At 42.8% G+C, this 288,358-nt stretch overlaps 2 protein-coding genes and 2 non-coding genes across 6 annotated transcripts; 3 read left to right on the top strand and 1 right to left on the bottom strand.

Moving 5' to 3' along the window:
• The first annotated feature begins 76,526 nt into the window (after positions 1–76,526).
• On the top strand, positions 76,527–124,756 carry poc1bl (POC1 centriolar protein homolog B (Chlamydomonas), like). Of its 2 annotated transcripts, XM_078237575.1 has the most exons (12): positions 76,548–76,710; positions 90,814–90,872; positions 91,761–92,191; positions 93,641–93,810; positions 96,427–96,616; positions 97,496–97,681; positions 98,857–98,974; positions 111,013–111,189; positions 112,550–112,681; positions 114,326–114,436; positions 118,091–118,243; positions 123,833–124,756. In XM_078237575.1, the coding sequence occupies exons 3-12, from the start codon at positions 91,818–91,820 to the stop codon at positions 123,959–123,961; spliced, it is 1,740 nt and encodes a 579-aa protein (XP_078093701.1). In that variant the 5' UTR covers positions 76,548–76,710; positions 90,814–90,872; positions 91,761–91,817; the 3' UTR covers positions 123,962–124,756. The 2 variants fall into 2 exon arrangements, with proteins under 2 accessions (XP_078093693.1, XP_078093701.1); XM_078237567.1 differs by lacking the exon at positions 90,814–90,872 and having other exon boundaries at positions 76,527–76,710.
• A 7,684-nt stretch (positions 124,757–132,440) lies between these two features.
• Positions 132,441–194,436, top strand: galnt12 (UDP-N-acetyl-alpha-D-galactosamine:polypeptide N-acetylgalactosaminyltransferase 12). Of its 2 annotated transcripts, XM_078237547.1 has the most exons (10): positions 132,441–132,982; positions 159,019–159,188; positions 163,909–164,098; positions 170,580–170,765; positions 175,013–175,130; positions 180,917–181,093; positions 181,348–181,479; positions 183,906–184,019; positions 190,127–190,282; positions 190,747–194,436. In XM_078237547.1, exons 1-10 carry the CDS (start codon positions 132,600–132,602, stop codon positions 190,885–190,887), a joined length of 1,767 nt encoding a protein of 588 aa, XP_078093673.1. In that variant the 5' UTR covers positions 132,441–132,599; the 3' UTR covers positions 190,888–194,436. The 2 variants fall into 2 exon arrangements, with proteins under 2 accessions (XP_078093673.1, XP_078093681.1); XM_078237555.1 differs by lacking the exon at positions 181,348–181,479 and having other exon boundaries at positions 132,452–132,982.
• A 37,648-nt stretch (positions 194,437–232,084) lies between these two features.
• On the top strand, positions 232,085–232,277 carry LOC144481780 (U2 spliceosomal RNA). The gene has a single exon (XR_013495774.1). It is a non-coding gene; the product is annotated as a U2 spliceosomal RNA (small nuclear RNA).
• Positions 232,278–282,977: 50,700 nt separating this feature from the next.
• On the bottom strand, positions 282,978–283,169 carry LOC144482097 (U2 spliceosomal RNA). Its single transcript, XR_013495854.1, has one exon. It is a non-coding gene; the product is annotated as a U2 spliceosomal RNA (small nuclear RNA).
• Between the last annotated feature and the right edge of the window lie 5,189 nt (positions 283,170–288,358).

Consider the following 288,358-nt stretch of genomic DNA (forward strand, 5'->3'; position numbering starts at 1 on the left):
TCTTCTTTAAACATCACCCATTGTCCTGTTAAATTTTTCTCATCAGTCTTTGGTTCCATTTTACCAAAGCCAAATTCCCTCTCATCCGACTGAATTTAGCTTGTTTTCAATCTAGAAGTTCTGTTTAGATTGTTCCTTGCTCTTCTTTACTAATGTGAACCTTATTGTACAATGATCACTCTTATCCAAGTGCTCCCACAGACACTTGGCCCACTGAGCCTATTCTCCAGCATCAGATTTAGCAATACCTCTTTTTAGTTGGACTGAAAGCACACTGGGCAAGGAAGTTTTCCTGAACACATTTCAGAAATTCTTCCCCTCCTTTCCCTTGTAACATTACTAAAGTTCCATCAATGTCACCACTCTATTTTTTTCCCCATGGGTTTTTAACTGCTTAAACCAGAAACTTGGTTCAGTCACCTTTTTTGTCGGCATTACTCTGTAGGTTTTCAAGTGGTAAAACTTACTTCAACACAAGGAGCACATGAAGGTTGCTGTCTCCCACCATCCTCAAACTGGTTCTCTTCACCATGTATACCAGTGACCTCCGTCCCACAAAGTCAAGGCTCTTTGCACGTGCCGATGACTAGGCCCTGGTTTTCCAGGATAAAGAACTTCAGGACATTGAGATAACGCTCATTGAAGAGCTATGTTCTTTAGAAGCCTACGTCAGAAAATAGGGACTTTGACAAAACACCGCTAAGACTGTCATTTCAACCTTCTACTAGAACAACTCATAAACAAGGAAGGAATTCATGTCCGACTTTGTAGCTGATCACTCGCCCATGACCCAATGCTAAAGTACCTTGACATCAACCTTGACTGTATGTTGACCATCTGGTAATAATTCAGAACATCAGTGCCAGGTCAAGTTGAGAATGATTTCCATACGGAAATTGGGGAGTACCACCTGGGGCAACAGAGCCAACACGCTACACACTGCTTCACTTACCTTGGTATATCTGCTGCTGCTCAACCAGGCTCAAGAACCACCACAAAAGTATGGTAGCTATCCACCTTTGGGAAGTCATGAAAATTATTTCTGGGACGTTTAGAGCAACACAACTCAAGAGGCTTCCTGTGCTAATGGACATACTGAGCTCCATAAGGAGAAACATCCTTCTCAAAGAACACCACTGACTGACAGCAAACAAAGCACCCACATTGACTTAATAACTAAAATAAAACCTCACTTACTTGTCTGAGATCCTGTAATCCCTGCCTGAACACAACATATCCTACAAACTGATGACAGCCCCACTTCTCAATGGCACACCAGCTGGTTGACTGCAAACATCACCAACCGCAACTTAGTAATTGACCTAAGTGTTGAAGTTCTAGGTTTTAACCTTCCATGGAAAATCCTCAACTGCTTGAGAATGGGCCAGTGAAGATTTGGTCAGTTGGTCCACAAGTGGAACATGAGGAACAGCTCAAATTGTGACTGTGGCCATCCAAGTAAGACCATCGCCCATATACTGAACTTCTGTCTTAAGAGATCCATACCTTGTGGCATCACAGCCATTCACACTGTGTCAGCTGAACCTATTGAATGGAACCTCAATATTTAATTATAACTGCTTTTTCAGCATGTGTATAATGAAGCAAAACTATAGCACTTGCACATATCTATTATTTTCCTGCAGAATCTTTGCAAGAACTCTCACCTGTAGTATACAGCAATCTCATCAACAAACATTAATGTGGCATTATGTCAGCAAGGGGCCAATAATAGCAGTTAGCAGCAGGACTGAGGAGAAAGGATCCAGTGTGTGATGATTTTTAGATGCAAACATTCACATGTTGTCTGGGATCCCAAAATGCTGGCTGTTAGACTTAAACAATGAGAATTGGCATATATGAATAACAAAGAGGATTCTCACTTTTCTCCCCCATCTTTTGAAGCTGAGTTGACCGCAGTGATGAGAAAACCCCCATTGTCATGAATAGGGATGTCAGAGGTGAGCATCATAAAGGATGTGTAAAGTTAGACATTAAACAGCGTATGTATCAATCAAGAAAGTTCAGACAAAACAGCTTAACAAGCTGATAGCTGAAAAATAACACGACAGCTTCAGATGTAGAACTTTGAGTTTGAAGAAATGAATCGAGTAGTGACATCATAGGAAAACAGAGAGGAGCCCTGGAGATAAAAGAGCACGAGAGGGGGAGAGCAACGGGACTTCATAAAGAAGCACAACAGGGAGAGGAAGAGATGATTGATGAGTGACAGCTGAGTAAACACTTCATATAAAGTTTACGGTATGTCAGTGCAGCTCGGCCATGGGGAATGTGCATCCTGTGGGATGTGGGAAGTCGTTTAAGCACAAAGTGCCTTCGATGAATACATATGCAGAAAGTGTCATCAGCTGTAAAAACTTGAGCTCCAGGGTCGTGGAACTTGAGGGTGGCTGGAGTCACTGTGATGCATCCACAAGGCTGAGGATTCTGTGGATAGTATATTTAGAGAGGTGATCACACTGCAGCTAAGATGCACAAAGGTGGAGAGAGAATGGTTGACTGGCAGAGTATCAAAGAGAAACAGGCAGGTAGTGCAGAAATCCTTTAAGGCTACCTTGCTCTCTAACCGCTTTTGCATTTTGGATACTGGTGAGTGAGATGATTCCTCAGGACTGTAGCAAGTTTGTAGCACCACAGGTGGCCCAGCTGCATAGGAGGGGAGGAGGAAGAGCAGAAGTGCAATATTGGTAGGGGATTCCATAGTTAGAGGAGCAAAGAAGCATTTCTGTGGCTGTAGATTTGACATCAGGATGGTATGTTGTCAGGATGATATGTTGGTATGAGCAGAGCAGCAGTGGATGGCATTTAACCGTGATAAGTGTGAGGTGATGCACTTTGAAAGAATTAAAAAGACGAGAATATTTAATGAATGGCAGGACACTAGGAAGAGCAGAGGAACAGATGGATCTTGGGGTAATTATTTTTCAGATCCCTGAAGCTGGCAGAGCAGGTGAGCAGGGTAGTTAAGAAGGCATATGGGACACTTGCTATTTTCAGCTGTGGCATAGAGTATAAGAGCAAGGAGGTCATGTTGGAGCTGTACAGAACGTTGGTTCGGCCACAATTAGAGTACTGTGTGCAGTTCTGGTCACCTTACTATAGGAAGGCACTAGAGGGGGTACAGAGGAGATTCACCAGAATGGAGCATTTGAAGTATAAGGAGAGACTGGATAGTCTTGGAATATTTTCTCTGGAGCAGAGAAGGCTGAGGGGGGACATCATGGGGGTGTATAAGATTATGAAGCATATGGTCCGATTGAATGGGAAACAGCTGTTCCCCTTGGTTGAGGGGTCAATCACAAAGGGCATAGTTTTAGGGTGAGGAACGGGAGATTCAGAGGGGATCTGAGAAAAGGAATTTTCACTCATATGGTGATGGGATGCGCTGCCTGGGAAGATTGTGGAACCCGGAAACTTTACAATCTTTAAAAAGTATTTGGATGAGCAGTTGAAATATCATAACATTCAAGGATATGGGACAACTGCTGGAAAATAGGATTAGCATGACTTTAGTGGAGGTTAGTGTTGGTGCAGACTCGATGGGCTGAATGGCCTTTTCTGCACTGTACCTGTGACTGGAATTTTACCATCCCGGCTGCAATGGGAAGTGGAGCAGGCGAGGGGTGGAACATGGGAAGGTCCGTTGACCTGGATGGGATTTTATGGTTTTGGGACGAGTGAGGCCATAAAATCTCACCTTAAAACTCCCTGGGGCCAGGGTCAAAGATGTCACAGAGCGGCTGCAGGACACTCTTTTGTAGGAAGACAAGCAACCAGAGATTGTGGTCCACATTGGGACCAATGGCAGAGGCAGGAAAAGGGACCAGGTCCTGAAAGCAGATTTAGGGAGTTAGGAAGGGAATTGAAGAGCAGGACCTCAAGTGCAATAATCTCAGGCTTACGTATAGTACCCGTGTACAGGGAGAGGGATAGAGGAGAAGTATGATCTTGGTGGATGTGCCCCCATTGAGCACAAAGGACACCCTAAAAGGAGGTACCCCGCCACTTCCTGCTCGGCAGTTGCCTGCACAGTGAAAGCAACTGGGCTGCTTACTTTTGCTCCTGCCTTTCCCAGCAGACCTGAAAACTGTGGCAGAAGTTGATTGAGGCCCTTAAATGGCAGTCAATTTGCCATTAAAGGGCCTCAATAGACCTAAAGGCAGATGGATTGCCTGACACCTTACCTGGTCTCTGAAATATGGGGGGGGCAAGTTGAGGACTGGCAGCAGCAAACTGGCCAGTTTATTTTGTGAGACCCCCCTCACCACCATTTTTAAATATGCCAATGGGGAAGGCAGTAAAATTCAGCCCCAATGGGTTGAGTGACCAGACAGCGTAATATGAACCAAAGCTGCAGATATGCCTGATCGGCACACTTATATTGCATTATGCAACATTGACAAGGTATTTGCCAATCCTAACTATTTTTAAGAACAATCATTCAGATGCCTAATAGTGGATTACACATATAAAAACAATTGTTTTGAGTTAGGAGCTACTTACCAACGAAAACTTGGAAGAGCTCATGTTCTAGTAAACTTAGAACTCAGAATTTCTTTTTTGGGTTTGTGATGTCAAATGTGCTCAATTACAATGCAAACTTGCAACAAACTCCCTAGCAACCACTAATGCATATTTATGACTGTAGGTTCTATGTGGAATAAAATAAACATTCTTTATTCCATGACAGTTTAGTGTCCTTACTTTTGTAATGTCAGTAGATATGATTTGAAATGCTTCTTGTTACTGGAAACCCAGTATTTTAACATTCCCAACTGATAAGTATTACATCTGTAGACAAGTAGTATTAAATCCTGTTGTGTCTGAGCAGCCCTCTTCAGGATTAGTTCTGCTCGTCCCACTGGGGGAAGTGGCTAGAAAAGATGTCCTAAAAATAGACAGCCTCACTCCAAACCTGGCTGGAAATTTGCATCTAGCTGGATCACTCTGTGGTCAAACCTTACAAAAACAATCAAGATCGGATCTTGGAATATCAAATTGTTAATGGATAACTCAGACGATCTGCACGGTGAACAGTAATAGTAGCCTGCAAGTTTTGACATTCACATTGTAACCTTTAGCAAGACCAACGGTGCAGTTGAGGAACAAATAAAAGAACATGGAGGTGGCTGTACTATCTTCTGGAGAGGGAAATCATGAGCAGAATTCATGGTCTTAGCTTAGCCATCAATAACGAACTCATGAAGAGATTCCACGAATCTATGGTTGGGATCAATGAATGTCTTATGACACCCGATCTTAAGCTCAAAGTCAATCAGTCTGCCACTGATATCAGTGCTTATGCACCTGCTTTGGACTCCAAAGGCAATATGAAAGAAACTTTTTGTTGCAACCCAGTGGCAACTCTGGCAGCTGTACCGTCACAATCAACAGTCATGTTACTCGGTGATTTCAGTGCCAGGGTGAGGTCAACCATGCCCTTTGCCAGATACCATTGGAAAACATGCAGTTGGACAATCCAATACCAATGCTGAAACTTGTGGTCACTAAAATCCTTTTCTACCAAAAAAAACTCATCAAGAGATCCTGGCAACATCCAAGATTGAAACACTGGCACTTAATAGGCTGGGTGATAGTTAGGAGCAGGGATCAAAAAAAAGATGTGCATGTCTCGGGTGCTATGGTTACAACCAATAAATGCTGGACAGATCACCAACACATAAGCTTGGTACTGGCTCCTGAGACAACCCTCAAAAGGAACCGGCAGCCATGACAGGTACGGAGATAGTTTGAGGTTTCCGGTCATGTAAACAACCCCAAGATCAAGGAATTTCAAGAACAATACAGGAACTGCTGATCACACCATCAAACATCCAGATGACCGGCAATCATTGAAATCCAGATCATTCATACATACCAAGAAATCCTTGGACACACATAAGAACATAAGAACATAAGAAATAGGAGCAGGAGTAGGCCATCTGGCCCTTAGAGCCTGCCCCGCCATTCAACAAGATCATGGCTGACCTGAAGTGAATCAGTTCCACTTACCCGCCTGCTCCCCATATCCCCTAATTCCCTTGTCGATCAGAAAACTATCTACCCGTGATTTAAACATATTCAACGAGGAAGCCTCCACCACTTCACACCACTTAAAGACACCAAGAATGGTCTGAGGAGAATGATGCAGAAATATGCAAACTCATCAACTGTAAATGGATCGCATTTCAAACCTGGCAACAGGGTTGAACCTCCACAGAAAAGTAGCTTGCCTATTGGAAAGCCAAAGCTAAAGAATCCATGATGCGAAGAACAGATTATGGATAGAGAAGACTGAGGAAATTCCTCATACCTTTTTCAAGGCAGCCAAAGGTCTATAGATCCTCAACACACAGACTGAAGTTCCAAAGGTGTCAGGACTCTCCTCAAAGACACAGATAGTATCAATATCCACTGGAAAGAGCACATTGCAGGATAACTTAATCGGAATTTCACCATGGACATGCTGGAGGACCTCCAACAAACAATCAGAAGTGAGATAAACGATGATCCAATGCTCGACAAAGTGATAGCTGCTGTCAGTCGGATGAAAAACAACACAGCTACTGATCCTGATAATATCCCTGTAGAAGTCGTGAAATACAGATGAGACATACAATCTCTTGGATAGGCCCTATTTGTGAGGCTCTGGCAGAATGAAGGAATTCTACGTGACCTTAGAGATCCACTTGATGATCACAATCTTCAAAAATGATGACAAGTTGAACTGTAGCAACCACAGGGGCATAACATTGCTGTCAATTGTTAACAAAATCCTGGCTAAGATACTTAATTGCCTCTCACCAATTGCAGAAGAGCTCCTTTCAGAATTCCCGTGCGGCTTCCAACCTGGTAGAGATCAATTGATATGCTCTTCATACCGTGCCACCATCAGGAAAAGTGTACATGGTCTCTTCAATCTCACAAAAACTTTCAAATCTATCTCACAAAGGCTCTTGGTGAACAGAACAGCTGTTTAGAAGATGCTACAATGATGTGGATGCCCAGCTCAGCTCAGAAACATTATCCAGCTCTGTATGACAATATGCAAATAACAGTACAATGCAATGGCGCCAATATAGTCCTTCCCTGTCAAAACAGGGATCAAGTAGGGGTGTGTAATTGCACCTACACTATTCTTAATGTTTCTTACAGAAATGTTGCAGCTTATTACTGACAGGCACCCCCCCCCCCCCCCCCCAAGTGTGGTAATAGCTTATCACAATGATAGTAAACTCTTCAACCTCAACTGGCTGAAGGCCAAAAAAAACAATTACCACTTCTGTCAAAGAACTACAGTATGCTGACAATGCACCAGTTAACGCTGACTCTGAAGAATTATAATACATGTATTTACTGAAGCCTATAACAGCATGAGACTTGCTCTGAGTACCAGAAAGACCAATGTTCTCTACCAACCCAAATCAAATTGATCAAATCCAATGCCTTCAATTAAGATTCATGGACCTGAATTTTCATCCTCGAGGCAGATAGTGGGGGCCAAGAAAGCTCACCTTGGGAGAAAGTACCCACAAAGGTGAGATCTTTATCACCAGAGGTGTAGTTGCATGCTGAAGTTGGGCCAGCTGACCCAGGAAGTGGTTGGAAGATAGCCACAGGGGCAGCTGAATGTGAAGGTGGGTTGTTTAAAAGGCCCACCTCAGTGCTGTGGGAGTGCATCCCAGTTAAAATAAAAACAGAGACCCTCCAGCCCTTATCCCTCACACCCCCTCATGCTCCAAACACTACGCATACCCCATTCATGCCATGTCATTAACCCACCCACCCCTATGGCCTTTCATGCCCCCATGATAAGCTCTGCCCTTCCACCCATGGCCCCTCATGCCCTTATGCCAAACTCTGTCCTGCCACCCATCCCCTCTCTCCCCACATTCGCACATGCCCCTCATGCCTATTTGGATGAGCACTTGAAATATCACAACATTCAAGGATATGGGACAAATGCAGGAAAATTGGATTAGTGTGCCTTTAGTGGTAGTTATTGTCAGTGCAGACTCGATGGGCTGAAGGGCCTTTTCTGCACTGTACAACTCTATGACTCCATGCCAAGCTCTGAACTTCACTTCTAAGGGATATGGGGAGCAGACTCCTGCTCCTATTTCCAAGTCACTCACCATCTTGACTTGGAAATATATCATTGTGCCTTTCTGAGTCAAAAGCGCTTACAGCACTATTGGTGTACCTACCACGTGGCCTGCAGTAGTTCAAGAAGGCAGCTCACCACCACCTTCTCAAGCGCAATTAGGGAAGGGCAATAAATGCTGACCTAGCCAGTGACAACCACATCCTGTAAATGAATTTTTAAAAATCCCTCGTGTTCACCCACTCTCTGTGGCCCATCATGCACCCCATTATCAATCTATAGCATTGCATGCCCATTGACCCACTATACAGTGACTAGAAACAAAGAAACTTATAATGACGGTAGGGTATATAAAAAACAACTTAGAAAAAAGTAAGTCATTCATAACTTCTATACTTAAAAAAAAATCATTTTACTACAAGTTAATAAAAGTGTCAATCATCCAGACCCTTTGACGTATTAATCACAAAAGACACAAATATTTGAAACCATTTATTGTGTAAACAAACATTGTGAAATTGACAGCAGGGATCAGAGAGTCTGAACTGGCAATAAAACAATGTTTTCTCTGGGCCGCAGCTGTTTCATCAAGCTTAATGGATGTCTGGGTTGGCTTGGCTGAGAGCCCAGACAACTAGTACTCATGTTGGAACCCCATGCACTTCCATTCGATGGGATTGGAAATGGCTGATAAGTTCAATGCACAATGTATATGCAGGGCAGGCGATGCTTGAAGGTTGGATAGATGAGTTGTTTGAAGGTATATATAGTAGTAGTGAAGTCAGGAAGTGAATTGGACTGATTGAAATTGCATCTCTGAATCTGAAGAATTAGCATATTCTTTTTTGTACAAGCATTCAAAAATACATCCCTCACCATTGTGTTGGAAAATGCATTGATCTGTCAGTTTTTGAGAGTCACCGGCTTTTTAATCCAGTGAAAGACTTCTAAGAACAAAACAGACACCAAAAAAGAAATCCAGGCAGGCAGTCATTTCAAAACAAGATGCTTCACAGGCAATCAGGCAACAACAAGCTAGTAACGATAAATGACAACAGGGAGAGTGCATCTAAGAGACCCCTGGTCTCTTAAGCAGGGTGCAAACAGATTATTCTGATGAAGTTAAATAAGATGACTCATCGAAGTGAAAATAACACTGAGTGTTGTTTATTTTATATTATTATATGAGAATAAATGATACTGAATGAACTAAATGACACTGATCATATCCATTTCTCTACATATTTCTCTTCACTGTGGAATAAAACATTTTGAAACAAATTTTGCTTCGCCTACTGTTAACTCATTCCTTTTTTCATTAAAGAAAAGCATGTGCAAAGGACATAAAATTCCAGTTCTACTGACGGGACATTCTATTGTTACTCCCCTGGGTGTCACTATTGTGCAAGCTGATATTGGGCAATGTGAGTCAATTCCATAAAAACAAGATGCTGAAAGCATGGAATTCACAATTCTTCAGCACAACCTAGTTTGTAACTGATGGAATTACTTAAGGGTGAAACTGACAAAGTGGCTCGAGCGGTAATGTTGTATTGATCCTTTGGCCAAATTGTGCGTGGCAAATATCCAAACGTACTTTCTGTCCATAGAAACAAAGATAAATAATAATTTTATAACTCTTAAAATGCGTTCAACAGTTTAAATTCAGTTGAGACAAACGCATTGCTAAAAAATTCGAGCAACATGCAATGATATCATTGAACATGTGGTCTCAACTGAGAATAATGGAAAATGTTACTGTTTCTGCCTTATTATCACGGCTTTGTTTGCAATCTTAATTGGTTAGATTGGGGCTCCTGTGAATTGATGGCAGCCTGGCTGCTGAAAGAACGTTTTGTTGTTTGTCAACAGGAGGTTTTCTTAACCCCTTGGGTAATCAGATAGAATAATCCCGGAGATGGATACTGCATTTAGAAGGCCATATTTGTTGAAGAGTTTAAAATGATCCGAATTTTTACTGTTTGGTGTTTTGAAGTTTCTCTGAAGACTTCTCCAGCTACTCATAGTGAGTATTGGTGAAATGTATTCTTTGGACTGAAGAAGTAGATTTCCTAATGGAAATCTCTCTCTCCTTAGGATGAGGAAGATCAGGAGGAAATTAATAAGTATAGACTGGCTGAACTTAGGGTAAGGCACCACAGAAAATACTTGTTTCAACCCACTCAGTAGGTCTTACACGCCAAGGAGATCTTAGATTTCTCAGGGGACTAATGGCAACTGCTGGCTGCAGACCCAGCCAGCCCACCTTAACAAGGGAAAATCCATGACGTTGAAAGTGACCGCTGCTGTGAATTATCTTCCCAGGTAATCTCCGGTTACCATTGTCCAATCTGTCAAGAAGCAGCACTGATATCCTTTGCTGGCAGACTCACAATTTATTACATTCTTCATAGAACCCAAGGAACAAATAGATTAAGCAGCTAATTCTGTTGATTGGCAGTGTTCTTTTGAGAACCAAGGACAACTGATGGAACTTATGAGATAGCTCCATATGGGAACCTGTTTAGTTTCATGAACAAGAAAGGCTTTATTCAATCAACTCACCTTATCCTGCAAGTTACCTACTGTATCAAGCTGCAATGCCAGCCGTGATGTCTCAAAACCCTGAGTCAGGATGATTGATTAGGAACCAGGGTTCTCCCCTGCAGTCATAGCTAATAATTCTGCTCAGGCAACACAGACTAAGGAGAACACATGTATAATTAGGTGCAGGAGAGTACAAGAACTGTGTGAGACAGGTCATGAATATTCTGATGTTTCATTTTGGTTGCCTCAATAAATCTAGTAGCACAATGCAGAATGGCTCATTGAAGGTCTCTGACCCCCATTTGAGTAAGAAGTCTAACAACCCCAGGTTAAAGTCCAGCCTTGTTGGACACAATGTTGGGCTTTAACCTGGTGTTGTTAGACTTCTTACTGTGTTTACCCCAGTCCAACGCTGGCATCTCCACATCATGACCCCCATTTGAGTGACATTGGGATTCAGAAGCCGCACAAAAAATTTGCTGGAGGCTTCACCTGCATTGCTAACTTCTCCTTTGTGCATGGTGCCTTGATTGCATGCACATTTTGATGCATACTTCCCATAAGAACTCTACATCACTCAAAGCGCTATTCCATTCCCTTAATGTACAGTTGGTTTGCAATAACAGACATTGATTGTATCCTGCAGGTTTGTGCCTGCTATCCTCACAGCAGTCATGACTTCACCATTTGGTGGCAAATTCCAACCAGCCCTCCAGGATACAGGCTGGCTATTGGGTGACAAGGGTTATCCCCACCTGACTCAAATCAAGAACTCACATACACCTGCGCAGTAGGAATACAATCAGAGCCATGCCGCCATAGAACATCATAGAACTTATAATCAGTATCTTCCCACAACACTTTCACTGCTTGAATCATTCAGGACGAGCTCTGCAAAACTTAGCTGAGCAGGTATTTATAGTTGTGTGCTGCGTGCTACACAATGAGGCTTTCATGAGGGAGCAGCCCTTGCTATCCCCGACTCACTGAGGAGCAGAGTTTTGAGAAAGAGAGGCTACAACCTAGACAGCCTCTATCTAGCAGGGCAGTGTAAGATCAGCTCATTAAGAAGAGCTTCCACCAACCTCAAATTGATCTGTCAAATCATTATTAGGCCCGACTATACTCATTACCTTTTATCTCTCAATAATCATCCCATTGTCCTCTTTCTCTTCACATTTATTCTGACCTCCCTCACCAGATGGACTTTAACACAATGCGCCAAATACTCTTCTTCTCTGCTGTAGATATAAAGCCTGTGTCAAATGTGAAATAAAATTCAAACTTAACAAATTAAACACTACATAAGGCACACAAAATGAAATGAATCACTCTTGTACATTCCTTTCAAGCCTAGCATTTGTATACCTTTCCTTATCCTAGTACTCCTACAAGTCATTTCCCTACTGGATGGATCTTAGGACCTGGAAGGCTGCTCTAATGGGGGGACTGTGTGGCAGCAAATAGATAAACCTCTTGTGACTTTGCATTCAGGTGGGTGAAGCCAAACACCTGGCATTTACTTCCCCAGTAACCTCTTCTCACTGTCTCCTCATCACGTACCATGAAGGCTTCCTGTCCCCGCCCCCTTCGCCTGGTGGATATCCAATCCAACTGCTGTACCAATGGCCTCCAGGGCAATATCAGAGAACCTTTTTATATGCTTTCTGCTATATTCTCCCATTCTTCAGATATAAGTCAAAGTTGCCTTCAGTTTCAATTGCTGTCACAATCCACCTCCCCTTTTAAAAGGTGCTGGCTCCCTTAAAGTAACATTCTGCCCTTGTCACATTGAGCTACCACCTTCATGCAGCTAATCAGCAGCATGGATAGCACTGTCTTCATGCAGCAATCAGTTCAATCAGCAGGCAGCACATATTTTACCTGCTGCTGACATTGCACACACACACACACACAGTTTAACTGTGTACCATAAACCCTGCCCCGTTTCCCTGTGATATTAAATTATACTACAAGTATAATTTATATAAGTATAAGTATAAATTATACTGCAAGTAAGCAGAGGATGCAATATGATTTCAAAGATAAACAGATGTTTTTTTCAAATAAATAAAGACATGGGACAATTCAAGGAATGAGCATTGTATACTTGCAGAACCATAACTGTAATAACATGCAGTTTGGACCGACTAGTTTCCATTTTTGCCATACTTTCTAAGACCTTAGAGTTAGCGCTTCTGAATCTGGCAGCAATGTGCAATCTTTTATTATAGTAAGAGAAAAGATAGCTGAACTCAGGCTCAGAAATAAAAACAGTTCTGTTTCAGTTCTTTCTATTATGCTGTGTTAGGTTTTGCAAAAGCAATTTTCTATCTTGCTCAATGCTAATGCAGTTAGAACAGAAGTAAATCAGTATACATTTGAACATTTCAGAGTACGCTGATTCACTGCAAACTCTTTGAATTGAATTGATTTATTATTGTCACATGTATTGGGATACAGGGCAAAGTATTGTTCCTTGTGAGCTGTTACAGACAAAACATAATTTGGAGATGCCGGCGTTGGACTGGGGTGGGCACAGTAAAAAGTCTCACACCAGGTTAAAGTCCAACAGGTTTATTTGCAATCACGAGCTTTCTGAGCACTGACTCACCTGATGAAGGAGCAGTGCTCCGAAAGCTCATAATTCCAAATAAACCTGTCAGACAAAACATACTGTTTATCGAGTACATAGGGGAGAAGGAAAGGATAGGGTGCAGAATATAGTGTTGCAGTTACCGATAGGGTGAAGAAAAAGATCAGCTTAATGTGTGATAGGACCATTCAAAAGTCTGATGGCAGCAGGGAAGAAGCTGAGTCATTGATGTGAATGCCTGATTGAGATAATCATTGTTCTCATTTTAACACCTTGCTCTTCATTGGTAACTGGGCAACCTAAGATCTTATTCTGCCAGATCTGAAATTTCAGGAATTTAAATGCTAACATCTTTGTGAGCAATATTTGTTGTGTGCAAGTATATTTTTTACAGTCTTAACACTTAGAGCAGAATTTTGCACTGGGAATGGAATCCCTGCCCCCTCAGTCTAAAAGTCACACTTATTCTTACCTCCCTCATCTCATGGACTTTAGCACAATGTGCCAAATACTCTATTTCTCTGCTGTAGATATAAAGTCTGTGTCAAATCTAAAATAAAATTCAAACTTAACAAATTAAACACTACATAATGCACACAAAATGAAATGAATCACTCTTGTGCATTCCCTTCAAGCCTCGCTTGTAGAAGATGATTATGTAGAATCATATGAAGTTTGCAGTACAGAGGCCATTTAGCCTATCATATTGGCACTGGCTGAAAAACAAGCCACTCAGCTTAATTCCATTTTCCAGCATTTGGTTCATAGCCTTGCAGATTATGGCACTTGAGGTGAGTTTTGCAGACAGTTGGTTGGTTTACTCCGCTGCTGTTTGACAGCCCATCAGGAAAATAGCCCGGCTTCTAAGAGCTGCTGGCCAATCAAACACACAGCAGCTCTTTAGTTCCAGCAGCACCGTTGCTGGGTGTATACTGCAGTCAGGCCCCCAATGAAGATGGTTGGCGGAGCCAGAAGTGAAGATAAGTGGGGAAGCTGGTCCCACTGGGGCTGGGCTGGCAGGAAAATTAAATGCAAGGGTGAGAAGACTTGAGGGAGTGTCTCCAATGGTCACAGGGCACCCTCCACCCCTTTTCTCAGCCACTAGCCCAAGCAGTGATAGCTGCCAGACTGAATGTCTGGCTTAGGCCTTTCCCACTGAAGGTCAAACCACAGCAGCAGCAGCAGGAAGAGCCCTTTAAGTAGCCACTTAAAGGCCTCTGTTCGGCTCCTTGACACCTCCCTTGTCACTGGTAAAACTGCAGTAGGGATAGTGGCAGGCAGGTAGATGCCAGGAACAGTGCTCATGATTTGACACCCAATTTTATGACACCCGCCCAACACTCCCCCAGGGAGCTACAAAATCCACGCCTTAAAGTTATCTAGACCTCTCTAATTTCAAGAGCTTCCTCTTACAACTGGACTCAGTAGCTGCAGTAAGTAATGACCAGCCTACTTATTTCAACAAACTTTGCATGAGAACAAACAGAAAGAACATTAATCAAGTTCTCTACAATTATTTTTGGGATGTTTTATTAAAGGGAGAATGACAGAAAATAAACAAGTGCTACTTTAAGCATGCCGTTTACTGAATGGGTTTGAGACAGAAATTCAGCCAAATATTATATAGGATCATATGAAGTTTACAGCACAGAGGCCACTCGGCCTATCATGTTGGCACTGGCCAAAAACAAGCCACTCGGCTTAATTCCACTTTCCAGCATTTGGTTCATAGCCTTGCAGATCACGGCACTTGAGGTGAGTTGAGTGTTTCTGTCTCAACTACCCTGAGTTCTGGATCACCACACCCCTCTGGGTGAAAAAATATTTCCTCATCCGCTCTTTAATCTTTGCCAATCACCTTAAATCTTTGTTCCCTGTCACTCTCTGTTAAAATGAAAAGGCCCTTTCCTTCCACTCCATATAGGCTCCTCACAATTTTGTACATCCCAAACAAATCTCCCCTTATCCACCTCTGCTCCAAGGAGAACAACCCCAGACTATCCAATCTTTCTTTATAGCTGCAATTTTCCAGTCCTGGTATCCTTGTAAATCTCTTCTGTACCCTCCTGGTGCAGTTACATCCTTTCTGTAATCAGGTGACCAAACTTCACACAATACTCAAGTTGTGGCCTAACTCATATTTTACATCATTCCAGCATAACCTCCCTACTCTTATATTCTATGCCTTGGCTAATAAATGAATGGATTCCACGTGCCTTCTTTTTTGTGCATAAATATTTATGGTTTTCAAAGCCTGCATTCAGTATCTATGTTTGCAGTGAAAATATGCCCCTTTGAAGCAAAAAAATTCAGTTTAAAATATATTGGACAAAAGAGCAGTAATCAAACGTTAAATGAAAATAAAGCATCGCTGTTATTTTCTACAATCCCAGTATGGTCACTCAAACATTTATCATCATTTGTTTGTTGGAAAACCCAGCAAAAAACCTGGCAACAACCCATTATACCAATTTGCATGCAGAGAGCAGAAAGACGATGATGATGATGACGATGACTGCCAGTACAATTACTTTGATGAGTGCAAATGGTAAGCAATAATCTCTTACGGATTATTTTCTAGGTTCATTAAGTCAGAAATGTTGGAGACAGGAACAGTAGGTGAAAACACCACTGGACACATAGTCAGAATACCAGGTCAGAGGAATGCCAACACAAGATCACATCAGGAATAAATACAGGTTTTATCCTAATGAGAGGCCCGTTGGCAACACTGATGAGTATTTGGTTCAAGAAATGTAACAAAATGATAATGAGAAGCATTTCACCCACTGTTTGAAAATAGATGCTAAATTTCTGTGGCTCTGGGTACTTGCAGCATATGTGTCTGCTCCCAAAGTGATGCAAATTATGGGATAATGAGGGCATAACTCTTTATCCAAAAGATTTCAATATTTACAGCAGAATTGCACCAGACTCAAGTTAAACCAAAGGTTTTGGTGTTTTTGTATGTTTTTCCACTCAGATATTAGCCTGATCTTGATGGTATTGACTGAAGTAGCAAGAGATTGTAGAATTTAAAACTCATGTGAGTTATGCCCATGACCATTTTCAATAAGTCACAGATCACAGAAACCTTACAGTGCAGAAAGAGGCCATTTGGCCCATCGAGTCTGCACCGACCACAATCCCACACAGGTCCTACCCCCATATCCCTACATATTTACCCGCTAATCCCTCTAACCTACACATCTCAGGACACTAAGGGGCAATTTTAGCATGGCCAATCAACCTAACCCGCACATCTTTGGATTGTGGGAGGAAACCGGAGCACCCGGAGGAAACCCACACAGACACGAGGAGAATGCGCAAACTCCACACAGACAGTGACCCAAGCCGGGAATCAAACCCAGGTCCCTGGAGCTGTGAAGCAGCAGTGCTAACCACTGTGCTACCGTGCCGCCCTGTGGCTGCAGCTTGAGGAACTTTGGCTCAGAGCTGATGATATAATGCACCAGAGAGGATGAAAGTTACCTATAGAAGTTATTTCAGGAAGTAGGCACACCCTCAGGTTAACTACGTTAGATTGGGTTGTGGTCAGGACAAAAGGGTGTGACTAGAAGTGAGCGGGTATAGGGATTCAGAAGGCAGCACCGGATGAGACTCAGCCTTGCACTTGTCTAACAGGTTTGAGGCTCATGCAGCTTGTGTGAACTAATTCTGGACAATTTTAAACTTAATTTAGATTGGATGAATCAAATTGCTGAAGAAAGCCTTGAGGATGAGATCATAGAGTACATTCTGAAATGAACCACAAAGGTAATAAGCAAGGGGCATAGGGTAAATAAGATTAAAACATAGAAACATAGAAACAGTTGGAGTTGGATGTGTGGCTCAATGTTTGGTGTGGGAGAAATGGGTTCTGATTCATTGGCCATGATTATTGTGGCACCTGTCTTACAAGCTGCTATTATATTTTGATTTATACTATGTCCTACAGTGCAGCTTTTTTGAAAGGCCTATGAAAATCTTCTAGCAGTGAACTCCTCCTCTTGCTATTCCTTATAACCACCCACCCAACCTGATTCTACATCTTGACGTTCCGAGCCAAGATCATTTCTCACTACTGTACAGATCTCATCCTTTATTAACAGGGCTACCCATCTCCTTTTTCTTTTCTTTCTATCCTTCTGAAATATCAAATATCCTTGAATATTCAGGCCCCAGCCTTGGTCGTTTTGTCTCTTTCTGTCACACTCTGGTATCACTATGCTGCGCTGTCATGATGTCATTTCTGAATAATTTTCTAAATCTCCCTTCACGTGAATCCTCACTCCCACTAATAAGTTTAAAGATGTCTCTAAAGTTATAAGACTCATCAGGACACTGGTCCCAGTCCAGTTCAAGTGCAGAGCCTTCCTAATGTTAGTCTCATGAACTTTCTCTGATTTGCTTCCAAAGCACTTATATCCTTCCTTGATTAAGAAGGCCAATACTGTATAATATATCAGGTGTCGTCTCACCAATGCACAGTGGGCTAGCACTGCTGCCTCAGAGTGCCAGGGACCCGGGTTCGATTCCTGGCTTGGATTACTGTCTGTGTGGAGTTTGCACATTCTCCACGTGTCTGTGTGGGTTTCCTTCTGGTGCTCTGATTTTCTCCCACATTCTGAAAGACGTGCTGGTTAGAAGTATTGACCCGAACAGGTGCCGGACTGTGGCGACTCGGAGAATTTCACAGTAACTTCATTGCAGTGTTAATGTAAGGCTTGCTCGTGACTAATAAATAAACTTTACTTTAACCTTATAACTGAAGCATAGCCTCTCTACTTTTGTATTCAATTTCTCTCACAATAAGCAATAACCTGACAAACCTGGTATTGTGGAACAAGGCAGGGTTAATTCATGATCTCATAGTAAAAGATCAGTCAGGCAAAAATGATCATAACATGAAAGAATTTCACATTCATTTTGAGGGTGGGAAACCTGGGTTTGAAACTAATGTCCTAAACTTCAATAAAGCCAACCACAAAGGTATGAAGACAGAGCTGGTTGCAGTGAATTGGGAAAATGGGTTAAAAGGAAAGATGATAAATAGGCAGTGACAGGCATTTTAGGAGATATTTCATAACTCTGTTGTCTCTGTGGGATCCTCTCACGGCACTCCAGATGAGGGCAGCAGCTCCTCTACCTTCCTTCCCATCACTGCGCCATCCTTAGAGTCTGTGATGACTGAAGAGTGCTGACTGATGTAGCTGAGCGCACCCTCTCAGGTGGAGTCTGCTCAGGCACCACAGGGCGGAGGAAAACCACCAAGGTCATCAGAGTCAACAAGACATCACAGTCAGCAATCTGCCTCCACTGCTGTTGTCGGCAGGAGGGTGGGGGAGGTGGAAGGTGAGGTGTTGTTGGGGCACCAGGACGTGGTACTGTAAACGTAACTTTAAGGCACAGTGGACACAGTGATTGGTTTGCACAGTGCCTTTCGTTTTTTTTTTCAATGTCAACATGTCAACAATTAACGTTGTCAAGCATGCAATTTTTTGTTACATTTCTTAAATGTCATAAAGATAGATGACTATTTTGTTCACAAGCCCAGAGTGTCCTGTGTATTCGATGGATTTTGGCCTCATCAGCATCTGGTGAAAGCTGTGGGGGCAGCAACCTTTATTACAGAGATAGTGACCTGACATTGGGCTCATGGCATGGTTTTGTCTGAAAGATTTGGGAAGGAGATGATGCTCTTGGTCTCAGGAGGAAGGCATGCCTTGGCAGCTGAATGATCACTGAATCAAGGTCTTCCAGCTCCACATCCTCCCCATGTGCCTGCCTGGGCTTTGTATCTGAGTCATTACTGGATTCTTTCTCCAAGGTGAGTGCACCTGCCTCAGCGTCCTCTTGTCCAGTGGCTCCCCCCTTGAAACAGCAAGATCATATAGAGCACAACAGACAATGACAATAAGTGACACTCACTCTGGCAGATATTGTACGATGTCCGCAGAATGGTCCATGCTTCGGAACCTCATTTTAAGCAGACCTATTGTCCTCTCCACACTGCCCTTGTGGAAGTATGACAGTGATTGTATCTTTCCTCCATCTCTGTCCTCGGATATCTGAGCAACGTCATCAGCCACTTTTTCAAAGGATAGCCTTTGTCTCCCAGCAACCATCTGTCGAGGCAGATGGAGCCACAAACAGCCTTGGCACTTGTGAGTGCTGCAGTATGCAGGCATCGTGGGAGATGCCAGGGAACCTCACACAAACTTGCAGAATTTGGGTCCAGTGGTCACACATGATTTGAACATTCATGGAGTGATACCCCTTCCTATTGACAAGGATGGCCAGCTGGCCGATGGGTGTGATGCAATCAATGGCTCCCTGGATGTGAGAGAATCCTGCAATTGTGGTTAAGATTCTGGCTCATTCAGCCTGGCTGGCTTGGCTTGAAATGGATGAATATTCTTAGCCACCTAAACAGAGCGTCAATCACCAGTGTGACAGAGCTGTGTGCAGCTGACTGGGAAACTCTGCAAAGATCACCCACTGACCCCTGGAAAGATCCGGAGATATAAATGTTAAGGGCTACAATGTCCTTGAGAGTCACAGGCATTGTGCGTCCACCCATACAGCTGGAGACTATCTCCTGCCAAATGAATGTGATGGTGTCCCTTGAAAGGCAAAGCTACTGCAGCACTGGACCTTGATCATTTCAAGTTAATTGGGTCTCTGCCTGTACACTTTGGAAGCTGGATTCGCGACACCATCCTCCTTGCCCACCTTGTTGGCTCTAAACATCCTTTGCCTGCGCTTCCTCTGAGGTGATGTCTGTGACTACCTGGCCTCCTTTCTCTCTTTGGCCCCTGTCTTCCTCCTCAGAGGAGATGCAGCCTGCTGATTACACAATACCAATCTCCTGAGATGCTAATGGGGCTGCCCATGTAATTTAAGTACCAAAGGGTTGGAAATCTCAAAAGAGATGTTACAAGATTGAAATGTCCTGAAAGGTCCAGACGATGTGACAAACCCCAAAAGAACGCAGTGAAAAGTTCTGAAAACTCAAATATAAGTGCACACCAAACTCTCAATGAGGTGTATCAACTCAGCTTGCCTTTGCTCCTGCCTTTTTTCTCCCTCTCTTGGATGACAAATCGACAAAATGGATTGGCTGCCTGCCTGTGTGCCAACCTAAAAATTGCATGGGCAATGTAAAGTCCTGGTTAATTAGTGTTTAAATCATGTAAATTGCCATCTTAATTATTATTGGGCAGACATCCAGCTCACGTTCTCTGGCCGAAATGTAACGAGAGTGTATGATGACATTGAGATCCACACCCAACGCATTCTCACATGATTTTGCATGCTTCTGGGTCAGGTGTACGTCCGAACTTTGGATGTAAAATTCTGGCCCAGGTTTGTGAATGGCAATGTTATGCACAACATGACAACTATAATTCTGGGGTGCAGAGCCCTTCCTGGTTGATCAACAAGACCATCACATTTCTCTTTTTGAAAACTTGGATCAAGACATATGTGCCTCGCAGTTTCACTCCTTAGCTGTTGTGATTGCGATTTTTATCAATGGCAGCAAAGTGTATAGCTTGTCACTCACAAGCCATTCATTTGATTATCTGTGTAAGGAGCTCAGACATAGGATCCTGAGGATGAGGTATTATGGTAATTTTTAGCAAATATGGCATTAGCGGGAAAGACATTTTGCATCTGAACGTTGTCTGACCACTGACAGTCAGACGTTTAACAACACCAGGTTAAAGTCCAACAGGTTTATTTGGTAGCAAAAGCCACAAGCTTTTGGAGCCTTAAGTCCCTTCCTCAGGTGAGTGGGAATTCTGTTCACAAACAGGGCATATAAAGACACAAACTAAATTTACAGAATAATGGTTGGAATGCGAATACTTACAGCTAATCAAGTCTTTAAGATACAAACAATGTGAGAGCATCAAGACAGGCTAAAGAGATGTGTATTGTCTCCAGACAGGATAGCCAGTGGGACTCTGCAGGTCCAGGCAAGCTGTGGGGATTACAGATAGTGTGACATGAACCCAAGATCGCGGTTGAGGCCTGATGCGCGATTAAATCACTCGGGAGGCTGGATCGTACCCGGGAAATAAAGGCTTTTATTAGTAACAAGAATGGAGCATACTATATACAATACAATCCCAGACTAAAGGGTCACCTGGCAGTGCAGTGACCTTTATACTCCTACAGGTAGGCGGAGCCAACCGGAGTGTACCACAGAACAATACCAACAGGTAGAACACCCCAACCCTAACCCCAACAGTGACAACAGTAACATATCTACAAGTACCCATAGTGCTAACCATCTATGGTTCAGTACCCATAGTGGTAACCATCTATGGTTCACCACAAGGCCGTCCTCATGTGTGCAGAACTTGGCTATCAGTTTCTGCTCAGCGACTCTGCGCCGTCATGTGTCATGAAGGCCGCCTTGGAGAACGCTTACCCGAATATCAGAGGCCGAATGCCCGTGACCGCTGAAGTGCTCCCCAACAGGAAGAGAACAGCCTTGTCTGGTGATTGTCGAGCGGTGTTCATTCATCCGTTGTCGCAGCGTCTGCATGGTTTCCCCAATGTACCATGCCTTGGGACATCCTTTCCTGCAGCGTATCAGGTAGACAACGTTGGCCGAGTTGCAAGAGTATGTACCGTGTACCTGGTGGATGGTGTTCTCACGTGAGATGATGGCATCTGTGTGTCGATGATCCGGCATGTCTTACAGAGGTTGCTGTGGCAGGGTTGTGTGGTGTCGTGGTCACTGTTCACCTGAAAGCTGGGTAGTTTGCTGCGGACAATGGTCTGTTTGAGGTTGTGCTGTTGTTTGAAGGCAAGAAGTGGGGGTGTGGGGATGGCCTTGGCGAAATGTTTGGCTTCAACAATGACACATTGAAGGCTCCGGAGGAGATGCCATAGCTTCTCCGCTCCGGGGAAGTACTGGACGACGAAGGGTACTCTGTCCACCATGTCCTGTGTTTGTCTTCTGAGGAGGTCAGTGTGGTTTTTCGCTGTGGCGCGTTGGAACTGTCGATCGATGAGCCGAGCGCCATATCCTGTTCTATTGAGGGCATCTTTCAGCGTCTGGACGTCACGTTCCGCACACATGAGGACGGCCTCAACCGGGATATTGGGTTCATGTCACACTATCTGTATTCCCCACAGCTTGCCTGGACCTGCAGAGTCTCACTGGCTGTCCTGTCTGGAGACAATACACATCTCTTTAGCCTGTCTTGATGCTCTCTCCACTCACACTGTTTGTACCTTCAAAGTTTGTATCTGTAAATTGAGTTTGTGTCTTTATATGCCCTGTTTGTGAACAGAATTCCCACTCACCTGAGGAAGGGGCTTAAGGCTCCAAAAGCTTGTGGCTTTTGCTACCAAATAAACCTGTTGGACTTTAACCTGGTGTTGTTAAACCTCTTACTGTGTTTACCCCAGTCCAACGCCGGCATCTCCACATCATCACTGACAGTCCCACAGGGGTTTGCAATGAAGTGTACCTTAAGTCTGCTTTTTGCCTGCTTAGTAAGAAGTTTAACAACACCAGGTTAAAGTCCAACAGGTTTATTTGGTAGCAAAAGCCACACAAGCTTTCGAGGCTCTGAGCCCCTTCTTCAGGTGAGTGGGAATTCTGTTCACAAACAGAACTTATAAGACACAGACTCAATTTACATGAATAATGGTTGGAATGCGAATACTTACAACTAATCCAGTCTTTAAGAAACAAAACAATGGGAGTGGAGAGAGCATCAAGACAGGCTAAAAAGATGTGTATTGTCTCCAGACAAGACAGCCAGTGAAACTCTGCAGGTCCACGCAACTGTGGGAGTTACAAATAGTGTGACATAAATTCTGATTCTAGGATCGCATGATAAAGACTCAGGAGGAAAAAAGCAGAAATATTTATGTGAAATAGTGTGACATAAACCCAATATCCCGGTTGAGGCCGTCCTTGTGTGTGCGGAACCTGGCTATCAGTTTCTGCTCAGCGACTCTGCGCTGTCGTGTGTCGCGAAGGCCGCCTTGGAGAACGCTTACCCGAATATCAGAGGCCGAATGCCCGTGACCGCTGAAGTGCTCCCCAACAGGAAGAGAACAGTCTTGCCTGGTGATTGTCGAGCGGTGTTCATTCATCCGTTGTCGCAGCGTCTGCATAGTTTCCCCAATGTACCATGCCTCGGGACATCCTTTCTTGCAGCGTATCAGGTAGACAACGTTGGCCGAGTTGCAAGAGTATGTACCGTGTACCTGGTGGATGGTGTTCTCACGTGAGATGATGGCATCTGTGTCGATGATCCGGCACGTCTCCACTCCCATTGTTTTGTTTCTTAAAGACTGGATTAGTTGTAAGTATTCGCATTCCAACCATTATTCATGTAAATTGAGTCTGTGTCTTATAAGTTCTGTTTGTGAACAGAATTCCCACTCACCTGAAGAAGGGGCTCAGAGCCTCGAAAGCTTGTGTGGCTTTTGCTACCAAATAAACCTGTTGGACTTTAACCTGGTGTTGTTAAACTTCTTACTGTGTTTACCCCAGTCCAACGCCGGCATCTCCACATTTTGCCTGCTTAAGCAGGCAAAAAGAAAAACTTCAGAAAAGACTTAGAGTCATAGAGGTTTACAGCATGGAAACAGGCCCTTTGGCCCAACTTGTCCATGGCGCCCTTTCTTTTTTAAAACCCCTAAGCTAATCCCAACTGCCCGCATTGGCCCATATCCCTCTATATCCATCATACCCATGTAACTATCTAAATGCTTTTTAAAAGACAAAATTGTACCCACCTCTACTACGACCTCTGGCAGCTTGTTCCAGACACTCACCACCCTCTGTGTGAAAAGATTGTCCCTCTGGACACTTTTGTATCTCTCCCCTCTCACCTTAAACCTATGCCCTCTAGTTTTAGACTCCCCTACCTTTGGGAAAAGATATTGACTATCTAGCTGATCTGTGCCCCTCATTATTTTATAGACCTCTAAAAGATCACCCCTCAGCCTCCTACGCTCCAGAGAAAAAGTCCCAGTCTATCCAGCCTCTCCTTATAACTCAGTCCATCAAGTCCCGGTAGCATCCCAGTAAATCTTTTCTGCATTCTTTCTAGTTTAATAATATTATTTCTATAATGGGTGACCAGAATTGCACACAGTATTCCAAGTGTGGCCTTACCAATGTCTTGTACAACTTCAACAAGACGTCCCAACTCCTGTATTCAATATTCTGACCGATGAAACCAAGCATGCCGAATGCCTTCTTCACCACTCTGTCCACCTGTGACTCCACTTTCAAGGAGCTATGAACATGTACTCCTAGATCTCTTCGTTCTGTAACTCTCCCTAATGCCCTACCATTAACTGAGTAAGTCCTGCCCTGGTTCAATCTACCAAAATGCATCACCACGCATTTGTCTAAATTAAACTCCATCTTCCATTTGTCAGCCCACTGGCCCAATTGATCAAGATCCCGTTGAAATTGATAACTTTCTTCACTGTCCACTATGCCACCAACCTTAGTGTCATCTGCAAACTTACTAACCATGCTTCCTATATTCTCATCCAAATCATTAATATAAATGACAAATAACAGTGGACCCAGCACTGATCCCTGAGGCACACCGCTGGTCACAGGCCTCCAGTTTGAAAAACAATTCTCGACAACCACCTTCTGGCTTCTGTCAAGAAGCCAATTTTGTATCCATTTAGATACCTCACCCTGGATCCCGTGAGATTTAACCTTATGCAACAACCTACCATGCGGTACCTTGTCAAAGACTTCTCAAAGTTTCTTCAGGCTGAAGGCTCTAGAATAAAGCACATCCACCAGTCTCAGCCGATGCTGGCAACCAACTGGACTGTTTTCAGTGGAAATGTCAGGTGCAGAAGTTTTGATATCTGCATTTTATCATTCATATTCACAATGGGTAAAGCATGAAAAGAAAGATTAAAGTCAGTAAGCCAGTAAATAATTCATATTTTTGACAAATGCTTAACATTAATTTTACATTATGGAAAGATCAGCTGGTATTGATAGCTTGACTGAAATGTAATAATGTTTCTTGGCTCTTTAACTCAGTCTTTCTTCGGTTTCTAGCTAATCTTTGTTTGAACTTCATACTCATTAGCACAATGAAATTGTGTAAATTTGAAAAGTCCTGATTTCAGACATGGGGGCTGTTATGTATTGTAAACCAATGCATCTCTGTGTGATTAGTCATGAGACACGTAGTGACATCATCAAAAATTTTCACAGGTTTTTCCTTCTCTTCCATCCTGAACTGGAAGCAAGCAACACCAATCCACCACCGATCTAATAAAGCTCGACTAACTGGTTAAGCAACCCACTGTGTGGCAACCTTTTCATCCTTTTATCTTGCTGTACAAGACAGCTGACCACATTAATATATAACAGTAAAAGATAAAACCGGTGACTAGGTGTGTTTTACAGGAAGATCGTTGACAAGGACCAGTTTTAGTCAAAACTGGTGACGCAAAGCTTTTCTAACAAAATAGTTGAAAAGAAAATCAGCGCAGGCCTGGACCTGGCGCCAAGGAACGATTACCAGAAGACCACACCACCATTGGTTGCATTATAGTAAAATTGACTGCGGGAATCGGGCATTAGCAAAGGTTAGGAGTAGCAATTAATTTTTAAAATTAAAAGAAAATGCTCTGGACCAATACTATTTTTTTTTTCTCTTGACTGCGACCCTGGAAAGAAAGGAGAGTCGGAGCCGGGAAACTGGAATCGACTGCAAAAGAAGTTGAAATAAACCAGTAGATGCAACAAAAAGAAAAAGAAACCTGCCAAAAGATGAGAAACCCATTAGTATTAGTCAGTAAGCTGTTTGAAAAAATTAGTTTACTTACCTACCGGTAAACCTCTGGAGACTTTTCCAAATTGCATTCTAAATCATTAATTTTTGCCAATAAGGTTATTCCCCAACAACTTACTCTGGGGTTTAGTACGTAGTTCAAATCCCAACAAATGCTAGACAGGAATATTCAGCTATCACTCAAAGGGAGACATCTTCTTATTGACAGTGGATAAATCCTGTGAGAAAGTTGAAATGAAATGTAAATACTGCAGCAAGAGTCTTTCCTTCTAATCTAATGTAGTGAAAATGATTGTGACAGAGAACTCTTTCTCCAACCCTTTTCAAATAACATTTTTAAAGTTTGGAATTCAAAATCTAATAGTTCTGTAAAACAGGATTGAAGATAAATTTAGTTTCATTTTCTTTATTAATGTTGACAGTGGCATTCAAATTTAGTTGGATGTGGAAATGATTTGGAAAATTATTCTACTTTTTTCACCAACTCATATTTTTAAATTTTCTGTTTTTATGCTGTTATTGCATCACAACTTACAAGCCATAACATACAACTGATTTAGGATGCAAACTAACAAGATTTGTTGGAGAACAAAGATTAATACTTAATATACCGCTAGTCAAGGCATGGCACGATACACTGTCTTTACCAAGACTTTTAAAGCCTTCTTTTCTCTGTACCTGGAAGTGGTAGCATCCCCCTTTAAGGGCAAGTTATTAGGGGTCACATGGCACCTTGTTTCACACCTGGCTGTGGATCATAATGTTCTCAACGACAAAGGAGTGTCAGGGTGGTATGGCTGTTGATTAGCAACTATCTCTTTGTATCAAATCTACTGTCGGCTTATAAAGTGCCAGCCTATCCAATGTACTTTTTAACACCTTAATACATGGCTTGACATCAGGCTGGAGACGCACTTCATCTAGCTTGAAGCCCAAGCAGGTGTGAAACTGTCTACTGCAGTTGTTTATACATTTTACACCATCGTGGTCTCAGGAATTCAATCAGAACACAATTAGTGAATTATATTATTCACATATCAGTGCATATCAAAAATTACTTTGGTGTTGACGTAAAATTGTTGTATAATGTAACTGTAGATATTTCATTCAATTTCCCCTCACCATTCTGCAATGTTCTTCCAGACTATTGTCAAAGCTGCTTTGGATCTGGTATTTGAGTTGTTTCCAAGAAATTACAAGGATGCCTAACCTGCTAATATTTTTCGATTGCTCTGTAAGGAAGCTCTGATCTCTGCTCTATCCTTGATCTTGGTGCTGCAACCAAGATGGTAATCTTGTTGCTTGGGAAGTTTCAGTTGGCAATGATCATTTTAAAATAGCACTAGTTTGAAAAACCTTGCACTAAAATACTACGCCTGACCAGGAAGGATGGCAGATTTCCTTCCCTAAAGGGCATTGATGAAGCAAGTGGGTTTTTATTACAGTTGACAATGGCTTTATGGTCATCATTAAACATGTAATCACAGTTTTTATTGAATTCAAATTTTAACACCTGCCATGGTGGGATTCGAACCCAGGTCCCTAGATCATTACCTGAGTCTCTGGATTACTAGTCCATTACAACACCATCTCCTCCCTCTCTTTCCCATTGGAGGTGAGGGGAATATTGCAAACCCACTTTTGCATTTTGAGTGTATGTAATTAAACACACAGTTTAATTTACTGAGTTTACCCTGTGGGATATTAAAGATATTAAAAGAAAACTGAATCACACCAAAAACAAGGGATTGGGAAATATGCCACCGAAAATGTCCAGTATGACAAGGAAAACAATTCAAAACATCTATCTGTTTATGGATAGGTGGTGAGAGGAGAAATCAGTGCTGTTTAAAGTAACATTCCACCTGACTGTAACAATTGTGTATTCTTGCCAAGAGAGGGAACTGAAAAAATGTGCTTTATAATCAGGTGGCAATTCCGCTTTGATTACAAGTTCACATATAGACAACTTTTTACCTCAAAATTATTTTCAGTAAATAATTTGTTCATCAAAGTTAGGGATGTCACTGCTCAGGAAGTGTGCACTTTTGTATTATTCACATCCGGTATTCATATCGCATGCTTCTGGTTCAGGCGTAACACAGCAAGATATAAATTAAAATTTGCATTATACATCCCCAGTAATTCATGTCTTTCATCCAGGGTAAAAAGATTGCTTCATTATTAAATCTCCTTAACCTCCATCTACACAAAGCAATTTGTTTAATAAAGCTGAATTTTAATGTAGATTTGAATAAGGGTTCATACCTGTTGTGGAGTATCAAATTAAAGACACTCAACACTTAGCTGGAAGTAAATCAGGCAAAGTTTATTACAGAGGGAAGATCATAGCTTGACAGTGCCTAGGAGGCTAACTCAACTCATATTAGTTCAAAGCATACATGCAGCTTCCTTTGATCTACATGTCAGTTACAGTTCTGGTCACCCTATTATAGAAAGGATATTATTAAACTAGAAAGAGTGCAGACAAGATTTACTAGGATGCTATTGGGACTTGATGGTTTGAGTTATAAGGAGAGGCTGGATAGACTGGGACTTTTTTCTCTCTAGCGTAGGAGGCTTAAGAGTGATCTCATAGAGGTCTATAAAATAATGAGGGGCATAGAAAAGGTAGATAGTTAACATCTTTTCCCAAAGGTAGGGGAGTCTAAAATTCAAGGGCATATGTTTAAGGTGAGTGGGGAGAGATACAAAAGGGTTCAGAGGGGCAATTTTTCACACAGAGGGTGGTGAATGTCTGGAACAAGCTGCCAGAGGTAGTAGTAGAGGCAGGTACAATTTTGTCTTTTAAAAAGCATTTAGACAGTTACATGGGTAAGAGGGGTATAGAGGGATATGGGCCAAACGTGGACAATTGGGACGAGCTTAGTGGTTAAAAAAAAGGCGACATGGACAAGTTCATAGAATCCCTACAGTGCAGAAGGAGGCCATTCGGCCCATCGAGTCTGCACCGACCACAATCCCTCCCAGGCCCTACCCCCACATATTTACCCGCTAATCCCTCTAACCTACGCATCTCAGGACTCTAAGGGGCAATTTTTAACCTGGCCAATCAACCTAACCCGCACATCTTTGGACTGTGGGAGGAAACCGGAGCACCCGGAGGAAACCCACACAGACACGAGGAGAATGTGCAAACTCCACACAGACAGTGACCCGAGCTGGGAATCGAACCCAGGACCCTGGAGCTGTGAAGCAGCAGTGCTAACCACTGTGCTACCGTGCCGCCTCGGTTGAGCCGAAGCGCCTGTGTCCATGCTGTAAACCTCGATGACTCTATGACTCTATAACCATCGCAAGGTCATCTAGCTGTGGGGACACATTCAGTTCCCTTCTTTGTTGCGTACCCTTCCCCTAGTCATGAATTGTTCTAAGTTTATCTTGAGCATGACTCAATGTCTCATGCTTCTCAATAACAGTCTCCAGCTTCTATATTATAAATTCCCATGGTTCTCATAATGTCAAGTATCCCATCATGCCTATGCAAGGAACATACAGCACTCATTTTGAGCTTAGAAAAGCATTTTAATGTAAACTCTGTTATTATAAGCCCCCAGTTCCTGCTTCAATACCCAAAACATCACAATCACATCACAAACATTAATATCTTTTACTGACTTGCTGAGTGTTTCGAATATTATCTTTTCCTTTTTCACAAATTGATCCTTAAGGTTTTTTCCAAGAAACCTGCGCCTATATAAAAAGTAACCTATTGGTTGGAGATCAGACACAACCATACAACTTTGAAAAATGGACAGAATAGCAAAGGTGATATTATAAACATTTCTTATATCTCTTATTCTCTGGGTTTAAACAGTGCAGTGTGTTATTTTGTAGACCCATGTTTTCTCCTGCAGATGGTACTAGTTATCTTGACATTAGTTGCTGGATCTTATGTTTCTTGTTCAAGTGTGGTTCTCTGAGTGCTCAAGTCATAAAAAAAATCCAAATGAAGAAATTCAGAAGAGGTTAACATGAGGCATAAATGCAAAGTAAACTTCAGGCTACTTAATCAATTTACGTACTTTAACCTCAAACTCTGAGGTTGGTATTTTATTGAGGCAATTGGGGTTTTGCCCTCCAGCTGGAGAGCTGGCCAGAGCCCCACTTCACCTCTTTTAGGGAAGGCCCGCCAAATAAAGTGGGACTCAAGTACTTAACTAGACAATGGTGGGCCTTTCCCAGGATCAAAGACTCCAGAGTTAGAAATCCCACACACTCAGAGCTACTGGCTATTCAGAGGCTGGAAGCTCGATTAAGTAGCAGCGTCACGAAGAAGGCAATGGTTGCTGTCAGTCTGACATACACCTAAGGCCCAGGGCCATTGCTGGATCCCAGGCCAAAGGGAAGTGATGGGAGGCAGGTGTCACAGGGAAAGTGGGGAAGGTAGGTCGGTAGTGAGGGTCGGGCAGTGGCTCTGACCAAGGCTTCCCCTTCCCAATGCAGGATCCCTTGATCAAGCACTGAGTGTCTTTAAATGAGGGGACCTTTGGGAGCCTGTTAGCAACCATGCACGCGTTTGCTTTAGTAGCTCCACAGGTGGCCAATGTCCCACTTGCCACTGGGTTGATGCCAGCATTAATTATCCACTTAGGGGTATCAGTTGGCTATCGGCAGGAAAGCCGTTCACAGGCCTGTCTACTATGGACTTAAGCAGAGTAGAGATGGAATGATGGTGGAATTCCCAACCACAACCCTCTCCCTGATAAAATGCCATGTCACCAAACCCAGTCTTTTAGCCACAAAATGGGGCCCTGAATACAAATGGAGTCAAAAACACCATATAGTTTTCCCTCTCTGACACTTAATCACTTTGACTGAAAAAGTTGTTTACAATATATTCTAAATTAACTTTTCACCAACTTTGATTTATCTCCTTTAGCCTTGGTACACTTTGCAATATCAGACTGTTTTCCATTATCTAAATCATCTGATATTTCAAGCAATTTAATGTAATTCCTTGAACATAAATAATACTAGATTGGTGTTGCGCAGTAAGATTTTGTGGTCTCCAAACTTGTGGAGAATCATATTCGCCACTTTTAAAAATTCATTCTCAGCACGTGAGTATCCCTGGCAAATCAGTGTGTTTCCCCATTCCTTGAGCAGTGAGCCACCTACAACTGAGTGGATTGCTAGGTCGTTTCAAAGGGTGGTTAGGGGTCGACCACATTGGTGTGGAGTCACAAGTAGGCAAGACCATTACTGAGACTAGCTTTTAATTCCAGATTTATCAATTAATTGAATTTATATTCCCCCAGCAGCCGTGGTGAGATTTTGAACTCATGTCTCCAAATCATTAATCTGGGTTTCTGGATTACTAGTCCAGAAACATTACCACTATGCTGCTATCCCCTTGATACGCAATAAATGAAACATTAATGAAACCAATGTGCAATCTTTTGAAAATCGGTTTGAGATTTAAAACCTTCAGCAATCAAGGTCAGTGCACTCACTGCCAGAGCTGGGAGAAAAGCTTCAAAAGGAGTTTGCGCTGCAACTATTCCAGAAAGCAAGCCTATTGTATACACTCTCAAAGTGCGGTGACAACCTGTTAAGCAAAGTATTTTGTTTCTGTTCACTCCACTTTATTCAAAAAACAAATTTCTTCAAAACTAAACTATATTCTCAGAACTGATATTTCTCTAGGATATTGGGGGATTAGGCTGTTGAGGTGGATGATCAGCCATGATCATAATGAATGGTAGAGCAGGCTTGAAGGGCCAAATGCCCTCCTCGTGCTTCTATTTTCTATAGGAGATTTGGGAGGGAAAAGAATCAACTAATTTCTACATATTGGCTTCTGTGCTCTGACTCTTGTCTTGCTTACACTCTGTCACCTACCATTTCCGAACACAGGGCCCGGACATTGAATAGATCCTTTTGACTCATAGCTAATCTCCTGTTGTCTCTCATTTACATCAATACAATGCCATTCCTTTCAATTGCACATTTTAACAGATCTACTGGGATGAAAGGCAAATGCCTTTGGCTGTGGCTTGCCAGAATTGGACATTTCAACCCCTTATTGGCAGCCATGCAGTGCTGTCAGTTGCTCACACACCTCAACTGTTGTGTGAAACCTGCCACCTACCTGCCAACCAAAACTAAGTTCTTCAGTAGGCCTCCCCTGTGCCATTACATTCCCCGTAAAATTTTGCGAGCAATCAAACAGCTGACTTTTGGAAAGCTAACCCTGTGATGCGCTATTCAGACACGAGGCTCGAAGCTCAGTAAATGAAAGGCTTTTATTTACTGTTAACGAAGCTACCAGAACTTATATACACTATCCCAGACTGAAGGTGTCCCGGCCAGAGCAGGGACTCTTATACCTCTCCCAGGAGGCGGAGCCCGACTGGGATGTGCCACAACACTACAGTACAACCCCACCCTAACCCAACAGCACCAATAGCACAACCCAACAGGAACATATGTACATCCTTGTATTCCTGGCCAGCCCCTGGCTCAGCACTATCCAGTGGGAACCAACGATGGTTCACCACACCCTGCTTTCACTGCACTTAACAGAATGGTCCCGCAAATCTTTTAGACACATTATGGCACACAGTGAGAACAGAAATGGAAAGGGTAACAAAGGAGGGACTATTTTCTTGTTTTATTGAGCAAGTAGTCCTTCAACTTTCAGATCACTGAAAACCAGCCAATTGAATTATATTGTGATGAACATAGTCGCAGTCTGATATTTGGGGGGGTGATTCTCCAACCTCGCCGTGCCTGGCGCAAATTGCGCGAATTCCGAAAAATAGCATGTGGGCCTAAAAATCAGTTTCACACCCAGTGTCAAACAGTTTGCGAGTCTCCCGGCCTCTTGCGCTGGGGGCTCGGAGGCCATTGAAATCCCCTGGGGGATTGGGGGCGTGGCTAGGCAGTTCCCATCGGGCAATGCCCACCTAGCAGTGCCCACCTGGCCCACTGTTCGAGCCCACCTGCCACACTAGCTGTGCCAACTGGTCAACAGGGCAGTGGCCACTGGACATTCTGGCAGTGCCAGTTGGGCACTGCCAGCATGCCAGGGTCAGAGTCAGTGTGCCAGGGCTAGTGCCAGTGTGCTTGGGCTGGTGCCAAAGGGATGGGTCTGAATGGGGGCTACGGCGGCAGTGTCAATGCAGGGACAGCTATAACGGGGGAAGGGGGTCATGCAGGGGTAGATCATGTCGAGTGGAGGGACATGTCAGGGGTCACGATGGAGAGGGCATGACGGGTGTCATGATGGGGGGGAGGCATGTCAGGGGTTAGCAAGGGGGATCCATCAGGAAGGTTCCGATGCCCCAATGCCAGCAACCATTGATGGGAGGAAGTGGAGGAACATGCTGCTGATGAGGGGGTCCCAATGTTTATTGGGGGAGGGAGGGGGTCTCCCAGTACACTGAGATCAGGGCGCCCTTGCAAAATGGTGCCTGAATACTCTGAAAACGGGCTCACCAGCGTGTTTAGGCCTCGTCCCTCCTCAATACAGGCACAAAACTTCCCAAAAATGTGACTGAGTGTGGGAGGATTGTGGTGTGGAATGCACTTGAGAAACAATCATTCCATTGTTCTTACCGTTATGACAGTTAGGGCGTGATCTTACTGTCCGCTCATGCCATGCTCCTGCTATAGCACAGTCGGAGATTTGGCAGCCAGCCAAATCTCCGTTCATTGCAGTGGGATGGGACAATTCTATCAATATGAATGGCTGTAACATTCCGGCCTCGGTTTTACTTGGGAGAATTCCGCCCATGGTTCCTGTCGAACAGGAAACTAGTTGATTCTTCCTTTCTCCATTCGGGATAAATGACAAATATTGATGGAGTGAATGACATCCATACTCATACCCACTACTTGTAACTTTAATGCAGCTTACTATTTTAAGACTGTAATAATGAACAATGTAAAATTCACCACATGTGGTAAATGTACTGGAAAACACTGTTCGAGACTGTAAGCTTAAGCACTTCTCTCTTCCTTCAGAACTCACCCCCTTTATATTTGGCTCTGATGTTACCTTTATCTTTTTGTTAACCATTTGGCTGAAATTGAACTGAGAGAAGTGTGGTTGAGGTATGACAGTTCTTTCACAGGCATGGATAAAATATGGTTCACATGTAGCACAAGAACTGAAATTATCTTAATCTAATTGGTTAAAACTGCAATACGTATACTTTAAAAATTGGGTCAAAGCATAATTTGCATTTGAATTAAAGACGATTGATTCAAACCGACTTTGTATGATTCAGTATCAGTGTCAGGCTGATTTATATATGTAACAAATTTTCAAAACCTCACTTAATTATATGGGGAAACTGAAAGTAAACTCAGACAGCTCTTTTCCCTCAGAAAAATGTTCTGGTTGCCTTATATCCCATTTTCTTTAGCAAATATTTCCATCAGAGACAGCATATTGGACCTGGTAGATTGAGCAATCTGGTTCATTGATATAGACCAGCTTACTGGCCTTCTGGTCTTTAGTTTGGAGCTTCACTGGTCTATATAGGCTAGCTGTGTTCCTCAGCCAGGATGAGAAAAACAGTAAAATCTAGGAAATAGGATTACTAGTCTGCACTGGTCTCATACACCCAAAAATGAAATACCAGTAAAAATTGGGAAATACGAGTCCTGGTCCAAACTGTTTTTTCCTACTTCACTTACAACCTGAAAATATTACCACTGACGTTAATATTTACATTGCAATCAGGATGACACATTGCCAAGGCATCTGCAGAAACAAACATTTTTGGTGGGTCTTTAGGGAAGATATTGCAGCAAGAAATGAAATAGCAATTTGTGACTTGCTAATTAATTGTCCTCATTCTACTATTCTGAATGTTGTGGAATCAACTGCATCAGAAGCTTAAGTGAACATTGAACACATTGAAGAGATAGGAGAGGCACTAAATGAATATTTTTCGTCGGTATTCACACTGGAGAGGGACAGTGTTGTTGAGGGGAGTACTGAGATGCAGGCTGTTGGACTGGATGGGATTGATGTTCATAAGGAGGAGGTGTTAGCAATTCTGGAAAGGGTAAAAATAGATAAGTCCCCTGGGCCGGATGGGATTTATCCTAGGATTCTCTGGGAGGCTAGAGAGGAGATTGCAGAGCCTTTGGCTTTGATCTTTGGGTCATCATTGTCTACAGGACCAGTGCCAGAAGACTGGAGGATAGCAAATGTTGTCCCCTTGTTCAAGAAGGGGAGTAGGGACAACCCTGGTAATTACAGACCGGTGAGCCTTACTTCTGTTGTGGGCAAAGTATTGGAAAGGATTATAAGAGATAGGATTTATAATCACCTGGAAAGGAATAATTTGATTAGGGATAGTCAGCATGGTTTTGTGAAGGGTAGGTCGTGCCTCACACACCTTATTGAGTTCTTTGAGAAGGTGACCAAAGAGGTGGATGAGGGTAAAGCGGTTGATGTGGTGTATATGGATTTCAGCAAAGCGTTTGATAAGGTTCCCCATGGTAAGCTTTTGCAGAAAATACGGACACATGGGATTGAGGGTGATTTAGTGGTTTGGATCAGGAATTGGCTAGCTGTAAGAAAACAAAGGGTGGTGGTTGATGGGAAATATTCATCCTGGAGTTCAGTTACTAGTGGTGTACCGCAAGGATCTGTTTTAGGGCCACTGCTGTTTGTCATTTTTATTAATGACCTGGATGAGGGCGTGGAAGAATGGATTAGTAAATTTGCGGATGACACTAAAGTCGGTGGAGTTGTAGACAGTGTGGAGGGAAGTGGCAGGTTACAGAGGGACATAGATAAGCTGCAGAGCTGGGCTGAGAGGTGGCAAATGGAGTTTAATGCGGAAAGGTTTGAGGTGATTCACTTTGGAAGGAGTAACAGGAATACAGAGTACTGGGCTCATGTTAAGATACTTGGTAGTGTGGATGAACAGAGGGATCTGGGTGTCCATGTGCACAGATCCCTGAAAGTTGGCACCCAGGTTGATAGGGTTGTTAAAAAGGCGTACGGTGTGTTAGCTTTTATTGGTAGAGGGATTGAGTTTCGGAGCCAGGAGGTCATGCTGCAACTGTACAAAACTCTGGTGCGGCCGCATTTGGAGTATTGCATACAGTTCTGGTCGCCGTATTATAGGAAAGATGTGGAAATGTTGGAAAGGGTGCAGAGGAGATTTACCAGAATGTTGCCTGGTATGGTGGGAAAATCGTATGAGGAAAGGCTGAGGGGCTTGAGGTTGTTTTCGTTAGAGAGAAGAAGGTTAAGAGGTGACTTAATAGAGGCATACAAGGTGATCAGAGGATTAGATAGTGTGGATAGTGAGAGCCTTTTTCCTCGGATGGTGTTGGCTAGCATGAGGGGACATAGCTTTAAATTGAGGGGTGAGAGATATAGGACAGATGTTAGAGGTACGTGCTTTACTCAGAGAGTAGTAAGGGCGTGGAATGCCCTGCCTGCAGCAGTAGTGGACTCGTCAAAATTGAGAGCATTCAAATGGTTATTGGATAAACATATGGATGATATTGGAATAGTGTAGATTAGAGGGGCTTTAGATTGGTACCACTGGTCGGTGCAACATCGAGGGCCGAAGGGCCTGTACTGCGCTGTTATGTTCTATGTTCTATGTTCTATTCCTCTTGAACTGATCCTACAAATTGTGTCAAAATACCTTAGAATTTTTGCAGACCTCATCTCTACTTGCAAAAGTCAAACTTTGTGATTATTTTTATTGCAGTGCAATATTCTTCTACACTTCCCTGGAAATTTGTGCCTTGTAGAATCTTGCAGCATCATGCAAAACTGGATGACAACAGTCAAGATTTAGGAACTGCAAAGTCTGTGCAGGTGTGCTGCTGAAGTTTAACCAGCTGAACCACACATCCTGCCAGCTCAGATACTTATTTGTTCATCGAAGAATCCCTATCCTTTAGCACATTGCAGGACTATCTGGAGCTAAGTGAGGAGAATCCTAGATCCTAGTTGCAGATCTGTATCTCTGGGCACCATGAGTGAACTGCATTGATTGGTAAATCATTATCTCACCTGATTGATCTACCTGGCAACAGGTATCGCATTACTGAACGTGACACAAAGAGTTCCAATCTTCCATCAGTCCTGCCATGTTGGAGTCTCCTTGTTTTTTTAAGTCATAGAGTCATAGTCATAGAGGTTTACAGCATGGAAACAGGCCCTTTGGCCCAACTTGTCCATGCCACCCTTTTTTAAAAAAAACCCTAAACTAATCCAAATTGCCCGCATTTGGCCCATATCCCTCTATATCCATTGTACCCATGTAACTATCTAAATGCTTTTTAAAAGATAAAATTGTACCCGCCTCTACTACTACCTCTGGCAGCTTGTTCCAGACACTCACCACCCTCTGTGTGAAACAATTGCCCCTCTGGACACTTTTGTATCTTTCCCCTCTCACCTTAAACCTATGCCCTCTAGTTTTAGACTCTCCTACCTTTGGGAAAAGGTATTGACTATCTACCTTGTCTATGCCCCTCATTATTTTATAGGCCTCTATAAGGTCACCCCTCAGCCTCCTACACACCAGAGAAAAAAGTCCCAGCCTATTCAGCCTCTCCTTATAACTCAATCCATCAAGTCCCGGTAGCATCCTAGTAAATCTTTTCTGCACTCTTTCTAGTTTAATAATACCCTTTCTATAATAGGGTGACCAGAATTGCACACAGTATTCCAAGTGTGGTCTTACCAATGTCTTGTACAACTTTAACAAGACGTCCCAACTCCTGTATTCAATGTTCTGACCGATGAAACCAAGCATGCCGAATGCCTTCTTCACCACTCTGTCCACCTGTGACTCCACTTTCAAGGAGCTATGAACATGTACCCCTAGATCTCTTTGTTCTGTAACTCTCCCCAACGCCCTACCATTAACTGAGTAAGTCCTGCCCTGGTTCAATCTACCAAAATGCATTACCTCGCATTTGTCTAAATTAAACTCCATCTGCCATTCGTCAGCCCACTGGCCCAATTGATCAAGATCCCGTTGAAATTGGAGATAACCTTCCTCACTGTCCACCATGCCACCAATCTTGGTGTCATCTGCAAACTTACTAACCATGCCCCCTATATTCTCATCCAAATCATTAATATAAATGACAAGTATTCTACCTCACTCTCTTCCAGCAAAGATAATGCTATTTGGCCACTAGACAACTAACAAATATCACTGTTTTAGGCAGTAGACTCTAGAAAACACTCTGAATTATTTCATGACATAATTTCAATGTTACATATATTCCATATAACATAATGGCAATTGCTAAGTAACCAAAGGTACTGTGTATACTCCTCCATTATTGACTTTCCACTCTAGTTCAGTTTAAGGAAGGCCACCGGCAGGGTCTTTTGATTTGATATGATTTGATTTATTATTGTGCAAGGTAGGTCCATTCAAGAGCCTGGTGGCAGCAGGGAAGAAGCTGTTCTTGAGTCGGTTGGTACGTGACCTCAGACTTTTGTATCCTTTTCCCGACGGAAGAACGTGAAACAGAGTATGTCCGAGGTGCGTGGGGTCCTTTATTATGCTGGCTGCTTTCCCGAGGCAGCGGGAAGTGAAGATGGAGTCAATGGATGGGAGGCTGGTTTGAGTGGTGGACTGGACTACATTTACTACCATTATCAATTGTCATTATCAATGAGGAAGTTACCTAGACTTTATTTGAATAGGGGAAAAAAGTGGCTGTCATTTTGCCAAGAGGTCAATCAGCTTTAATGAGATAATTTCAGTTGGGGCCAGTAGGGTCCTCAGTCAGCCTTTGTGCCCAAGTTAGTGAAGGAAAAATTAACCACAGTTCCCCCTCCTCTCCATCCACTGACACCTGCGGAAAGATGTGTATGTGTGCTCATATACATGTTTGTGGATTTTGGATGCGAACAAGACCATTCTTAGCTCTAATTCCCTTCTGGACTAAAAATAACACAAGCAATACTTATTGCCAAGGCTTGCTCATGAATAATGGGCACGAGCGTGAGGGATGTGGAGAAGCCCAATTCCTCCCGAACAATCTTCAACACCATCAGGAGGGAAGCTGAGACCAAGGGAAAACTTGGCAACGAACAGAAAACTTCTGTTTGCAAATGGAACTCCCACTCAGTTCCATGAAATGTAACTGATTGATATTGTGGGCGCTGACATAGGTGTATTGTATTTTAACATTGCTGTCCCTAAAGGAATCTTGAATATAGTTTCCAGTTACTGGGCAATCGCAGCTCAAATAATGAAACCCAAGAATAAGAAAAAAACTTCCATCTTCATAATAATCCACACTCTGAATCATGAAAGAAATAAAAAAAGGCAAAACAACAATGTTATGACAACTGAGAAATCAGAGTATTAATCACATGTAAGGCTAACGATACTTCTGCCCAGCCAATCAGCACCATTCAGTATTCTTCCTGTTTCATAGCTATTGATAAGGCAGAATAGATAAAGCAAACTCCAGTTAACACATTTACATGGGCTTTGATTTCAAATAGCTTGTTGGAGAGGGAAAGCTGCACACACGGGCTGCGATTCTCCCATCCCGCTGCAGGAGGATCTCGTGGCGGGTGATGCGCGGCATTTGTACATGTGTTCCCACTCTGATAGCGTCACCCAGTGCCGGATTTCCAGCGGCATCTGCTCCACGCCAGAAATCGGCGCGGAGGCGTGGAAGTAATTTAAATATTACTTTAAATGTGATTTTAAAAAGATTAGCGGGCCTGTGACTGAAGTGCCCCCTGGGCATTGGTAGCCTGGCAGTGCCAGCCTGGGCCCCCTGGCACTGCCAAAGGGGCAAAGTGCCAATGCCCAGGGGCACCTTGGCATTGCCCATTTGGCCATTGGGCAGTGCCAAGGGGATGGGGCATATGAGGGTAGGGCTTGATGGGGGCAGAGCCTGGGGGGGGGCAATCGGTGAGGGTGGGGATCGCGCTGTTACTCTGCAGTCGGAATTGGTGGGGGAAGGAAGAAGGCCAGCGAGCTGGTGGGGGGGGGCAGTCAGCTTGCTGAGGGGGTCAGCACTGCGGGGAGTGGGGGGTTATGACTGCGGGAGGGGGGTTTGGAGATTGGGGGGATCGGGGCTGGGCCCAGGAATGGCCGGGCTGGGCCACGATCGGGCTGTGGGACGTGGTGGGTGGTGTGTGGGGGGGGGGGGGGGGGGGGGGGTGGGTGGGGGGGTTGAGGGCCAGCAACGTGGGGGTTGTGGGGATGACCTGAGATCGAGCTGGCCAGCAGTAGGGAGGCCGTCAGTGTTGGGCCACTGCGCATGCCCCGGTCTCGGCACTGACAGCGGCATTGAATGCAGCCTCTCCAGTGGGGATAGGCCCAGCCCTCTACTATTTAATAATATTCACGCTGGTGGCCTCTTCAGCGCACAGAGTGTGGGAGATTCTTCTCTGAACTCCCACTGAAAAAAAGAGCGTGAATTACTCCAGTTTCCACGTGAATCCGACATTTAGAATTTTTTGGAGAGAGTTCTGGGCACAGTATGTGAAAAGAAACATAAACCACATAATAAATTGTAGTGAACTCTGTTTCAGCAGAATATTGAAGTTTAAGTATTTTTTATTAACTAAAATCTCTAACTTTTAATGAGCTATCAACTGTTAGTTTTTCCTTAAGGCTGATTGGAAAATGTTGCTGTGCTCGTGACATAAGTAAATGTCAAGATTATTGCATAGCAACCATTTACTGCAGAGTCCTTGAATTTGTTGCACAGAGGGAAGCTGAGGCCATTTCAAGACCTTTTTGGAGCGGAGTGCTTTTTCCATCTTGAGAGCTTAATTGAAATAAAATACTACTTGCTACTTACCTAGATCAAGAGAATTTGATTGCTTGATAAGCCCTTTTAAGGAAAGGAAAAAGGTGACCAAATTTTCCATCTTGATCCTAGAATTTAGAGGTTGAGGTTTGCTAAAACACTTATCAGTGTGCTGATATCAGAATGTTTCTCAAACTGTTAAAGTCATGAGAATGTATTCATAGTTGGGCAAACAGTGAACAAAAGCTGATAACACCAGCTCTGTCCCTACATTGGGTGGCTTAATTGTTTGCATTCGGAAGAAATGCCAAGTTTGAAAGCAAGCACTCAACTGGATTTTGTCCAATGGGTGACTTTTGCCAGCTCTTGGCCGAGCTGTTTGAGTCAACAGTTGCGTGTAAGTGAGAGCAAAACTTTCTTGGTGTGGCAGTGGGACAGATTGCTGTCAGGATTTCACATATGCAAATGTCCTGTTGACAAAAGCTTGATGAATTAGCATTGGCACTGACTCTTCCTTCTTCCCAGAAGAGAAAAGGATATTGTGGTGACGGAAGGCAGTAATTTGTAGGTGATGAATGAGTAGCTTTTATTTCTCCATTAGATTTCAAATTGGCAAAGAATATATAGTAGTTTATTATTTTAGGAAAACAAAAGTTACTGAGAAAAGTGGATAATCAAAATATTTCCCCAGTATAAAGTGAACATATGAGATGTTCTTGGAAATTGGAAAAGGTCTGAATGTTGTTTTCAATACTAGATTACAGAACACTCTGAAACTCCGGAAACTCACCTTCTTCTTGTTGATTTTCCACAGGTTAAAATGACTCCCTATGTGACTAATACAACCACACCCAGGGGAAAGCTGGGTGGATTGGATCCCCACCCAATTGTATTTGTCATTAACTTCACAATGGCCTTCTTCTTGCTCTAAGTTTCACTGATTCTATGATTTTGACATTGAAAGTAATGCTGGGAATAGGGGCTCCTGTCCGTACCATGGAGATGGGCAGCCCATTGAGATGGTATGGAAATAAGTCACATTAGTCACCATAGGGGTGATTTTGTGGCCTTGGCAACATTTTGCTGCTGGTGGAGCTTCTCTCCCATCCCACCAACTCAATGGGTGCAGCCTTCCTGCAGTAGGCTGTGAACTGTCAGAGCCACAGACTTTATGCCCTCATGACATGGCTATGGGCTGAAAAGGCAGCACCTGTGGTCCAGACTATTCTTCTGGAGGGTTTTCCTCTTCAATCGTATTTTTGATTTGGATCCTGCATTCCTGACCTACCTCAATGGCACTCACCTTGCCTGATGGAACGGCTGAGACTCTAGGGCTGTCGGCCTTTGGGAACCCATCCACCACCCTTTTTAGACAAGCAAGGGCAGAGGCAGCCATAGAGGCCACCTCCCAGAAGATTGTGTTACCAGTCTTGCTGCTGCCAAATGGCCCTGAAGTCAAGCTCCCAAAGCTAGTGTGACCAAATCAATTTAGAATGATCAGTTGGGTTCGCAATGTGATTGACTTGTGGAAAGCTATATATGCCATGTAAGGTGGCCTACACTTTAGATTTAATTTTAGTGGAATTAGTTTGCCTGCTTAACTTGACAATTTTTAAAGGCCAACACATACCGTGGAATTGTCCCAGAATTCAGCAAAATCCGATATTGGGTGGGGTAAATAGCAGGTGACTTGCCAATGGCAATGTGGCATTTTGCACCTTTCGTGTGCTACTTAGTGCAAAAAATTGAGGCATAGGTTTGATGTTGGACTGCTGGTGGAGTAGCCTCTGATACAACCACCCCAAACAGCACTCTCCACGTATAGGAAGCTAGTGGGATCTGATGGTTGCCAGAGGGAGGAAACATGCTGCCCTCAAATTTAGCGACTCCTTTCTTGACCACCAAGTGGACACAGTGGAGGTCTGCTGTGATGTCCCATCCCCTCGCTTTGGGTGAAGAACAGCAATCAAGGTGACAAATCCAGCATAGCGGCTGGTGGCAATGGTGGTGAGCGCCAGCACCCTCCCAAAGAGGACTGCCACCCAGAGTCGAAAGGGGATGAACAATCTCCTTTGTTCCATTTGGATTACTCTTCTCATCCTTCCCAACTCACAAACCCATCACACACATCGACAGGAATTTCACCCATTGACAACTCAAGGCATATCACCATTCATTCTTTCACCCAGATCTTCATGTGCCCTACGGATTGTGTCCTAATCCAGTTCATGGATCTACTCATCACCTGCACGTGCTGGGCATCCTTCTCATCTGGCCTGGCAGGCACCCAGATTACACTCTCTCCATCTACCTTCATGCAAGACAAGCTGGCACACAGCAAGAGGGAGTGGTCACAGAGAGGCAGAGGAATGCCTGGTGTCAATGTCCTCGTGGACTTTGAGAATCGAGCCATCCACCTGGCTGGTGACAATGGGGGACATTCCTGTGTTGATGATGAGGTCAGCAATGAGGATCCAACAGTGCAATGTCCACAAAACAACCATGCTGTGAGTGAGGTTCCCTGTTCTGCAGTCCCTGCCATGCAATAATTACCTCTCCTTATTTTTGCAGGCACCTCTGGGAAGCAGCCGAGGGTGGCCACAGGCCAGGCCATTGAGTTCAGACCTAAAGAGACCTCGGATGGGGACACTGAGGGTACCCACATTAAAGACCCATTCACACACTCCACCGGCACAGAGAGACACACGTCGGTGGGACCAAGCACGAGAGTAGCCTTGGGTGAGCACATCGGACTGTCTGATCCATAGCAGGCAGAGGCAGGACTTTTCTCCTGGCACTCCGAGGACTGCTGGACGCCGTAATTTGCTGAATCCAAGTAAAATGACCATAAGACATTATATTCCATCTGCCAATTTTTTGTCCACTCACTTAAACTATCTATATTCTTCTGCAGACTCTTTGGGCCCAATTTTACCATTGTGTTGCGCCCGTGTTTGGACGTGCAAACTTGGTAAAGTTGGGCGTGAGGCGAGTAGCGTGATCTGCACCTGCCTCCGCGCCGATTCCCCCTTTACCAAGGCCCGAAAATGGCTACAATCAGGACAGTGCCTGAAATGGGTGCGACGGCCATTTAAATGCATTTGCATGTATTTAAATTAACTTAATGGGCTGCACACCCAATTTTACCGGCACTTTACCACCGCGTTTGCCTACCCAGAATCAGCGCAAAACGGACATGCTCTACAAAAGTCTGATTCGGGCGCTCCAGTTAGTGAGGAGGTAAGTGCTGGATGTCCTACGGCTCTCTGCTTGAGATCAGTGGAGGGAAAGGGGGGTCCGCTGCCACTCTGCCTGAGATCAGTAGAGGGAAAGGGGGGTGTGCTGCCACTCTGCCTGAGATCAGTAGAGGGAAAGGGGGGTGTGCTGCCACTCTGCCTGAGATCAGTGGGGGGGGGGGGGGGGGGGAGGGGGATGAGGGGCCCTCGATCGGTCTGGGTGGCGGGGGGGTTTGGGGGGGATAAGGGATCAGTAATGTTCTGGGGGTGGGGCAATCTCTGTGGGGGTCGGGGGAGGCATTATCCAGCCCAGGAGGAATGTGGCACGAGAGCAGCACATGTTGTAGGCTTTGATAGGAGCTGGAGGGTTTTGGGTGTGTTAAGCCCCACCCACAGGCTTGTGCAGCGCGATTCGGAATTGCTGATATTTTTGCAGGCAGAGTGTGTATGGGGGCACCTGAGAACTGGTCCAAGTTTCAAGTTCGCCCAGCACTTAGAATCAAAATGGTAAAATAGCGCCCTTTATGTCACCCTCACCACTTGCCTTCAAACCTATTTTTGTGTCACCCGCAGACTTGGCAATAGTACATTCACTTTCCTTGTCCAAGTCATTAATATATATTGTAAATAACTGCGGCTCCAGCAGTGATCTGTGGAAGTTAGGTTACAACAATTGTGAAAACTAAGGTTCCATAATTGTCAAAAAAAAACTCTGTCAAGTAATGGTAAATGATTATTAGCCAAACACGGCCTGCAGTCAGGCCTTCAGTAAGGCCAACGCTGACATAAGCAGGATAAGCGAGTGTATCTAAAACCTTGTTCCATAAACACTGCATTCCAGGTTAGGACAGCAGGATGAAAACAAAGAACAAGTTACCATGGCAATTACCAAATAGCAAGATATGGGGACATATTATGCTAATGAAGGATTGGTTTTCTATTGGATAAGAAAGGGCAAAAGGCTATGCCATGATTGGTAGATATGTATGTCAATGAAAGATGTGAAAAATCTCTTGTTCCTGATTTGCGTTAATTGACTATAACTGCTGAGCTGTTTCTCTGTAACCTCAGAACTGCTCTGGCCATTCCGTGATGGCTGTAGAGAGTTCTCCTTGTGCACAAGGAATTAAAGACCTTGCATTGGATGCATGGTGTCCAGCACTGTTTGTGTACGGAGTCGACTGAGTGCCTTTAGATTGCTGTCACTCAAGAGAACTCTAACAATCCCTGACACACTCCATTCGTTGTAGGTTGCCATCCTGAAAATGCCCCTCTTATTCCAACACTCTGTCTTCTATTAGTTAACTGATCCTCTATCCATGCTAACATGCTACCCTGTAGAAGTATATTACATCTACTGGTATCCCATTATCTTTCCTAATTGTTATCACCTCAAAGGCATGATTTCCCCTTCATGAAGCCATGCTGACTCTGCTTGATTATATTGTGTATTTCTAAATGCTCTGCTATTGCATCCTTTCTTATTGACTCCAACATTTTCCCAATGACATACGTTAAGATAACTGACCTATAGTTAGTTACCTGTTTGTATGTCTCCCTTTCTTTTTGAATAAGGGTGTTATATTAGGGTTTTTCCAATATTCTTGGATTTTTCCAGAATTTAATGATTCTTGGAAGATTACTACCAGTGCATCCTCTACTTGTTTTGATATCCTAGGATGTAACCCATCAGGTCCAGGGGACTTATTGGTCTTTAGCTCCATTAGTTTTCCCAGTACTTTTTCTCTAGTGATAGTTACTGTATTTATTTCTCCCCCCCCCCACTTTTGCCCCTTGATTATTAGTAATTTTGAAATGCTATTAATGTCTTCTACCGTGAAGACTGATGCAAAGTATTTATTTAACTCCTGTGACAGTGCCAGTTTCTGGCTCCCCATTATTATTTCCCCAGTCTCATTCTCTAAGGGGCCTATGTTCACTTTGGCCTCTCTCCTTTTTTATATATTTAAAGAAGCTCTTACTGTCCATTTTAATGTTACTCGATAGTTTACCCTCATAGTTTATCTTCTCCCACTTCATAATTATTTTGGTCATCTTTTGATGACGGAGAGTACTGGCCACATAGATCAATGTTAGATGTGCATGATGTTTCACCATGCCCCCACTCATGTGACCAAGTGGCAATTGCTTCGTCCACTCCACTGCATCCTGAACTCTCATCTCAGGCCTAATCTAAAGTAGAAGGCTTCACAGTTTGCTTGGGTGACTTTTCACTGTCTCCTTAAACGTACAGCCAGAGATTAGGAGCAGACCACTCGGTCAGTGTTCCATGACCACCTTTCTAAGGGAGATCTCAAGCTTGTCCAGTCACCGAATGGTTCTACAGCACCATAGCACGCATTCATGTTTGAAGTGTGCATGAGAGGGATGAATAGCAGAGAAGCAATCATTGGCAGTGTAACTAAATATTTCTGCATGAGTGGGCATAATTGCTTGTCTACCCTAACTGTAAGCAAATCAACTGAGCTCAAGTTAAATGCTCCCAGCTATGTGATGTTGCTAATCTTTTTTCTTATCATCATTGACAGAATCATGAGAAACACCACATCAGACAGACCTAGGGGTATCCAATGAACCCTTTTCTCCCACCTAGAAGATTTGGACTTTGCTGACGAACTCACGGTCCTGTCATCCAGTCATGCCCATCTACAAGAGAAGACTGACAGATTAGTCAGCTTTGCGAGTTGGGCTGGTCTACAAATAAGTATCACCAAGACCCAGGTAATGATCAGCAATGCCAAGCCTCCTGCACCTATAACTGTATATGGAGTTCTGCTAGAGACAGTAGAAAATTTTACTTATCAAGGAAGTCTCATCAGCAAAGATAATGGGGCCAAGAAGGACATCAAGGCAAGACTCTGCAAGGCACACAATGCATTTGTTTGACTTCAACCATCTGGAAGTTTAAGCAATACAGCATGAAGACAAAGATTAGGCTAACAGCAATGTTCTGTATGGATCAGTGTACTGGTGAATCGTAAAGTCAGATATAGGCAAAGTAGAAACTTTCCACAGTGGATATCTCAGGAAAATCTGTCACATCTCCTGGCCAAAAAAAATCTCCAACCTCGACTTGCATGAAAACACCTGGCTGTCCCAGCATTACAAGTGAGGTCAAGTATTGCCGACTTCACTGTCTTGGCCTTGTATTCAAATGTCAGCAGAGAGAATGGCCAAAGCAGCCCTTAGATGGACACCACCAGGAAAGAGAAAGTCAGGCAGGCCAAAGACAACCTGGTGTAGAATGTGATGGCCGAGCTGAGTGAGATGAGTCTCTCATGGGGCGAAATGCAAAATGTGGTTAAAGATAGAGAAAGGTAGCATTAGCTCACAGCAGCCTTACATCCCTCAAGGGACAAAGAGGATAAGTAAGTAAACGCTCTCAGCTGTGAAGATGTTCTCATCTTTGACATGTTTTGACATCTGCCTGGCCCTTCCCCCCAATCCCGGCATTTGTTTGTGTTGAACCTTCAGTCTGTGCTTTGGTACACACACCTCTGATTTCCCCTCAAAGTTCAGGTCATCAGGTGCAATGCCTTTTAAAGGCACTTAGTTGCAACTCATCCATTGTCAGAGCACACCGATATGTAATTTAAATTTGACGTGGGCAGGTGGTTCTGGTATGTGATGATACAATGATATGCTAATGCATCCAAATTAAGTACCCAATGTTTGACAGCAGGAAACATGGGCCACCACTAATGGGGGAGAGGTCAATCACTTCCGGGATTTACATCATTGAGAGACCTGCCTTCTCACTCAATTTTCCGATTTTGTTACCAAACCCGCCTGTCCTAATGGGTGCAGGAAGTCCTGGCCACATAGATACAGGCTAACAAAGTCAAGCCACCTTTTTGTATGAACACCTTGTCTAACATAAACCATTTTGTATTTTAATACCTGCTGCCAAACTATGAAAGATTTTAGTACAATAACCACCAGTATTGTAAAGTAGCAAGAGAAGATTATTAGAAGAAATCACTCTGTAATTGAAGAATACAGAAGTTAATAAGGTATACAGGTAGTTAATAAGGTTATATTTTATTTATTGCTGTTTTTCTATATTCCTGTGTTAGAATCAAAGTCCAAGCCTTAAACATGCTGTGACAGCATTTCTGCGACAGGAACTTCCACCGTACAATGGGAAGCCTATCACATTTTGTACTGGGTCTAATTAATAAAGAGTCTACTCCGTATTGAATTAAGTAATCCATTGTATTATGTTTACGGCAATGTGTGGAGACAGACAGATCCAATGAAATTAACCCTTACAACATTATTGATCAGTTGGCTGCTAACAACAACTTTGGATCAAGGTGGGATGATGGCAGAATTAGGTATAAAAAGGGTTTCGAGAACAATCTTGTTTGTGTACACAAAGAGAAGGGAAACTGGCTGCTTCCTAGGCCCTCTATATTTACATTATAGCCCTTCTAACTTTTCCAGATAACCTAATAAGTTCCTGGAAGAATAACTAGCAGTTCTAGTTTCGATGTGTTTATGATTCTGATGCAGAGGGAAAGGAATCCTTGGCCACATCATCTGCTGTTGTATCCACACAAACAGTCACACAAAATCCTAGTTTGAATAGCATCCTGCTTATGGCTCAATATTGCCCTTTATCATTCATAATACAGAAATCATCAGCTTCAACTTGGCACTCACTCACTGTCATAAGGCCTGTATGTTGCTAAGATCTCCCCCCTTGATGAAATTAATTGGCCAGTGATCAGAACATTCCCAAGTACATCAAACACAATAATTCAAGAACAAATACATGCCATGTCTTTTGGAGCAATAAAGATCTGCTGCTGGTTTCAATGGTTAAAACTATAATCAGAGCATGAAAGCGGCAACAGATAATCTGCCAAGTTCAGAAACTTGCTGTTTAGCAATGGACTGAGTGAATCAAGCTTGACAAAGCCTGGAATGCAATTTGCATCTCTCTGCCAAGGATGCAGTGAAACAATTTATCAGGTTATTAAGAAGCGTTCCCAAATGTCGCCACGATGATTTTGAAGATTAATTTCAATCAGCTGCTAATACTTCACTAAGTGAATTTGGAAAAAAAAACGATCAGTTATCATTTCCACTTCCTTCCAGACATAGATTTTAGGACAATTTGCTATGACACAGATCTCTACATCATTTAAAGGCAGACAATAAATTTAAACTTCCTTACTGTCCTGACAGGCAAGCGAACAGAAGTAAAGACCTTTAAAATTTAAATTATTTGGACTATATATGCTGATATATTATCTTAATATCATAAAGCTGCTCCTGTCATTAGATTAAATTATTGCTTTAACTTTGAAGCATTTTTCAGCATCATGGTGTACCTGTCAGAAGGTAGTCAGCAGTCCAAAGGCCAATATTTTTTGTTAATATTTTTTACAGATGATGTCTATTGCCCTTTGCTACCATCAACCTGAAATCAGTTGTTCTACCATTTCATAAAGTCATCGAATCTCTACAGTGCAGAAGGAGGCCATTTGGCCCATCGAGTCTGCACCAACTCTCTGACAGAGTATCTTACTGAGGCCCTCTCCCCCATCCTATCCTTGTAACCCCATATATTTACCATGGCTAATCCATCTAAACTACACATCTTAGGACACTGAGGGGAATTTCTTTTACTATGGACAATCCACCTAACCCACACATCTTTGGACTGTTGGAGGAAACCAGAGCACCCAGAGGAAACCCATGCAGACAAGGGGAGACCGTGCAAACTCCACACAGACAACCACCCAAGGCCGGACTTGAACCCGGGTTCGTGGTACTGTCAGGCAGCAGGGCTAACAATTGTGCCACCATGCCACCCTGGGAACTTTCATTTCGCTGAAGGTTGCTGCTGGAGTCATGATGGAGATCAGTGAAACTGCAATAGTTTATCCCAACTTCCTCCAGCAATCATGACCTTTGAAACAACAACCTAGGAGTTTGGGACACAATCCCTTCTGCTCTAAGTTTCTAGCTGCATGTTGACGGATCTAAACTAGTTCTATCTGACCAGTTGAGTATGTGGCATTGGGATTAATGCTGACAATTACTACTTTTGAAATCTTGCACTCTTTAAAGCCCTTCATTCCACCCATTGCTTTATTATTCAGTTATGTTACTTGGCCAGAGGAATGTGAACAATGAGAACATAAGAACATAAGAACATAAGAAATAGGAGCAGGAGTAGGCCATCTAGCCCCTCGAGCCTGCCCCGCCATTCAATAAGATCATGGCTGATCTGATAGTGGTTTCGTTCCACTTACCTGCCCGCTCCCCATAATCCTTAATTCCCTTATTGATCAGAAATCTATCTACCTGTGACTTAAACATATTTAACGAGGTAGCCTCCACTGCTTCAATGGGCAGAAAATTCCAGAGATTCACTACCCTCTGAGAGAAAAAGTTCCTCCTCAACTCTGTTCTAAACTGACTCCCCCTTATTTTGAGGCTGTGTCCTCTAGTTCTTGTTTCCTTTCTAAGTGGAAAGAATCTCTCTGCCTCTACCCTGTCTAGCCCCTTCATTATCTTATACGTCTCTATAAGATCTCCCCTCAGCCTTCTAAACTCCAACAAGTACAGGCCCAATCTACTCAATCTCTCCTCATAAGCTAACCCCCTCATCTCCGGTATCAACCTGGTGAACCTTCTCTGTACTCCCTCCAAGGCCAATATATTCTTCCGCAAATAAGGGGACCAAAATTGTACACAGTACTCTAGTTGCGGCCTCACCAGTACCTTGTACAATTGCAGCAAGACCTCCCTGCTTTTATACTCCATCCCCTTCGCGATAAAGGCCAACATTCCATTTGCCTTCTTGATTACTTGCTGCACCTGCAAACTGAGGTTTTGCGATTCATGCACAAGGACCCCCAGGTCCCTCTGCACAGTAGTACGTTGAAATTTTTCACCATTTAAAATATAGTCCATTTTACTATTATTCCTTCCAAAGTGGATAACCTCACACTTGAGGTTTGGTGAGTTTCCTGCATTTTGCAGAAATATGTCCACCCATTCTTACTTTCTGACTTTCATTTAATACACTGTGATATAATATGATCTCTTGTACAAATTTTGTGGAGCAATTGTAAAGTTGCGAAAGACAAAAATAAAAGGATATTCAAATTAATAATTTTTGGTCACTGATTTTATGCAAAGCTGATGCAGAAAATATATTTGTCAAAAATTGTTCTTTAAAACTTAATATATGTACTATATTTTAAAATCATAAAATTCATCATGGGAAACATTCTTATAAATATCCTGAACCAAGTGACTAAATCATGTTGGCCTTCGAACTAACATCTTGCTAAATTAACTAATTCTACACTGACATTATGTGCAGGTGTGGCACAAAGCTATTGTATGCATTGGAGAGACACGTCAGCCTGTAGTAATGATTGAGCAACATTGTTTGTATAGGTGGGGTTTTTTCCGAGGCAAAGGAGTTCCAGGATTTCCTGTTTTACAGTTTCACCTGTGAGGGATAAATTAACCTTTGGTACTGTTCCCATAATGAAAAACAACTAATTGTTTTGGAACTGTCTTCCTTATAGGATGAAAAAATACATTTGTGGATACTGCCAAGTTACGTGAACTAAATTGGAAAATTATTAGAAATAAGTCTCGCTGGTGTTATTAGATATGTGGATGTATTAACACTTCACTAGGAGGACATTAAGCTACAGCTGTTTGCATAGTTTATAAGCATATCTGCATTTAAATCTTTCAAATGATTTTTGATGTCAATCTGAATCATTAGCATAGGTGGGGCAACAATTCTTTGATCCAAAGAACTTGCGCAACACAATACACAGGAATGGTTTGGCAATTTAGATTGTGATTATATCCTGGAATGATGCTTGAACACTTGCTGACTCAGAAGAACGCATGCTACCAGCTGAGCCAAACCACACTTGCTGAGATAAGAGAACATCAAGAGAGCTTGCACATGTTTCTCATGTATTACAATAATAACAATATAATGCATTTATACCGTGTGTTTAATTTATAAGTATCCCTCATCTACTAAGTAATTGTAAAAGGGATGGAATGCTGAGCTAGGAGAAGAAGAGGACTTCCAGAGAACAGGACCAAGGTGGCTAAAAACTATCAAGGTGGAGTAAACAAAAAGGAATACACAGGAAGCCAGAGTAAAATAATCCAATGGACAGGAGTAATATTCCAGAGATGTGTGGAGGGTGTAGAAGGTCTGCAGAGAGATTTGGACAGGCTGAGTGAGTGGGCGAGGATCTGGCAGATGGAGTATAATGTTGACAAATGCAAGGTGATAGCAAATTGGATTATTATCTAAATGGAAAAAAATTACAACATGCTACTGTGCAAAGGGACCTGGGGGTCCTTGTGCATGAGACGCAAAAACCCAGTCTGCAGGTGCAACAGGTGATCAAGAAGGCAAATGGGATGTTGGCCTATATCGCAAGGGGGATAGAATATAAAAGCAGAGATGTCTTGCTGCATCTGTACAGGGCATTGGTGAGGCCGCAGCTGGAATACTGTGTGCAGTATTGGTCCCCTTATTTGCGGAAGGATATATTGGCCTTGGAGGGAGTGCAGAGAAGGTTCACCAGGTTGATACCAGAGATGAGGGGTGTTGATTATGAGGAGAGACTGAGCAGATTGGGTTTGTACTCGTTGGAATTTAGAAGGCTGAGGGGGGATCTTATAGAGACCTATAAGATAATGAAGGGGCTGGATAGGGTAGAGGTGGAGAGATTCTTTCCACTTAGAAAGGAAACTAGAACTAGAGGGCACAGCCTCAAAATAAAGGGGGGTCAGTTTAGGACAGAGTTGAGGAGGAACTTCTTCTCTCAGAGGGTGGTGAATCTCTGGAATTCTTTGCCCACTGAAGTGGTGGAGGCTACCTCGTTGAATATGTTTAAATCACGGATAGATGGATTCCTGATCGGTAAGGGAATTAGGGGTTATAGAGATCAGGCGGGTAAGTGGAACTGATCCACTTCAGACCAGCCATGATCTTATTGAATGGCGGGGCAGGCTCGAGGGGCTAGATGGCCTAGTCCTGCTCCTATTTCTTATGTTCTTATGTGATGCGCGATATAACTCACGAGGCTAGAGGTACTCGGGGAAATAAAGGCTTTTATTGACTACAACAATAGAGCTACCATATATAATACACGATCCCAGACTAAAGGGCCCCAGACAGAGCAGTGACCTTTATACCTCTCCCAGGAGGCGGAGCCCGACTGGGATGTACCATAAGAACTATATTACAGGTAGAACAGCCCAACCCTAACCCCAACAGTAACATGTAGAACAGCCCAACCCTAACCCCAACAGTAACATATATACAGACTCATAGTACTGGCCAGACCCTGGCTCAGCACTACCTGGTGGGAACCAACAATGGTTCACCACATTCACCCCTCCTTTGAAAACAAAGGCCGGCGGGGTACAAAACACAGAACAATTGTTCATCAGTCTATAAGTTCAGACGGTCTGGGGGACCGCACCGTCGTTGTGACCTCCTCAACACCGGCGATGACACCGGTGTAGGCACTCGCGGTGGCGTTCTCCCCAAGGCGGTGTCCAACGGCTCCTCCAATGTCTCACGGGCCGGTAGACCCCGAGGTGGTGACAATCCGCTGAACTCGGTCACGCCTTGAAGTGGCGACCATCTCCTGGACTCAGGCAAGCTCTACACGGGAGTAAAAGGGTTAAGTGATGGTCCCGATGCTGCCCGCGCCATGTCAGGAGGGGAAACAATAGTTGGGGGGTCTCTAACAGGAGGTATGGGAGCGACAGGGGTTTCTGGCGCCAGGTCTCGAATCGAGACCGTGTCCTCTCGCCCGTCAGGGTATGCCACATAGGCATACTGAGGGTTGGCGAGGAGGAGATGGACCTGTTCAACCAAAGGGTCGGACTTGCGGGTCCTAACATGTCGCCGCAGGAGGACAGGTCCTGAGTACGTCAACCAAGGCGGTAATGAGGTCCCAGAAGAAGACTTTCGAGGGAATGAAAACAGTCTCTCATGGGGAGTAGCATTGGTTGCCGTACACAGGAGTGAGCGTATGGAGTGGAGCGCATCAGGGAGCACCTCTTGCCAACGGGAGACTGGAAGGCCTTTAGACTTCAACGCCAGTAAGACAGCCTTCCAGACTGTAGCATTCTCACGTTCAACCTGTCCGTTACCCCTAGGGTTGTAGCTCGTGGTTCTACTAGAGGCAATTCCGTATGAGAGCAGGAATTGCCTCAAGTCATCGCTCATGAACGACGAGCCCCTATCGCTATGGATGTAACAGGGGTAACCGAACAGGGTGAAAAGATCACGAAATGCCTTGATAACCGTGGCAGTGGTCATATCAGAACAAGGAATGACAAAGGGGAATCGTGAGTACTCATCAACCACATTGAGGAAGTACACATTCTGATCTGTCGAGGGAAGGGGGCCCTTAAAATCTACACTCAGTCTTTCGAATGGACGAGTGGCCTTAACGAGTTGTGCCCTGTCAGGTCAGTAGAAGTGCGGTTTGCATTCCGCACATACCCGGCAGCTTCTGGTTATAGACCTGACATCCTCCACCGAGTAGGGTAGATTCCGGGCTTTTATGAAGTGGAAGAGCCGAGTGACCCCCGGATGGCAGAGGTCATTGTGGAGAGCCTGCAATCGATTCTCCTGCATACTAGCGCATGTTCCACGCGACAGGGCATCCGAGGGCTTGTTGAGTTTCCCTGGACGATACATGATGTCGTAATTATAGGTAGAGAGTTCGATTCTCCACCTCAAGATCTTATCGTTCTTGATCTTGCCCCGTAACGTGTTATTGAACATGAACGCCACGGACCGCTGGTCCGTGAGCAGGGTGAACCGTTTTCCCGCCAAGTAATGGCGCCAATGCCGGACGGCCTCCACAATGGCCTGGGCCTCCTTTTCCACCGCTGAATGTCGAATTTCGGGGCCTTGGAGGGTGCGAGAAAAAAAGGCGACGGGCCTGCCCGCCTGGTTAAGTGTGGCGGCCAGGGCGAAATCCGATGCATCACTCTCCACCTGGAAGGGGATGGACTCATCGATAGCGTGCATCGTGGCTTTCGCGATGTCGGCTTTTAGTTTCTCAAAGGCCAAACGAGCCTCTGGTGCTAGGGGAAAAGAGGTAGACTTGATGAGCGGACGGGTTTTGTCCGCGTAATTGGGAACCCACTGTGCGTAGTAAGAGAAGAAGCCTAAGCATCTTCTCAGTGCTTTTACGCTAGTGGGCAGGGGAAGTTCGAGGAGGGGACGCCTACGGTCTGGATCAGGGCCAATGACCCCGTTTTCCACCATGTATCCGAGGATAGCTAGGCGGCGCGTGCGAAATACACACTTCTCCCTGTTGTAGGTCAGATTCAGGCGAGATGCAGTGCGTAGGAATCTAAGAAGGTTGGCATCGTGGTCCTGCTGATCATGGCCGCAGATGGTGACGTTATCCAGGTACGGGAAGGTAGCCCGCAGTCCGTTCTGGTCCACCATTCGGTCCATAGCACGCTGGAAGACCGAGACCCCATTTGTGACATCAAAAGGAACCCTTAGAAAATGGTACAAGCGACCATCCGCCTCAAAAGCCGTGTATTGTCGGTCCTCTGGGCGAATGGGGAGCTGGTGGTAAGCAGACTTTAGGTCGATGGTGGAGAACACCCGGTACTGCGCAATCTGGTTGACCATGTCAGATATGCGCGGGAGGGGATACGCATCCAGCTGCGTGTATCTGTTAATGGTCTGACTATAGTCTATGACCATCCGGGGTTTGTTCCCACTCTTGACCACCACGACCTGCGCTCTCCAAGGACTAGCGCTAGGTTGTATGATCCCTTCCTTGAGGAGCCGCTGAACCTCAGATCGAATGAAGATCCGATCCTCAGCGCTGTAACACCTGTTCTTAGTCGCGATGGGCTTGCAGCTTGGCACGAGATTCTGGAATAAAGAGGGTGTGGTAATCTTAAGCGTCGAGAGGCTACAGATGGAGCGCGTTGGGCAATTTAGAGGCTGCGAGTCTCCCACTGAAAGCGGAGGGAGTGGCCCACCGTACTGTAGGGTTACACTCTTCAAGTGGACCATGAAATTTAGTCCTAGGAGTATTGGCGCGCAAAGGTGCGGTAACACCAGGAGCTTGAAGCTCTCGTAAACCGTGCCCTGCACCGTCAGATTTACCACGCAACTCCCTAGCACGGTGACAGACCGGGACCTTGACGCCATCGAAATTGTCTGCTTGACAGGCTGAATCCGGAGGCCACACTGCTTCATGGCATCTGGGTGAATGAAGCTCTCCGTGCTCCCGCTGTCAAACAGACAATAAATCGTGCGTTTGTTTACCTGTAGGTCCATCATGGACTTGTCGAGTCTGTGAGGCTTTGCCTGGTCCAGGATGATCGACGCCACCGTTGGTTCGTGGGCGCCACTGCAGGCAGCTGAGATGGATGATGATGACCCCTGCTGGTCATTCGCGGTCGGTGCCGACCAAAATGGCTGCCCCCATAGGCCGCACATGGGCGATGGCGCCAAAACCAGCGGCCCCTGGTGGTCGCGCATCTCTTGCGACTCCGTCGTCTGGAATGGCGACGTCCTGGCCTCGCACGTGGAAGAAGCCCTTGACGATGCCGACGACGAGGAAACCGGCTTCGGGGAGTCACACGCCGCACTGCTGTTCCTGGATGGAAGTTTGGATCGGCATACCTTCGAATAATGCCCCTTCTTGCCGCAGGCGGAGCACAACACCGCTTTAGCGGGACACCGCTGCCGAGGGTGCTTCACTCCCCCACAGAAGTAACACCGCGGGCCGCCTGGAGCTGCTGCCGTCGTCAGGCCCGAGGGTGGGAACGCAATCACGCAGTTTTTCGGTCCCGCTGAATGAAGTGGGGTCTGTGACTGCCCCTGCCACGCTGTCTCCTCGTGGTCGTCGGGGTACATCGCCAGACTTTTGGAGGCCATTTCTAGCGCATCCGCTAGCTCTATGGACTTAGTGAGATAGAGATTACCTTGCTCCAACAGCCGAAGGTGGATGTAAGACGAGCCGATTCCCGCCACAAACGCATCTCGAGCGAGGTCGTTCATGTTCTGGTCTGCCGACACTGCTTTGCAGTTACAGCCCCTGGCTAGCTGTAGGAGCTCGCACGCGTACTGTTCCATCGTTTCGCCGGGCTACCGCCGTCGAGTGGCTAAGAGATATCGAGCATGCATCTCGTTCGGCGGTTTAATGTAGCGCTTCTTAAGAAGCTCGAGGGCCCCTTTGTAGTCGGTGGCCCCACGGATCGCTAAATATACAGCGTCGCTTACCCTCGCGTGGAGGACCCGGAGTCTGTCGGCGTTGGTGGTGACCGCTGCGGAGGCTTCGAGGTAATCCTGAAAGCATTTCAACCAGTGGTCGAAGGTGTTCGAGGCGCCCGCCGCACGTGGGTCCAACGTAAGCCGTTTGCGTTTAAGCATTTGCTCCATGTTCTCTGTGTCGTTTTTTTTCAACGAAGAGAGTTCAATTGTAGTCAATAAAATTGATGCGCGATATAACTCACGAGGCTAGAGGTACTCGGGGAAATAAAGGCTCTTATTGACTACAACAATAGAGCTACCATATATAATACACGATCCCAGACTAAAGGGTCCCAGACAGAGCAGTGACCTTTATACCTCTCCCAGGAGGCGGAGCCCGACTGGGATGTACCATAAGAACTATATTACAGGTAGAACAGCCCAACCCTAACCCCAACAGTAACATGTAGAACAGCCCAACCCTAACCCCAACAGTAACATATATACAGACTCATAGTACTGGCCAGACCCTGGCTCAGCACTACCTGGTGGGAACCAACAATGGTTCACCACATTATGTTCTTATGTCAATTCAAATTCCTCCATTTCCTTTATTTGAACAGAAGGATTACAATTCCAAAGTTCTCATTGGTTGTAAAGCACTTTGAGATATCCAGTGGCCGTAAAAAGTGTCTTATAAATGAAGTCTTTTTTTCTTTTTCATGGCACTTTTGAGAATTTGAATTCAGTTAGTTTTTTGAAAATTCAGAAATTTAAGAAACTGATATCGGTAAAAATGACCATAAAGATGTTGGATTGTTTTTAAAGGCACCTGGTTTACTGATGTTCTTTAGGGAAACAAATCTGCCATCCTTACCTTGTGTGGCCTATGACCAACTCCGCACTAATGTAGACCACTCTTATCTGCCGTCTGATTCTCTGATGTAGCCTCACAAACCAATAAGAAGAAGGCTCACCGCCACCTTTTTATGGGACAACGAGAGATGGGTAATAAGTTCCAGTCTTGCCAGTGATATCCATATCCTGGGAATAAACTTTTTGAAAAGACTAAAGGGAACAGGAAAGTCATTTTAATGGAGCTGGCGGAAGTAAAGTGGAGTAAGGGTATGGATACATTTGTCGGGAAGAACAAGGATTTTGAATTGAATGCGTTCAAGGATGAAAAGCAGATACAAACGTGCAAAGATAGGAATTACAGGTGGGAAAGGCTTAATGGGCAACAGATTCTTGACAACTTCAGTTTGGACTGGTTGAGTTCATGCAACCTTGATAAATAATGTGATAAAAACATAGATAAAGTTTATAGCGCCAACGGGATTGAGGACAGAATGAGAGTCTCGTTATACAGATTGAAATGAACAATCGTGGTGAAGGAGGTGAGGGTTTAAAGTTCATCTTAGAGTCAAATAGAATGTCAAAGTTTCACAGAGTTTTGACGTTGGGGCACTCATTAATTCATGTCCTTACTCACTCTTGAAAATGGAAGAGAGACTGGTAACGAAGAGATATGGGGAAATGAGCCCAATAATTTGTGTCCTCATGCACTGTCTTCAAACTGGGAGGGAACTGGCAGAATAACAGTGGCAGAGGTCTGGAATAATCTGCATCCCCAAATTCTAATGAGTTAAGATTTGTGAAGCTATTTGCTTGGCCATTCTCAGAATTTCTGTATGCAGTCTGTTGAGCAGAGCCGGTTAACTCAGGCGGCTAGAGAGTTAGCCTGTATTTCAGAATAAGGCCAAACGTTGATTCAATTCCTGTTACAGTTGAAGTACAGTAAGAGTTTTAACAACACCAGGTTAAAGTCCAACAGGTTTATTTGGTAGCAAATGCCATTAGCTTTTGGAGCCCTGCTCCTTCGTCAGATGGAGTGGATATCTGCTCTCAAACATACTGTATGCCCTGTTTGAGAACAGATATCCACTCCATCTGATGAAGGAGCAGCGCTCCGAAAGCTAATGGCATTTGCTACCAAATAAACCTGTTGGACTTTAACTTGGTGTTGTTAAAACTCTTACTGTGTTTACCCCAGTCCAACGCCGGCATCTCCACAGTTGAAGTAGGCATCCTATTCCTGAGTATGGAAGGCAAAGGCAAACTACCAAAGAACAAAGAACAAAGAACAGTACAGCACAGGAAACAGGCCCTTCGGCCCTCCAAGCCTGTGCTGCTCCTTGGTCCAACTAGACCAATCGTTTGTATCCTTCCATTCCCAGGCTGCTCATGTGACTATCCAGGTAAGTCTTAAACGATGTCAGCGTGCCTGCCTCCACCACCCTACTTGGCAGCGCATTCCAGGCCCCCACCACCCTCTGTGTAAAAAACATCCCTCTATCTGAGTTATACTTCGCCCCTCTCACCTTGAGCCCGTGACCCCTCGTGAACGTCACTTCTGATCTGGGAAAAAGCTTCCCACCGTTCACCCTTTCTATCCCCTTCATAATCTTGTACACCTCTATTAGGTCTCCCCTCATTCTCCGTCTTCCCAGGGAGAACAATCCCAGTTTACCCAATCTCTCCTCATAGCTAAGACCCTCCATACCAGGCAACATCCTGGTAAACCTTCTCTGCACTCTCTCTAACGCCTCCACGTCCTTCTGGTAGTGCGGCAACCAGAACTGGATGCAGTACTCCAAATGTGGCCTAACCAGCGTTCTATACAGCTGCATCATCAGACTCCAGCTTTTATACTCTATGCCCCGTCCTATAAAGGCAAGCATACCATATGCCTTCTTCACCACCTTCTCCACCTGTGTTGCCACCTTCAAGGATTTGTGGACTTGTACACCTAGGTCCCTCTGTGTTTCTATACTCCTGATGGCTCTGCCATTTATTGTATAACTCCTCCTTACATTATTTCTTCCAAAATGCATCACTTCGCATTTATCCGGATTAAACTCCATCTGCCACCTCTCCGCCCAATTTTCCAGCCTATCTATATCCTGCTGTATTGCCCGACAATGCTCTTCGCTATCCACAAGTCCACTGGCAAATTTTTTAAAACTTAAAAAAGAAACCGAGCGAGGTCATAAAATCCCACCAATGGTCGCTCACAGCCTTTCAACTTCATGAGCTAAGGCCTCTGGTTCTGCATCAGAGGATCTGGGATGATGCTCCATGAGTAGTATTCTTCCTTCCCTTAAAGACTTCCACAAATAATTCTACCAGCTGCTGAAAATTGAATGCATCTTGCTTTCTGAGAGGCAAGCTGTTTTTAAAAAGTGCAAGGTAGTTGCAAGTCATGTTAGCTACACATACACCTGCCTGCAGCCAGTCAGCAGCAGGTTTTGCACTGAGCTGCCCACCACAATCGTCGATAGAAGTAGGCAGCAGCTGGCAGATGCAGTACAATGTGCCTAAATGTGAATCGTGTGGAGGACGGAGAAGATCTGCAGAGAGATTTGGACAGGCTGAGTGAGTGGGCGAGGATATGGCAAATGGAGTATAACGTTGATAAATGCGAGGTTATACACTTTGGAGGAAATAATAACAAATGGGATTACTATCTCAATGGAAACAAATTAAAACATGCTACCGTGCAAAGGGACCTGGGGGTCCTTGTGCATGAGACGCAAAAGCCCAGTCTGCAGGTACAACAGGTGATCAAGAAGGCAAATGGGATGTTGGCCTATATCGCGATGGGGATAGAATATAAAAGCAGAGATGTCTTGATGCACCTGTACAGGGCATTGGTGAGGCCGCAGCTGGAATACTGTGTGCAGTATTGGTCCCCTTATATGAGGAAGGATATATTGGCATTGGAGGGAGTGCAGAGAAGGTTCACCAGGTTGATACCGGAGATGAGGGGTTTGGATTATGAGGAGAGGCTGAGGAGATTGGGTTTGTATTCGTTGGCGTTTAGAAGGATGAGGGGGTATCTTATGGAGACTTATAAGATAATGCGGGGGCTGGATAGGGTGGAGGCGGAGAGATTCTTTCCACTTAGTAAGGAAGTTAAAACTAGAGGACACAGCCTCAAAATAAAGGGGGGTCGGTTTAAGACAGAGTTGAGGAGGAACTTCTTCTCCCAGAGGGTGGTGAATCTCTGGAATTCTCTGCCCACTGAGGTGGTGGAGGCTACCTCGCTGAATATGTTTAAAGCGCGGATGGATGGATTCCTGATCGGTAAGGGAATTAAGGGTTATGGGGATCAGGCGGGTAAGTGGTACTGATCCACGTCAGATCAGCCATGATCTTATTGAATGGCGGGGCAGGCTCGAGGGGCTAGATGGCCTACTCCTGCTCCTATTTCTTATGTTCTTAAATGTGAAATTATACACTTCGGAGTGAAAAACAGAAAGGAAGAGTATTATTTAAATGGTGGTATATTTGGAAGTGTGGATGTACAAAGGGATCTGGATGTCCTTGTACACCAGTCAATGAAAGTGGAGAGGCAGTTGCAGCATGTAATTCAGAAGGCAAATGGTATGTTGACTTCATTGCAACAATGTTTGTATGCTGCCTACCTCACCTATTCCTGCTCATGGGTCTAGTCAAATTTTTAACCAATAGATTTTTGTCAAGTAAGCGTATTGAGGGACTTGGAGCAAAGATGGGGTAAATGGAGATGAGGTGCAGATCAACCTTAACCCAATTAAATGGCAAAGGCAGATTTGATGGGATAAAGGGATTATCACTGAACCTGATGTTCTTATGAGTGAAAACCATTCCTCTTTCATCAGGAGTTGAAGAACAGGATAACAAAATTCAGAATTATCTTTTAGGATATCATTAAAACATTTACTTTGCTGCTGGAGGTATGGGTAATACCATTATTGCTTGCAGTTTCTTTGCACCAGGGTGATGCATTGATGTGGTGCGTGTTTCAGGCTCAAATGTGGCAGGTAACGTCAACATTCAACTTCTAAATTCAATTAGATCCCTGCCAGTCAGCTCCACCAGCGTTTCAGTTGATAGAGGCAGTATGTAACTGGGTTGAACGGACCAGTAAATCCCATGGCCAATCACTGCACGTAAGATGCAGAACTCTGTAGGACTGATAACACACTCATAGAAAGGGAGCCATGTGCACTATTGTAATGAACAAAGAACAAAGAAAATTACAGCACAGGAACAGGCCCTTTGGCCCTCCAAGTCTGCACTGACCATGCTGCCCGACTGAACTAAAACCCCCTACCCTTCCGGGAACATGTCCCTCCATTCCCATCCTTTCATGTATTTGTCAAGACGCCCCTGAAAAGTCACACAAGGTTATTGATATGAATGTAACCTATTTGTTCTTATGGTATAAACATGGTGTGAAAGAAGGCAGAATGTATTGAAAATCTGTATTGCATTTCTTATCAAAGATAGTGTCAGTTCAATATGAAAACAATGTAAAATACTTTCAAATGGGATAGTTTTAGACTAGCAAAATAGAAACTCCATTACATTGCACAAGGCCACAAATGGACCTTTGGCCTCAAGTATATCTGTAAAGTAATTCTCTTTTCCAAAATACAAAAAGTTATTATACACTGTCACAGTTTTAAGATTCATGTGATTGCTATAGACTTTTATGGTTTACAATGCACATGGCCAGCTGCTGTGAACACCTGCAGAGCATTTTAGAATGAGTTCTCTTGATCTTATTTAGGAATCAATTGGATGGTTGACATAACTTTTTTGTGGGGTGTATACAGATTAAAAGCCTTAAGCAAACAAAATCATGAATGAAAAATTAATCGATAATCTGGGAATCCTGTAACACACCATGAGCTGTCTATATGACAGAGAAAGCAAACTCCAATTTGATTGAAAACATCAAAATATAATGATAGGTAAATATATTTATATTTGTGTTTATGAAACTAGCTATACTCTGTTGGAGAATTCATAGATGCAAATGTTGAGTAAGTAAAATTTTTGATGAAAAAGAGTGAGATGCATTTTATGTGACAGTAGCGCAAAGCTGCTTGAAGTGAAAGTACAGGGAAATATCAAAAATGCAAAATAACTAACAGCAGCAAAAGATAGACTTTTAGAACATCATTTTTAAAGTCAATATACATCACTATGTGTGTGCATGTTAGAATATTTAAAATTATCATGAAGGGAAAAATGGATCCAAAACACAGTTTGTCTTCAAAAATCTTGTAAGTGACCTCTGCTGTCTACATCATTAATCTTCTTTGGTGGATAGGTCTTCACAACAATATGTCAGCCATTTGATTTAATTCTTACACTTTTAGAACTTCATGACTTTTTTTAAAATTGTCTTTAATTATTTTTATAACAGGTTATTTCCTTCTGCCACTTGTTTATGCTATTCTTTCTTTATAAGTTTCTCTTTCTTTCACAAACACAAGTAGAGCTACAGTCTCATTGTTTTGTATTTCAATCAGTGGTGATCAGAAAACAATTCCATTGTCAAAATCATTGCCCACTAATTATTGCCTCTGCACAGCAATCTGGGATGTATTGTAAAATGTCAGTTTTCAAACTGAAACCACTGGTTATCATTGATACTTTAGATACTATGATTCAGATAACAGGCTCATTCATGATTACTCAAAATCCTGTATCATTCGAAACAAAGTGAATGAGTTGATGGCAATAATCAGTACAAATGGGTATGATCTAGTGGCCATTACAGAAACGTGGTTGCAGGGTGACCAGGACTGGGAACTGAATATCCAGGGGTATCAGACATTTCAGAGGGATAGACAGGAAGGAAAAGGAGGTGGGGTAGCTTTGTTAATTAAAGATAACATCAGGGCGGTAGTGAGACGATATAGGCTCTAAGGAGCAGAATGTGGAATCGTTGTGGGTGGAGATAAGGAATAGTAAAGGGAGAAAGTCACTGGTGGGCGTGGTCTATAGGCCCCCAAATAATAACTTTGAGGTGGGTCGGGCTATAAACAAGCAAATAATGGATGCGTGCAAAATAGGAACAGCAATAATCATGGGGGATTTTAACCTGCATATTGATTGATTGACTCAAGTCGGACGCGGTGGACTTGAGGAAGAGTTCTTAGAATGCTGTCGGGATAGTTTCCTCGAACAGTATGTTACAGAACCTACGGGGGAGCGAGTTATCTTGGATCTGGTCCTGTGTAATGAGACAGGTAAAATTAATGATCTTCTTGTGAGGGATCCTCTTGGAATGAGTGATCACAATATGATTGAATTTCTAATACAAATGGAGGGAGAGAAAGTAGGGTCCCAAACCAGTGTCCTCTGCTTGAACAGAGGGGAGTACAATAGGATGAGGGCAGAATTGGCTAATGTAGACTGGGAGTGCAGACTAGTTGGTAGGGCAGCTGAGCAACAGTGGCCGATTTTTAAGGAGATTTTTCTCAGTACTCAGCAAAAATATATTCCTGTGATAAAAAGGGAATGTAAGAAAAGGGATAACCAGCCGTGGATAACTAAGGAGATAAAGAAGAGTATTAAATTAAAAACCTATGCGTACAGAGTGGCCAAAAATAGTGGGGAATTAGAAGATTGGGAAAGCTTTAAAAAACAACAAAGAACTACTAAGAAAGCGATAAAGAAAGGAAAGATAGATTATGAAACTAAACTAGCACAAAATATAAAAACTGATAGTAAAAGTTTTTACAAATATATAAAAAGGAAAAGAGTAGCTAAAGTAAATGTTGGATCCTTAGAAGACGAGAAGGGGGATTTAATAATGGGAAATGAGGAAATGGCCGAGGCCTTAAACAAGTTTTTTGTGTCGGTCTTCACGGTAGAGGACACAAATAGCTTACTGAAAATTGATGGTCGTGGGGGGTGAGGTCCTTAAAATGATTACTATTACTAAAGAGGTAGTGCTTGGTAGGCTAATGGGACTAAAGGTAGACAGGTCCCCGTGCCCGGATGGAATGCATCCCAGGGTACTGAAAGAAATGGCTGAAGTAATAGCGGATGCGTTGGTTGTAATTTATCAAAATTCGCTGGACTCTGGGGAAGTGCCAGCTGATTGGAAAACAGCTAATGTGACGCCACTGTTTAAAAAAGGAGGTAGACAAAAGGCGGGTAACTACAGGCCGGTTAGCTTAATGTCCGTAGTTGGGAAATTGCTGGAATCCATCATTAAAGAAGAAATAGCAGGACACCTGGAAAAAAATGGTTCGATCAAGCAGATGCAGCATGGATTCATGAAGGGAAAGTCTTGTTTGACGAATTTACTGGATTTTTATGAAGTTGTAACGAGTGCGGTTGACAGAGGGGAACCGGTGGATGTGGTGTTTTTGGATTTCCAGAAGGCGTTCGATAAGGTGCCTCACAAAAGGTTGCTGCAGAAGATTAGGGTACATGAAGCTGGGGGTAAAGTGTTAGCGTGGATTGAGGACTGGCTATCTAACAGGAAGCAGAGAGTTGGGATAAATGGGTGCTTTTCTGGTTGGCAGTTGGTGACGAGTGGCGTGCCACAGGGATCGGTGCTGGGGCCTCAACTGTTTACCATATACACAGACGATCTGGAGCAGGGGACCGAGTGTAGGGTAACAAAGTTTGCGGATGATACAAAGATGAATGGGAAAGCGAATTGCGTGGAGGATGTGGAAAGTCTGCAGAGAGATTTGGATAGGCTAAGTGAGTGGGCGAGGATCTGGCAGATGGAGTATAACGTTGACAAGTGTGAGGTTATCCACTTTGGAAGGAATAATAGTAAAATGGACTATTATTTAAATGGTGAAAAATTACAACATGCTACTGTGCAGAGGGACCTGGGGGTCCTTGTGCATGAATCGCAAAAACTCAGTTTGCAGGTGCAGCATGTAATCAAGAAGGCAAATGGAATGTTGGCCTTTATCGCGAAGGGGATGGAGTATAAAAGCAGGGAGGTCTTGCTGCAATTGTACAAGGTACTGGTGAGGCCACAACTGGAGTACTGTGTGCAATTTTGGTCCCCTTATTTGCGGAAGGATGTATTGGCCTTGGAGGGAGTACAGAGAAGGTTCACCAAGTTGATACCGGAGATGAGGGGGTTAGCTTATGAGGAGAGATTGAGTAGATTGGGCCTGTACACATTGGAGTTTAGAAGGCTGAGGGGAGATCTTATAGAGACATATAAGATAATGAAGGGGCTAGACAGGGTGGAGGCAGAGAGATTCTTTCCACTTAGAAACGAAACAGGAACTAGAGGACACAGCCTCAAAATAAGGGGGAGTCAGTTTAGGACAGAGTTGAGGAGGAACTTCTTCTCTCAGAGGGTAGTGAATCTCTGGAATTCTCTGCCCATTGAAGCAGTGGAGGCTACCTCGTTAAATATGTTTAAGTCACAGGTAGATAGATTTCTGATCAATAAGGGAATTAAGGGTTATGGGGAGCGGGCGGGTAAGTGGAACGAAACCACTATCAGATCAGCCATGATCTTATTGAATGGCGGGGCAGGCTCGAGGGGCTAGATGGCCTACTCCTGCTCCTATTTCTTATGTTCTTATGTTCTTATCAAAAATGTTGGCTGGAATTCTCCGGTCGTTCACGTCAGCTGGATTCTCTGGACCCGCCGGCAGCACACTCCCACCCACAGGCTTCCCGCCAGCATGGGGTGACGTCAATACGAATTCCCATCGACCGTGCCGGGACCAGAGAATCCCGCCACTAGCAAACAACACGCCACCTCCCAATGGGAGGCCAGAGAATCTCGCCCGTTGTATTTTCTTCTGGTATGCCTGGCAACCACAATATTGTGATAATAATACTGCAATTGATATTGACTTTTGTTATGATTAAGAGGCATGTTTAAAAATTCAGCTTTATGCTATAGGCAGTCAGCATGTCTGGTGGGAATGCAACTCAGATGCTGGGAGAGCAGGCTAATTCCTTATTTTAGCCTTGCAAGTGATTATGTTAAGTAGAGTTAATAGACTTTTATTTACTTAAATTCCCCTGGGATTTCTGATTAAAGTGAATGACAGGGTCGTGGGATGATGTGGTTTATGTGCAGTCCTGGGTCTGTAGCAGAGAGAAAAGGCTTTTGCAGAAAGCAGTTCAGCTTGCATCTGAAGCCTGGTTAAAGTTGGAATGATTTTTAAAGGCTTCTGGAGTGCTATTTTTCTCTGAAAGCTTCAAGACTGTTTACACTCATTATAGCAAGTATAATTATGATTGCTAACTATATTTAAAGAGGCATTTAAGTCCTTAAGGGAAATGTTGCTTATTTGGAAGTGAAACAATGATAAGGTAGAAATTAAAGTTGCTTCCTTTTCATTTTAAATATTACTCAATGGTTAATAGTTAATTTGCTTCATTTGGTAGAGTTATATTCAAACTATATGATTGAATAAAGTTTGTTTTACTTTAAAAGATCCCTAATTTCTCAGTGGAATTGCATGTGAAATGAAGCACCCTATCCTCACATTTACGCCAAAACAGAAAAATTGTTGGAGTCTAGTCTGGCTTCATGATATACTTTGGGGATCTAGTCCGGGATCCTAACAAGTGTAGAGAATTTGAGAATATGAAACCAAGTAACAGTTGTAGCTGCATCTTGATACTATGTAAATCTAATGGCTGTACAACTGCAAACCACTTGGTTTGGTAGAGTGGGGTCAACAACTGGTATATAAGGGGAATGGAAAGAGCATTTTAATAATGGGCAAAGTATTGGAAAGGATTATAAGAGATAGGATTTATAATCACCTGGAAAGGAATAATTTGATTAGGGATAGTCAGCACAGTTTTGTGAAGGGTAGGTCGTGCCTCACAAACCTTATTGAGTTCTTTGAGAAGGTGACCAAAGAGGTGGATGAGGGTAAAGCGGTTGATGTGGTGTATATGGATTTCAGCAAAGCGTTTGGTAAGGTTCCCCATGGTAAGCTTTTGCAGAAAATACGCACACATGGGATTGAGGGTGATTTCGTGGTTTGGATCAGGAATTGGCTAGCTGGAAGAAAACAGAGGGTGGTGGTTGATGGGAAATATTCATCCTGGAGTTCAGTTACTAGTGGTGTACCGCAAGGATCTGTTTTAGGGCCACTGCTGTTTGTCATTTTTATTAATGACCTGGATGAGGGCATAGAAGGATGGGTTAGTAAATTTGCGGATGACACTAAAGTCGGTGGAGTTGTAGACAGTGCGGAGGGAAGTGGCAGGTTACAGAGGGACATAGATAAGCTGCAGAGCTGGGCTGAGAGGTGGCAAATGGAGTTTAATGCGGAAAGGTGTGAGGTGATTCACTTTGGAAGGAGTAACAGGAATACAGAGTACTGGGCTAATGGTAAGATACTTGGTAGTGTGGATGAACAGAGGGATCTGGGTGTCCATGTGCATAGATCCCTGAAAGTTGGCACCCAGGTTGATAGGGTTGTTAAGAAGGCGTACGGTGTGTTAGCTTTTATTGGTAGAGGGATTGAGTTTCGGAGCCAGGAGGTCATGTTGCAACTGTACAAAACTCTGGTGCGGCCGCATTTGGAGTATTGCGTACAGTTCTGGTCGCCGCATTATAGGAAGGATGTGGAAGTGTTTGAAAGGGTGCAGAGGAGATTTACCAGGATGTTGCCTGGTATGGTGGGAAGATGGTATGAGGAAAGGCTGAGGGGCTTGAGGTTGTTTTCGTTAAAGAGAAGAAGGTTAAGAGGTGACTTAATAGAGGCATACAAGATGATCAGAGGAGAAGATAGGGTGGATAGTGAGAGCCTTTTTCCTTGGAGGGAGATGGCTAACACGAGGGGACATAGCTTTAAATTGAGGGGTGATAGATATCGGACAGATGTTAGAGGTAGGTTCTTTACTCAGAGAGTAGTAAGGGTGTGGAATGCCTTGCCTGCAGCAGTAGTAGACTCGTCAACATTAAGAGCATTCAAATGGTTATTGGATAAACATATGGATGATATTGGAATAGTGTAGGTTAGATGGGCTTTAGATTGGTTTCACTGGTCGGCGCAACATCGATATTTTTTGTTTTTTGCTTTTCATCTTGCACTCAACAGGACATTCACAAAAATACCAATGCAAGGGAAGTAAACAAATTTAAACTGTATGAGAAGAGAGTGCTGACTGGTTGGCAAGTGAGGGCGGCACGGTAGCACAGTGGTTAGCATTCTGCCTCACAGCACCAGGGACCCAGGTTCGATTCCCGGCTTGGGTCACTGTCTGTGTGGAATTTGCACATTCCTCCCCGTGTCTGTATGGGTTTCCTCCGGGTGCTCCGGTTTCCTCCCACATTCTGAAAGACATGTTGGTTAGGTGCATTGACCTGAACAGGCGCCGGACAGTGGCGTCTAGGGGAATTTCACAGTGACTTCATTGCAGTGTTAATGTAAGCCTTACTTGTGACTAATAAATAAACTTTAAACTTTAAGTGGACTCTGATTGGTGGAGGTATTGTTATGGTGAATGCAACAGTTGATGGTGACTGACAGTTAACTGCCAATAATTGTTTGAAATTTAAACCAGGCAGCTTGATTCTGATTGGTTAAGGCATTGTCCTGAGGAATGAACCGGCAAATGGCTCTCACTTATTTTGTTTAGCTGAAACAAGCACAATATGTGTACATGTTCTCTGTGTAAGGAAAGCCCCGTGAATTAATATTTCTTGCTTCCAGTACATGCAAATGTGCCACATTCCAAGCACAACTGCCCATCTTAAATTGGTTGTCAAGATTATCCTTAGCACATTGAGGATTATTTAGCAAATATTGTCCAATCGCGGAATCCCATCTAATGTTGGACACTGTGTTTTGAATTTTGCAAGTACGGGCTGGTTGGGTACAGTCTGCCCCTTGCCTGTTGTGTCTACACTTAATCATTGACAGTGCTATCAAGAGGCATTTACTCAGCAAAGCCTGTTCCATGATATTCAGCTTGGGTTCCACTGGGAGCACTCAGCTTCATATCTCATACATCCTTAGTCCAAACATACGAACGAGGCACAAGAATAAGCAAAACATGGGCAAAACAGTTGAATTCCAAAGGTGAGATATGAGTGACTGCACTGGACATCAAAGGCAGCATTTGACTCAGTATGGTATGAGGCAGCTCCAGCAAAATTGGAGTTACTGAGAATCAAGGGGAAAACTCCACTGATTGGAGTCATACCTAGTACAACGGAAGATGCTTGTGGCTGTTGCCAGCCAATTGGCAGAGTTCCAGGATGCGGCTGCAGGAATACCTAGAGGTGATGTACCAGGTCCACCTTCTTCCTCAATGCCTTTCCTCCAACATAAGATCAGAAGTGGGAAGGTTTGCTGATGATTGCACAGTATTCAGCACCATCTGGCCACTCCTCAAAAATCAAAACAGTCCGTGTTTGTATGCAGCCACACCTGAACAACATTCAGGTTTGGGGTGAAAGTCATAAGTAGCATTTGAGTCAAACAAATGTCAGGCAAAGAACATTTCCAACAAGAGAGAATTGAACTAGCTCCCTTTGACATTCAACAATATTAACGCTGCTGGATTCCTCAGCATCTCCACTTAACTGAATTCATACACTTCCAACAATACTCAAGAAGTTCGAAGACATCCAGAGCAAAGCAGACTACATGATTGGTACCCCCATATTAACAGCACTCGTGCACAGTGCTGCAGATATACCATTTACAAGATGCACTGCAGCAACTTGCCAAAAATCCTTCAGCAACACCTTCAAAGCCTGTGACCTCTATTGCCTAGAAGGACAAGGGCAGCAGATGCATGGGAATGCCACCACCACCTGCAAGTTTTCTCAAAGCCACACATTATCCTAACTTGGAACTATGCTGCTATTTCCTCAATGATGCTGCGTTTAAACATGGAACTTGCATTTCAACAGCATTCCAGGTCTACCTGGGCTGCGGCGCTACAAGAAGATGACTTACCAGTACTCTTTGAAGGGCAGTTATAGATGGGCAACAAGCAATGGTCACATTCCATGAACGAAATAAAGTAAAAAACAATCTAGAAATAGTTGGTTCCAAAGAAATTTAGGGATCCAGGTGTGTAGGTATATGAACATACAGACAGTAATAAGCCACTTGGTCCCTTGAGCCTGCTCCGCCATTCAATAAAATCATGACTGATCTGATTGTAACCTCAACCCTACATTTATGCCTACCCTAATAACCTTTCACCTGCTTGTTAATCAAAAATCTATCCAGCTCTGCCTTAAAAATATTCACAGAGTCTGCTTCCACTGCCTTTTGAAGACAAGAGTTCCAGAGACTCACAACCCTCAGAGAAAAGAATTGTCCTCATCTCTGTCTTAAATGGGTGACCCCTTATTTTTAGTGACCCCCTAGTTAACATAGAACATAGAACATAGAAAGCCACAGCACAAACAGGCCCTTCGGCCCACAAGTTGCGCCGATCACATCCCCACCTCTAGGCCTATCTATAGCCCTCAATCCCATTAAATCCCATGTACTCATCCAGAAGTCTCTTAAAAGACCCCAACGAGTTTGCCTCCACCACCACCGACGTCAGCCGATTCCACTCACCCACCACCCTCTGAGTGAAAAACTTACCCCTGACATCTCCTCTGTACCTACCCCCCAGCACCTTAAACCTGTGTCCTCTCGTAGCAACCATTTCAGCCCTTGGAAATAGCCTCTGAGAGTCTACCCTATCCAGACCTCTCAACATCTTGTAAACCTCTATCAGGTCACCTCTCATCCTTCGTCTCTCCAGGGAGAAGAGACCAAGCTCCCTCAACCTATCCTAGTTCTGGATTCTCTGACAAGAGGAAACATCCTTCTTTGTCCACCCTGAAAATACTCGTCAGGATCATGTCACCTCTTATTTTTCTAAACTCTAGCTGATACAAACCTAATCTCTCCAACCTTTCCTCATGAGACAACCTGCCCATTCCTGGTATTATCATTAAAATATCATGAACATGTATGGGAAAATCATCAGAAAGGCTCATAGAATGATGGTCTTTATCCCTATGGGACTAAGATTCAAAAGGGTAAAAGCCTTACCAGTGAGCGGTTCTGGGAATGGCACTCAAGGAAGGACATATTGTCTTGGGAAGGAATGCCAATGCATGTTTACTAGAAGGATACTAGGACTCGAAAGGTTAAAACGCAAGGAGAGATCTCACAAATAGGGTTGTGTTCCCTGAAATTTCAAAGGTTAAGGGGTGATTTTGGTTGAATAAGATAGATAGAGAGAAACTACTCCTGCTGGTTGGAGAGTCTAGGACCAGGAGGCATAATATAAGAATATGAGCCAGATCTTTCAGGGATGAAATTAGGAAACACTTTTACACAAAAATAATGGATAGAAGGTTGGATTTCCCTCCAGCAAGTGACAACTGATGTCAGATAAATTGTAAATTTTAAAACTGAGATTGTTTTTTTTTGTTATTCAGAGGTATTAATAGAAAAGGGCAAAGACTAGTATGCCATAATCTCATTAAAGGAGCAAACAGATTCTCCTGTTCATATGTTCTTGGAAACCGTACGCAGCTTGTGAGTAATGCCAATATTGAAGGCCATTTATTATTGGCCATTTAGGAGCAAACAGTTTGTACATTATTTCCTTTGATATGACAGAACCGATGGCACAGTGGCCTACGGGTAACATTCGGCTTCATTCTTTGAATTGATTAGAACTTTACAATGTCACAATAGTGAAGATTCTGGACAAGATAATCCCAAGCAACCATTTATCATCATCAAACAGAATAATGTGTTTTTTTAAGAGCCGCTGGTAAGTGCAGGCATCTTTCTTTACAATATATCATATTACTATTCAGTAGGATAACCCAATCAATCTAGGCTTAAATAACCACAACTGAAAACAACTGTTTACTGAAATATTTATTTCAGCTGTCAGGAATCCTTGATCACTCCTGAACAAAACTGTAAACAATTTCTTTCATTTGAGAAACAGAACCAGCTGTTTATGTAGCTGACACAAAAAGACTTTTCAGTCTCCCCAGTGATGACCAGACATCAGCAATCTGCACTGTGATTTGTACATTAGATTTATTTCTTAATAGAGCAGTCCTTTGAAGTCAAATCTCACACCATAAAGTGACAGGTGTTCATATCTAAGTATTACCATTTTACAGAAAACATTTCCTTTACTTGGTTTGGCATTCCATAGAACCATAGAATCCCTACAGTGCAGAAGGAGGCGATTCGGCCCAACAAGTCTGCACCGACTTTCCGAAAGAGCATCTTGCCCAGGCCCACGCTCTGCCCTATCCCCATACCCCTGCACATTGAGCATGGTTAAGCCACTTAACCTACACATCTTTGGGCACTAAGGGTCAACTTAGCATGGCCAATCCACCTAACCAGCACATCTTTGGACTGTGGGGGAAAACCGGAGCATCTGGAGGAAATCCATGCAGACACAGGGAGAACATACAAATTCCCCACAGTCACTCAAAGCCCGATTGAACCTGGGACTTTGGTGTTGCGAGGCAGCAATGCGAACCATTGTGCCACTGTGCATTAATTGTATTTATTTCACTCTATCAACATAGATTTATGCTAACTCAAATACAGTAATCTTTTTATGATACCTGACAATAACTTAACAATAATCCTATTTTTAGCTTTTCAAAGATCTGACAATTTATTAAATTGGCGAACAAAAGTCCCTCAGTCACCAGTTTAAGCCCTCTGCCTTTCCAATGAGCTAGAATCAGCCAATTTTAATGTTTAAAATTTTTGAGCCTCTGCTTTTGGCAAATTAGTTACTCCACATTCTGAAGAAGCATAAGTTCCTCCAGTCCCTTTGTGGCACTCAAAATTGTCAGTCTCTATGTTGCACGAATTATTAAGAAAAAAATTTCATCCAATACCAAACATAATTATCTGGTATACTGAGCGATGAAGAAAGAGTAGAGTTGCAACCTCTAATTACTTGAATAAAGGCCTCAAAGGTCATGCTAAGCCTGATGGTTCTTCAGTAGCATATCTAGCATTCTTTGTCAGAGAGACAAATTTGATTTGATTTGATTTATCACATGTATTTATCACATGTATTTATCACATGTATTTACAGTGAAAAGTATTGTTTCTTGCGTGCTATACAGTCAAAACATACCGTTCATAGAGAAGGAAATGAGAGGGTGCAGAATGTAATGTTACTGTCATAGCTAGGGTGTAGAGAAAGATCAACTTAATGCAAGGTAAGCCCATTCAAAAGTCTGATAGCAGTAGGGAAGAAGCTGTTCTTGAGTTGGTTGGTACGTGATCTCAGACTTTTGTATCTTTTTCCTGAAGGAAGAAGGTGGAAGAGCGAATGTCTGGGGTGCGTGGGGTCCTTGATTATGCTGGCTGCTTTGCCAAGGCAGCGGGAAGTGTAGACAGAGTCAATGGATGGGAGGCTGGTTTGTGTGATGGATTGGGCTACATTCCCGACCTTTTGTAGTTTCTTGCGGTCTTGGGCAGAGCAGGAGCCATACCAAGCTGTGATACAATCAGAAAGAATGCTTTCTATGGTGCATCTGTAAAAGTTGGTGAGGGTCATAGCTGACATGCCAAATTTCCTTAGTCTTCTGAGAAAGTAGAGGTGTTGGTGGGCTTTCTTAACTATAGTGTCGGCATGGGGGGGACCAGGGCAGGTTGTTGGTGATCTGGACACCTAAAAACTTGAAGCTCGCGACCCTTTCTACTTTGTCCCCATTGATGTAGACAGGGGCATGTTCTCCTTTATGCTTCCTGAAGTCAATGACAATCTCTCATGCCCTCATTTGTGCTATTTTATTTTACTCTCAGACTTTTGTTTTCTCTTGTGGATGGTATGCTAAAGTATGATACGACATAATGGTAGAGCTTATGGTTTTGTTCCTACGTGGTGCATTTTTTGGTCTTAGTCATGCAACATGTCCCTGGCCCAGAACCTTCCATAAGGGAAAAAACAGAGTAAGCTTTTGTGCCAGTGCCAGTGCATTTCTAAATGCTAGGATATAGAGTAGCAGTGCAACAGAAGAGCCATATTCTGTCTAACCTGCTCTCTGGTCAACTCATAGTTTAGAGACATTAGAGGACAAGAAAATAAGAGAGACAGACTAAATTATAATTTCGAATACCTAAGATATCCAAATCTGTTTACACAATATATGTTTACAAGTGATTTAAGTGTGGTGTGAAGATATCCCAGTAATAATGAGGCCAATGGGATTCAAAGGGAAGAACCATCACATAGCTGATTACATTGGGCGCAAAGGAAGGTGGTTACATTTTTGGTGGGGGTGGGGTGATGGGCAGGCGATCATTAATATTCTTAATGATTGTGTTCTTAATGTAAATATCTCCATCCCTACTATCATCATGTGCTTCATCGTTAACCTTCCCTCTAATAAAATCAGGAATGGGATTGTTCACTGAATATTCTATATTGTTCCAATCTCTACACTGCACATGTCTCCTCTGACATTGAAGCATCATATGCCAATTTATAGCAGGATACAGACAACACCCTGACAAATGGCAAGCGACAGCCTGGTGATGACCATCTTCAGCAAGAATAAGTTCCCTTCCCTCCCTGACCCTCATTGCAGAGACTCTTCCTATCAATATTGTGGGGATAACTTCTCTGGAGATTAATTGGATCCACAATATCAACACGATGACTGCAAGAGGACAGAAGCTGCATAGTTCGTAAATTTATAGCCCACTCTATCACCTCCTTTAAGCTCCTGAATGATATAAAAGATTCAGGTCAGGGGTCTGATTGAATATTCACCATGGCTCAGATGGGTGTGGCCACAATAACATGCAAGAAGTCTCAATGCCATCAAACAAAGCAGTCTGCTTAATCAGTGTCTGGATGATTGGATTCAATATCCATTCCTTAGTGTTGCCAGTGCATTTTGGTACAGAATGTCATACCCTCTCGGATACACTGGAACAAGTCCCCAAGCACTTCTTACCCACCTCTGTGAATTCTACCACTGATGACAACAACAGCAACATTGTGAGAACACCATCACTGCCAGCTCCCACACCACCACGACTTATCCCTGGTTCAATATTCAAAATCCCCCAACTCACACCATTCCCTATCTGCGGCTGTTCAAGAAGGGCTATCATAATCTCTTTAGGGTAACATAACATTGTCCTCCACCCAGAAACAAATTCATTAAAGGGCATGGGGGCAGCGGGAAGATCAAGGAGTTTTACTGAGTTGGCAAATGGATGAAGATATATAAACACACACCCCAGGAAGCGGCAGCAGGTCTCCCTCCCGCCCCCCAAATAATTCAGTCCCAGCCCAGGGTAGGGGGAGTCCCACAATGCGCTTTGTGCAGTTGACGCTTGGTGTGTGAGGGAAGGAATATATAACTTCCTGGTGTAGAGAGAGAGAGAAGCTCAGGAGAGGACACAGGAGCTGCCCCACATTACCCCAAGGCTGCTTGTGCCCAGCTCGCCGACACCACTTGCGCCTGGGCTGAGCAGACACTTGCCTTTTGCCGGAATGTAATGGCTCCGTGTGCGACCATGGTGAGTGTGAACTCAAGTAAAGAGCTGCCCTCCCTTTACTTTCCACACTCTCTCCCCCCCCGCTCACTCTCTTCCCTCTCCCTCCTCTTACTTGCTCACTCTCCTCACTCTGCTCTCATGTTTTTAAACTCTACTTTCCTGGCGGCCAACTTGGTTTGAAGCAAGGGTTGTGAGGTGCGGCAGCCCAGGCCGCAGCAGCCCGACCGAAGCCGGCTACAGGACAGGCTGCAAACTCCCTCACATCACTTTACTCCCAATATCTGCCACTTGTTGGCCCAAGTGGCAGAATCCGCCTTCAAACAGGGTTTGGACTCTGACTGAGAGAGTTCCTGCCCAGACACACTTTTTAAAAGTCTGTGAGGTATGTTAATGTTGTTGATTCGCGCACACACTGTGAACAGTGTAAGTTGTGAAAGCCGGGCGGCTCCTCTCGCTGTTTGAAGAACTGCTCAGCTCGGCCCGTCATTCTCGCTCTCCTGGAAACATTTCACTGGCACTGTGTGAAATGGCAGCAGCAATGTGACAGGATCTTTAGGATTGAACAGCACACTATTGCTGTTTAGAATCCATTCTGCCTGCTGTCTTACTCCTATCCGGGATAGCCAATAATTTTTTCCCGAGGTTTCATTTATTATTCAGAATCTATTAGGGAAGTTGTTCTGCAGATACTGGGCTATCTGCGTTTACAACGAGAACAGCAAACCTGTACCGATCAACCAGTGTTACTTTGTGTTCGGTGAAAATTACGTCCCTTTACTTGCATGCTTAATAGGAATATTGTAGAGCTTCACTATATTTTAATTTTGAATTAAACTTTTTAAAAGTTTGCTTTGCACCAGAGTGACTGAAAAGCAATAATCTTGCTTTCTGTAGAAGGGTCATATGGACTCGAAACGTCAACTCTTGTCTTTCTTTGCACCGATGCTACCAGCCCTCCTGAGTTTTTCCAGCTTTTTCTGATTTTATTATATAATCTTAAAGTGGCCTTGGAGCATTTCTTAAAAGGTTTCTCCTCAGATTGATTGCTTCGAACTGGAGTTTCACTGCAGAATCTTTCAATGGCCTAAAAGGATTGAATTGGTATTCATGATAAAAGCAAATTACTGCGGATGCTGGAATCTGAAACCAAAAGAGAAAATGCTGGAAAATCTCAGCAGGTCTGGCAGCATTTGTAAGGAGAGAAAAGAGCTGATGTTTTGAGTCCAGATGACCCTTTGTCAAAGCTGGCAAAGCCTATTCATGATGATGTGATCATAACGATATCTTCCACTCATTGAGTAGCAATCTTGAATTCATACCAATGGAAGTAATTAATAATCTCGTCGATATTCTCTTTGTTAACCCCCTGCTGTTCTTTACCACTCCAAATTGTTTAAAATCCAGTTTCCCATATCCTGTCTTTCACTAATCTCTTTGTGTTCACCCATCACTCCTCACTCAGATTAGCACTACCACCCTGATGCCAAATACATCAAATTTAAAACCTTTTTCCTCCTCTATCCTGCCTCTCCAACCTTCTGTGCCCTTGGCATTTTATGTCAGCCCCCCCATTTTTTGTTCTGTCTCTTTTGGCCAAATCTTTACCATTCAGTTCAAACCTCCTGACCTCTTCCCTAAATCTTTGTTTCTTTTTCCTTTCCACCTGTAGAATTTCTTCAATCCACCTTTTCAGCCAAGCATTATCCTCATGCTTTTGCCTTGCCATCGACTCCTTTATTTCTTTTATGTTCCTCTACCACTGTCGCCGCCTCCTTGTAACAATGAATCTTGGAATGCTTTTTACATTGAAGGCATTTGAAATGCAAGTTAACATAAAACAGTGTTGCAAAATGCAGCCATAAGAAAAAAAGTATAATCTAATGTCATACTTCCCAAGCTATTGTCTGATGTGGCTCCATTTTGACAGTTGAAAATTAACCTGACCCCCACACACCAACAAAATCAAAATTGAAAATGAAGCAGCATAGTGACATTCAGCATATAATTATCAAAGTTTGCATATTATAGATCAACATTGCATAGATATGCAAGTCTATGCTTTTAAGTACTTTGTAGAACTTATTATTTTATATACGCATATAGGTTTCAGCCAAGCATTCCATATTTCCCAATGACAGAAGACTCCATGAAACCCCTCTTTGCCCTAATACCCCCACACACAACTTACGCTCATGCACCTTAATCAGCTTCCCATACTCCCATGCATCACACTGTAATCAGCCCCTCTTTCACCCCCCACACACACACACAATCTAATTGCTCCTCTTCACCCCTCCACATACACAGTGATGAGCCCCTCCACCACCACACATTGGTCGGATGGACGGATCACCTGGCATCAGCACGGGAAATGACATTGGTACACCCAGCTCTATCAACCCATGCAAAGTCTTCCTTACTAACACCTGGGGCTTGTGCTGAATTTGGGAGAGCTGTCCCACAGATTGGTCAAGTCTGACATAATCATTCCTTACAGATAATGTCCCAGACACCACAATCACCATCCCTGGGAGATGTCCTATCCCACCAACAAGATAGGTATACCAGAGGTGTAGGGTGATATACAGGAGTTGCCCTGGGCGTTCTCAACATTTACACTCATTTAAGCTGATGAATTAATGCTCCTCTATGTTGAACATCACTTCGAGGAATCACTGGGGTGACTGGGACACAGAATGTACTCTGGGAGGAGGCTTCAATGTCCGTGACCAAAAGTGGCTCGGTAACACTACTGACTGAGCTGGCTGAGTCCTAAAGGACACAACTATTGGACTGGGACAGTGGCACGTGGTGAGGGAACCAATTAGAGGGAAAAGCATACTTGACTTCATCCTCACCAACTTGCCCATCGCAGATGCTTCTGTCCATGACAGTATTGGTAGGAGTGACCACCGCACCATCTTTGTGGAGACATTGAGCATACCCTTATTGTGTTGTGTGACACTAGCATTGTGCTAAATGGGATAGATTATGAAAAGATCTCAAAGCTGGGCATCCCATGAGGCCCTTTGGGGCAGCAGCAGAATTGTACTCATATCCCCCACTCTATCATTGCCACTAAGCCAGGGGAATCAACTCTGATAAAATGAAGGGTGCAGAAGCAACACCAGGCATGACGAAAAGTGAGATGTCAATCTGGTAGCAGCATACAATAGACTGAGCTAAGCAATCCCACAACTAACAGATCAGATCTAAGCTCTACAGTCCTCCCATGTCCAGTCATGACTGGTGATGAACAGCTAAACATCTAAAAGGAGGAGGAAGTTCCACAAATCTTCCCATCCCAATGATCTGTGAGCCCAGGTCATCAGTGCAAAGGACAAGTAAAGTTTACTCTCCCACACTCCATTGGTGTAAACTGATGCGAGGAGAAAAACCTGTGCAAATGATGCTGTCCTGTTTTCAAATTAAATCATATAATAATTAGGAATGTAACCTTCACTGCCCCCCACCCTGCCATGCCCCTCGCCTCACCCTCTTTGTTGCCACCCACATACTCACAAATGTACATACTCACAAATGTAAGATCTGACTCTTTCTCAGGCCCCAGTCATTTTTTTCAAATGGCTTGTTTAATCTGCATTCCGATCTATTAATGCACACCAGGTTCCAATAGGAGCCGAAAACAGGATATCCTGAATTAAAGTAAGTCCCCTGCATGCAACTTTGTTAAATGGTCTAAAGAAGAAAAGTAATCCTGTGGAGAAGGCAGCGACGCTGTGAGCTGATCCAGTAGAAATATTCAATGGGGGAAGGAGAAAAATCAATGACTCGTGTGTCAAATGTATTTATGTGCTGACACTGTGCAGGACCCTCTTCACCATCTTGGGGAGAGAGAGAATGAAAGACGAGCAGGGTAAAGGGGCATGGCTGGTACCGCCTGGGCCTTACTGTAGGCTGCAGTCTTGGAGGGGGTTGGGGCTCTTGACCCAATGGCTGATCTTGCACCAGGTGCTCGTGCATGATGAAAGGTGGGTAGACAGAAAATGATTCTGGGAAACCAGGGAATTGCGAATGGTAGAGGAAGCAAGATTTGTTTTTGTGATTCCAGTCTTACATTGCACTACTTTGTTTTATGTGCAGCTGAAGTATCAGTTGCCATCAGGAGCCTAGTGAGGAAGATTAAAAGTAATTTTAAACTGAAGGCATGAGCCATGGAAATGTTATTTTTGGATTAGTGCAAGTTGCTTCATTGATGTAACCTGCCTATTGGATGTGTGGATGCAGGTTTCAGCAAGTGATGCCTCAGGTGAATTCATTAGTTTTCTTGCCTTGAGAGGGGAAGGTAAGGAATTATCAATTGTAAGTTTACCAAGTACTGTATTCAAATTTCTGTCACCGCATGGTAACGATGAAAATGGTTGCTAGGAAGCAGTCAGAAGATGAATGGCACATGATCAGATGTTTTCTTAGACTGAATGATCTCTGTACCAAAGTCAAGGTTTAACTTTGGAAGGAATATTCTTTAGCAGCAATTGGCAGTTGTTTTCTTTTCAAACACTGTTATCACTATTAAGTCCTATGTACTGGAATTAAAAAAAAAATCAAATGATAGGAATGCAGTGATATGGAGGACAAGACATTTTCATTAATTGTTAGACTAATATTGTGTACAGCCTCAAATGTGCTGCTATTTTTACTGTGAAAAATTGCTGCCTGATTCTTAGATTCCTAACTAGTTTAGTTCTCTAGCGCCTCAGAACATTTTTTAATGTTTTGTTTTAATTATATCCACCTCTGTAACATCAACTGACTCTACCCTTCCTCTTCTGCTGAAACCCGCATCTGTGCCTTTATTTCCAACTGGCGGGTCTGCCTAATTCTAGTGTCTGTAAACTTGAGTTTATTGGAAGCTGTATGCCCATGTCCCAAGTTGGACCATTACTCACCATCACCCTTGTGCTTGCTAACCTTTTTAAAATGGGAATTTTAAAACTCCCATTTCTAGCTTTCAAATCTCTCCATAGTTTTGCCTTTCCGTATCTTTGTAATTTGCACCAGCTGCTTAATCTTTTGAGATTATCGGCACTCCTCTCATTCTGGTCTCTGGAGTATCACTGATTCTAATCACTTCATCATTGGTGGCCGTGCCTTTAGCTGCCTTGTCCGTAAACTCTATAATTTTCTGACCCCATTCCCCTAGACCTCTGCACCGCTCTCCATCTTCCTTTATTTCTTTAAATTGCTCCTTAAAACTAAGATCTTTGCCCAACTTCTAACTATTGGTCCTAATATCCCCTATTGTGGCATGGTGTCATTTTTGCTTTACAATAGTCTGTGAACTGCCTTGGGACCTTGATATTACATTAAAGGTGCTATATAAATACAAGTTGTTGTAATGACAGAAAAGCACATGACTTTCCATGAAGTAATTTAACTTGCCGAATCATAAACAATTATATTCATTCATGCTTCTCTCTGACTTGAGTGCCAGTTTCAAAATAAAATCTGTTGTTTATTAAAGCAATTATTTCTGACACCTGAGACATCAATGTAGTGTTGGGCTGGAATTCTCCGGCTGTTCACGCCCTGCCGCTGCTGCCAGAGAGCACAGAGAATTTGATGCTCAGCCAGATCACTTGTTCACTGCAGTGGAACCAGAGAATCCCACTGATGTGAACGGCTGGAGAATCCTCCCCTTGGTCATTATAACTTGAAGGCAAAGAAATAAATATTTTGCATTTATGTAGCATCTCTCATGCCTCCAGGATATCCCAAAGTGCTTTACAATCCATCAATTGCTTTTGAATTGTTATCACTATGGCAGCCAAATTGCATACACCAAGGTGGTGGTTGTTGAAGTATAAGTATTGGCCAGGATACTATGCAAGTTGCTCTGCTGCTCTTTAGTACCATGAGATCTTTTGCATTGACTTGAACGAGGTCATTGCATTGCTTTAATGTTTCAAGTGATTGATGACACCTCTGACATTACAACATTCCCTCAGTGCTGCACTGAACTTTCAGCCTGGATTACCCATCAGGTTTGAACACACAACCATCTGACCAAGCTGATAGTTATACCACTGAGCCAAACTGACAATCAGTTTCAACATCGATATTGTATAATTTCCCCGGTAGCTTCAAGGTATGCAGATTTAGGTTAAGTGTATGTGCTACAGAAATTGTTACAAGTGTTTCCACTTTGTGTCCTGTGTTAAAATTGTCCCACTGAAATGCCTCCAATAGTTGCTTCAAAATCAAATCTTTACTTGGTGGAGGTGTGTCAGAATGTTTAAGGAAGGATTTTTTAAGGGCAACATGGTGTAGTGGTAATGTAACTGGACGAGTAATCCTGAAATCCTGGCGCATACTTGTGCGTTCGAATATCACCGTGGCAGCTGGTTCAATTCATAAAATCTGGAATTGAAAGCTCGTCTTAATAATGGTGACCATGAAATCATTGATTATTGTAAAAACCCATCTGATTCCCTAATGTCCTTTAGGGAAGGAAATGTGCTGTTCTTATGTGACTCCAGACCAACAGCAAGTAGTCAACTGCCCTCCGAAATGGCCTCGCAAGCCAATCAGTTCAAGGGCAGTTAGGGTGGGCAACGAATACTGGCCTTAGCCAGCAATGCCCACATCCCATGAAAGAATAAATCTATTTTTTTAAAAAGCAAAATACCGCACGTGCTGGAAATCTGAAATGAAAATACTCAACATGTTTAGCAGCATCAGTGGAGAGCGAATCAGAATTTCGAGTCCAATATGATTCTTATTCAGTTTCTGTCTAGTACTTTCTGTTTTTATTTTAAATACTCAGCTTTATTTATCAGCCTAACTGCCTTCAATCCAGTCATAACACTTTTGAAGTGCAAAATACTTGGGTTAAATAGTCTGGTTTACTCCATAGAAAAATTGATACTCTGAAAATCTCCATCTTTGTTTGTGGCTGGAATTCTCCGATGCTGAAAGTGAATGGATTTTTGGCTATAATGCCAAATTCTCTGTCCTCGCTTGAACAAGTGGCCACGGACAAGATCGGACAATCTGGCCCACTATCTGTCCTGACATCAGATGTCTTCCAATTTCAGCTTCATTGTCGAAAGGACAATCTAAAAATAGATACAAACATACAAAAATTATGGATGAAAGATCTACTGACCCAGTCAGCCTATCTCACACAGATGTGATGTCTTATGCATCATGATACATACATTTTCCACCCATCTAGAACAGTATTATCTCCTAGGAGAGATAACAAACCACATTAAAAACCCAGGCCAAGTACAAAGCATTACCTGCATTAAAATGTAGTAGACTATATTTGGACATGTGGAGACTGAGGTTACAATGTTGCAGGTTTTTTGAGTGAACCCTATACTTTGGGTGGCTGCCATTGTTGGTCACTCAGACTTCTAGTCAACATGGCAACTCAAATAACAATATGGGATAATGCGACTGTCCTCATTTCTGTATTCATGCTCTTGTGTTTGCACAGGTGAACATGAGGATCCGTATTTGATTATTGAATTAAAATTATTTGCCTATTCTATGTCAGGAATTGCCAAGGAAGTAAATGATTAGGTAACATGTAGCCCCATAGAATGTTATGGTGGAACTTAGTGATATGGTTCTTTTGCAGTACCCTGTTAAATTAGTTTGCAAAATCTCCCAATTACTGACTTGACCACCTTGCAGTCTTATTGTTTTACTCTCCTCCTTTTTGGTGTTCACTCTACATCTTAAAGTGCTAAAATCATAAAAATCAAAGGGAATGGTGGAGGATAAAAAAGAATGTTATTGTGATAAGCAACTTTGCTGGTGTTGCCACCCCTTCAGTTTCAATTGTGCACAGCAGCTGAGATGTCATGTGACATGTAAATTAGGTTGGAGAAACCGGTAGGTATTGTAATCTAGGAAGATTAGTTACAGTGGACAAATTGACCGAGCTACTGGGATAGGTCTGCAAACATTCAGACCAACTTACTACTCGCAATGTTTGAAAACTTCAAAATATTTCATATTGTTATTGAATAACCTCAGCTTGTTTATGAATGAAGAAAGGTTAAGGAAACTCGATCTGTTTTTGTTACCAAAGAGACATCTCAGCAGCACACAGAATATCAGACTGACGCTAAAGCAGGTGGGAGATTAAAACCATGTCTGGATTAGGACTTTTAAGCCAGGTAAACTAAGCCTTTTGTAAATTGCTTCAGTTGAAGAAGAAATCTGCTACTTTCTTGTCAATTTGGTCCGATTGGTACCATTCTTCTTGAATCAAGAGGTTACATATTCCTAGTCTCATTTCAGGACTTGAGTGCGTACTCTAGGCTGCTATATGGGTGCAGTGCTAAGGGGATGTTACATTGCTGATGGACTTATCTGCATGCTTCAGAACCTGTAAGAGATTCAGTTGTGCTACTTGAAGTATAAGGACATTGACCTTGTGTCTTAGTCAACTTTTCTCCTTCAGATATCCCCCCTTGAAAAATAAGCTGACAACCAGTGTCCTTGCCTATATCACAAGAATGACAACACTTCAAAATTCTTTTGGGATATCCTGAGAGAAATAAACTACCATATAAATGTAAATTCTTTCTAGCTCAATAAAATTCCATCTCCGATACATCACCCTTTTAATGGAATATCCTCCTTACAGAGACTTTTTGACCAAAGATTTATATACATCCCAGTTTATTTATGCAACTAATAATCTATGTTTGTCCTCTACGTTTTTCCCTCTTGTTTAGTGCACACATATTGACATCTAATTAAAAATGCAATGCAGACCTATTCGTTTTGAAGCAATCCCATTTTGAGTTTCATACAGAAGGTAAAATGCACACAAAAGGAGACAATTTCCTCAAAGTTGGTACAAGGTGTTCTTCTTCCTTGGAAAGTGGCAACAATGCTGGCAGTTTAACATTTATATGGCTGGGATGAGAGATTTGTTCCATTCTATGGCAGCAAAGCAAAAGTGAATTATTCATACAACATCCTCCACTTCTACATAATTTATTATTCTAGTGTTTGAATAGTAAAAACTGTCTAAATATTTGAATAGTAAATACTGTCTGTCTTGTTGATGTGAATTGTACAGAGATGTCTTCATGTGTACAGCAGATGTGGTTAACCTGTGAGCTAGCACAAGATGAAGATCCACATTTCTAAAAGTGGTTCTAACAGGTGGCTATCCTGCATGCATGTATAATACAAGTTCTATGCCATGAAGGTATCAATTTTCTTCTTCCTCACTGGTTACGTATTTGTCTTTTTTCCTTTCCATAAATCTTTTTCCTCAATTTACCATTTCTCCCTATTCACATTCTACCAAAACAATGTAATGCAGACACCCTATGAGTTCTTAGCCCACCTCTTTATATCCCTGAAAACAAAATTCGCCACACGAACACATCAGTTGCTTGGCAAATTTGTATTAGCAGCCCTCTTCCCCTCTTTTATGAAAGGCATCATAAGAGTCCTCAGATCTTCAGAGTATCCATACCACAGGTATAACTGACCCCCACAGCGTGGCCTAATACAAACCAGCCAAAAACACTTGCTCAGAAGTTACCTTTTATTGGAAAATCTTACAATCTTCAGGATACACAATGTGGCATACACATACTTTGTGATTATTGTTCAGTAGCTGCTCATTTGGATGGAAAGTGTTCTATTTTCCTTTAGTATCTACATAAGCCACTATCTGACCCTATCTATGATAAAGCACTAAGCTTGATATTTTTCTGATCAGCTAATTTTACTTGTGACAGTAACAGAATTATTAGCTTCATAAATTTTTTGGGAATTTTAAGAGGCTCTTTTTTTGCTTAATTATTCAGTAGCATAATCTGCCATTTATTCCTTCAAAATGTATTTTAGCTTGAATCAAGAAACACGGATATTGAACTTTAAAAAACAATCTGGAATGGGCATTGAGATGCTGGATCATCAAGATTAATGGAAAAAACCATTGCTAGTAGCAATTGTAAAGTTGTCTAGGAGGCCATTTATTTACCCAACTTGCTCTTCCATAAAAGCTTACAGTACCGTCACCCCGTTTCCCAGAACCAGCATCTAGCGATCTTTTAAATGATTCTAGAGGAAAGTGGTCGATAGTTTTTATTCAAATAGGGGAAATCTTTGGAGGAAGTTATTTTGTTTTAATGCTTGTGTGTGTCTGAATATAAGACAGCATATATAATTTATAAAGTGTATAATTCATGGTAAATAACATATGTTGCAGACTACTAAAGTCAATGGAGCAACATTGTAACATTGTGATATTTTGGCACTAAAGTAGCTATTTACGTATTACAAGTTATTTTTCATGAATGTTAGCCACTTTGAATGTAATTTATGGAATTTTTGATCAGCTTTGAAATGAGAGACCATCATTGTTGTCCCCACACACCTAATGCACTCTTCAGAAGTGGCACGAATGCAAAAAATTTATATGGTTGTAAAAATTGCTGCTTAGCACTTTCCTGCTTAGCCCAAGAACATGCATTCTGTCACTAACTCCTAACTAGAATATGCGAGCAATCACTTCTGTAGATATGCACATCCAAGTCTTTATATAGCTGGTTCACAGTGGATCCATTCTAGTTTGAGTAACTATTAGTATATGTTTTAACTAAGATGAGGGATGAACACCTCTTAATTCAAAGCCACTTAATACAAACTATGACTGTTTCACCACAAAATTGCTCATTTTTCAAGTTATTTACATTGTTCTTGATGATCCAGTTTTTAACAAGAGACAGTCGGTCAGTAAAAATGTCATCTGTAATACAGTAACAAAATCAAACAATTATCTTTCTCCCAAAAAACCCTATTATGCTATTACAGCTTCCCACACTTTGCGGTGAATTAGGAGGACAATCCCATGTTCCATTTAGAGTAGTAGCACCCATGAATCCTTCCTACGCCAGCAACATAACATAGGCGTATCTTTTAAAACATTCTCATGGTGCTGTTCAGAACAAAGAGTGCAAATCAGGACTCTTTACGAAAATTCAATTTTTTAAGACTTCAGGATCTTCCAAAGTGGTTTGCAGCCGGTGAAGTGCTTCTAAAGTGTAGTCACTATTTTAGTGTAAGAAACCTTGCAAGCTTTCACAGTCAACAATGAAATAATGAACAAATTGTCTGTTATATTGATGTTAGCTGAAAACACCGGAGAGGGCTCAATTGCTCTTCTTCAAAATACTGCAAAGGGATCTTTTGCATCCACTCGAGACAACAAATGTTGTCTCAGTTCAATGTTTCATCTGATAAATAACACCTCCGACCATGTAGCACTTCTTCAGTATGGCATTTGATTGTTTGCTTAGATTGCATGCTGAAGTCTCTGCAGTGGGACTTGAATCCACAACTTTCTTACTGTGAGGTGAAAGTATGAGCAAATTTCATGTGTTGTATAAATGTTAAAGTTATAAGGCAGAAATTCAAGATGGCTGTCAGACTGACAAATCTGGTTGCTGGGAGATTCCTTTTGACTTTGAATTCTAAACATTATTTATGTGTTAAGACCATAAGACCATAAGACATAGGAGCGGAAGTAAGGCCATTCGGCCCATCGAGTCCACTCCACCATTCAATCATGGTTGATTTCAACTCCATTTACCCGCTCTCTCCCCATAGCCCTTAATTCCTCGAGAAATCAAGAATTTATCAATTTCTGTCTTGAAGACGCTCAACGTCTCGGCCTCCACAGCCCTCTGTGGCAATGAATTCCACAGACCCACCACTCTCTGGCTGAAGAAATTTCTCCTCATCTCTGTTCTAAAGTGACTCCCTTTTATTCTAAGGCTGTGCCCCCGCGTCCTAGTCTCCCCTGTTAATGGAAACAACTTCCCTACGTCCATCCTATTTAAGCCGTTCATTATCTTGTAAGTTTCTATCAGATCTCCCCTCAACCTCCTAAACTCCAATGAATATAATCCCACGATCCTCAGACGTTCATCGTATGTCAGGCCTACCATTCCTGGGATCATCCGTGTGAATCTCCGCTGGACCCGCTCCAGTGCCAGTATGTCCTTCCTGAGGTGTGGGGCCCAAAATTGCTCACAGTACTCCAAATGGGGCCTAACCAGTGCTTTATAAAGCCTCAGAAGTACATCCCTGCTTTTGTATTCCAAGCCTCTTGAGATAAATGACAACATTACATTTGCTTTCTTAATTACGGACTCAACCTGCAAGTTTACCTTTAGAGAATCCTGGACTAGGACTCCCAAGTCCCTTTGCACTTTAGCATTATGAATTTTGTCACCGTTTAGAAAATAGTCCATGCCTCTATTCTTTTTTCCAAAGTGTACGACCTCGCACTTGCCCACGTTGAATTTCATCAGCCACTTCTTGGACCACTCTCCTAAACTGTCTAAATCTTTCTGCAGCCTCCCCACCTCCTCAATACTACCTGCCCCTCCACCTATCTTTGTATCATCGGCAAACTTGGCCAGAATGCTCCCAGTCCCGTCATCTAGATCGTTAATATATAAAGAGAACAGCTGTGGCCCCAACACTGAACCCTGCGGGACACCACTTGTCACCGGTTGCCATTCTGAGAAAGAACCTTTTATCCCAACTCTCTGCCTTCTGTCTGACAGCCAATCGTCAATCCATGTTAGTACCTTGCCTCGAATACCATGGGCCCTTATTTTACTCAGCAGTCTCCCGTGAGGCACCTTGTCAAAGGCCTTTTGGAAGTCAAGATAGATAACATCCATTGGCTCTCCTTGGTCTAACCTATTTGTTATCTCTTCAAAGAACTCTAACAGGTTTGTCAGGCACGACCTCCCCTTACTAAATCCATGCTGACTTGTCTTAATCCGACCCTGCACTTCCAAGAATTTAGAAATCTCATCCTTAACGATGGATTCTAGAATTTTGCCAACAACTGAGGTTAGGCTAATTGGCCTATAATTTTCCATCTTTTTTCTTGTTCCCTTCTTGAACAGTGGGGTTACAACAGCGATTTTCCAATCCTCTGGGACTTTCCCTGACTCCAGTGACTTTTGAAAGATCATAACTAACGCCTCCACTATTTCTTCAGCTATCTCCTTTAGAACTCTAGGATGTAGCCCATCTGGGCCCGGAGATTTATCAATTTTCAGACCTTTTAGTTTCTCTAGCACTTTCTCCTTTGTGATGGCAACCATATTCAACTCTGCCCCCTGACTTTCCTGAATTGTTGGGATATTACTCATGTCTTCTACTGTGAAGACTGACGCAAAGTACTTATTAAGTTCCTCAGCTATTTCCTTGTCTCCCATCACTAGATTACCAGCGTCATTTTGGAGCGGCCCAATGTCTACTTTTGCCTCCCGTTTGTTTTTAATGTATTTAAAGAAACTTTTACTATCATTCCTAATGTTACTGGCTAGCCTACCTTCATATTTGATCCTCTCCTTCCTTATTTCTCTCTTTGTTATCCTCTGTTTGTTTTTATAGCCTTCCCAATCTTCTGACTTCCCACTACTCTTTGCCACATTATAGGCTCTCTCTTTTGCCTTGATGCATTCCCTGACTTCCTTTGTCAGCCATGGCTGCCTAATCCCCCCTCTGATAACCTTTCTTTTGTTTGGGATGAACCTCTGCACTGTGTCCTCAATTACTCCCAGAAACTCCTGCCATTGCTGTTCTACTGTCTTTCCCATTAGGCTCTGCTTCCAGTCGATTTTTGTCAGTTCCTCCCTCATGCGCCTGTAATTACCTTTATTTAACTGTAGAACCTTCACATCTGATTCTGCCTTCCTTCTTTCAAATTGCAGACTGAATTCTACCATATTATGATCACTGCTTCCTAAGTGTTCCCTTACTTTAAGATCTTTTATCACGTCTGGCTCATTACATAACACTAAGTCCAGAATAGCCTGTTCCCTCGTGGGCTCCATCACAAGCTGTTCCAAAAAGCCATCCTGTAAACATTCAATGAATTCCCTTTCTTTGGGTCCACTGGCAACATTATTTACCCAGTCGATCTGCATATTGAAATCCCCCATGATCACTGTGACCTTGCCTTTCTGACATGCCCTTTCTATTTCGTGGTGCATTTTGTGCCCCTGGTCCTGACCACTGTCAGGAGGCCTGTACATAACTCCCATTATGGTTTTTTTGCCTTTGTGGTTCCTCAACTCTACTCTATCCTGGCAGAAAGACTTCGATTTGGAAGGATAAATGATACCATCCAATGGATTATTCAATCAGAGGAGGTATTAAGCCATGAATATATTTTCTTTTGTTGCAAACAATTTGGCATGCCTCAGGGCCGTTCAACAGCTAGTGGGAAATTTAAGCTACTGACCTGAGAGACAAATTGATCTTTATCAGGCTTGAAAAACTAAGGGAGAGAGGGAACAAAAGTGTTAGAAACTGGATCGTTCTTGTTGATATGAAAGCCAGTGCTAGTTTATTGCATTGACTGATGTCAAAGACATCACATAGAATGAAAGATCAGGCCTTAACAGCAGTCATTGTATCAGAGATTAATTTTTTAAAAAGTAAATCTCGTTATTTGACATGGAATCTGAGCTTGGTGAAATTGCAGTGCATTGACAATACCATCTTCCTGAGTGGTTTGGAGATAAATAAAGTGCATTGGATCTTAATGATCTAAGATTGTGAGGATAAGAAGAGTGTGAGATAGTTGCATGGGCAATAAAGTCATAAGACTGCAACATCTGGTTTGCCAGGGCATGAGATCCATATGTAGGAAGTGGCATGACAGTGGTCACAATTTATAGCCCAGTAATTTGATGATCCACCATCAAACTTTCTTATGGAGAGAAAACCAGCAGTACTTTTATTTGGAAAGTAGCATTCGCAAAGATTTGGGAGTGAATTTGTTTCTGAAGCATGTGTGACCATGGGAAAAAAAAAATCAATTTCAAAATGAGGTATGGGAGGGAAAAAAAGAATTGGAATGAACTAAAACCCAAAACTTCTTGTCAATGACCAGATTAACTTTATTGGGCACGTTTTGACTTGGAGAAAATCAAAGGTTTCTGTAGTACTTTGTTCAGTTATGTTTTTTTACAAACTAGTGAAACTTAATGCCCTTTGACAGCCTATTACCCAATTTCTCAACTGTCCCTTTACAGAATTTCCAGCTACATTCTATCCTTCAATCTCCACAAGAAGATCATTATTGACGCACCATGAAGATCAGTGTGAAACGCAAATGGAGCTGGCTTGGGAAGAGCTGTATTCTGATCAGCTTATTGTGGATTACTTACGTCATCTTAGAACTGTCAATCTCCACTATTCGCAGCTCTGCTGGACAGAGCAGTGGTGAGGAGAGGAAATACAGGGCCCTTTCTAATCAGCAAAGTGAGGATCTATCACGCCCAGTATATGAGAAACCTGATGTTGATATGCGTAGTCCAGGGGAGCTGGGTAAGGCTGTGCATTTGCAGCTGAATGCTGATGAGAAAAAGAAAGAAGAGGAGAGTATTGAGAGATACGCTATAAATGTTTACGTAAGTGATAAAGTATCGCTGCATCGCCACATCCAAGATGATCGGATGCCTGAGTAAGTGCTTTTCGAACCTGTAGTAGACCATGCATAATTATCACAGAATCATAGAATCCCTACAGTGCAGAAGAGGCCATTCAGCCCATCGAGTCTGCACCGACCGAAAGAGAAAATGCTAGAAAATCTCAGCAGGTCTGGCAGCATCTGTAAGGAGAGAAATAAGGAAAGTCTGCACTGACTCTCTCCGAAAGGGCATCTTACCCAGGCCCTCTCCCCGCCCTATCCCTGCAACCCCACACCTTTTACCATGACTAATCCATCTAACCTACAGATCTTGAGACACCAAGGGGCAATTTAGCATGGCCAATCCACCTAACCTGCACATCTTTGGACTGTGGGAGGAAACCGGAGCACCCGGAGGAAACCCACTCTGATACGGGGAGAACGTGCAAACTTCACACAGTCACCCAAAGCCGGAATTGAACCTGAGTCCCTGATGCTGTGAGGCAGCAGTGCTAACCACGGTGCCACCGTGCTGCCCAAGCACCAAAAAGAAATGTGGGAATTTGTTTTAAATTTGCTTGACTTGACTCTGCCCCAGAGGACTATGGAGGCTCAGTCATTTTTGTACCAATGAAGAATCATAGTCAAAAACACTGCTAAATGTTGCTACCTCATAGCTGCGCACATGGGCATAGTATTTTATTTATTTCATTGGTATGGAGCAAACAATTCAAATTAATATTAAGAATGCAACTATTAAAATTGAATTAATTTCACTGTAATAAGTGCATTTTCAAATTGGTATTATTGATAACTAAATCTGATTAAATTTCTTATCTGAGGGCTTACTAGTATCTTATTTTATTATAGTTTGAAGAAATATTTCTATTTAGTTTCCTTTTTGCTATTCACCATTCCCTGAGCAAGCAGACAGGTCAACAATTTGATCCCTAATATTGCTCAGTAATGGGTTGCAAGGAAACATACAAGAGCAGTCAGTGGCATCTGATGTAATGGCCTCTGTCAATTTCCTTTATTCATTTATCTTCCTCCTTGTGGATAAGTATCTCCACTTCAATATGTGTTTGAGAATGAGAGCGCAATGTATGAAGACTTGCTGCCATGAACCTGATTTTATCACATTCCGTGTTGCAGTGTGCTATAATACAAATCTGTTACACAGTGGGGTATTATTTAGTTATCTCCCTACTTTCCCTACTTCAGCTATTTTCTCCACAGTAGTCATGCTTGAAGTTGAAGATGGAAATGCTCATGTTTTTTAATCCTTGATTGGTGTTCCTACAGCAGAATTAGTCACTATTTACAAACTGGGAGATTTCTGGCTTCTTGTTAGCTCAATAATACTTTAATTTAGGTAGTTAGTGAAAGTATTCCATAAATCAAAACTGAAATGATGCTTAGTTGGTCTTGTGAGCTTTGTCTTAAAGCTACTTATAATTACTATGATTTGCTTGATCATGTGAAAATTCTGCTTCATTTCAGGTGCAAGGCGAAACAGTTCAATTATAGGAAACTTCCTACCACTTCTGTCGTTATTGCATTTTATAATGAGGCCTGGTCTACACTTCTCCGCACAATTCACAGTGTACTGGAAACATCTCCTGCTGTTCTTCTTAAAGAACTCATTCTTGTTGATGACTATAGTGATCGAAGTAAGGACATTAACTAGTTTTAGTGTAGCTCTGCCTTTGCAATATTTTCAGACTGAGAGTACCATCGCATGATGTGGTTAATTATAATCCTCGCCCCTTTTTGGGATAATCCTGGTTCAGGTGCGTCTCTCAGATGATCCTTCTCAACGTCAGGTTGAGAAAGACTGATCCCAAAGAAGCTAAATGAGAGAGATGCTATCTCTCCCCAAAAGAAAGGAGCCCACTGAGTTTAATACCATTCTCCAGATAGCCTTTTTAACAAGTTCGGACAGATAATATTCTGGGTATGACGAGGGTTTGGAAGATCTCTCCTAAGTAATGTACATCCCATCAAAGAGTTTCCCATGAGTTCACAAGTTAGCAATACAGAAGACTTTTTTTATGCAACGTGTGTTAATGACTTGAAACTCGCTGCATACAAGGAGGACGGAAGCCGTGACAATGATTTCAAAAGTAACTTGGGTGGGCACTTGAGGAAAATAAAATTGCAGGGTGTGGGAAAAGAGTGGGAGTATGAGACTGACTGGATTGTTGTGCAGAGAGCTGACATGGACTTGATGGACCAAATAGCCTCATTCAGTACTGCTATAACTTGATGACTTTAGCCATGCAGCGAGCCAAGCTCTTCCAGTACAGCTACAACTTTGCCATCTAGCTGGCAATGTTGAAAGTTGCCTAGCAACATTGTGACCACCAAATGGAGGACAAATCCAATTACAGTCACACCAGTTTGCTCTTGATCATCCACAAAGTGATAGGAGATTTTGTTGCAGTGGAAGTTACTCAGTAAAAGCTTGCTCACCAGTGCTTAGTTTAGCCTGTCAGGGTCACTCGGCTCCTGACCTCATTATAGCCTTGATCCAAGCATGGACTAAACAGCTGAATTCCAAAGGTGAGGAGGGAGTAAATGCCTTTGAGATCAAGGCAACATCAAGGAGCCCTAACACAAGTGAAATGACTGGGTACTGGGAAAGCCTTTTGCTGGTTGGAGTCCTACCTGGCACAAAGGAAGATGATTGGGGTTGTTGGAGCCCATTCATCTCAGTCCCAGGACATCACTGCAGGAGTTCCTCGGGGTAGTGTCCTAAACTTCTGACCATCTGCAGTTGCTTCACCAGTGACCATCTCAAACAAAATAGAATCTAACCATTTTTCACCTTGGCATTACCATCACAGAATCCCTCATCATCCACATCCTGATGGTGACCATTGGCCAGAAACTTAACCAGATCAACCATATAAAACTGTGATTACAAGAGCAGATCAGAGGCTGCGAATTCTGCAGCAAATAAGTCAATTCCTGGCTCTCTAATGCTTGTCCACCATCTACAAGGCGCAAGTCCAGAGTATAATGAAATATTCTCCACTTGCCTGGATGTGTTGTGGTTCCAGCAATACTCAACAAGCTCACATCTAAGGCAAAGCGGCCTGCTTGATCAACACCCTACCCACATCTTTAAACATGCATTCTCTCCACCAGCAATGCACTGTGGTCGCAGTATATACCATCTACAAGATGCACTACAGCAACTTGCTAAGGTCCCTTCAACAACACTTTCCAAACCTATGATCTCGAACACTTAGAAGACCAAGAGCAGCAGATTTATGGGAACACCATCATCTGCAAGTTCCCCTCCAAACCACATGCCACCCCAACTTGGGGATATATTGCAGTTCCTTCACTCTCACTGTGGAAAAATCCTGGAACTCCTTCCCACACTGTAGGAATACCTATACAACGTAGACTGCAGTGTTTGAAGAAGGAAGCTCACCACCATCTGCTCAAGGGCAATTAAAGACAGGCAATAAATGCTGGCCTTGCCAGTAAGGCTGACATCCCTTTGCCTCATAACAGCCTAGCAGCACCTTCAAAAGCCTTGACCTGTATCAGCTAGAAGAACAAACTCTTTATCTACAGTTGTGCACCATCTTGACTTGGAAATATTTGGACAGTTCTTCATTGTCGCTGAGTCAAAATCCAAGAACTCTTGACCAAGCAACACTAGGTGGACCTACATCACATGGAATTCTTGGTTCAAGAAGGTGACTCATCACCACCTGTTTAAAGGCCATTATCGATTAGCATTAATTGACGATCTTGCCACACCATAAAGACAAGTAAACATTTTGTCAAATCATCCAGCTTGCTAAATGCTGTTTTAAGTTTTTTATGATCATTCTCACAACAGAGCTTAACAATGTAATGTCAACTTAGAACTATTGAATCCCTACAGTGCCGTTCAGCCCATTGAGTCTGCACCGACTCTCTGAAATTGCATTTTAGCCAGGCCCAAACCCCCGCCCTATCCCCATAACTTTGCCCATTTCCCATGGCTAATCCACCTAACTTACACGTATTTGGACTGTGGGAGGAACCGGAGTATCCAGAGGAAACCCATGGGTGAATGTGCAAACTGCACACAGACAGTGACCCACGACCCCTTAGTTGGCTATTTTTGTTCAGCTTATATGTGTAAAATCCAATGCCCTGGTTATTAATATTTGTATACAGAAAAATTGCTTTACTGTTGCAGTGCATTATGATGCTCTGCTCTATGCTGACCTGAAAATAATCAATATAAATACAATAATGTCATTAATCATTGAATATTTTAGTTTATCTGAAGTCCCAACTGGAGCAGTATATCAGTAACCTTCAGCGGGTGCGCCTCATTCGAACCAATAAGAGGGAGGGACTGGTACGTGCTCGTTTGATTGGTGCAACGTTTTCTACTGGAGATGTGCTCACATTCCTGGATTGTCATTGCGAGTGTGTCCCCGGCTGGTTGGAGCCACTGTTAGCGAGGTAAGATTATGTACATCTTTGCTCCAATGTACTTTGTGTATTGGTGTCTGTCAACCAGGGCCGCATCTGACACAATTTTCACAAAATGCTGGGGATCACTGTGTCATCTCCTCCTCCGTGTATGTCTCTTTCTCGACTCTCCACCCGTACAACTTTAAAACGCTGGCCGTACAGCAATGCTGCCACTCGAGAGTTGTGAAAATGATCTCAATCCACCATTGGTGTACTGCTTGTAAAATCCACTATCCATGTTGAACCCGCTACCACACCCACTTCACAACTACATTGTAATTCCTGATTTACTGTGCTGTGACAAAACAGCTGGCAGTAACTACAGCCATGATGTGGAGATGCCGGCGTTGGACTGGGCTAAATACAGTAAGAAGTCTCACAACACCATGTGAAAGTCCAACAGGTTTATTTGGTAGCAAAATCCATTAGCTTTCGGAGCGCTGCTCCTTTGTCAGGCAATGGGAGTTCTGTTCACAAACAGGGTATATAAAGACACAAACTCAATTTACAAAATAATGGTTGGAATGCGAATCTTTACAGGTAATCAAGTCTTAAAGGTACAGACAATGTGAGTGGAGAGAGCGTTAAGAACAGGATAAAGAGATGTGTATTGTCTCCAGACAGGACAGTTAGTGAGATTTTGCAAGCCCAGGCCACTAACTGTCCTGTAGAACAGAACTCCCACTTACCTGACAAAGGAGCAGTGCTCCAAAAGCTAGTGGATTTTGCTACCAAATAAACCTGTTGGACTTTAACCTGATGTTGTGAGACTTCTTACAGTAACTACAGCCACCAGAGTGTGTAGGAACCTATTAAAGTTTATGCTTGCCCCCATGTATTATTTATGAAAATCTGCTTTATTTTTAGGATTAGTGAGAATGAGACTGCTGTCGTATGCCCAGTTATTGACACTATCGATTGGAGCACTTTTGCATTTTACATGCAGACAGGGGAACCGATGATTGGTGGATTTGACTGGCGTCTTACGTTCCAGTGGCATGCTGTCCCTGGGCATGAAAGAAAAAGAAGGAAATCAAGAATAGACCCAATTAGGTAAATAGATTTTGGTCAACATCTTAATGCAATATATTCAATGCAGTACTATCCTTAAAACATTCCATTAAATTAATGGAGGCATTTAAAATGCAGTAGTCTAGAATGCATTTAAAAAAAAATCCTGTAACTTCAAGATTCGTAATATAGAATGCCACTTATTTTTTAGTTTTATTCCATTTAGCACTTGTTGATGGTTAAAAAATATTTGAAGAAAAAGTAATGAATACTGGGCATTTAAAACTGTAGATATTGTATGTGGAATGGGATGGAAATAAAGAATATATTTTTTATCATACTCTGGAGGAACATTGTTTACAGGAAGCTGTCACTAATAATGCAAATGAATGCTGGTAGGAACCAATAATTTAAATTTGTTGAGTAAACATAGGCAAGAAATAAGCCTCCTTTTCAGATTTTATTTCAATATAAGATCTATGGTCTGCTTGTTTTTAAGATTGTAGATTCTATTGCTGTCCTATTGTTTCATTGTTCCTTGGCATTGTTCGCCCTCCAGCGCATCGCATAAATCATTGTCTGCCGTTAGGTGAAGTGAGAACCTGAATGTTGCCTGGCTTATTTAGCATGATGACCATCACAATTTAATCAGACAAAAGCAAAATATTGCAAATGCTGGAAGTCTAAAATAAAAAAACAGAAAAAGCTGGAAGGAGTCAACAGGTCTGGCAGAATTGGCGGGGAGAGAAATGGAGTTAACTTTTCAGGTCAATAACCTTTCATCTGGACAGTCAACTCATTCCAGGTCTCATTCCACCAGTGCTGCCAGACCTGCGGAGCATTTCCAGCAGTTTTTTTTTGTTAGCACAGTTAAGGCAGTGTCTGTTCTCACCTGCTGTGAGCACTAAATTGTGAGAGCAGGAATCTTGGCTGTATTGTTAATTCTCTCCTCCCCAGTTCTTTGTAACAGAAACAAATTGCAATATCCCAAATTCTACACCAGTTAAATCAGTTAATTCAACATAGAACAAAGACCTCTCTGGTCCCTTATATCAAACTACACCACTAACATTATCTGCTGAATTGTGGCTGGACCTGAATTCCATATCTTCGAAAAGAAGTAAAAATCAATTGATTCACTCTGCTGTTTTTGTTCTTGACTGATTTTTTTAAGCAAAACTAAATGAACACAATGGAAAAACTGCATCTCTCATCAGATCACCTACGATGGCAGGGGGGCTGTTTGCGGTCAGTAAGAAGTACTTTGAATACCTGGGCACCTATGACACAGGGATGGAGGTCTGGGGAGGAGAGAATCTAGAACTGTCCTTTCGGGTAAGTATTGTGCAAACAGTTGTAATTATATGGGAACACAGCAACCCTTTGTGCCTTTCTCAGCATTATCTGTAGGATGCAGTGATGGGGCCGTCGTTGCCTCCTTACGAGCAGCAACCATTTGACTTGTTGGTTCTAATGTCAGCAGCTTTATTTCTGTCCTGATCACTCCATTCACCACTACATCATTGGCACAGCTTCCATCTTGGGCTAACACGTAACCTTGCTGCCCATGTAGCTTAGTTTTCTCATGTCCATGTTTTGACTGCCACTCTGGAACCAGGTCTGTCACTTCTATTTCTGACCTCGCTCCCTTTTTTATTTAGCCCTCCCACTGTACGCCTCCTTTCATTTCTCCTTTTGTTTCTTCTGCCTTAGGTAATCTATCCTCAAAAAACACAATTCTTCAGAAATGTTGGGGAAAGGACTGGTGCAAGAGGGAGGGTTTTAAATTCATAGATAACTGGGAAATCTTCAAGTCAGGATGGCAACTGTACAGAAAGGATGGGTTACACCTTAACTGGAAGGGATCAAATATCCTGGCTGGGAGTTTTGCTAGAGTGTTTCGGCAGGATTTAAACTAGTGTGGCAGGGGGGTGGGGAACAAAACAGGAGGTCAGTAAATACCGAGGCTGGGGTTGAGCTGGGGGCCAGGGCAAGGCTAGCTAAGAAGAGGAGCACTCTGGAGGAGGATGACCTGAGTGGGCCTGGAGGTCTGGAGTGCATCTGCTTCAGTGCGAGGAGCGTAATGGGTAAAACAGACGAACTTAGGGCCTTAATGCTTATGCGAAATTTGGATGTGGTTGCGGTGACGGAAACTTGGTTAAAAGAAGGACAGGACTGGCAGCTGAATATTCCGGGGTATAAGTGTTTTAGGCGAGACAGAGGAGGGGCTAAAAAAGGTGGGGGAGTAGCGATATTAGTTAAGGAGCATATTACCGCGGTGCAGAGGGTAGACAACTTAGAGGGGTCATGTACTGAGTCGCTGTGGGTGGAACTCAGAAACAGGAAGGGTGCAGTCACTATGCTGGGGGTGTACTAGAGACCACCCAACAGCCCACGGGAAGTGGAGGAAAGGATATGTCAGGAGATTCTGGATAGGTGCAGAAAAAATAGGGTTGTTGTAGTGGGGGACTTTAATTTCCCTGGCACAGACTGGAAAGTGCTTAGAGCTGGGGGTCCGGACGGGGAGGAATTTGTAAAATGCGTACTGGAAGGTTCTTTGGAACAGTATGTAGATAGCCCGACTAGAGAGGGGGCTATACTGGACCTAGTTCTGGGAAATGAGCCCGGTCAGGTCGTCAAAGTTTCGGTAGGGGAACATGTGGCAAATAGTGACCCCAACTCTGTTAACTTTAGGATAGTAATGGACAAGGATGAGTGTTGTCCTACGGGCAGGGTGCTAAATTGGGGGAAGGCTAACTATAACCGGATTAGGCAGGAATTGGTGGATGTTGAGTGGGAGAAGATGTTTGAGGGTAAGTCCGCGTCTGGCATGTGGGAGTCTTTTAAGGAACTATTGATAAGGCTGCAGGATAGGCATGTGCCTGTAAAAAGGAAAGATAGGAAAGGTAGGATTCGAGAGCCGTGGATAACCAGGGAAATTGAGGATCTGATTAAAATGAAAAGGGAGGCGTATGTTAAGTCCAGGCACCTGAAAACAGATGGAGCTCTGGAGGAATACAGAGAGAGTAGGAAAAAACTCAAACGGGGAGTTAGAAGGGCAAAAAGAGGTCACGAGATGTTCTTGGCAGGCAGGATTAAGGAGAATCCTAAGGCATTCTATTCATACGTTGGGAACAAAAGAGTTGTCAGGGAGAAATTCGGACCTCTCAGGGACAAAGGAGGGGAATTATGCTTAGAACCCAAGGGAATAGGGGAGATCCTAAATGAATACTTTGCATCGGTATTCACGAAGGAGACGGGCATGTTAACCGGGAGTGTCTCGGAGGGAGGTGTTGACCCGTTAGAGAAAATCTCCATTACAAGAGAGGAAGTGTTAGGTTTTTTAGGGAACATTAAAACTGACAAAGCCCCAGGGCCTGATGGCATCTATCCTCGACTGCTCAGGGAGATGAGAGATGAAGTTGCTGGGCCTCTGACGGAAATCTTTGTCGCTTCTTTGGACACGGGTGAGGTCCCTGAGGATTGGAGGATAGCGAATGTTGTCCCGTTGTTTAAGAAGGGTAGCAGGGATAACCCAGGAAATTATAGGCCGGTGAGCTTGACGTCCGTGGTAGGGAAGTTGTTGGAGAGGATTCTTAGAGACAGGATGTATGTGCAATTAGAACGGAACAATCTCATTAGTGACAGACAGCATGGTTTTGTAAGAGGGAGGTCGTGCCTTACAAATTTGGTGGAGTTCTTTGAGGAAGTGACAAAAACGGTTGATGAAGGAAGGGCCGTGGATGTCGTCTATATGGATTTCAGTAAGGCATTTGACAAAGTCCCACATGGCAGGTTGGTTAAGAAGGTTAAGGCTCATGGGATACAAGGAGAAGTGGCTAGATGGGTGGAGAACTGGCTTGGCCATAGGAGACAGAGGGTAGTGGTCGAAGGGTCTTTTTCTGGCTGGAGGTCCGCAGGGCTCTGTACTGGGACCTCTGCTATTTGTGATATATATAAATGATTTGGAAGAAGGTGTAACTGGTGTAATCAGCAAGTTTGCGGATGACACGAAGATGGCTGGACTTGCGGATAGCGAAGAGCATTGTCGGGCGATACAGCAGGATATAGATAGGCTGGAAAATTGGGCGGAGAGGTGGCAGATGGAGTTTAATCCAGATAAATGTGAAGTGATGCATTTTGGAAGAAAGAATGTAGGGAGGAGTTATACAATAAATGGCAGAGTCATCAGGAGTATAGAAACACAGAGGGACCTAGGTGTGCAAGTCCACAAATCCTTGAAGGTGGCAACACTGGTGGAGAAGGTGGTGAAGAAGACATATGGTATGCTTGCCTTTATAGGACGGGGTATGGAGTATAAAAGCTGGAGTCTGATGATGCAGCTGTATAGAACGCTGGTTAGGCCACATTTGGAGTACTGCGTCCAGTTCTGGTCGCCGCACTACCAGAAGGATGTGGAGGCGTTAGAGAGAGTGCAGAGAAGGTTTACCAGGATGTTGCCTGGTATAGAGGGTCTTAGCTATGAGGAGAGATTGGGTAAACTGGGGTTGTTCTCCCTGGAAAGACGGAGAATGAGGGGAGATCTAATAGAGGTGTACAAGATTATGAAGGGGATAGATAGCGTGAATGGTGGGAAGCTTTTTCCCAGATCAGAAGTGACATTCACGAGGGGTCACGGGCTCAAGGTGAGAGGCGCGAAGTATAACTCAGATATTAGAGGGATGTTCTTTACACAGAGGGTGGTGGGGGCCTGGAATGCGCTGCCAAGTAGGGTGGTGGAGGCAGGCACGCTAACATCGTTTAAGACTTACCTGGATAGTTACATGAGCAGCCTGGGAATGGAGGGATACAAACGATTGGTCTAGTTGGACCAAGGAGCGGCACAGGCTTGGAGGGCCGAAGGGCCTGTTTCCTGTGCTGTACTGTTCTTTGTTCTTTGAACACCAGGTTTAGTGAGAGGAGGAACTGAAGGAGATCAGTATTAGTAGAAAAATGGTGTTGGAGAAACAGATGGGATTGAAGACCTTTAAATCCCCGAGGCCTGATAATCTACATCCCAGAGTAGTTAAGAAAGTGGCCCAAGAAATAGTGGATGCATTGGTGGTCATCTTCCAAGATTCTATAGACACTGAGACAGTTCCTACAGATTGGAGGATGGCGAATGTAACCCCACCATTTTAAAAGGGTGGTATAGAGAAAACTGGGAATTATAGACCAGTCAGCCTGATATCAGTAGTGGGGAAATTCTAGAATCTATTATCAAAGATTTTATAGCGAAACACTTGGAAAACAGTGACAGAGTCAGCATGGATTTATGAAAGGGGAATTATGCTTGACAAATCTATCATAAAATTTTGAGGATGTAACAAGTAGAGTTAATGAAGCCATCGGATGCGGTTTATTTGGACTTTCAGAAGGCATTCAACAAAGTTCCACGTAAGAGACTAACATGTAAAATTAAAGTGCATGGGATTGGGGGGGTAGTGTATTGAGATGGATAGAAAACCGGTTGGCAGACAGGAAACAGAGTAAGGATAAACTAGTCTTTTTCCAAAAGCCAGGCAGTGACTAGTGGAGTATTGCAGGGATCAGTGCTGGGACCCCAGTTATTCACAATATATATTAATGATTTGGATGAGGGGAGTAAATGTAATATCTCCAATTTTGCAGATGACAAAAAACTAGGTGGGAAGGTGAGTTTGAGGAGGATGTAGAGATCCTTCAGTGTGATTTGGATAAGTTGAGTGACAAATGATTGGCAATGCAGTATAATTTGAATAAATGCGAGGTTATCCACTTTGGTAGCAAAAACCAGGAAGGAAGATTGCTATCTGAATTGCCATAAATTAGGAGTGGGGAATGTGCAACAAGACCTGGGTGTCCTCGTGAAGGTAAGCACGCAGGTGTAGCAGGCAGTGAAAAAGACAAATGGTATGTTATACAGCATTAATTTAAACACCTTTCCAAGCATTCCAGTTTAATGAGACAAACAAGGACAGTAATTCAATTATTTCTTTATTTAACACTTCTGGTACCAACTCAGACATAAACAGTTGCAACTCATTAACTCTTTACTGAACTTCAACTTTAACTGAACATCAACTTTAACTATTTAACTGAAAATAGATGCTGCTGAGTTTAGGAAAACCTTGGCTAAGAAATATCCTCGATTGTCTCCTTCTCTGAAGCATTCTTCAGGACACAGGTCTTCTTGCAATTGTTGATCTATTCGAGTTATCACTGCCAAACAAAGGACTGCATGTCTCTTTATTCACAATTGTCCACCCACTTCCGGAAGATTCTCTGTCATCCAGCCAATTGTGTAGTTAGAAACCAATCACATAGTTTGAACATCCAATTAAATTACTTTTGAACAATGCAATTACACTTAGTTCATTTGACACAGCAGTCATATAAATCAGTCACATTGTCTCAGTTAAACAACAACTTCCCTTATCTGTGCCAACACAGGAAGCTTCAGATCACAGCTCCCAGACCAGAGCCTCTTTACGACTTCCATCTGGTTTTAATCTATAAGTTGACCAAAAATCCCAGCATGCTTCACTCTCAGCCAGAATAGCCATTTTAAAGCCACTATTGCCATTATTGTTGATACATTTTTGTTGTAGCTGTTCTTTCTCCATCCACAGTATGTTGGCCGTCATTGCGCGAGGATTTGAGTTCAGAAGCAGGAATGTTTGTTTGCAATCATACAATGTTTGGTGAGGCCACACCTGGAACATTGTGTGCAGTTTTGGTCTCCTTATATCCTGCTATAGAGGGAGTGCAACAAAGGTTTACCAGACTGCTTCCTGGGATGACAGGACTGACGTAAGAGGAGAAATTGAGTTGGTTAGGATTGTATTCGCTGGAGTTGAGAAGAATGGGTGGGATCTTATAAAATGTTAACATGACTAGACAGGGGAGATGCAAGAGGGATGTTCCAATGGTGGGGATGTCCAGAACCAGGGGTCACAGTCTGAGGATACAGGGTAGATGGTTTAGGACAGAGATGAGGAAAACGTTCTTCACCCAGAGAGTGGTCAACCTATGGAATTTTCCACCACAGAAAATAGTTGAGGCCAAAACAAAAAGCAATTAGATATAGCATTTGGGTGAAGGAGATCAAAGGATATGAGTGAAGGTGGGATCAGGCGATTGAGTTGGATGATCAGCCATAATCATAATGAATGGCGGAGCAGGCACAAAGGGCTGAATGGCCTCCTCCTCCTATTTTCTATGTTTCCTACTTTTATACCACTGTCACTGGCTTGACTTATCTTCAATAATCCTACGGCTTCCCTTTTGCCATCCTCAGAAAGGTCCACTGAGTCATTCTCTTGTAACGAGCAGCAACCTTAATTGTCTCATCCCATTCTTTTCCCTGACCGCCTTGATCTCTGCACCTCCTGGGGGCAAATCTTGCCACCCTCCTTCCCATCTTTCTCAATGATGTCCCTGTGCACTCTGCCAGTCAGTCAATTTTCACTGCTGCTGCTCCATACCTCCTGCCAGAATGTAAGTGGACCTGCAAATAAAGTAGTTGCCATCCATGAACTTGTTGGCATTGACATGTTACATGCACATTGACATTATGGCCTTAACAGAGACAAGGCTGAGAAGTGTTGACACCTTCCTCCTAATAAATGCCACTTGCTTGGTTATACCATCAACCACTTGCTCCACTCAAACTGTCATGGCGGTTGTCTGGCTCCTATCTGTAAATCATCACACACCTTCGTCTGGCAATATCACCTTATTTCATTCTTTATGTCTCTCATTTAAAATCTTTTTTTCTGTGCTATCCACCCAAATATCATGACAAAGTTCTCATTGAGATGCTTTTTCTGCTATCCTCTCTCAGCCATTGCACTGAGCAACTTCTCATCCTTGGTGATTTTGATCTCCTTTGCCATTCTTCTTGTTCTCTTTCCTCTGGGCTTACAACCCTCATTCTTACCTAACTCTGATCCTACAGATTAGCTCTCTAATGCACATGCGTGTCGGCCTCTGCGATCTTGTCATCTCATGTAGCTTGGCTATCTCTATGACTACTGTCACTGATAAGGCAGTCTGAGGCAATTTCCTTTTTATTGCTCTATACCCATATTTCCCTTACCTCTCTGAACCCACTTCTTGTGTCTGTCCCTGGAATAACCTTTCCCTCAAGCCACTTGTCACTGCACTTTCAAATTTCTAAATAGCTAGCCTTTGACCTTCAGAAGTGTGAGGTGATGCATTTTGGGAGAACTAACAGGGCAAGGTATACACAATGAATGGTAGAACGTTAGGAAGTACCGAGGACCAGAGGGACCTTGGGGTGCATGTCCAAGGATCCCTGAAGGCAGCAGGACAGGAAGATAAGGTGGTTAAGAAGGCATATGGGTTACTTGCCCTTATTCGCCAAGGCGAAGAATAAAAGAGCAGGAATGTTATGATGGAGCTGTGTAAAATGCTTGTTAGGCCATGGTTAGAGTACTATATGCAGTTCTGGAAGGATTAGGAGGCTTTGGAAGAGGATAGTGTGGCCAATTATGTCGAAAACTGCAAACATGTTGAGTTGGACGAGTAGGGATAATTAATGATCAAAGTCACAAAGAATGTCATTTGCGACTTCACCAAGGACTTTTCTGGTACTTGACTGGAGGAAGTCAAGCATGAAATTGTGGGAAAGATGGGCTCAGATTTGAGAAATGATAATATGTTCACGGAGAGGGATAGAAGGTTGGAAATAGGGCACCGATTTGCAGGTATTGTAGGGTCTATTAGAAGGATATTAGTGCAGTAGAAAGGGTGCAGAGGAAATTGGCCATGATGTTGTCTGGGCTGGAGCATTTCAGCTATGCTCCAGCCCAGAGCAGTTGTTTGCTTAGAGCAGAGAAGTCTTGAGGGGGGACCTCATCGAAATGTACAAAATTATGAGGGACATAGATAGGATGAATAGGAAGAAGCCTTTCCCTTTACCAGGGGTCATAGATTTAAGGCAAGGAGCAGGAAATTTAGAGGGAATTTGAGGAAAAGCTTCTTCATCCAGAGAGTGGTGGGAATCTGGAACTCGCTGCCTGAAAGGGCGGTAGAGACAGGAACCCTTAGAACATTTAAGAAGCATTTCGATGAGCACTTGAAAAGCCATAGCATACAAGGCGACAGAACAAGTGTTGGAAAATAGGATCAGAATAGATAGGTTTTTGATGGCTGGCACAGACACGATGGGCTGAAGGGCCTTTTTCTGCGCTATGAAACTCTGACTCTATGACTTCTACATGGCACTTTGGCAGCGATTGGTTTTCCATATCTCTCCATTCCCACCACCTTTAATACCTTTTTTTTTTAAGTCCAGGGGTTAGGGGTTTTGAATGTGTTTGGAGAAGAACTAGTTTAACCATTTATCTTCAAATCTGGCTAGTCTGCTTCAAAGCACATTCAGGATATGTTCTCCATCATGTAAACTACTTGCTATTTCAAGGTCAACCAGGAATGCAAAGATAATTTCTAAGCAAGGAATCACAGCATAGGCAGAGGCCATTTTGCCCATCCTCCTATGTTAGCTCTTTGAAAGAACTATACGTAAGAACATAAGAATAAGGAGCAGGAGTAGGCCATCTGGCCCCTCGAGCCTGCTCCACTAGTCAATAATGTCATGGCTGATTTTTTCGTGGACTCAGCTGTACTTACTTGCCTGCTCACCATAGCTCTTAATTCCTTTACTGTTCAAAAATGTATCTATCCTTGCCTCAAAAACATTCAATGAGGTAGCCTCAACTGCTTCACTAGGCAGGGAATTCCACAGATTCACAACCCTTTGTGTGAAGAAGTTCCTTCTCAACTCAGTCCTAAATCTGCTCCCCCTTATTTTGAGGGCTTTCCCCCTAGTCCTAGTTTCACCTACCAGTGGAAATAACTTCCCTGCTTCTATCTTATCTATTCCCTTCATAATCTTGTATGTTTCTATAAGATCTCCCCATATTCTTCTGAATTCCAGGGAGTATAGCCCCAGTCTACTCCGTCTCTCCTCATAAGCCAACCCTCTCGACTCTGGAATCAACTAGTGAATCTATCCAATTTGTTTCCATAGCCCTGCAAATTATTCCTTTTCAAGTATATATCTGATGCTTTTTTCAAAGTTACTATTAAATCTGCTTCCACCACCTTGTCAATTCCTGCTCTACTAAAACCAGAATGTTAAATACCTGACCCAACCTTCATCCAACCTTGCCTTTGGCAGTAAGTGCAAGGAGCTCATTTTCTTCTTTGCAAAGATGGAGATCACCCATTCAGCTGTACCTGCCTCTTCTGTCTCTTTCCCTGGACCTTCAGGACAAACTTCACAAACATTCTCAGCTGTACTATCCCTTAACTTGTGCTTTTTCCAAACTTGTCCAATGAAATCCACTCTCTGCTCTTTTTAACCTATTCCAACGAATCTCTTGGTCACTCAACTTCCGTTTCTGTGCCCCAGGTTGGTTGATTTTGTTGATGGCTCCCTTGTTTGCTTTTCTCTGGTACCATCACCTCCTACTCCAAATCTGCTGTTGTTACCCTCTCAAAATAAACTTTCTTTTGACCTTACAATACCTGCAAATCGGTGCCCTATTTCCAACCTTCTATCCCTCTCTGTGAACATATCATCATTTCCCAAATCTGTGCCCATCTTTCCCACAATTTCATGTTTGAATTCCTCCAGTCCAGTACCAGAAAAGTCCTCGGTGAAGTCACAAATTACATTCTTTGTGACTTTGATCATTAATTATCCCTACTCGTCCATCTCAACCTGTTTCCATTTTGCGATGTAATTGGCCACACTATCTTCTTCCAAAGCCTCTCCTCCATTGCCTAGATTGGTGGAATTGCCTTAACTTGGTTCCTTTCCCATCAACCTAATCATAGGCAGAGAATCACCTGAAATGGATTTGCTTCCCATGCTTGCTGAGGAATTTATCCTTGGCCTCCTTCTCCTTCTCATATGCATGCTGCGCCTTGGCTGATATCATTTGAAAACATTGTTGCTTATACTTTATCTTGCTCCAAACCTCATTTACCCATCATCCCTGTGTTTGCTGAGCTTCACCCAGTCCACCCCACCCAACACCACCTCAATTTTAAAATTCTCAACCTTGTTTTCAAATCTTCCCATGCTCTACCTCCTCCCTGTGTAAATCCCCTCCAGCCCCAAAATCTTTTGCACTATCTTATGCCTCCAATTCTGGATTCTTGCATATCTTTATTCACGCCACCCTTGGTGATTGTGTTTTAAGCTAGAATTCCAGCTATCTCTGGCATTTCCTCCCTAAACCTCTTCATGTTCCTACCTTTCTCACCCCTAAGATGCTCTTTAAAACCTAGCTCTTTGATCAAGCTTTAGGTCACCCTTCTTGATTTTTCCTTCTACCTCAGAAATGTCAAAAGTACTTTTATTGGTAGTGCTCTTACTTAAGTGCCTTGGGATATTTTGCTGTGTTAAATGCTCAATATTGATGTAAATTGTTGATGATCAATCATTGTCCTGCCTGTATTTGCCTTTAGAATCTTATTGTGCACTGAATCAACTGACATTATAGACTGAAACTGTCTTGCTGTTGATGCCATCTTTTCCCTTTCAGAAGTCTCCTTCAATGGAGGTTGTTCCTTGTCCATTTGCGTTGTACAAATTACCAGCGGCAGTGTACTCATTATCACTCATTTTCTCCCTCTTGTGGGATCTTCTCCTCTTGAGGACTGCACTTTGTTCCATCCTTCATATCACTCATTTAAAATCCTTGTTCTCTATAGTTCCCCTTATCCTAGGTTTCTCGCTATGATATCCTCCATTTTTCTCTCTGAACCTCTGAGAAATTCCTTATCCATGGTGAATTCACTAAACTTTCTCTGCAGCCCTCACCACGCTGCCAACTGACTGTTAGATATACACTTTAGTATCCATGTTGTTGCTATCCTCTCGATCTCCTGTGACCTTTCTACTCCTATGGTCTTCATCACGTATTAGGATACTTCTGATCTCTTCCAATCATTCCTCATCACTTTCAAGCCCCATTCCACTTCCAACCCCACTCCCCTTCCCCAGGCACTTAGAACTACACTTTCAAATTTCCGACTATTTAACCTTTTATCCTCCATTTGTCACAATTCTGTAGTTATTGACCTCCTTAGCCACACTCTCCCCTCAGTATTTGGCCTTATCTTGAATAAAGAACAAAGAACAGTACAGCACAGGAACAGGCCCTTTGTCCCTCCAAGCCTGCGCCAATCATGGTGCCTGCCGAAACTAAAACCGTATGCACTTACGGAGTCCGTATCCTTCCATTCCCATCCTATTCATATATTCGTCTAGATGTCCCTTAAATCCCACTATTGTACCTGCTCCCACCACCTCCCCAGGCAGCGCATTCCAGACATTCACCACCCTCTGTGTAAAAAAAAAACTTGCCTCGCACATCTCCTCTAAATATTTCCCCACACACCTTAAACCTATGTCCCCTAGTACTTGACTTTTCTACCCTAGGAAAGAGCATCCGACTATCCAAACCTGTACTCTCTCCCACTTTCACTGTTCTCTCCTCTTGATATTACCACCAGGATTTTTAAATTTATTCCATCATGGGATGTGTGCATTACTGGCCAGGCCAGCTTTTATTGCTCATCTCTAATTGTTCTTTGGAAGGTGGTGGTAAGCCGCCTTCTGGAACTGCTGCATTCCATGTGGCATAGGTACTTGCACACTTCTGTTAGTTGCATATGGACCTGTTACACCTATTACTGGTTACAGATACACCATCAGTAAGTTATTGCAGAGGGGAATTGGTGTTACCAATATTACTATTGGTGCAGTTTTAGAGTTTTTGCTGAACTCAAAATTCCTCCATGCAAATCATTCCTGACTACAGTTTCCCCTCAATCCATTCCTGGCTTCCCTCCTTTGCCCATTTATGCTGGGTAGCCTTTTGGTTCTTGGAAGTTCCTTTGGAACAATCATGAGAAAAGATACTCAGTCACAAGAGAGTCAGCCTTTATAAGGCACATACAATAATGTTTGCAAATGTCAAGTAATTAAATCTCCAACCAGAGTTGGCAATCATACAGAACCCACCTCCAATCAAACATTCCCTCTTTTGACTTTGGCTCTGGGTTCACCCCTTTCACTTTGCACCTCAATTGGTGGCTGTGCCTTCATCTGCCGAGGTCTTATGTTCTGGAATTCCTCTCTATCCTTGCATGCAACTTCCCATCATCCAAAGCTCCCCTCCTCCTCTATTTTTTTAATTGATTCTTTGTGACAATGTTTTTCTACGTTAAAGGCATTGTGTAATTGTGTTAATAAAGAGGCGTGCTATGCTGATGACTATGATTCTATTGGTGTTGTAGTATTTTGCTAGTTGTATTCCTTGTGTTAATTTGTTTTGAAATTACTTCAAAAGATATGGCAATGTAGAGGCACCTTGGAAATTGATCCCTGTTCACATGTAGGCCACGTTTTTCCGAAGCGTGCTCCTTATGCTCGACCAAATTTCCTCCAAAATACTGTGCGAGCAGCTGAGGTGTGGATGGATGAATACAAAGTACACTTCTATTACCGGAATCCCCCAGCTAAAAAGGTACTGAGCCATGAGGTTAATGTTCAACATCCATAATTTACAGTGGAACCTGCATTATCTGCCACAGTGGAGTGGAGTGGAGGGGATTTGTGGAACTTGGAGACTGATGGATGATAACAAGTTCCACAGACATGGGAATGGAGACAAGTGCAGCACAGATAACAAAAACATGGTCAATTCATTCACCAAGAAAAATGAAATCCAAATAGCAAAACATTACTGTGTTGCACAATGAAACTGTTCCATAAAATTATATCAGATAAGCTTAGGTGAATAATGAAGGTTCTATTATCTTTAAACAGCTAGAATTATTCCTGGTTTAAAAACCAGTCAATTTGAATTGTCATTTTTTTACATATTGTATATTTACCAGACTGTATTAGAGAAGCTTTCCTAAGTTACCGAAACCATGGCATTGAAGATAGTCTTCACAGCATTATAAACATGGTGATTAACAGACTGATGGAAGGAAGCAGCTTTTACTAGTTCATCTGTTTAGCCCACTGAACATAACATTACGATGAAGACAGATCCGAATTAGTTGCACATTCTGATCTGTAATCTTGATTCCAAAGTTGGTCGTATTCAATCCACCTTCTGTCAAAATGATCATTAATACATGTCATTTGCCACCAGGAATGTGACACCAGAATTAGTCTTTGATCTTTTCGGCTTTCGGGTATGGGAGTGCAGAGCAAGATGGGCAGGGAAGTCTCATCCTATGAGGGCAAATTTGGAATATTCTTTCAAAATTGACCCTGTCACCTACACCTAGCCACTGAGCAGCAAGTGACTGTTGGTATTCATTGTGATTAGTACCATGAACTGCCTACCTAGCAAGTTTAATAACAGTACATAATTATAACAGTAGTAAACAGGTGGACTGACTGGCAGCAATCCAGGTATTGGATCAGGTTGAAACTGAGGTTCAGTCAACCCTGCAAAGTTTTCCTCAATATATACTGATGTGTTCCAAGCTGGCAGACATGCCAACTATAATACAATTATATCAGCCAACAAAAACAGAAAATGCTGGGAAATCTCAGCGGGTCTGACAGCATGTGTGGAGAGAGAATAGAGCTACCGTTTTGAGTCTGGATAACCCTTTGCCAACCTCAAAGTGTTATTTCTATTCTGTCTCCATAAACGCTGTCAGACCTGCTGAGATTTTCCAGCATTTCCTGTTTTTGTTTCAGATTCCAGCATCCGCAGTATTTTGTTTTTCTATCAGCTGACATCCCTGACTCGTTCATCATTATCTTTGGGTGCAAACTCCGGACATGTGATGGACAGTGAAGCGGAACAGTCAATCAGCCTGAGATTTCGAATGCTTCACTGTAAAGCATTTCCTTTGTTTCAGGAAAAATATGGAGACATTTCTGAAAGAAAGCTGCTCCGGGAACGCTTGAAATGCAATAGTTTCAACTGGTATTTGAAGAATATATACCCAGAATTGCACGTGCCAGAGGATCGTCCTAACTGGCATGGAGCGGTAAGCAGATATGACAATTCTTCCTCCTTACTCCAAAACCATTTCTGCAGTGTTTAAAGAGGAAGTTAGCTCTGGTGGGTGGTTACCTACTTAACTGCTTTCTTCTTGGGAGCAGAATGTTTAAAGGGTCCATGGAAAGGCAGGGACATGGGACAGCTCATTCTGAGATCTTTTGCAAGTATGATGGGCTGATAGCAATTTGTCCTGTAAAAGTTGGATTCAGCCTAATTTTAAAAAAAATTAGAATTTGGAGAGAAGTGTAAAACTTTTTGGTCTGTAACTATGATCAAATTCAGGTAGAATTCGGCACTAGAGAATTCTACAATAACAGAACATTTGGGTCAATGCAGTCATTTTTCTCCTTTCACAACCGAATCGAGTCCCTGTTTGTTCCCCATACTCTTTATTTCTTTTTGTTTCAAGAAACTCCCTATTTCTCAGGTTAAATTAAACTGTTCACGGCTAAGGTTTTGTTTGGGCTCTACATTGAGCTTCCAACCCAAATCCTCACCATCACGAAGTTATCCAGCTTCCATGTCTGTAACATTGCATGTCTCTGTGTCTATCTCAGCTCATCCATGGTTTCCAGTTACACTAAGACTAACAGCACTTTGTTAAGTATAGCCCAGGTTTCAGTAAGTTTCTTTTGGGCCCCTGAGAAATTAGCTCTCAAATATCACAAATCTGTTATGCCAGTTTGGACTGTACTACCTAAATATTTAAGTGTAAACTTATACCCATTGATAATTTTTGTAAGTTTTCAGGTCTTGTGCATTTATGTTTTCGTATCTCGTGAATTAGTTAATTGTGATTTCAGTCGACATAACTTGGGAGCAGTGCAAATGATTCAGGAAATTCAGACATGTGGCGTGGAATTTTCCTGTCCTGCCCACCACGGGAATCGTAGCGACGGGACAGGACCATACAAAGGTCCGTTGACCTTGGGCGGGAATTTCTGGTCTTGGGGGAGATGCAGCTGGAAAATCTTGCCCAGGGAGTTTCTGATGTACTTCACTTGGGCACAGCTTTCTTCAGCAGCTATTGTGCCATAATTTACAAGGAACTTCGAGACCTGGAAGGTGAAGTTGTGTGGGAGTACAGAAAACACTGTGTGCGTGCGTGTATGCACACATCGCATCACAGGAATGTTGCACCAGCTTCAGTCGTAGAATGTAGAATATAAGAACATAAGAAATAGGAGCAGGAGTAGGCCATCTAGCCCCTCGAGCCTGCCCCACCATTCAATAAGATCATGGCTGATCTGAAGTGGATCAGTTCCACTTACCCGCCTGATCCCTATAACCCCTAATTCCCTTACCGATCAGGAATCCATCTATCCGTGATTTAAACATATTCAACGAGGTAGCCTCCACCACTTCAGTGGGCAGAGAATTCCAGAGATTCACCACCCTCTGAGAGAAGAAGTTCCTCCTCAACTCTGTCCTAAACTGACCCCCCCCTTAATTTTGAGGCTGTGCCCTCTAGTTCTAGGCCATTTGATTTGAATCCTTTTAATAGTTACTACACCATCTCATTGGAATGCTAACCATCCACTCAATGTCTGGCATGTGAATGGATCAAACTCAGGGTGGTTTTGGTGTTTCTTTTTACTGGATTGTTTTTAACATGGGACATTTCTTCTAGATTCGGAGTGCAGGAATTCAGTCGGAGTGCTTGGATTACAATGCGCCAGAACATAGTCCTGTAGGAGCACATCTGTCTTTGTTTGGGTGCCATGGTCAGGGAGGTAATCAGGTGTGTATTCTAGTTTTTCCTAACCAGCCAGCTCTTGGTTTTTTTATTGTAATTAATTAGAGCAAGCAATGTTCTTTACATTTAGCTTTGTGGTCTTTTAAAATGGTGTTGACGTACAGTATGGGAGAACATGGCTATGTGAAAGTAAATTCAGCAGCTTTTATTTAAGGTAATATTGGCAGGAACAGGGGACCTAATAAAATTCACAGTATTGTGGGAGGAATGAGGTAGTGTTGATAAGAACATAAGAAATAGGAGCAGGAGTAGGCCATTTAGCCCCTCGAGCCTGCCCCGCCATTCAGTAAGATCATGGCTGATCTGAAGTGGATCAGTTCCACTTACCCGTCTGATCCCTATAAACCCTAATTCCCTTACCGATCGGGAATCCATCTATCCGTGATTTAAACATATTCAACGAGGTAGCCCCCACCACTTCAGTGGGCAGAGAATTCTAGAGATTCACCACCCTCTGAGCGAAGAAGTTCCTCCTCAACTCTGTCCTAAACTGACCCCCCTTTATTTTGAGGTTGTGTCCTCTAGTTCTAGTTTCCTTTCTAAGTGGAAAGAATCTCTCCATCTCTACCCTATCCAGGCCCTTCATTATCTTATAGGTCTCTATAAGATCCCCCCATAGCCTTCTAAATTCCAATGAATACAAACCCAATCTGCTCAGTCTCTCCTCATAATCAACATCCCTCATCTCTGGTATCAACCTGGTGAACCTTCTCTGCACTCCCTCCAAGGCCAATATATCCTTCCACAAATAAGGGGACCAATACTGCACACAGTATTCCAGCTGCGGCCTCACCAATGCCCTGTACAGATGCAGCAAGACATCTCTGCTTTTATATTCTATCCCCCTTGTGATAAACCGATGTGCTGTAATAATTTTTAAGAGCTATTATCAATAAAGATAGACAGCTGCTTTGCATCATGAACAGGTATCAATTACTTTTGCTGACATCCTCTGCAGTTAAGGCCTACAGGGAAAGCATTCCATTGAGCACATAGATCAACTTAACTTGAAGGGTTTTGAACAGCAATGTTCAGACATAGTTAGTACTTGCAGTGCATCTATGTACTTCTCTACAATTTTGGGGCAGGGAGGTCGAATACAGTATTTCAGCCAAAGTATAGTTGGCATTATAAATGGGCTTTAGATTAATTACTTTCACCATAGCTAGCTCTATCCATCACCAATCCTAAAGGCAAAATGCAGTATTCAATTTGACAAAGTTTAATGGTCATATGTTGCTCCCTATGTGATGTGTTTTATCGTACACCTAGCCGAAATATTATCAGAGACTCACTCCTGGGTCTTACTGTGGCTGAGCTTTAAGATTAGCTTGTGCAATGTCTACTGGTTTACAGCTTCCCTGGGGACACAGCTACAAAATTACAAATGTAGGAATCGTTTTAATTTGTAAGTGGATCCATGGGGGAGACACAGGCTACCAATCGATGCATCGATCATGTCGCATCAGTGGATCTTACCAGCAGGAATCCAGCTTGCTATAATCAGAATTGCCATCTGTGAAATCAACAAGATTGGTCCCCACAAACTGAGAAGCTTTAGCTCTGATATAAAGGGCTGGCTTCGGAAGTAAAATATTAGAACAGCACATAGGCACATCAGCATGTGCTAAGCTGAAGTAACACCGGTGTTTTGGCTGTGGGTGCATTGTTGGAACTCCAACAGTAACTTATTTCTATAGTGTTCTTTATCTATAGGAAGAAGTCTGATATTGTGTTTTGTACATCGAGAAGAATTTGGAGATTCTCAGCTGGATGGGCAAGGGGACATAGGATGGAATTTTCCAGCCATGCTCACCCCAAAACCGGAAAATCCTGCCCGAGGTCAATGGACCTTTCCATGGTCCGCTCCTCGCCCGCTACGATTCCCGTGGCGGGCGGAATGGGAAAATTTGTCCAATGTGTTACATTGGGGTTTAAGACATGGTTGAACAGAAACATTTAGGGATTGTCTGAATGTTTGGAAAGGACAGAAAAAGATTCTTGACCTTGGGCTCAGCAGTCTTTTCCCATCTCTTACTCTTATGATGCAATTGCAGAACACCGTGATCTTATTTGTTCCCCATCAGCCACCCAATGTCCTAGGGAGGCAAATGATTGGACCAGTTTAGAGAAAAAGAATCTTTAGACCACCATGACAGGAAAGCATCCTTCAATACCTATGTACTGGGCATAATGTTGACTTCATTCAAGATCTTGTCAAATTTCCTTTTGAATTCTTAGAGAGTCCACACTGATTGCATGTGTTGGTCAATGAAACTGTGGGGCAGTGGGAGGAGAAGGAATTACTCCTGATGTCAGAACTATTTCTGTACTTTCATTATTGACACTCCTATGCCGAACCTATCTATCTCAGAGACACATGCACCTTGGCAGAATATTTTATTGTTCAGCAGCCTTGAACATAGCTCTGCATGGTGCACACCAGCTTGGTGTTTACCCTACTCATGTGCAATGCTAGATTTGTATACTAAATTTCATCTGCCAGAAGCTGGTCCTTTTCCCCATTGCAAGTAGATGATCCTGTAATCAATTTTTCTCATTTAAAATTCTAGTGCTCTTTGTAACATTTTGAAAATTGGTGAGAAATACCACCCCGACAACACTCTCCATACATCATTGATAAAGATAGTGAGGAGTAGCAGTCCTAATGCCAGTCCATGATATTCTAACAGTAAGTGGTCCCCATGCAGAACCATGACCTTTGGTAACTATCTTCTGTCCATGAGACTGCAATCAATTCCTTACCCAAGCCAATATCTATATCCACCTGCAAATCCATAATAGAGAGGAAGAGAAAACTCAAAACTATTTTTTTCCAGATTTTCAGCATTTGTAGTGTTCTGCTTTTTGTTTATGAAAAGCTGGGAATAGAGTTCCAGAGGACAGAAATGCTACATTTGTTTTGGTAAATGGGACTAGACTCAAAATGTTAACTTCACTTTTCAAATTTGATGGATATGTCATTTTCTTTACCATTTTCCGCTCAAATTTTAGCTTTGTCATTAAAAGCTAAAGAAAAAATTGTATTCAATGATTTTGTGAGCAGCTGAAGAATAACTGTCAGCACATAGATTTAGATCATGAACAGCAACGGTGATATTCTCTGAATACTTTTTCATTTTTCAGAGACTTATTTATCTGCAGAAATATTCTTTTTGTAGATCTGTTGATACTGTTTCTGCAAGTACATCATTACAGCTCCTACAAACTACCTTGTATTAATATCAACACTTTAAAATCAGTTATACAGAACCATTTTTCATCTGCATGAGAGGTGAAAGGTACACTTGTCACTAATTCAACTTGATTGTCCTAAAGTTGCATTTTCAATATGTTTAATTCCAACAGAAGCATTTGTTATTGGGGATTAACTGAACATTGAAGAATGGTAGTGGACGGTTTGCGCTGTAATGGTTATTGTTAACTGCAAAAAGATGCGTATTATTCAGAGTCGAACTGTTAAGAGCTTTGGCAGAATTTAATATCAGTGTTGTTATGTTTTCTATAGTTCTACCTGTTACTAGAAAATATTTTTACTTATGTCCTTTTAATAAAGCAATTGATTATACTATGTTCAGGACATGTTACTTCATACTTCATTTTTCTTTTTAAAAACAGTATTTTGAATATACATCCAAAGGAGAAATTCGATTTAATTCTGTGACTGAACTATGTGCAGAAGTGACTGATGGAAAGAATTATATTGGAATGACGTATTGCCCATTGGATAACCTTCCTGTTCCAGAGCCTATTATATGGGAATTTAAACAGGTAAGTAATTAAAACATAATTATAAAGAAAATAGATCAAGAGGAAAACCAGAATTGAAATCTAGTTCCTGCAGTCCAGTTGGTTAATACCCACTTTTTGAATCAATGCACCTTTGTACATCACTTTTGGCTTTTCTTAAGGTCCCTGAAGCCAGTCTGGTAAACAGAAACACAGACATCCGCATACACGTAGAACACAGTACTTTTGTTTTCTGAATTGTCTTTTCTTTTGTTCATGTGATGTGAGCATCACTGGCAAGGCCAGCATTTGTTGCTAAACCCTAATTGCCCTTGAGAAGGTGGAAGTGAGCCTCTTTCTTGAACTGCTGCAGTCCACCTTGTGTAGGTACACCCACAGTGCTGTCAGGAAGGGAGGGCCAGGATTTTGACCGAGAGACAGTGAAGGAACGGTAACATAAGGCTAGTGTGTGGCTTGCAGGTAGTCGTGTTCACATATAATTGCTGCCCTTGTCTTTTTAGGTAGTAGAGGCCACGGGTTTTGAAGGTACTGTTGAATTAGGCTTGACCAGTTGCTGCAGTACACCTTGTAGATGGCACAAACCGCTGCCCCTGGCGGGAGTTAATCTTTAAGGTAGTGATGGATGGGGCAGAAGTTAAGTGGGCTGTTTTTTTCCTGGAATCATGTTGGAGTTGCACTCAATCAGGCAAATGGAAACTATCCTGTCACACTCCTGATTCATGCCTTGTAGATAGTGGATAGGCTTTGGGGAGTCGGAAGATGAGTTAATAGGAGGAATGGGTGGGTTGCCTTATGAGGAGATGTGGCACGGTGGTTAGCGCTGATGCCTCACAGTGCCAGGGACCAGGGTTCAATTCCGGCCTCAGGTGACTGTGTGGAGTTTGCACATTCTCCCCATGTATGCGTTGTTTTCCTCCGGGTGCTCTGGTTTCCTCCCATAGTCTAAAGATGTGCGAGTTCGGTGGATTGGCCATGCTAAATTGCCCCTTAGTATCGGGAGGAGTAGAATGGCAAATACATGGGTTATGGGGATAGGGCCCAGGTGTGATTGTTGTCAGTGTAGGCTCGATGGGCCAAATAGCAGCCTACTGCATGGTAGGGTTTCTTTTCTATGATTCGCTAGAATTTAGAAGAGTAAGAGGATGACAGGACCTTAAATGTTTTGGTCAAGAGGGGTATTGACTGGGTGGATGTGGAGAGGATGTTTCCTTTAGTGGAGAATCTAGAACTAGGGGTCACTGTTTAAAAATAAATGGTTGTTCATTTAGGACAGAGATGAGGAGAATCTTCTTCTTTCACAGGGTGGTGAGTCTCTGGAACTCTCTTCCACAAAAGACAGTAGAAGCAGAGTCTGAATATTTTTAAGGCAGAACTTAAGATTCATACATTCTAAATTAACAAGTGGGTGAAAGTTTATTGGGCTATGCAGGAATGCGATGTTGAGGTTGGAAGCAGATCATTCATGATCTTATTGAATGGCACTGAAGGGGCCAAGTGGCAGAAGGTTTTTTTAGTTTGGTTAGGGCATCATGACCGGCACAGGCTTGAAAGGCTGCAGGGCCTGTTCCTGTGCTGTACTTTTCTTTGTTCTTCATTCTTTCTTTGTCTTGGAACAGTGCAATGTAGTTGAAAATTGGCCTAAGACAACTTCATGCATGAGCACATTTGTGGCACACATTATTTTGCCTTGCAATGCACTGAACCAGCCCAGTGTGCTTCGTGAGCAGGAGGAATGGCCCATCTGTTGCCAGATTATATGATCAATAAAAATCTTGGGTCTACATTATATTCAGTCCTCTAAAGGTTGAAATATTTATCTTAAATGATGGGAGAAATGAACGTCCCTCGTTAATGGTGCTCCATCAAAGCAAAAAGGATATTCAAAAAAGTTGGAGGTTGGATAAGAATGTGTTACTAAGTTCAGAAAAAGATCCTCAAATGACATCTGTGTGCAGGACTAACATTATGTTTTGAATATTCTTGTACAAAAATGTAGGGCTTTATTGCAGCTCAGCTTTATATGTGGAGGTGATAGAAAAGAAAATACAAACTTGCATTTATATGGGACATTTTCTGCACAATTGGCGAGCTTTTCTCATCTTTTATTTATTCACTGAAGGGACTTGGTTGGGCTTCGTGGCTAGGCAGACATTTATTGCCTATCCCTAAAAGCCCTTGAAAAGGTGGATGTGAGCTGCTGCCTTGAACAACTGCAGTCTATGTGTTGTCAGTACACCCACAGTGCTGTTAGGGAGAGAGTTGTATTTCTAAGTCAGGATGGTATGTTGCATGGAGGGGAACTTCTAGGTAGTGATGTTCCCGTGCATCTGCTGCCCTTGCCCTTCTGGGTGGTAGTGATCATGGGTTTGGAAGTTTCTGCAGTGCATCTTTTAGATGATACACATTGTTGCCACTATTATCACTGTACGTCAGTTGTGGAGAGAGTAAATGTTAGTGGATGGAGCGCCAAGAAAGCAGGCTGCTTTGTCCTGGATGGTGTCAAGTTTCTTGAGTGTTGTTGGAGCTGCACCCATCCAGGCAAGTATTTCATTACACCTCTTAATATTCATTTAGAAATGTGGAGGGCAGCTACTTAACAGTATCACAGGAGTCCGCTGATGAACATTTAACAAAAAATAAAACATTTATTAAACAAGAAAATATGACCTTGCTTACACAACTCCTTCACACAATACCTTTACAGATATATACAGATTTGTAAGGATAACACAAGTTACAAAATCTGTTTTACACTCTAATGTTTCAGTAAGTACACAGTTCATGTAAACCAATGGGGAAACGGTTGGACACACCACACTCTGAAACCAAGTGACAGATGCCACCCAAAACATCTTCTATGGATTTCTGTTATTCCCCTTAGATGCTTGTCACATTGTGAGCTAACTAGTTTCACTGGAACTGTCTTTCACACGAGAGTATCCCATCTCCACTCTTGAAGAACAGGCCTTGGAGTCTTCTCCTAAATTATGCTTTCTTTCGAATATCTTCAGCAAGCGTCCACCTTCATGGATTCAACCGCCCCTTTTGATGTTCCTCTGCCCTGAAGCGCCATGTGTATTCAACCTTCCTTTCCACACACTTTCTCAGATACCCAACCTGCCAACTGAACACTACTGCTTCAGGGGCCTGTAGTAAGGAGTAACCAACCTTCTGGTCACCTTGGATCTCTGGCTTTTTGTGAACCGAGGCATGCACCTTACAGTCTTGTCTTTAGTTTGGAAACTCATGTTCCTCACTCTCAACTTCACTGAACAGAACCTCTTTTCCAGACTCCTGTTTCTTGTTCCCTTGACTAGAAGCTTCCCTTGGAACTTGCTCCTATCTCTCTGGTTTCTGGAACTTACTTTCTTTAGTTTCTGGGATTTGCTTTTTATCCCTGCGTATTGTCATGCCTATTCTGGCAGTTTCTGTGGATTGTTACTTCCTTCTGGGTTATCTTGTTCCAACTGCCCTCCACATGTTTTTTTTCTGTCTGGGCCCTGGGTTGTTGTGCAACAGCCTAGTTTTTTTTTATAACCCTTTGTTTTAGAGTTGTAAAAGCCTCATTAAAAATGCAGGCTTTTTAAAAGTGAAACTAAACTGAACCTCTTTCTTTCTTAACATGCAAGTACAATAATGTAAATTAACTTTAAATCTATATCTTATTCCTAGGTTAGGTGCATTGGCCTTGCTAAATTCTCCCTCAGTGTACCCGAACAGGTGCCAGAGTGTGGCGACTGGGGGATTTTCACAGTAACTTCATTGCAGTGCTGATGTAAGCCGACTTGTGACACTAAAAACTAGGCTAATACCCATAAAAACACACAAATTATTTAAATCTATATCTATTTCCTAACATGGCCACTTGATACAACAGAGTGGCTTGCTAGGTCATTCAAGAGTCAGCTACATTGTTGTGGCTCTGGACTCGTCTAGACCAGTTCAGGTAAGTCGGCAGATTTCCCCACCGAAAGAACATTAGTGAACCTGATAGGTTTTTAACAACATTTAACAACATCTTGTGGTCATCATTAAACTTTGAATTTCAAATTTCACAATCTACTGTGGTGGGATTTGAACCCAGGTCCCTTGAGCATTGTCTCTGGATTACTAGTCCAGTGACAATATCACTATACTGCCACCTCCTCTTTTCTTGGTGGGAATGCAATGATTGTTGTATATGCAGATAACAAACTGCAATGAGAAGCAAGTCTTTTTAATGTTATGGTTTGAGAGATCTGATACTATGTTCCTTGTTCTAGTTATCTTGAATAATTTGTATGTGAAAAGTGTCCAACCCTTTCATTATTTTAAATACTGTAATTGTATCTTTTCAAGCCTTTGATTTTCCAGCTTTGAGTTCTAGTGAGAAACTGTATGCAAGCACAGGAGTCGGGTATTTCCCACCCCTCAAACCGGTTGAATTATCTCATGGTTGATCTGCATCTTGCTCCATTTATCCAACTTTCCTCTATATTTCTTAATGCACTTGTCTAACAAAAGCTTATCAACACCAATCTTGAGCATTTCAATTGATCAAACATACAGCCTTTGGGTGTGAGGAGCCATTTCACTATCTTTTATGTAAAAAGAAATGCTTCTTGATTTCCCTCCTGAATAACCCAGCTCTCATTTTAAGATTGAACCCTCTTATTTTGCTTTCATCACCAGAGGAAATAGTTGCTCTGTGTCTACTTCATTAACTATCTTTATCATTTTCAATAAGTCAATTGGATTCCCTCTCAACCATTTAAACTCCTCATTCTCTTCTGAACATGTTCCAAGATTTATCACTCACCATATTGGAGACTATATTCTAGGTGTGGTCTGGCCAAGACTTTGTACAGAAAATAACATTGTTTCTTATATGTTTATATTAATTTTTATATCCAGTTATCCTAATGATACATACAAATGCCCTATTTACCTTCAGATTATTGCGGTACAGTAAAGGAGCTTCACTTTTTGCTATACTTAGGGAGAATTTGATACTGGTGCTGGGTGCCAAAAGTGAAAAAAAATTAGTTTTTCAGCCCTTGTGTCCCTCAGCTTGATGAATGTAACCAAAACTAAACATTCTGTGAGTACAATGAAGTACATTTTTTTGAGGTGGTGAATCGCAACAATATCTTAAATTTATACTAGCCTACCAGCACTGCAGAAGACATTTTAATTTTTTTTTAAAAAGCTCATTTCTATTGCTGGTGTGCAGTCCTACTTACTGACATTTCAATTTCAAAAAAATGATTTGTCTTTCTCTGGCGTAATTTTGTGAGCATGGAATCCAAAATTCAAGCACGGAAGAAGTGTATTTGAAGTTTTGTCGGTGTTAGCTGGAACCTTCTACCTTAATTGCATTTTTCTTTGCATCTCTCTGTTCTTTCATCTGCTTTCTTTTTTAATTATCTAATTCTATTCAAATGATGCTAAAGACTCTTTCTCAGGAGTCTTTGGGGTAAAATGTTCCATGTTCCAATCAACCTCAATGTGAGGAAAGTGTTTTTTGGACTTCCTCTTCATTCTTCTACAGATATATACTGAGTCTGTGCCTGCTTGCTATTGATCTACTACTTAAATGTGTAATAGGTGAAACTGATTATTTATTTACAGAACGGAATGATTTTCCATCCTAAATCCAACAAGTGCATTACTTCTTGTCACACTGCTGAAGGACGGATGGATGTGGAAATGAGAATTTGCAATTCACAGGACAATAATCAGATCTGGCATTTTGAATAGAAAGGATTATTCTCAATTTCCAGAGTAAACCTACAAAATGCTTTGACTTGTGTATGTACCTGTCAAAGGGAAATCAATGCTAAATGAACAGTTAATATTTAACGCACTGAAGCAAGTTCAAATTGTATCACCATGGTGCCTAACAAATTGATGTGAAACATCGTGAGTGGGTTCGGTGGAGGAGGAGGCTGGGCTGATGAAGATTTTGTCCATTTTTGAATGTCAGTGATTCTGTGTGGTATTTTTTTCATGGTTTCTCTATATGGATTTTTGATCTTTTCCCACCCCCCACCCCTGATCATTGCGTCAGATAACTGAAACTAATCAAACTGCTTTTTGAATTTAATGAATCCATGTTGCTATGTGATTTGTACAATCTTGCATGATTTGCTTTTCTATAATTTTTTAAAAGGGAAGAAAAGATTGCAGGCTTCAATCTAGACCAAATGAAACAATTCAGTTTCAGAATGTAAAGAGAAATTTTCGATGTCAGATTTTTACTGAATTTATGAAATGTGGTTTAAAATTCAAATGACCATATTATAAAATACAAATGGTGAAAGGGATAAGTGGTGTATAAAGCACTTACAATGCAGGGACAAAGGGATGGAACAACTTATGCAGGTAAAAGGAATGCAGGAGATAATCGACTGTCTTTTAGAATTCTGTATGAATAAATTATTGTTTTGAAAGAAACAAATTCTTGTTTTACTACTGAATGCAAAAGCAAAATACTGCAGATGCTGGAAATTTGCTTTTATTGATATATTTGTATAAAATCACTGCTTCAATTTGGTTCATGTAGTCTTGCTCCACATTGCACTTTAACATTGCTGAAATTTGTAAAACCTTTGGACCACAAGGCTTCCTGATTCAGGTGAGAAGCCAGAACAAATCTGATGGTTTCATTCTTGTTTGCTGATTAATGTGAATAGAGAATATTTAATCGATTAATAGAATTAATAAATTGGCATCACAGAGTGTTAGACTGTAGGATACATGTCTACATCTCTCTGTCAGGATGCCCCCACTCTGCTCCATCCTTTCCACAATGACCTGGTGCTACAGAACAGGAAGTTTCCCAGGTTTGGTCCTGTTTTTATGCTGATGCTTAAAGTGGATAAATCCGCAGGCCTGGATGAGATGTACCCCAGCTTGCTGAGGGAGGCAAGGGAGGAGATATCGGGCACTGACAGTAATTTTCAAATTCTCTTTGGTCATAGGTGAGATGGTAGTCATGATGTGGAGATGCCGGCGTTGGACTGGGGTAAACACAGTAAGAAGTTTAACAACACCAGGTTAAAGTCCAACAGATTTATTTGGTAGCAAAAACCACACAAGCTTTCAGAGCTCCAAGCCCCTTCTTCAGGTGAGTGGGAATTCTGTTCACAAACAGGGCATATAAAGACACAGACTCAATTTACATGAATAATGGTTGGAATGCGAATATATTGGGTTCATGTCACACTATTTGTAATCCCCACAGCCTGCCTGGATCTGCAGAGTTTCACTAGCTGTCCTGTCTGGAGACAATACACATCTTTTTAGCCTGTCTTGATGCTCTCTCCACTCGCGTTGTTTGTATCTTAAAGACTTGATTAGCTGTAAGTATTCGCATTCCAACCATTATTCATGTAAATTGAGTCTGTGTCTTTATATGCCCTGTTTGTGAACAGAATTCCCACTCACCTGAAGAAGGGGCTTGGAGCTCCGAAAGCTTGTGTGGCTTTTGCTACCAAATAAACCTATTGGACTTTAACCTGGTGTTGTTAAACTTCTTACATAGGTGAGATGCCAGAGGACTGGGGAACTGTTAACACTGTCCCATTATTAACAAAGGAGGTAGGGATAGGCGAGGAAATTATAGACCAGTCAGTCTAACCTCAGTGATAGGGAAGTTTACTAGAAAGAATTCTGAGGGACATTATATATCTGAACTTAGATTCATGTTAATCAGGGATAGTCAGTATGGATTTGTTAAGGGAAGGTTTTGTTTGACAAATGTAACCATTTTTTGAGGTGGTAACCAGGAGTGTTGATGAGGGTAATGCCTTTCTAAAGTCAATGTAGGCCACTTGATGTGGTCTACATTGACTTTAGAAAGGCTTTTGATAAGGTCCCTCATGGCAGACTGGTCGAAAAAGTGAGAGCCCATGGAATTCAAGGCAAAGTGGCACATTGGATCCCAATTTGGCTGAGAGCCAGAAAGCAGATGGTAATGGTAGAGGGATGTTTCTGTAGTTGGAAGTCTGTTCCCAGTGGGGTCACAGAGCTCTGTGCTGGGCCCTTGCATTTGCAGGATATGTTAATGATTTGGACTTAAATGTAGGGGTTATGATCAAGAAGTTCATGGAAGACACAAAAATTGATAGGGTGGTAAATAGTGAGAAGGCTAGCTGTGGACTGCAGGAGGATATCAATGGACTAGTAAGGTGGCCAGAGCAGTGGCAAATGGAATTGAACTTGGAAAAACGTGAGGTAATGCACTTGGAGAGGGCTAACCAGGCAAAGGAAATGTATAAAAAGTGGTTAAGCCACAATTGGAATGTAGCATGCAGTTCTGGTCACCACATTAGCAGAAGAATGTGATTGCACTGGAGAGGGTGCAGAGGAGATTTACCAAGATGCTACCTGGGCTATAGGGTCTGAGCTATGAGGAATGACTGAATAGGCTGGGGCTGTTTTCCTGGAGCTGCAAAGGTTGAGAGGGGATCTGAAAGAGTTGTATAAGATTGAGGGGCATAGACAGGGTAGATAGGAAGGTACATTGTTCCATTAGTAGAGTGATCAGTAACTAGAAGGCACAGATTTAAGGTCGAAGGCTAAGAGGGGAATTGAGGAGAAACCTTTTCATTGCCTGAAGCGGTGGTTGAGTTAGAAATTCTCTTAACTTTTAAGAAGTATTTAGATTTTCACTTGTGCTGCTGCTTGGGCAACCTACAGGGCTTGGAATAAGTGCTAGAAAAACGGATTAGTGCAGTCAGATCTTTAAACACAAATGGCCTCCTGTGCTGTAAACATCTATAAATCAATGTTATGCTAGAGATCTTGAAGCCAGCTATTGCACTCCTACAACCAACGGGAAATTTGGCTCTTGACCTTTTATTTTCTAGTCATTCATTCATTCATTCATTCATTCACGGGAAGTGGTTGGATGTAGGGAGTGGCCAAGTTTGGTCTTGGCACATTGTGGTGTAGTCATTATGTTACTGGATACTAATAATCTGGAGATTATTTCAAATCCCACCATGACAGTTCGTGAATTTGAATCCAGTTTGTAAAATTACCAAAAAAAGTTAATAAAAAGCTGATATCTATCATGGTTTCAATGATATTGAATTGTTGTAAAAACTCATCTAATTCATTCATGTCCTTTAGGGATGGAAACTTGCTGGGGTAAAATTTCTGTCTTGGATACAATCAACACTTTTTGGGCACAAATTGCAGCAGTTTTGGGAAGCGTTTCATTTTCTCAACTTTCCACTCAAACGTATTTGCATGTCACCGAATATAAAACTCTATGAGCCAGCACAATTGGGATATTTTAGGGGTTGTGGGTTTGAAAGAAAAAGATGTGGTTTGCATACAGATTCAAAATAATAGCAACATGCTTATTGAAGGAGATGTTGACGGTACAGAGTAGAAAATGAATCTAAAGCAGGAGCCTGTGAAGCACTCCAATGACATCACCACAAATTAAGTGACTGGCTTTTAAAGCAATCTGAAACCACTCATAACAGATATATTTAGAAGTAATTTTAAACAAAAATAAGTTACCTCACACGATATTCCTCAATAAGAATGAGTGGAACTTGGTGCAGTTGATTGCAACAGTAAAAGTTGGCTTATCATATTAAGTAAGCACTCTACTCGTAGGTGGTGGACTATGCACCCAATGATCAGATTTTAAATAATTGAAAATGATTATAAAAAACAAAGCTGGATCATTTATTAGTTTTATTAGTGTATAAATGGTTTAGTGTTAATCATAAGTATATTGGTAACTTTTAAAAAAAATGTAAGCATGCCCATCAGTGGTATCAGTGCAGCACAATAGCTTCTGGTCAAGAATGTTAAATTTTTAGATTCCATTTTAATCTCATACGGTCAGATCAAACATTGAATTCTGTTATCGATTACCACTTCCCTTAGCTGATGAATCAGTACTACTTCATATTTGTCACCATTTGGAAGAAACACTGAGGGTAGCAAGGGCATAGAATGCAATCAAGATGAGGGACTTCAACGTTCATCACCAATTGGCTTTGTTGCATCATTGCTGACCAAGCATTCTGAATCCTGAAGGACATATCTGCTAGCCTGGCCTGTCAGATGATGACCCAAACAAAGAGAACAACTTACTTGATCGGATCCTCACCAATCTACCTGTCACTGCTGCATCTGTCCTTAACAGCACTGGTCATAGTGACTACCATACAGACCTTGTGGAGAAGAAGTCTCACCTTCACACTGAGGACCCCCTCCATTGCGGCAGTACCACTGAACTGGATAGATTTAAAAACAGGTCCAGCAGCTCAAAACTGGGCATCAATAATGTGTTATGGTGCAGCAGCAGAAATGTATTCCATCACAATCTATAACCTCATTAACTGGAATATCCATCCTTCACTCTCGGAAGATTACTATCAAGTCGGTAAACCGAAATGGCTGAATGAGGCATACAAAAGAGCATTTCAAGGGCAGCACTAGGTGTATCTTAAAACAAGGTGCCAAATTGTTGACGTTATGCTAAGCAGGAGTAGCATGCTATTGACCAAGCTAAACACACCTACAAACAACAGATCAGATCAAAACTCTGCAATCCTGCCACTTCCAGTCTTGAATGATGGTGGGTGTTCATTTGGGATCTGTCAGGAGTACTCGGCTCCAGATCTCATTACAGCGTTTATCCAAACCAGGGCAATAGGGCTGAATTACAGAGGTGAGGTGAGGTGACAGTGAAATCAAGACAGCATTTGACAAGGAGTCCTCGTATGACTAAAAATGGTAATCCAGAGTAAAACTCTCCACTGGAGTCATGGGTTGTTATTGTTGTTGGGGCCAATTTTCTCAGCCCCAGGATGTCGGATCAGGAGTTCCTCAGGACAGTGTCCTGGGGTTGACCATCTTCAGGTGCCTTATCAATGATCATCCCTCCATCATAAGGTCAGAAATGGGACATTTGCTAATGAGAGATTGAATGGAGGTGTTCAAAATTATTAAGGGTTTTAAGTGAAGTAAACTGTTTCTATTGATCTAAGATCAATAATCCGAAGACACAGATTTGAAGTAATTGGCAAAAGAACCAGATGGGAGATGCCCAAGTTATGACTTGGAATGCACTGTCTGAAAGAGTGATGGAAGCATGTTCAATAGTAAAGGGAATTAGATACAAGACCAACTAAGGTCATGTAGGACCAGAAGGACCTCAAACTACAAAGGGAGTGGAGCATGTGGAGCAATGGCACAAGAAGTGTAATGAAATCCTTGTGAATGCATTTTCACAATTAGTCCCTTGGGGGCCAAATATTGCAGATTTGAAAAAAAAACGGGGGTTTAGCCATCCACTGCCAGATCTAGCTGGACCACATAACTTTGGATGCTGTTCTCATCTGCTAAAACGTCACTGTTTCAGCAGCATCCTGGGATGCAAAGATGACCCCTGGCTTCTTTCCTCTACAGCAAGTTATTTTCTTAGGCCATACCATCCGGTCTCTTCCATCCTCACCTTCAACAATAAGTCTGAGGAGTTCATGGACTTCAATCCTCATCTAATGCTCCCCAAGGTCCTTGTTCTCAAACTCGTTTCTATCTCTTGTTGCTCGCCTAGCTCCTCTCATGCCCTCTTTTAGAATCATGGAAGGTCTATGACAGGTCATTCATATATATTTGGAAAAACAAGGGTCTCGATACTGACACTACAAACTTTTCTCCATCCTGAAAAACATCCAATACTCTTGTTACTCAGGCAATTTTGTATCCATGTTACTACTGACCCTTTTATTGCATGAGTTATAAATTTGCTTAAACGTCTGTTTTGCCGCACTGCATCAAGTGGCTTTTGGAAGTCCATGTACACTACATTAACAATATTGCCCACTTCAACTCTCTATATTACATCTTCAAAAAACTCCAGCAAGTTACTTGAACATGATATTCCCTTAAGAAACCCATACTGGCTTTCCTTAATCAACTGTATTTGTCCATGTGACTATTAATTTCAGCCCATTTATTGTTTCTCGAAGTTTCCCCTCTGCCAAAGTTAAAATGCTTGGCCTGTAGTTCCTGGGCTCATACTTCCTCCTTATTAATTTTAAACCCTTCTAGTGTATTAATTAGTTCCTCTTTTGCCATGGCATCTTCTTTCTTAGTAAGAAGTCTCACAACACCAGGTTAAACTCTAACAAGTTTATCTGGAATCATGAGCTTTCGGAGTGCTGTTCCTTCATCAGGTGAGATCAAGGAGCAGCGCTCTGAAAGCTCGTGATTCCAAATAAACCTGTTGGACGTCAACCTGGTGTTGTGAGACTTCTTATAGTGTCCACCCCAATCCAATGCCGGCATCTCCACATCACATCTTCTTTCTTAGTAAAGACAGATGTAAAGTATTTATTAGGAACTCAGCTGTGCCTGCTGCCTCCATGCATAAATTTCCTTTTTGGTCCCTAATCAGCCCTAATCCTTCTTTTACTCTCAACTCTTCTGAGTCTTAACTTGCAACATGTCCTGTTCTCCCCTCATCACTGTGTTTATGGACCTACATAAACTCCCTTTTAACCAATGCCTTGATTTTGAAATACTTATGTTTGTTTTCAAATGCCTCCCTGGCCTCTCCCCTTCCCATCACTGGCCTCGCCCCTCCCTATCCCTGTAATCTCCCATCCCTATTCCTGGTCTCCCTATCCTTGTCCTCCCTATCATTGTAATCTCCCCTCCTTATCCCTGCAATGTCTCTCCCCATCCCTGTAATCTCACTTCCCTATCCCTGTACCCTCGCTAACCCTGTAATTTCCCCTCCCTATCCCAGGCCTCCCTCCTCCCTCCTCCCTCACCCTGTAATGCCCCCTTCCTATTACTGTAATCTCACCCTATCCCTGGCCCCTCTCCTCTGTATCCCTATAATCTCTCTATTGCAGTAATCTCCCTATAATCTCCCTATTGCAGTAATCTCCCTATAATCTCCCTATTGCAGTAATCTCCCTATAATCTCCCTATTGCAGTAATCTCCCCTCCCTATTGCAGTAATCTCCTCTCCCTATCTATGGTCTCTTTCCTCCCTATCAGTGTAATCTCCCTTCCCAAACCCTGAAATCTTCCCTCCTCATCCCTGTAATCTCTCCTCCCTATCCTTGGCCTCCTGATCATTGTAATCTCCCCTCTCTATCCCTGTAATGTCCCTCCCCATCCCTATAATCTGCCTTCCCAATCCCTGTAGCTAACCCTGTAATATCATTTCCCTAACCCTGTAATTTCCCCTCCCTATCCCAGGCCTCCCTCCTCCCTAACCCTGAAATACCTCCTTCCTATTGCTATCTCACCCTATCCCTGACCTCTCTCCTCTGTATCCCGATAATCTCCCTTCCCTATTGCAGTAATCTCCCCCCCCCCTATCCATGGTCTCTTTCCTCCCTATCACTAATCTTCCCTCTCTATCCCTGTAATCTCCCTTCCCAATCCCTGAAATCTTCTCTCCTGATCCCTGTAGTTTCCCCTCCCCTGTAATCTCCCCTCCCCATCCCTGTAATCTCCCCTCCCCATCCCTGTAATCTCCCTTCCCTATCCCTGTTCCCTTACTAACCCTGTAACATCCCCTTCCTATTGCTGTAATCTCACCCTATCCCTGGCCTCTCTCCTCTGCATCCCTATAATCCTCCCTTCTTATTGCAGCAATTTCCCCTGCACTATTCCTGTAATCTCTCCTCCCTATCCCTGTAATCTCCCGTCCCTATCCCTGTAATCTCCCTTCCCTATCCCTGAAATCTTCCCTCCCCATCCCTGTAATTTTCACTCCCTATCCCTGTAATTTCCCCTCCCCTCCCTATCCTTGGTCTTCCTCCCCCCTATTCTTTTCTTCCTCTCCTGTAATTACCTCTCCCTACCTCTCCTCCCTATCCCCTATCTCTCTATCCCCGGTCTCTCTCTGCTCCCTATTTCTGTAACCTCCCTATCCCGGGCCGCTGATGTGGAGCTGCTGGGGTGGGCACAGTAAGCAGTCTCACCACACCAGGTTAAAGTCCAGCAGGTTTATTTGGCTTTCGGTGCGCTGTACCTTCATCAGGTGAGTCAAACATGTTGGACTTTAACCTGGTGTGGTGAGTCTTCTTACTCGCTATCTCTCTAATCTCTTCCTGAACCAGCCCGATATAACTCTCTGGCACATGGGCCTCTCCGTCTCCAGGGAAACGGCTCAACATTCGGCCCGTTTCCGCTGCTGGCCCCGCCCACTCTGTGAGCTCACTTCCGGGAGGAATGTGCCTGAACAAAGTTTGAGGAGCGGCTTCGGCGGGTCCGGAGCTGGAGTGAGAGACAGAGCGGGAGTTCCCCCGAGCCCAGTGACTGCAGCCTGCCGGCCGGCTCCTCCCGCCTCGGAGTGCCGGATGGTTGGGGTTTGACTCCCCGGCACTCCCTCCCCGGGGAGATGATGCTGGGCAGGCGGCGGCGCTCCAGGCCGCTCCTGCTGCTGTGCTGCGGGATGATCGCCCTGGGCTTCGTGATCCTGATCCGGAGCGGGCAGCAGCAGGAAACGCTGCCGCAGGCGGAGCGCCGGGGCCAGGCTGCGGGAGCTGCGGGCGGCTCCGACTCCCAGAGCCAGGCCCAGGAGGAGCACTTGCACAGAGCCGTGTATGAGAAACCGCCGCTGGATGTGAATGGGCTGGGCGAGCTGGGCAGGGCGGTGAACCTCCACCTGCAGGGCGAAGAGAAGAGGAAGGAGGAGGAGAGTATCAACAAACATCAGATTAACACCTATGTGAGCGACAGGATCTCCTTGCGCCGCCGCCTGCCTGAGAGGTGGAACCCACTGTAAGTGAAAGGAGGGCATGGGGCTCAGTGTGAATCCACACAACTAACTCCAACCTTGCATTCATCCAACACTTGCCCCTACGTGCATGGGGGAATGTCCCAAAGTGTTTGGCAGGAGAATTACTGAGCCACATAAGGAGATAATATGATTGATTGTCAGCTTGGTCAAAGAGGTAGCCTGTAAGAAGCAGCTTAAAGAAGGAGAGACAGAGGGGAGCTTTAGAGAGGAAATTCCAGTAGTGTTTGTGAGCTGGGCAGACAGAGAGGTCAGAATTAAAGGAATGTGTATATCTTGGAGCGTTGTTGGGCTGGAGGAGACTTAGAGACATAAGTACGGACGAGACAACAGAGACATTTTACAACAAAAGAGAAAATGCTGGAAAATCTCAGCATCTGTAAGCAGGAAAAGAGCTTTGACAAAGGGTCCTCTGGATTCGAAACGTCACCTCTTTTCTCTCCTTTATAGATGCTGCCAGACCTGCTGAGATTTTCCAGCGTTTTCTCTTTTGGTTTCAGATTCCAGCATCCGCAGTAGTTTGCTTTTATCCAGAGACATTTTACAACTGGGATGAGAATTTTTAAGCTGAGATGTTGTTCAGCCAGGATCCAATGTTAGTTCGCCAGCATTTAGATGATGGGTGAATGGGACTTGGTGCAGCAGAGTGTTGTATGACCTTGCATTTATGGAAGGTGGGAAGTTGGCATTAAGTACATTGGGATAATCAGGTCTAGAAATGACGAGGGTTTCAACAGCAGATGCAATTGGGCCGAGGTGTACGTATGTAGGACTACTTCAATGTTGGTGCGCACATGTGGCCGGGATCTGTTTGAGATCAAGTATGACATCAAGGTTGTGAATAGTCTGGTTCCGCCCCACATTATTTCTGGATAGAGTCAGCTCGCAAAGGAGGACTGTGGCTTTAGTCTTCCCAATGTTTAGTTGGATGAAATTGCTGCTTGTCCTGTACTGAATGTTGGGCAAGCAGCCAGACAATTCTGGAAAAGTGAAGTTGTCTGTTAGAGGTGTTGGTCTGGTGGATTTTGGTCATCAGCTTACATACTCCACTGAGCCCTGTCGTCCTCTGTGCTCTGCCACGCTGTTTATTATTCCAGCACCATCATTCTTAGTTTCCTCTTTCCTGCCCTTGCTGCTCTACCGACCATCGATTCTGTCCCTGAAGGAGCAGCATGAGTGGGAGAGAAGGAACCTGTGATTGGAGGAGCAACTATTCCAGATTCTGTTGCTTCAGCCAATGTGGGAAACTTTCTCCTGTTTTGTCGCCCCCATCATTTTTTGGGGGCTTTCAAGGACAGATTTATCTCCTCAATGTATTTTGAACCCTGGTATAAAGTAACATAAAAGGCAGCCATTTGCCCAAACAGTGAGTTCTCTCAAACAGCAATGAGATGACCAGATAATTTGCTTTAGTAGGTATTGGTTGATTGTTTAATATTGGATAGGGTACCAGCGAACATCCCTACCCTTGTTCAAATGATACCATTGGATCTTTTAAATCCATTTGAAAAGGCAAACAGCAATTTGACTTGCGTCTGAACTGTAGATTGGGAGCTCTGAGGTGCAACAATCCCTCTTTACTGCACTTAGGTCAGTTTGGCATGTGTGCTCAATGTCTGGAGGAAGACTTGAACCACTGCCATCTCACTAGGATGAGAGTGCTACCACTGAGCCAAGGCCGAAACAATGTATTATTTAAGAAATCCTCAAGTTCTTTGCATACATTGTGTTCATACTAATCTGTTTTATATGTTTACCAGTAAGCCTGTGTTTCACATTGAGACTTTTTGATGGTTTTTTTCATTCGTTCCCATTGTAACTACTGAAGAAACATTGAGCAACACATTGGCTCAACAGAAAATCAGCTAATGGAAATGACTGTTCACTTTGGAGAACCACATTTAAACATTGTAGAGATAGGTACAGAGTGGAAAACATCTAATTGGGAGAAATAGATTTGCACAAATTTAGAAATATTTTGACGTTTTTGCTGAAGGAAGAGGTGGACAGATTTTTAATTAATAAGGGTTTGAAGGGCTACGGTGAATAGGCAGGGAGGCCGAGTTGAGGCTGCTTATAGTAAATAAATGGAGGAGCAAAGTTGCGAGGCTAAATTGCCTACGCCTGCTCCTAGTTCTTATGTCCTAAAGTGTGAACTGATTTGATAGACCAATTAATCTGTTCATTATGGACAGGCTGTTGCTTCTTTTATATCTAACTTTGGAAATCAGTTTTCAATACAAGGTACAATAAATAAACAGTGGAGAGTTTAAAATAATTTACTGTTATTAAGTATTGATAATGTATAGAAATGGCCTGGATGGTAGAGTCATAGAATTTTCAGTACATTCGGTGGTCTTAGATCTACTGTCTTTGCTCTTTTGGAGCTGTCGACTCTAAACCTGTTTCCCTGACCTTTCCCCATATCCTATCATGTGTACAGTGTTCTAAATCAGTACTAGTCATAGTGCCTGAGGGTTGCAGTTAGCTATTGATATCTGTGGTACATGGGCAGCGATTGTGGATCATTAGGATTGAATTTGAAGGAATTCCGACCTATTTGGATACCTGAAACCCCTGTTGTTGTTCCTTCAGTGTTGCTGTTAATTATTACAACGTGTATATATATTCTACTCCATGTTGCTAAATGCGATTGTATCTTTTTGACTGACCTAGAAAGCACTAGATCTAATGTGGATGAAAGCATCTATATAAAGCTTGATTCAAATTGAATTGAGAATGAAGTTTTCTGGTTAATGTTGTAATGGTACTCTGTTTTATATGCACTTAATGTTGAGTAATGGATTTCTTGGCAGGATTGAAAGATGAGAATCTAATTGAAAAGCTCACACATTTAGACAAATGAAAGAGTTGAAACTTTTTGTTTGGTTACCATTGTTTTATCTTGAATTCCTAATCAGTGTGCTTTCCTTTTATGTGGAATTCTATTCTGGTTTTGATATTGGCAGTGGTTGTTGACTCGAGGCATTTTCTCATGACATGGTGGCACACCTTTTTATAATTCTCCTGCAAGGCATTTTGGAATGTTTTATTTCTGTATAATTGATCCTATGCTCACTGTGATGCTATCCCTTTAATATCTTTACAGACCTGGTTTAGGGGATATGACTGGCCTTTTATGACTTTAAAGGAGCACTGGTCCACTAACTAGATTGAGAGGATCGCATTTAGCAATTGTGAAGGCCTTTGGTCTAGAAGCAGTACAGTAAGGAAAAATTGTAATCTTTCAAACATGTCAGTAGACTCTGTGGTTTAAAGAATGTTTGAAAGGGAATTTTAAGAGTTTGCATCAAATATAATTTTCTTGAAGAAGAAGAAGAAATACTGATCCATGTAACCTTTGATTTGGAAGCAGTACCAGTAAGAAGGAAGTTAACATACAAAAACCGAATAGCAACAAACAAAGGAGAGCTGTAGCAGAGAGGAGATCAAGAGAAGGCACAGTTCTAAGGAGCTGTATGTGTGCGATACAGTTAAACAAGACAGAAAACCAAAGGCAACGTTAGACCAGGGAATGTGAATTGGATCATTTTACTGCTGCTGCTTCAGTTATGCTGGAACTGACCTGACCATTTAACAGGTATCCCAGTTATGTGCTGTGGAATATAGTCATAGAGTTCATAGAGGTTTACAGCAAGGAAACAGGCCCTTCGGCCCAACTTGTCCATGCCGCCTTTTTTAAAACCCCTAAGCTAATCCCAATTGCCCGCATTTGGCCCATATCCCTCGATACCCATCGTACCCATGTAACTATCTAAATGCTTTTTAAAAGATAAAATTGTACCCGCCTCTACTACTACCTCTGGCAGCTTGTTCCAGACACTCGCCACTCTCTGTGAAAAAATTGCCCCTCTGGCCACTTTTGTATCTCTCCCCTCTCGCCTTAAACCTATGCCCTCTAGTTTTAGACTCCCCTACCTTTGGGAAAAGATATTGGCTATCTACCTTGTCTATGCCCCTCATTATTTTATAGACCTCTATAAGGTCATCCCTCAGCCTCCAGAGAAAAAAGTCCCAGTCTATTCAGCCTCTCCTTATAACTCAATCCATCAAGTCCCGGTAGCATCCTAGTAAATCTTTTCTGCACTCTTTCTAGTTTAATAATATCCTTTCTATAATAGGGTGACCAGAATTGCACACAGTATTCCAAGTGTGGCCTTACCAATGTCTTGTACAACTTTAACAAGACGTCCCAACTCCTGTATTCAATGTTCTGATCTTTAGGAAGTTCCCATGTAAGCGTTTACCTGGCAATTGTCCAGAAGGGCTAACTTCTCCCTGGACAATTGTGCTGTGCTGGGAACTTTCGGACAGTGATTTAAACACTAACTGGATGGTTCTGCCAGTTTTATCCTCAGTTACTCTGAAAGAGTTAGAAGGGAAAAAAAGCACTTCTAATTCAGAGTAATTATTTTAAACACACAGACCAAGCCATGGTACACTCCCGACACCCCCGGGGACTCCCCACACCAAACTCTAAAGTCTCCTCCATGCTAGTGCTGCAAAAAAGAAGTGTCCTCTTTCGTGCTGCGTTTCATTTACACCTCGCTGCTGGAGCCCCAGAGCTGCTTCACTGGTCCTGTTTCACCGAGTCCATGTGAGGAAGGTCTGGTGTGATGGGAGCTTTGGAATTCTGGTGGAGTTGAGTTGCCACAGAGTGGCAATTGCTGTTTATTGCCACTCTGAGGAAGTTAGGGCCAATGTATCAGTAACAATGCAGTGTAACATTTACATAAAAGTTACAAGAAATGTAATAATTAGCATTCTTGTTTATTAGACCAAGACGGTTGAGCTCAGCAAATATCCAACTTCCTTCCAATTTGTTTAATTATTTTCAAAGTTGGTATAAAGGAGTAACAGACTGTCCATAATTACCTGTTTATTGACCTTGGGTCACAAATTAAAGTGTAACTTTCATAGAAAGCATTCAGACATACGTTTTGTTTCTAGTATTGGCTTTTCCTGAAGAGCAGCAACTTCGTTGTGAACTATTTGCTCCCTAGCTTTGACTTTAACTCTTAACAAATGTCAGTTACATTCTTCATTTTGGGTCCTGTTCTAAATATTATCTCGTACACTGTATCAGGTTAGGCATTGTGTTCAGAATGAACTTGCATATGATGTGCATCTCCTTGGGTAAAGGTGCATGTGCTTGAATGGCGGTATGCAGAAGTTTCCTCGAGTGGGATGCTGGTTTGTTTCTATGAAGTAAGCAAATGGCTAAGTGCTCAGCAATGTCTCCAGCCTCCCTCTCAGCCACTCCCACAACTCTTATGAGATTTGTGCCATGGTCTTTTGCCACTCATAAGAACATAAGAACATAAGAAATAGGAGCAGGAGTAGGCCATCTAGCCCCTCGAGCCTGCCCCGCCATTCAATAAGATCATGGCTGATCTGACGTGGATCAGTACCACTTACCCGCCTGATCCCCATAACCCTTAATTCCCTTACCGATCAGGAATCCATCCATCCGCGCTTTAAACATATTCAGCGAGGTAGCCTCCACCACCTCAGTGGGCAGAGAATTCCAGAGATTCACCACCCTCTGGGAGAAGAAGTTCCTCCTCAACTCTGTCTTAAACCGACCCCCCTTTATTTTGAGGCTGTGTCCTCTAGTTTTAACTTCCTTACTAAGTGGAAAGAATCTCTCCGCCTCCACCCTATCCAGCCCCCGCATTATCTTATAAGTCTCCATAAGATCCCCCCTCATCCTTCTAAACTCCAACGAGTACAAACCCAATCTCCTCAGCCTCTCCTCATAATCCAAACCCCTCATCTCCGGTATCAACCTGGTGAACCTTCTCTGCACTCCCTCCAATGCCAATATATCCTTCCTCATATAAGGGGACCAATACTGCACACAGTATTCCAGCTGCGGCCTCACCAATGCCCTGTACAGGTGCATCAAGACATCCCTGCTTTTATATTCTATCCCCTTCGCAATATAGGCCAACATCCCATTTGCCTTCTTGATCACCTGTTGTACCTGCAGACTGGGCTTTTGCGTCTCATGCACAAGGACCCCCAGGTCCCTTTGCACGGTAGCATGTTTTAATTTGTTTCCATTGAGATAGTAATCCCATTTGTTATTATTTCCTCCAAAGTGTATAACCTCGCATTTCTCAACGTTATACTCCATTTGCCATATCCTCGCCCACTCACTCAGCCTGTCCAAATCTCTCTGCAGATCTTCTCCGTCCTCCACACGATTCACTTTTCCACTTATCTTTGTGTCGTCTGCAAACTTCGTTACCCTACACTCCGTCCCCTCCTCCAGATCATCTATATAAATGGTAAATAGTTGCGGCCCGAGTACCGATCCCTGCGGCACGCCACTAGTTACCTTCCTCCAACCGGAAAAACACCCATTTATTCCGACTCTTTGCTTCCTGTCGGATAGCCAGTCCCCAATCCACTTTAACACACTACCCCCAACTCCGTGTGCCCTAATCTTCTTCAGTAGCCTTTTATGGGGCACCTTATCAAACGCCTTTTGGAAATCCAAAAACACCGCATCCACCGGTTCTCCTCCATCAACCGCCCTAGTCACATCTTCATAAAAATCCAACATGTTCGTCAAGCACGACTTTCCCCTCATGAATCCATGCTGCGTCTGATTGATCGAACCATTTCTATCCAGATGCCCCGCTATCTCCTCTTTAATAATGGATTCCAGCATTTTCCCTACTACAGACGTTAAGCTGACCGGCCTATAGTTACCCGCCTTTTGTCTCCTTCCTTTTTTAAACAGCGGCGTAACATTAGCCGTTTTCCAATCAACCGGCACTACCCCAGAATGCAACGAGTTTTGATAAATAATCACTAACGCATCCACTATTACCTCTGACATTTCTTTCAATACCCTGGGATGCATTCCATCCGGACCCGGGGACTTATCCACCTTCAGTCCCATTAGTCTACCCAGCACTGCCTCTCTGGTAACATTAATTGTATTAAGTATTTCTCCTGCTGCCAACCCTCTATCGTTAATATTTGGCAAACTATTTGTGTCCTCCACCGTGAAGACCGACACAAAAAACTTATTTAAAGACTCAGCCATATCCTCATTTCCCACTATTAACTCCCCCCTCTCGTCCTCCAAGGGTCCAACATTCACTCTAGCCACTCTATTCCTTTTTATATATTTATAAAAACTTTTACTATCATTTTTTATATTAATTGCTAGCCTAGCTTCATAGTCTATCCTTCCTTTCTTTATCGCTTTCTTAGTCTCTCTTTGTTGTTTCTTAAATTTTTCCCAATCACTTGTTTCTCCACTATTTTTGGCCACTCTGTACGCAGCTGTTTTTATTTTAATACTCTCCTTTATTTCCTTCGTTATCCACGGCTGGTTCTCCCTTTTCTTACAATCCTTGTTTTTTGCTGGAATATATTTTTGCTGAGAACTGAAAAGGATCTCCTTAAAAATCCTCCACTGTTCCTCAGCTATCCTACCTGCCAGCCTGCTCTCCCAGTCTACCTTAGCCAATTCATCCCTCATCCTATCATATTTCCCTCTGTTCAAACAGAGGACACTGGTTTGGGACCAAACTTTCTCCTCTTCCATCTGAATCAGAAATTCGACCATATTGTGGTCACTAGACCCAAGAGGGTCCTTCACAATAAGATCCTTAATTCTATCTACCTCGTTACACAATACCAGATCCAAAATAGCTCGTTCCCTCGTCGGTTCCGTAACATGCTGTTCAAGGAAACTATCCCGACAGCATTCTAAGAACTCTTCCTCCATTCCACCCTTACCGACTTGAGTCTGCCAGTCAATGTGCATGTTGAAGTCCCCCATGATTATTGCCGTTCCGTTTTTACACGCATCCCTTATCTGCTTGTTTATAGCCCTTTCCTTTCTTTTGCAGGGTTGGCCTTTTTGAATATTGTTGCAATGCCTGTTCTCCGAGCTACTTTTGATATGCCCTGAGATAATTTACAGTGATGACAAATTGGATTTTATTTCATTATTAAATGATGTGTTTGAAAAATTGAACTCTGCTTTCCTCTTTTGTGAGATTGCTGTTGCTGTTCACAATGGAAGGTTAACAAATGTAAATTCTTTGTAACTTCGGTGGGATGCTCTTGAAGATCTGTTGCATTCTTTCAACATTTTAAGGGGTATTGATAGAATGTGAGGAGCTGTTTGTGGTGGTTAGGTAGATAGGAGGACATAATCTAAAAATTAAAACCAGGCTTTCGGGAATGAAGTTAAACATTTATTCATGCAAAGGGTGGTAATGGTGATTAATTCTACATTGATTGTTCATTTTAAATTCAGCAGATAAGTTATGAAGATTTAGTGGCAATGGCAGCTATGTGGATTTGGGTCCTAGATAGCCATGATCTCATTGAATGGTAGAAGATGCTCAAAGGACTGAATGTCCTAATGCTGCTTCTTTGTTCCCTTGTATAATGTTTGACTTTGGAGTTCTCAACTATGATGCATTGTGAAATTGGAAAGTATTTGTTTTTTTATGAAGTCAAGGTTTACTTTGCTTTTAGGAGTGAAATGATATTTCTTTTTATCCAGTAAATTGTCATGGTCTGAAATGCACTGCCTGAATAGGTGGGGGAAGTAGATTCAAAAATATGTTTCTGAAGGGAGTTAGATTGAAACTTGAAACGTTGTCAGGCAATGGGGAAAGATCGAGGAGTGAATTAATTCGATAGCTCTTTCCAAGCTGACATGGCATGATTGGCTGAATGGCATCTTTCTGTGTTGTATATCTCTTCTAATCCTCCTTCACTCTACCAACAACCTGCAAAGCTCATCCAGCAGTCATATTTCGCGTTACTATCCAGTGACTTGATGTAGAAAACACAGTCTGGATTTTATAGCCACAGATATGCTTAATGATTCTAGAGAAGAGCATATGCATATTGTGCAATTTGAACAGTTGCTAGGAGAAAAGTTTTGGACAAAACTTACCACTAGTTACAGGCTTATGACCTGTAGGTGTTTTGAGTTTTTGTAAGAAATCTATCTTGCAGAGAATATCTTTCAAGGTGCCACAGTCTGGAAATATATTGCCTATTGTAGTATTGCATGCAATCTTACTGACAACACTATATGGTTAGCACAGTAATTGTTATATTTCTGATATGGGTAATAGTTGAGTATTGATAACATTAAGTGTCTCATGAAGTTAAGTCTGATAGTTGGGAGTATAGAAATGTTTGGAAAAATTGCTTGTGTATAGATTACGAAGTCTGATTCCCTTCAACTGAATGTCTGCTCCAGTAAACCAGGTTCAGTAAATAGTGATCATTTCTACATGTGAACTCCTGTATGGAGTGGAGATGTAGGCCAAGGTTCTACAGGTTCACAAGTGGGCTGTCGAGCTTTCCTAGTATTTTAACCTTACTCTGCGGACTGAAGAAGTGTGTTATAGCGGTAATTATTGTGTTATCAGAGATGGAGTTGTGTCTAAAGTCTTTGTAATTATTGAAACATGCTATCCATGATGCTGAAGAAGCTGCACATTCAGTGAGTTGGTCACATTGTAGATAAAAGTTACTGAGGAAGATAGGGAATGGGTGACCACCAGATAGAGGAAGGCAGTGCAGGCGTCTCCTGTGGTCATCTCCCTCTACAACCACTATACCACTTTGGATACTGTTGGGGGAGATGGTTCATCAGGGGAAGGTGGCAGCAGCCAGGTTCATGGCACTGTGGCTGGCCCTGCTGCACAGAAGGGCAGGAAAAAGGGCAGAACTATAGTGTTACGGGATTCAATTGTAAGGGGAATAGACAGTCGTTTCTGCTGAATGTCCTAATGCTGCTTCTTTGTTCCAGGATGGTATGTTGCCTCCCTGATGCAAGGGCCAAGGAGTCTCGGAGTGGCTACAGGGCATTCTGGAGGGGGAGGGTGAACAGCCAGCTGTCATGGTGCATATAGGCATCAACAATATAGGTTTAAAAAATGGGATGAGGTCTGACAAGCTGAATTTAGGTTAAACTAAAAAGTAGGATCTTAAAGGTAGTAATCTCAGGATTGCTACCAGTGCCATGTGCTAGTCAGAGTAGGAATGTCAGGATAGCTAAGATGAATACATGGCTTGAGGGATGGTGCAAGAGGGATGGATTCAAGTTCCTAGGACATTGGAACTGGTTCTGGGAGAGGTAGGACTAGTACAAATCAGACGGTCTGCGCCTGGACGGGACTGGAACCAATGTCCTAGGGGGAGTGTTTGCTAGTGCTGTTGGGGAGGGTTGTTGGAACCAATACAGGTGTGCAGATCCACAGTTCCCTGAAGGCGGCAACTCAGGTGGTCAAGAAGGCGTATGGCATGCTAGCCTTCATTGGTTGGGGCGTTGAGTATAGGAATTGGAAAATCATATTGCAGCTGTATAAGACTTTGGCTGCATTTGGAGTATTGTGTACAATTCTGGTCGCCACATTACTGGAAGGATGTTGATGCATTGGAAAGGGTGCAGAAGAAATTTACCAGGATGTTGTCTGTTTTGGAGGATATGGACTATGAAGAAAGGTTGAACAAACTTGGATTGTTTTCACTGACGTGTCGGAGGATGAGGGGGGGACCTGATAGAGGTTTACAAGATTATGACAGGCTTGGATAGAGTAGATATTCAGGATCTTTTTCCCAGGGTTGAGAGGTCAATTACTTGGGGGCAATAGATTGAGAGGGGGAAAGGGGCCAGTTTTTCACCCACAGGGTGGTGAATGCCTGGAATGCGCTGCCGGAGGAGGTGGTGGAAGCATATTCTATAACAACGTTCAAGAAGCATCTAGAATGGGCAGGGAAAAGGAGGATCTGGATCACGTAGAGGCAAGAAAATATTAGATTAGAGGGGCATCTGTGTCAACACAGACATGGTGGGCCGAAGGGCCTGTTCTTGTGCTGAACTGTTCTTTGCTCTTTGTTGTTTGAACACTGCATTAGTCATTAGAGTTTTAATGGCAGCAAACGGCTAAGTGCCTTGCAGAGAAGGGTGTATGCATATTGCACAATATAACAGCTGCGAGGAAAGTTATTCCTACCAAACTCGCTCCAAACTTTGTGGCCTGGCGCTCAGCTCCTCCCTCTGCAACCTGATCCTAGATTTCCTAACCCACAGTCAGCAAGTATAGGCAACAACACCTCCACATTCATCCTCAACACTGGTGTTTCACAAGGCTATGTCCTCAGCCCCTTACAATACTCCTTATCAACCTCTGACTAAATGGTCAAATTCCCCTCCGATTTTCAGGTTTGCTGATGACACCACTGATTACAATGACCAGACACAGGACAGGAAAGAGACAGAGAATCTGGTGAGCTGGTGTGACTATATTAATCTCTCCCTCAGTGTCAACAAAACGAAGGAGATTGTCATCGACTCCAGGAAGCAGAGTGGAGGGCACGCACCTGTCTACATCCATGGGGACGAAGTAGAAATGGTTGCGAGCTTTAAGTTTTAAGGTGTCTAGATCACCAACAAACAACCTGTCCTGGTCCCTCCGTGCAGACACAATAGTTAAGAAAGCCCACCAGCTTTCTCAGAAGACTAAGGAAATTTGGCATGTCTGTTACAACTCTCACCGGATACACCATAGAAAGTATTCTTTCTGGTTGTATCACAGCTCGGTATGGCTCCTGCTCTGTCCAAGACTGCAAGAAACTACAAAGGGTCATGAATGAAGCCCAGTCTATCACTCAAACCAGCCTCCCATCCATTGACGCTGACTACGCTTCCCGCTGCCTCAGAAAAGCAGCCAGCATAATCATGGACCCCACACACCCGGACATACTCTCTTCCACCTTCTTCCGTTGGAAAAAAGATACAAAAGTCTGAGGACACGTGCCAAACGACTCGAGAACAGCTTCTCCCCTGCTGCCATCAGACCTTTAATTGGACTTCCCTCACATTAAGTTGATCTTTCGCTACACCCTAGCTATGACTGTAACACTACATTCTGCGCACTCTTTTCCTTCCCTATGTGCAGTATGCTTTGTCTGTATAGCGTGCAAGAAACAATACTTTTCACTGTATACTAATACATGTAACAAATCAAATATTTGTTTCATCTCTATCTAAAGCTCACTTCAATGTGAAAGCAGCAGGTAGACACATTACCTATAATTGTTTCATTCAGTTAATTCTTATTTCAAATAAATAATTTCTGCCACTTCAGAACATTGATTACAAAAGTGTAAGACATAGTCCATTTTTTAAATCCCATTTGTTTTCTTTCAGTATTGATTTTTGAATGAAGAATTGCTAATATTCTATCATTAATTGAAGCTACAGCTTTAGATTAAAATTCATTTACATACTGATCTACCTATCTATTTTTGTTAATAGAGGATTCTAGGAGCACATGTGTCTCAATGTACTCAAAATGATTTCCAAGGAAGGCATGTAACAGATTAATTCTTGAGTTTTTAATCATTTTAGCTGATTTTTTTACAGACAACTTCAATTTTGTTTTATGGTCTTGAAAAAGACCCTTTGTTTAATTTATTACCTTCTATATGATGCATATATGTGAACAAACAGAACTGTTAGGCAGGTAAAGACCAACTGGTCAGTCAAGATTGTTCTGTATTGTCATGGTTAACCTAACGCCATGGTCCCATTGCTGTGTCTGCACATCCCAACCACTACATAAACTCGAGAGGTGGAAACAATGGGGGATGCACAGTGATGAGGGATATGCTCCAAACAAGTTCTAGAAGACTTCAGTGACTGGGTGGCACATTCCTTAAAACCCACTTTTTAGGGGTAATGCCAAATATCCAGTTAGTTGCAGCAACATCCATTTTATAGCAAGTATCAAAGTTTTAGCCACAGCAGCAAGTTAAATTTTAAAACTGTAGAAGAAAAATGGCTCCAGATGAAGCATAAGCAGACAATGAGCCAAAGACTTGCCTTTGGGCAGATCTCTCATGAAATTGATTGAATAGAGCTACTAAAACCCCAGGTTGTCCCAAAAGTGCTGATGTATACCAGTTGCACAATGCTTGATTGATAGTCAGTGTCGTTTACCAGGTTTTTTTTCAACATCCTGTATCAACAAGCTTCTTGTTCATGATGTAGGTGGCAGCAATTGAGGAATCCCCATGTTTGCAATATTTAGCCAAACTGGGACATTTTTTGTCATATTTTCACAGCAAAACTTGTGTAATTTGGGACACCATGCGGAACTGTGGTCAGCATCCAAAAGGCAAGTTAACTTTGCAATTGTAAAACTGTCTACTGAGGTGTAACAGACTAACACTGCTGTGTAACATATCTATTTTGTGTCCTGAATATCTTTGCTCTGAATTCTGGATTAGTATATCTATATGTGTTAGATGGATTAATGATAGTAAGCATTGAGTATGAATTAATACAGTGCCAAAGGAAATTCTGTAAAATTTAATTATATTCATACAACACCTTTATTATGCTACAACATCTCAAAGTGACTTTTGCAGTTAATTATTTTTAAAGTGCAAGATGTTACCTACAAATGGGATAGTTTAGGAACTTGAGTAAATGAAGAAAAAACAAGATATAATGGTTTTGTGGATTTGCTTGTTTAAATTGTAATATGCACTCTATAATGTTTAGGAAAGGAAGGTTATTCTAATTTGAACATTGAAACCACAAGTCTTTAGGTTTGACAGTCGATGGATTCAGAATCTCATTCTGGTGATGTAATCTAAATTTTATGTTGGCTGATAGTCAGGATAACCACATTTGCAAGCTTTACCAGGATATCCTGTATACGTTTCAGTAACTGCCGAGCAGATGTTACAGCCTCTCAGGTAATAAGCATTAAAAACCTGAAACGTATGGGTGCTTGAATACATGTGGATTTATCTCCATGCTTAGGGATCAGTGACCTGGAATCCTTACCGGGATTTGTTTGTCTGCCTGTGGTATTTGTAAATGTGTTAGGCATAACCACAACAGGCATTGCTGATCATTTCAGAATTGTATAGGCGAAAGGCAGGAAAGGTAAAACGCATCGTTGTTGGTTTTCTGAAGTGTACCATTAGATGACCTTTGCACCCCACCTTCCCAGCCTACAAGAGTCTGAACAATTTTGAAGTAAGAATAAGCCTTTCATGTTCTCTGTTTTGAGTAATCTCATACACGCTCAACAAATTGATACAACTGGCAGAGCTTTAAATTTGAGCAAGAGTTGAATGAGCTGAAGTGATGCAGAAACAGGGCGGTTAATGTGGTTAGGACTATTTGTCCATATGGAGGGTAACGTGGATTGAGCAATATGTGATGTAACTCGTGTCTGTTTGTACAGGTGCTTGATTTTAAAAATAAAATTGTCAATTTTCTGAGCAGGCTGTACTGTTTTCTGAGATCAGAGCTGACGATCCATTAGGATCTTTGATAGCCAATGGGACTTGTTCCTTTGTCGCTTAACAATTTTAGTATCATAAACTTGTGAATTTTCACTTCCTTGGTCACAGTTTTTAGGAAAGCCTAAAAGCCATCCACCCTTTGGGCCTCATTGGGACGTATTAAATTTTAACTGCGTTTGCCTGATTGGAAAGCGCAGAACTCAAGGTCACAGACTCCAGGGTAAGGTATTGGCCACTTAGGACTGGGGTGAGGAGAACTTTGTTTGCAAAGGATTGAGGTTCTTTGAAATGCTCTATCCTAATGGGGTGTGAATGCCGAGTTGATATTCAAGGCCAATGGATTTTTGGGCGTTAAGAGAATTAATGTACATCAACTGGGTGGGAACATAGAAGTTCAGCCACAATCTTTTAACTGATGGAGCAGGCTCATTGGGCTGTATGTGCTGCATGCTACTCTTCCTGGTTCTTGTGGTATTTTGTAATTTAGGTGTTATGAAAACATTCCTATGTCTTTTTCTATATTATGCAATCCAGCAGCTCAATGTAATTCCAAACAATAGTGAGGAGGCATTGGTTGCTGCTGGAAACCCAGAATTGGTTGGAGGAGGTTACGAATGGGTGATTTTTTTTGCAAAGTGAAGCACTTGCCAGAAATTGTTACAATTTAAAGCTCCATCAACTGTACTAAAAAAGCAAATGCTACAAACATGAAATAAAACAATAACTTGTATTCATTTAGCATATTTAATGTAATAAAACATTTCATGCTGCTTCATGGGGGCATAAAACAAAGTACAATACAAGCGACATACAACATTAGGGCAGTTGGGTCAAAGAGGGAGGTTTGAGGAGTGTCATAGAGGAAAGCAAGGTAGAGAAGCAGAGATTTAGGGAGGGAATTCCCAAATTTAGGGCCTAGCTGAAGGTACAGCCAAGAATGTTGAGTGATTAAAGTTGACAATGCTTAAGAGGTCAGATTCAGAGAAATGGGGATATCTCCAGAGAGTTGTAGGACTGGAGAAATTTCCAGAGATGGGAAGTGGCCAGGCCATGGAGGGATTTTAAAATGAGTTGCAGGATCTTGCCATCAAAATATTTCTTAACCACATGTCAATGTAGATCAACGCGTAGAGTGGTGATGAATGAATGGAATTTGGTGCCAGTTGGGACACCGACAGCAGAATTTGGATGACCACACATTTATGAAAAGTAGAATGGTGGGAGGAAAGAGAGGGAGTGATTTAGAAGTTGGAAATTGGCACAGTAAGTTTAAAGCTCATCTTGAATACTTTGGTTCAGCCTTAGACAGTTATCAGAGAGGTGTGGAGTTGGTGGCATGGGAGCAGAGTTCTGGTGGGACCAAAAACAGTGACTTTAGTTTTATCTGTTAAAAAGACTAAATTTCTGCTTGTCCATTACTGGATGTTGGACAAGTAGTCAGCAGAGGATTCAAGAGAGATGTTGGTGAAGTAAAGTTGCATGCTGTCACCATAAATACAGAAGCTGATATGCTTTTGGATAATATTACTATGAAGTACAGTAAGATGAGAAATGGGAGGGCCAAAGATCCTGGGGAACACCAGAGATTTCTCCCTCTGTGTACCCGAACAGGTGCCGGAGTGTGGTGACCAGGGGGTTTTCACAGTAACATCATTGCAGTGTTAATGTAAGCCTACTTCTGACAAACTTTAAAATTTTACAGTAAATAGTCTCACAACACCAGGTTTAATTCCAACAGGTTTATTTGGTAGCGTGAGCTTTCGGAGCGTTGCCCATTCATCAGGTGAGTCATTCACTCATTCACCTGATGAAGGGGCAATGCTTCGAAAGCTCGTGCTACCAAATAAACCTGTTGGACTTTAACCTGGTGTTGTGAGACTTCTTACTGTGCCTACCCTAGTCCAATGCCGGCAACTCCACATCTTTAAAATTTTAAGATGACATGAAGGAATTTTTGAGAGGAAAGGGATATTGGAGATGGGATGGTAGTCTGAGTATGGAGAGATCAAGGGTTAGTTTTTGAGGGGACAGGCCAAATCTGAAGAGAGAGAATTGATAACAATGCTTAGCTAACATGGAAGCCAGAAAGAGATAGTCAGTAGTTTAGTTTATTCTCCCCAGTGTAATGGAGATTATACTGTGAGCAACATGCGCAATAACAAATTGAATGAAGTGCATGTTGGGAGTAGTAGAATAGTGATTGTTAATGGATATATAATCTAAAAGTCTGGGTAAATTTTACTCCATCCATAAAGTTACAAAGCCAATGCTCAGAGTGGACCGGGCAAACTCAAATCCATTGTTAGAGATGTACTAGATTATGATGGGTTTAGAAAAGGTAGTCATGATGCGGAGATGCTAGATGATGTGGAGAAAGCTAGTGGCTTTTGCTACCAAATAAACCTGTTGGACTTTAACCTGGTTTTGTTAGACTTCTTACTGTCTTTAGAAAAGGTAGACAAAGAATAGCTGTTTCCACTAGTTGAAGGTGCAAGGATTAGAAGACACATTAAGGTTTTGGATAAGAGATATGGTTGAGAGTGGGTGGAGGTTGGAGGGCGGCATGTGAGGAAGAATTTCTTTATACAGTGAGTGGTAATGACCTGGAAATCGCTGCCTATAAGGGTGGTGAAAGGGGAGGTGATCAATAATTTATAAAGGAAATTAGATGCGACTTAGAGTTTAGAGGTGGTGGTGGTGGGGGAGGGTTGTGGTTCTTGAATGCTATGAGGATAGAACGAGGAAGTGGGACTGATCTGGTTGTTTGGATTGCTCTACAGAAGTCGGCAGGTGACCCCTCCTGTACTGTGATGACTCCACCACGAGGCAGATCTTGCAACCACCTTGAGCTAAAAATGCTGAGTGGATGATCCATCTCCACCACCTCCTGAGATATTCACCATCACATTTGTTAGTTTTCAACCAATTTGCTTATTTCCATCTTGTATCAAGAAATAACTGGGCACACTGGTTGCACGGTAAGAAGTCTCACAACACCAGGTTAAAGTCCAACAGGTTTATTTGGTAGCAAATACCATACTGGTTGCAGCAGCGTCTCGGGTTCCAGACAACACTTAGGCTTTAGAGGTGAAGACTTGTGTTCCAAAACTAGCTGTGCTCATAACCAAGCTGTTTCAGTACATCTACAAGTGACATCTACCCAACAGAGTGGAACATTTCCCAAGTACGTCTTGGCAGGGCAAATCCATTATCTAATACAGCCCCATTAGTTTGCTCTTGATCATCTGAAAAATGATGTTAGCATTAGTCATGCAGCACATGTATATTGCTAACCAATACATGATTTGTGTTCTGTCAAGAAACTTTGCTCCAGACCTCATAACAGCCTTGGTCTGAACATAACAAAAACAGTGCATTCCAGAATGAAATGAGTGATTGCTCTTGACGTCAAGGCAGCTTTTGAAAATGTGCAATTAAGGAGTCCCAGCAAAATTGAAGTGAGTGGGAATCGGGGTAAACTCTCCACTGGTTGGCGTCGTGCCTAGCACACAGATGGCTGTGATTGTTGGCGGTCACTCATCTCAACCTTGGGAGTTTTTCAGGTTAGTGCCCTGGCCACAACCGTTTACAGCTGCTACATCAATGATCTTCCCTCAAACATAACTTCAGAAACAGGGATGTTCACTGCACCATGTTCAGTTCCATTCGCAGCTCCTCCGATATCAAAACAGTCCAAATCTACCTGCAGCACAACCTAAACAGCATTTAAAGCTTGAAGTGCCAGGAAAAGATCATGAGAATCTAACCACCTCCCTTTGACACTCAAAGATTTTCATCACTGAATGCCTAACTATCAACCTCCTGGGAATCAATATTGCTCTCAAAGTTAACTGGTCCAGCTGCATAAATGCCATGGTTGCAAGCTGAGATCCAAGGCTAGATATTCTGTGGCAAATGACTCTCCTGATGCTCTAAGCCCTTTCGACACTTTAGTTGTGTGATGAAATAGTGTCTACGTGCCTGGATGAGTACAGCTCTATTATCACGTGCTATTAACAAAAGTTGCTGGAAGAACTTTTTTATATTTTTGCATTGTGAACACTGACATTTTTATTTTTGGCTGCACAAATGGGAATATTAATTAGTTTCATGTCTTGCTGTGTATTGTACCTTTTTAAAATTAATTTTTGACTTGTCGTGCGTGACCAGCTGAAATTGAGGGCCAGAGGCCTAAAATGCTTCTTTTAAAAAACAATCTATCTTAAAGAAGGCACTAAAAATGATATCCTTTTCCTGCCCTTGGAACGGTCCAATGTGCATTACTAAATCTTGAAATATAATTTACACAAGACATTTAAATAAAAAGGAACAGAAATAGGCCATGAGGCCACCAAGTCTGCTCTAATATTTCTTCTTTCATGGGATGTGGACTTGGCTGAGACATTTGTTGTTCATCCGTAATTGCCCTTGAACTAAGTAGCTTTTAAAGCCACATCAGTGGACAGTTAATAATCTGCTATATTGCAGTGGGTGTGAAGTCAGATTTTTACAACAACCAATGATAGATTTGTTTTGGCACCAATACTGAGACTGGCTTTATAATTTGAGATTAATTAATTGAATGTAGATTCCACCTGCTTCTGTGGTGGGATTTGAACCCATGAACCCAGAGAATTAGCCTGGGTCTTGGATGATTAATCCAGTAATAATGCCATTAGGCCACAGTCTCTCCATACGATCATGGCTGAATGTCTGCCTTGACTCCACTTTCGCACCATGTATCCCCGCATGCCTTGATTTCCAAAGACCAAAATATTTCTGTCTTGGCCTTGAATATACTCATCAACTTTCAGAACCTTCTGAGGTGGAAAATTCCAAAATTTGCAGCCCTTTGAGTAAAGCAATATCTCCTCACCTCAATGCTAAATGGTTGACCCCTTATCCTGAGACTCTGCCGCCTACTTGTTGAACTTACAGCCTGGAAAATAACCTCTGTGCATTTATCAAATGAGATCACCTCTCATTCTTTTAAACTCGCAGAGAATATAAGCCCATTATATTCCATCTTTTCTCATAGGACAGTCATTTCATCCCTGGAACCTTTGTTGCAATCCCTTGAATGCAAGAATATGCTTCCTTGGTTAGGTAGAGCAAAATCGTACATAATGCTTCAAGTGTAATCTCACCAAAGCCCTGAATTGTTGCAGCAAAATTCTTTACTATTGCACTCCAATTCCCTTGCGATAAATGCCAACATAGTATTTAAACTCCTACTTCCTCGTTGTATTTTCATGTCAACTTCACTACTTCTAAATTACCAACATTAGTCTCATTTAAAAGTAAAATCTTTTTCTGTTTTTCCTACTAAAATGGATAATTTCACACTTTCCCGCATTATACTCCCAGCTGTGACCACCTTGCCCAAATATGAAACTGGTCTATATCTCTTTGTAGCCCCTGTGCCTGCCTCACAACTTACTTTATCATCAAATGTTATTGTCAGAAAACTTGGATATATATGGAATCATAAAATAGTTAATGCACAGAAGGAGGACATTGAGTCTGTTGTGTCTGTGCTGGCTCTCTGCAAGAGCAAATTAGTTTGCTATTCCTCGACTTTTTCCCTGAAGCCCAGGATTGAATCTATTGAGAGGGTTGTCCGATGGTGAAAGGCTGAGTAAATTGATTCTATATTTTTGAGTTCAGAAGATTGAGAGATGATTTCATTGGAAACCCAAGATTCTGAAGGAGCTTGATAAGGTAGATACGAGACATTTTCCCTGTCTGGGAAATCTAGAACCATAGGGCCTCCGCTTCATGATATTAGGGTTGATTGTTTAGGACTGAAATGAGAAATTTCTTCACTCAGTTGTAAATCCTTGGAATTCTGTTTACCAGAGTGTTGTGGATGCTCCATATATTTAAGCCTGAAATAGCCAAATTTTTGACCTCCATGGGAATCAAGGAATATGGGGAGCAGGAGGGAGAGTGGAGTTGAGGTAGAAGATTGACCATAATCATATTGACAGAGCTGACTTGAGGGTCCATAATTGTCTACTATTATTATGCAGATTGTGAATAGGTTGTTCCCTAGTTGGTTCCTTGACATTCTGTTTTGGACAGGTTGAATGAACCAAGATGTTTTCCCCAACTTATCCATTTATGTTCTGCATTTCTTTTAAAATGCAGTTGCTTTACACATGCAATGCAGCAGCGAAATTACTTAGAGCATGGGCCCATATGCACTAAATATTTAACCACATTTTCTTTTTGCTCTTCAGCCAATTTAGTTTTGATGGTTAATAAAAGTTGCATTATTCTCTTTAAATTGAGAATTTTCTTTATCTTGTGTATTTTCTTGATTTATACACTGAAATATAATGTGTCTTTAATGCACTTTCTATGAAAAGTTTTTGATTTCGGAAGGCTGGACTTAGTATTTTAATGATCGATGGTTTTCCAGATGAACTTGCAAATTTGTCTCTGTAGTACTTTTTACTTTACAGTCTTCAGAATTCTTGAAATTTACCAGTCTCTATATATGACACTGGAGGGCAGTAGTACTCTTTCGACCTGCCAGTGCAATCACTTTAATTATCAATAAGTAACTGAATACAGTATGAACAAAAATCTCTTCACAGTAATTTTTCTCTGAATGAGGATTTTTTATTCATGGTTTATCTGATTTGCATGTGTGGTGACCTGGATTAAAAATAAATCACTTTGGTTCAGCAGCCTCCCATGGTACCTTATGAAGTGTCCACAAACACTTGCTATGAACAGTAAGAAGTTTAACAACACCAGGTTAAAGTCCAACAGGTTTATTTGGTAGCAAAAGGTGTGGCTTTTGCTACCAAATAAACCTGTTGGACTTTAACCTGGTTTTGTTAAACTTCTTACTGTGTTTACCCCAGTCCAACGCCGGCATCTCCACATCACTTGCTATGAATACAGAGTTTTGTTAAGATGGCAAAGCAAGTCTTCCAAGTAGGACAATGCAGTGCTTTCTTAAATGATCTTTAGGAACATAGGATTCCATAGGATATACTGTACAAAAAGGGGTGATTTGGCTCAACCAGTCCAGTTTATGTTCCGCTCAAGCTCTGTCCTAACTTTCCTCATCTAAATCTACCAGCATGACCATCTGTTCCCTTCTTCAAATTCTTATCTAGCTTCCCCTTAAATGATTCTATACCATTCTCTTCAATTGCTTGCTGTGGTAGCATGTACCATATTCTTACCATCCTGTGGGTAAAGAAGTTTCTTCGAATTCCCTTTTTAGATTTATTGGTGACTAATTTATGTCAATGGCTTTTAGTTATGCTTTTCCCACAAGAGGAAACATTCTCTCTGTATCCACTATAACAAAACCGTTCGTAATTTTGAAGGCCTCTTATTAGATCATCCCTTAGCTTTTTTCAAGAGGAAAGTCCTTTCCTGATGTATATCCTTGTAAATCTTCTCTGCACCCTGTCCAGTATTCCCCCGTCCTTTTAATGATATGTGGGCCTGAACTTTGCACTGCACTCTTAATTGTGACTTGACCAAAATTTGATATAGGTTTACCCAACTTTTCAATTCTGTTTCTCCAGAAATAAAACCAAGTGCTTGGTTTCCTTATTAACCTGTGGCGTAATTTTCAGTGATTGGTGTATTTGTACTCCAAGATCCCTTTGTTCCTCTATCCCATCTAGACGTAACTTTCAAGTAATAAGTGATATCCCTATTCACCCTGCCAACAAGAGTATAGGCCATTTAGTCCCTTGAGCTTGTTCCATCATTCATTGAGATCAATGCTGATCAACAACATAATAACTCCCATGTACTTGCTTTTGCCTTCATTGCTTAATGCCTTTGATTTGCAAAAACATCAATTTCAGAACTAGAATCATCAATGAGTTTGGCGTCAATTGTCATTGTGGACAAGAGTTCCTAACTTCTACCCTGTGTAGAGGTGTTTCCTGATTTCACTCTTGGAATGTTTGGCTTTAATGTTAGAACTATTGGGAGTGTGCCCCCTTGCCTGAGACTCCCCAACCAGCAGATATAGTTTCTTCATCAACTCTACTACCTTGCTGCTTTTCTTGTTTATGTATAAATATGTTGAAATAATATACAAGAGTCTTCTTTAAAAAAACTGCAAGAAAGTGCTTTCAAAGAGTTGGCTCAGACATGATGGCTTTTCGTCTTATAGCAGTCCATTGAAAATTGGAAGCTGTGTGATCCTAGCAAGTCAAAAGGATATGATTTTCTTCAGTTACATAGCAACGTATATTCCCACAATTTGAATTAAATGCTGCAGCAATTTCAGCTAGTAATGTAAGATTAGTAATTTAATTCTGCTTAAAAGGCAAGCTATTTTTTTCATGTGTGGAAAAACAACAAGTTGATTGTTTCTTTATCCCCCCACAATCAAATTTTAATCCTCCCCTCCTCCCACCACCTCATTTGAAGAGAAATGACCAACAAATGGCATTTGATCTTGCAGGTTTCTGAGTGATGGAGCCTAATTTTTTTGTTGCACGATGGAGAAAAACTGGATGCTGTTCAGATTTTACCATCGGCAAATCTGTCGAGCTGAAATAACCCAGAAACATTGCCAAGAACTGACTTGAATATGTATTTAGCAACTGGATTGTTCATTTGCCAAAGAGAAAAGTGTGACCCATGATGTTTTGTTTAGAAACTGAATACTCTAGCGCGGTGCTGTTGGGTTAGTTTTGTGAGGCATTTGCCATGTCATCCTGCTCCAGCTTTTATTAGTCCAACTTGATCTCCTTTAGCATTGATCATTTGTAGAGGGTGTGCATCATATAACATTTTATCGAGATGACAAAGCTGTAGAATGTCAAGTGCAATTTTGTTTTCATTAAATTAATGTGGAGTGTAAGCATTCTTTTCAAAGTTGTAGTGTTTACTTTTGTGTAAATTGATTAACCTGCTTAACTGTGTACAGGACTTCATATATTGCTTTAAAGCCCAGAACCTATCTCGTATTGGAAAGTTGTTTCAAGTGCTATGTGAGTGGGGGCAGTTAGAAATAGTGTGTGGGGCGATGTGGATGGCAAAAGATTTTGGGAAGAGTGATGGAGTTGAAGAGGAGTTTTGGGGTGTAGAAATTTGCAGGCAGCTGTTCCTTGAGTCTTTCAATAGCAGTAGGTGGTTTTGACATCGTGATGGGGGATTGATGTGCATGACAGTTGGAGAGCCTTGATTGTGGCACCAGTGGGATGCTTATGAATGGGCTACGCAATTTTCTTGGTATGAGAAAACTGGGAGGGTTCTTCTGGTAGATTGGAGTATTGGGGCTGGAAAATGGTGGCACTGAGAAAAGAGGTATTGTGACGTAGTACAGCTGTCTGTAATGGATCAAACTGCTTTTTAAAACCAATGAACGATCCTCTTGAGCACCAAGACAACTTCCTTGAATGAATCCTTGTTATATTGTCAGTCTGTGAATGTGTATATTTCCTATCTAGTAATAGTGGAGTTCTAAGGTTGCAACATTGGACATTCCTGTCTAGAAATACTGACAAGGATTTCTGAGCATGTGGGGAGAGGAACATTGAGCGGTAGGAGATTGAAGTGAGTGTAGGATCCAGCATTGTTTGAGCTGGGTTTCGATACTATTTAGAGTCAGAGAAATTTTATGGGAATCCTCTTGGAATTATTTCAATTAAACTATTTATAGAGTCAGAAGAGAAAAGAACAAAATGTGATTTTCAAATAAGGCCAGAAATGACCAGAGATCTCGCTACCACCTGTCTCCACAACCCAAGTAACTCCCAGATAGATAAGGAAGGTTTTCATATTCTTAAAAATCCTCTTTAAAGAGCTGAATGGCTAAAACGGATAAGGATAAATCCAGGCTGTGCTGTAGAGATTATTGTGCAGTTAGGACCATGAAAATGTAATTTATGATATGCAACCATTTAAAATCAAATAATATAGATTGACATCCTGAAGTTTAGAAGCTTCAGCCTCTTCAAGGATAATGATGCAGGAATTTTTTCTCAACTTATTTTCTTGTTGCTTGGATATCATTTTATTAGGATAAATAACTAATTGAGATAATGATCAGTATGTTGCATTTGTATTAATGGCAAAACTGTCAATTCTGTGAAACTGACAGCAACCTCTGGTGTTTCCCAGTTAAATGCAGTAAACCGAACATTATTGTCAGTGATTCCCTGCTCCTTCCAAGGATGGGCTGCTGAAGGTGGAAATCAGTTAGAAGTCACTGAACATGAATTTCCATTTTTTAATAATATTCTCACTGTCAAAATTCGTCAATTAGCTGCTCCTTGTCAACAATGTAATAAGTCCTAATCACTGCTGAATAACCTTTCCAGCCCCAAGAAACTAATTTTATATGTGTGGAATACCAAATTTCTCCATTCCATAATAATAAAAACTCATAGAATTTTAATTTTTCAAGTTTAATATTTACATGTTTTTCCTTAATCACGTGTATTTCCCTTTCTGTAATATTATACAATGTCAATGATAAGACTTATTGTTACTTATAGTTTTGCTATCTGTGTGAATTCTTAAATGTGATTGGCTGCTTAGCATGGTTGGTGATATCACAGTTGTTGGATGCTGGCGAACTTCTATAGCTAGTGACAAAACTGAATTAACCATTGGGAAAGATAAATTTCACATCATAGATCTTGCTGCATTTTTGTTGACAGTTTTGTTCAATGCCAGCAGTGAGTGCGAAATCCGGCCTGCTAAATTTGTACAGAGCAGAATTGAACTTGAAACCTCCTTGGTCTGTTTGGCTCAATTATATATGGGATAAAATTACTTTAGATTTTCTGTGGTTGAATGTATAAAAGTTGAGTGGTTATGTTGCTGGATTTATAAAATAAGATGCCTAGACTAATAATCTTGAGAATGAGTTCTAACCCCATCATAGCAGTTTAGGGATCTGAATTCAGTTTATACATTGGTGATTTGGAAATTAAGTAAAAATGACTAAGGAAAGGATAACGGCACTCACAACAATCAATTTCTTTAAAATTTTTTTAAATATTGGGCGGCACGGTAGCACAGTGGTTAGCACTGCTGCTTCACAGCTCCAGGGACCTGGGTTCGATTCCCGGCTTGGGTCACTGTCTGTGTGGAGTTTGCACATTCTCCTCGTGTCTGAGTGGGTTTCCTCCGGGTGCTCCGGTTTCCCCCCACAGTCCAAAGATGTGCGGGTTAGGTTGATTGGCCATGCTAAAATTGCCCCTTAGTGTCCTGAGATGCGTAGGTGAGAGGGATTAGTGGGTAAATATGTAGGGATAGGGCCTCGGTGGGATTGTGGTCGGTGCAGACTCGATGGGCCGAATGGCCTCTTTCTGTACTGTAGGGTCTCTATGATTTCTATGAATAAAGTACAATTCTTTAATGATTGCACATTTTTCATATTTATTTGAGCCAGAAAACTCTAAAAGTTGAATGTATTTCACATTTTCACTTGCAAAAGGGAGGATGGTGATAATAGGCATAGTACCTCAAATCCAGCCCCCCCCCCCCAAAAAAAATAAAGAAAATCAGGGTTCTGAAATCCGGCATGCACTTGGTCTTGAGGTTGCTGATTTGAGGTACTCTACCTGTAGTCTAGGATAATGTCTGCCTTCAAAATGTTCATAAATGCGTTAATTTAAGTGCAGCGAATGCCAAACATGTGCAATGTGTTGCAATAATATTGTTTTTATACCTTCAGGTGTAAAGAGAAGAAGTACAATTATCAAAACCTTCCAACCACTTCTGTGGTAATAGCATTTTATAATGAGGCCTGGTCAACACTCCTGCGGACAGTGCACAGCGTTCTTGACACTTCACCTGATCTTCTATTGAAGGAGCTGATCATAGTGGATGATTACAGTGATCGAGGTAGATAAAGTCTTGCCAAGTGCATCATTTACCATGTCCTTTTGAAGCAAATGCATGTCCACGTACACAAATTTGAATTCGACTTGTAAAGCAACTCATTAAAGATTTTATTTGAGTTATGTGCTCAGTCTTCGCTGAAACACTGAATGGAATTTTTGAGTTCTCTTTTACTCCCTATATCATTTAGTCTCAAAATGTAATTCAAAGATCAAGTAGCAGTTGTCCCAGTGATATTATCAGATGTGATGTTCTTCTGCAGTCATTTTATTTGTCCAGTTGCAGATATTCCTGCTGAAAATGAAATGCTGCATTTTCTCTGGCTCTATTGCGTCTAAGCAGAAATTATTCTTTGTAAATATTTGTGCAGCTCCACCAAACTTGTTTTGCTTCCAGACACTGCACTCGGACCTTCCAAGGCTTCTAGCGGCAAATCTTTTTTCTTTCTCCTAGCCCTATCTTGGTGAGTCCTACACTCTTTTAAAGCTCTCTGACTGCATCTGAAGTCTAAATGTGGTTGTGTAATTGCATACGATCTTCCGTTTAATCAGGTCCTTCTAAGCTTCTGCTTTATCTTATAGTTAGCCAACCTAGAATCTTTTAAAATTCTGCAGCCATGGCTTATGTTCAAGAAGCAGCTGTATCACATCTTCAGATCTCTGAAAAAGGGGCTGTTGTTTATTGCAAATTCTCTGTCTTTGTGGTAGCATTAGTGTTTTGCTCCTGGTGAGTTCTTTAGAATGTTGTGATTAGAACACAGTAGGTTAAAATTAATTTGCAAAGGGATTTTCAAATGCATGTTTGAAAATTGATGTGAAAGAAAGCAGGTTTGTGGTCCAATTTTAAAAAAAAATAGATTGCATAAAGCAGTAGAACAAGACTTTCCTCTTTTTTTTTGTCTAAACACCAATGCCATACTGCCTTTACTCTTCCTTCTAAATGCTGTTAGTGAGCTGAAGTAGAGTACTTCATGGAGGTTTTAAATGTTTTAAAATAGAATAATTTAGGAGAATCCATATGCTAGTATGTAACTTTAAGTTTCTATTTGAATGGATAGTTTTAAAATAGTGTAGTGACAGGGTAGCTTTTTTGTTTTCTATGAAATTTCAAATTTAATGCTCCCAAGACTTGAATTGCATTGATGTGAACTTGTTTGGATGAATGTTTGCACATTCTGTTGATTTCAGGTCTGTATTGCCTGGAGTTCTAAGCGATTGCAAAAGAAATCAGTGTCTGGAGGACAGAATAATGTACAAAATGCTTTGACAGCAAATAATTTATTTTTATGATGCATAACTGCTCATCTAACATAACTGGATTAAACTGAAACATTGATGTTTTATGCTGTAGTGGTACATTTTACTCATAATGCCCTGACCAAAAAAATGCATGTTTCATAGGTTATTTCCTGTGTAAATGTTTCAGAATATATCTGTATAAAATAATATGGTTTACATTTTTACTATTGAATACCACAGGCTGACATTTTTACAAATCTTTTAACATAACTTTGCAACATTAACATATTTTAGATGGCTTTATGCTATGTAAAATGTGCACTGCATAAGGTAATCATGACATTGAAAAGGTTTACTGGAAAATATTACTCAAAGGATCTCATTAATGAAATACCCATTTATCGCAAGATTCTTTGGTAAAAAGTTAATGGTGTTAAACTTCAGGTGTTTCAAGTTCACATTTTATTTAATATGCCCAAATACTTATTTTGATAACTGCTTGGATTATTGTTTTTAAAGAAAAGTTACAGCAGTGATTTCCTCACTAGTCAACATCTATGAATGTGTTCCAGTCAACATGCAGCTGACTTTGTTATCATTTGCCACTTCAAAGATTTTGATCTGTTCTGAAAAGTTCTGTAAATATTCATTCATATTTTCTTTTGGGATGAAATTGAACAGGGCCTAAGATTCAGGAGTGTCTGAATCCACAAATCTCCAATGGATAAGCAAATGCCACTGAAGCTTTGCAGCAATTACAAAGCTTACTTTTAAGTTGGTGGGTTTTAGAAGTTATGTCATCTAAATACTTCCAAATCTTGAAAAGCTGTTTCCTTGTGAGTTCTTTCTCAACTGATTTGTAACCCAGTGGTAGTTGTGCGGTTTTTGTTTTTCATCCATCTTCAGAGAGGTGCTTCGTTAGGAAACGGATCCAATGATCCATGAATAGGGTGCTCAAATTTTTCATTACGAGTTTCCCCATGGTGCTGCAAAGCTCTTCGAGACGTTGTTCACAACAGGCTTGCTGAGCACCCATACTAAGTATTTCTGCTGTAGGAAAGATTTCAAGTTCAGGTTAGCATGACAAGGCACATTAAGTTCCAAATTTTGCATACTCTTTCACCTCTCTATATCGTTATTATTTTCAAGCTTAAATTCTTAAACACGATGAGTTTAAGTCAGCAGTAATTAAGTTGTTTAGTGACTGCTGATCTGGTGTACATGATGTGTTCTGAAACTTCATTTGCTAAGTCTGCATTTGGGAGTTTTAACATCAGCTTGTACAAAATACGTGAACTTAGAAGGTGCAATATTCTCTATTCTAAGCCAATCATTTCATATCTTGCATTTATAATGTAGTAAAACTTCTCATGGAGCTTCACAAAAGTTAAATTTGTAACTGGACCACAATGATACATGCTTGGTCAAAAGCGAGGTTATAGTGATTGATTAAAGGAGAAGAGAGAGGTTTAGAGAGGATATTATCTGAATTTTGTTTTTAAATCTTTTGGGTTGCAAAATAGATAATCTTTACACAATGATGACAAAATGGTTATTCTTCAGCTTTCTGTGTTGGTGAAAAATGCTAGTTGGGCTAAATCTTGCCAGTATGAAGTCTCACGAGCTTTCGGTGTGCTGCTCCTTCATCAGGTAAGTGGAGGTTAGTTCACAAGCATGGCATATATAGGCAAAGACACAATTGCAAGCCAGGCCTTCCAGTCGGGGAGCACTTTAGCAGTCAAGGACATTCAGCCTCCGATCTTCGGGTAAGCATTCTCCAAGGTGGCCTTCAAGTCACACGACAATGCAGAATTGCCAAGCAGAAACTGATAGCCGAGTTCAGCAAGCATGAGAACAGCCTCAACCAGGATCTTGGGTTCATGTCACACTACTTGTAACCCCCACCATACTGCCTGGGTTTGCAAACTCCTACCAGCTGTCCTGGCTTGAGACAATTCACACCTCTTTAACTTGTGATTATCCCCTTCTCTGCGCACACTGTTTGCACCTGTAAAGACAACTATTCTTCACATTCCACCTTGCAATTGTGTCTTTGCCTATAAATGCCGTGTTTGTGAAGTAATCTCCACTCACTTGATGAAGGAGCAGCACTCCGAAAACTCGTGATTCCAAATAAATCTGTTGGACTTTAACCTGGTGTTGTGAGACTTCTTACTGTGCCCACCCCAGTTCAGCGCTGGCATCTCCACCTCATAAATCTTGCCAATAATTTTTTAAAACTGTTTCAATGGGCAGGGTACTTCAAAAGCTGTGCTTTTGTCATTTTTTTTAATGCCATAGAACCAGCTGACATAGTCAACAGGCTGATGGAGAATCAAGTAAGGGAATGTAAATTATAATGACACTTGAATGTGAATTAACATTAGCATTTAAAAGGGGAAATGGGGAAAAAAAATCAGACACTAAATCTTGTCTTGACAATGAAGGAAGTTTCAAGCTTCATTGCATTAATATGAAAAGCCTGAACATTGAAGTAACTTGAACAGGACTAATGTCCTTTGATAAGAAGGGGAGAACAAAACATAGCTTCAGCTCCTACAAGGCCATGTCCTTGTGTCAAATATGAGAGCGTAAGTTGGTTATGTGAGCAAGTAACTTATTTTTGGAAGTTAGTGTTTCATTTTTCTAGCTTTACACTGGGATTTCTCAAGAATTGCAGTGGTCTCCTAATTTGCACCCTTCAGAAACTTAACCTATTCTCCTTTCTCCTCCATGGTTTCCTGGTTTCAAATACCTCGAATCTGTTCAAATCCCTGCATGGCATTGACCAATCTTACCCCTATACGCTCCTCCAGTCTGGTGTATCTAATCCTCAATCTCCTGTTCTTTTCTTCTGTTCCACCATTGGCAGTCTCAACAAAGCGTTCTGAATTAACCTTGCTAAACACCTTCACCCCTATTCCGCTGCTTTTGAAATCTCACCTCTGCAGTTTGCATGCAAGTTTGGCATCCACCGCTCTCATTGTAATTACTTGGAGAAACATTAAAATATATAAATGTAAGTAGTTGTTGCAACAACTGTAGTTCGTTGAAATACTATGAATGCACAAAGGATAATGACAGTAAACTGGGCCATACAGAAAAATTCCAAAGTGTTCTTCTGTTCTAAATAATGACACTAAGTAATATCCTTCTATCTCATTGTCCTTTGACAATATTTGTCCTCAATTTTTTTGTCTTGTGTATAAATTGTTTCCAATATGCATTATTGCATAAGTAAAATTGAATTTTTCTTTCCTATGAACCTTGTGAAAGAAAGATTGCCTCCCACACACAGACCTTGTTGAATGAGATTTTAAAGCTGTAACTGAAGACAATAACTGAAAAAAAGTATTCAGAACTGTTGTGTGTATTGCTACAGTGAGTCTGGTATAGTGAAGTGCATTATGACAAGTTCTCCAGAAAAGTTGAACTAAAGCAGAAGCCCATCTGTCTAGCTTTTATTTATTATTTTGTTTTAACAGAACACCTGAAGAAGCCTTTGGAAGACTACGTAGCTGATCTTCGCAAAGTGCGGTTGATCCGCGCACGAAAGAGAGAAGGCTTAGTTCGTGCACGATTGCTTGGTGCATCTATAGCAACAGGTGATGTCTTGACCTTCTTGGACTGTCATTGTGAGTGCCATATAGGTTGGCTGGAACCATTATTGGAAAGGTAGATTGAATTCTCAATTCTGGTATATCCCCACTTTTAGTTCACATTGCTGCCGGGTGTCAATAAAGTAGAATTTACAGCACAGACGAAAACCATTTGGCCCATGCTGACATTTTATGCTCCACTTGAACCTCCTCCCATCTTTCGCCATCCAATTCTATCACCATAATTCTCTACTTGCTTCATCTTCATGCTTATCTAGTTTCACCTTAATTGCATTCATACTCTTTGGTTCAAATGCTCCCCTGGAGGTGAGTTCAAGATTCTTACCACTCTCTGGATGGAGAAGTTACCTCTGAATCCCAATTTGATTTATTTGAGGGGCGGCATGGTGGCACAGTGGTTAGCACTGCTGCCTCACAGCGCCAGGGACCTGGGTTCGATTCCCGGCTTGGGTCACTGTCTGTGCGGAGTCTGCCTGTTCTTCCCGTGTCTGCGTAGGTTTCCTCTGGGTACTCCAGCTTCCTCCCACAATCCGACTGGGTAGGTGCATTGGCCATTCTAAATTCTCCCTCGGTGTACCTGAAAAGACGCCGGAATGTGACAACTACGGGATTTTCACAGTAACTCCATCGCAGTGCTAATATAAGCCTACTTGTGACAATAAATAAACTTTAAAACTTTACCTTATATTGATGACCTCTAGTCTTTTTCCCCGTGTGTAAAAATGCTCTGAGCTGGATTTCCATTGAGGTCTAGGTGGGTACAGAGCTGGGTGGGCAGGTAATTTCAGCATTCCTAGTGGCATGCTTGTTTCCTAATGTGGTTCAGCTTCCCAGCGATTTTGGTGGAGGAGACCGGTCTTGTGTGGCGGCAACCTACCTGAAACTGATGATCCATCAGTTTATCATGTAAACAAGCCAATCAAAACACGGAAAGGAGTTGGGGAATATGCAAAGTTTTAAATTTTATTTTGTCAGTGTCACGAGTAGGCTTACATTAATACTTCAAGGAAGTTACTGTGAAAATCCCCTAGTCACCACACTCTGATGCCTGTTCGGGTACACCTGAGGGAGAATTTAGCATGGCCAGTGCACCGAACCAGCACATCTTTTGGACTGTGGGAGGAAACCCACACATACACGGGGAGAATGTGCAGACTCCACACAGACAGTGACCCCCAAGCTGGGAATTGAACCCAGGTACTTGGCACTGTGAGGCAACAGTGCTAACCACTATCTCACCATGCTGCCCTTAAGGTCATAACTGCAATAAATTTCATATTTATATAGCAGGTTTAATATAATGAACGTCCCAAAATGCTTCACATTATAATGCAAAATATGAAACCAAGCCACATGAGATATTGGATCAAATAACCAAAAGCTTGGTGAAATAGGTAGGTTCTAAGGAGTTTCTTCACGGTGGAGAGAGAATGTTCCAGAGTTTTTGACCGAGGCAAATGAAGGCATAACTACAAAAGTAGAACAATTAACATTGGGGATGCACGAAAGGCCAGAATTAGGTGAATGCAGATATCTTCAAGGGTTGTGAGCCTGGGAGAGATTGCAGAGATATGGAGGGACTTAAAAACAAGAATGAGAATTTTAAAAATCAGGATTTGCTTACCTGCAGCTAATATGGGCCAGCAGGCACAGGGGTGATGGGGGAAGTGCGACTTGCTATGACTTAAGATTGCAGTAGAGTTTTTCCACATTGTGTGTCCATGAAGAGGTGGCGGCATTTTTGCCAGCCTCACTTATGGAGGTGAGTTTAATTAAAAGCAGTGTATAAATGGGGAAGGATCAGAGTGCTCTTCCTTTAGTGCCACATAGTGGTCAATTGTCATTGAGAGTTTAGAGGTCAGAGTTTGATCTGTCAGCATTGAAACAACTGGGGGCAATTTAACCCCCAGTGGGGCAGTGCAGAGGGTCCAAGCCAGCTTTTTTAGTCATTCATTGGATGTGACCAATATTTATTACGCATCCCTAATTGCCTGTGAAAAGGTGGTGCATGCCTGAATTGCTACAGTTTGTGTGATGTAGGTACCCCCACAGTGCTGTTAGGGAGGAAGTTCAGGGTGGTCTGTGGCTTGGAAGGGAACTTCCAGGTGATAGTGTTCCCATGTGTCTTCTCCCCTTGTCCTTCTAGATGGTAGCGGCTGTGGGTTTGGAAGGTGCTGTCTGAGGAGCCTTGGTAAGTTCCTGCAGTGCGTCTTCTAGACCAGGCTCGTCCAACCTTTTTACTTTGACAGCCACATTTCCATTTTTTTCTCACTCGAGGGATTGATGAGCAAATTTTGGAAAGATCAGGTTTGGCACAACATTAAGCATGAACTTCAAAATGAAGGTACCATGTGAAGAAAATAACCTGTTGAAACATGAAGCAATGTTAAATCAATAAATTGATAATTAAAGAGGAATAATGAATAAAGATCACTTTTAGTGTGTGAGAGGGACATAGACTGTTAGTCTGCCTGCCTCCCTCCCACAGCCAGGATTTTGACCTAGATACAGTGAAGGGATAGTAATATAGTCGGAATGGTGTGTGGCTTGGAGGGAAGCTTGCAGGTGGTGATGTTTGCATGCCTTTGCTGCCCATGTCCTCGTAGATGGTAGAGGTCATAAGTTTGGAATGTACTGTCGAACAAGGCTTGACTAGTTGCTGCAGTGCATCTTGCAGTTGTTGTACACTGCGGCCACTGTGTGTCAGTGGTGGAGGGAGTGAATGTTTGTGGATGGAGTGCCAATCAAGTGGGCTGCTCTGTCTTGGATGGTGTCCAGCTTCTTCCGTGTTGTTGGAGCAGGACTCCTCCAAGCAATTGAAGAATGTTCCATCATACTCCTAACTTGTGCCTTGTAAATAGTGGATAGACTTTGGGGAGTCAGGAGATGAGTTACTTGCTGCGTCAATCCTCGCCGCTAACCTGCTCTGTACTTATCTCGCTAGTTCAGTTCAATGATAAGCACCCCAGGATGTTAGTCAGGGGTGCAGCAACGGTAAAGCCGTTAAATGTATGGGGAATGGTTAGATATTCTCTTGGTGGAGATGGTTATTGCCTAGCACTTGTGTGGCATGAATGTTACTTGCCACTTGTAAGCCAAGCCTGGATAGTGTCCAGGCCTTGCTGCATTTGTACATGGACTGCTTCAGTATTTGAGGAGTTGCGAATGGTGTTGAACATTGATTGGCCAACATCTCCACTTCTGACCTGATGGAAGGAAGGTCATTGATTAAGCAGCTGAAGATGGCTGGGACTAATATACTATCCTGAGGAATTATTGCAGTGATGTTCTGGAATTAAGGTAAATGATCTCCAACAACAACCAAATTCATCTCCTTTGTCCATGTTTGAACCAAGGCTGTAATGCAATACAGTGCATCTGCTGCCATAGGGCATTCCTAGACATGGGGCTGACCTGCTTCAAATTGGAGATAAATGGCAATGAGGGGCAAGTACTGTAACGGCAAGTGCATCCTGTTGATAATTGGGTGTGCCAAGATGAAGTATAAGGGACAGGGAGGACACGAAGCTGATACTCTCTCCATAGCATATGTCACCAAAGAATGAACTTTCTGGTCATGATGGAGTACTGGTGCTGTTGGAGGATGCACCTAGCAAGACAATTGGTGGCAGAATTGTGTCTTTGTGGCAAGGCAGCTCACTCTTCACCAGTTGCATGGGTCTTTTCAAGAGGTGATAGTGGACCCGACTGGCACCTTGCAAGCGATTAAACATCCCAGTATAAGGCAGACAATGAATGTCCTGTTAGAGAGGATATCGGATTTGAACAACAGTAGTCCCAGTACTGATCCTTGTGGGAGCCCCATTTCTTAGCTTCTGCCATGCTGAGCAGGTATCTTTTATCTTTACTTTTGACTTTCTGTTTTGCATCCATATCTATTCTATTCCTGTTTAGTTTAATATTCATAACTTCATAGTTCATCTTTGCCTTCCTAGTTTTTTAACTTATCTCCAAGTCTCTTTGCATTTTCTCTTACTGTGCACCCACTGCCTCTGGCTATCCATAGTTCATTTATGTCTCCCTTCTTATCCTCAATTTTTCCATTATATTCTCCTATTCGTACACTGTCTGGCATTTAGTTTGTTCTTGTTTTCTAATTGAATAATTTTTCTTGGGATCTGGTGAAAACTTTTAAATGTTTCCCATTGCTGTTCTTTTTCATTTTTTCCCTAACATTATGATTCTACTTTTCCAGCATCCATTCTCAGCCTTCAAAACCAGATTTGCTCCAATAACAAACATGACAGTTTAGATTGTCCATGATTATCCAGAATTGTATTATGTTATGGTCTCTATTGCCTAGATGTTCCCCTACTAATACTTCCCTTTCCTGTAGCAAATCCTCCACTGTTTGGTGACTTACATACTGGATTAGAAAATAGTCTTTGCAAAATCAAAGAATTTTTACAGCACAGTATGAGGCCATTCAGTCCTTCATTCTGCACTGGCTCTCTGATGAACAATTCACTTGAGTGCTTTCGTTCCACCTTCGCCCTGTAACCCTGCACATTCTTCCTTTTCATATAACAGTCTAATTCCCTTTGATTTGATTGAACCTGCTTCCACCATGCTCTCGGGCAGTGCATTCTAAACCCTAACCACTTGCTGTGTGGAAAAAGTTTTTTCTCATGTCACTAATGCTTATTTTGCCAAATATTTTAAATCTATGGCCTCTCATTCTGAATCCTTTCATAAGTGGGAACAGTTTCTCCATATCTAATCTGTCCTGACCCTTCATAATTTTCAATACCTCGATCAAATCCCCTTTCAGTCTTTTCTGAAGGAAAATAGCCCACATTTCTCCAATCTATCTTAAGTGAAGAAGCATTCCCATGAATCTTTTCTGTACTCCTCCCAATGCCTTCACATCATTCTTGAAGTGTGCTAACCAGAACTGGATGCAGTACTCAGCTGAGGCCAAACTTTTCAAGTTATACAAGTTCAGCTTAACCTCTTTGCTCTTGTGCTCGATGTCCCCTGTAAATAAAGCCTTGGATACTGTGTGCCTTATTCACTGCCCTCTTGACCTGTCCTGCCACCTTCAATGTTTCTTGCACATATACACCTAGACTCCTCTGCTTCTGCATACCCTTATTTTGTATTGTCTCTCCATGTTCTTCTGAGCAAAATTGCATTTGTAGGAACTACATTTTCTTCTTTCTTTGGATTAATTAATTTTGGTGTTGTTGGAATCCCCTGCGATGAATCTTTTTTGCTTATTTTCCTAAGTTGTTTGCATGTTTTTTTTCCTTTTGAATTCCCCTTCCAAATTTATCATAGAATCATTGAATCCTACAGTGCAGAAGGAGGCCATTCGGCCCATTGAGTCTGCACCGATTACAATCGCACCCAGGCCCTATCCCCATAACCTCATACATTTACCCTAACTAGGTCTCATGATACTAAGGAGCAATTTAGCTTGGCCAATCCACTTAACTCTCGTATAACTTTGGACTATGGGAGGAAACCGGAGCACCCGGAGGAAACCCACGGGGAGAATATGCAAACTCCACACACACAGTGACCCAAGCCGGGAATCGAACCCGGGTCCCTGGCGCTGTGAGGCAGCAGTGCTAAACATTGTGCCACCGTGCTGCCCTTCGGTGGTCTTTAGACTACCCTCATGAGTGTGATCCTATATCATTAATTTCTATCCACATGGATTCTATTTCTGTCTTACTGATGTGTTGATCTTTTTTTCTACTGCTGTTATGTCATCTCTAATAAATATAGCTACTCCACCTCCCTGTTTTTCCCTCTTATCGTTTCTAAAAATGTTATGACCTGCAATGTTTAATTCCCTGACCTGATTTTTCTGGAGTCATGTCTCTGTAATCTTGACTGTACTTGATTCCTTACAATATATTCCTGTCTCCAGTTCCCCTGTTTCATTGGGACAAGTGTACTGCTGGCTTTTCTTGCACTCTGTCTTTTCCTCCTACACATCAGGAATCTACAACCTGCATGAGGATATATTATGCAAGCTTACTTTTAAAAAGTATGTTGACAGAATAAGACTTTAGTAGAATATTGGTAAAGAATGACCCTTCGGTAAAGTGAGCTCTGCTACTCTAATAAACTATTGATTATTCAGTGCTGTTTTTTCAGTAACTAGAGAACTTGTTGCTAGAGAACTTTCAATTAAACAGCTTCATGAATATTATGTTGTTATATTGTGGAATTCGAGATTCTTCATTTCCTTGCATTATATTTGAAACAATCTTAAACTTCTCTAAGTCACAATTTGTTTTTCCCAATTCAATCGATAATGGTTGGTTAATAGGATGCTTACACAGTGTTTGCCATAAGATGGTGTTTGAGGGGTTTTATTTAGTGCTGCTGTAATATTCCCTCCCCAGTAATCAACTATTTATTAAATGTGAAGTGCAGGTAAGTAAAATACACTGTTATTTGGCAGGATTTCAGCTCAAAGCAAGAACTTATAAGTGATTGGAAATATGGGGGGCATTTTTGTGGCTTGTGCTGGTGCTTGATTTTGAGTTTTCTTCTGACAGAATCCAGGAGGAAGAAACTGCTGTGGTATGCCCTGTTATTGATGTAATTGACTGGAATACATTTGAGTTCCTGGGAAATTCTGGAGAGCCGCAGATTGGTGGGTTTGATTGGAGACTGGTTTTTACTTGGCATGTAATACCTGAGCATGAACGAAAACAAAGGCGATCCCCAATCGATGTTATTAGGTGAGTTACAGTTCACTGCTTAATTTGGTTAGATGCAAGATGAATACAATAGTGTTAACAATTCTTATAGTAGTTCACTAAAGTTAAATGCATAATAGCCGCGCCCCTAGCCAAGCTGTTCCAGTGCAGCTACAATAATGACATCTACCCAGCAATGTGGAAAATTGCCCAAAGTAAGTCACCATTATGTTGGATAGTCTCTAATTTTTAAAAAAAACCTAATATATCCTGGCTTTTCTGGCACCTTTCTATTTATTGATGGAACACTGGTCAATATTGGCTATTCAGGGATTGCAAAACCGAGGCCAATAGTAGTTGCAAGATTGCTTCTTTCCTTTCAACACTCAAGCTGCGATGCAATGTGGACGAGCGCTGAACCCCAAGGCTGAGGTGAAAGTGAGTGTCCTTGACATCAAGATAGTATTTGACTGAGTGTGGCACCAAGGAGCACTCCAGCCACTCACTATCCTGACTTGGAAATATGCTACAGTACCTTCGCTGTCGCTGGGTCAAAATCCTGAAACTCTCTCCCTAACAGCACTGTGGGTGTACCTACACCATATGTATTGCAGCAGTTCATAGAGGCAGCCCACCTTGCGGACAATTGTGGATGGGCAACACATATTGGCAGAGCCAGCGAAGCCTACATCCCATCAAAAGCATGACCCTAAAAACAAATTGATGAGAAATCATTCTGCTTGGTCCTTTTAGAATTAGCTTTCTAGAAACAGTGCATTGGACACATATAAAACATGAATTATTAGCTAGTATGACAGAATCTAGCTAGTTTGTTCAAACTGTAATGATAACAGATGTATTTACAGATTGATCCTCATGGATGCAGGGATTACAATAACCTTGGAGAATTTGCTTTGAATATTTACAGAGAAAAGGCTGCAGCCTGACTCGGATTTTTTTGGAGCATATAAACTTTTGTATTTTTTTTCTTGATTTTTTTGTCATCACTGGTTCCAGTTCAATAGTTGTTTTAGTATTTCCTTTTCTTCGAATTTAGTTTATGTTATAGAAAGAGCTGAAATTTGGAAACTATTCAATTATGTGTTAAATAATTCAGGAATATGTAAGTTAATAGAAAACAGATTATGCATTTTAACGTATGTATGGAGATCAAATCTACATGAAGTTTATATTTGCAATTCTAACACTGTATCATACATTATAAGCTATTAAAACATCCCAGTAAATATCTGAATTTTATGCCACAATAGTGAAAATATAAGGTTTTACGCATGCCAATTCAGTGACCATTACAAACATGACATCAAAAAACAAATTAAGTCGCCATTATGTTGGCTATTCTCCAATTTAAAAAACCTATTAAATCCTGGTTTTTCTATTGATGTAAAACTGGTCAACCTTGACTATTCAGTGACTGCAATACTGAGGCCAATAGTAGTTGCAAGATTGCTTCTTTCCTTTTAACACTCGAGCTGAGAGGCCTGTGACTAGTGGTGTTCCGCAGGGCTCTGTATTGGGACCTCTGCTGTTTGTGATTTATATAAACGATCTGGAAGAAGGTGTAACTGGGGTGATCAGTAAGTTTGTGGCCGACACAAAATTGGCAGGACTTGCAGATAATGAGGAGCATTGTCAGAAGCTACAGAAGGATATAGATAGGCTGGAAATTTGGGCAAAGAAATGGCAGATGGAGTTCAATCCTGATAAATGCGAAGTGATGCATTTTGGTAGAAATCATGTAGGGAGGAGCTATATGATAAATGGCAGAACCATAAAGGGTGTAGATACGCAGAGGGACCTGGGTGTGCAAGTCCACAGATCCTTGAAGGTGACGTCACAGGTGGAGAAGGTGGTGAAGAAGGCATATGGCATGCTTGCCTTTATAGGACGGGGCATAGAGTATAAAAGTTGGGGTCTGATGTTGCAGATGTACAGAACATTGGTTCGGCCGCATTTGGAATACTGCGTCCAGTTCTGGTCGCCACACTACCAGAAGGACGTGGAGGCTTTGGAGAGAGTACAGAGGAGGTTTACCAGGATGTTGCCTGGTATGGAGGGTCTTAGTTATGAGGAGAGATTGGGTAAACTGGGGTTGTTCTCCCTGGAAAGACGGAGGATGAGGGGAGACTTAATAGAGGTGCATAAAATTATGAAAGGCATAGATAGGGTGAACGGTGGGAAGCTTTTCCCCAGGTCGGTGGTGACGTTCACGAGGGGTCATAGGTTCAAGGTGAAGGGGGGGAGGTTTAACACAGATATCAGAAGGACATATTTTACACAGAGGGTGGTGGGGGCCTGGAATGCGCTGCCAGGCAAGGTGGTGGAGGCGGACACATTGGGAACGTTTAAGACTTATCTAGATAGCCATATGAACGGAGTGGGAATGGAGGGATACAAAAGAATGGTCCAGTTTGGTCCAGGGAGCGGTGTGGGCTTGGAGGGCCGAAGGGCCTGTTCCTGTGCTGTATTGTTCTTTGTTCTCTTTGAGATGCACTCCCTGTTGCTGTACTGTGCTTGTTATACTTTAATATATTTAATATTGCATTTTCTTCAGAATATTTTTGGAAGGAAATGCGTGGAAAACTTCCTTTTTAAATAAAACAAATAGCCCTCCAGCCCTAATAGATAAAACTACAATTTCTGTGTTATGTATACTAATGGGTTAGTGAATGCTACAAGCAATAAAACAGTTTAGGGATTCAGAGATTCTGTATTGTAGAAGTAGACCTTAAGTGGCTTATATTTGCTGAGAGATTATGCTGCTGCAATTAACTTCTACCTTTTTCCTTAAAATGTTAAATGTAATTTTTTAAAAGTATAAATCATTAAATTTAGTCCTTCTCCACATTGAACTCTTGTTACTTTGAAATCATGGCCGGAATGCTGGCAGGATTCTCTGGTGATGCCGGCAACGTACCCCTACCTGCAGGTTTCCTCTCGGCATGGGTGACACCAATGGGAATTCCCACTCATATAGTGGTGGAACCAGAGAATCCCACTGCTACAAACGACGCGCCACTATCCTGCCGACAGGAAACACGCAGCTGGGAGGCCGGAGAATCTCCCCACATTACTTTGCTTTTCATGCATCTTCTTTTATGCAGCCAAAGGTCATCACAACTTACCTTTGCCTTTGTATTCAGTGATTTTCTAGTCTGAGTAACATATTCAATCTCACTATCTTCTCTGATCTTATGTGGAACTCTCATACCTACTGTTAGTCTCCAGTTCAGCTTTTCTCCTCTGTGTACTCCATCAGAATTTTTCATAATTTTAAAGACTGCTGTTTGGTCATCCCTGAGCATTTTTGAGGAGGAAAGAAACAGCCTGTTCTTCCTTTCCTAATGAGTATAACATTGTGGTTCTGGTATCATCCTTTTGTGAATAATTTTTATATCCAAGTGTTTCTGTATCCTTTTTATAGCATGGCAACCAGAACTGCACACAATATTGCAACTGTGGTCTAACCAAGCTTTGATTCAATTTTAATATCACTGCTTTTCAATTCTATCCCTCTGGAAATAAACTTTGGAATTGGTTTTCTTTTGGTGTGGCCTTAGTGAACTATGTCATAACCTTCAATGATTTGTGTATTTGTTCTTCCACATCCCTTTGTTCCTTCACCACATTTAGACTCGTACTTTCCAAGTAATATGTGACCTTATTTTTCCCTCACAAAATGTAATACTTCACTCGTTGGAATTCATTTGCCAAATCTATATTCATTCTATGTTTATTCGTATCATTATGTAATCCTGTAATCCTCCTTGGTATCTTGTCCACAAATTTCAAAATTGTGTTTTTTATTCCAAAATCTAAATAGTCAATATAAGTTGTAAATAACAATGGTCCCAGCACTGATCTGTGTGAAGACATCATGTTTTGCCATCTGCCACTTTGAACAGCCATCACCTACCTGCTGTGTCTGCTTTCTGTCTTGTCAGCTAGCTGTTAATTCTGCTATTTTTTTTCCCCAGTTCATTGTGTGATACCTTTCCTATATGTGCTACTATGTTAATGTTGTGTTTGTCTAATAGAAACCATGTGACCTAAAATTAACCGTCTAAGATGAATGCTTAATGGAAATATTCAAATGTTAGCTTATCAGCAATGCCAATTCTTTGAGGATTATACTATAGACTACCTTAACTGATAAATAGAAACATTGGTTAAAATTGTAATTTTTACTAATTTGATCGTGTATTTTACTGATCAGAATCCAGTCCAAAAGTTATTTCTAAACAATTGAAGTAGCTCTATCTCAACAGATCTCCCACCATGGCTGGAGGACTGTTTGCGGTCAGTAAGAAGTACTTTGAGTATCTGGGCACGTATGACACAGGAATGGAGGTCTGGGGAGGAGAGAACTTGGAATTTTCTTTCAGAGTAAGAACTGTAATTTGTACTTAAATTACAACTGTAGAATTTTAAATGGAAAAATAATTCCTTTGGTGACACAAATCCCACCATGGCAGATGCTGTGTAAGGGGAATTTCTCGAGGTACGCCCCTGGGAGTCTTGTATTCAGCCGATCACAGCAAACACAAAGACTTGCAAAAGACAATGCAGCAAAAGATGTTGTATTTAACCAAAGTGTATTGGGAGAGAGATGGTCAGGATTCTAGCGCCTATCTGACGTTACATCACATGAGCACTACAGTTATACATTTCTGATGATTTGATCTTCTCTCCCCCACCCCCCCCCCCCCCCCACCTGTCATGCAAACTGGATGATCCAACACTTCAGTTACTTCAGCCAATGGTATTCTACCCTCTAGCAGAATTGGGAATTCACTGGTCAACCAAACCCATTGGCTCTTTCCCCCGTTGCCTCGTAACTTTACCTACGCAAATCTGGTAGGTTCCAGGGTCGCCCCAATACTGAGAACAATAAGGGAGTCATTTTCTCTGTCTGTTTTCTTGCTCTCTTGTCATTAGGGGCTACATCACAGCTATTCATCACAGCTAGAAGCTGAATCTTTCTATTCATTTCAAAAACCTTGGTACTACAGCTGCCTAGTCTGCCTTTGATAATCGAGTATACTACTCTAAACTTTGTTCCAAAAGAATGTGGTCTGTCTGCTTAACCCAATTTCCCATTATGCCAAGCGGTAAACTACTCGGCCAAAACTTACAATAAAATGCAAATACGGTTTAAATCTATAATGCTCGTTCAAAAATGATTATATATGTGCGTATACAGATAATACCTTTGTAGCATATAAATGAGGCACATTATACCTTCAATATATAAAGCTCACTGTAGTCCCTAATCTACTTTGTTTTACTAGTTTTAGAAAGCAGGTTTCCATATCACCCGCTATGTGATGGAATTTTAATTGATAAAACATCTGGAATTAAAAGTCTAATGATGACAATGAAACCATTGTTGGTTGTTATTAAAAACCAATCTTGTTCACTAATGTCCTTTAGGGAAGGAAACCTGCCGTCCTTATCTGGTCTGGCCTACATGTGACTCCAGACCCACAGCAATGTGGTTGATTCTTAAAATGCCCTCTGAAATGGTTTAGACAGCCACCTGCTACAAAGAAAACAAAAGGGAATGAAATCGGACAGAGCACTAGGCATCAGAAGCAGCAATGGCAAATCCAGCCGTGTCAACGCTGCACAGTGGTCCTTACAAACGTCTGGGGCCTTGTGCCAAAATTGGGAGAGTTGCCTCTCACACTAGTAAAGAAAGATCTTGATTGTCATAGTCATGGAATCATACCTTACAGATAATATCCCAGACACCATCACCATCCTAGGGTATGTCCTCTCCCACTGATAGAACAGACCCAGCAGAGGTGATTGCACAGTGGTATACAGTCAGGAGGGAGTTATTCTCGGAGTCCTGAATACCAATCTTAGACCCCACAAAATCTCATGGCACCAGGTCAAATGTGAGCAAGGAAACCTCCTGTTGATGACCACATACCATTTCGCCCCTCAGCTGATGAATTCGTACTCCCCATGTTGACCACCACTTGGAGGGAGCACTGAAGATGGCAAGGGTGCAAAATGTGGGGGACTTCAATGTCTATCACCAAAAGTGGCTCAGTAATACTACCACAGACTGATCTGGCTGGTCCTGTAGGACATGACTGTTAGACTGGGGCTGCAGCAGGTGATGAGGGAACCAACAAGAGGGAAAATCATATTTGACCTCATCCTCCGCAACCTGCCTGCTGCAGTTTTATCTGTCCATGACAGTATCAGTAAGAATGACCACAATCCTTGTGGAGGTGAAGTCCTGTCTTCACATTGAGCATACCCTCCATCATATGTAGCACTACTACTGTTCTAAATGGGATAGACTACAAACAGATCTAGCAACTCGAGACTGGGCAACCATGAGGCGCTGTTGGCCAGCAGCAGAATTGTACTCGACCACAATCTGTAACCTCATGACCTGGCATATCCCCCCCACTTTATCTCTACCATCAAGCCAGGGGATCAACCCTGGTTCGATGAAGAGTGCAAGAGGGCATGCCAGGAGCAGCATCAGGCATATCTAAAAATGAAGTGTCAACCCAGTGAAGTTACAACACAGGACTACTTGCGTTCCAAAAGCGTAAGCAGCAAGTAATAGGCAGAGCTAAGCAATTCCATAACCATCAGATCAGATCTAAGCTCTGCAGTCCTGCCACATCTGAATGGAGGTGGACAATTAAATAACTCCCTAGAGGAAGAGACTCCGATTGCAATGGGATCTTGATCAATTGGGCCAGTGGGCTGCTGAATGGCAGATGGAGTTTAATTTAGATAAATACGAGGTGATGCATTTTGGTAGATGAATCAAGGCAGGACTTACTCAGTTAATGGTAGGGCATTGGGGAGAGTTACAGAACAAAGAGATCTAGGAGTACATGTTCATAGCTCCTTGAAAGTGGAGTCACAGGTGGACAGAGTGGTGAAGAAGGCATTCAGCATGCTTGGTTTCATAGGTGAGAACATTGAATACAGGAGTTGGGACGTCTTGTTGAAGTTGTACAAGATATCAGTAAAGGCCACACTTGGAATACTGTGTACAGTTCTGGTCACCCTACTATAGAAAGGATGTTATTAAACTAGAAAGAGTGCAGAAGAGATTTACGAGGATGCTACTGGGACTTGATGGTTTGAGTTATAAGGAGAGGCTGGATAGACTGGGACTTTTTTCTCTGGAACGTAGAAGGCTGAGGGGTGGTCTTAGAGGTCTATAAAATAATGAGGGGCACAGATCAGCGAGATAGTCAATATCTTTTTCCAAAGGTAGGGGAGTCTAAAACTAGGGGGCATAGGTTTAAGTTGAGAGGGGAGAGATACAAAAGTGTCCAGAAGGGCAGTTTTTTCACACAGAAGGTGGTGAGTGTCTGGAACAAGCTGCCAGAGGTAGTAGTAGAGGCTGACCGGACCGACGGCGCAGGTACAATTTTGTTTTTAAAAAAGCATTTAGATAGTTACATGGGTAAGATGGGTATAGAGGGATATGGGCCAAATGCGGGCAATTGAGATTAGCTTAGGGGTTTTTAAAAAAAGGGCGGCATGGACAAGTTGGGCCAAAGAGCCTGTTTCCATGCTGTAAACCTCTATGACTCTATGATTCAGATATTCCCATCCTCGATGATGGAGGACCCCAGTGCGTCAGTGTGAAAAATAAGGCTGAAATATTCACGATGGTCTTCAGCCAGATATGCTGAATGGATGATCCATCTTGGCCTCCTCCAGAGGTCCTCAGCATCACAGATTTCAGTTATCAGCCAATTCGATTCATGCCATGTGATATCAAAAATGGCAGAAGGCACTGGATACTGCAAACGCTATGGGCACTGACAATACTTCAGCAATAATACTGAAGTCCTGCACTCCAGAACTTGTCGCGCCCCTAGACAAGCTGTTCCAGTACAGCTACAACAGTGCCATCTAATTATGCAGCAATGTGGAAAATTGCCCTGACATGTCCTAGTAGACAAGAAACGGGACAAATCCAACTTGGTCAATTACCGCTCCATCTACCCCCCAGTCTACTCTCGATTATCGGTAAAATGATGGAAGGGATCATCAGCAGTGCTATCAAGTGGCATTTACTCAGCAATAACCTACTCATTGATGCTCATTTCCGGTTCTGCCAGGGTCACTCAGCTCCTGACCTTATTACAGCTTTGGTTAAAACATGGACAGAAGACCTGAATTCCAGAGGTTGGGAGTGACTGCCCTTGACACCAAGGAAATATTTGACCAAATATGGCATCAAGGAGCCCTAGCAAAATGAGTCAATGGAAATGTAGGGTGGGGGTGGGGTGGGGGGAGAGGAGGGAGGAGGGAACCCCCCATCAGTTGAAGTCATACCTGACATAACGGAAGGTCGTTGCATAGTTGCAACATCTCAGCTCCAGAACATTACTGCAGAAGTTCCTCAGGATTGTGTCCTTGGCCCAACCATCTTCAGCTGCTCCATTAATGACCTTCCTTTAATCATAAGGTCAGAAGTGGGTATGTTTACTACTGATCAGCACCAGTCGCAGTTCTTCAAATGCTGAAGCAGTCCATGTCCCAATATAGCAAGACCTAGACAATGTCCAGGCTTGGGCTGACAAGTGCCAAGTAATATTCGCTCCACATAAATGCCAGGCAGTGACCATCTCCAACAAGAAAGTGTCTAATCATCGCTGAATCCAGGAGGTTAGCATTCATCAGCAACTGAACAGGATTAGCCATATAAATGCCATGGCTACAAGAGCAGGTCAAACGCCAGGAATCCTGCGGCAAGTAACTCGCCTCATGACTCATAGAGTCATAGAGGTTTACAGCATGGAAACAGGCCCTTCGGCCCAACTCGTCCATGCCGCCCTTTTAACTCCTGAGCTAGTCCCAATTGCCCATATTTGCCCCATATCCCTCTATACCCATCTTACCCATGTACTCCCCAAAGCCTGCCTACCATCTACAAGGCACAAATCAGAAGTGTGTCGGGATGCTTTTCACTTACCTGGATGAGTGGAGCTCCAACAACACTCAATAAGTTAGACACCATTGAGAACAAAGCAGCCCGCTTGATTGCTACCCCTTCCACAAGCATTCAATCCCTGCACCACTAAGGAACAGTAGCAGCAGTCTACCATCTGCAAGATACGCTGCAGAAACTCATTAATGTTCCTTAAGCGGTACTTTTCAAACCCAGAACCACTACCACCAAAAAGGTCAAGGGCAGTAGATACCTAGGAACACCATCACCTGGAGGTTCTCCAAGTCACTCGCCATCCTGACCTGGGATTATATTGCTGTTCCTTCACTGTCACTGAGTCAAAATTCTGGAATTCGCTCCCCGACAGCACGGTTATATCTACATTTTAGATTGCAGCGGTTCCAGAAGGCAGCTACCCTCTGAAGCGCAACTAAGGATGGGTAATAAACGTTGACCTAACCAGTGACCCCGCCTTCCCGTTAATGAATTTTAAAAATTTGAGAAAATATTAGATGGTTTTGGTCAATATGTCCTGCTTAAACTACTGCTTTAGTAATGGCTGTGACATGTATTTAAGCTTCTCTTTGTTCATTCCAGCTCCCACTGTACTGCAATGTGGTGGTTGTGGATATGAGAATAAAATACATTTCAAGACTATCAGATCATTTCTCTGACAAACCGGTGATTTAATTATCTTGCCTCACTTCCTGATTTAAAGGGAATAAAGTTAATGTAATTAGATTTGGTGTTGGTGTGCCCCAGGTTCCATATTTCAGTTCTGTATTTAATTACATCATTTTCATTAAGGAATCATTTTAATGCCTCAGGTAAAGGCAAAATGTTTAAATTCTCTCTTGATGGTGAGTTATTCAGACTTGGGACATCTTGGTGCTGACAAGCTTGTGTGCTGATCTCTGCCATGGTAATGGGAAGCCGGAATTCTCAGCATCTGGGCGAGGAATGAGGAAAAATTGGTCATTATACGTAATCTAATTACCACTGGTTCTCACACTCATTCACACTCATACACTCCCATCCCTCCATCCCCCAAAATCCATCTTCAAAATGCTCAACTTTAAAGAATCATAGTATGGAAATTCCGTTTGCGACATGTTTAGAAAATAATGAAATGTACAAGATGTAATCAATGGGAGTATAAATTATTAGTCAATTTACAATATAAATTTGTAAGTATTCTATCAAAATAGCTTGTTTTTTTTTCCAGATATGGCAATGTGGGGGTTCCTTAGAAATACATCCCTGTTCTCATGTAGGCCATGTCTTTCCCAAACGAGCTCCTTATTCAAGGAGTAAAGCCCTAGCAAACAGCGTACGTGCTGCAGAGGTATGGATGGATGAATATAAAGAACTGTATTTTCACAGGAATCCACATGCCCGTTTGGTGAGTTTTATTCATTAAAGTTGAGTAGTTAATTAATTAGTGGCCAATCTAAGATGAACAGCTGATATTTAAAAGCATTGTACCTGTTTTAGGAGTTTGTGTGTAATGGCTACCCACTTTCTGATCGTTGACAGTTAACAAATCAGTAAGCTGGTATAAATTAGTAATAGCTGCAGTCAAAATACTTGTGATTTCATTATTTTGAAGTTACTATCACATGGTTTTAATTTTTTCCCACACTCCTGGATTTACAGGAGCCTTATGGTGATGTAACAGAGAGAAGAAAACTCAGAGAGAAACTGCAATGTAAAAACTTCAAATGGTTACTGGAGAATGTTTACCCGGATATCCATGTACCTGAGGATCGGCCAGGTTTCTTTGGAATGGTGATATATTATGTTATATCTGAGCAATATCACTATCCCCATCCTCAAATACTGCATTGTCTTCCAAGCGTCAGTTTTGTCTGAACTGAAAAACTCCACTAAACTTTTACACATGCACTGCTTGAAAGAATGATTACTTTCTTTAGAATTTGTTTTGTTCGTCAGCCATGGCTTGGTTGGTAGCACCCCCATCTCTTGTTCCAGAAGCTTGTGCGTTCCAGTCCCATTTCAGAGACTTGGGCAATAAAGTCAAACGCTGATACTTGAGTGCATTACTGAGGGAGTCTTCCACTATTAAAGATGCCATTATTGAATTTTGCCTAACATTTTTCCCTCCTGAACAATACTCCTATTACTGATTTTTGGACAAGTTCTTCAGCCTCTGGTAGCTAAAGTTTCAGGTGACAGGACAATAGGTGGAAAAGTAAATTGGTGTTATGTGAGTAGGCAAACATTTGGCAGATGGGGTATAATGTGGGAAAATGTGACCTTGTCTGCTTTGACATGAATAGAAAAGCAGTATATTATTTGAATGTCGAGAAACTGTAGAATTTTAGGGTACAGAGGGATCTGGGTGTCCTGGCACATGAATTATGAAATATTGACATGCAGGTGTAGCAACTGATCAGGATGGTAGATGGAATATTGGCGTTTTATAGCTGGGGAATGGAGTATAAAAATATGGCAGTTATGTTCGAGTTGTATGGGGTGTTGGTGAGACAGCATCTGGAGTACTGGGTACAGTTTGGTCTCCTTACTTAAGACAGGATAAAATTGCATTAGAAGCAGTTCAGGGATGGTTCACTCAACTGATTCCTGAGGTGAAGGGGTTATCTCATGAAGTAAGGTTTAGCAGATTGGGCCCATTGGAGTTTAGAAAAATGAGAGGTTAAAAAATTAGGACCACTCACTTAAGATTGAGATGAGGAGAATTTTTTTCTCTTAAGAGGGTTAGTCCATGGAATTCTCTTGCCTGGGAAGCAGTGGAGACTGTGTTATTGAATATTTTCAAAAGCTGAGTGAGGTAGATGTTTAGATCAACAAAGGAGTCGAGGGTCATTGGAGAGGGGGGTAAAATGGGACAGTGGAGTTGAGAGCACAATCAGATCAGCCATGATCTTATCAAATGGCAGAGTAAGCTGTGAAGTGGCCTATTCCTACTCCTAATTCTGGTGATCTTGTATTCTTCACAGTTTAGGTGAGGTTAGACCCTACTGTTCCTCTTAGAAAGCATGTGATTTCCAAAGAATGGATAAACTCCCTAGCAAATAACTTTTTTAAAAAACAAGTCATTCTCAGGATATGGACAATATTAACAAGGCTTTGTTAATTACTTTTCTCTAGTTGACCTTACGTGATGGTGTTGGGCTCCTGTGGTCCTTATAATTGTGCTCCTTAATGAGCATTTTCTGCAGTTGCCAATGTATTGTCTCTGTGGAAACACATTGCAGATTACTGAAAGAACTTCTGTAGTGTGAAGTTGATCAGATTGGTTTTTCTCTATATATTCTGACCTTCCTTTCAAAATATTAATGGGAACACACAGGGTCAATAGAAACTATTTCTGCTATTTGAGTTTAGGACAGGAAGATATAGCAAGAGAAATTAGAGCCAGATCTTTCAGGAATGAAATTAGGAAAAACTTTATGCTGAGGGTGGGAGAGTTGGTGCTCTTTTTGAAATAGCAATTGATGCAAGATCAATTGTTTGTTTTCAAACTGAGCTTGATAGACTTTTGTTACACAAAAATATCAAGAGATGTGGGACAAAGGCAGGTGAATGTATGGTCACAGATTGGCCATAATCTGAATGAATGGGGGGATAGGCTTGAAAGACTAAATGGCCTACTCCTGTTCCTATGTTAATTCTTTGCTTTTTTTCCTCTTCTGTCTTTGGTTTTTCCTCACAAGTAGGAAGTTGGATGGTATAGCAGGGAAAGGAACTGCATCGGACGGCAATTTCCATTTGAAATTTGTTGGAAATTGTACCCTTGGCTTTCTGGCTTTTTCATTGCAATTATGAGAAATATAGATACTTAAAAAAAAAGCTCATATCTTGAAGTAATTTTCAGATATCAAACTATTTAGATTGATGCTTTAAAATTGTCCCTTGAGGGTATGAAATGTCTTTTCACTATGATCTTCAGAAGCCCTTATCCTGTGAGCACATTAAGGAAAGTTCAGCCTTTTATCATTATTACTGCTTTTGGAGGGTGGAAAGCATAATTACTGACATCAAATACTTTTTTTCTCCAACTGAGGGAGGTTTGGACTGATGTAACACCAGTTTGACCAAGAACATTGCAGTTTTGCTTTTTTTTTAAAAAAAGCACTATATTTCAGTTTTCAGAAGTTAATAGGAAGCTACACTTTACTGTCTGTCCACTAGTATAACCTAGTATCCACCCTTCTGTTTGTTCTCTTCAGTTAAAGAACAAGGGGATGGTGAATCACTGCTTTGATTACAATCCACCAAATGAACATAATGTTGCAGGAGAAAAAGTCATCTTGTATCAGTGTCATGGCATGGGCCAAAATCAGGTGAGTGGCTTATCTTGTTTGCGTACCAATGTTTGAATAATATTGTCAGGTTGGCTATCCCTCAATTCAAGGATGACACCTACTCAAGATTGCTTGATTTTATCATGGGTCTGATTCTCAACCTGCAAATCTTTGGGCACATGAGGCAGGACGACCCACAGCTTGGTGGGTTCCGGAGTGCAAGATTTGCCTCCTTTTCTTTCCTTCTCTGTCACTGCCCAGCCCATTATGGGGTTGGAACTCAAGTCCGCAGCTTGATTGACAATTTATTGCCATCCTGAGCGATTGGTGGTAGCAAGCTGTTCCCAGTCGTTAAGGCCAATGCTGCTGTACTTGAAAGAGAGCTTCGGAGTGTCTTTGAAGTGACTTCTTTGTCCTCCCGTAGAACAGTGGCCAACGTTACACCCATGATAATATGTTGTACTGCTTCTGCAAATTGCAAGCACATGCATTAATATCCAGTGAAAACCTTGATCTAACTGAGTTACGATGTCCTCCAACATTGAATGATCAGTCAGTGCACATGAAGATTTAGCAACAGAGGGGGTCCTGGAGGACTACCCTCATACCTGAATTTCAGCAAACGTTGCCACTTTTATAGAAAGGGAGATAATTGGGGATGTTTTTTTTTAAATGAAGCTTTGCTAGGGAGAGTTATGCCAAGAAAGGATTGAATAGAGAGATGAGCATTTTTAATTTGAGGCATTGGAGGAGATTGGGATTCAGTGAGGATAGGGTGATGGATATGAGGGTGGTGTTGCTGGATAAAGTGCAGACTTCAAAATTCTGAATGTGTAGTAGCTTCTTATGTTTACTTCCCAATGTTTAATTAGTGTTGTTATGTTGGTTATTCCTCAATTCAAGGATGAAATCTACTCCGTGTCACTTGTCAGATCATTGGGGAACACTTCCTGTCACGTCCCAACAATCAGAGCATGTTCCGTTTATCACTAGATTTTGCTTCCTATCTCCCAACCCATGTCATATCTGTTAACCTGTTGTGCAGAACCTTATCATACCTCTTCTGGATATCCATATAGACAATGTCCATAAAAATTCAGTTCGATAAGTCAAATATGACCTACTTTTCACATATATCCATGCTGACTCTTTTATCAGTTCATATTTGTCCATATGCTCAGTCATCCAGGGTGGAATTTTCCCATCCCGCCAGCCACAGGGATCGTAGCAGGTCAGGACCATGCAAAGGTCTGTTGACCGCGGGAGGGATTTTCCAGTCTTGGGGCTTGTGTGGCCGGAAAATCCTGCTCTCAATCTCTGATTCATTCCACTAACTCCTCCACAGTTGATATTAAACTGGTAGATCTATAATTACCCATTTTCTCCATCTACTACGTTTCTAAGTAGTGTGATATTTGCAATATTCCAGTCAAATTAAAGGCAAATTTCCTGAATTTGGTGAACTGTGTAAAGTTGTGATAAAAGCCCCTGCAATTTCTACACCAATTTATTTTAATACTTTGGGTCAAAACCAGTTCTGGCGATTTATTTATTTTAAATCTCATGATTTTCTTTATTTTTCTCGTATTACTTAAAAAGTAAGTTTTCACCTGTGACTGCTTCTCAAGTTCTCTCATATATTGTTGACAATTTGGCCATTTCCACAACTCTGAAAATGGATACGAAGTGTTTTAAATTAATTCCTTATTGACGAATATAAGCTGTGTATTCTGATTTGACCAATCTCACTACAGCTGATTTTGCCCCAAATAAGTGAAATAGTTTTTCCTTGGAGAGAAAATGCATTGACTGTATAATCTTTTTGAGAAAGAAGGAGCAATGCTTTCAATTAAAATTTAATCTCCTGCCCATATTGGAAATTAGATGGTTTAAGTGTAGATGCAGCACATTTACCCTATTAGTGACAGCTTCCAGAGGTGTTTATGAAATTTATAAAATTGTATAGGAATTGTTTTTTCACTACTCTGAAACTTCAATACATAGTAGTGCAGATTGCGTGCATCAAGACCTGTCTGTATCAACTACTTTACCTTGATCTTCAGGTCCTTTTGTAGATTGAAACCACATTCTTCTTAACTGGATTCCTCCTCTTGCCATTCCAGCTTGTTTCACTTTGAGCCAATTTATATTCATGTCGCATTCTTTTGAATACTTGGTTTTAACCTTGCAAGTGAATTCAACAAAAATGATGGCTGTCATTTACTGTCTTTTTCTAGTGCCCTTTGTTTCACTATGGAAGTATAAAATCATTGAATAGTTACAGCACAGAAGAAAGCCATTCAGCCCACCGTGTCCATTCTAGCTCTCTCCTAAGGAGCAGTTTATATACTACCACTCCCAACACACACTTCTCACATCACTGCACATTCCTCCTTTCAATAATTTGGAAAATGTAGGGAGATTTACAGCACAGAAGGAGGCCACTTTGTCTGCACCGCCCAAAAAATTGAGCCATCCAGCCAAATCCCATTTTCCAGCACTTGGTCCATAGCCCTGGAGGTTATGGGACTTCAGATGCATATCCAAACCTCTTTCAAATAACTTGTTAGTTTCTGCCTCTACTACCCTTTTGTTCAGAGAGTTCCAGACCCCTACCACCCTCCAGATGAGAAAAATATTTCCTCATCTCCCCTTTAATCCTTCTTCTAATAACTTTAAATCTATGCCCTCTAAGCACAGACCTCCCTGCTAAGGGAAATAAGGCCTTCCCATCCACTCTATCCAGGCCCTTCACAACCTTGTACACCTCAATCAAATGTCCCAGAGAACCCTACAGCGCAGAAAGCCGTCATTCAGCTCATTAGGTCTACACCATCTCTCCAAAAGAGCATCCCATTTAGGCCCTCTCCTCTGCTCTATGCCCATAACCCCATGCATTTACCATGGCTAATCCACCTAACCTACACATCTTTGGACACTAAGGAGCAATTTAACACAACCAATCCACCTAATTGTTTTTGGACTGTGGGAGGAAACTGCCCACAGGAAATGAGGAGAATGTGCAAACTCTACACAGTCTCCCAAGGCTGGAATCGAACCTGGGTCCCTGACGCTGAGAGGCAGCAGTGCTAGCCACTGTTCTATCGTGCCGCCCCTCAGCCTCCTTTGCTCTAAGGAGAACCCGAGCCTATTTAATTTTTTTTTATAACTGCAATTTTCCAGTCCTGGCAACATCCATGTAAATCTCCTCTGTGTACACTCTCCAGTGCAATTACATCCTCTCTCTCATGAAGTGACCAGAACTGCACACAAGGGGAGATGATGGCGTAGTGGTAATGTCACTGGACTAGAAATCCAGAGCCCTAGGCAATGTTCTGGGATCTGGGGTTCAAATTTCAAATTGAAATTCAGTCAATAAATCTGGAATATAAAGCTAGATCATATAACTATCATCAATTGTGGTAAAAATGCCAGATCAGCCATAATCTCATTAAATGGAGTAGAAAACTCGATGGGTCGAATGGCCTTCTTCTGTTCCTATGTATTGTGGTCTAGGGAAGGAAATCTGCCATGCTTATCTGGCCTGGCGTTCATGTGACTACAGACCCACAGTAGTGTTGTTAATTCTTAATTGCCCTCTGAAATGCCCTAGCACGCCATTCAGCTCAATGGCAATTAATGCTGGCTTTACCAGTGATGCCCACATCTCATGAAAGAACATTTTTGTGGCCTAACTAGTGTTTTCAATAGCTCCAGCATAATCTTATATCCTTGTACTCCACTAACAAAGGAAAGAATTCCATATGTCTACTTCACCACCTGTCCAGGCCTCTGTGGACATGCACTCCAAGGCCTCCCACTTCCTCTGAAACTCCCAGTATCCTTCAATTTATTTTGTATTCCTTTGCCTTGTTTGATCTCCTAAATGCATCACCTTACACTTCTTTGGGTTACGTTCCATTTGCCACTCTTCTGCTGTGCCCAACTGTCCATTGGTATCTTTCTGCAGTCTACAGCTTCCCTCCTCAGCCATGCAGTTGTTGTTGTCTGCACTACTCTTTATCATTCTCCTTACATTTAAGTCCAGATCATTAATATTTGCCTCAAAAAGCAGGGGACCTACTACTAAGTCCTGCAGAACTCCACTGGATACAACCTACTAATTGGAAAAATTACCCTTTGTTTCCTGCCACTGAGCCAATTTAGTATCCAGCTTACTATGTTGCCCTAGATCGAATGGGTTTTGTTTAACCAGTCTGCCATGTAGAACCTTGTCAAAAGCCTTGCTAGCATTCATGTAGACCAATAAATTGCACTAACCTCATCAATCCTCCTTGCTACTATCTCAAAAAATTAGTCAAGTTAGTCAGACACAATTGTCCCTCAAGTCCATGACTGTCCTTGAATTACCCCATGCCTAAGTGACAGTTAATCTTGTCTCAGAATTGATTTGAATAACTTGCCCACTGACTGGCCTGTGATTATTTGGCCTACCCCTCACTCCATTTTAAAACAAAGGCTGCCCCTCCCAATCCTCTGCCATTTGCTGCACCCAGTGAGACTCGGCAAATAGTGGTCAGCACATCTATTGTTTCTTCCCTGGTGTCCTTTGACAGCCTGGGGTACATTTCATCTGGTCTTGGTGGTTTTTCTACTTTCAAGGATGTTAATGCCCTTAATGCTTCCCCTCTCTCTATGTTATCATATCCAATATTTTGCACTCCTCCTTAACTCCAATGTATCAATTTATTTTTAGGAAGTGTTACAGACAGGAGAGATATGGACAATTTCCTCTTGCTAACTGTCTGTAAGCAGAACATGTTTTGAATTTTTATGGCTTTTTAAAATTCATTCTTGGGATGTGTGTGTCGCTGGCTGGGCAGCATTTATTGCTCATCTCTGATGTAGGCTAGACTATCACACAAACCAGCCTCCCATCCATTGACTCCGTCTACACTTCCTGCTGCCTCAGAAAAGCAGCCAGCATAATCAAGGATCCCACACACCCCAGAAATACTCTCTTCCACCTTCTTCCATTGAGCAAAAGACACAAAAGTTTAAGATTATGTACCAACCAACTCAAGAACAGCTTCTTCTCTGCTGCCTGACTTTGAATGGACCTACCATATATTAAACTGATCTTTCTCTATACCCTAGCTGTGACTGTAACACTGTTTTGCACTCTTGCCATTCCTTCTCCCCACGTACTCTATGAACAGTATATTTTGTTTATATAGCGCGCAAGAATCAATACTTTCCACTGTTTCCCAATATATGTGACAAAAATAAATCAAATCAAAAGACTAGGTAAGGATGGCAGATTTTCTTCTTTGAAGGACATTAATGAACCAATCAAGAATAGTTCTGTGGTCATCATTAGACTTTTAATTCCAGATTTATATTGAATTCCAATTTCATCATCTGCTATGGCGGGAGTTGAACCCGGGTCCCCAGAGCATTGCCCTGGGTCTCTGGATCACTAGTCCAGCAATAATACCACTATGCCACTGCCTCTCTGATTGCTAATAACCTTCAGCAACCTGTGTTTTGATTAACTCAGAAGGTTAATTTATTACATGTTTAAAACCTGGGGCAGGAGTGTTTGCAACTTCCCGCACTTGCATGTGATTGCAGTTTAATCCATTGCCATGCAACTGGCCAGAATGCCATTTTTCCTGCTGAGGAGTCAGATGAGCTGGTTATTAGCATCCCTTCTGGTACAATGGGTTTCGAACTCTCTTTTGTGATAGCTCAGTTTGGGGTGCCAGTGCATATGCACTTCCTCTGCTTCTGTTGATTCCAAGGGGTTTGCACAATGAGGTGTGAGATTCCACAGGCTGAGAAGAATTATTTTGTTCTTGTAATCCCTGGTGGTAGCTCCCAGAACAAAAGGCCAGTGTTGTGGGCATGTGCCTTGTAGCAGCCATAATTTTTGATTCAGCAAATGTCAATGTTTTAAAAATAGCAAAATAACAAAGTTTTGGATTTCTTTTCATGCCATAGGGACCCAGTAAAAGACAGAAATTTAAGAAGAATCATTGACCAGAGTTTAGATTCTAGAATAGTGCTGTCCGATGTGCAGAGGATTGGATAGTCATTGCAGTGACCTCCAAATGATCACAAATGACACTCTAACTCCATTGGTGTTCTTTAAACAGCTACCGCTTTTCTTGTTGTGCTTCTAGTTTTTTGAATTCTCTTCACACAATGAAATCCGTTATAATACTCGCCAACCTGAAGCCTGTGCTGCAGCAGATATTGGAAATGATTATCTGACAATGTACCTTTGCCGAGAAAACAATTCGCCTGTGCCTGAAAACCAGAAATTCATTTTTAAGGAGGTAAGATGCATTCTAAAGATTTTGTGCTGTTTTTAAATATAAATTTAAAACTACTATCATTATTTATGATGCTCTTCCAAAGGTCAAGATAGTGTGTATTTATTGTAATTTTTAAGACTTCCATACTTTTGCTAAATGACAACTAGCTGTGGTCATGTGTGTTAAGTATGACATTGACTGCCTGTCTGAAGTGAGTGCAAAAGACTCAATCTACATGTGCCACATATAAATAGCTTCCCAAGGGAGAGACTATTCATTTTAAGCAGTAAATTATTCTTTTTTTTGTATAATAGACTTGTAAGAACACATAGTCATAAACTTTAATTTCTATGGTAACATTATGACAATTACAGATGTGAAGGTTAAGGCAAGATTGTAGTAGGACTGCATTTAGTCAAAAATTTATTTTTTAGTAAATCTCTGATTGTGATTAATTTTGTTTTGAACTTTCTTTTTGTCTTCAGGATGGCTCGATCTACCATGTCGTGACGCAGAAGTGTCTGCAGGCTGTACCCAGTGCATTCAGCAATGGTCATCCAGGACCATTACTACGGCCATGTACAGATATTGACCACCAGAAATGGTTCTTTCAAGAAAGAAAATGATTTATTCATATTCAAATTCATTAACAACTTTAAAAAGCTGCCATTGCCAAAAATACTACTGAGTTTTCCCATGAACTATATGATCGTATCAAATCTTTGGTCTTCTTTAGAATACTTTGGAATGGGATTTTAAGATTTACATAATATAGAAGCATCTTTGTACTGATTTTATCACTGAGAGCAATTTATTTTTAACAATGCCTTGAACTTACAAAAATCTTTCTAAATTTCCAAAGGACAATTGAAATACATAATTTTCTTATGCAATTCGTAGAACCTGACTGTATGTCTCCTTGAATATATATGGTGAAGAATCTACTGGTTTCAACATGACTTGTGAAAGGCTTTAAAACAATAATGTTTGGAAGCTAAAAGTGAACTATGTGCAAATCCTTTTTTGTTATCCTGAAGCCTGTGATCTATGATATTACAGCTATATGAAGGGAGACAAAACTGTGACGTCCAATTCATTTAAAAGAACAGACAACTTTTTTTGCCAAGGCTGGGGACGGGGAGGAAATGTGGACATTTTTGTAAAATTGCAATTTTGACCATATCGATGTGATTTAGTGCACTTTATGGACAATTATATCTTTTGTACCAATCTTTTCAATTCCACAATCTTACCTTTTTCCAACCTGTTGTGAAAGTGAAGCTGTGTCCACAATCAGTTTAAAACTAAAGAAGACGTATTTTAGAATTTTTTCTAGTAATGTTTATTTAAACAGATAGCTTTCAGCAATAGAAGTATGGAAATATCAATAAGGATTAAAAGGGGCAGGAGGAGAGAGAATATCTCAAATTTACAACTGAAACTGAGACCTTTTTTGCCCTCATTCTGGAGTTGAACTGCGTGAGGAGATTTGAATTTTTGCATCACGGGTGGAAAATAATAAGGGTAAACTGACGTCTTGCATCAAGCCCATAGAATAAGAACTAGGAGCAGGAGTAGGCCATCTGGCCCCTCAAGCCTGCTCCATCATTCAATAAGATCATGGCTGATCTTTTTGTGGACTCGGCTCCACTTACCCGCCCGCTCACCATAACCCTTAATTCCTTTACTGTTCAAAAATTTATCTATCCTTGCCTTAGAAACATTCAATGAGGTAGCCTCAACTGCTTCACTGGGCAGGGAATTCCACAGATTCACAACCCTTTGTGTGAAGAAGTTCCTCCTCAACTCAGTCCTAAATCTGCTTCCACTTATTTTGAGGCTATGCCCCCTAGTTCTAGTTTCACTCGCTAGTGGAAACAACTTCCCTGCTTCTATCTTATCTATTCTCTTCATAATCTTATATGTTTCCATAAGATCTCCCCTCGTTCTTCTGAATTCCAATGAGTATAGCCCCAGTCTACTTGGTCTCTCCTCCTAAGCTAACCCTCTCAACTCCGGAATCAACTAGTGAATCTCCTCTGCACCCCCTCCAGTGCCAGTATATCCTTTCTCAAGTAAATCAAGTGAATCAGACAGAGCTCTTAACTACTTGTTAACCAATTTTGGCAGTGTTAGTTGAGTATTAAAGGTTGACTTGAACTCTGAAAAAACTCCTTTGTTCTTGTTCAAATAGTGCCTTGGGATCTTTGATATCCCCTTGCATAGGTAGATGGGGCTGGGTTTAATATCTGAAGAGCAGTATCTCAGACATGCTGCATTCACTCGGTACTGCACTGAACTGTCGGTCTAGATTAAGTGCTCAAATTCCTGGATTGAAACCATGCCTTCCAATTCAAAGGTGACAGTGCTACCACTGAGACCAATTGACACAACTGCAATGGTGAAACCCTTTTTTGCCCTTAAAACATAGATCACAGCCTAAATGAAGTGTGAACTGGGGAGTTGAGAGGAATCAGTGCAATGTGGACTCAAGCATATTGCTAAATTCCACTGCCCCAATTAGTCTTTGATTTAGAATTAACTATATAGGTGCGCATTTGTGGCAAAAGTCATCAGCAGTGGGTTTGAGATTAAGGTTTGGAAAAGCTTAAGCTATGGAAACATTTAGGATTGTATGTCTCAATGTGGAATGATAAATGTACTTCAGCTTGATGAGAATTTTAAAAATGCTTTCGAAGACCTCTACCAATAATTTAGCGTTGACTTGTAAGAAAAAGTAACTGATTTCACATTCTCTTCTATGTATATTGGCTCACTCCTCCATATGTCGCTGTAATATCATATATCACAAGTGAAAATGTGCAATGACTCATTTGAATACAGTAGATGCCTTTTATTTTGATACAAAATTTGAAGGAGCTCTATTTTTGCACTCTAATTGCAAAATGTAGTTATGAGAGTTATTACTAATCTCATATTAAATATAAAAAATGTTGTTTTCTTCCCCGACAACTTATAAAATGAACTAAGTAGCCAAAAATGTTTATAGAATTTACAAATGCTGCATATGTGTATGAAAAAACTTGCTTACCAAACAGTAGCAATATAATAGTCTGTGGAAGGGTGAGTTGAACAGCCTTCCTCTTCTGTACTTACTTTTGACATAATACTGATTGTATCCTGAATGCTGGAGAATGTACTAAACAGTTTTAAATAATTGCTTTTGATATTGATTGATCCAGGCAGCAAATCACTGTGCTAATGAGCTTTATTGACTTATAAAAAAATAATTATCTCTTGGGCTTCCATAATGTGTAATATTTGATTTTTTTTTAACCACCTTGTTGAAGGAACTTGTCTTTTGTTTAAATCTACTCTGTTCTTGTATTGACATATCTTTGTGTAGCAGTTTTAAGGACTTGCAATTAAATGAAAGATTGTAAATTTTTTCAGTTGCTACTACCAAGCAATCACGTTGGCATTAGAACTACACCTGGTCTTGAATAGCTGGGTTGTGACTGCAAATGTTTACAGAATTTACTACTTTGGATGTGAATTTAAATGTGTGAGGATTTGTATTTTGTCAAGTATTGGTGCATATCTTTTTAATGAGCATCATTTTCTAATCAACCTGTTTTATAAATTATCACAGCATTGTTACTCTCCAGCAGCAGATACAATGTCTAACCTAAGTCTCAACAAAAGGAATGCACAGCCTCTTGCAGAGGTTAAATTGTAGGTTGCTCTGTTGCCCAACGATGTCCTAGGATTAATGCAATGAAAATGGAGGATATTTAGTTTTGTTTCTTCAGTTGCTTGCTCGCTGGCGGGCTGACTGAAGTATAAATGCAGCACAGAGAAATAATGTATTGACTGTTAATTTTTATAACAACATTAAATGTCAGATGGATTTTTCAAAAACATTTTGAGTGTAGAGTCACAAACTCTACACTCCATGTACTCCACAGATGTTGACGACAGATCTGCGACCATGCTTTTTATCTGCGAATGCTCCATCCAACTAATTTGAACATTAAACATACTCCTAATTTTAAAAATAAAATATTTCTTTCAGATTGCAAAATCAATGCCACATTCAGGTATGTCTGTTTTTTATGGGAATTGTAGGAATAAACTTGAAAATGTGTACAAACGTGTCTCACCATTTTCTTCAGCAATAAAATTATTGCAGGGAACTGCAAATTATATCCTTTAAAAATCATGAGCTCAGTTTTTGGCTTGGACGTTTTGTGAGATTATTGGGATGTAATGAATCTATACAAAAATTTAAGACCACGGTGAAGTTTTGGGCTGTGAGGTAGTGGGACCTGGTACAGTGAAGACTTCCTTGCATTTAAGAGTTGTGAGGCTTTAGAAAGCACGACCAGAGTTGGTGATTAAAGCAGAGACTGTATCAATATTTATTAATAGGTTAGATAAGTAGTTAAATGAGAGAGATTTAGGAAAGTGATGGCACATAGGGATTAGGTACTTCCAATATTTTTGGAGTCCTGGGAATATTAAACAATCTTGCTTCCTCATTAATACTTTGACAAATATTGGATATATATATCAATATTACAAAAATGAAGCACTGGAGAAAGTGCAAAGTGATGTATGAATGATACCAGAGCTAATAGGAAAGAATATACTGGAGCTCTTTTCCAGAAAAAAGACTATGGTGACCAAATAGCTGAAGGGGTCTGATAGAGTAGATATGCAGAGGATGTTTCCACCTAGAATCATAGAAACCCTACAGTGCAGAAAGAGGCCATCTGGCCTATCGAGTCTGCACCGACCACAATCCCACCCAGGCCCTACCCCCATATCCCTACATATTTTACCCACTAATCCCTCTAATCTACACATCTCAGGACACTAAGGGGCAATTCTAGCATAGCCAATCAACCTAACCCGCACATCTTTGGACTGAGAGAGAAAACCGGAGCACCCGGAGAAAACCCACGCAGACATGAGGAAAATGTGCAAACTCCACACACAGTGACCCAAGCCAGGAATCGAACCCAGGTCCCTGGAGCTGTGAAGCAGCAGTGCTAACCACTGTGCTACCCTGCAACCCTCTGTGGGTGTTCGATGGGCCAAATGGTCTCCTGCTGTAGGTATTCTATGATTCTATTTGATTATACAATAACAATCCAAGAACCATAACAAGACCCATCAGTACCTAGAATGAATAATGTGATTTCTCTCAGTTTCTTCCATCTCTCAAAAGGCGAGAGAGATGAGGCCAATAGTAAACACCTCTGTGGGTGTTCAAAACCAGGGCCATAACACATGGTAGTCACTAACAAACTTGATAAAGAATGCGGGAGAAAACTATTTACTAGGAAGTGTGAGAACACAGAACTCGCTATCATAGGGTAGTTGCAGAAAATGGCACGGATGCATTTAAGTGGAAGCCAGGTAAGTACATGAAGAAGAAAAGAATAAGAGGATAGGGTGTGATGAAGTAAAGTGGGAGGAGGCTCATGTGGAGCATAAAACTGGTCTAGACTTGTTGGGTGGGATGGCCTGTTTCTAGGTGCATAGTTTTATAAAGTTCTATGCAATATCCATTTTCAGCACATTCAATGAAGGTCTGTCTCTCTTGTGATTGCAATCTCCTGCTCTCCAGTGTTTGAATCTCAATCTCATGGATGGAAAGACTGCAAAGTAATTGCCAGTGTTTCTGCTATTTCCTCTTGCTTTCTAGTAAGAGAAAATGGGCCTATCCCAGCACCAACAGCAATAACGAACTCTGCCTAGTGACTCAATTGTATCGAGTCACATTATGTTTGTTTATCCCTCGAAAGATTGAGCTAATTTGTATTCTGATGTAGCTATGATAAACTTCACCCACTTATGTGAAACCCCACCAAGTTATTTGGGATGATCCTACTGATTAACCTGATTAGCTGGAATCCCAGATGAAGAAATTAACAGAATTGTCTACATTCTTAAACCATATCAACATGAAACAACATAGGCAGGGATTGTTAGCAAATTTCAGTGATTTGTACCTATAATGTTGGATTGATTTCATTCATTGAATGCGTTCATTGAGCTCAACTTGTAAGAGTTCTGGCTGATTAGCCAGTCTGATCCAATAGTCCAACAGAGCTTAAACTACTCTATGTCACATGCGTGGAAGTCAATCTGCAGCAGGTTTTGAATGTGTAGAGAAATCTCTTTTTCAAAAGTTAATGTCAGTTCGCTAACAACTAATTGTAAAGTGAAGGGTAATCCATACTGAGCGAAATGTTTCTATAGTTTGGGTATTTTTTTCTTTACACCTGACGAGCAATGGGAAATAGACAAATCATGCTATTTTGGTTATGTCACATGTTTTGTTTAAATGGGCGATTAAATTATAAATTTATTGGTTTACTATTGGCCTCATCTCTCGTCTTTTGAGAGATGGAAGAAACTGAGAGAAATCACATTATTCATTCCAGGTACCGATGGGTCTTAATTGTTATGGTTCTTGGATTGTTATTGTATAATCAAATAGAATCATCGAATACCTCCAGTAGGAGACCATTTGGCCCATTGAATCCACACCGAAACTCCGACAGAGCATATTACCCAGGCCCTATCCCCATAACCCCACATAATTACCCCGCTAATCCCCCTAACCTATGCATCTTGGGATGCTAAGGGGCAATTTAGCATAGCCAATCAACCTAACCTGCATATCATAGGACTGTGGGAGGAAACTGGAGCACCCAGAGGAAACCCACGCAGACACTGAGAACGTGCAAACTCCACACAGTCACCCAAGGCTGAAATTAAACCCAGGTCCTTGGCGCTGTGAGGCAACAGTGCTAACCACTGTACAACTGTGCCACCTCATTAACATTTTAATTGAGCCACTATATCCATAGGTGGTATACAATTAAGGATGGACAACAGATGATGCTCACAGCGATGCTCAAATTCCATGAATGAATAATAAAAGTACAAAATACTCAGCAGGAAATGTATACCACCAGGAAGCAGAAGTAGTTTTAAGTTATCTATGTTGTATTGTTGAATACTAGAAATAAAGTATAGATTTAAGTTAGTGTCTCTGTATAAGGTTTAAAACTTTAGTTAGATTCATGTTCAAGATGTTTACATGTATGTAGGGATTTTGGTTTCATTTTGAGCTGTCTCTACTATGCTTAGTGAGTTTACAATGTGAAAAGTAAACAAGAGCTTAGAGAGAAATTGAGCTATTGCTTAACAACCAGGGGCCATCTTTGAAGTTAGAAGGACCTTTTGAGTTTAGTTTTAACTAGACCCAAGACAGAGGGAAGGCAGCTCACTGTGCTCTGTGAGAAGCAGAAGTGGAACAATTGGGTAATGGACATGAAAGCAAATCCCAGAAATCAAAGAACAGCTAGTTCTAGAAACCAGAGAATGAAAAGAGATGTTCTAGGAAGATTTAAGTCAAAGGAACAGAGGGAAACTGGAATTTGAATGAGGTCCTGTTCATTGAAGTTGAAGACAGCTGAAAATTGCAAACCTGATGAAGTCAGATATCTGAAGTAATCCTAAAGTTACTGACCTTAGTACATCCTGTGAAGCAATAGTGTTCTGTTGATGGCTGGATGCCTGAGTGAGTGTGTAGAAGCTTAAATATATGTGGCAATTCAATATCAAGGAATAGTGAAAGGAGAGTTGGAAATTCTGGAAGTGGATCCTTGCTGGGAAACCATTGTTTGAAAGGTGTTTCTTGTCTAACAACTGTATTTGTATGGCTGGTCCACCTAGATTTCTCATGAATGGAAACTCCCAGGATGTTGGGGGAATTCAATGGTAATGCCTGTGAATGTCAACAGATGTTTGGTTGGATATTCTCTTACAAAGAACAAAGAAAATTACAGCACAGGAACAGGCCCTTCGGCCCCGTAAACTTGTACCGACTATGCTGCCTGACTGAACTAAAACCCCCTACCGTTCCGGGGACCATATCCCTCTATTCCCATCCTATTCATGTATTTGTCAAGACGCCCCTTAGAAGTCACTACCGTATCCGCTTCCACTACCTCCCCTGGCAACGAGTTCCAGGCACTCACTACTCTCTGTGTTTAAAAAAAATCTGCCTCGTACATCTCGTTTAAGCCTTGCCCTCGCACCTTAAACCTCTGCCCCCTAGTAATTGACTCTTCCACCCTGGGAAAAAGCTTCTGACTATCCACTCTGTCCATGCCTCTCATAATCTTGTAGACTTCTATCAGGTCGCTTCTCAACCTCCGTTGTTCCAGTGAGAACAAACCAAGTTTCTCCAACCTCTCATAGCTAATGCCCTCCATACCAGGCAACAGCCTGGTAAATCTTTTCTGTACCCTCTCCAAAGCCTCCACATCCTTCTGGTAGTGTGGCGACCAGAATTGAACACTATATTCCAAGTGCGGCCTAACTAAGGTTCTATAAAGCTGCAACATGACTTGCCAATTTTTAAACTCAATGCCCCGGCCGATGAAAGCAAGCATGTCGTATGCCTTCTTGACTACCTTCTCCACCTATCTTGCTGGATAGGGTCTTTGCCTGGCACTTATGTGGCATGAATGTTACTTTTGACTTATTAGCCCAAGATTTGATGTTGTTCAGTTCTAACTAAGCATCGACTGTTTCATTATCTGAAGAATGGAACTGAACACACTGCAATCAATGAACATCCCACTTTTGACTCTGTATGATAGGTAAATAATTGGTGAAACAGCTGAAGATGTTTAGGCCTAGGACATCGCACTGAATAACTCATGCAGTGATGTCTTGGAACTGAGATAATTGGCCTCCAACACCACAATGATCTTTTTACTAGGTATGACTCTGGACTGAACATTTCCCCCTAATTTTTATTGACTTCAATTGTGCCAGGGCTCCTTGATGGCACACTCATTCAAACGCTCTCTTGATGTCAAATGCAGTTGTTTTTATCTTCCTCTGGAATTCATTTATTTTGTCCATGTGGCATGGAATGGAGTGATCCTTGAATGGAGCATCAGCTAACAGATTTTTAAATAAGTGGACGCTCGAGACAACACCTTTCATTGCTTTGGTAGTTGAGAAGGGACTGCTAGGGCATTAATTGGCCAGATTGGTTTTGTCCCATTTCTGTGACTAGGGCATACTTGGTAGATGCTAGTGCTGTTGACACTTGCTGGATTTTGCCATCATTGAAACTGGGGCTGTTTATGGAGTCTGATCCTCCCATTAATTGTTTAATTGTCCACAATGGTTCCTCAGTGGATGTGGCAGAACTGCAGAGCTGTGATCTGATCTGTGACCTGGTGTTAGCAATTCTGGAAAAGGTAAAAATAGATAAGTCCCCTGGGCCGGATGAGGTTTATCCTAGGATTCTCTGGGAGGCTAGAGAGGAGATTGCAGAGCCTTTGGCTTTGATCTTTGGGTCGTCATTGTCTACTGGAACAGTGCCAGAAGACTGGAGGATAGCAAATGTTGTCCCCTTGTTCAAAAAGGGGAATAGGGACAACCCTGGTAATTATAGACTGAGCCTTACTTTTGTTGTGGGCAAAGTATTGGAAAGGATTATAAGAGATAGGATTTATAATCACCTGGAAAGGAATAATTTGATTAGGGATAGTCAGCACCGTTTTGTGAAGGGTAGGTCGTGCCTCACAAACCTTATTGAGTTCTTTGAGAAGATGACCAAAGAGGTGGATGAGGGTAAAGCGGTTGATGTGGTGTATATGGATTTCAGCAAAGCGTTTGATAAGGTTCCCCATGGTAAGCTTTTGCAGAAAATACGGACACATGGGATTGAGGGTGATTTAGTGGTTTGGATAAGGAATTGGCTAGCTGTAGGAAAACAGAGGGTGGTGGTTGATGGGAGATATTCATCCTGGAGTTCAGTTACTAGTGGTGTAACGCAAGGATCTGTTTTAGGGCCACCGCTGTTTGTCATTTTTATTAATGACCTGGATGAGGGCATAGAAGGATGGGTTAGTAAATTTGCGGATGACACTAAAGTCGGTGGAGTTGTAGACAGTGCGGAGGGAAGTGGCAGGTTACAGAGGGACATAGATAAGCTGCAGAGCTGGGCTGAGAGGTGGCAAATGGAGTTTAATGTGGAAAAGTGCGAAATGATTCACTTTGAAGGAGTACCAGGAATACAGAGTACTGGGCTAATGGTAAGATACTTGGTAGTGTGGGTGAACAGAGGGACCTGGGTGTCTATGTGCATAGATCCCTGAAAGTTGGCACCCAGGTTGATAGGGTTGTTAAGAAGGCGTACGGTGTGTTAGCTTTTATTGGTAGAGGGATTGAGTTTCTGAGCCAGGAGGTCATGTTGCAACTGTACAAAACTCTGGTGCGGCCGCACTTGGAGTATTGCGTACAGTTCTGGTCGCCGCATTATAGGAAGGATGTGGAAGTGTTGGAAAGGGTGCAGAGGAGATTTACCAGAATGTTGCCTGGTATGGTGGGAAAATCGTATGAGGAAAGGCTTGAGGTTGTTTTCGTTGGAGAGAAGAAGGTTGAGAGGTGACTTAATAGAAGCATACAAGATGATCAGAGGATTGGATAGGGTGGATAGTGAGAGCCTTTTTCCTCGGATGGTAATGACTAACACGAGGGGACATAGCTTTAAATTGAGGGATGAGAGATATAGGACAGATGTTAGAGGTAGGTTCTTTACTCAGAGAGTAGTAAGGGTGTGGAATGCCCTGCCTGCAGCAATAGTGGACTCGTCAACATTAAGAGCATTCAAATGGTTATTGGATAAACATATGGATGATATTGGAATAGTGTAGGTTAGATGGGCTTTAGATTGGTTTCACTGGTCGGCGCAACATCGAGGGCCGAAGGGCCTGTACTGCGCTGTAATGTTCTATGTTGTATGATCCATTGGTTGTGGGATTACTTGACTCTGATGGTATTTTTTAATGGGTCCTTCACACAAACATGCCAATCACACATTGATGAATGGTAACAAACACTTTGGGTTCCTTTTAATTGCAGACTCACAATACTATTCAAGTTACAGTGGACCTCTACACTCATATCTTGCGGTATATTACCCCACTTCCTAGAGAGATGATGGAGACTCATTATTTACATATTCAATTAAAGCAATATCACAACAGATGGCATGCTGTGTACTGTTTAAAATGCATGTAATCCTATGTTGAAGCTTTACCGGGTTGCTACCTCCCCTTTGGGTGTTGCTCCTGACATGCTTATTGACATTTGCTGTTAAACTAGGATTGGTTACCTGGCTTGATGGCAATGGCAGAGTGAAAGATATACCAAGTTAACAGATTGAGGTGGAGTACCATTCTAGCGCCTCATGGATGCCCAGTTTTCAGCTGCTAGATTTGCTCTGAATCTATCTTATTGAGCTCAGTGGTCGTGCAATACAATATGTAGGAGGATATCCTTAGGCAAGGATGAAACAATTTCTCTAAATTGACTGTGTGATGGTTACTTCTACCAATGTTTTCATGGAGAGATGCATCTGTGATAAGATAGGTGATGATGAGGTCAAAACAAGTTTTTGCTTCATGTTGGTTAACTCACCACCTGCTGCAGCCCTAGTCTTTCAAGACTTGGCCAATTTGGTTAGTGTATCGTTATTGAACCTTTCTTAGTGATGGACATCAAAGTCCTCCACCCAGAGTGCATTCTGTCCCCTTGTACCCTCAACCAGCAAGGGTAGCCGATGTGTGGGAACACCATCGCCTCCACATCTCACACCATCCTGACTTGAAAGAACAATGGATGTATTTCCATCATTGCTCGGTCAGAATTCTGGAGTACTTTCATTAGCAGCATTATAGATTTTCCAATACCCTATGGACTGCAGTCTTTGGTTCCTCATCACCCTCTTCTCAAAAACAAAGAGGTTGTCTTATGAAAGAAGGTTGAGCAGGTCTGGCCTTTACTCAGTGGAGCTTGGATGAATGAGAGAGGATCTTACTGAGACACACAAAATTCTGAGGGGGCTTGGCAGAGTAGATGCTGAAAGGATGTTTTCCCTGGTGGGGGAATCGAGAATTAGGGGTGTAGTTTAAAAATAAGGGATCTCCCATTTATGATGGACATGTGGAGAAATTTCTTCTTGGAATTGTATAAGGCTGAATTAACCAGACTTCTAATTGACAAGAGAGCCAATAGGTTATGGGGGGCAGACACAAAATTAGAGTTAAGGCCACAATCAGATCAGTCATGATCTTATTCAATTTGTCAGTGGTGCAGTGTGATGGTGGAACCCAAACTGTGCACCACATATGTTCTCTTGCTCTTTCCCTTTTCCCATGCGATTACAATTAAAATTTAAAGTACTGGCAGCCTGCATGGGAAATGAGTATGATTCCGCAATGGAGGAAGCTTGACATTGGTGAAATTCATGAAACAATGCAGCAGCGACAAGTGGGCTGTAAAAAGAGTCTCCTGGTCAAACCAGGAGGCTCCACCTCACGGTCACAACTTTCCTGCTCAACTCCATTGCAATCAAAAGTCTTATTGAGAGCACAAAGTTGGCACAGCTGTTTCTCAAAATTAAATTTCATTTGTAAATATTTCACCTTACAGTGTTTTCATTTTATTCATGTTTGCATCATTGTTATTTCATGAGACTTAATCAGAGAGCTAAATGTACTGGTATGCCTCATGGTTGGTACACATTGATAGCTACAGGGAAATTAGGGACATTTCCTTTATTGTGGAAGAAACAATGTTGTGTTTTTCCCCACTCTTGTGCGTTCCATAAAATGTCCTCCTAAGTGTCAGTGGGCTTTTTGATCAAAGTGTGCATTGCATTTGAGCCCAATTGAGGATTGGAGGGATTCACACATGAAGTTCCAGGAAAAGTAAGCATGGATTTGGGAGATAACAATACATTCAAAGACTTTGGTGTGGAAAGGAAATTTAAAGCCATCAATCTTCTTGGTCAGATCCACTATTGCCAAAGTAATGGACTGACTGGGTTTTTTCTTTCCTGTAGGGTACTTCAAATCAATAATGGAGCCATACAATCCAAAAGTGTCCCCATTGTGATTCCTAATTTACATTGAACTACTGATATGGTAATGATGACTGCAATCAATCTCAGTAGTCCTGGGTTAAGAATAGGGAAAGATTAAGCAGGGTTTCTGCTCCAGATTGCTGCCCAATGGCCCCTGATGAACAAGTGGATGGCAGGTAAAGATTATCCAGAGTTTGGCTGTTGTGCCTCTTGTAGTTGAGCAGGCTGGTGATGCTCACTTGACTGAGGGAGCATGGGGTAGCTGGAAGCAGTTATCTTCTGGGGGGGAAGAAGGGAAAGGAAAATTGGATTGAAGAACTACAAGGATTCTGCTTTTGGGCTACTTTCAATATCAACTTTGAATGTCAAGGTAAAATTACAAAGTTCTATTGCATAAATATCACTAATTATTTTAATCTTTGCATGATCAAGGCATATGCCAGATGGCTGCCAGTTGTCTTAAAACCCAAATATGCAAAGATTTGCATCCCAGTTTAAAAATCAATTTATTTTCAAAGGAGAGACTCTTTCAAGTGGGTGGGAACATAGAATATTGTTGTGTGGCATGGATGTATAACAATAAGTATTTTGTTCCATGAATTACATCAAAGCAAGCATTTGAAAATGTTAATACAGGTGACTAAATTTGCTCTGGCTATATTTACTAAGAATCTGAAAACCTGGCCTTGATGTGAATATTCATGAACCATTCATTTGTGTTCTTTGATGTATTTCTACTCAAACAAACTGAAACGAATCTTAGTTTGCAGCAGAAAGTAGTGTTGTTATGGAAATATGATCTGCTAACTTCTTTGCACGAACAGCTTTTTGAATCAATGCATCTTCAAGTAAGCAATGATGTTCCACTTGTAATGCATTTCTCCTCTTACTAATGAGGCAGTCACCTTGTAATCTCATCGTGCTGCAAGTAGCTTCCCGATTCAAACCGTCAAACTCTAGGAAATAAAGAGAAACTAGGCTATTGACAGGCTAGTTGTTGGTCGATTTCTTTGGGCTGTTGCTGCAATTCTACATGCTTTTGGTATTGTCCATAGTTTTGATTTTCAAAAGTCTAGATGTTGAATGTTTCTTGTTGGCTGCAAAGCTTCTACACAGAGCAGTTGCTCCCAGAGATAGAGACACCATGAGGTCTTTGGAATTAAACATGACTGGACGAATGAGTATCAGATCTCACTGTGCGGTAGGGGTAGAAAGGTTCTCAGAAAGAGGCTATGACCAGAATTTTCAGGGAGCAAATCCCCCCTCCTGCATGTCAGTGATGAAGAATGTTTGAGTCACCTAGTTTTTACAAAGGACGTCATGACTGAAATCAGTCAAGTGCTGCAGGCACAACTCTAAAGTGAAACAAGGACCTCACTGCTAATGGCAGTGAAGGTGATTGTAGCTTAGCTTGTTTGGCTCTGTCTTATCCAGGCATCTTTGGAGATATTGGCAGCATATGTACGTTCACAAGATAAACTGATTCGTCCAGCTTCGTTCAATTATCTAAAAGGACAAGGACAGCAGGCACATGTAAACATCACCACTTGCAAGTTCCCTTCCAAGCCCTGCAGCATCTTTATTTTGAATTATATCCTCATTCCTTCATAGTCACTGGGTCAAAAACCTGGAATCGCTTCCTAACAACATTGTTTTTCCGATGTCAAATGGACGGCTGCAGAGTTGGTTCACCATTAGAGATGGGCAATAAATACTGGTTTTACTAGTGATGCTCACATCCCATGAAAGAATTAAGAAAATATTAGTCGGCAGTCAGTTGTTGCACAGCAGTGAGGCTCTCCATTTAAGGGAGATCAATTTTTATTTCGTTCCCTCTTACCAGAGACAAGCAGATGGAGCAAGTGGGTTTGCATGTTTCCACATGGTGCCAAGGTGTCAGTGATTGCATGCACCTATCTATATTCTGACCTGGCTGAATATGCCCTTTAGCTGCGTGTGTCTGATCTCCCAGATTTTGTTTGTAGTGGCAGGTAGGGTACATGTAACTGATGAGGAGATGAGTGTCAAGTGATATCCTGTAACCTGGCCAACTGTAGCTCTTGACAATGTGTCAGCATTTGTCTGACTTTTCTCTGGTGCATACTCTGTTGCAGAATTGTAGTACATGTGTCAAATGCTATATCCTTGATGGCACCTTACCAATTTCTTTGGAGTTCAGAAGAATGATAAATAGTTTTAAGTCCATCTCCGTATTGATTTGTAAGCCCATTAAGTGATCTGAAGAATTTTCCCAGACCCATGTTGCAATTAGTGCTTCCTTTTCAACTGTTGCATAACGTTTTTCAGTTTCCATTAACAACCGAGAGGCACAGTAAACCATTTCTTTCTGCCTTCCTCCTGGACCTGTAGCAGAATGGTTCTAAGCCCCTTCACTAATGCTTCCGTTGCTACTATTGTCGGCTGTTTGGGGTCATAATGTGCCAGCACTTTAGAAGAGACAAGTAGCTCATTAATCTTGTCAGATGTGTTCTTCTGCCTGACTCTCCAATACCACTGCTAACTTTTTCTCAGCAGCTCTTGTAAAGGTTCATTGGCGGACAGATATAGGATGAATTTCCCCACCTGGCCAACCATGCCTAAAAATCATTGTATGTCAGCAACACTCTTGGGCTGTGGAAACTTCTAATTACCATCATCACCTGCAGACAATAAAGATGTAGGTCAAATTTGTCAGAAATATCACGAAGGAGATAGTCATTGACTTCAGGAAGCCTAGTGGAGGACATGTCCCTGCCTACATCAACAGGGATGAAATGGAAATGGTCGAGAGCTTCAAGTTTCTAGTTATCCAGATCAACAACAACCTGTCCTGGTCCCTCCGTGTTGACGGTATAGTTAAGAAAGCCCGTTAACACCTTTATTTTCTCAGGAGGCTAAGGAAATTCGGCATGTCTGCTATGACTCTCACTAATTTTACCGATACACCAGAGAAAGCATCCTTTCTGGTTGTATCACAGCTTGGTATGGCTCCTGCTCTGTCCAAGACTGTAAGAAACTACAAAAGGTCATGAACAAAGCCCAGTCCATCACGCAAACCAGCCTCCTATTTATTGACTCCATTTACACTTCCCACAGGCTTGGGAAAGCAGCCAGCATAATCAAGGACCTCATCCACCCCGAACAAACTCTCTTCCACTTTTTTCTATCAGGAAAAAGTTACAAAAGTCTGACGTCATGTACCAACCAATTCAAGAACAGCTTCTTTGCTGCCATCAGACTTTTCAATGGACCTATCATATATTGAAGCTGATCTTTCTCTACATCCTAGCTATAACTGTAACACTATATTTTGCACCCTGTCCTTTCCTTCTCTATGTATTGTGCACATGAAACAGTACTTTTCACTGTATACCAATACGTGACAATCATAAATCAAATCAAAAACACATGTCAGGAAAACTTCAAACAGTAATTAAACCTGCACTTTTAATTCTAATTCACGTGTTTGAGAAATCTTTTAACAGGATTGATTTGTGTAGGACCCCTCCCTAAGACTAAAAGTGGAAATCTGTACTTATTGACAATCATGGATATGTCTATGAAATTTCCATAAGCAATAGCTTCAAGAACAATTGCAGCAAATCCAATTCTTTGTTACAAGATGTGGATTACCAAAAGAAATACAGTTGTACCAGGGTTCACATTTCATGATGGCAGTTATTTAGAGAAATAATCAACATCCTAGAAAAAATGTCAATTTCAGAATTGAACTTTAGGTTGTCACCTTATCACTCTGAATCACAAGGTTTCTTAGAAAGTTGGCATCAGACTTTAAAGACGATGATTAGAGCATAGACTCAAGGCTATCCACATGATAAGGATTGAGGGATTCCATTCTTGTTGTTTGCTATTTGGTACATTCCTAATGAGTCAACAGAATTCAATCCATTCAAATTAGTTTATGGTCATGAAGTAAGGAGGCAACACAAACAAATTCAGAATAAATTAATAAGTCAAAGTTTTGAATCTACTCTTGTGGATTATATGACATACAGAGAAAGATCAAGTTAGGCATGGGAGCTGGCTAGGTTACATCTAAAGATATCTCAACAAATGATGAAGGCAAATGCAGATAAAAGGGCAAAGGTTCATAATTTTGTGGCTGGAGAGAATGTTGCCAATGTCAGGTGACGCGTTGAAAACAAGGTTTAGGATCCTGAAACTGACCCTTTTAGAAGTTCTTAAGAGTCTAGATGTAATATTAAGTTACCTTCCAGGAAATTGTTGAAGTGATTTAAAAGAGCTATTCCAGTCACACAAAGCAATTTGTGGAAATAAGCCGGGAAAAACAGATTTAGTTGTGTGTGATATTCATGTGGAGAAGTCAGTTTCAATAAGGCGACACCATATAGATTAAATCCAGTAAAATTGGCTCAACTGCGGAAAGAAATTGAATTTGTGTTTCAAAACGACTTCCTAGCGTCCAATCACAGTAATTGGAATTCATTCATTTTGATGGTGTCAAAATCGGATGGATCACAATGACTAGTGAATGGAGTAATAAAGGCTGATTCATGCCCTATTCCATGTTGGATTGAGAAAGTGGCACAGTCAACATTTATAACCAAAATTGGCTTGCTATGAAGATATTGACAGGGTGCCACACAAAAGGCTGCTGCATAAGATAAAGGTGCACAGCGTTACGAGTAATGTATTAGCGTGGATAGAAGATTGGTTAACTAACAGAAAGCAAATAGTGGGGATAAATGGGTGTTTTTCTGGTTGGCGATCAGTGACGAGTGGTGTGCCTCAGGGATCAGTGTTGAGACCGCAATTGTTTACAATTTACATAGATGATTTGGAGTTGGGGACCGAGTCAAAGTTCACAGATGACATTAGGATGAGTGGTAGAGCAAAGTGTGCAGAGGACACTGAACGTCTGCAAAGGAACATAGATAGTTCAAGTGAGTGGGCAAGTGTCTGGCAGATGGAGTACAATGTTGGTAAATGTGAGGTCATCCATTTTGGTAGGAATAACAGCAAAATGGATTATTATTTAAATGGTAAAAAATTGCAGCATTCTGTTATGCAGAATGGGGTGTCCTTGTGCATGTATCAAAAAGTTGGTAATTAAGAAGGCAAATGGAATTTTGTCCTTCATTACTAGAGGGACGGAGTTTAAAAACAAGGAGGTTATGTTGCAGCTGTATAAGGTGCTGGTGAGGCCACACCTGGAGCATTGTGTACAGTTTTGGTCTCCTTATGAGAAAGGAAATACTGGCACTGGAAGGGGTGCAGAGGAGATTCACTAGATTGACTCCAGAGTCGAGAGGGTTGGCTTTTAAGGAGAGACTGAGTAGACTGGGACTATACTCACTGGAATTTAGAAGAATGAGGGGGGGGGGATCTTATAGAAACATATAAAATCATGAAGATGGAAGTAGGGCGGTTGTTTCCAATGGTGGATGAAACCAGAACTAGGGGGCATAGCCTCAAAATAAGGGGGAGCAGGTTTATGACTGAGTTGAGGAGGAACTTCTTTACCCAAAGGATTGTGAATCTGTGGAATTCCCTGCCCAGTGAAGCAGTTCAGGCTACCTCGTTGAATGTTTATAAGGCAAAGATAGATGGATTTTTGAACAATAAAGGAATTAAGAGTTATGGTGAGTGGGCAGGTAAGTGGAGCTTAGTCCACGAAAAGACCAACCATGATCGTATTGAATGGCACAGCAGGCTCGAAGGGCAAAATGGCCTATTTGCTCTTAGTTCTTATGTTCTTCATGTTCTTATATTGGCAAGAACCCTTATCGGAAGGGACAAAAGAGATATTAGTTTTTGTGATGTTGGATGGGCTATACCAATGCAAGGTAATGCCCTTTGGTATAAAAATGCACCAGCAACATTGGGATTTCAAGGTATGAGTAGAACTCTTTTGGAAATTCATGCCAAATTTCAGCAGTGTAGTTGGTTCAATGACTGGATTTTTAAAAAAGAACAGAAAATTCTAATGGACACAGGAATATCAAAGCATTCTACAGCTTGAAAGCTGTGCCAACTACCACACCTGTTCTATCAGTACCTGATTGTACAAAGCTGTTTAAGTTGGCTTTGATGCCAGCGATGTGGGTGTTGGTGCTGTGTTATTACAAGAACTGGGAATTGAGAAGCCGATGGGTTATTTCTCTTGGAAGTTGAATGTAGATCAGAAGAAATATTCAACTGTAGAAGAAGGGACTTTAATGTTGGCTTTGCAGAATTTTGAAGTGTAAGGGTGGGATTCTCTGGTCTCGTCCCTGGCGGTACCCGTTGCAAGTGAGAATGGAAAATTTGGCCTTCCAGCCAAAACCCCGTTCATTTTCAGCAGCATAGGAAAATCAAAGCTGCGAATGAGGATGGAAAGTTTTGGCCTATGTTGCAACAATTTTTTCAGAGAGAGTTATAAAACTGACCACAATTTTTTGAAGTTTCTGGAGAAGTTTGGAAACAAAAATGCCAGACTGCTTTGGTAAAGTTTCTTATTGCAACTGTTCAATTTACAAATTATACAGGTGGCTGGGTGAAAAAATTGAATTGCAGATGCTTTGTCAAGAGTTTAAAATTCTAAAGAACTTGGACATTGGGAAATGGAGAATGCACAGGAATGAACTTTACTTTTATAACAGACTTGTTTATATTTTCATCATTGACGCATGTACTAATTTTGTTTGTAGAGATAAATGTAGTGAGTAATATGAAATGGGTTGAGAAAATGGATTTTAAAAAATTAAGATGGTTAATATTTTTGCAGGAAGGGAGATGTAAAAATATATATTTAAAACAATTTTGGGGAATTTTGTGTTTTTCTGTGAAGAAGGCTCTGTGTGTCTCCGTGTGTATAAATGATTTAATTAAGATGGGGAAAGGTTACTAGAGATAGATTGTCTGGGAGGTTTAAGACATTGAAAGATACAGGTGTAAGGTTTGTGCATCTATAATGAGATATTATGGTGGGTTTGAGGTGCAAGTAAATAGGTTGGATTCAACATTTACATTTTTAAATAAGTTGAGAGTTTGTTTGAATTTCAAAGGTGGCAAGAAACATTTTGCATCTTACAGGAGTTCCCTGGATATATAGAAGAAATATATTTCTATAGATATAAAGAAAAGATACATTTTATTGATCCTAAAGCAGAGACAAAAGCAGAGATCTTACATTTGGAAGGATATGAATTTCAAAGAGGTGTGAGAACAGTGGAACCTGATATGAAGGTGAGGGGGGAGAAGGTATTTATTTTAGAGTTGTTATGGAGAGCACCGAGTTGGCTGTGTGAGGAAGATCTACTAGAAACAGCTCCGGGCAGGGAGAAATTCCAGTTTGAATCAGCTATTTAGTAAAGCCGGAAAAGTCTTGGGCTGCAAAAAGCAGCCGCGGCGGCACGGTAGCACAGTGGTTAGCACTGCTGCTTCACAGCTCCAGGGACCTGGGTTCGATTCCCGGCTTGGGTCACTGTCTGTGTGGAGTTTGCACATTCTCCTCGTGTCTGCGTGGGTTTCCTCCGGGTGCTCCGGTTTCCTCCCACAGTTCAAAGATGTGCAGGTTAGGTTGATTGGCTATGCTAAAATTGCCCCTTAGTGTCCTGGGATGCGTAGATTAGAGGGATTAGTGGGTAAAATATGTAGGGATATGGGGGTAGGGCCTGGGTGGGATTGTGGTCGGTGCAGACTCGATGGGCCGAATGGCCTCTTTCTGTACTGTAGGGTTTCTATGATTTCTATGATTCTTGCTGTCTTGCCATACCTTTCCGCATCTCTGCATCTCCCAACCCCCAACTATGACTGTTCCCTCCTATTACCAATATAATGATTACAACCCTGGGGACTGCACCGTTGACACCACTGACATTCTCTGACACCACTGACACCCTCTAAGACATTCCCTTTGCCCCTTCCCCACATTGCTTATGTGATACAATATTACATTTTACAATATTTTCCCAGTATCACTGTGGTATACTGTGAAACAAGCATGTGTGTGTGAGAATGGGTGTGAATAACTTAATTAAACTGAAGACAATAGACTGCAAGTTTCAAAACATCAAATAGAGTTAGGTGTGAAAGCAAGTAGTTTGAAGTGGAAATGAGCAGAACCAAGATGGAGTACCAGTGGGCAGCATGAATAGAAATTTACATTGGGAAGATAAGGGAAGTGACTTGAAGTGACTACAATACTATTGTATTTCAAAAGGAACATGTACGATTAACAAAGATCATAAATAGATGAAACAAAGTAGGAAGTTTACTGTTACCCAAAAAGAATGAGCCATAAATAGCATGTAATTTCTGAGAATGAACTTCTATAATGGGCGACACTGTGGTTAGCACTGGGGATCCGGGTTAACTTCTGGCCTTGGATGACAGTCTGTGTGGAGTTTGCACATTCTCCCCGTATCTATGTGGGTTTCCTCTGGGTGCTCTGGTTTCCTCCCACAGTCCAAGATGTGCAGGTTAGATGGATTGGTCATGCTAAATTACCCTTTCGTTTCCAAAGATGTGTAGGATAGGGAGATTAGCAGGGTAAATACGTGGGGTTACGGGGATAGGGCCTGGGTGGTCGGTGCAGGCTCGATGGGCCAAATGGCCTCCTTCTGTATTGTAGGGATTCTATGGAATGTAAAACAATAAAGTTAAAGCATATATTTAAAAGAGATTGAAGGCTCTATCAGTAGATAGAGATGACTTGCCTCCCAGAGGTCCATATCTGTGCCAGATGCATGGAACTGCAACTCCTGAGGGACCCTGTAAGGGAGCTGGAGCTGCGGTTCGAGGACCTCAGTTTAGTCAGGGAAAATGAGAAAATAATAGATAGAAGTTATAAGCAGGTAGTCACACCGGTCACAGTTAGGAAGGGTAAAGGTCAGAAGGGTGATGTACCAGAAAGTACCCCAGTGGCAGTCTCCCATAATAGTAAGGGCTGGGCAACAGATGGGAGAGGGAAGGGAGTGAGCAGTCAGTGGAGGGATCCCCTGTGGTTGCCCTCCAAAATAGGTATATTGTTTTGGATTCTGTGGAGGGGGATGACCCTCCAGGGGTAAGCCACGAGGACCAGATCGCCTGCACAGAGACAGGCTCAGAGGCCCAGAAGGGGATTAGGAGAGAAATAGTGGTGGGGGATGTGATGGTTAGAGGCACGGACAGGCGGTTCTGCGGGCGCAAACGAGACTCCAGGATAGTAGTCTGCCTCCCTGGTGCCGGGGTACTGGATGTCTCCGAGAGGGTAGGAAGCATATTAAAAAGGGAAGGTAATCAAACAGATGTAATTGTACACATTGGTGAAAATGACGTAGGTAGAAAGAGCAGGGGGATCATACGAGAGCAATTCAGGGAGATGGGTGCGAGGCTAAAAAATAAGGCCTCCAGGGTAGCAATCTCTGGACTGCTCCCGGTGCCTAGTGCTAGTGAGGCCTGGAACAGGGAGATTCTACAATTGAACACGTGGCTAAAGGACTGGTGCAAGAGGGAGGGTTTCAAATTCATAGATCATTGGGAAGTCTTCAAGAGAGGATGGCACCTGTACGGAAAGGATGGGTTACACCTTAACTGGAAGGGCACAAATAGCCTGGCTGGGAGTTTTGCTAGAGTGTTTCGGCAGGGTTTAAACTAGTGTGGCAGGGGGGTGGGGATCAAAACAGTAGGTCAGTAAGTACTGAGGCTGGGGTCGAGCTGGGGGCCAGGGCAAGGCTAGCTAAGAAGAGGAGCACTCTGGAGGAGGATGACCTGAGTGGGCCTGGAGGTCTGGAGTGCATCTGCTTCAATGTGAGGAGCGTAACGGGTAAGACAGACGAACTTAGGGCCTTAATGCTTACGCGGAATTTGGATGTGGTTGTGGTGACAGAGACTTGGTTAAAAGAAGGACAGGACTGGCAGCTGAATATTCCGGGGTATAAGTGTTTTAGGCGAGACAGAGGAGGGGCTAAAAAAGGTGGGGGAGTAGCGGTATTAGTTAGGGAGCATATTACAGCGGTGCAGAGGGTGGATAATTTAGAGGGGGTCATGTAATGTGTCGCTGTGGGTGGAGCTCAGAAACAGGAAAGGTGCAATCACTATGCTGGGGGTATACTACAGCCCACAGGAAGTGGAGGAACAGATATGTCAGGAGATTCTGGATATGTGCAGAAAAAATAGGGTTGTTGTAATGGGAGACTTCAATTTCCCTGGTATAGACTGGAAAGTGCTTAGGGCTGGGGGTCTGGACGGGGAGGAATTTGTAAAATGCGTACTGGAAGGTTCTTTGGAACAGTATGTAGATAGCCCAACTAGAGAGGGGGCTATACTGGATCTAGTTCTGGGAAATGAGCCCGGTCAGGTCGTCAAAGTTTCGGTAGGGGAACATGTGGCAAATAGTGACCACAACTCTGTTAACTTTAGGATAGTAATGGACAAGGACGAGTGTTGTCCTAAGGGTAGGGTGCTAAATTGGGGGAAGGCTAACTATAACCGGATTAGGCAGGAATTGATGGGCGTTGATTGGGAGAGGCTGTTCGGGGGTAAGTCCACGTCTGGCACGTGGGAGTCTTTTAAGGAACAGTTGATAAGGCTGCAGGACAGGCATGTGCCTGTAAAAAGGAAGGATAGGAAAGGTAGGAATCGAGAGCCGTGGATAACCAGGGAAATTGAGGATCTGATCAAAAAGAAAAGAGAGGCGTATGTTAGGTCCAGGCAACTGAAAACAGATGGAGCTCTGGAGGAATACAGAGAGAGTAGGAAAGAACTCAAACGGGGAGTTAGAAGGGCAAAAAGAGGTCACAAAATGTTCTTGGCAGACAGGATTAAGGAGAATCCTAAGGCATTTTATTCATATGTCAGGAACAAAAGAGTTGTCAGGGAAAAAGTCGGACCTCTCAGGGACAAAGGAGGGGAATTATGCTTAGAACCCAAGGGAATAGGGGAGATCCTAAATGAATACTTTGCATCGGTATTCACAAAGGAGAGGGACTTGTTGACTGGGAGTGTCTCAGAGGGAGGTGTTGACCCGTTAGAGAGAATCTCCATTACAAGGGAGGAAGTGTTAGGTTTTTTAGGTAACATTAAAACTGACAAATCCCCAGGGCCTGATGGCATCTATCCTAGACTGCTCAGGGAGACAAGAGATGTAATTGCTGGGCTTCTGACGGAAATCTTCGTCTCTTCATTGGACACAGGTGAGGTCCCTGAGGATTGGAGGATAGCGAATGCGGTACCGTTATTTAAGAAGGGTATCAGGGATAACCCAGGTAATTATAGGCCAGTGAGCTTGACGTCTGTGGTAGGGAAGTTGTTGGAGAGGATTCTTAGAGACAGGATGTATGCGCATTTAGAACGGAACAATCTCATTAGTGACAGACAGCATGGTTTTGTAAGAGGGAGGTCGTGCCTTACAAATTTGGTGGAGTTTTTTGAGGAAGTGACAAAAACGGTTGACGAAGGAAGGGCCGTGGATGTCGTCTATATGGATTTCAGTAAGGCATTCGACAAAGTCCCTCATGGCAGGTTGGTTAAGAAGGTTAAGGCTCATGGGATACAAGGAGAGGTGGCTAGATGGGTAGAGAACTGGAAGCTAGTGGCGTTTGCTACCAAATAAACCTGTTGGACTTTAACCTGGTGTTGTTAGACTCCTTACTGTGTTTACCCCAGTCCAACGCCGGCATTTCCACATCATGACTACCATTGACACCGCAAACTGCCGGCTGCAAGTGGAGAGGATCTCCAAGGAGATAGCGCATATCGACACAGACATCAAGTTTCTACACAGATGCAAGAAAGCAGCTAATCAGTATTCTGCAACTTGATTTTGTGTCTCTGTGCCCTGTTTGAGAGCAGATTTCCACTCCATCTGACGAAGGAGCAGCGCTCCGAAAGCTAGTGGCGTTTGCTACCAAATAAACCTGTTGGACTTTAACCTGGTGTTGTTAGACTCCTTACTGTGTTTACCCCAGTCCAACGCCGGCATTTCCACATCTTGGCCGCAGGAGACAGAGGGTAGCAGTCAAAGGGTCTTTTTTCAGCTAGAGGTCTGTGACCAGTGGTGTTCCGCAGGGCTCTGTACTGGGACCTCTGCTATTTGTGATATATATAAATGATTTGGAAGAAGGCGTAACTGGTGTTATCAGCAAGTTTGCGGATGACACGAAGTTGGCTGGACTTGCGGATAGCGATGAACATTGTCGGACAATACAGCAGGATATAGATAGGCTGGAAAAATTGGGCAGAGAAATGGCAGATGGAATTTAATCCAGATAAATGCGAAGTGATGCATTTTGGAAGAACTAATGTAGGGGGGAGTTATACAATAAATGGCAGAGCCATCAAGAGTATAGAAACACAGAGGGACCTAGGTGTGCAAGTCCACAAATCCTTGAAGGTGGCAACACAGGTGGAGAAGGTGGTGAAGAAGGCATATGGTATGCTTGCCTTTATAGGACGGGGTATAGAGTATAAAAGCTGGAGTCTAATGTTGCAGCTGTATAGAACGCTGGTTAGGCCACATTTGGAATACTGCATCCAGTTCTGGTCGCCGCACTACCAGAAGGACGTGGAGGCTTTAGAGAGAGTGCAGAGAAGGTTTACCAGGATGTTGCCTGGTATGGAGGGTCTTAGCTATGAGGAGAGATTGGGTAAGCTGGGCTTGTTCTCCCTGGAAAGACAGAGAATGAGGGGAGACCTAATAGAGGTGTACAAAATTATAAAGGGTATAGATAGAGTGAACAGTGGGAAGATTTTTCCCAGGTCGGAGGTGACGATCACGAGGGGTCACGGGCTCAAGGTGAGCGGGGCGAGGTATAACTCAGATATCAGAGGGATGTTTTTTACACAGAGAGTGGTGGGGGCCTGGAATGCGCTGCCAAGTAGGGTGATGGAGGCAGACATGCTGGCATCGTTTAAGACTTACCTGGATAGTCACATGAGCAATCTGGGAATGGAGGGATACAAACAAATGGTCTAGTTGGACCAATGCGCGGCACAGGCTTGGAGGGACGAAGGGCCTGTTTCCTGTGCTGTACTGTTCTTTGTTATATGGTTATGAGATCCTAAAGTAGTTTGTGTTGGAAACATACTTGTGAAGAAGAAGTTGCTGCCACCATTGGAGAAAAGTGAAACCAAAAGAGAAAATGCTGGAAAATCTCAGCAGGTCTAGTAGCATTAGTGAGGAGAGGAAAGAGCTAATATTTTGAGTCCAGATGACCTTTTGTCAGAGCTCTGACAAAGGGTCATTTGGACTTGAAACATTAGTTCTTTCCTCTCCTCACTGATGCTACCAGACCTGCTGAGATTTTCCAGCATTTTCTCTTTTGGTTTCAGAATCCAGAATTGGCAGTAATTTGCTTTTATTGGAGAAAAGTGTTTGTGTCTGTAAGGTTTTGAGACAAGCTTTGGCTTCCCAGTATTGAATGAGAGAGAAAAGCCTGTGTAAGACTTCCCATATAAAAACAACGGATTTGTAGGAATATTACTGGAATTTCTTTGTAGATTAGAATCCATGAGAACTGTTGCCTGAAAGGAATGTTTAGCTCTGAGTTAATTAAGCAGAAATCTTTGGGAACTATTTGTAGAAGTATTGTTAACTGTGTAACTGTAATCTTGTGTCTTTAAGTTTTATTTTTTACTTTTTAAAATAATGTTTAAATTTAATTTTTAAAATCTTCAGAGGTGGTTTTAAATTCTTTCTCCTGACTTCAGATACCTTGTCATAAAATGCAAATTGCAAGTTATTGTAATAGTTTGTTCAAGTTTCCCTTTGGGATTTAGGCAGCCTGGCAATTACCTCCTGCCATATCATAATACTTCCCTTCCCTATCCAGCCGTCACTCCACCCTAATTCCACTTCCAGCCTTCCCCTGCCTCCTAGATCCAGCCTTAGCTCAGCTTTTGCTGCTAGCACTTGATGTGAGTGAAGTTATGCAAGCTCCCCAAGAAGGCAAAAGCAGCATCTACAAACAAATGGAGCTCATCAGGTCCATGCCGCTTCTAGTCATAAAAAGTGGTTTCCATTCTCACTAGCAGGGAACTCAATTCAAGGTTGAAACTAATTCTGATCAGAAGGCCCCTTAATGAGCATGCATGGGATGTCAATGTATGCAAATAGGGTTCCCAGAGTCGCTCGTTGGGAAAGCCGGGGAAACAAAATTCCAGCAGTTTATCCCACTGTCAGGAAACATTTTGTTTTGTCTCTCTCCAAATTAAGTGTCCCCCTCCCACTACAATTCCCTCCGCTGGTGGGGCTGGAAGATGGCACCCCTGCTGTCATTTGGCTGTGCACTATTTCACATCCCCTCAAACATTCTCTGGGCCTTTATGCTGTGTCTTTCTACTATTTTTCTGGCATGTGACGGGGGGGAGGGGGGGGGGGGGTGGGCAATTGAGGGAAGAGCTGTTGCACTGTTTTTAGGTATTAAACAGATATTTCAACTGCTTCACAAGGGTGTAGCCAGTCAATGCACTGCTTGAAGGCTACTATATATGGTTGACAATTCCGAACTTCTCAGGTTTGATCCCTGATCTGTGTTAACCTACCTGGTCTCAGCCAGAGCATTGGCAGTGGTGGTCCACACAGAGTAAACAATCCTAGGTTATGATGTGGAGATGCCGGCGTTGGACTGGGGTGGGGACAGTAAGAAGTCTCACAACACCAGGTTAAAGTCAACAGGTTTATTTGGAATCATGAGCTTTCGGAGCACTGCTCACCTGATGAAGGGACAGCGCTCTGAAAGCTCATGATTCCAAATGAGCTTGTTGGACTTTAACCTGGTGTTGTGAAATTCCTAGGTTAGACAGGGGACCCGCATTTCTCCTTATGTGAGTTATTCTGTAATGTCCCTTAAAACCGAATAGCCTGCCAGCATTCTGTGAACACTAACATATAAAGGATAGCCATTTGGGTGCGGTGCTTAACAGTGCTTCAGCCTGGATCCTCACTGTTGAGAGAAGGGACAGGAATGTGAACAAGACTGAGGGCAGAGAGAGCAAAGGCAAACTAAAAATGTACTTTTTATATATCCAGATCCAAGATAACATCCAAGTGCAATGCATTAAACCATCAGGAATTTGTGTTCCATATAAAAATAATAGTTTTATCTTACAAAGTAATAATAACAAAGAAACACTGTGGTATATATTTGTGAAAGGATTTGTTCAATCTAAGCATCTCTGTCACTGGAACTTCTTAATGGTTTGTTTTCCAAATTCTGAATTTTGTCCCCCATGTTGAAATCTCAAATCTTTCCACAGGACAACTGCAAAGGTTTTAAGACTAACAGTTTGAAATGCTAATAAGTAAATCTATCCTTTGTGTTCCCAGAGGTTTGTCTGCTGCTGAACATCACTAATCCATGATTGTGTGTTACGATACCACCGCGAACTACAGGTAAGCATTGCTATAAAATCTTAACTGCGACAAATCCAATTCATTCACTGACGTTTCACTTAGTTATCTGAGCCATGGGCATGCTGGATGGCTCATTAGAGTTTCTACCAGATAGAGTAAACTGTCTCAAGAAACAGAGACTAGGGATAAATGGCATAATTTCAAGTTGGCAGACAGTGAATAGTGGATTGCCACAAGAATCAGTGCTGGGGCCTCGGCTATATACAATCTATATTCATGATTTAATATCATTAGGTTGCAGAGCCACATATGATTCTTTAATGTCTCATTTGTGGCTTCTGTTTAATGAGAGTTTATGCAAAGTATTTAAACAGTTAGTGATCAATGATTCTGTTCCTATTGAGCTTTATAAGTACGTTTTGAAACACAGAAATGAACAGAATTCTGCCTTATCCACATGTACAATTCAATCAATCCCAGGAACCAAGCAAGATTTCCTACCAGTTTATGTCATCATTGCATTAATTAATTCAAGATCTGTTTTAACTGTGACCCATAATATATACAGCACCTTTCACAGACTTTATACCTTATCATGTTTAAATAAAATAACAGTTAGACTCAGTGCAGTGAGTTAGCAAAGCTCAAAATCTTTGCTGAAAAGTATCACCTAGCTGTGAGAGAAAATGCTTTGCTACGATTCTCCAGGAAAAATGTTGATAAAGCTGAAGGCAAATTGGGTAGCAACAAGATTCAACTTTAAAATCAAAAATAATAATTGTTACTTAATTCAGGAATGTAGCAATTGGATTTTTGCCCGTCCTATACACAAGATTAAAATTGAATGAAGACCAGGGAATCAACAAGAAGGAGGAGATCAACCATGGTCTAATGGAATGGCAGAGCAGGCTTGAAGAGCTGAAATGTCTACTTCGGCTCCTATTTCCTATGTTTTATGAACGAAAATGGACAGTTTGCTGGAGCTATGCTGTTATGGTGCACGGTGGCACAGTGGTTAGCATTGCTGCCTCACAGTGCCAGGGACCCGGGTTCGATTCCCGGCTTGGGTCACTGTCTGTGTGGAGTTTGTACGTTCTCCCCGTGTCTGCGTGGGTTTCCTCCGGGTGCTCCAGTTTCCTCCCACAGTCTGAAAGACGTGCTGGTTAGGTGCATTGACCTGAACAGGCGCCGTAGTGTGGCGACTAGGTGAATTTCACAGTAACTTCATTGCCTTACTTGTGACTAATAAATAAACTTTACTTTACTTTCTTTTACCATGGACTCTGTGTGATGAAAGCTACTTCCAAATCACAAGGTGTCCCGGAGACATGTGTGATCATACACTTAGCATCAGCCAGATCTCATCATCACCAGATGTACCACCCTCAACAGTGCCCTCGTCACTCATAACTATCACCGTGCTAACTATGACACTGACCACTCCCTGGTGCATAGTAGGCTCACGGTTCACGCACGCTATAGGAAGCGCTCCAAGAAGGAAAGTCATCCTCAGATTAACACTTGCCATACCACTGATCCAGAAAAGAGCCAGGAATTCCACAACATCCCCAATCAGCATCTTTTGAGACAACAATGTCCAAGGCCAGAATGCAGAGTCAAAGTGGGTTTATCTGTGTGATACCATTTGTAACTCTACACAGCAAAAGAGATCAGAGGAAAGCTGACTGCTTTGAGGCTTTTTGGATTGAAATGGAGGTCCCAGCAAACAAAATCGAGATGCATTCACAGCTGCCAGTATGGGTTGAAACCCTGTTACAGCAAATGAACTGAATCTGGGATGTTGGAAGGATGTACAAAAATGTAGGGGACCCAGCAGCAACCCAATCAGGCCCCTGGAAGATAAAGACACGGTTGATCATCACTGAACCTAGCAGGCAAATGGATAGGTGGGTGGAGCACTATCTCGAACTCTGCACAAGGAAAATCCTTGCCACTGAAGAAGCTGTCAGCTCAGATCCTATCAAGGAGGAGCTAGACAATGAATCCACCTCAGGAGAGCTCCACAACGCCATTGACTGTCTTGTCAGTGATAAAACCCCAGGAAACAATGGCTGCCACCTGAATTCATCTAAAGTAAAAAGCAGCACTGCTGCAGCATCTCCATGAACTTCTGTGTCTCTGCTGGAAAGAAAGATTCGTGCCTCAAAATACGTATGATGCAAAATAGTCACCTTGTACAAAAACAACAGGGATTGCAGTGACTGCAACAATTACTGAGACACTTCCGTGTTAAGTATCATGAGTCAGTACAATCAGCCAGCATTTTGGAAGTTATTTCTTAGAATCCCTACAGTGCAGAAGGAGGCCATTCGGCTCTTCGAGCCTGCATCACCAACAATCCCACCCATTATCCCATGTATTTACCCTGCTAATCCCCCTGATACTAAGGGGCAATTTAGCATGGCCAATCAAGCTAATCTGCACATCTTTGGGCTGTGGGAGGAAACCCATGCAGACGCAGGAAGAACGTGCAAACTCCACACAGACAGTGACCTGAGGCCGGAATTGAACCTGTGTCCCTGGCGCTGTGAGGCAGCAATGCTGGGTGCTGTGAGGCAGCAGTGCTGACCACTGTGCCACCGTACCGCCCCAAATTCTGCTTTAAAGGATAGTCCTTCATATATCTAAGAGTGATTAAATGGTGCAGTTTGATAAATAAGCTGAAGATGGCTTATTGTAAACAATAATCATTTTTTGCCAATGTATAAATCCACCACCTGATTCTAAATAATTGAGAATTTTTTTGAAGAAAAACTATACAAAACCATGCAAAGGGTCTACAATTAAAAACTATGACAACGATCATCCAGACTCAAAACATTAGCCCAGTTCTCTCTCCACAGATGCTGTCAGACCTGCTGAGATTTTGCAGCATTTTCAGTTTATGTTTCAGGTTCCAGCATCCGCAGTAATTTACTTTTATATAGAACTATGTTTGTATTACATAAGTGTAAAGAAGTCACCTTCTTAACGGAGTAAAAAAAAACATTCTAAAGCTTTTGAAACATACCTGTGGTGCCCTGATAAAAGGCCTATTAAAGTATGCAGTTGGTGGAGATTCACAATGAATATTACTGAAAGGAGACACATGCTGCGACTCAATCAACAGAGTGAGTAGACACTGTACTCAACCAGCCCGCATTTTCAAAACCCCAAAACAAATCTTCTTACTGTTAAATGTGATTCCACGATTGGGCAGCACACACTGAAGCGCACTCTAATAGTTACACTAACAAGCAATTTAAGAAAATCAGACAACATCATAACATTACACATTTATGCTTGCTAGAAGTGACATGCATTCATTCACAGGGACCCGTTATCTGCAACCTGAAGGAGTATGTTCAAGCCTTGCATCTTCTTTGAATGAAACCTGGAAGCTAGGGGAGCCCATAGTTCACCTTTGCTTTCTCCATTGCATTACATTGGTTGCCAAGTCGACTCTGATTAACCAATCAGCATCCCTTTCTCCTGTAGTACAAGCTGTAGTGATCATCTGAAATTTGGCATTTTTGCATTTGTCCTGGAAAGCTTCAGCAACTTGTCTCTCAGCAATGTTCAAGTTCTGTGCTACTGAGCAACTGTTTGTAAACTCACACTGGCATTTAATTTGATCCTGGTGGGTGGGATGTCATCCGTTTTGTGGACCGAATCAATTTCTAGGGCAACGTTTATAAACCAGTGCCAAAGATTGTGGAAACTTGATTTGTGCTAGACCTTACTTGCATTTGAAGTTCTGCAATTGGTTGTGCCGATTTGGCCAATTTCAGACCAATTACATTGAAACAAAAAGCGCCACCTAGCGAAAATTTCAGGAAACAGCCTGGAAGATAAAGGCAGAGCAGGTTGAATGTGATTTCATAAGTAGGAAGTTTAAGGTCAGCTGCAGAAGGGCTCACCTTTGTGCACTCGTTGCTGTTTGCCCCAGCAAGGGTGTGGCACACAATGTTTGTACATCCATCCCCTCTCACTGTTGCAGGATCACATATGTTTCCTTTCTACTGTAGTCTTAAATATGATTGAAGATGAAAACACTGTCTAACATATTTCATTGAGTACTTTCAAAGCCTGCCCCTACTCAGTACTGCCATCACAAAGAACATTCCCTGTCTTATCGTGGTGGCCATGCTAGTGGAGGATGAGATGAGGTGGGGTGGAAATTGTGGTCATACTGGTGCTGTGTGAGAACCTATATGAGTTGGCATATTCATCGTTATGTTGAGTTTGCAGCCCAAGGCTGTACAGAGCCATATAGAGCTCTGGCTGTACAGAGCCACTCACCTGATGAAGGGCAGCACTCCGAAAGCTTGTGCTACCAAATAAACCTGTTGGACTTTAACCTGGTGTTGTGAGACTTCTTACAGAGCCATATACACAGCTGGCAAATATCCTGTTACTCTCAATACAGTAAGAGTTTTAACAACACCATGTTAAAGTCCAACAGGTTTATTTGGTAGCAAATGCCATTAGCTTTCGGAGTGCTGCTCCTTCGTCAGATGGAGTGGAAATCTGCACTCAAACAGGGCACAGAGACACAAAATCAAGTTACTGCCAGCATCAGTAGTAAATGCGCCTAGTTTGGGGGCGTTTAAGAGATCCGTAGATAGGTTCATGGACGAAAAGAAATTGGTTTAGGTTGGAGGGTCACAGTTTTTTTTTTTAACTGGTCGGTGCAACATCGTGGGCCGAAGGGCCTGTTCTGCGCTGTAATGTTCTATGTTCTATGTTCTATGTTCTAACGCCGGCATCTCCACATCATGACTCTCAATACACTCATAGTACTAGAGGATGTGAGCCTAATTCTACAACAAGTTGTACTTTTGTCCCCACACACCTCACCCCCCACCCCCGCCCCACACACACGGGGCATCTGTCACTTTTTCTTAAGTTTTGCTTTCACAGAGCACCGACCTTTATTCTGCTATTAACACATTCTGCTGTCTTACCTTTCTGCCATCATCTGCACCTTCTCTAGTCCTTAACATTACCGTTGATGCTTCATTTGTCTTGAGTCCCAAACAACTTTGTCCACTCTCTCCTAGCTCACTCCTATCCCTGATCTTTTACTTTGTTCCATATTCTCCACCCCCTCTTTAACAGAATAAAATCCATCACATTCCTTCCTCTGTCTAGCTCTGAAGAAGAGTCATGTGGACTCGAAACATGAACTCAGTTTCTCTCTCTGCTGATGCTGCCAGACCTGCAACATTTTTCCATCATTTTTGTTTTAATTAACTTGTATTTATATAGCACCTTTAACATAAAACATCCAAAGGAGCTTTACGGGAGCATTATAAAGCACACTCCAAAGATGTGCGGGTTAGGTTGATTGGCCATGCTAAATTGACCCTAGTGTCAGGGGGATGGGCTAAGTAAATACATGGGGTTACGGGGATCGGGGCTGGGTGGGATTGTAGTCGGTGCAGACTCGATGGGCTGAATGGCCTCCTTCTGTACTATAGGGATTCTATGATTCTATAATATTTGACACTGAATCATGGAAGGTGATTTGAGGGCAGATGACCCAATACTTGGTCAAAGAGGTTGGTTTTAAGGTGTGTCTGAAATGAAGAGAGAGAAAAAATGAGGCAGAGAGGTTTAGAGAGGGAATTCCAGAGATTAGGGCCCTGATTTACCAGCATGACCCCCGAAATTGAGGTGGGCGAGGCTCACAGAATGCCATTCTCCGTTGGCCTCACGCGCGATCCTACGAGCCTCGGGCGGGCGTGCCGGTAAAATTCTGGCCTAGGACTTAGCTTGGGGCACAGTCATCAACGTAATGGTGGACTGATTAAAATCAAGGACGACCAATAAGAGGTCAGAATTAGGTTGGACTGGAGGATTGACAGAGATAGGGAGAGGTGAGACCATGAAGCAATTTGAAAATGAGGATGAGAATTGTAAAACTGAGGTGTTGCTTATTTGGGAACCAATGTAGGTCAGTGAGCTGATGGGTGATGGATGAATAAGCAGTCGCGTTTTGGATAACCCCAAATTTATGAAGGGGAGAATGCGTTGGGCTGGTTACAAGTGTGTTGAATAGTTAAATCTAGTGGAAACGATTAGGCCTTCAGAGCAGATTAGCTGAGGCAGGGCAGAGTCAGGTGATGTTATGGAGGTGAAAGTTGGTGGTCTTAATGAAGCCAGCGATATATGGTCAGATCAGCTCATTGCAGCGTGAAATCTGACTCCAAGGTTGCAAACAGTCTGGTTCAGCCTCAGCCTATTGCCAGGGAGAGGAATGAAGTAAAGAACTACAGACAATAGCCTCAGTCCTCACAATATTTAATTGGAGGGAATTCCTACTCTTCCCTATTGGTTGACAGATACAGTCTAATAATTTAGCAACAGGAGAGGAATCTAGAGAGGTGGTGGTGAGGTAGAGCTGAGTGCTGTCAGTGTACATGTGAAAATCAACATTTTGTTTTCAGATTATGTTGCCGAAGGCAGCTTGCAGGTGAGAAATAGGAGGGGGCCAAGTTAAGGTCCTTGGGGGAGATCAGAGGGAACTGTGCAGGAGCAGGAAGAGAAGCCATTGCAGATTAACCACTGGGTATAATTAGATCAGAATGGAAGCAGGTGAGTGGTGGACAATATTGGAGAGGGCTGGTGTGGTTAACCCTGTCAAAAGCTGCAGACAGGTTGGGAAGAAAGAGGCAGGAGAGTTTACCTTGAGGACACTGATTTGAAGAGATTGGCAAAAGAACCAAAGGCAATTAGAGAAAAAAGCATTTCACAGCTTGAATAGTTAGCATCTGTGCCATTCACGCTAGCCACTTTACGCTTGATTTTACGGCATTTCCCACTGAAGTAGGCCATTTTCCAAAAGCCATATTTTTATTATCTCATCAATATTCACCTCACTAAACATATTCATTTATTGGACTGATTGGCACCATTCGTAATGTGCCCACAATGCAGAGGGGAACACCCGAATGGACATTCGTTTAAATCCCCCTCTGCACAGCTGAGAGACTTTTAATTTCAAAGCCGACAAAAGATCCTTATTCTGCCCAGCAACAGCACGAAGCTACATTTTAAACCGGCCCTTGGCCAGAAGATCGGGATATCTGCAAGTCAAGACCTGGAGTGGGATATATGGCATAACCGGACTGTCAATAAAATATTACGGGAATAAAATGGGCAAGGCAGGCAAAGAAACTTAATAAACCAGGATAAAAAGAATAAAAGATTAGATTAAATCCCCCTACACACAGCAGGACAAAATGACATTAACACCTAATCTCGCAAGCATAGAATACAGACACAAAACAGCAGAGGTCGATTTAGATAAGGGGACACATCGAGAGGATAATGGGAAACACATTAAAACACCGGGGCAAGAACAGGCAGTCCCATTAACACGGACACACACCATACAGATGCAAATTGACAAGCCTCCCAGGGAACTTCCTGACCAGACAGGCCACTTTTTAGGTATTGTAAAAATGTATGAGCAAATGTTCCCGCTCGAATTTGGATTCCTATAAATATCCAGAGCAAATGTATAACTATTGAGATCAACGTGGCCAAGCCGCTGTTTCTAAGCTGGCTACGCGGTTCTCCCTGGGTTCCCAGTAATTGTACAATAAAGAAAAACGCTTTGAACCTTGCCTTGCGACTCGACTTCCTTCAATGCACTGGTACAAGGGATTTTTCCCTACAACACCATGGCAAAACGGGCGTAAAGTGCCAGTAAAACTCGGCCCACTAACTCTGTTTCTCTTTCCACGCAACTTGCCTGACCTGTTTTTCTATTAATTTGTTGATAACTGACTGCTTTTTAATCCTGTAAATTCATCCTTCAAGAGTTGTTTTGACCAAGTAAAATCAAACTTTTGTGCAGCACTGCAGATCACAACAAGCTTTCCTTCAAAAACTAGCTCCTAGCACCGAAAGTTTAAAGACGGGTTACCAGATGAAGCAGGTGAGGAGGAGGAAACGGAGGGGGTAGGAGAGAATGATGAGAACTTTGAGCAGGTCACAAATGTACACCATATATTTCACATTAGTTAGCTGCACAAACGTCTAAACGTGTCATCTGTCTGATCCTTCGAGCACCCCTGCCCCGCCTATGTTAGATCTGCAGATTGCACATTGTCCTATCAGCCACCTCAGAACCCACTGAATTAGAGTGGGAGCGAATCACCCTCCCACCCGAGGGACTGCCCGAGCAGAAGTAATGGACAGGATTTTCCAGCCCCGATATCGACAGGCAAGGTCAACAGCTCTCCAAATTTCCCTGTCCCACTTGCAACAATGTCGACCGGTATCAGAGTCGGAAAATTCCAGCCAGTATCTTTCTAGGAGATCCAGCAAGTCCCATTAAACTGACCGAAACCACCTGAAGAAGTAGCAGGTGGGTGAATTATTAAAGACACTTCATCTGAATTAATATAAAAAACTGTAATTGAGCTCAGAATTCATTTCTGCAGAGGGAATATTCAAAGGAAGGTAATTTGGAAGAAGGTACAGAGGTACAAGGTGACCAGAGCAATTGTGGTCTGACATGCAAACGTTGTACATTTAAGAGAAACAGGAAATTCTAACCCCACCCCTTTGATTTCACTGTGTATGATGTCTCAACCAGTTTAATCACACTGTAGGAGGTGCAAACTTGTTTAACAGCTGCTCCTGGCTGTATGATGGTGCAGGCTCCATCTGCTCCCATTGTGCTGTGTGAAATGAAAACTGCTCTACTACAGCAATTGTCTTCCCAACTGCCTGCATGAATCGCAGCTTTTAGAAAATTAATTTTGTGTGAAAATGCTGGTGTTTTCAAATCACTTCAAATATTTGTTGATTGTCGTATTTTCTGATTCCCGACAATCTTTTCTCTTCTCTATGGGGCAAAAAAAAACAGAGGTTGAGGAATGGCTATCCAACAGTGAAAGCCTTATTAAATCAATAACATGCATTTGTATCGTACTTTTTATGAGCAAGGAAAGCACTTTATGATGAAATATGGATTTTTTGAAGTGTAATCATTGTCATAATGTGGAGAAACAGCAACCAATTTACACACAGCAAGGTCTTGCATACAAAGGTGAGACAATTGACCAGTTAATCTATTTTGGGGATTTTTTATTCATTCATGGGCCAGCATTTATTGCTCATTCCTAATTGTCCTTGAACTGAGAGGCTTATTAGACCATTTCAGAGGGCATTTTTAAAGAATCAATCACATTGCTGTGGACCTGGAGTCACTTATAGGCCAGACCAGGTAAGGATGGCAGATTTCCTTCCTTAAAGGACATTATTGAACCAAATGGGTCTTTACGGCAATTGAGAATGGTTTCATGGTCATCATTAGACTTGCAATTTCAGATAGGGGTGGCACGGTGATACAGTGGTTAGCATTGCTGTCTCATAGCGCCAGGGACTCTCGGGTCACTGTCTCTATGGAGTTTGCACATTCATCCTGTGTCTGCGTCGGTTTCCTTCGGGGGCTCCAGTTTCCTCCCACAGTCCAAAGATGTGTGGGTTAGGTGGATTGGCCATGATAAATTGCCCCTTTGTGTCAGGGGGATTGGCAGGGTAAATAAGTGGGGTTACAGGGATAGGGCCTAGGTGGGATTGTTATCGGTGCAGGCTCGATGGGCCGAATGACCTCCTTCTGCACTGTCGGGATTCTATGACATTTGCTGTGGTGATTTGAATCTGGGGCATTACCCTGGGTTTCTGGATTACTAATCCAATGACGATATCACTACTCCAATTGTTTTGTTTTTTCTTCCGCAATGGAAAGACAAGGAAAATACAGACTTACTGGTTCAAGCAAAACAAATGAGAGATCACAATCCTTAGGCGGGAGAGCAGAAAATCCTGATCTTGCTTCTGTGACGCTACTGTAGCTTTATTAAGAAATGTATTTTTAAAAAATCATGTTCTCCACAGTTTGTAAGCCAGCCTTTTGTTTTTGTTGTGGCACTGGCTGCCTGCTTAGATGTCTTTTTATTGCTGCTTCAATGGTTTAAATGGGGATTTGTTTATCCTTACGCTGAGTCTAATGCATTTTCTGGGAGTTTATGACCTTTTAAATTGTTAGGGGGGAAGAATGATTGATAGGTCAGGTGACAGGAGTTCTTTCATTTTCAGTGTGGGTTGCTGGCTGCTGTTTTTGATTAAAAGGTGTTTGGACTTCAGGTTCGGTCTGTCTCTCTCTCTCTGGTGTGTTGGGAAGCAGTTCTGACTTCAAGCTTGTCTGTGTCTGCGTCAAGAAAGCTGCAGAATCCAACAGCATCACGTGAGCATTCCTATTTTCTGTGGCAGGTGTATGTGTATAGGAGGTTTGTGGTATTGGAACAGTATTTCGTTGTTAAGGTTTATACAATATCATGGTTTTTTTGTTTGTAATTGGTAAAAGTTGTAGCTAATTTTCTTTCCATATGTTAACTGTATTCTTAAATAAACTTTGTTTGATAAAAGCTCCCTAGTGGGTCATTTGAGTCATACCTGAAGTGAAACACCTTGCGTTTAACCTAGCCAAATTCAAAGCTCAAAACTTATGATCCAAGTGGACTTCACAAAATACCTTGGAGTTTCTGACCTGGATTATAACAGTTGTGAGTTTTGCTGGATGTAGAGAACTGAGCTATGAGAAAGTATGACAAAAACAAGAGGTATTTGGTGTTGGAAAGAAGTTTTAAATAGATAGTCTCATTGTGGTATATACATTATCTACACATAGAAGAGATAAACCTGGAACATTACTTCAAATTAAACTGAAGCAGTGGCATAAGGAGGTCCATGGACACGCTAGCAAATTTAGCATTGATGTCAGAAAATTCTTCCTAAGACAGTGTGACAATCATATAGAATGGGATTTTGTGTAGGCCATGTCATTCTAGAACATAGATACCAATGAATGAGGCATTGGCTTGTTCTAGATATTTTTGATGTTTTTCTCACGTTGATAGAAAAAAAGCTTCATTGAGACAGTCCACAGTAACAATTAGTCTTGTGTGTTTAGTAAATGGAGTGCAGTATGTCATGGGACAAACACTGTTGCTGATTGTCGAAAGCTTGTCACCAAACAGCAGAATTATGCTACGTTTCGCATCAATTGAGAAAACATGGTATTCATAACTGATTAAAGTATTAAATAGCTGGGTTTATTCATGAATTAAGTATTTACAGAATCAAGGAATATTGGCCCAAATCTCCCACACTCTGGATTGTCGGAGACCTGGTGTATGACTGAGAAATGTGTTTAGACCCTGTGGAAGTCCAGACTGGCTGATGTACATGGGAATTTCCCAGGAAGTTTCAATTTCTGTTAGGCAATTCCCCTGCTCCCTGGGAGCCTCGCGAATGTCTCTGACCCTGAGTTAACATCAGGGTCTTTGAATAGTTCTGTGGCATGTACTGAATAGTTGCTCAGGGATTGTTGGACATATTAAAACCAATAACTACCCCAATGGGCCACTATTCGCACTGATCCCCTGACAAATCCCTGTGACCCAATGACCCAACCAAACTCATGACCACCTGACTACCCCTTCCAAAAAGAGTTGACCCCCCAACTACCCACCGGACTACCCAGCTACCCACCTCACCTCACTAGGTCATCCAGCCGACCACCCTGCTCTCTCTCTTCACCTCCCCGCACCCCCCCTCCCCCGCCATCCCACCCCACCATTTGACTACCTGGAACCAGAGGTTTGCTTTATAATCTGTCAGAAAAGGAATGCTAATCTGAACTGAGAGGGTGAATGAAGAATGCCCTTTTGAGCAGATTGACAATTGTGTCGACGACATAAACAGCACTAAAGTTAATGATCTAATGCAGGAAGAGATATTTCTGCTTGTAAGTAAAATGCCCAGGAAACTGTCAAGTAGGACATAGCAGCTGAAACATTCCTGTGAAACATAACAGGAAAGCAAAGGCAACTGGCCGAAAGATAAAAACAGAAAATGCTAGATCAACTCAGCAGGTCTGGCAGCATCATGGAGAGAGAAACACAGTTAACATTTTGAGTCCATGTGACCCTTCTACAGAACTGAAGAGGGATTAAAATGGAATGATTTATTTAGTTGGAGAGGCGGGTAGAGGAGGTGGGGCAGAATGACAGTTCGGAGAAAGGTCAGAGCAAAGGAGAGATTGACAAAGGTGTTGTGAACATGAGACAAAGGGCGTGTTAATGGTAATTTGAGGACTGAAGAGTGTTTATAGTGGCAAAAGGTAAGAAAGCAGAATGTGTTAATAGGAGAACATAGGTCAGTGCTCAGGGGGGACCTGGACAATAAGAGATGGATCATCTAGAGATAACTTGGTTGAAGATAAAGCGTACCACTCCTTATTTAAAAGATTGTCCTGGATTTCTTTGGGCCTCTCTTGGAGTTCTGGCAAGTGGGAGATATGGTGGGAAGGCCATCTTGGACAAATCTGCCGGTGAGGGAGGCAGGTGGATGTAATGATGCACTTCCATAGACATCATTTGTAAATATAAAAAGGATTATTAATAAGAAAACAGCAGCCCTGTGGCTGCACCTTGCTTCCTACATGTTTTCTGCCTCAAAGGACTCCACTCTCTGGGACGATTACCCACTCTAAGTCCCAATTAGTGCCTCAAGCCAGGTGACCCTGATTCTGCTGTGTTGCCCTTAAAGGGACAACCACCACAAATCACCATGGTGGGGGAGGATCTGTAAAATTCTGCCTGCAGTTCCTTTCCAAGGTTCTCAAGGAGTTCACAAATCGGAGCCTGCTTAGTAATCCAGCAGATATGGGAGAAACTGTAGGATAATGGTTGTGGAACAAAGAGGTGAACGAGTCACTGAGTGTCAGAAATTAAGGTTGTCATTTGTAATTTTAAAACTGCATGTTTATTGTGTATTCCAGCCCAAATCCATTCCAATGGATTCCAAGAAATCCATTACAGGACTCCGTCTATTGAGAACAATTCAATAATGTACTCTGATTCCATCTTTAACTGCAACATATGTGATAAACTCTATTTCTCACACATCTTCTTTCAGGAATGATTATGTCCTCTTGCTTTTCTTTTCTCATATACACTGTAATTGCTTTTCTAGGAAAGGAATTTGAACCTTTGTGTGTGTCTATCACACTCATACAGCAAAGCCTATTGTCCATTTATTAGATATACAATCATGGCTTCACCGGTTTCCTCATGTTCCTGGCCTTCTGCTCGAGTCTCTGCAGCTTCAGAGATTCTGCGACATGCTGCCAGATTTATTATGTCCCTCTGGCGTATTCTTGATTCACATGAAAAGTTGATAATAAAAGGGAAGTTAAACAACAGCTGAGCCAAGGTGCTATCAAATACGATCTCAAAGTGTCATTGATCTCAATTCATATCAGTCAAAAATGAAGTGTTCAATTAAGCAACATATATTTTTCAATGTAAAATGTTTCACCTGCCCTTGCCCAAAATATCACATTTTAGTCTTCAAGGCTGAAATAGTGAAGAGTTATATAAAATAGTCTAATTTTTGCAGCAGGCATCAGTGTCTTCAACATTGACTGTGATGTGGAGATGCCAGCATGGGCTGGGGTGGACACAGCAAGAAGCCTCACAACACCAGGTTAAAATCCAACATGTTTATCGCTTCTCGGCCTTTTGGCTAAGATCAAGTGTAGTAGCCCATGGTCGGCCGCACTTGTTTGAGGTCATTAGGTTACGCATATGAAGCAATTTTTAAAAGCAGCATCTCGGCCTTTTGGCTAAGATGCAAATGAGCTCAAGTCTTGGAGGGAGAACCTCCCCCTCCTCCAATCAGCTTGGCTCATGTAGATCGGGCCCAGGACAGGGTGGTTTGGTCGCTCGCCCTGTCTTGTCAGCCTGGATCGGAAATGTCTCAACTTGTTGAGACTCTGAATTGGATTTGATTTGATTGAATTGGAAAAGCATTAAAAAAAAATCATGAGCTTTTGGAGCACTGCTCCTTCATCTGGTGAGTGTAGGTTTCACAAACTTGGCATATATAGACAAAGACACGGCTGGAATGCAAGTCTTTCCAGGTAATCAAGTCTTTCTTTACAGGTACAGACAGTGCGAGTGGAGAGAGGGATAATCACAGGTTAAAGAGGTGTGAATTGTCTCAAGCCAGGACAGTTAGTTTAACATTGACTGACTTAGTATAAAACCTAGCTGGAAAATAAATGGTGACAATTTTGACATGAGGGACTTAAAGTTGCATTTCGAGAAAGCACATGATGGGCCGAATCTCCCATTCAGGGTCAAAACATTTATTTTCAACTTTGAATGGACAAAAAAAAAATACATTTACCTTCCGCCGATGGTTCTGGGCGATCTTCTGATGGAGGATGCTGCAGGGCTCAGTCAGTACAGGAAACTCCAGAGGGAGAAGTGAAGAGAATCCACATAGAAGCGACACCCCCATTTTACAGCACTAACTGATGTCCCAAACCTAAAGCTTCTTTGAAAAGCTACAGAGGTAAGCTTAGTGGGTCAGGGGGTAGGATGGATAAGGTGGTCGGATGGGTAGATAAGTGAGGTAGGGTGATAGATGGTGAAGTCAGGTCAGGTCGGATGTGGGGGCTGGTGGTGGCAGAGTCGGAGGGTTTGGGGGGAGTAGGGTGGTGAGGTTGGGTTGAGGGGAGTCGGGATACTGGGAGGGTGAGGTGGGAGGGCTGTGGGTAATCGGGTGGGGGGGTTTTTGGGTTGGGTCAGAGGTGAACCCGGAGAGGGGAGGTGGTCAGGGGGGTTAGGTGGTGGGAGCTAATCAGATCAGGTTGGAAGGAAGTTGGGGCATCACGGGAATTTGGAGCTCGGTGGGGGGTAGTAGGAGGATTGAAGGAGAGTTGAGGGGTCATAGGTATGAGTGATGGGGGAGGGGTCAGTTCTGTAGTGGCTTTACCTGGATTCTCTCTATCAGATTTTTCTCCTGACTGACGTGGCAAGCCATTGGTTGCTAGCAGGATCCCCTGGTCCCCCTGAAATCTACTGCTTTTTCCATGTCTCCTCCGTCCCTTTGCCAGGGAAGCTGGTGTGGGATGTTAAACCCGGCGGGAGTGGAAAACCCTAGCCGCGGGAATGGCCTGAAAATCTTGCCCAATGCTTTAATCTAACATTTCCTGGGTAACTATTCAGGTAGGTAAGTCAGAACTGTCCAAAGTCTCTGACCGGGACACAGGGGAAGTCCATGGGAAATACTCCGACTATCTGGAGACTGGAAGATCTGGGCCCATGTATCACATTCTTTGTCAAAATGAAGCTTAACATTCTAAATGTGGGTTAATGTTTGTAAAGAATGTAATGAATGAATATTGTCATCATTATTATGGAAGTATTTCCTTTCTTTAGAAAGACTGGACGCATTGAATTCTTCAATTCAACCCTCTGAACATTGCAGAAAAATGGAATTGTTAGTTATTAAATATGAAAGAGCGGACTTACATTTATATAGTGTCTTTCATGTCCTCAACATGTCCCAAAGTACCTCAAAGCCAATGATGTGTTTATGAAGAGTATTCACTATTGGGATGTTGGGAAATGGGGCAGCAGAAGGTTGGCCCAAAAAAGCAAACCTGCTGGGCACTCAGTGATTGATCAAAGCACTTGGCATCAGGAAGGAGAAGGGATGGCTGCAGAGTGACACACCCATGCCCTTTTTCCCGACCCCACTGACCTTCCCCCAGACAGTGAGTCCCATCCCACGATCCCCATCCCGCCCTCACAAACCTGCGCCCCAGGCTCTTTGCTGATTATAGTCCTCCAGTGGGTACCACCACCCCTCTGGGGCTGTGCCAGGAATGAAGATTTGCTAGCTTCTGATTGGCTGGCAGCTCTTGTGGGTGGAGGGAGGTGGGGGGCGGCGGGGGGGGGGGGGGGGTTGGAGGGTTGGGCAGATTTCTGCTCTTATGGTCCCTGATCCCAGGGAAGGCTCGCCATTGGCCACTTAAGTGCCCGATTGGCATTTAAGTTATGGGCCTTCCCCAAAGGACGTGACACAGAGCTCTTGCCCACTTTACAGATGGTAGGTGAGACTCATCACCTGGATTAAATTTTCCCCAGTCATTTACAATGCAGAAGGATGGCATTCAGCCCATCACATCTATGCCAGCTCTCTGCTGAGCTACCCAGTCAATTCTATTTCTCTCACCCTATCCTTATAGCTCTGCAAGTTACTTTTCTTCAAGTGTCCATCCAATTTCCTTTTGAAATCATAAGAACATAAGAACTAGGACTAGGAGTAGGCCATCTAGCCCCTCGAGCCTTCTCCGCCATTCAATAAGATCATGGCTGATCTTTTAGTGGACTCAGCTCCACTTACCTGCCCGCTCACCATTGCTCTTAATTCCTTTACTGTTCAAAAATTTATCTATCCTTGCCTTAAAAACATTCAATGAGGTAGCCTCAACTGCTTCACTGGAATTCCACAGATTCACAACCTTTTGTGTGAAGAAGTTCCTCCTCAACTCAGTCCTAAATCTGCTTCACCTTATTTTGAGGCTATGCCCACTAGTTCTAATTTCACCCGCCAGTGGAAACAACTTCCCTGCTTCTATCTTATCTATTCACTTCATAATCTTATATGTTTCTATAAGATCTCCCCTCATTCTTCTGAATTCCAATGAGGGTATAGCCCCAGTCTATTCAGTCTCTCCTCATAAGCCAACCCTCTCAACTCCGAAATCAACCTAGTGAATCTCCTCTGCACCCCCTCCAGTGCCAGTATATCCTTTTTCAAGTAAGGAGACCAAAACTGTACACAGTACTCCAGGTGTGGCCTCACCAGCACCTTATACAGCTGCAACATGATCTCGCTGTTTTTAAACTCCGTCCCTCTAGCAATGAAGGACAAAATTCCATTTGCCTTCTTAATTACCTGCTGCACCTGCAAACCAACTCCTTGAGATTCCTGCACAAGGGCACCCAGGTCCCTCTGCACAGCAGCATGCTGCAATTTTTTACCATTTAAATAATAGTCCATTTTGCTGTTATTCCTACCAAAATGGATGACCTCACATTTACCAACATTGTACTCCATCTGCCAGATCCTCGCCCACTCACTTAGACTATCTATATCCCTTTAGACTTTCAGCGTCCTCTGCACACTGCTCTGCCACCCATCTTAGTGTCATCTGCGAATTTTGACACATTACACTTGGTCCCCAACTCCAAATCATCTATGTAAATCGTAAACAATTGCAATCCCAACACTGATCCCTGAGGCACACCACTAATTACTGATCGCCAACCAGAAAAACACCCATTTTACCCCCACTCTTTGCTTTCTGTTAGTTAACCAATCCTCTATCCATGCTAACACATTACCCGTAACACCGTGCACCTTTATCTTATGTAGCAGTCTTTGGAGCGGCACCTTGTCAAATGCCTCCTGGAAATCCAGATAAACCACTTCCACAGGTTCCCCATTGTCCACTGCACATGTAATGTTCTCACAGAATTCCACCAAATTAGTCAAACATGACCTTCCCTTCATGAACCCATGCTGCGTTTTACCAATGGGACAATTTATATCCAGATGTCTCGCTATTTCTTCCTTGATGATAGATTCAAGCATTTTCCCTACTACAGAAGTTAAGCTAACCGGCCTATAGTTACCCGCCTTTTGACTACCTCCTTTTTTAAACAGTGGCGTCACATTTGCTGTTTTCCAATCTGCGGGAACCGCCCCAGAGTCCAGTGAATTTTGGTAAATTACGACTAGTGCATTTGCTATTTCCCCCACCATCTCTTTCAGTACCTTGGGATGCATTCCATCAGGACCAGGAGACTTGTCTACCTTCAGCCCCATTAACTTGCCCAACACTACCTCTTTCGTGATCATGATAGTTTCTAGGTTCTCACCTGCCATAGCCTTCCTGTTATCAATTTTTGGCATGTTATTTGTGGATTGTTTCTGCTTTCACCCCTTCATAGGCAGTGAGTTCCAGGTCATTGCAACTTGAGGAAAAAAATGTTTCATTTTGGCAATAGATTCAAGGTGAGTAAAGATCGATTTCTTTATCAAATGGCTGGTAGAAGTTTAACACTCTTTGCCCACCCTGTTCCCCATGAGGAATCTAAGGATCCAACAATGGCTGCAGCCATCTTGTGCTCCTCCTATCCAGCTACTGCTCCACAGAGCTCATGGAAGAAGCGATGGTATCCAGGTTCATGTGCATCTCCTGTTTCCATTGGGTGGTCTGCTGGAAATGGCTCTTTTTGAGAATCACTAATCTCTCAATGGAGGAAGCCGTGCCTGTGGTATTTGAAAAGAGAAGCTGCAGACCGTAAAGGTATAAAACAAAGTAGAGCTTTTACTGGGGAAGGTGTTGCTCTTGCAGGCCCTTAGATTAGACTGATTGTAAGCCTGGCCCAATTGCTGATGACATCATCAGTATGTCATGTGATCAAATTCTTAAAAGGACCTTGCCCCAGCTAGGGACAAACATGAATATACCACAGACCCTTATGCTACAGCTTCAGCATTTAACACCTTGCGGATTACTCCACAGGTACATCATCGTTCATCTGACGCTGAGCATCGCTGGTTCCTCCCACAGTCCTCCGAGTGTGTGACCTCAACTATCACAGCGTCAGTCAGTTGCTGGGCCACCTCTGTACTATGCTCACTAGATAGTGACCCCAATCCTAACTGCGCATGCCTACTCGTTGATGTGAGAGTATCTGCACACTGGTCGAGTGTTTGGGGGAATGTTACTCAACACCATCTGAGACCTCCTCCTCATCCCCCACAGGGGTGGAGGGCTGTCACTCAGCTTCAGTGACCTGCTCCTCTAGTCTCTGATTTGCAAGACGATAAGACTAATGTGGACCATAAGCTTTTCAATACGTTCTTCTAACTACTCTTGAAGTCTATGTGAGCAGTGGTGCACACCTCAACACAATATATTGAGCTCACTGGAGAGTCTAATCCCATCATAGAAACATAGAATCTCGAAGTGGGAGTAGGCCATTCAGCCCTTCGAGCCTGCTCCGCCGTTCATCTTGAACATGTCTGATCATCAAATTCAATATCCTGATCCCCCCTTCCTCACATATCCCTTGATCCCTTTAGCCCCAAGAGCTATATCTAATTTCTTCTTGAAATTAGACTACATTTTGGGCTCAACTACATTCTGTGATGTGGAGATGCCGGTGTTGGACTGGGGTGGGCACAATAAGAAGTCTCACAACACCAGGGTAAAGTCCAACAGGTTTATTTGGTAGCATGAGCTTTCGGAGCACTGCCCCTTCATCAGGTGAGTCAAAGTGGCCCAGCAACAGACTGACGCTGTGATTCTACATTCTGTGGTAGTGAATTCCACACATTCACCATCCTCTGGGTGATCCATTAGGCCATTCACTATTATGGGGCTGCACACCAGTCTCGCCTTCCACAATTGCTTTGCTGCCTTCATTCCACCCAGCTCCATTCTTCCACCATAGGCATCAGGGTGGCCATGTTGGGCTCACCTGTATAAGCTCTCTTCCATTGCAAACACATAGTTAGTCACCCGTCGAACAGAGTCATGGCTAAGATGTTGGTGATCGGCCATTGTAATAATACAAGCAAGTCTCCTGAGTGCAGCTAATTAGCACTGTCTGACCAGAGAGACTGACGTACATCTGACAGCCAATCCTGACGCCTAGATATCTCTACTGGCAGAGTGCACACCTTTTCTGCAATCTCTTATTCACTTTCAGTCACATTTAAGGATGCCAGATAAATGGTATGCATTGCACTCCCCTTTCTAGATCCCCTCAGGCCATTGAATCTTTTTCGGCACTACAGCCAGGTATGAGGGACAAGCCCTTTGTGCTCTCAATAAGTCTTCTGCTGATGGCAATGGATTTGGGCAGGAAAGGTGTGGCCATGATGCAGAACCTCCCAGTTTGAGCGAGAGGCTCTTTTCTAGCTGGCCTGTAGCTGCAGCATTATCAGTGATGGCAGGTTTCACCACTGAAAATCTTCCCACATTGTGGAATCACAGGTGCCCCCTGAAACAGGCTCACATTTCCAGTTCTGCTCTTGGGAATGTTGTGCCACTGATAAAATTCCATCCATCCTGTGCTGCTGCTGCTGCCTGGCTTTTAAAATCGGCACCAGCAATTTTATCTCGAGAACCCCTCCTCACCCTGACCCCCACCTTACTGAATGCCTCTCTTAATCAGAGGTTCTGATAAGATTGCATGTCAGAATCTCCCAGCCCTGCCTTTCAGCTTTGGTGGTGGGAATTTCTGCCTTCAGACAAAATTCCAGCTAGCGTGTAACAGTTGGGAAGGAGGAACTCCATACTTAAGAAGGCTCTTAATTGCTTTTCAACTATCAGAATTGGCTTCCCGCCAGACTCAGAGGACTGGGGAAACTGGAAGAGGCCACAATTGCAGCCTGCTCACGCCAGAGCCCACCTCTAATGGGCTGAGGAAATTTCGCCTACTACATTTTAATGGAACTTTCATGTTGCACTGTATTTCCCTCCCTTGATGTCTGTGGCCCTTCTCTCTAACTCTTGGTATAAAAGATGTGTCGAGTTGCTAAGAATTCGATATGAACTGCACTGCCACTTAATAACTTTCTTTGTACATTTTTCATCCAACAGCTACTCACCTTTACTATCAAAAGCGAAAATAATCTGTGAAATCTGAAAAAAAATGATACATTTTACAGATATCTACAGAAACTACTATGATATTCTGATCACTGCTAAGCAATTTAATACTGAGGAATCAATTATGGAATATTCTATTTAATCTATCAGTTCCAATCTTTTTCCCTTGGCCATGCACTAGATGGTGCTGCACCATGTCATAAAATTAAAGCAATTTAGACAAGTCTAAAGGATTAATTTCTAGCACTGGGCAACTCCATTCAGGCATTCACTTTGGTGGGGTTTCCCTGAATGTAGTGCTGCTTTCAAGCATGTCATTACAGTTCAACAACTTAACACCCGTCCCTTTCTTTGTTGACAGGATCGTGTACTCAAACAAAATTGCTGCTGATTATATTTTAGGAGAAATCCACTATACAATGTCATTGTAGTTCAGCAATGTTGTAATATTATAAAGTATAGAAAACCTTAAGTATCAGTGATCCATCTATAGCCACTTTTGGGAATTGGATCAAGTTCACTTCCACTCATTATAACTGAACCACTTAAGGAACGTGAAAATCCCTCGAGATGTTTTATACTCTCCTAATTTTATCACTTCTGCTGTTGAATACAGTAATTCAAAGCTGATATATAGGCTGGAATTTTACCGGCCCGCCCACCACGGGAATCAGAATGGGCGAGGGGCAGACCATGGAATGGTCCGATCCCTCGGGCGGGATTTTACAGTTTCGGGACAAACGAGGCCGTCATATCCCGCCCATAGTGTCAGCAACTGCAGCTTTTTCATATCTTGCCTGATTGACCACTTCAGTGTGAAAAAGTCAATAGCAAATGTCATGCTGTAATCCTGACCACCTCCACTATCACTGTTAAAGCAGTTATGAGCAGGGCTTACTGTATAACAGTCACAAGTATAACCTGGCTCTTTTTATTCCCTCCCTTTCCCAGGCAACTGAGACTAGTGTTAACAAGAACATACATTTATAAAGTCATATATTCATTATACCAGAGAAGGAGGCCAGTTCCCCATCAAATTCATGTTGTCTTTATGGTGGAGCAACCTAGTCACTCCTATTTCCCTGGCATTTTGATTAGTGGCTTTGGAAGCCACACAGAGGGGCTTTGCAGTGAATGGCTGCTGGTTAGACAAGACTGACTTAGAGAAAAAAAACTACCTCCTCCTGGTCTTCTTTGATTGACAGGGCATTAGGTGCAACTTAGAAAAAAAATCTGTCTAGTTTATCAATTGACTTAATTGCTTACATTGTTATTACAGCTGAGACTATTATGAATGATTGGCTGGGTTTCAATAGCTCCGAAACACATCTCAGCTGGAGATCTGTGTTTGTGTTTGATTAAAAGCAAAACAGCTGGAAAAACTCAACAGGTCAGGTAACATCTGTGGAGACAAAAAGTGTTCACATTTCAAGTCAATGACCTTTCATCAGAGCTTATTTTTATTTTAGACATGGTATTTGTGGGAGTCTGTGGATTTGTAATGAACATTAGTAGACAGCCCATCTCTGGAAATTGAGGCAGAGAAGTAGAGAAAGGGAAGAGTCCAAGATGGACCAGGAGAAGTGTGAAAGTTAGAAAGAAAGTAAATGACATTTTCCAGTTCATGGTGAGAGCAGGAGATGGCACTGATACAGTTATGAATGCATCATGAAAGATGATGGAGGGGCCTGAATAGAACTTGAATAATAAATGTTCCACTTATCCCAGAAAAAGACAGGCAAAACAAGGACCTATGCGAGTACATAGAGTAACACCTAATATTTGCAGAGGGTAAGTAGAGTTGAAGGAGATGTTGTTCAGAGTGAGGACAAGCTCGGCCAGGTGGAGGAGGTTGGTGGTGGATCGAGACTGGTTGGTCTTCCATTCAAGGAAGAAGCAGAAAGCTCTGAGACTGTCCTGGTGAGGGATGGAGGAGTAGAGGCATTGGAAATCTACAGTGAAGAGAAAACAGTTAGGTCCAGAAAACCGTTGGAATGACGTAGGGCATTGGAAGAGTTATAGATGTAGGTCAGAAGATTCTGTACAAAGGGAGAAAAGATTCAAAGGGGATAGCTAGAAATAAGTTCAGTGGGACAGAGACAGTTTGAAAAAGGTTGATTGGAACAGTCCTGTTTCTGGATTTTGGGAAGGAGGTAGAAGTGGGCTGTTCAGGGTTGGGGAACTATAAGGTTGGAGCAATGGATGGAAGATCTCCAGAGAACATAAGGCCAGTGATGATCCTGGGCACACTGATTTGATGTTTTGCAGTGGACTCATGATTTAGTGGGAGGTAAGAGGAAGTGTCAGAGAGTTCGCGTTCAGCCTCTGTGAGATAGGGCTAGAGGCCAGACAACAACAGCACTAACTTTGTCAGTGAGCTTAATGACAATGTTAGGATTTGACCTCAGAGAGAGAGAGAGAGAGAGGAATGTTGTGGCTGGAATTTTACCACCCCGCCCACCACAGGAATTGGAGCAGGCGAGGGGCGGGCAATGGGAAGGTCCATTGTTCTCGGACGGGATTTTACGGTTTCAGGAAGAGCAAGCCCGTAAAATCACACCCTGTAAGTTAGAGGGAGCTAAGTTAGAGTGACTGAAAGGAGCAGATATTGAGATGGCTGATGGCCCACTGGCAGTTCTCAATGAAAAGTTCGAGAGAGATTAAGAGGTCCAAGACAGGGGTCGAGGTGGAGATATCAGAGGGATGTTTTTTACACAGAGAGTGGTGGGGGCCTGGAATGCGCTGCCAAGTAGGGTGGTGGAGGCAGACACGCTGGTATCATTTAAGACTTACCTGGATAGTCACATGAGCAGTCTGGGAATGGAGGGATACAAATGAATGGTCTAGTTGGACCAATGAGCGGCACAGGCTTGGAGGGCCGAAGGGCCTGTTTCCTGTGCTGTACTGTACTGTTCTTTGTTCTTTAAGGAGGGAGAATATTGGAGACAGTTGAAGGGATCCATTAAGTGGGGAGAAGACTCCTGCTCAAAGAAGAGCACAGAAGCGGAGGCGATGAAAGAAGAACATAGTGTTTGTGCCAAGCTCAAAATTCATTGAAGTGGGGATGGAAGGAGATGAAGCTGAAGCTTTTGCTAAGGCAAAGCTTTCAGAATCAGAGAGGGGAAGATCAGAAAGGTATCTGAAAGGTGGTGAATATACAGCAAGGGTTAGACTTGAGGAAGAAGGGGTCAGAGGGAAGGGGAGGAAGGATCCAGATGGGTGTTGGTATCCATGAGTTGACAAAGCTTGTGATCGTTCCAACCTTAAAGGAATATAAAGGTTTTTGGTTAAATTGTCGAATGAGGCAAAGGCTGAAATGGAACTGTGGACCAAGACAGCTTTGAAATAGTGTGAGTCAGTGTTGCTTAAGGGAGAGATGGAGAGTCTGCATATGGCTTTGAGAGTGTGCTTTAGGATGCAGTAAGTACAGTGGTTTGAGGAGTTCTGGATGTCTTGGAGATATCAAGAAGGGTGAAATTTAATTTGGAATCCACAAGGAATAAGATCAAACAGGAGACCGTTGCTGAGAAAAGAAATGCAGCTATGGAAGTAGGGTTTTGTTTAGATATCAGATCAAACACGAGAAAGGAAATAGAAAGTGAACGATGTAGAAGAGTCAAATGGAAATACCATTGGAGAAAAGAGCAGAGCCTTTACACACTCTGTGAAATGACAGTGATTTAAACAACAAATAATATATTAATGTTTTGATTGACATTTTTAGAAGTTATTAAAATAATATCTGTCTTTGATGTGGTCACAGATTGGCCACTTGAAGGGATTTATATTTTTTTGATTGGGTTTCATGAAAGAGAGTAATTTTCAGTATCAAATGTGTCTAAGAGTTCAATTAGATTGTTAGAAGCTTATTCTTTATTCACCTCCTGATGATTCCTGAGGTTTGCCCATATTGGACACTGGGTGAGTGGCTATAGAGGATACATGGACAACATAGAGGTCATGATGTGGAGATGCTGACGTTGGACTGGGGTGAACACAGTAAGAGTTTTAATAACAACAGGTTAAAGTCCAACAGGTTTATTTGGTAGCAAATGCCATTAGCTTTCGGAGTGCTGCTCCTTCATCAGATGGAATGGATATCTGCTCTCAAAATTGTCTCTGTATGCCGTGTTTGAGAGCAGATATCCACTCCATCTGACGAAGGAGCAGCGCTTCGAAAGCTAATGGCATTTGCTACCAAATAAACCTGTTGGACTTTAACCTGGTGTTGTTAAAACTCTTACAACATGGAGGTGGCATGGGTTGTATTGGGAGTGTTGATGTGGCATGGGGATATGGAGGGGATGTGGGATGTGTGTGGGTTGAGGGGGATGAGTTGTGAGGGTTTGAGTGCTTGACATTCATTATTGTAACAGGGCTGATGACTCAGTTCCAGTCTGCCAGCTTGGTGGCCCACCTCGGATCTGATTCTAGCCCATCCCTGCCTCCCTGGAATGGAAATATGGTCGGCAGGAGCCTTTTTAAAGGACATGGATCTGCTAGGTCAGGAGAATTCTGGACTTAATCTTCCGACCTCCTCCAAAACAATTTGACCCAATCTTATCTTTATTTGTGAAGCTGAAGATTGGAGGGTGGCAAATGTTGTGCCTTTGTTTAAAAAGGGCTGCAGGGAAAATCCTGGGAACTACTGGCCAGTGAACCTCACATCTGTAGTGGGTAAATTGTTGGAAGGTAATCTGAGAGATAGGATCTACAGGCATTTAAAGATGCAAGGACTGATTACAGACAGTCAGCATGGCTTTGTGAGTGGAAAATCATGTCTCACAAATTTATTGAGTTTTTTGAAGGAGAAACCAGGAAGGTAGATGAGGGCAGTACAGTTGATGTTGTCTACATGGACTTTAGCAAGGCCTTTGACAAGGTACCGCATGGTAGGTTGTTGCATAAGGTTAAATCTCACAGGATCCAGGGTGAGGTAGCCAAATTGATACAAAATTGGCTTGATGTCAGAAGACAGAGGGTGGTTGCAGAGAGTTGTTTTTCACACTGGAGGCTTGTGACCAGCGGTGTGCCTCAGGGATAAAGTTGGGCCGAAGGGCCTGTTTCCATGCTGTCAACCTCTTTGACTGACTCTATGACTCTGGTATAGGCTTTGCTAATTAATCTCTCAATATGTCCAGCCACCTTCAAAGATCTATGCACAGGAAGCCCCAGATTCCCCTCTGTTCCTGAACACTATTTGAACTGTGTCATTAAATCTATATTGTCTGTCCTAATTCCTTCTAATAAAATGCATCACCTCACACTTCTCTGTACTAAATTCCATCTGTCACTTGTCTACACACCTACTAACCTATCCATGTCCAGTTGCAGTCAGTTGCTATCATGCTCACTGTTTGTTACTCCTCTAAGTTTGCTATCATTGGCAAATTCTGAAATATTATTCTTTATTTCAATAACCAAGTCTTATACATACAGCAAGTAAGGAAAAGTCTTAGACTGACCCTTGGGGAACAACACTATCTACTGTTCCCCAGTCTGAAAAATAACCATTTACCATATCTCGTTATATTCTGTCCTCGAGTTAATTTTTTCATGTGGAAACTTTATCATAAAAAATCCTCCTGAGGCTTTTCACATGGGTGCAATCAGAAAAAAGGTCTACTGAACCAAGGAAAAAATACTGGAGTGGTGACAGAAAGTTTGATCACAGAGATGGGTTTCCAGGAGGAGAGAGAGGTGGAGATGCAAAGGGGTTACAGGGGCAGTTTTAATGTGAGGGGAGTAGGCAGCTGAAGATACAGATGTACCAATAGTGGGAGAAAGGAAAGAACGAGTGTATGAATGAGTGAAAATAATGACCATTTTGTTTTATTCATTCACAGGATATGGGCATCTCTGGCTAGACCCATTTATTGCCCATCCCTAATTGCCCTTAAGAAGATGGTGGTGGGTCACCTTCTTGAACCGCTGCAGTCCATGGCTGGAATTTTACTGCCTCACCCGCCCTGAAATTGGGGCGGGCAAGGCTCGCAGAACGGCATTCTCCGTTGGCTTTGGGCGGGACCTTACGAGTCTCGGGCAAGATGGTAAAATTCCAGCATGTGTGTTTGAGCTGCACCCACCGTGCTGTTAGGGAGGAATTCCAGGATTTTGACCCAGTGTAGTTGACGTACGATGATTGCTAAGGCACAGGACATTAACATTGTCTGGAATTGAGGGGGGCGAGCATTGCAGTGGTATGAGGCTGTTATATAATTGTAATACTTTAAGTTAAATTTATACTTGTGTGTTAAGAATGGTGAAGCATGGTTCTCATTGCACTTAAAGGTTTTTTTGGAGCTGAATGTGGGAAGTCTCGAGGTCCTGTTTGTATAGATGCATTTTAAATGTGGTTTTACAACATCTGAAGTGAAGAGCTAGGTTACAGAGGAATTAGTATTTTAGTGAATTCAGAGAATAAAAAGATAAAGTAGAAAAACATGTGCTGTTGCCCAGCAATAGGGGTCCAGGGACACAGACACATGGAAAGACAGTTGGGCAGTCAGTCCGTGTGTGTGTGCCACAGAGTGGAGGCAGAAGTTCTAAGCTCTCTAGTAAGAAATCTTGCAAGACCGCTGGGAACTGAGTTTGGGTAATGCACGTGTTTGCCCTGAAGTTGAAATAATAGTGAGTTAGATGGCAGTTTTTGGGTGTCTCAGGGAGAGATGACAGTTTGGGGCAAAGCATCCAGTGAATGTACAGAATCCTGCTGGAAGAACATCGGTTGTAACTGAGCCAGCCCAAGCAAGAAGCCTTGGTGTTTAGATAGTGGTAAATCTTCACTTGGTTTTTGTGTCTGTCAGGGGATTGTTGGGATGAGTTTGAATCATTTTCGGGGGTTTGTACTGAAATCTTTCCAAGCTTTCCAAGTGTAATATAGTAATTTTTCTTGTTTAATAAACATTTTATTCTTTGTGTTAAAAGTACACCGATAGACTGTTATGAATGTGTTTAGTAACTGACCTCCACAGATTCTAAAAAAGAAAATTAGGATCTATGAGCCAGGTTTCACTCTGGGATCGGACTTAACAACAGCTGAATTATAGCACTGTACAGTTTCAGAGGTTGACAGCCCCATTTCAAATAATGTAAGTCAATTAACTGAGGACAGATCTTGAGCAGCATGTGTTCAGCTTTTGATGAGGGAAGTGAGCACGTCTGCACTGGAATTATGCTTGACGATTGAACCCCCAACTCTTCATCCCTGCGCCCCTGCTGGCGCTGGCATCGGAAGGTTAAAAGAAATTCCAACATAAAATGGTGAGAGGGTTAAATCACAATCAGCATCGGCACACTCTCCCCGATCTCAATCTGGACCAATGAATTCTGAAGTTCTATTGGGGATTTTCATGGCAAAACCAGGTAAGCGATTGAAAACGACTCTTTATGCAGCTTCTAGGGCCACCACAGAAGCGAAGGCAGAAGATTGAGAGAATGTCTGAGGAAATAGAAATTTAGGAGCATCTATGTTCAATAAATATGAGGCACAGTGGCCGGAATTCTCCCATCCTGCCTGCCACTGGAATTTTAGCGGGCGAGTTGCGGACAATGTTGCGGACAATGTGAAACGCATTGACAGTTGGGCGGGAATTTCCGGCTTTTAGACCAGTGTGGCCAGAGAATTCCGCCCAATTTTCTTAGTAACGTTATCTGAGTTAAGCTGAGATTCTGAACTTTCATCCATGAATAGCATATAGTAATTTAATTCGACTTAGGAAGCAGACAAGCTAGCTACAACCTGCACCTGACCAGGCTGTCAAAATAGCTATTACACTCATAACTGCCCATTATGATTCTGTAATAGTTTTTACACAGCTTAAAGAAATAATTCAGTAGTAAAAAGTTATTACTACTGACTGTAATAGGTTGTGGGCATTCTAAAATTGCCAGCTCCAGGAGGTATTCCTCGAGGGTTTTTTTGTGACATCTTCCCACATGACACTGTCTAGGAATAAGGGTCACTCATTTGAGACAGATGAGGAGAATTGTTTTCTCTCATGGTGCCATGGGTTTCTGGAACTCTCTTCCTCAAAAGGCAGTGGAAGCAGAATATTTGACTATATTTAAGGATGAGCTAGATGGAGTTTTGATTAACAAGGGGGTGAAAGGTTATTGGGGGTATGCTATTGAGTTAACAACCAGGTCAGCCATGGTCTTATTGAATGGTGGTGCAGGCTGACGAGCCTACTCCTACTCCTAATTTGTGTGACATCAAATCACATGAGGTCAGATGACAAAATATCTGAGCACATGACTTGCATAAATGTTATTGAATTTTTCTTATAAAGCTTGGGTTCCTTATAGGGGTGAATGTGGTGCAGTTATAATGTTGCTGGATTAGTAATCCAGAGATGCAGGGCAAGATCTGGTGACCCAGGTTTGAATCCCACCATGGCAAATGGTGGAATTAGAATTCAACAAATGTCTGGAATTAAAAGTCTGATGACGACCATGAAATGATTATTGACTGTTGTAAAAATCCATCTGGTTCACTAATGGCGTTTAGTGAAAGGAAATCTGCTGTCCTTACCTGGTCTGGCCTACAAATGACTCCAGATCCACTGCACCGTGGATAATTCCCAAATGCCTTCTGAAATGGGGGGCAGTTAGGGATGGACAATAAATGCAGGTCTAGCAAGTGACTCTCATGTTCCAAAAATGAATTTTTAAAAAGCTGAGAATCTTCATTTCACACCAGCAGCTGTTGTGCGACAAACCATGAGCAGGTGAAATGGAGAAATCATTTTCTTCACCTCTCAACTCAAGCCTGCTGCCTTCATCTTTCCCTCCATGACTGACCTTCTCTGCACCTTCACTGTAGCTATAACACTACATTCTGCATTCTGTTCCACTACCCTGATGTATTTATGTATGATATGATTTATATGGATAGCACGCAAACAATATTTTTCACTGCATCTAGGTACATGCGACAATAATAAATCAAATCAAAAATCAAGTTCCCATTCCCTAGTCATCTTCTCCCTCAACTCTCAAGCCTCCTTGATTTTAGGGAACACCTGACATTTTCCCCACTCCCCTTTTCCCAACTCTATCACCACCACTCCCCCAACTGGATTTGTAACTGCCGGTCACATTTCCATGAGGATATTGGATCTGACCGTAGCTGATGATGAGTTCCACAGAAAAGGCAGGGAAATAGTTGTGTTCAAAATGCACCACAATACCTGGAGAATTTAAATGTACTTAATTAGGTAGCAGCAATGGTGGCTATGAAAGTACCAGATTATTGTTCATTGATGCCCTTTAGGTAAGAAAATCTGCTGTCATTATCCAGTCTGGTCTATATGTGACTCCAGATCCACAGCAATGTAGTTAATTTTCAAAACCCCTTTGAAATGGCCTTGCAAGCCACTCACTTGTATCAAAATTGTTATGAAAATTAATAAGAATAAAGCCAAATGGACTGCCTGGCAATGACCTGCAGCACCAGACATGACAAACACTCAGTGCATTGTGCAAAATCCTCCTCACTGTCAGTTGGGGGCTTGTGCCAAGATTGGGAGAGCTGCCCTATAGACTAGTCAAGCAAAAGTCTGACACAGTCATATCCATCAAATCATACCTTACAACCAATGAACCAAACTCCTCCATCACCATTCCTGGGTATGCCCTGCCCCATCAGCATGACAGACCCACCAGAGGTGATGGAACAGTGTATACAATTGTCAGGGTGTTGTCCAGGGAGTCCTAAACATTCCAGAACCCATGAAAACTCCAAACATCAGGTCAAACAGTGGGCAAGGAAGCCTTCTGCTGATTGTCACCCTTCACCTTCCCTCAGCTGATGAATCAACACTTCTCCATGTTAAACAACACTTGGAAGGAGCACTGAATGTAGAGTGGGTGGGTAATGTCAATGTCTATTTCCAAGAGTGGTTTTCAGTAGCACCACCACTGACCAAATTGGCCTAAACCGGGATCTTGGGTTTATGTCACACTATCAGTAACCCCCACAGCTTGCCTCTGGGACTTGCAGAATCTCACTGGCTGTCCTGTCTGGAGGCAATACACATCTCTTTAAACTGTGCTTAATGCTCCCTCCACTCACATTGTCTGTATCGTTAAGACCTGGTTGGCTGTAGAGATTCGCATTCTAATCAGTATTCTGTAACTTGATTTTGTGTCTCTGTATGCCCTGTTTGAGAGCAGATATCCACTCCATCTGACAAAGGAGCAGCGCTCCGAAAGCTAATGACATTTGCTACCAAATAAACCTGTTGGACTTTAACCTGGTGTTGTTAAAACTCTTACCAAATTGAGTCTATCCAGCATTTTCTATCTTTATTTCAGATTTCTAGCAATTGCAGTATCTTACTGTTGGATCAAATCAAAGCTCTGCTGTTCTGTTATGTCCTGAAGGTGGACATTAAACAACTAAATGGAGGAGAAAGGTCCACAATGATCCCCACCCTCAGTGATGGGCAAGCCTGGAACATCAGAGCGAAATAAAAAACTAAACTGTTTGCAACTGTCTTTAACCATAAGTGTTGAGTGGATGATCTATCTTGGCCTCCTCCTGAGGTTCCATACTCAAAGGTGGAAGTCTTCCAATAAGTTGATTCACTCCGCTGAGATTAAAAAGAAGCTGGGTACAGCAAAGCTATGGGCCCTAACGACATCCAGTAGTACTGAAAGACGTTTTCCAGAAATAGCCACACCCCTGGCCAATCTGTTCTAGCACAGTTACCTTACTGGCATCTACCTGACAATGTGGAAAATTGCCCAGTATGTCCCCTTCGCAAAAAGGACAAATCAAACCTGGCCAATTACTGCCTCATTGGTCTATTCTGAATAATCAACCACTGACCAGAAACCTAACTGTGTGGGCCACATAAATACTGTCAGAGGCTGGCTGTGATGAATGGCTCATCACCTGACTCTGGAAAGCCTTTCCACCACCATCTATGAAGTAGATATCAGGAGTATGAAGGACAACTGGATGAGCGCAGCTCCAACAACACTCCAAGCAGCCAAACACCATTCAGGAGAAACAGCCTGCTTGCTCAGCACCCATTCACAATCTTAAAGATTCATTACCTCCACCACCAGCACCCAGTAACAGCATTGTGTACTGTCTACAAGATGTACTGTAACACCTCATCAAACCTCCTTTGACTGCAACTTTGACTGCAACTTTGAAACCCTACCACCTAGAAGAACAAGAGCATCAGGTTAATTGGAGCACTAGAACCTGCAATTTCCCCTTCAAGTCACACACCATCCTGACGTGAAATGATATGGTTATTCCTTCAGTGTTACTGCACCAAATTCCAGTAATCCCCTTCCTGATAGCACTATGGCTATACCCACACCACGCCGTTTTCAGTGGTTCAAGAATGCAGTTTACCACCAGTGTTTCAAGGGCAATTGTCAATAAATGTTGGCTTTGCCAATGATGTCCATGCCCCACAAATGAAAAAAGAATGAAAATTTAAGCAGGATATTGTAAACTTCTTGTCAAAACATAGTAGGCTGAAAGAACAAAGTAAAAATACACCAGCAGTAAAAAAGATCTTGCATTGATATAGCATCCTATTAATCTCTCAGGATCTCCTGAAGTACTTTACATCAAATGAATAACTTTTTGAAAATACATCATCTTTATGTGTATGAATGTGATAGCCAGCTGGCACATAGCAAAGCCCCAGAGGCGAATGGCCAATTCCTCAATAGTTTTTAGTGGTGTTGGCTGTGAACAGAATGTTCGCCTCCTTTTTGCCTTTTTTAGATAGTGCTGTGGATATTTTTGTTTATTTCTGAGCAGACAGACAAACTACTGGCAGCACCATTGATGCAGTACTTCCTCTGTACCACTGAAGTGTCAGATGAGATTTCTGGATTGAAGAATTAACTCCAGGACCTATCTGACTCAGAGAAAAGTCCTGCCAATTAAGCTGAGATGCCAAGAATCATTAAAATAGCAACATTTGTGTGAATTGCGATATTTATTAGCTTTAATGCAACATTAAGTAGTGTTTCTGTAGCCAGTCAAGTTATGAAGAAGGTCTAAATTGGCCTGAAAACAGCTGTTAAAAATATTATTTGCACTTATATATTAAAGGGCAGAAACCCGACAAAATAGTGTAGGGAATGGAAAGTGCAGTGGGACAACTTCCTGCTACTTTGATCTGCTACTGATATCCACCAAAATGTCAAGGATGGGGTAAATTATATAGTCAAAGGAAGTCTGCACAATGCAAGTGACTGCCCCACAGCAGCAACAGATCCCAGAGTTGTACCGTGCTACTTCAAGGCGAGGGACCTGAGACATACACGAGATAGTAGAAAAAGTATCATACATTCTTTGATGTCTAAGACAAGAGGCAAAAGGGCCAAATGGAAATAGCCTTCAATCTTCAGGCTCTCTTTAAGCCAGGGTTGGCTCCTAGACTTGTTTTAGGGGCAAGTGCTTGGGCAGGGATCCTGGGGAAGCATGAGAATGCACCAAATTGCTGGAATAATGTAACAGGATTGGGCAGAAGACACACCTACATCCCCCTGGGGTACGATTCCATTGTTTTGAATCAATGGGAGATTAACTGAGGAAAGATGTTATCCCTCTCCAGTTACAGCTCTCAATCTGACATGCGCAATTTATGCCCTTACACCTTGAAAAGCAGTGTAATAAAAAATATAGATAAGATAGGATATGCATTCTTTGCCTACTTCTGCTCCTATTTCTTTTGTTATCATATTTCAATTGACTTTCTATTTTCTCCAAACATGAAGAATTTCTCAGCATAGTAATATAGAGATCTTACGAAAAGAAAGATCCAGACGGTGATTTGGAGTATCATGATGTATGGGAGGGAAACATAGGCCTTGAGAAAAGTGGACATAGAAAGGTGGGAAATGTGATTCTGGGGATGAATGACACTCAACTGAATGCAGCCTTCAAAATCTCTCACAAGTATTTGTTGCCAACGGGCCCTTGACTGGCCGCACTCACTGCACCTGCACTCCCCTAATAAGACAGAGCTGTATATAAGCTGCAGGAATGGGCACACAGCCAGTCACACCACAGAGATGTATTCCAGGAAGCCTGCCCCATGATTCGCCGAGGCTGATCAGGACCACCTGCTCGATGCTGCGGAGAGAGACGTGAGCGGATCTTCCCCAGCCAGGGCCCTCACCCAAGGGGTGCAGCCGCCATGGCATTGTGGGAGGAGGTGGCAGATGTGGTGAATGCCAGGAGCCTCACACCACGCTCTGGCCAGGATCCCAGTGTGCACAACAGCGAGTTGTCATCATCCTTCAGCCTTCAACCAAAACTCATAACCATTGCCAGCCCAGGCATATTAACAGGTTTGGATGTTTCTGGGGCATAGAGTGGTGGGATGAGAGAGGCTGGGGAAAGGTGATGTGGTTTGAGAGCCCAGTTCAGTTTGGGGGGGGAATGGTGGCTGCATTTGCTCCTGGGGTATGGTGGATGTGTGTTGGTTGCAGCCCCTCAGTGCCCAGCCCCAGCTAGGTGAAGCGGCTGTGATTAAGGCGTCCCTCACTGCCCTTCCCTGCTGGACACCTGCCATCACCGCCCGCCATCTTTCCTATGGCTCCTCATAAGGCAGGGCATCCACTCCTCCTCCTCCTTCATCTCCTCCTCCGTCTCCGCCTCCATCTTCACCTCCATCTTTGCCTCCATCTCCTCCTCCTCCTCCTCCGTCTCCTCCTCCGTCTCCTCCTCCATCTCTCCGTCTTCCCGCTGCTGGGCGATGTTGTGCAGAATGCAGCACACAACTATAATGCGTGAAGCATGCACAGGGTCATACTGGAGGCCGCCCCCCCCCATCCCACCCCCAGAGCGGTCCAAGCAGCGGAATCGCATTTTAAGCAGGTCGATGCACCGTTCTATGATGAACCAGGTGGCTGCATGGGCCTCGTAGCGAGTCTCTGCCTCGGTCTCTGACGTCTGCACAGGCATCATCAGCTATGACCTTAGTTGGTAACCTTTGCAATCAGCCTGGACTGGTCTTCAAAGGGGCCAGGATGTCCGACTGCCTGAGGAGAAAGCTGTCATGGACACTCCCTGGATGGCGTGCATCGACCTGCATGATCCTCATTAGATGGTCACATACGGTCTGTACATTCAGGGAGTGGAACCCTTTCCTGTTGACAAATTGCTGCGGTCCTGCATGTGGGGCCCACAAGGCGATGTGTGTCCCATCCACTGCTCCCTGGACATTGGGAATCCCGGCGATGGAAGCGAAGCCGAGAGCCTGAGCCTCCTGCTGTGCACGGCCCACATCAAAGTTTATGTACTGCCCTGGCCGGGCATACAGGGCATCTGTGACCTGCCGCACACATCTGTGCACGGAGGTCTGGGAGATCCCAGCTAGGTCACCACTGGGTGCCTAAAATGACCAAATGAGAAAAAATTCATGGCAGCCGTCACCTTCACATCAACAGGGAGCGAGTGGCCTGGAGGGGAAGGCTGAGCAGGACTCCTTCAGGGACCCTCACGCAGAGAGCTCTGAGAAAATAGACGCCCCCCCTCTCCCCCAACCCCACCCCTGGTATCACTGGTCTATGGGCCAGCACCTGAAGGCAGCAGGCGGAAGCCCACCAGGCATCTGCAGGGCCTGTCTGCAACATCCCCCGTGCTCCGCTAGCAGCACTTAACCTCCTCACGCCAGTTCCAGGCTGTCACGCCAGGTTGAGACCTTTATATATCTACTGTGATTCGCACCAAAGTGACATCATGCCAAAGAGGTGGGAGACGCTAATGTGGGCGGAGATTGCCGTGTCGATCCTGATAATGGCATGTTAAAGTATGGTAAGTAATGCCAATCAGTGGCATGTCGGTTTTCAGCGCGGTCCCAGCGGCCCCATTTCTTTCCAGTTGGGAGAGGCGCAAGGGTCGTAGATGCTCATGGGGATTCGCGAAATGGCCGACACATGCACCTCCCCCGACCTGGTGTGCCAAAAAGTGTGCGCGTCGCGACGGGAGAATCGGGTCCTTGGTTACTCACTTACGTGTAAAAGATACTTTTCTCAAACATTGTTTGTTGCTTGATTTAGAATTAATAGCTAAATGATTGCTTAAATGAAAAGTGTTAATAGATTTGGCTATGGGATTGAGTTGACTCAGTTTTCAGTTGACAGGAATAAATTACTGTTTTTGTACCTTGCAGAAACTGTTTAAAACTTTTCCACGTCAAAGCAAACACTATTTTTGTTTTTTCTTGCAGCAATACATTGAGTACTTTGTGATCACACTTTGAATTTGCCTAACATAGCTTTAGCAAGACAATTATAAGAAAGTTTGTGTCTTGAAACCATTGACACAGTGAATAATGTGGAAGTTCCTGCCACGTGAGTTCTTTTACCCAGTTTCTGATTGTTCAACTTTATTTGCAATATCTAGCAAACAGTAAACAGCATTGAGGCATCAGATCTACCGTGTACCCTGCCACACCTGTTAATATTCTGAGGGCAAATTTTACAAAATTGATTTGTGACTTCCAAGTGTTTTCAAAACTCCAGGTTAAGAATCTGGAGGAGAGTCCTGGTAGGAGTAAACGTCTGAAGTATCTGGCCAGTTAGAATTCAAGACAGATAAATATTATATTGAACCGGGATGAGGTTCCTGTTCATATTTTTCATTGAACATGGGCAGGATTCCCTGGCTGTTCACGCCAGTGGGATTCTCTAGCTGTTCACGCCAGTGGGATTCTCTAGCTGTTCACGCCAGTGGGATTCTCTAGCTGTTCACGCCAGTGGGATTCTCTGGCTGTTCACGCCAGTGGGATTCTCTGATCCTGCTACAGTAAGCTGACATTTGGCTGAGGGAGAAATTCTTCATCTTCGCTTGCAGCGGCAGCAGGGCGTGAATGGCCAGAGAATTCTGGCCCATGCTATGGATAATTAATAGAACACATTCACTATTGTGTCACTTCAGAATCTATGAAGTGCTTTTTTCACAATCTTCACTTCCAGCCTCTGCTAGTTGCTTTCCATGGGAAAGTCCCATACTTGCAGCAGATCAGACAGAATCATTCTCCATAGAATATGGATAACCTCATTCTATATTTAACACTATAACCAATTTTAACTCCCACCAAACTGCTGATTGTCCAACTTTCCCCCCTGGCCCTGACATTAGCCATTATTGTTCATGATTCACCCAGTGTTGTCCCTCTCTTCTTTTAAATCAGCCACCATCATTCCTCTGTTCAAAAACCAGCACCTGACCACAGCATTCTTGCAAACGACTATCCCATTCCCAACCTCCCTTTCCTCTCCAAAGTTCTTGAATCTATTGCCACCTTTCAAATCCATCCCCATCTTTGCCAGAACTGTTTAAATTCTCCATTCAGATATCCCCCCCCACCCGCCACCGCCCCCCCCCCCCCCCACCCCCCGTCCACCCCACCAGAACAGATCTGATCAAAATCACAAATGGCATCATAGAAACTAGAAGCAGGAGTAGGCCATTTGGCCCTTTGAGCCTGCTCCACTATTCATTATGATCATGGCTGATCATCAAATTCAATATCCTGATCCCCCTTCCTCCCATATCCCTTGATCATTTTCACCCCAAGAGCTATGTCTAATTTCTTCTTGAAATCACACAACTTTTTGACTTCAACTACTTTCAGTGGTAGTGAATTCCACACATTCGCCACCCTCTGGGTGAAGAAATTTCTTGTCACCTCAGTTCTAAAAGGTTTACCCCTTATCCTCAACATGTGACCCCTAGTTCTGGACTCCTCCACCATTGGGAACATCCTTTCTGAATCCACCTTGTCTAATCCTGTTAGAATTTTATAAGTTTTTATGAGATCCCCTCTCACTCTTCTAAACTCCAGTGAATGTAATCCAACCGACTTAGTCTCTCCTTGTATGACAGATGTGCCATCCCAGGAATCAGCCTGGTAATCTTCGCTGTACTCACTCTATAGCAAAGACATCCTATGTGATAGTGAGAAAGGTAAACTTTCCCTCCTCAATATTCTTGGTCTTTCTACAACCTTTAACAAGGTTGACCAAACTATTCTTCTCTAATGCCTCTCTATTCCTATCCATCTGTGTGGGACTGCACTCAACAGGTTGCATAAATATCGATCCAATCATAGCCAGAGAATCTCTTGCAGTGGCTCCATTTTCTGCTCCTGCACAGTTACCTTTGATTTCCCCCAAGATTTCATTCTTGGCCCTTTCCTATTTCTCATCTAAATGTGGCTCCTTGCTAACATCATCCAAAAGCGCATATTTTTCACATATACGTTCCACTTCATGTCCACCACCTCTCCTCCACTGTTGCTGAACTATCAGACTGCTTACCCAACATCCAGCACTGGATGAACACAAATTTCCTCTCATTAAATATTGGAAAGACCGAAGCCATCATTTATGATCCCTGCTTCAAATCCGTACCTTAATGACTTACCTTCTCCCTGGCAACAGTCAGAGATTAAACTAGTCAATTTGCAACATCAGCACCGCGCTTGATCCTGAGATGAGCTTCTGAACTCATAATCATGACTTCACTCAGCTCGCCTATTTCTACTGTGAAATGGCCCAATTTTGCCCCTGTCTCACCTCATCAGTTGCTGAAACCTTCATTCATGCCATTATTACTTTCAGATTCGATTATTTCAATGTTCTTCTTGGTGGGTTCTGCATTCTCAGTAAACATGAGATCATCCAAAACTCTGCTGCCCGTGCCTTAACTCATACCAGGTCTCGTTTACTTATTACCCTGTTGTAATGTAGTCATATATTACAAGAATGTCCAGTGCATGAAGATATCATTAAATTATATTATACTGAGCCTCATTGTTCCTTAAAACTTGCAGCTGCACTCAGTCAAATAGGTTGCCGCAGAGTCCTAGGCCTGGATTTTCATCCTTGAGGAGTTGAGAAAATTTCAAGATCTAAAAGCAGAGGATCCTCTCTCTCTCTCTGAGATCCAATGCGTCAGGTGGCTCAGGCTTCCACCATATTCTCCTGGAACAAGATGCCCTTCCCAGTGGAGCTAATGGACATGCACTGTCACTGTCCATTAAGGTGCTTCGCCAGTTCTCCCAATCACCACAACCAGCAACCCCCTGCCCCACTGTTCTTTGCTTCTGCCTGAAGTTGTGCGCACTCTTCTCTTGCAGGGAATATGAATTTGTGGAGAGAAGGAAAGTGGAAGGTTTGTGAAGGGTAACTGCGAGGCCTGGCAGTGAGATATTAATAAGATAAGGGTGCATTTTGGCTACTGATGGGGATGTGAAGAGGAGCCTGGAAGAGAGACGGAGGAGGAGGAGGGGGGACGGGTAGTGTTTTGATGATCTTGTGCTTGGAGTGATGGGGGTACAAGCCCAGCACAGCAAACACTTGGACTATCCTTGGTGTGACCCAGAAGGGACCCAGCGCTCTCCTCCTGATCCTACTAAGAAAGGCTCTTTCTTCAGCTACCTTCAGTCACTTTGCCGTCTTTCCAAGAACTTCATCTGGAAGAGGTATCTGTGGTATAGGTACTCTGTTCAGGAATGGACTAAAATACTATTGATGTTGCCTGAAACCCCAGCCTTCATTTATTAATGAGGCTCCTGCCAAAGTCCAGCAGTATTAGACTGGGCAATCAGAGGGAACTGAATGTGTAATGAGCCGCTCCATGTTAACTGCTTCCCTGCACCTTTCCTGCTGATTGGGGAGAATTAAAATTCCCCCTCATTACTCTGGAATTGTTGCAATCCTGGTTATTCTGTCTCATATAATCTGTTGCATTTAATTTATCAAATTGATTCACTTCATGATTTTGCCGGAGGATTTGTTTCATGATAATTTAAACAGAACATGTTTTTTTAATTGACTATAATTTCAGTGTGACTAAATTTAATTAGTTTTGGAATAGAACTGCAAATCCCCATTTGGATGTATTGTTGTTTATGAATAAAATGGAACAATTTGTAAATTCTTCCTCTTATTTCTGTTTCCTTGAATGCTGTAAGAAAGGATTTAACATTGTTGTTAATAGTTCTCTCCTCAGGCACTTTCATTGGCTCTTTCGAATCTGCTATCAACATCACTCTCCTCAAACAAACAACTCTCATCCCCTTCATCCTTGCAAACCTCCCTTATCTCTACAAAGCTCTTGAATGTATTGCTGCCTCCTAAATCTGTGCTTGCTCTTCCTGGAGCTCCATGTGTGAATCTGTCCAGTCAGGTTTCTGCCGCTGCCACATCACCGAAACAACTCTTATCAAAGCTGTGGAAAACATACTAGGTGACGGTGACAAAGAGAGACCATTCCTCCTTATCCTTCTCAACCTACCTGCAGCCTTTGGTTTGTTGACCACATTATCCTCCTCCTAAGCTTCTCCACGATTATTAAGGTGGGTGGAACAACAGTCACCTCAAAGAATCACTTACAGTGGCTTATTTTCACTCTCCCACACAATTACCTCTGGCATTTCTGAAGGGTCTATCTTCAGGTCACTTCTATTTTGATTTATTTTTTTCATTGGATGTCAGTAGCACTGGCTCAGCCAGCATTTATTGTCCATCCCTAATTGCCTTGAGAAGGTGGTGGTGAGACACCCTCTTGAACTGCTGCAGTCCATTTAAGAAGCTATTGGATAGGCACATGGAGTACTTCGGGATGATAGGGAGGAAATAACTTGATCTGGGTTTCAGACAAAGCTCGGCACAACATCGTGGGCCGAAGGGCCTGTTCTGTGCTGTACTGTTCTATGTTCTATGTTCTATTCCATGTGGTGTACGTGCACCCACACTGTTGTTAGGAAGGGAATTTCAGGAGTTTGACACAGTGACAGTGAAGGAACAGCGATATATTTCAAAATCAGGATGGTGAGTATCATGGAGGGGAACCTGCAGGTGGTGGTGTTCCCTTGCATCTACTGCCCTTGTCCTTCTAGATGTTAGGAAAGTGCTGTTGAAGGAATCTTGGTGAGCTGATGCAATGCATCTTGTAGATGCTACATATTGCTGTCTTTATATGCAGTAAGCTGCTCAGAATGCCATTCAGTACACTGGATCCCACAGCTACCTTGACTATGCTTCCTCATGCTCTGCTTCCTGTAGAGACTCCATTATCTGTTGTGATGATGCCCACTTCCACAGCTGATATGTCTTCCTCTTTGCTTAACCCATGGTTCGCCCACACCTTGGTTGATGGTGCCCTTGGCCATGTCTGTTCCATTTCCCACACTACTGTGCAATTCCTCTCCCTCCCAGAGCATGATAGGGTTCCCCTGGTTGTCACCTTCCACCCCAACAATTTCTGTATTTAATGGATCATACACCACCATTTCTGTCCAGCATGATGGCACCCCACCAAACACATCTTCACTTCCCATTTCAGCAGTCCCAAAGGATCGTTTCCTTCATGATACTCTAGTCCACTCCGCAATCACACCCAACATCCCAAACTTTTCCCATGACACCTTTCCATGGAAACTCAGGAGAAGTAACACCTACCCTTTTACCAATTTGTTCGTGAGACATAGGCAACACTAGCTGCTGAGCATTTATTGCCCATCCCTAGTCGTTCTTGAACTGAGTGGCTTGCTAGGCCATTTCAGAGGGCAGTTGAGAGTTAACCACATTGCTGTGGCTCTGGAGTCATATGTAGGCCACGCAAGGTAAGGACAGCAGATTTCCTTCCCTAAAGGACATTGGTGAACCAGATGGGTTTTTCCAACAATCGACAATGATTTCATCAATTGTCATCAGTAGATTCTTAATTCCAGATATTTTTAATTGAATTCAAATTCCACCATCCGCAGTGGTGGGATTCGAACCTGGGTCCCCAAAACATGAGCTGAGTTTCTGGATGAATAGTCTTGTGACAATACCACTCGACCATTGCCTCCCGCAAAGTCCAAAGTCCCAAATACTCCTTACAAGTGAAACAGTGACATTTGTGTCCTTCTTTCCATTTATTATGCTGTATTTGCTGCTCACAATGTGACCTACTCTTTACCCCATAGACAAAATGCAAATTAGGTGACTGCTTTGCAGAACACCTCTGATCAATCTGCAAGCATGACCCTGAGCTTCCAGTTGCCTATCATTTTAATTCTTCAGCTTGTTCTCACACTGTCCCCTCTGTCCTTGGCATTGTTCCAATGAAGCTTGACTTAAGTTCAAGGAACAGCATGTCATCTTTTGATTAGGCAAGCTACAGCCTTCTGGACTCAACATCGAATTCAACAACTACAATTTCTACCCCATTTGCAGAGATAGATTTACAGTGAAACGCACCATGCTAAGGCACAGGGCCCTGACCAATGTGGTCACTGGGCATCCAATCAGAGCCGTATTACTCTGCATTTGCTGGTAGGCTCAACAAATACAGATGAGCCTCTCAACAGACAATGCAGAGCAACATCAGACCCTGACTGATGAGTCAGGAAGAGTGACAAAGCCACTATGAGGTGGAGTCAGCCGCTAAGTGAGGGGAGCAGGAAAGGTGAACAGGCGACTCGACCTGGGGCTCAGGGCGGGCCAGCAACAGTGAGGTGCAACACCCCAAATCAAGCCTTAGCCACGAGGGGAAGATAGGTGAGGCAAGTGAGGTGAGTGAGATTGGGAGAATGTGAGGGCTGGGGGGAGACTGAGGGGATGAAGTGGGGGAAGAGTGTGATGGGAGGAGAGTGTGTGAGGGGGTTAGTGGGGGAAGAGTGTGATGGGAGGAGAGTGTGTGAGGGGGTTAGTGAGGGCCTTCATGAATAAACTCAGCCAGTACGTGATTTGAACTCACGCTGTTGCTGTCCCTCGACATCAATGCACCAGCCATCTAGTCAACTGAGTTAACTGACTCCCCTTCATTAGGTATCCCACAATATGTGTACGCTATATCCTCGAAGCACACTTTCAAGCACTCAGCTTGTTCATTGGATACTATTTTGTGATTGAATAGTTGAGAATAGAGGAGGTAAAATTCAGCAAATACCTCTTCCTGTTTAATGGGGGATGTAGGATCACCAAAATTGGAGCCTTTTGATCGGACAAACTTTTGGAGAATAGAAGATTGAAAAAATTCACTACATGTTTGGCAGTGTCATTAATTGTACTACCAAAATGTTTTTGCTTATGTGACTTTACAACACGGGCAAAAAAGTTGGTTCTCTCAGTTGACTGGATAGCTGCAGAGCGATGCCAACAGTGTGAGTTCAATTCCTGTACTGGCTGAGGTTATTCACCTTCTCACGTCTCACTTGAGGTGTGGTGATCCTCAGGCTAAAACACCACCGCCGGAACTCTACCGCTTCGCTTGCCACGGAATTGGAGCGGCGAGGGGCGGACAACAGAAATGTCTGTTGACCTCGGGCGGAAATTTCTGGTCTCGCTCGAGCGAGATTTACCACATGAATCACCCATTCACCATGTTTGTTTGCTCCTCAAAAAGTGTTTTCAGCTGTGATTTGCTGCAGGATCACAGGGAGATATAAATTATATTTCTTTATTTTTGTTTGTGGCGTGCAATATAATACAGGTTTCAAACTGCAAGAGAACAGGGGAACAAGTTTTCTATTATATCCCACTGTCTCTGGCTGTGAGTAAAGGAACACTTGCAGCAGAGAAAGCAAGGCTATGAGGGGCAATGTGGTATTTTCTACCAGTATATTGCAAATGGTGGAGCTGTGAATTCTGCTTCCTGCAGTGCCCTGTTGCTTGGTGTAACTGCCTCCAGTTACCTTGGTTGGCCGAGAGAATACATTGAACCTATTATGGATTGACTAGCTTGGAAAGAAAGGAAAAAGAAAAAGAGAAAGAAAGGAAGAGAGAAAGATTGATTCCCACTTTGGATATAATTAGCAAGAACAAAACACAGTGAAATTGGATGTAATCTTGCAGCATGGCTTGGTAACAGCAGGGGTCAGTGTTAACATCCCTGCTCTTCCAGATGAATATTTATGAACTGGACTTGGGTACAAGGCACAATTTCAAAATGTGTGGATGACACAAAACTTGTAAATATTATGAACTGTAATAAGGATATTAATAAACTTCAAGAAGACATAGACAGGGTTGGTGGAATGGGCAGACAAGTGGCAGATAAAATTTGTTGCAGAGAAGTTTGAAGTGATTCATTTTAGCAGGAAGAATCAGGGTAGTCTATATAAAAGAAAGGGTACAATTCTAAAGGGGCTACAGAAGCATTCGGGACCGGGGTATGTGCACACAAATCATTGAAAATGCCAATGGAGGTTGAGAAGGTGATTAATAATAAAGCAAATGGGATCCTGGGTTTGGTAAGTTGGGCCATAGAATACAAAGGAAGAAAAGTTATGACAAGACTGTATGAAACACTGGTTCGGCCTCACCTGGACACTACAAATTCGGAAGGATGTGGAGGCATTAGAGACAGTGCAGAAAAGAATCACTAGATTGATTCCAGGGATGAAGAGCTTCAATTATATGGATAGATTGGAGAAGCTGGGACTGTTTTCCTTGGAGAAGCTGGGATTGTTTTCCTTGGAGAAGCTGGGACTGTTTTCCTTGGAGAAGAGGTGGTTGAGAGGAAATTTGATAGAGCCGCTCAGAACCATGAGAGGTCTGGAAAGAGGAGAGAGGGAGAAATTGTTCCTGTTGGCAGAAGGATTGAGAACCAGGGGACACCAATTTAAGGTAAATGGTGAAAGAAGCAATGACCACATGAGGAAAATGTTATTATGCACTAAGTGGTTAGGATCCAAAATGCATTATTTGAGACTGTGATGGAGGCAGATTCAATAATGGTTTTCCAAATAGATTTGGACAAGAGAAAAGAATTACAGGTTTTCAAGATAAAAATGGGATTAGATGAGTCGCTCTTGTCGAGTCAACATGGAAATTACAAGCACAAAGGCCTCTTTCTACACTGTAATCAGCCAATGATCCAAGAAAGTAGGAGATACATAGTGTTAATAAAGGGAAAAGCAGGATATCACCAGTAGTCTTCTCCATCATTATGCTTGGCATGGCCATTGCCTTCTGAACTATGATCAGAAATCTCTCCCACTCTTATCACCCTGCCATCAGGTGTAACGAAAGGATTTATAGGTTGATAACCAACTTGTTTGCCACATTATGACCATGTCTTCCATAGTCATTAAGCTCTGAAGTGGGACTTGATCCTGAATTTTCTGGCCCAGAGGTATGGACACCACTACTGCACCACAACCTTGAAACAATAGTGGAATTTTATCCAAAAATTTCTAAGGTGGCGATCTTACCAAAAAACTTAAGTGCTGAATGAGCAAGAAAACAGGAGAGTTTCAGACTCATTTTTTGGGTGAGTTAGAAAAAGCAATCTTATGGCACTCAGTCAAAACAAAGTGCAAGGATGCCATTCTTGGCAGTAGGAGATGGGGCGGAGCCTAATCTCATTGGTAAAGCTGGCTGTTGAGCTCTTGAGGCACCATTGTGCAGGCGCCCTGATATGTGTACACAGTGTACTGAGAGATCTCTTGTCACTCCCCCGCCATGGACATCGAGACCTGCTGCTGATCACTCCCTGTGCCAGGCTTCCCTCCTTCCAACTCCAACCTCCCCCCTCACCCCGGAACCATTGGTGGGGACCATGCATGATCCTCACTAGTGAGGACTTTAACCAGCAAGCAGGTAAGCAGGTAAGAACAAGTGAGACTAGATGATGGCGCCTGGGACTCATTAATGACATGGTAATGATGTCATAAATATTTAAATCTTCTTCGCGCCCTTTCTGAGCACAAAGCCAATTTCGCCGGCAAAACAGGGCCAGTAAGATCGCGAGAAGTGAAAAACTGGACGCGATCCTGATTTTCGTCCTCTCGCCCGATCTTACCGGCTCACCACACCGGCTGACTGATGGGGCGAGCTGGTAAGATCACCCCCTAAAGTGTCATCACCACGAGAAAACTGGAGCAATTTGTGCTGGTCTCTCAGGCATTGCGATCTTCCAACACTTAGTGCACTGAAAGAGCACGTGGAACACGTCGTCATGGAGGCTCCAGATGCTTAACATGCCCCAAGTGGCCGCAGTTGTGCATTTAAACACTAACAAAGCACCCACGGTCAGTCACTCCCGAAAGTGCATGAAGTGGTTTGTGCCATTCGCAAAGGGCCGGGAGGATCACAAACCGTCTGGCACTGGACACAAATCGGATTTTTAGCCTCGCACGCTATTTTCCTGACTCACTGCCATTTGCGCAGGGTGTAGTGAGGTGGTAAAACACCACCCCATTATTGTTGCTCAATTATCAGACTGCTTATCCAACTTCCAGTATTGAATAAGCAGACATTCTCTTCAATTAAATATCGCACTCCAGATGTATTTAATTGAGACCTGAGAAAAAGCTTAGAATGGTCTTCAGGCACTTCTGTTCTGGTATCCTGTCCGTGTGAGGTCATTGGAATTGTACTCAGTCACAGGCTCCAAACAAATTTAGGCCATAATGTGATTTTAAAATGCTATATAGATTTTATTTGCTAATTCAATACAGCTGGAACTGAAAATAATACAGAACATTCATAAAATCAAAGAAAGATTGTCTAAAAGGTGAAATGCCGATGTAACCTTAGCTATAAATAGCATCAAGTTCTAAAACACTCCAAGCAGCTGCTTGCTATTAGGTGTCATTTTGTACTGTTTAATTATTTTGGACTTCTGGTTTTCTGCCTTGAGAAGCTAATAACCAAATGTTCATGGTGAAATGTTGTATCCACCCACGTCCTGACCTGAACATAGTCATGCGTAGTTTGTGTCTTCTCAATAGACAGGGTTCGCATAAACAGTTATCTATTATAATTGTAGGACACATATTGTTTACAGCAGGACTTACCTTAAAGGTTTGATTGAGCTCACTAATTCTGGTGAATTTTTTATTGCTCATCAATTTATATTGAAACTTATTTTGTTTAACCTGCCTTACAAATATCAACAATAAAAAAACTGGAGTTTCCTTTGTAGTCCCATTTGACTAAAATTGACATACATAGCAGAAAACAGAGCTATTAGTGGAGGCACAGTAAGAAGTCTCACAACACCAGGTTAAAGTCCAATAGGTTTTTTGGTAGCACAAGCTTTCAGAGCACTGCTCCTTCAGCAGGTGAGTGAAGAGTTGGGTTCACAAACAGGAGACATATAGACAGACTCAATTTACAAGATAATGGTTGGAATGCGAGCCTTAACAGGTAATCAGGTCTTTACAGGTACAGATAATGCGAGTGGAGAGAGGGTTAAGTACAGGTTACAGAGGTGTGAATTGTCTCAAGCCAGGACAGTTAGTGAGATTTTGCAAGCCCAGGCATGTCGTGGGAGTTACAGATAGTGCGACATGAACCCGAGGTCCTGGTTGAGGCCGTCCTCATGTGTGCGGAACTTGGCTATCAGTTTTTGCTCGGCGATTTGCATTGTCGTGTGTCGTGAAGGCCACCTTGGAGAACGCTTACCCGAAGATCAGAGATTGAATGCCCGTGACTGCTGAAGTGTCCCCCGACAGGAAGGGAGCACTCCTGCCTGGTGATTGTTGAGTGGTGTTCATTCATCCATTGTCATAGTGTCTGAATGGTCTCGCCAATGTACCATGCCTCGGGGTATCCTTTCCTGCAGCTTACCAGGTAGACAAGGTAGGCCGAGTCGCAAGAGTATGTACTGTGTATCTGGTGGATGATCTCACGTGAGATGATGGCATCCGTGTCGATGATCTTGCACGTCTTGCAGAGGTTCCTGTGGCAGGGTTGTGTGGTGTTGTGGTCACTGTCCTCCTGAAGGCTGCATAGTTTGCTGCGGACAATGGTCTGTTTGAGGTTGCGCGGTTGTTTGAAGGCAAGTCGTGTGGGTGTGGGGATGGCCTTGGCGAGATGTTTGTCTTCATCGATGACATGTTGAAGGCTCTGGAGAAGATGTAGCGGTGGCAGCGGTGTAGCGATATTGTCACTAGAGACCCTGGGGGTGTGGGTTCAAATCCCATCACAGCAGATTCAATTAAAAATCTGGAAATAAAAGTGACAATAACCAAGAAACCATTCTGGTTCACTAAGGTCCTTTAGGGAAGGAAATCTGCCATCTTGGTCTGGCCTGCATGTGACTCCTGATCCACAGCAATGTGGGTGACTCTTAAAATGGTAAGGAATGAATTAAAAAATGCTGAATATCTATTGTGAAAATGGCTCAGCAGTAGAGACATAATACCCCAACTTTTATTTATATAGCATCTTTCACACAATTAAATAAAGGGATTATACAACAAAGTTGATGCTGAACCACATAAGGAGAAAGCAGTAAAGCTTTTGCACTGGTGAATTGAAAACATCAATTAAGCCAGTTATTGTGAGATAGATCCAATTACATTTAATAGCAGTGTAATTCCAGAATTTCATCTGGGATTATAAGCGACCCTCAGACCAGACTTTAATCTAATGTTGGCTGAGGCAAATGCAGTGAGAGCGAATTTTAATTATGATGCAGAAAACAAAAAAGATAGTCTGCACTGATGTATTTCTCAGTTCTGTAAATGGTTGGAACAATAGCAAATGAAAATGAATTCACATCGGAAGGAATAATAGTTGTCATCCTACATGCACAATGAGGATGAGGCTGAAACAATAAGAAACAATAGAGGTGCAATTACACCACTGGGTGTATTCGATAGGCTACCAACTGGTGGGAAAGATATAGAGGAACAGTTTTGAAGTTAAATGACAAAGAGATGCAAAGCTATAGAGTGGTGATAATGATGCACTTCAGCCATGATAATATGGATGGGATTGCAATGGCATAAAGGGCAGAGATTCTGCAGTGTGCTTAGAAGAATTTTATACGTCAGAATATGCCCGGCCCAATAAGAAATGAGTCATTGCTGAATCTGGTTCTGAGGAAGAAAGCAGGTCAAGTGTCAGTAGGGCAACATTTAAGCAATCAGAGGACCATACGATTATGGAAAAGGACAAGGAACGATCTAGAATAAAAAATACTGAATTGGAGGAGGGCCAATTTCAGTGAAGTTGGAATGGATTTGTCCCAGGTAAATTGCAACTTTTGTCTCCAGTTTAAAAACAAAGGGGGTGATTCTCCCAGCTTGCTGCGCAGGCCAGGAGGCAACAGCGGAGGGCATTTAGCAGACTCCCCACTGGCAACCTCGGCATCCGCACGTATCCAGGCCCCGGATTTTCGGCATTGTCAGCTCTGTGCTGGAAACCAGTGTGGAGTTGATTTAAATATTGAAATTGCTATTTCCATCTGATTAGTGTGCCTGGGACTGAAGTCTTTGGGCCCGCTAGTGTTCCCCCCCCACCCCAACAGGGGTGGATTCCATAGCTCTCCACTATCGGGGAGCTGGTGGCCCGACCCCGCTGGAGTGAAGGGAGGCCATGGAGGCCATCTAGGAGGTTGGGGATAAGGGGAGAGTGCCCCCTGGGCATTGCCAGCCTGGCAGCGCCTATCTGGTTCCTGGCACTGCTCAAGGGGCATCTTGGCACTGTCCACCAGGCACTGGGCAGTGCCAAGGGAGCGGGGCCTATTGGGGGCAGGGGCCTGTGGGGGGGCGATTAGTAGGGGTGGGGGGCTCCTGCTGCCACTCTGCATAGGGATCCGTGGCAGAGGGAGAGAAGGGACTGATCGGGGTTGCCCATCCAGGTGGGGGGGAATCGGGAGGGTCGGGGCTGCAGGGTTGGGGGAGGGGTCAGGACTGAGGGGGGTGTCAGGTCTGCTGGGGGGCCTGGTATCTCGGCATATCAGGGCATGGGGGGTCTCGGGGAGATCAAGGCAGGCTGGGGGGGTGGTTGGGGCTGCCCCGGAAATGTCAGGGAGGCCAGCGATCGGGTGGGGGGTGGTGGAGGGGTTCTGTGTGGCAGTGATGGGGGTTGCTGTGCTGGCCAGTGAGCAGGCCAGCCAGCACAGCAACGTAATTTCAACGTAAATCTCGCTAGGGCACTCTGCAGTGCTCAGAGTGTGGGGGATTCATTTTGAAAATCCCACTAAAAAAATCATCAGGAGTTACTCCCGTTTTTACAAAAATTCAACACTTCAAATTTTTTGTGGGTGAATTTTGGCCGTAGGGTCTCCCATTTAAGACTGAGAGGAAGATAATATTTTTCTCTCCGATGGTAGTTAGTCTGTGGAACTCTCTTTCCCAGAGAGCTATGGAGGCAGGGTTATTGGATATTTTTAAAGCTGAGTTAGATTGGGTGCAATCTAACCAAAAAATGGCCAAGTGTCAGGGCCTGACTGAAAACCGGCGAGTTTCTGTCTACAGAAACATGCTGGTTTTCTCTCCAGATCTTATGACAATTTGTCAAAAAAAAAATTGGGTATGTTTTAGGCTGCCAAGTTGAGGGGCGGGGCCTAAATATGCTGGCAAAACCAGCTGCACTGAGATCGGGGTGCCCTTGATCAGAGGAAAAATGACCTCCCCCCGCCCCTCTTTCCTATGCCACCACGGAGATCTCAGGGGCTCTGCTCCTGCCCCCCCCCCCACCCCACCACGCACAGTATCTCTCCCTCTCTCTCCCCCACCCCTGGCAAACAAACAATGACAGCATTGGTTCCCACCACTCCCTACCCCCCACCGCCAAACAGTCATTGTCAGCATTCTCAGAACACCCTCATCTGCTCCACCACCACCACAAATAAATGAGTCGTCGTGTTCCCCCCCCTCCCCCCCCGTGTCCCCCCCCCCCCCCCCCCCCCCCGTGTCGTGTCCCCCCCCCCCCATGAGGCTTCCAATAGGATCTGCCCTTGTTCCTGTCTTCAGCACAGGTTGGCAAAGCCAGGTTGCACATGCCAACCTGGCAGTGTCAACCTGCACCACGGGGCACTGCCAGGGCGTTCCCTAGACATGTCTCTCTCTCCCCCAGGGCGATATTCACCTTTATGTCCATGGGGGGCAATCTCCACGACAGGTTCACGGTTGGGCGAACCTGTTGTAAAACACGCTGACATGATGTCATGTCGGGGTGGTGTTGTAAATGGCGGGGGGTGGTTGGGGAATATATGCCAGGAGGGATGATCTTTAATTATATTAAAATGTCTGTAAATGTATTGCAATCAGGTTCACCCCACATGGGCATGAACTTGATTACGCTGGCAAGGGGTGGCGAATATTGGCAATTGTGATCTCCCTGGCAAGGTTTGCAATTTCCGGGATGTGTCGGATCTTGAGCCCTCACTGCCGATCCCACGGACAGAGAGCACAGGCTCAAAATTTCTCCACCGATTCTTGATTGACAAGGGGGTTAAAGGGTACAGGGATAGACAGGAAAGTAGAGTTGAAGCCACAATCAGGTCAGCCATGATCTTATCAAATGGCGGAGCAAGCTCGAGGGCCTAATGGCCGACTCCTGCTCCTTGCTTGTATGTTCATATTGAAAAATGGAGATTTGGGAAAGATGGGAATGTCATTTAATAAGGTTGTAGCTGATTTGATAGTAACCTCAAATCTGCATCTCACTTACCCCGATAACCTATCCCTCTGCCTTCACCTCCTTGGAGAAAATGGTGTTTGACATTATTGGCAAGTCCATTGCTTGGGCCATGGCCATTGGTGTTACTGAAGCCATCCAGGATGGTGGCATGTTCCTACCTTGAAGACCCTTGCCTTCTTTTCATAAAAAGCGAAGAAATCTGAGCAGGAATTGACCATACAGTGTGTTAAGCCTGCTCCACGATTCAATGCAATCATGGCTAATGAACATGAAAGGAAACCGTCTGGAATATAAAAACAAATTGTAAGTATATAAAAGGAAGAGAATAGGCAAAATAAATGTTGGTCTCTTGGAAGGACAGACAGAAGAAATTAGCATGTGAATAAGGAAATGATAGTGGCATTGAAGAAATAGTCGAAGACAAAAGTTACATTCCAAAAATAGAGGGTAGCCGAGAGGTGAATAAGAGTAAAGATATTAGAGTAACTGATACCAGCAAAGAAAAGGTATGTAGAATCTCAAAGGAATAAAATCAGAAACCCCAAGATATCTTATGAAATCAGACTAGACCCTAACAATTCACTATTTTGGCATTCATGTGAGGATATGATGTTTCACTCCAGACATGATTCTACTGACACACTAGGGAGCTTTTATCAAAACAATTTGTATTCAATGACACAGTTTAACTATAATAAATGATTTAGCTTAACATTTAACAATTGGACAATACATAAACATGTCAGGATACAATTCTTAACTGCTAACATGCGACTATATATTTCAATTGAAGCAATATTTCTCTTAAACCTCTCTTTAAAATTCATTAGCAAAGCACAGACATACTTGGATATCTCAGGTTAACAGTCCTAGAGCTTTTAGAACATCACTGGAGAGAGAAAGAGAGAGAGAGAGGCACCTGTTTCTTCTGGCAATCCAAACAGCAACTGTTTGTATTTTCACAATGAAACTGAAAACAATATTTCTTTCTTGCAAGCGTAACTTCTCCTATTAAGCACATAATTCTGTCCCTGTCAATCAATCTAATCAAAACTCTACCCTGAACCCCCCAAGGGAGATTCAAGTAAGCACAAATGCATTGGCCCAGCTTAAAACAAACACTCTAGGTCTAAAATGAGTACATACTCTGTGTTCCCAGCTACCAATTTAAAGGTTTTGCTAGACAGATTGGCACCCTGCAAAACAGATCTGAATTCTAAACATATCCCTTGCAAGAAAAATGATATACATATATTCCTCAAAGGCCCAGTATCATCACAAAAATCTGACAAATTCCCAAGACCCGATGGCCTACATCCTTGGGTTCTTTAAAAAAAGAAAACTGCAAAGATAGTGGGTACATTGGCTATAATTTTCCAAAGTTCCCTAGATTCTGCAACAGTTCCAGCAGATTAGGAGTATGCAAATGTAATACTGTTATTCAATGAGAGAGAAAAGGGGCCAGTTAAACTTACATTAGTCATTAGGAAAGTGCTGGAATCTATTAAGGAAATTTTAACAACTTGGTATGATTAGAACCAAGTCAGCATGGTTTTACAAAAGGTAAATCCTGTTTGACAAATTTATTTGAGTTTTGATGTAACTAGTAAGGTACATAAAGGGGAACCAGGGGATGTAATACACCTGGATCTCCAAAATGTACTGAGAAGGAGCATACAAAATGTTGATACACAAGCTAAAGGTTGATGAAGGATTGATCAATGGATTTAAAGCAGAGAATAGAGATAAATGGCACATTTTTGATTTGACAGGCTGTGACTAATGGAGTGCCACAAGGATCAGTGCTGGGGCCTCAGCTCCTTATAATCTATATTAATGACTTCGACTACGAGACAGAGAATAATGTGTCTAACTTTGCTGATAATACAAAGATCAGTTGGAATACAAGCAATGAGGTGAGTACAAAGAAGCTGCAAAGAATTACAGGCAAGTTAAGTGAGTGGGAAACAAGATGGCAGATGGAGTATAGTGTGGAGTGTGAGGTTATTCACTTTGGTTGTAAGAATAGAAAAGCAGTATATTTTTGAATAGATGTAAAACTTGCAAATGTTGATGTTCAGAGAGACTTGGGTGTACTCATACAAGGACCACAAAAGGTGAGCGTGCAGGTGTAGCAAGCAATTAGGAAAGTAAGTGGTGTGTTTGTCCTTATTGCAATGGGATTGGGTACAAGAATAAAGAAGTATTGCTACTTTTGTACAGGGCTTGGTGAGACTGTGTGCAATCTCAGTCTCCATCTTTACAAAAGGATATATTTGCATTGGAGGCAGTATAGGGGGGATTGATCAGATTGGTTCCAAGGATGAAAGTGTTGTGATATGATGTGAGAATGAATAAGTTGGATCTATTTCCTCTGGAGTTTAAAAGAATGAGAAGTGATTTCATTGGAACTTTCAATGCTATAAAGGACTTGAGTGGGTTGATACTGAAAAGCTCTTCGTCCTGGCTGGAGAATCAAGATGGAACAGTTTCAGGACAAGAGGATGATCACTTAGGACTGAGATAAGAAAAAAATCCTTTACTTAAAGGATTGTGAATCTTTGGAATTCTCTGCCCCGTAGGGTGTGGATGTGCCATCCTTGAATATGTTGAATGGTCTAAACAGATTTTTTTGGTCTCTCAGACTCATGGGATATAAGAGTAGTTGGGAAAATGGAGTAAAGCCCAAGATCAACCACAATCATATTGAATGTTGAGGATCCCGCCACCTCCCTGTCTCCACCCTTAGGTCTGTGGCAAGAGGACCTGTGGACGATCTCCCTACCCCACTGTCAAGTGAAGACCTTAAGTGGCCAATCAATGTCCACTTAAGGGCCTCATCCAACTGCTGCTGGTATTAACCCAGCAGCATGTGGGGGGAGGGGGGCTTGTAATACAAGGAGCATGACAAACAAGCATGTGTGAGCTTCCATGGGGTGAGGGTGAGTCCCTCAATCACCCAGTGACTGATTGTGGAACCTGGCATCAGGAAAGGGTGGAGTTGGGGGGGCACACCCCTGGCTTGCAGCCATTGCCTCACCTGGTGACCATTTCCTTTCATCACTCACCTGTGCCCTGGGATCCAGTGATGATACTGGGCCTTGGGTGGGTGTCATACTGGCTCGAGCCACCACCTCTCTCTGTTGGCACTGCTGGTCAACAGATCCGGCTGGCAGCTCTCAGTCGGTAGGACTTCCCCTCTTGGGGTCCTTGATCATGGGAAAGGCCCACCGATGTTCAGTAGTACCTGAGTGTCTTCCCTAAGACAATGTAGCATTCTTTCCAGCTCTCTAACTAACAGGCAAGACCCATGTTGCCTGCACTAAATACTGCCCAAGGTGATGAGAACTAAATACTGAGATTTCGATAGTGATTGTACGCCCTAAGTTCTCTCTGTATCATCAGCAGAACCCAGAAAAAGCAGCATTAATAATCATTACAGCATTTCTCTGGGTTTTTCACTGATATTTCTGCTAATGTTACTGATTGAAAACACTTGCAGAAATTCCTTCCTAAAATGTATGCAACTAAACAGTAATTTTACAGCAAATTCAGTGAACCTTGCCAAGATTAGGGAGAAGATCTGACCTTCCCCAGTTGCTCCATCTAGTGAGTCTCTGCCCTAGACCACAGAATTGCTGTTGTGTCTATCTGTATATCTATGTTCAAAGTTTATGTTAATATATGCATCAACATCATATTCTGAGGTAGATAGTATTAATGTCAAATAGATTCCATGTCCTGGAGAATTCTAGATAAAAGAACAGCTTTTGCAGAACTGGTATGATAAGTGACATTCCATTGCTGTACAGATTCATGCATTGAGTATACTCTAGAATTCATTTTTACAGAGGTGAATATTAAGTGGGGCGAGGATTATAATTGGGAAATGACTGCAATCTTCAACTGAAGAGTCATTTGTAATAGAAATTCGAATAAATGAATCATCAAAACACCAACCACCCACTCCTCATCCTACACCACCTCATCATGCCCACTCGTCACAGACGTGTATGTCGGCTGTCTCTGTCCTCTGATAGATCAGCATGTTTGGGTGCTGCATCCAACTCCAGAAACTGCTCTGTAACTAGTGCAAACATGCACCCTGGTTTTCTAGGCTGGTACCTGTGTTGTATCTTTCAGGTTAATGATGACTATCTGACTGTAACCCTGCTCTACATACAACGACATTGACCTAACTGTAAGAAGACTTATAAATATTTTAAAAATAAATACCTTTAAAGGTGAGTGAATGGAGACAGAATAAACTTTATGAATGTTATGGACTCACTAATGTGAAAAGCAGAATAACTGAAATAAGTGCAAAATTTCGTCTTTCCTGACATTAGTGATAACAGTTCACATTCTGCAATAGTATTGTTGCATTTTCAGCCTGGTCTAAGGTTACTGTTTTTGTGTCTTCAATGTAATGCATTGCGCCAGTCCTGTTATTTGCAGAACTGTTGTTGCTTCTCTGTCTTTAGTATTTTCCCTTGGAAAATAGTGTGAAGTAGACCATAAGACCATAAGACATAGGAGCAGAATTAGGCCACTCGGCCCATCGAGTCTGCTCTGCCATTCAATCATGGTTGATATTTTTCTCATCCCCATTCTCCTGCCTTTTCTCCATAAGCCCTGGTCTCCTTATTAATCAAGAACCTATCTATCTCTGTCTTAAAGACACCCAATGACCTGACCTCCACAGCCTTCTGCGACAAAGAGTTCCACAGATTCATCACTCTCTGGCTGGAGAATTCCTCCTCGTCTCTGTTTTAAAGGATCATCCCTTTAGCCTGGGGTTGTGCCCTCTGATTCTAGTTTTTCCGACTAGTGGAAACATCCTCTCCATGTCCACTCTATCCAGGCCCTGTAGTAATCTGTAAGTTTCAATAAGATTCCCCCCTCATTCTTCTAAACTCCAATGAGTACAGACCCAGAGTCCTCAACTGTTCCTCATACGACAAGCTCTTCATTCCAGGGATCATTCTCGTGAACCTCCTCTGGACCCTTTCCAGCAGTGGATGGATTCGCAAGCTGATTAACAATCTGGCAGCTCTGTGGCCATTGTCAGCCTTTATACCTGCATGGAAGATGCAAATGACAGCATTTCTACAGAGGAAAAGTAATAAAACTGTTAATGGAGGAGACAAGAGTTTTTACTGGAGCTTTGCCAGCTTCCCATCATAACTCCAAAGGACCTGAGTGGAAAATGCTGCAGAAGCTGTTCTGTTGACTGCTGGTTGGTTCATCCTTGTCACTTCCAGGGTTTCCCACAGAGGGAACAGAAGAGGCAGAATATATCTGTCCTAATATGGGTGAGCATATTCAAATTAGTTGCAAAAGGAAGGATGCATCATCTGACACATTTTCTGACATTTGCACCCTAGCAGCACTGTGAATTGAGAATGCCTGTGCGTTCTTGGCACTCAGGTTCCCTATGATGCTGGGACACCTTTTTAAGATTTAAAAAAGTTTCCTTAGCTTAGACCAAGGTAGAATTACAACTTTATTTTCAAAGGAATTTACATTTAGGGAAAGCCTTGGAGGCCGTTAGGCATTCTACATTGCAGCAGACTCCTGTAACCTGCTGCAGTCATTTTCCCGCATCTCCCCCAGCTGATCACCCTGCAGGAAGCAGTAATCTCTTCGAGGATTTGCTGTATTTCTTTAAATTATTCATCGGGGTGGGTACCCTACTGAAGTTATGCCAAGATTCTTCCAAAACAGAAAAATCTTAGTGAATGGCGAATAAGACCAGCTGCTTGATGAACGGGTCAAATCCAAAAGAAAAATTACCTGGGATAAAACATCAAACTGCAACTAACAAGCATGATGAGGATAACTGGTCAAACAACATTTTCTGATGGGTTAAAGGAGTGGAAGAGTTCCATTAGCATCGCAACAATGGCCAAACTGTTCCAGCCCATCCCACCTGCCAGTGGTGACCCCCTGGGCCCGGCCCCCACGAGCAGAGGGTGCAGGGCATGCAAATCTCTGCAGACATTGGCGGGACTGGAAGATCCCACTGCTGGCCAATGACAGGCTGCTTCCGCCGCCGGAAAATACGCTGAAGGACGAGAATCCCACCTAATGGACAAGATCTTACAGCCTCACTCAGGCGAGATTGGAAATCCCCATCTGAGGTCAACGGAGATTTCCACTGTCGGATCCTCGCCCATGCCGATTCCGTAGCAGGCGAGGTGGTAGAGTTCTGGCCAATGTCCTTAAAGGTGCCTAGAAGAAGACTGTTGCTATTCAGTTTTCCTCTTAAGCGATGGGTTGAGACTTTGCCCGTACCAGGCCAAACTAGAAATCCCTCTTTTAATGAGACTGTAAGAAACTGCCTTTATGGCTTGCTGCAAATCACTTTGGCATGTGACTTCAGCTGTTGAATTCACATGAACCGCTCTTCAAAAATGTAAAAGACCTTCTATTCAGACGTGCAACATACCTTCTCCAAAGCAAGACAACGACGTGGATTACGAACTGTTTCTTTTTATAACTTATAAAGGTGCGCTATTCTCTCCAACTGTACTTTCCTTGAGGTTTTTTTTGCGTGAGTGGATGCAGTAGTGTTAGAGTTTAGGGAGAGTGCTTGAGTAGAAAATCAACTTTATTTAAATTCTCAAAAACCTGGTTACTCAAACTGTCCACACACTCAAGAGTTAAAACCACACACAATCATCTTTTCAAAAAACTTACTGATTAGAGACAAATGGGAAGGGTGCAGGGCTTTCAACAGTTGCTGTTTGCCCTGTCTGTAACATAAAACATCTTTTACACCCATAATGTGTTCCAAAGCACCAAGAACCTACTTTTGAAATGGTAGGGGGCGAGTCTCCCAAAAGTGCTGATTTGGCGGGAAAACTGTTCTAAATCCCAACTGTTCTGACAGTTCAACTTCTCACCTGAGTCTCTGCACTCTGTGCACTGAAGAGGGCCCAGTCGTGAATCTCATTAAAACCCCATGGCGGCAGGGCCTATTCACGTCGGAGTTTGATTAGTTCTGGAGCTCTGCGCAAGCGCAGTGGCCCCAAACTGTCAAACTCCCATTTGCTGGCCACTCGATCACTGGCTAGCCTGGGACCACCGCAGTGCTGCCCCTCCAGCCCCCTCCCCCACGGCCCCTACAGCAATTCCTGGGCCAGCCATGAACAGCCGCCCCCCCCCCCCGGCCCGTCCCAGGGCACGCCGATGTCCAGGCCCCACCTCCCAGCAGTGGCGATCCCCCCACCCCCTCACCCTGGCAGACACCGCCACACCCCCGCCCCGACCCCTCGGTCAGACCCCCCTGGAGGCAGGCACTCCCCCAGCAGACCACCCCAATTGCTGCCCTCCCTCCATCACAGACCGATCCCAATGCAGCGTGGCAGTGGGACCCCCCACCTCCACTGATCGCTCCTAGGCCCCGCCCACAGTAGGCTCCGTCCCTTGGTACTACCCGATGCCCACTGGGTAGTGCCAAGGTGTCCCATGGGCATGGGCACTTTGCCCCTTGGGCAGTGCCAGAGGGCACAGGCTGGCACTGCCAGGGTGCCCAAGCCCAGGGGGCACCAACCCCTGCTGCCCGACCCCCTGGGGGGCACCGATTGCCCCCTCTTCATTCCGGCAGGGTCTCCTGCTAGTTCCCCGAACATGGGGAGCTCATCTAAACCCCGCCAGGATGAAGTACTCCTGGCAGGGTGGGAGCTTCAATCAGGACTTGAAAGGTCCTGATAATGAACAAATATACAGATTTAAAATACGTGCAGAAAAGATTTAAATCATTTACCTGCCTTCCCGCCGGTTTCCAGCGTGGTCTGGCCGGTGACTGTTCTCCGGCTCTGGAAGATGTGCATGCATTCCCGTTGCATGCGCAAATCCGTGTTCAAGGATGCAGACGCGCGTCTCCCACCGCGACCCGCCAGAAAAGTTGCGGGTCGCAATGGGAGAATCGTGGTCGTAATCACTTGTAATGTAGGAAACTTGGCAGTCAATTTGTAATGTGGAGATGCTGGCGTTGGACTGGGGTAAACACAGTAAGAAGTTTAACAACACCAGATTAAAGTCCAACAGGTTTATTTGGTAGCAAAAGCCACAAGCTTTCGGAGCCTTAAGCTCCTTCTGTAGAAACTTGATGTCTGTGTCGATATGCGCGATCTTCTTGGAGATCCTCTCCACTTGGAGCCGGCAGTTTGCAGTGTCGATGGTAGTCATGATGTGGAGATGCCGGCGTTGGACGGGGGTGAACATAGTAAGAAGTTTAACAACACCAGATTAAAGTCCAACAGGTTTATTTGGTAGCAAAAGCCACAAACTTTCGGAGCCTTAAGCTTAAGGCTCTGAAAGCTTGTGGCTTTTGCTACCAAATAAACCTGTTGGACTTTAACCTGGTGTAGTCAATTTGTACATCGCAATATGAAGTGACAGCTAATGTGTGTGATTTTCCAGCACTGCCGAGATTGTCCGGTCCTGCTGAAAGTCATTGGGCGGAAAAAGTCATAAAATGGGGTGTGATGTGACTAGCGGGAATGGTGCCTGTTTTTGCGCCCATTCCCATTTTACCAAGAAAAAAAATCAGTGCGATCGGGACCCTGCCCAAAATGGGTGAAACATCAATTTGCATTTTTTTGCATTCATCACAATGTAATTAGTGAGCTTCACTCCCAATCGTCCCAGCTCACCTACCTTAACCACCTCGTTTGCAGCCGGATTGGTCAGGAAAACACCTCAAGTATAAAAGTCGGTTTCAGGCACTTGATCCGTGAGAGTGAGTGAGAAGGTAAGTCTCTGCTTTCAAACTGCTCCATGCTGCTCAGGAGGGGTTGTTTCATGGTGATCATGTTGAGTTTCGGGTCGGAGAGGGCCTGCGAGTGTGTGGGGGGATGGGGGGCTGTTGTTGTTCATGGGATCTGACTTTGGCCTCTCAGCACAGATCCGGATCAGAGTGCTGACCTTGGGTCTTAGCGCTGACTCTGGGTCCTCGTGCAGGCAGCAGCAGGCACAGTGGCTAGTGGGGAATGGGCTGGTGCTGCTGCCTCAGGATTTGTCAAGCAGCACACTCTGTGATCACTACTGCATGGGTTCTGGGTGTGTGTTTGTGAGTGAGGGAGGGGCAACGGGGAGGTGTTGCCATTCTGGGAGGAGTGAGTCGGAGTATGGGGAGTATGCGTTGCTGGGGGCTGTGCAGGGGCATGAGGAGTATGGGTTGCTAGGGGGCTGTGGGGGTGGTATGGGATGTGTGTGTTGCTGGGCTGGGGGCAAGCAGAGTTCTTTAACCTCTCCATTTGTCTCTCCCTGTCCTCAAATCCGCCCCTCTTCTTCAGAAGGCCTGGGAACCATGCAAGACAGGCAATAGCTGGTCCACCTGAAAGCTTTGGGACTCCTCCCAACAGCCTCGCAGTCGGTCCAGTGTGACCGTCAGCCCCTCCTGCATTCCCTGGCTCTGTTGCTGCATCTCCAGCAGCTGAGGGAGGAGTGATTTCAGAGGCCCAGCAAGTAGCCTGGGGCCAGCTGAGTCCTTGCCTCTGGCAGGCCTCCACATGCCAGAGGTCCTGGACGTTGCCTCCTTCACTGGATGTACATTATCTGATATGTCATGCACACCAGAGAGTGACCCAGAAGCCTCAACACTAACTTGACTCACGGATGTGAGAGTCTCTGGGATGATGAATTGCGAGGTGGAAGCTGACGCAAAACTGGTGCCGGCCTCTGAGGTCCCGTCATCGGCTTACTTCGAGGAGTCCTCTGAGCTGTCAGGGGCAGGATGGGTGTGAGCAGCAGTGGGGGCCGCGATGTCAGATGGCCCAGGCGCATCGGGGTCACTTCCTGCAACACAGGACACAAGGTTAAGTGTAAGGGAGGGACAGGAATCTGGGCTGCATGCAACTTACTTGAGGTTTCTCCACCAAGTGGAGGATTGGCAGGTGCTCACTTCTATGCTCCAGCCCGACCATGCGGTCATTAATGGTCTGCATGCCCTCCTCCCCCACAAACTGCGGTGCCTGCTCATCAAAGAGGGTGAGGACCCGAATCTCAGGCACACCACCCTGTCTTCGCCCTCTCCTGGCGATTATGGACATACATCTCCTGTGGGACAGAAGGAGCCATGTAAAATTTGAAGGCATGAGTCTTGCAGGGTATCAGGTTGTGGGCCTCAGAGGACAAGGGTTGTGATACTCTTGGGGGTGGGGAGGAGGGATGTGCTTGGAGGTCAGGGGCTGCAAGCCTGCAGGGTGCTAGGGGTGACGGTCATTTAGGGGGGAAGATCTAGATGGGGTAGAACATTCATCCTTGCTGCCCGGATTAGGTCATTCAGGTTTTTGTGGCACTGCTTCCCGGTTCTCCTGGCCAGTGCCCTGGCACTAACACATGCTGCCACCACTTCCCTGGCTGCGTTTCCATCCCTTCCTCTGGGACGGCGTTCTGCTGGGGGGAGTGAGAGTGTCCTGCCTTGTCCATACCGTCTCCAGCAACCTGGCCAGATCAGAAAACCAGGGTGCTGTCTCCCTGGAGGCCATCTTCCTGCATTGTTTGCCTGTCTGTCCATCCTTGGGGTTTTTATGGAGCTTTTCCTTGTAGGGCAGATCAGCTGCAGGCAGTTTGGGCGCCCGTCAGTGAATTTAATGCAGTGTACTTAGTTACAATGGAGGAGAAGGTGTGCTGATGGAGGGGGTGGGGGTTGGGGCGGAATTTGTGCCTCTGTGATGATCAGGGGCAGGGGAGAGAGAGAGGATCATTTCAGTCAGTCATCGGGGCCAAGGGGGTGATGAGGGGGCCATGTGCAAGGAGGTCTGGGGGTGGGGTGGGGTGGAGTGGTAAGGGGGTCAGTAATGTTGGGGGGGGTGGTCTGCGATGTCCATGGGTGTAGGAGGGTGCGGGGGAGGAAGGCTGCATCTGGACTGGAGGTGGCGGGGGAAGGGGAGATCTGTCAGGAGAGCTGCTCTGGTTTCCTCCCACACTCCAAAGATGTGCAGGTTAGGTTGATTGGCTAAATTGTCCCAGGATGTGTAAATTAGATGGATCAGCCATGGGAAATGTGTGGAGTTCCAGGGAAAGAGCGGGGGAGAGGGTCTGAGTAAGATATTCGGTCAAAGAGTCAATGCAGACACGATGGGCCCGATTTTACGGGCGCGAAAATGTGATAAAGTCGGTTGTGAGGCCATTAACGCGATCCGCGCCCGCGTCCGCGCAGATTGCCACTTTACCGAAACCCGGGAATGGCGGCGATTCGATTCGCGCCCAAAACGGGTGCAACGGCGATTTAAATACATTTGCATGCATTTAAATTGAATTAATGAACTGCCCGCCCAACTTTATCAGCATTTCCCCCTTTACCACCGCGTTTACCAATCCGGAACTGCGCCGTAACGGACCTGCTAAATAAAAGTCTGAATTGGGCGCTCCAGCTGCTGAAGAGCGCGTTCAGAGCTTCCAATGGCTCTCTGACTCAGATCAGTTGTGGGGAGGAGGGAGGTGGGTCAGATTATTCTTTGGTTGGTGGGGGGAGGGGAGTGAAGCCAGATCGTTGTCTGGTTGGGGGGGGGGGGGGGGGGAGGAGCGGGAGGTGGGTCAGATGTATCTCTGGGGGGGGGGGGGGGGGAAAAGGGCCAATCGTTGTCTTGGGGGGGAGGGGAGAGGAGGCGGGTCGGATGTTCCTCGGGAGGGGAGGGGAATGAGTGAGGCCAGATCGTTGTCTTGGGGGGGTGGGGGGGGGTGGGGGGGGGGGGGTGGGGGGGGGGGGCGGTGGTGAGTGAGGCCAGACCATTCTCTGGCGGGGGGGGACAGATGGATCTCCGGTGGGGGAGGGGGTCAGATGGATCTCTGGTTGGGAGGGGCGCGAGCAGGAGGTGGCGATCTGTCTGGGCAGTGGGGTGGGGGGGTGGATAAGGGGGCAGTGATGTGTGTAGGTAGTGGGGGGGGTGGGTAAGGGGGACAGTGATGTGTGTAGGTAGTGGGGGGGTGGGTAAGGGGGACAGTAATGTCTGTGGGTAGTGGGGAGGGTGGATAAGGGGGACAGTGATGTGTGTAGGTAGTTGGGGGGGTGGGTAAGGGGGACAGTGATGTGTGTGGGTAGTGGGGGGGGTGGGTAAGGGGGACAGTGATGTGTGTGGGTAGTGGGGGCGTGGATAAGGGGGAGAGTGATGTGTATGGGTAGTGGGGGGGTTGGATAACGGGGGCAGTGATGTGTGTGGGTAGTGGGGGGGTTGGATAAGGGGGACAGTGATGTGTGTGGGTAGTGGGGGGTTTGGATAACGGGGGCAGCGATGTGTGTGGGGGCCATCGCTCCCGCTTTTAGCTCCCGGGCCACTTTCTCCGCTGATCTGAAATGGGCGTGTTTTTTCAAATATTTTTCCAACTGCGCATGCGCAGTTCAGAACTCCGGTCGTTTCGGCCGCGCTAAGCCCCGCCCACAGCACAAATGGGACTGGAGATGTTTTTTTCACGCTGAGTGCGTATGGAGGCGCCTGAAAGCAGATTTCTAAGTCAGATCTGCATTACGCCCAGATTCAGCACTTAGAATGAAAATGGTAAATCGGGCCCAATGGGCCGAATGGCCTCTTCTGCGCTGTAGGAATTTGATTATTCAAATTAATTCAAAAGAATGCCCATCATATTTTTTCCATCTACTTGAGAGAGCAGCTGGGGCCTTGGCTTTAAGTCTCGTTTGAAGGACAGCACCTTCCTGATTGCAACGTTTCCTCAGTGTTAGCATGGAGTGTCAGCTCAGATTTCTGTGCTCAGGTTGCTGGTGTAAGACTTGAACTCACAATCTTCTGATTCAGAGGTGTGAGTGCTACCAACTGAGCCAATTTGGCTGAGTACACTCAAATTTTATGAGCTACAGGGAACCATACAAAATTATCTTGGAATAGAATCCTTCCCTTTCATTATTCAGAACGAATTAGATGCAGAGACAGACATTAACACCAGCAGGACTTAACCCACACTGGTTCATCAGCTATTTGTCTTTCAGTTATTTCGGTGCTGAATCTTGAATTATATTGAACAACAGAATATGATTTTGCGCACTTCAAAGCTTCAATTACTTTGGGATTATTTGGTACCATATTGCAAAGTGAGAGCAATTTGTACGTTGGAATCACAAAACCAAACAGCTGCATTGGTAAATTAATTCAGAACAGAAATCAATCCCTAACAGATTGATTGTCACTTCAGCTGAGGCCAATCTTCTGGGGACTTCACAGTAAGAAGTCTTACAGCTTTGAATTTTCAGCCAACTAGCCTATGGTTCCCCCACAACATTCAGAGTAGACAGATGCCACTCTGACTGCTGGCTGGATGCCTCTGCAGCATGGCAAGAATTTCTGAGCTGTGTTAACAATACTTTATTTTTCTCTCTAGTATTTTGTAAGTCTGGAATCCTACTGATTTACTTGGGAAACAATACTGATGCAGCAACTTGAAGATTTAACAGAGAAAATGTTTTTAAAAAAAAATCCAATTCAATCAAATTAAGTCCAATTCAGAATCTCAACAAGTGAGACATTCCCGGTCCAAGCTGACAAGACAGGGCTCTCACCTCCTGTCTTGGGCTTGATCTACATGATCCAAGCTGATTGGAGTAGGCATTGCACCTCCTCCAAGGCTTGATTTCATTTGCATCTTAGCCAGAAGGCCAAGATGCCGCTTTTAAAAATTGCTTCAAATGAAGCTAAAATCTAACCTAATGACTTCAACCAAGTGCAGCATGTCGATACTACACTTGATCTTAGCCAAAAGGCCAAGAAGGGAAAAAATGTTTTTTTTTAATATACTTTTCCAATTCAATCAAATCAAATCCAATTCAGAGTCTCAACAAGTTGAGACATTTCAGATCCAGGCTGACAAGACAGGGCGAGCGACCATTTACCCTGTCCTGGGCCTGATCTACATGAGCCAAGCTGATTGGAGGAGGGGGAGGTTTCCTCCTCCAAGGCTTGATCTCATTTGCATCTTAGCCAAAAGGCCGAGATGCCGCTTTTAAAAATTGCTTCATATGAATATGAAGCTTAAATATAACCCAATGGCCTCAACCAAGTGCAGCATCCTCTCCATACTAAACTTGATCTTAGCCAAAAGGCCGAGAAGGAATTTTGCAGGGACAAATGAAGTAGTAAATGAATGTTGGGTCAATGAAGAGGGTATGAGGAGAAGTAACCACATTATACTCTATCTGATGCCTTGTAACCCACTTAACCTGTCTATATCTTTTGCAACCTCTTTGTGTTCTCCATACAGTTTACATTTCTACCTAGCTTTGTGTCATCAGCAAACGTAAATATATTTCTTTAGGTTCTTTGAAAAATTGTAAATAGCTGAGGCTGCGGCACTGATCCTTACAGCAACTCCATGGGCCTTATCTTGCTCATTTGTGTGGCACCTTATTGAGTTGACTCTGAACTGCTCTGTGAAATTGCCCAGTAAGGCACTTGGGTGTATTCAAGAAGGTGAGCACTATTACCTATTCAAAGGAAATTTTGGATGAAAAATAATCCTTGTCAGCGATGCCTATATTCTGTATACTTTGCCACTGCTGCACAAAGACTCTGAAATGTTCACTGAAGAGGTTTGACATAGATATATATGGAATCAATAGTATAGATTATCAATCAGAATACTGATGCTTTCTGCCCTGAACTGATAACAGGTCAAGAAAAGATGTTGTACCGAGGAAGCAGCTGATCCTCCACACACCCTTCCACTCGCAGCATCATGCCAAAATTGGATAGTGCAGCTTTCACAGGCCAGTAACCTTGAAAGATTTATTTCACTTTGACTTTGGAATGTTCCCTGTCCTGATGTCTAAATTTGGACTAATTAAAGAATGAAATCTTCATGGTACAGAAATTTGGACCTTCAAGGAAATGATGCTGAATAAAATAGGTTGAGGTGGTATTACACATAAATTAGATCTTCACATACAGGCTGGTTATGAAGGGGCTGTCTCGGTTCCATCAAAAGCCATGGGTTAATTGTACATTGCAATTCCTGTGTCCCTTTTCAGGGTCAATCTAATTTAGACTACCCTGACTACTCTATTCCTATTAGACCATAAAATTACATAGAATAATGTAGAAAATACAGCACAGAAACAGACCATTTGGCCTAACAAATCCTTGCTGATGTTTATTCTTCAATCAAACCTTTTCCCATTTTCATCATCTAACTATCTATTCCCTTCCAAGTCATATGCTTACCAGCTTTCCCTCAAATGCATCTATACCGTTGACCTCAATTACTCCCTGTGGTAGTGAGTTCCAAATTCTCAATTTTTGGGTAAAGGAGTTTCTTCTGAATTCTCTATTTGATTCCTGAGTGATTATCTTATATTGATGGCCTCTGGTTTTGCCGTTCCCCACATTTGGAAATGCTCTCTTTCTGTCTACTCTACCAACAGCTTTCATAACTATAAAGAACTGTCTTAGGTCACTGTGGTGAACCATAGATGGTTACCACTATGGGTACTGAACCATAGATGGTTATCACTATGGGTACTTGTACATATGTTACTCTTGTTGCTGTTGGGGTTAGGGTTGGGGTGTTCCACCTGTTGGTATTGTTCTGTGGTACACTCCGGTTGACTCCGCCTTCCTATAGGAGTATAAAGGTCACTGCACTTCCTAGCGACCCTTTAGTCTGGGATTGTATTGTTAAGCAGTATGCTCCATTCTTGTTGCTAATAAAAGCCTTTATTTCCCGGGTACGATCCAGCCTCCCGAGTGAATTAATCGCGCATCAGTCACCCCTCAGCCTTCTCATAGAATCCCTACAGTGCAGAAAGAGGCCATTCAGCCCATCGAGTCTGCACCGACCACAATCCCACCCTACCCCTACATATTTACCCACTAATCCCTCTAACCTACGCATCTTAGGACACTAAGGGGAAATTTTAGCATGGCCAATCAACCTAACCCGCACATCTTTGGACTGTGGGAAGAAACCGGAGCACCCGGAGGAAACCCACGCAGACACGAGGAGAATGTGCAAACTCCACACAGACAGTGACCCAAGCTGGGAATCGAACCCAGGTCCCTGGAGCTGTGAAGCAGCAGTGCTAACCACTGTGCTACCATGCCGCCCTTCTTTTTCAAGGTACTGCTCTTTTTTCTAACAAAAGAATGTAGAATGAATTTTTTCCACCTGTCTTTGTTATTGCTTCAAAACTGATGCAAGCCTATGGCATGTAGAGGATTGGGGTGGAATAACTACCACCGAATCCAACTATTACAGCCTACAGGTTTGTGATAATCTGGATTATAAGAAAAATATGAGTTTATTCTTACTGATACTGGAATGCTAAGAAGGTAACACAGGAGACACTATTTACCTTTTTTTTTAGTGATTTTGCATGAAAGGAGATGTACTTATACATTTTGTAATTAGGAGAAATTAGCCGTATTAACTTTTTGCAACTGACTTCTAATACACATAGTTACTAATAATGACACAAAATTACAATGGCCCCCAAATCTATATGGTTCACAGCCTTGTGACAAAATTGAAGATTAACCCCATGATCCCATTGAGGTTTAGAAGACTAAGTAGAGTATAGAAAACAATTAACACAGATTATTAACAACTTAAACTGTGGGAGTGGGAGCCAGGGACATGGGTTCAAACTAGCAAAAGGCAATTTTAGGACTGATTTCTTCAGATTTGCAGGCTATTCCACTCGACTGTATTCCTGTTAAATATATTTGTGTTTGTTTTGTAAAAGCAGGTTTTCCCTTTTTCATTTCTATGGAAACCTGTCTACCGCATGTATGATAATGAAGGTAATTTTCTATTAAGTGCAAAGCTTTTACAGTCCACACTCCCATTCTGACCATTGTTAATGCTCATTTGTTCATTAGTCATTTATCTGTTAGTGTCTTGCTGGTGTGAACAGCACAGTATAAGCTTTAGAAGTTGACAAAAATGATCCTATTATTATAAACACAAAATCTGCATCAAAATTGTTTTCATTATACTTTGACTTACTACTCTTTAAGTATTACTTTAGAAATTGTAGAAAATCTGTTGAACACTTGACAAGCTAATTGAGATTTTGAAGGTAATTTGTGCCATAATGTTTTAGTACTGCTGAGAAAAACCTTAATGCAAATAATTTGTGTTGTTTTTAAGTTTGTGGAATAAAAAGATTTCCGGGGTGAAGTCCATTAATATTCTACTTTCAAGAACATAACCAATGGCAAACTTTCAGTGAACCTCAGAAGGTCCAATTTTGACTGCAGTTGATAATTAGGGTGAACTGCTGACAACCTTTGCACCTCCCCCAGAGGCATCTTTCAGAGCAGGACAGCATAATGGGGGAGGAACAATCACAGGGCAGCCAAAGCCCCCAGTTGTGCTGCGCCTGCGGCAGTACCTCCACGCCTCCTGTTTCAAGATTGCTTAAAGAAGTAACTTAGTAGTTTGTTGTTTAGACTGCAGCAAACCCCTGAAAACTCAGGTCTCAGCACAAAGGAATTTCCCCACGGTTCTTTAAATTGGTGTTCAGCCTCTCATTAACTGATTCAAGCTGCTTAATCCCATCTTGTTTTCGACAAACCTCAGACCTAAAAGCAGGTCTTGCATTTTAGAAGATAGTCCAATACACATGCAAATTGGGCACAGGCTGTTGCGCTATTAAATAAGTGTCGGCTGTGCCTCAGTTGGGTGTGCACATGTTTCATGTCAGAAGGTTATGGGTTCAAGTCCCACTTCAGAGACATAAGCAAAAATTCTAGGTTGACAGTCTATTTCAATACTGAAGGAGTGCTGTTGTCCTTTGGTGTGATGTTAAACACAGGCCTCGTCTGCCCGCTCAGCTGGATGTGAAAGATCTCATGGCACCATTTTGAAGAAGGGCTGGGGAATTACCACCAGTGTCTTAATTAATATTTATCCCTTAATCAACAGTGACACAGATTATCTGGTCATTATCACAGTTGTGTGTGTGGTATCTTGCTGTGTAAGACTGTTGTGTTTCCTTCTTAACTCTAGTGACTACACTTCAAAGTGCTTCACTGACTGGAAAACACCCTGGAATGTCTTCAGGTCAGAAAAGGTGCTATGTAAATGCAGGTCTTTCTTTTCACTTTAATTCATCTTGATGTGACCGTTTGATGCCTTTAAAATGAGCAGAACAATGTTGAATTTCTAGCATAATAAAAATGGAATGAGGTACTAACTGGCGTACACAATTCTCCATTTGGAAAGTTCCTGATCTTGTCCATCAATCTGGGAAGGAGAATGATGCAAATATTGACCACTTTCCTGCAATAGGGAGAAGAAAAAGAGTGGATAACTTACTCCTTCCCATATTTTTACAACTCTTGAGGAAGTGCCACTCTTAGTCCTTGGCCCTAGAATACTTGAAGCCCATCACTCACCTGCAACTCTCAACTGATCCATTACCCTTTATGACTTGAGGCCACAATTTCCAATCTATTTGCTTTAGGATTTTCCTTAAATCAGGGTATGAAAGTAAGGAAGAAATAATGAAATAGTGTTGAAAATAAGAAAGCATTTAAAAGAATGTGAACAGTACACTTACTTTATGTTGGTCAGTGGGACTTGAGTAACACAATGTAATAGTTCTCAACAAAACATTAATCAATATCTTATTTGACTTGAATCCTGTTTGGCGGAGTATCCATATCTGAAATCCAGGATTGGATGTTTGATCACCATCTTGGTTGAAAAATACTGTTGGAAAAGAGCAAATATGCAAAATTGAAAATGTAGGTATTGGAAAAAAGTGGAGCTTTTTTAACTTCTGCCCTGAATTTAAATGGAATAAATTATCTGTGGGCATGTTTCCATGGTGGGGAGACATGTGAGAGGCGATTGCATCCTCCCTTAAGCTCACCACCATAATGTAGGGTGTGTCTGGATGCCAAAATCGGCTGTATTTGAATAAATAATCAAGGGCCAATTCAGCTTGTTATCAAGCCAATT

This window comes from Mustelus asterias, chromosome 2, assembly GCF_964213995.1.
Source record: "Mustelus asterias chromosome 2, sMusAst1.hap1.1, whole genome shotgun sequence".
In the NCBI taxonomy this organism is placed as follows: Eukaryota; Metazoa; Chordata; class Chondrichthyes; order Carcharhiniformes; family Triakidae; genus Mustelus; species Mustelus asterias.

Bases quoted from the DNA above. Each gene is read 5' to 3' on its own strand.
- poc1bl (XM_078237567.1), top strand. From the start codon at position 91,818: ATGAAGATCAGTGTGAAACGCAAATGGAGCTGGCTTGGGAAGAGCTGT. The intron at 93,811-96,426 runs GTAAGGACATTA...TGAATATTTTAG, and splicing joins TGATGACTATAGTGATCGAA to TTTATCTGAAGTCCCAACTG. The intron at 114,437-118,090 runs GTGTGTATTCTA...TTTTAAAAACAG, and splicing joins ATGGTCAGGGAGGTAATCAG to TATTTTGAATATACATCCAA.
- galnt12 (XM_078237547.1), top strand. From the start codon at position 132,600: ATGATGCTGGGCAGGCGGCGGCGCTCCAGGCCGCTCCTGCTGCTGTGC. The intron at 170,766-175,012 runs GTGAGTTACAGT...CTATCTCAACAG, and splicing joins TCCCCAATCGATGTTATTAG to ATCTCCCACCATGGCTGGAG. The intron at 184,020-190,126 runs GTGAGTGGCTTA...TTGTGCTTCTAG, and splicing joins ATGGCATGGGCCAAAATCAG to TTTTTTGAATTCTCTTCACA.